At 37.3% G+C, this 288358-nt stretch overlaps 1 protein-coding gene and 1 pseudogene across 9 annotated transcripts; one reads left to right on the forward strand and one right to left on the reverse strand.

The window, feature by feature from the left end:
- Positions 1 to 18929: 18929 nt before the first annotated feature.
- Positions 18930 to 220222, reverse strand: KLHL13 (kelch like family member 13). 9 transcript variants are annotated; one of them, XM_050777500.1, is made up of 9 exons: positions 219869 to 219939; positions 141528 to 141601; positions 100766 to 100831; positions 66379 to 66520; positions 42891 to 43023; positions 42174 to 42370; positions 31511 to 32306; positions 22945 to 23058; positions 18930 to 20508 (listed from the first exon to the last, which is right to left on the reverse strand). In XM_050777500.1, the coding sequence occupies exons 2-9, from the start codon at positions 141575 to 141577 to the stop codon at positions 20021 to 20023; spliced, it is 1986 nt and encodes a 661-aa protein (XP_050633457.1). In that variant the 5' UTR covers positions 141578 to 141601; positions 219869 to 219939; the 3' UTR covers positions 18930 to 20020. The 9 variants fall into 9 exon arrangements, with proteins under 9 accessions (XP_050633457.1, XP_050633456.1, XP_050633454.1 ...); XM_050777499.1 differs by lacking the exon at positions 219869 to 219939 and adding an exon at positions 168564 to 168766; XM_050777497.1 differs by lacking the exon at positions 219869 to 219939 and adding an exon at positions 146540 to 146947.
- Positions 220223 to 249259: 29037 nt separating this feature from the next.
- LOC126946396 (60S ribosomal protein L12-like) lies at positions 249260 to 249772 on the forward strand (annotated as a pseudogene).
- The last annotated feature ends 38586 nt before the right edge of the window (positions 249773 to 288358 follow it).

A 288358-nucleotide genomic window follows, 5' to 3' on the forward strand; every position in this document is an offset into this window, starting at 1 on the left:
AAAGAAGAGACAGATAAATAATGGTAGAAAGTTTATTCAAAGGGATAATAACAAAGAACATCCCAAAACTAGAGAAAGATATCAATATCCAAGTACAAGAAGGCTATAGGACACTAAGTAGATTTAACCAAAAGAAGACTACCTCAAGGCATTTAATAATCACACTCTCAAAGGTCAAGGATAAAGAAAGGATGCTAAAAGCAACAAGAGAAAAGAAACAAAGGGAACATATAATGGAACTCCAATATGTCTGGCAGCAGACTTTTCAGTGGAAACCTTACAGGCCAGGAGAGTGGCATGACATATTTAAAGTGCTGAAGGAAAAAATCATTTACCCTAGAACAGTACAGCTGGTGAACGTGAAGGGGAAATAAAGACTTTCCCAGACAAACAAAAGCTGAGGATTTTCATTGTTTTAGTCCACTCTCATGCTGCTATTAAAGACATGCCTGAGGCTGGGTAACTTATAAAGGAAAGAGGTTTGATTGGCTTACAGTTCAGCATGGCTGGGGAGGCTTCAGGAAACTTACAATCACGGTGGAAGGGGAAGTAAACACATCCTTCTTCACATGGTGGCGGGAAGGAGAACAAACGAGAACCAAGTGAAGGAGGGAGCCCCTTAATCAGATCTTGTGAGAACTTACTTACTATCACGAGAATAGCATGGGGGGGGGAAACTGCCCCAATGATTCAATTAACTCCTACCCTTCCATCACACATAGGGATTATGGGAACTACAATTCAAGATGACATTTGGGTTGGGACACAAGAAAACCATAACTCATCAACACTAGATCCGTCCTACAATAGATGTTAACAGGGGCATTTCAGTTCAAGTGAAAAGGGTGTTAATGAGCGTAAGAAATCATCTGAAGGTACGAAATTCACTAATAAAATAAGTTTACAGAAAAGCAGATTATTATAACAGTGTAACTGTGGTGTATAAACTACTCTTATCTTAAGTAGAAAAACTAAATAATAAACAAATCAAAAATAATAACTACAAGTTGTCAAGACATAGATAGTCCAATACGATATAAATAGAAATAACTGAAAGTTTAAAAGCAGGGAAACAAAGTTAAGGCATATAATTTTTATTGGTTTTCTTTTTGCTTATTTATTTTCATTCAAACAGCATTAAGTTCTTATTGAGGTAAAATAATGGTTTACAAAATAGTATTTGCAAATCTCATGGTAACTTCAAACCAAAAATCATACAATGGAAACACAAAAAAGAAAAAGAAAGACACTAAATCATATCGCCAGAGAAAATCACCTTCACTGATGGAAGACAGGAAGGAAAGAAATACAAAAGAGAACAACACAAAACAGTCAAAACCCAGATAAGAAAATGGCAGGAGTAAGTCCTCACTTATCAATAATAACAATGAATGTAAATAGGTGAAACTCTCCAATCAAAAGACAGAGTGACTGAGTGGATGAAAAAAACAAGACCCATTGACCTGTTGCCTACAAGAAACGTACTTCACCTATAAAGACACACATAGACTGAAAATAAAGAAATGGAAAAAGATAATCCATGCAAATGGAAGTCAAAAAATAGCAAGAGTAGCTATTCTTTTATCAGACAGTGTAGAATGTAGATTTCAAGGCAAAAACAATAAGAAGAGATAGAAGTCACTATATAATGACAGAGGGGTCAATTCAGGAAAAGGATATAAGAATTGCAAAAATATATGCAACAAACATTGTAGCACTCAGATACATAAAGCAGATATTATTAGAGCTAAAGAGAGAGATAGACCAAAATACAGTAATAGCTGAAGATTTCAACAGCCCACTTTCAGCATTGAATGGATCTTCCAGACAGAAAATGAACAAAGAAACTTCAGACTTAATCTGCACTGTAGACCAAATGCATGTAATAGATATTCATGGAACATTTCATTCAACAGCTGCAGAATACACATTCTTTTCCTCAGCACAGGGAACATTCTCAAGGATAGACCATATGTTAGGTCACAAAAAAAGTCTTAAGGCATTCAAAAAAATTGAAATAATATCAAGCATCTTCTCTCACCATAATGGAATAAAACTAGAAAATAATAACAAGAGGAATTCTGGAAACTATACAAATACATCGAAGTTAAACAATATTCTCCTGAATGACCAGTGGGTCAATGAAGAAATTAAGAAGGGAATTTAAAAATTTCTTGAAACAAATGATAATGGAAACACAATATACCAAAACCTATGGGATACAGCAAAAGCAGGACTCAGAGAGAAGTTTATACCTATAAGTGCCTACATCAAAAGAGAGGAAAAACTTCAAATAAACAATCTAACAATGCATCTTAAAGAACTAAAAAAGCCAGGGACAGTGGCTCATGTCTGTAATCCCAGCACTTTGGGAGGCCAAGGTGAGTAGATCACCTGAGGTCAGGAGTTCAAGACCAGCCTGGTCAACAAGGCAAAACTCCCACTCTACTAAAAATAGAAAAAAATCTACCCAGGCATGGTAGTGTGTGCCTTAATCCCAGCTACTTGAGAGGCTGAGGCAGGAGAATTGCTTGAACCTGGGAGACGGAGGTTGCAGTGAGCCAAGATCACACCACTACACTCCAGCCTGAGTGACAAAGTGAGACTCAGTCTCAAAACAACAACAACAACAACAACAACAACTAAAAAAGCAAGAGCAAGCCAAACCCAAAATTAGTAAAATAAAAGAAATAATAAACATCAGAGCAGAAATAAATGAAATTGAAATGAAAAAATTACAAAAGATCAATGAAACAAAAAGTTGGTTTTTTGAAAAGTTAAGCAAAATTGACAAACCTTTAGCCAGGCATATCCAAAAAAATAAAATTTATTTATCCAAATAAATAAAATCAGAGGTGAAAAGGAGACGTTACAACTGACATTGCAGAAATTCAAAGGATCATTAGTGGCTACTCTCAGCATCTATGCCAATAAATTATAAAATCTTGAGGAAATTGCCAAATTTCTAGACTCAAATAACATGCCATGATTAAACCAGGAAGAAATCTAAACTCTGATCAGACCAACAACAAGTAATGAGATTGAAGCTGTAAAAAAAACTCTTCCAGTTAAAAAAAAAAAAAAAAAAAAAAAAAGCCCAGAACCTGATAGCTTCACTGCTGAGTTCTACCAAACATTTAAAGAAGAAATAATACCAATCTTACTCAAACTATTCTGAAAAAATAGAGGAGTTGGGAACACTTCCAAACTCATTATATGAGGCCAGTATTACCCTGATAGGAAAACCAGACAAAGACATATCAACAAAAGAAAATCACAGGCCAATATCTCTGATGGATATTGATGCAAAAATCCTCAACCAAATACTACCAAACTGAATTCATCAATATATTAGAAAGATCATTCATCATGACCAAGTGGGATGATTTATCCCTGGGATGCAAGGATGGTTCAACATATGCAAATCAATCCATTGTAATACATTGTAATCCAATGTAATACATTGTATTAACAAAATAAAGAATAAAAGCCATGTGATCATTTCAGTTCATACTGAAAAAGCATTTGATAAAGTTCGACATCCCTTTATGAAAAAGCCCTCAAAAACTGGGTATAGAAGGAATATACCTGAATATACTAAAAGCCATATACGACAGATTCACAGCTAGTATCATACTGAATGGGGGAAAACTGAAAGCCTTTACCCTAAGATCTGAAACACCACAAGGATGTCCATTGTCACCACTGTTATTCAACATCCTCCAGGAAGTCCTAGCTAGAGCAATCAGAAAAGAGAAAGAAATAAAGGGCATCCAAATTGGAATGTAATAAGTCAAATTGTCCTTGTTTGCAGATGACATGATCTTATATTTAGAAAAACCTAGACTCCATCAGAAAAGCTGTTAGAACTGATAAACAAATTCAGTAAAGTTGCAGGATACAAAATCAACATATAAAAATCGGTAGCATTTCTATATTCCAACAGCGAACAAACTGAAAGAGAAATTAAAATGTAGTTCCATTTTTAATAGCCATAAATAAAATTAAATACCTAGGAATTAGCTTAACCAAAGAAGTGAAGGATTTCTTACAGGAAAACTATAAAACACTGATCCTAGAAATTGAAGAATACATGATCATGGATTGGAGGAACCAATATTATTAGAATAGCCAACTACACAAAGCAATCTACAGATTCAATGCCATCCCTAACAATATACCAATGATGTTCTTCACAGAAATAGAGAAAAAAAAATCCTACAATTCATATGGAACCACAAAAGACCCAGAATAGTCAAAGCTATCCTGAGCAAAAGAAAAAAACTGGAGGAATCACATTACCTGACTTCAAATTATACTACAGAGCTATAGCAACCAAAACTGCATGGTACTATCATAAAAACAGACACATAGATAAATAGAACAGAATAGAAAACCCAGAAAAAAAAAATCCACATACCTACAGTAAACTCATTTTCAACAAAGGTGCCAAGAACATATGCTAGGGAAAAGACAGTCTCTCTTCAATAATTGATGCTTGGAAAACTGGATATCCATATGCAGAAGAATGAAACTAGACCCCTATTTCTCACCATATGCAAAAGTCAAATCAAAATGGATTAAAGACTTAAATCTAAGACTTCAAACTATGAAACTACCATAATTAATCATTGGGGAAAATCTCCAGGACGTTTCACTGCACAAAAATTCCTTGAGAAACACCCTGCAACTACAGACAACAAATGCAAAAATGGACAAATGGGAATCACATCAAGCTAAGAGGTTTCCGCACAGCAAAGGAAGCAATCAACAAAGTGATTGTTGATTATTTAACCCACAGAATGGAAGAAAATACTTGCAAACTACCCATCTGGCAAGGGATTAGTAACCAGAATATATAAGGAGCTCAAACAACTCAATAGGAAGAAGCCTAATAATCCCATCAAAATAAGGGACAAAATATTCGAATAGACACTTCTCAAAAGAAGACATACAAATGGCAAACAGGCACATGAAAAGGTGCTCAACATCACTGATCATCAGAGAAATGCAAGTCAAACTACAATAAGATATCTTCTCACCCCAGTTAAAAGAGCTTTTATCCAATAGACAAGCAATAACAAATGCTGACGAGGATGCAGAAGAAAGGGAACCCTCGTACACTGTTTGTGAGACTGTAAATTAGTACAATCACTATGGAGAACAATTTGGGGGTCCCTCAAAAATCTAAAAATTGAGCTATCATATCATCCAGCAATCCCACTACTTGGTATATACCCCAAAGAAAGGAAATCAGTATATTAAAGAAATATCTGCACTCCCATGTTTGTTGCAGCACTGCTCACACTAAGTTAAGATATGGAAGCAACCTAAGTGTCCATCAACAGATGAATGGATAAAGAAAATGTGCTACTTATACACAATGGAGTTCTATTCAGTCATAAAAAAGAATGAAGTCTTGTCACTTGCAACAACATAGATGGACCTGAAGTTCATTATGAAATAAGTCAGTCGTGGAAAGACAAATATCACATTTTCTTATTTTTTTGTGGAATTTAAAAATCAAAACAATTGAACCTGTGGAGGTAGAGAATACAAGGATGGTTACCAGAGGCTAGAAAGCGTAGTGGAGGAGCTGACGTGGGGAGGGGGGGCGGTTGGGAAGGCGAATGGGTACAAAAAGTAGTTAGAAAGAATGAATAATAACAAGTATTTGATAGCACAACAGGGGGATTATAGTCAATAATAATTTCATTGTACATTTTAAAGTAATCAAAAGAGTATAATTGAATTGTTTATAACACAAAAGATAAATGCTTGACCAAATGGTTACCCCATTTTCCATGATGTGATTATTACACATTGCCTGCCTGTACCAAAAGTTCTCATGTACCCCATAAATATATACATCTACTATGTACCCACAAAAATTAAAAATTAAAACATTTTTAAAGTGCTTTAAGGCATACCACATGCAGCCCCCCTAGTCATTTATAATAGTGGTAGGCTTTGTTTCTTGGGACTTGATTGTTGTCACTTAGTCCTAAGAGAAGCACTAGGAAGGAAAAGCAGATTGATAAAAGGAGATGAATGCAGGTCTTAGGGGGACCAGTAGGTGGAAAGACAATTAAGCACACATTTAACCAGAAAAACAGTGGGATGGCGGTTTAAGATAAAGAATCAGCCAAGACACTGGTTTGCATAAAGGAAAAGCTAACAGTCAGGGGGCCTCCTGGGAAGGCAGCTCCCTGTTTAGAGGGCACGTGGACTAGACCTAAGGTCAGGGGAGCAGCGGGCCCTTATCAAAAAAATTAAAGCTACTGAATGTGCAGCTCTCAGTGGGGAAATAGCTAAAACTGGAATGCATGCCAGGTGCTTATTCCAGCTAATTACAAAAGATTACTCACCATTATAAGATACAAGTTCTTTACTCTCACCATAAAAGGTATCTCTTACATTATCATTGCATTATTTGAGATCTAGTATGTATTATCTTGGAGGGGTGATGCCACATGAAGCCTACCACTCATTTTTGTGTTGCCAGGATCATGAACCATTTTTCTGGCTTAAGTGGTTGAGGAAACCTAGGAGGACAGTCAGAGCTGCTGATCCCAGTGGTGGTGGTGGTGCAAAGAAGAGGTCAGTGGAGATAGGTGGCTTCCAGTGAATCAAAGAGCCAAATCCTACATAGATCCCCAGTTTAGAAGGAAAGGCTTTGCATATACCTTTTCTGTATTTAATGAGACAGAAAACCTGGGCAAGAATCTTGAAGGGTGTAGGTATCCTGAGGCCTCCACAGCCACATGAGACTTGTCATTTCCTCATTCCTGAACACAGACATGTAAGTCACAGGTTCTGGTCCTCCTGAGGTCTATTTCTCAGGCCAAGGACTGTGAGGCAGAAGGGGCGGTGTCAGGTGGAGGAAGACTGGATATGAATCCTTACTGATTAGTATATGCTTTCTGTTTGACGAAAGACCAGTATCTTTCTCTTTACTTCCAGGTATCCCTGCTAAACCTTTTCTGGGAGTTCCTGGCCTCCTGTACTCCAGATGGTCCAGCTCTAGGCTGCCTATCTCCCTTTTGATACATGTTTCACTTCATTTCCACCATTGTCCAAATCAACTGTGTTCTTTTTTAAAAATATATATATTTACTGAGCACAAGTGCTGTTTTATTACATGGATATATTGTGGAGTGGTGAAATCTGGGCTTTTTGTGTACCCTCACCCAAATAGTGTTCATTGTACACAATAAGTAGTTTTTCATTCCTCAGCCCCTTCCCATCCTCCCACCTCTTGGAGTTTCTACTATTATTCCATTCTGTATGTCCATGTGAATGTATTATTTAGCTCCCACTTATAAGTGAGAACATGCAGTGTTTGATTTTCTGTTTCTGAGTTGTTTCACTTGAGATAATGGCCTCCAGCTCCACCCATGTTACTACAAAAGACTTGATTTCATCCTTGCATTTTTGACCTTCCTAAACACCGAGGGTCAAAGGTGCTGCCAGATCCTCTTGTTATGTGTTGCTGCAATGTCAGACTTCAGGCCAACTCTCTTGACTCTTTCTTTGATTAGAAATTCCACACATTCTACCTTGGACTCACCGGAAGGCAATGGTGGACACAGTTACAATTTCACTGTTTTGACTCTATACAGTCTCATGGACCACACACATTCTACCTTGGACACATGGAAAAACAACAGTGAAAACAGGTAATATTTCACTATTTCTTTGTCCCACTTAAGAATGGAGGGAACCCCAGTCTTTGCTTAGTCACCATTCCCAACAGAGCCTCTGTCCTTGATACTATGCTAGTAATTGAGAGGCCTCTGCCCATGACTATTAGTGTCACTGTTGCTCTTCTCTTTTCTCCAGTGATTAGCCTTTAATCACGCTCTTATTACCGTGTCAAACCCTTCCATGGCACTGCCACTTTCACATGGGCCTCTCTAGTTGTGATAATGCTCACTATTGGTGAAAAATTCCTCAAGAGGTGGTTGCCCACCTTGTATTGCTGCTATTTATAGTTCAAAGGAACTATAAATTGAGCTATTCTCAATTCTTGTGAATGACCATGAGTCTGTAGCTAAGCCAATCTAGGGCTGATTTTTCCTCCATTTTCCGCTGTCAAGGACTGACAAGAGGCCTGGATCCACCTCTCCCTCACTTAACAAAAGGACCATTTTCCAGAGACACTGATGTCGTGAAATGGGCTCATTGTTCTACAACCTATTGTGCTCTTATATCTAACTCTTTGTCAGTCCACCAGTATCCTCCAGCACATTGGGCCATACAACTGTTTGTTTCCTTTATATGCTTAAAATCTTAGCGAACTAGGTGGGTGGCTCACTGAGTTTTCAGATCTTTGTAAGCTGTCTGATCACTATATATAGAAAAGAACAGATTGGTGGCTCCCGCCATAATGAGTAAAACACTAATTTGGTAGCTTTACTAAAAGCCACCCATTGCTCACTCCTTCATGGTGTGTTGGAACATTTAAATTTTCCAGGATGCCTTGTTGGATTTTTGTCTACCACAAGACAGCCCCTCCCTGACTATGAAGCAGCATGAGTAATATGGCTGGGATTCCCCATATGAATGGGTGCCCAAGTCTCATTATGGCCACCCTCACAGATATACAAAAACATGAGTGGTATGTGTAAGACTCAGTCTATGCCTTTGAGGCTGCTATCTGCTTCACAGTGAAGAGGAAGGTAGCAAGATGTAGAGGCTCCTTGATCAATGTGTTTGTGAGGCAATTTTTCCTGCTTCCTCACTACCTTCAGACTTCTAAGGGATAGTTCACTCTTCATAACCCACCTTCTACAAAGGGATCAGTTCTTCGATTTATATGCCCTGCTAGCTCATTGAAATCTGTTTTTTTAACCTGTGACAACACATAATTTTTGCGTTGGAAGCAAAATTGGTAGTGGCTTCCTGATGGATGAGTGCATGTTCTTTCAAATTCCAGAGACTCTTGATATTTCTATATATCCCCCCTAAGGTTACTGCCAGATATGCTCATGAAAAAGAACCAGTCCTGATAACTCACATGAAGAGGTAAGTAACTGATGGAGATTAAAATGGGAAACCGTCAAAGAGTAGAAAACAAAAAGAACAGCCAACAGATGTAGGAAATGTACACAGTCATGTATTCTAGCCATGTCCCAAGGACTCCTGACAAAATATTTCTTCCCTGTTCTCTCTGGATGGAATTGTGCCCTGGAGCTGATTAACACTGCCTCAGGAGAAATTATTATTTACGTCTCTTCCTAACTCCACTTTCAGGAATGGTACATAGTAGCTTAAAATCAACCATGGTGGAAATATTTATACCACAAATGATATAAATGGGGGCACCTCCCTTTCTTTTCCCCAGATTGTTAAAATGTTTGCCTGCATACCACTGAGTATAAATAAATGATTGAGCTTAAATATGAAGAATCCCAAAAAGTAGGGGAACACAGAAAGCAGTCAGAAAACACAATTATGTCACAGAGCCCCAAGCATTTCACAGAAGCGATTCACCTGGCTCATCTCTTGACTATTTTCCTGTGTTTTTTTGGTCCAATCTTGGAGAATGGATATGAAAAGCCTCCTGCAATAGTGATCAAAATCCTCCTGTTTGAGACTATGGTACACAGGGTCTATGCCCTGCTTCAATAATTTATAACAAATTTCTCTTTACCATTCCTTGTGCATAGCTATGGGTTTTACGTTTTTTCTCTTACCAAAAAAAAAAAAAAATCAAACCATACCTCAGAGGTCATGACTCAGTTTCTTCCTGTATTTTGCTCTTGATTCTTCACTTGACACGAGGCTGAATTACATTCAGCCCATTCTGCTGAATAAGCATAGCTTACAGTTCCCTGACTTTCTGATACCCTAGCACTGTGCTTATATGCAGTCATGCGCCACATAATGTTTTGGTCAACAATGAACTGCATATATGATGGTGGTCCCACAGGATAATAATACCATATTTTTACCATACCTACTCTATGTATGTATACAGAAATACTTACCATTGTGTTACTATTGTCCATAGTATTCAGTACAGTAACATGCTGCACAGGTTTCTAACCTAGGTGCAACTAGGCAGATGCATATAACCTAGGTGTGTAGTAGGCTATACCATTTAGGTTTGTATAAGTATACTATGATATTTACACAACTATGAAATCACCTAATGACATATTTCTTAGAATGTATCCCCATCATTCAGCAATGCATGACCGTACTTCAGGAACTCACCTACGAATTAGTGGCAAAGGTAAAAGTTATGAAATTTTTTACACCTGCTACCCTGACCTCACAGTCTGAAGTCATAGCCAATGGGGGTTCCCTCACTGATATGTGCAAAAGCAGCCCATTCTTGTCCTCTCTCTAACTTTAAGATCTCATATACTCGATGAGATCTTTTACTCACAGACCCTATATGATATGCTGCCAGTTCCTTGGAAACAGCCTGTATCTGAAATCAAAGGTGGAACTCACTATGGCTGGATCTGCTAGCGCTTTACCACAATTTTTCCCTTTCTTCAGAGTTCAACCTTAGCCTATATTTCCTACTCTCCTTGAAAGTAGTGTGAGAATTAATGTGTACTACATCCAGATCTGGCCAACAAATCTTCCCACCTGCTCTTCAACTGATCCATCCTCCCCTGTTCTTACTCAGCGGCTTGGAGATGATAATGGCTGTTTGGGAAGCCATAGATAAAAGACAGTTCCTGAGTGACTGCACGGAACACAGCTACCCTTAGACCTGGAACACAGTGCTTAACTCTTCTATGAGTAAGAAGTAAACACGTTTTATTTGAGCCATTTTCATTTTGGGTGTGTTTGTTACATTAGTTTAGCTTACTATAATAAATATAAAAGCTCACTTGTGTTCAATGCCATAGATTTCCCAGGCATACTTCTCAGGTTTCTGGCTCTGCTTTTGACAGCTCTGAAAAAATCACCCTCCTGAATCCCTGATGAAAATTTCTATTGTTAGAAAATTTTTCACTGGTGGTGATCATTAGCCTTTTGAGCCCTTGGGCTACAACAACCCCACCTTCCACCACAGGACCAGCATGTTCAGAGACTTGGCTGAGACATCATACATAGATGGTGCCTACCTTTCTTACTTTTGTACTAGCGAATATTCTAAAATTGTCCTCTTGGGCCACAAAGCCCTCTTCTATTCTGGCTTGAACAAAGGCTTGTATGAGATAGTTGGGGAATAACTGGGAAATGTTAATATTTAGTGCATATTTAAATGTGTACTGTGATCAAAATTATGAATTTTATTAGGTAGGATAATGGTGTTTGTTTTAAGAAGGAGAATTCCTTCAGTTGTAAATATACATACCAAAGTATTTAGGGGAGAAAGGTCATAATGTTAATTATTTACTTTAAAATACTTTAACAAAAATTAGATTAAGCAAATATGAAAAAATGTTTACAATTGTTACATGTAAATGAGTATGCACCTGCTCATTACACCATTCTCTCTACTTATCAGTACATTTGAAATTTTTAATATTAAAAATGAAATGAAAAATAAAGTCTTTATTCCTTGTAAAAAGCTCTCAAGTTATGGGCTTCCTTGCACAATCAAGTTTGAAATATTATGGTGCCCATCTTCTGTCTCTGGTCATTTTGCTATTATGCCTCATCCTGGCATAAGAGGCACAATGGTTTTGTGAAATGGGTAGGAGGGCACAGTAATAAAATGTCTCCCTTCCCCCGGCTCCCCCATGACTCTGACTGTGTCCTTCCTAAACTCATCCAGGCCTACATGGAATATCTAAGACTCATATTGACCTGAACACTTAGCATGAGGGAGAAGGCAGAAGATGGGTGTGTATGCATAAGTCAACTCTTCTTGCCAACTCACTGACTTGAAAAACCTGAAGAACAGATCTCTATCTATGACCTCCTCTACCTTCTTCACAGGATGAGTTTTGCTGACGGCCCACCACTACCACACCTCTAGGAATTGCCATGTCCTTGGAAACCTTTTGTATCTCTATCAGTTGTCCCAAACATTTTATTCTGGGCCCCAAACTAGTGGAGACTTATGACCTATATGCAGGCATTCAGAAGCCTTCCAAATGTATCCACACCTTCCTTGCAACCTTCTTAATTCCTCCAGCAGGATAGTATCTTATCATCTCACTGACATGAGGGTGTCAAAAGTCAATTAGGTTTAATACGGGCAATCTTCTAATAAAGGACCAGAGAGGAGACACAAAATATGATAAGGAAGGTCACAGATATCCCAACTTTATGACTTCTTGCAGACTTCAGGCACCTGCTCCTGTGTCCGAGTGTCTTGACCTCCGCTCACTCTAATTTGTCCCACAGAAACAGCTCTAGAGCAGGGGATTTTCTCTCTGATGGAGGACACAAGCCTTTTTTTTTTTTTTTTTTTTTTTTTTTCAGCACTGTGCCTCTGCTTCTTCCTTCCTGCCATAGAGCATGAATATAAATGTTTAAGGCTAGAACATGCTAAATGTGTTTGGGTGCCCTGCTGCCACATTCCCAGCTATTCCAGACTGAGCCTTATTACTAAGATTTGCTACAGCAACTTCATCACATATTTGTTTTGTTTAACTAAGAGCTTGGTGGCTTCCTTTTTAAGTAGTCTAAAACAAATGCTTTGAAATGTTAGCTCAGATTATGCCGTATTTTGTCATTTTGCACTTGTTTTTTCTACCTAAATCAAGATAGCATACAGTGAAGGCAATCCATTATGAGATGCAACAGTGCAAATTCTCCCTCCCTGGTTGCCTCCCATTCTTGGCCATAATGATGGCTTTTTGAACACTGGAAAGCCTGAATGCATGCCCAAGCTTTGGTGAGGTGGAAAGTAGAAAATGGTATGGTACTCACTGACTCTTGAGTAGAGATCAGCTCTCTTCATGGACTCTGTCAACTTTTTAGAAATATCTGGCCTCTTGACTGGCAAACACACACATTTCCCTTTGGACATCAGGAGGGTAACTGTACCTTGACCTAGCTATTGTTGTAGACATCAATTTGGGGGACTGCTTGGCACAAATAACTTCCTCGTTCATGGAAAAGTATCTTTTGTAGGGATTGAGACACCAGCATTCATATCAGCACTCAGGCCCTTTGGCAGAGCCCTTGCTTATTGATCCAAAGGTATTTGAGCTAAACCTGGTCAATGACTGTGATTACCAAGGAGTCTTTAACTGATGATGTGGAGTGGGTGACATTTTCTTTATGGTGGGGAAAGCTGGAAGTTTTGGGAGCTCCCAATCACAGTCAGTACCATGTCAAGGAAGCTGGTCTGCAGGAGGAGGTAATGAATCTCAACCTCAGAGAAAAGCAGAGTCACAGAGTACTGTCAGCATTTGTTTCTTTCTCCAGTTTTTACTGTATCCTAGCTTCAGTCCTGGTCTTCCTAAGGGTTTGAGAGATGTCCCACTACTGGTCTACTATGTTTTTCCTTTTAGTGTAAGCTGGTTGGAGTTTAGTTTCTGTGGCTTACAATCAGGGCCTCTTTTCATTCCATATTCACTAATGTCTACTAGAACTACTGTTCCTTTTGGGAAATGCCTTCATTAAGAGATTTGTATGAGGAATTTAAAAGCCTGCTACTAAGATTGTGTACCATTTATGGTACATTTGGTGTTACGTGTTCTCCTCTAATGTAGCTATCATGCAAATTCCTCTAAGATCAGGAGGGAACCTATAGGTAGTTGTCTTCCTCTGGGTTTTGGTTTTCATTACCAAGGAAATGAGTAAGTTTTAAGACATGAGAACTGAGAAATCAGACCTTAGGTAATGTATCTCTCTGCATCTTGCTCTTTGGTATCAGGACTTTGAGCAATCAAGAAAGCTTCAGTGTGCTCCTTGGTGGTGGTGGAAGGAAGGCTTTTGTTATACAGAGTATGGTCAGCAGCTAGTGAACAGTGTTTTCAACCATTTTTGATCAGGTCCCACATTAAGAAATATTTACATTATTTACATTGCAACTGTGTGTGTGTCTGTATGTGCATTGTTTTGTGAACATTATTATATATACCTACATGGGTATGTATATGTGTATAAGTATATATGTATACATAAATATGTAATATGTATATATATACACATATATAACCAAAATAAAAATTCACAAAAAACTTAAAATTATGATGTATATAGTACACTCTATGTTTTATTCCATTTCTGTAAAAAATGTTGCTAAATCAATTTTAGAACTAACACCAGCTGTACCAGCTGTTCTCAATCTTTCTGGTCTCAGTACTCTTTTACACTCTTAAATTTTTTGAGGACACGGAAGAGGTTTTGTTCATGTGTATTATATCTACTGATGTTTACTGCATTTCAAAATGAAATATGAGAATATTTTTAAATAAAGCATGTATAAACTCATATTCTATTACCTGACTGATCAACTATATCATTATGCATTCTTTAGCCTCTGGAAAACTCCACTGTACATTTGTGAGGAAATGAGAGTGAAACAGGCAAATGTCTTACTATTGTGATGAAAATGATTTTGACTTTGTGAACCCTCTGAAATGGTCTCAGGGACACCAGTGTGCCTAGACCACATTTTGAGAAATTTTGTACTAATAAGTTATGACCAGACTTTGAAAAACACTAATCTAGAAAAAGCCCAAGCTGATTACAGACAAACTGAACAAAGTAAATCCAATTAGCTAAATTTCGTTTCCCTATGTGTTTTCCTTTTGTTCTTCCTGACTGAGAAGGGTATTATGGTTAATTCCATAATGATTTCATATAAGATAATTAGTCTAAGCCAATCCATGCATGAAATTCCCCTGGCAACTGGGCCAGGGGCAGTCATATCTCCTAAGTTGACTCCATCAGACTGAAAAGAAGGATTTAAATTTCATGGTTGGGGAGAGGTTTTCTCTCTCTGGGTCTTAACTAGACATGATACTGGCAACACAGTGTTTGCAAAGCTATTGTAAACGGAATGTGAAGAAAAAGAAAAACCCTAGGTGTTTGAGGACATTTAGCTAATTATACCATGCCTGAGTCTTCTTTTACCTCCAAAAAGGCATTGAAGATTTGTGAGAAAACACATTTCCTTATTGTTAAAAGTTGGGGTTTTCTGCTTCTTGTAGTAAAAGGCACCCAGTACACTAAGGATTTAGAGAAACCATATGAAATATTCCATCCTGATTTTTGCTGAGTTACAGAGTATTTTGAAGGACAAGTTGTATATGACTCTATCTAGCACAGAACCAGCAGGTTGGTAGTTGGTGTAATTAATGAGAGATTTGCAACAGGAAGTTGTACCTCAGAGGATAGGTGCTAGGATTTCAAAGAGAGGTTACCCTTTCCCTATGAGTACTCTCTCATTTCCACATTTGTGGCCACAGAAACTGTATTTTATTAGGGCAGGTCCTCATTTCTTTATAGCCTTCCACTCATTTTACAAAGACCTATTTCTATGACTCTGCTCAGATGTTGCTTCTTTACACCCATCATAGCCTCAAGCACAATACAGTGTAAGTACCTATCTCCCCAATTAGATTGAGCTCATGACAGCAGGAATTGTTTTATTCATCTGTGTAGCCTTAGGACTTTTCACTGACTGATATGAAATAGGATCACAATAAATTTGTGTTGAAAGAATAAAAGAATGGTAATGAAATATGCTTTTGTAATGCAGGGGTCAACAAACTACAGCCTGTGGACCAAATCTGGTATGGCTCATGAGCTAAGAATGGTCTTCACATTTTTAAATGGTTGAAATAAGTCAAAAGAAGAATATTTTGTAATACATGAAAATAATATGAAATTCAAATTTCAGTGTCTATAAATAAAGTTTTATTGAAACACATTCACACTCATTCATTTACATATTGTCTGCATCAGCCTTCACACTGCAACAGCAGAGTTGAGTAGTTGTGATGAAGACCATATGGCCCACAAAGATTAAAATATTTACTGGCTCTTTACAGAAAGTTTGTCAAGCCCTGTTGTAATATCCCCTCCTTTTTTCTTTCAATAAATGTATGGCCTTTAGTCTCACTTTTTTAATTCAATCTTTGTTAATCTTAATCTCATTGCCAAATAACACATACAAGGTAAAGATACATTTGATAAAGCTTTGATAATACTTGACAATACATGATTAAGGAACACTAAATGTAAATAGAGATGAAATATCCACTATGAGATATGAATTATGCAAATTAGGTTCACTGATGAAATAAGTGTTTTAATTGTCTGGCATCACTATTGCTTAATTACACAAACATCTGATTTGATCATGTCAATATTCAGTAATTTTTAAACTGACAAATGCCCAACACATTACCTAATTGTTAAACTTCACTTACTACACATTACAAAATTGCATCCTAAATATTGCATTGATGTATTTTGTATCAGACGTTAATGCATGGGTGTATTAGAATGTATTTTATACCAGAAAATGATGTATTGATGTATCAGAACATACTTTATATAGTATATACAAAAATCATGCTGATTTTTAAATAATTGTGTATAAACAATATACTCATAATTGGCAGTAGTGATCTTGATATGTGGAAGATGCTGGATGACTTTTTTCTTCTTATACTTTTCAATTTTTCTATATTTTGCATTTTTATAAATACCAGAGGTTTTAAACACCAAATTATTTGACCAATTTAAAATAAAATTCCCTTAGTCTCTAAGAACTTGCTTTGCATTTACTTTTCTTCCTGCCTACTCACAAAGCTATTTGATGTGCAAAGGACTAAACCTGTGGTTTAGGCATAGGAGCTAAGAATAAAATTAGAGGCACAGCCAACTTTGCACACAAGAATGTTTGCTTACTATTCTTGTGGGAGGAAAACATGCAAAGGCCCTTGAAATGAGAAAATAAAAGGTCACATGGTGGAACTAATTAAATAAGACAGGACTTAATTTCCCTGTGGTGCACCCTGTTGTAGGCTAATATAGAATCATTTTAGCAACTCCCAAAGAAATATTACATATGTATGTATTTTTGTATGTATGTATATTTTAGTCTCTAAAGTAATTTTAGAAAGGAAAGAGTTTCAGGTCATAATTTCACTTTTCAGGGCAAATACTGATTATCAGATGAATTTTCTAAAAATTATAGAAATAGGCAAATTCTTTCTTCATTTTTCATATTCCAGTAATCTTGACCAAGAAGGAAAATCACAAACCTTTTGAGATTTAGTGAATTCTATAACTCCTCTTTCAAGTAGGCTAAGAACTTAAGAAGAGCAAATGTGAGAAATGCTTATAAAGCCAACTAATAACTGGCAGGTATTTTTTCATAAAGACAAATAGTTAATTCACTGTAAAGCAAAATGTGTAATAATTTTCCAGGTGTTAGAATTGTTTAGTAATAGCAACTACAGTAAAGTGTGAAATAAATTATATTGTAAATAACATACATAGATGCAGAAAAGCTACGTTGTCAAACAGAAGTGGATATGTATGTTTTGTGTTATTCCCTGTGGCAGACTGCTAGAAGATCATCAGCCCCATTTCTTTGTCTTTCTGGGCACACAACTGTCTGATATTTTCTAGTTTCTTTTGTGTTTATATGTAGCCACAGAACTGACTTCTGGCCACTAGAATGTGGGGACAGGTGATGTGAGTAGAGGTAATGTATGCTTCTTTCAAGCCTGACCACTATAGCCCTCCCACCTGCAACCCTCGATTTTTCTTCTTCTGACTGGAGAGGACTCTGAGAACTTAAAAGGGGAGGCCACAAGATGGAAAGAACTTTTGCTGCTTGGAGAAGAGCCATTTGATCAGGCATGCCCCCATGCCTGATCATTGTTTCTGAATTATCAATCTGTCTTATATACTCCTTGTATTAGTCCATTTTCCCACAGCTATGAAGAAATATCTGAGACTGGGTAGTTTATAAAGAAAAAAGAGGTTCAATGGACTCACAGTTCCACATGGCTGGGGAGGCCTCACAATCATGGCAGAAGGTGAAGGAGGAGCAAAGCCACGTCTTACGTGGTGGCAGGCAAGAGAGCGTGTGCAGAGGAACTGCCCTTTATAAAACCATCAGATCTCATGAGACATTTTCACTATCATGAGAGCAGCATGGGAAAAACCCTTCCCCATGATTCAATTACCTCCCACTGGGTCCCTATGGGAGCTACAATTCAAGATGAGATTTGGATGGGGACACAGCCAAACCATATAATGCCTCCATTTTTAGACAGGTGTTAACTATGTGCAAATGGCTGAATCCACTCTGCCTATAAATAGATAACTGATACCATTGACCAGCTGCTCTGACTTAAGAACAATAATGCTCAAGAGGGATTTTCAAATTCATAACAAGCTTTCCTAATATTCAAATGTACTGCTACTGAGAAAATTGTTTACTTAATTATTTAACTCAAGATAGAGGCAGTGACATCTGCACTGTTAATTACCCAATGGTAAAGAAATTTGGAGACTCACTAGTTGTATTTTCATAGCCCTAAATTTTTGGCTCAGATTTAATCCGATCAGCTGCAGATAAAGTAGAGAAGATCACAATATGATGCTAATATAATTCTCAAATAATCTTTCACAAAAACATTTTTCCTTTGGGATCCTAGGTCAAGACAAATCTCTAAGATAATTTTACACAATCCCTTCTCATCAGGCAAGATGGATCCTCTTGAAGATCAGGGAGACTAAACTCAGAATTGTAATTGCTCTTTTGGTTTAGACATGGTTGGCAGTTCTGCGGTGATGAAAAGCCAGTTAGCATCTTCCATAATCTAATTCCCCAAACACCACCAGCAATGAGTTTTGATGAATAAAGTTAGACTTTGTCAAATTCTTTTTTTCCTTGAATAAAAAGGCATAAATATTCACTCATCCAAGCTGCTCAGAGCTGTAAATTCTGATCACATTTTGCCATGCCAAAAATATAGATATTTAATCAAAGGAAGTCAAATCAGACAATAATGGGATGTCTCAGACCAAAATGACATTAAATGTTTTTTATTGAACAAAAAAAGATAAAACATGGAAGTTGAATTTGTTGAGCAAAAGCAGCTCTCCAGGTGAAGCTGCTACAATTTGTGCTAAATAACCTTATGAACTGAGTATACAGAATACGTATAATATGCAAGTTACCTCAACAGCAAAGGAGAAGGAGTAGAATACAATTTTTGAAGATAAAATCTGGTCAAGTGACAAATTTTGTTGCTCAAAATTTCTAGCCCTTATCCACCTAAATTCTGTATGGTTCTACATATATGCATTCAGTATGTGCATACTGAATTCCCATTTTAATAGAAGCTGCTTTTTGGAAGAATTCTTTTTAATTTCACATTTATTTGATGTGCCACTCAATTAAAAAAATATATTTGACATATGTGTGTGTATGTATGTGTATGTATGTATACACACTTTAAAAACACCAAACCCTTGTTTATAAGTAGAGGGTTCATGCTGCTTTTTAAATTAATATTAGTGAATTTAAGCTATTTCTCCTGTGTGTCTAAGAAACTTTGTGTTCCCAATGCACCCACACAGTCAAGTGGGTTGACAGATATGTCAAAAATACTTTATGAAAAGAGGGAGGTAGCTCATGCGAGTTGGCAACCTTTTGTGTATTGTTTCCTGTTCAAGCAGGCTGCCTCCCTTTGACATCTTACAGTCAAAGATGAAAGGAAAACTTTTACTTTGAAGCCTAGTGAGCACAGTTGTACATTTACTATAATCCACCTTCAACTTGGCTTATTGGGTTTACTAATGCAAGATGACAAATACCTTACACCCAATACACAGCATTTAAAAAGTACTGAAGAAACATTTTATAGACGATACTTTTTTTTCATATGTTAAACATCAGCTTCTATGGGATACATTTCCAGAATGGTTGTGTTACCACTTTATAAACACTCTAGGCCAAACAAACAGCACAAATAACATCAATGTTGTCTTTTTTCCAATATCTGTATCAATTACTGGAGGCTAATCCTAACATATATACTACTTAAGGGGGAAAAAGAAGAGAATTTATGACACATTGCAAAGATAGAACTACAGCATCTTAGTTGTAGAGATGATCTTAAGGTGCAGAAAGAGGGGACTCTCTAGAAGGTGATGGTGTGGTTTCTTCTGGTGGAAAAACTGTGAGTGTGCAAGCACGAATGCCGCCAAGGGATTCTGGGAGATCAAAAACCTTATGCCATTCATCTTTATCTGGATCATATTTCTGCACTATCTCTACCATACAACGATTATTCCAAGAATACCCCCCAACCACATAGATTTTATTTTCAAAGACAGCGACCCCAACATCACTCTGCCCTCTTAACATGGCAGCAATTGGGGTCCACTGGTCAAGGATAGGTGAATAGTATTCACAGCTTAGGACATCATCATAATCACTTGTTCCTCTGAAGTGATTGCCACCAATGACATAGAGCCTTTCTCCCACTGTACACATGCAATGCAGACCTCTGACCGTGGTCATTGGCGCCTTCTGGATCCATTTGTCAGTATCAGGGTCAAAGCACATGAGCTCCTTTTGGAAAGTATCATGAGTAATTCCTCCTAAAGAATAAAACAATAGGTGTGAAGTAAATAGATTGTTATAGAAATGCAAAAATAATTAAAAGAGCTCTGTCAGAGATAATTAACTTTTAGCCACATATTATGACATATAGCTTATCAATACTGTTCTTAGGACTGTCTTCCCTCCATAAATACATTCTCTGGATCAAAAATAAAGAAAATAGCATTTTCATCTTCTTAAAGAACAAAACAATCACATTATTGCAATGACTTTCTCAAATGGAGATCCATGGTGTTTTTAAAAGACTTTGCTGAAGGAAAATATATTTTGGTCACTGATAGAGTTGGATCTGTAGTAAATTCCATCTACAAAGCATCATTCACTCCTTACTGCCTTTTAGTGGGTATCCTCCGGGTGCTGAGCACTGGGCTAGAGCACATTAAATTCCAGGCGCCCATTTCCTCACTTGCCACAAAACAATATCTACTCCAGTTATTGCATCATGATTGTGACTCTGAAGTGAGGTATTTCTCAAAAATGCCTTGGAAAAGTTGAAAGTCTTGCACAAGTGTACAAGCTTATAAGAATATTCAGAATTGTTTATGTTTATAGAGTTTTCTGTGGGCAGAGTGAGGATAGATAATGTCATCTGTTATCAGAATGCATGTTTAAAAATCTAAAGAATTAGAATGCTGAACATACGTGGAATTTTATACATGCAGCAATTTGTTGTTAATCTTATTGAGTCTGTATCATCTACAAAGTGTACTCTTAGATCACATATAAATCAGTCTCTACAACGAAAGTATCAAACTATACCTTCTGTAGACAAGGGAGAGAAGTAAGCTAATTTTCAGTCAAATTATTCAAAGTTTTACTGTCAAGTGGCCAGATGGCAGTCACTATCACTGTTTTCTTCTGCTTTTTAAAAATATTTTCTCTGTGCTTTACAGATTTCCCAGAAAGCAAAACAGTGTTCATTGTTTTGAAAATCAGCCATACTTTCTAACCACTCTCAATTGGGAAGGTCATTTCTGCAATACACGCCAGTTATGCCAAAGCACCACTAAAACAATTCAGGTGTCATTTTTCTCAGAAGAGTTGGAGCTCTCATTATAATGGTACAGCAGCTGCCCACATAAAATAGATAGATGGTATAAATCACGGATTAATGGGAGCATATTTATTACCTGTATGGTTCTTCCAATATAAGACATTCTGTAGTTGCTCATGAGTTTAACACCAGAAACCTGCCAATCATATGCTACAGGCCTTTCATTGATTCTTATTGATTACAGATTTCATAAGGCAGTGGTCAGACAATCAGGCCACAAATATCACCTTTACACCTTTGGTCTCTAGTAATGTAGCTGCTGGCCTGGCACTGGCAGGCCTTCATTCAATGGGGAAGAATTGTCCCATGTAGAGTGTGTCAGGGCCAGGTGATAATAACCTGACTAACAAAGTTAAATGTCAGTACCAGAGGTGGTCTTTACATTCAAGTGAGACTTCTTCCTAAATTTTACAGGAGAACAAAAGCAGAAAATGCATTAAAAAAAAGAAAGAAATTTGACAGTAGGTTGATTTAAACACCAACAATTTGAGAATGAAAGTTGCTGCTGGGACACTGTGAATAAACTATATCCATTTCAGAATTTTTTAACAGAAAAATATATCTTCATGTGCATAAAATACAGATAATCAGCACAGAAATATTTATGCAATGACACCATAGTAGAATCCTCTTATAATGCTAAGGAAGAAGGAAACCCATATTATGGGCTATACTGAAAGAGAGAATGAATATTATTATGTACTATTACGCACACTGGAAGCATGTTTTATGCATAGGAGACCTTATATGTTATATAATGATACACTCCTTCACACAGTTTAGCTAAACCTTAAATAAAATGAATTAACTGTTGCTACAGAAACTATGAATGGTGCTTATTTGAATACAGAGAATGGGAACTGGAAAGCAAAATTTGAATGCTTTTCAATTTCTTCTAAGTTATACCTTATAACAGGATTGGTTTACTAGTACTCTTATAAATCTACAGAATGCCCAAGGCATTCATATGCAAATACACACAAAAATAGTTTCTAAAATCAACATAAATTATATTTTGATTATCCATTTTTCTGGATTTTTTTTTTTTTTTTTGAGATGGAGTCTCGCTCTTTCACCCAGGCTGGAGTACAGTGGAGTGATCTCAGCTCACTGCAACCTCCGTCTTCCGGGTTCAAGAGATTCTCCTGCCTCAGCCTCCCAAGTAGCTGGGATTACAGACGTGCACCACCACACCCAGTTAATTTTTGTATTTTTAATAGAGACAGGGTTTCACCATGTTGGCCCGCCTGGTCTCAAACTCCTGACGCCTGAATTATTATTATTACTACCACTATACGGAAAGATAACCATATAGTTAAAAGCTTATATATTATATTGTGTTAACATAATACTTGTTTACCTGAAATATACATCACTCCTCCATACACAGTTCCAGCATGGCCATAGTGGGGCTCACTCATTTTGGCAACATAGGTCCATTCATTTGTTCTTGGATTGTAACATTCTACTGTAGCTGTTTAAAAAAACAAAAAAGAAATAAAATGATTTTTAGCTTCAAATTTAGCAATTAATTATTTTTCTCTTAAGTGGAACAGTAATAGTATTCAAACACTTTAAACATATCTATTATAGCTATGATAGATATGTGAAAGACTGTGGGGGGAGCTCTTATAGTAATTATTGAGACTATATTAATAATATAAACTATTAGTACATGTTACATTAGACTAGATAGTGTTAGAATCTAACAAATTTCTGTCATTGCAGAGATCACTAAGATTTATTCTGTAATCTGTTTACATATCAATAATTTGACATTTCTCCATTTTCTTTGCTCTAAAAACATAGAAAGAAAGGATGAAAAAAATCAAAAGGAATGAAAAACTCCTCAATTCTGGGTCCCCATGTTGATATAAACAAACGTTAATACATAAGAAGCAAACTTTTACATTGAGAATGAAAGTATACACACTTCTTGGTTCATGTTCTGAAGCCCACTGTTTTAGTTCATATACAGACTACAAAGTGGACGCTGATGACAATTTCTCTACATTTATACTTTAAAGCCGATAGTTTGTATATACCCACCATCATTGCATCCAGTACTACTCTGAACCTGAAGATGGTTGACGGCATAATACAAAGGTCTTTATTAAGAATACTTCCTCTCAGTAATATATGTATCATCTTTTAACATAATGTATTTGGAGAAGTGATCTCAACTCACTTAAGTATCTTTCAATCAATCTGTTATAGCCTCAAGAACAGAACAATGTCACCAAGAAAGATGGAAAATGTAATCACTTTTTAAAAGGCAGAAAAGCTATTAAGAGAACTCATCAAAAGCATGAGGTCTAGATTAACTTGAAAAGTTCGTATTATTTATTGCATACACTGCCAACTGCTAATCCAATTTCTTGCATCCCCCAACCCCACTTTTTTAAACTAACAGAACCACAACACTGCTTAGGGAAGAACTGCACCAAGCTAAAAACGAAATTTAATTTAGCAGGTTCCCTTGAAGCTTTGGTCAACCATATGATATAGTTCTGGGCAGTGATGGGTAAGCAGAAGTTTATTGAGTAGGACAATTTGATCAAGCCACTGGAATTAGGTTAGCTACTTGCAACCAAATGCAATCCTGATGAATCAACCTTTGAATGAGATTCTCTACTTAAAAAAAAATAACATGGTGACAGGCAAAACACACATACATACACACACACACACACACACACGGGGGGGGAGAGAGAGAGAGAGAGAAACTACTTTTCCACTCTATTCAATAATTTCATTTCATCATCAAACTCACTATGCAAAGTATGCTTTTCTCCTCCAACCACACCTATATTATGCCACTTCTTGTATCTCTCTACTGACTTCCTTTTCCACTTACTTTAGCTTTGAATTTTCAGTCTTATTTCAAAAGCTTTTACTATTCTCACTTTTACCTACTGCTTTGTTGGCTTTGTTCATTGCTTTAGGCCTGGATCCTTGCCAATTCTATTTCTTTTAAACCCTATTTCTAAAATTAATAACAAGTTAAACTGCCACATCTCTCTCTCTCTCTCTCTCTCTCTATATATATATGTATATATATATATATAATTTCTCTATATATAATTTCCCTCTTTATATATAATTTCTCTCTATATATATATAATTTCTCTCTCTCTCTCTCTCTCTCTCTCCCTCTATCACCACATAACAGAAAACCTAGTGCATTGATTGGTACTTGGCATTAGCAAAGTCATTAATGGGAAGGTTTTAGAAGTAATTAAACCATACATCCTATCAGAAACAGGGTCTAAAAAGACTTCCAGATATCATCTTCTTCATCTACTTGAAGCCAAAGGCAGGATTCAGTATAGCTTTACACTTTTCTTAATGCAGGACTCTGACTTAAACTTTGAAATTTTTGGATTGTAACTTTCCTTTCTTATGTTTAATTCAAACAGGATTCAGTATAGCTTTACACTTTTCTTAATGCAGGACTCTGACTTAAACTTTGAAATTTTTGGATTGTAACTTTCCTTTCTTATGTTTAATTCAAACTGTTCCAATGTGATTTCCTTTAGTTTCTTCTTATTCTTTCTATAGTGGAGTTAGAATTTGAATAGTTATTCACTTTTTATTATTATTAATATTTTCCAATGTAGAAGGATAATTCCTCTGTCAGTGACTTAATTGCATCTTCCCCTAATAGTGGTTATAAGAATCCATTTATACTTTCTCATACAGGAGCCCCTCAGTGCAAGATAGCTATTAACCACCAATAACAAAATTACTATATAATAGTCCATCATTCTTGAACTTTTTTCCAGCTAAAAATCTATCGCCTTTAACTGTTCCAGGCGTTTAATTTTTATTGTCAACTTTTATTGTCATGCAATTCTCCATGCAGAATTGCTATTGTTATCAGTAAAATCAATAGTATTTTATTTTAAAATAAAATACATCTAATTAAAAAGTAGATACACATGCTCTTATTTCCATTTTCCATATTTATAAGACACTCAGATATAGGTTAGTACCAACAACTCTGATGGGAAGAGGAAGCAAGGGATGATGCAAGGCAAAGAGTTGGAGCCACAAAGCAGTGCTTCAATCATAGTCTATAAGAGTTGGAAGTGGTAAAGAGGCAACTGGAAAAATCTAGAGCAGGTGGCAGCAAACCTCAGTCCATAGGCCAAATCCAGTCTACTTCCTGTTTTGCAGGGCCCACAAGATAAAAATATGAATGATTTTATATTTTTTACACATTGAAAAAGAATCAAGACTATTTTGTAACTAATGAAAATTCTATAAAATTCAAATTTCAGTGTTTACAAATAAAGCTTTATTGGAGCACAGCCTCACTCATTTGTTTATGGATTATGTAGGGTTGCTTTTACACTACAACAGCAGAGTTGATTACTTGTGACAGAGATTGAATGGCCCACAAAGCTGGAAATAGACCCTTTCTGGCCCTTTACAGAAGTTTGCTGGCCCCTAATCTAGAGAATTAACTTCAGTAGTCTGGTGGCCTAGTGTTTACATTAAAGAATCTCTCCAATTTAAGAATTACACTTAGGTTGGTTATCTCACATATATCAGGAGTTCTTATTTTCCGAGATAATTCCATAGAAATCCAGAATCGGTCCTAAAAGATGATGTGGAATTTATTTCTTCTTTAAGATTAGGAAAGAGATTAGCCTAAAGAAAATCATTTGAACAATGATGGCTCCCTTAGAGGGGAGATGGACTCTAGAAACAGAACGCTGGTGAGTGACCAAGAAACCCCCAAATCCTTTGGGGGGTATAGAGGCATTTAATAAAATTTAGTAGTTTTATTGTGCATTTATTTGAAAAACATCTAACATGCTTTCTGTAAGTTATTTCATTATTTGAAATCTTAACTTATTAATATTTAACTGAAGTGAAAGATATTGGAGCTGTCATATTCTTCTTCAATATAGAAAACTTCAATGGAAGATTGATTTTTTTATATGACACAATTTTGAAAGATACCAGAAATAACTGACTTCTTTTACACTTAAGTGACAGCTACTCTAAACTTCCCCTAGTTTCTCATTGTAACAAGTGTCAAAGGAAAGCAGCATTTTGAAGGAATTATATTTCAGCACGAAACCAGGTGAGCAGACGTGTGCTAGTGCATACGCACGCGCGCGCACACACACACACACAGTCTTTTTTTCATGAACAATGGGCTTAGGTTTCCTTTGGTCCAAGTACCCCATGAAAAGATTTTAAAAGACCAAATGCATTAAAGTGATCTAAACTGTCTTGCAAATGTTTCCACTGTTTTCTTTTTTTTTTTTTTTTAATTTATTTATTATTATTATACTTTAAGTTGTAGGGTACATGTGCATAACGTGCAGGTTTGTTACATATGTATACTTGTGCCATGTTGCTGTGCTGCACCCATCAACTCGTCATTTACATCAGGTATAACTCCCAATGCAATCCCTCCCCCCTCCCCTCTCCCCATGATAGGCCCCGGTGTGTGATGTTCCCCTTCCTGAGTCCGAGTGATCTCATTGTTCAGTTCCCACCTATGAGTGAGAACATGCGGTGTTTGGTTTTCTGTTCTTGTGATAGTTTGCTAAGAATGATGGATTCCAGCTGCATCCAAGTCCCTACAAAGGACTCAAACTCATCCTTTTTTATGGCTGCATAGTATTCCATGGGGTATATGTGCCACATTTTCTTAATCCAATCTGTCACTGATGGACATTTGGGTTGATTCCAAGTCTTTGCTATTGTGAATAGTGCTGCAATAAACATACGTGTGCATGTGTCTTTATAGCAGCATAATTTATAATCCTTTGGGTATATACCCAGTAATGGGATGGCTGGGTCATATGGTACATCTAGTTCTAGATCCTTGAGGAATCGCCATACTGTTTTCCATAATGGTTGAACTAGTTTACAATCCCACCAACAGTGTAAAAGTGTTCCTATTTCTCCACATCCTCTCCAGCACCTTTTGTTTCCTGACTTTTTAATGATTGCCATTCTAACTGGTGTGAGATGGTATCTCATTGTGGTTTTGATTTGCATTTCTCTGATGGCCAGTGATGATGAGCATTTTTTCATGTGTCTGTTGGCTGTATGAATGTCTTCTTTTGAGAAATGTCTGTTCATGTCCTTTGCCCACTTTTTGATGGGGTTGTTTGTTTTTTTCTTGTAAATTTGTTTGAGTCCACTGTTTTCTTTTTTTAATTTTTAATTTCTGTGGGTACATAGTAAGTGTATATTTTTATGGGGTACATGAGATGTTTTGATGCAGGCATGTAATGTATAATAATCACATCATAAAAGATGGAGTATCCATTCTCTTAAGCATTTATCCTCTGTGTTACAAATAATACAATTATATATACTCATACTTATTGTAAAACATACAATTAAATTATTATTGACTATAGTCACCCTGCTGTGCTATCAAATACTAGGCTTTATTAATTCATGCTAACTATTTTTGTACCCATTAAATTTTTCTTTTTATAATTATATACAGGCAATGGTTACTGTGTGTAAGAAGTGATATATTGGTACTAATCAACCTGTTAAATGACTTTCCCATCAGTCCCCTTTTCCTGCTACCCATTCCCATCACCTCCTTCTATTTACAAAGGCATATGAACGTGTCAACTTAATCAGTTACAATGGGAATGTTAATTTATTATAATAGATGTTAATGTATGCGTTGAAGGGGGAATTCTATTTTTAAAAAGCACTTGTAGGGTAAGGGAAATGTTAAAAACTCAGTTTCTGGAAGGAACATTCAGAAATATAGGCGAGTTTCTTTAGAATCAAAATCTGCTATTCTGCAAAAACAATGGGCCCAAGAAAACTGGAAAAGCCAACTAATACAAATTCACTTTTTATTTATATAAAGAGAAAGAAGATCAATAGATAAAATTCAGGAAATTTCATTAATATTATTCTTTGGGAGCAATAGTAATCAAGGCAGGTTTCATCAAGTTTGGTTACCTCAGTAATATAGAATGTGACATGACAAGACAAGCTACTTCTTGCTTCTATTTGAGTATAACACAGAAAGAACTCAAAGTGGGTGGAGTGGATCAGAAAGAAATGAAACCTCTTGCTTCTTGGCTTTCTCTGATGACTCTCTTTGACCTTTTTTTCTCCTGAAATCAAGACTCTAAATTTGAGTGCACTTACTAAGTCAATCACAAAATATTTTTTAAACTTCCAATGTATTGTATAATAAAATGTTAAGTACAGAATGCATTTGATGGGTATGCTGATTTTAAGGGACACAATCATTTTCTACAAAAGTTTAGCTACTTATAGATTACAAATCTATAAGATCATTATAGATTTGTAATCTATAGATCATTTCAAATGGAATAAAATATCAAATAATTGGATGATAACTAGAATTAGAATTCTTAGAATAGATGGTTTGTGCCTGTATTATAATGACATGTGTATTTTTTAAATGCAGTTTATGAAATAAGATTAAAATGAACCTATATATACCATTAGAGGGGAAATTTTTTAAGTCATCATCCTTAGGTTGAGCTTTAGAAATTTTATTGTTAAAGCCTAAATATGAATTTAGGAATATCCTAAGAAAAGCATGATTCCCTTGTTTCTTTTCCCTTTCAAAATGAAACACAAAAGACTGTTTTAAATCAGAGATGGAGGGGTGGTTTCTGAAGGTCAGGAGTAAGGATTCCTGTGTATGAGCCATTTGCCCAACAGGGTGGTCTATTTCTAGTTCCTAGATGGGTATACCATAGGAGCAACTGAAAGAGGGTTGGGATAAGTTAAAAAAAAAAGCCTCTAGCATCTTGGTTTTATGTAATGACTCTCCTCGGCCTGAAGATTATAAACTCCCAGAAGAATATGGCTTCTAATTAGTGTTAGGAACTATATATTGAAAACTAAGTAGCTGCATATTAACAGGGGTGATAATATGAACAAGCAAGGACCGACTTTGAAAAACGGAGCTATTTCCTCTGAGAAAAGAAGACTGCCCAGGTTAATGACCTATTATTTGTGAAGAAAATATTTAAGAAAAGATTATCTTATACAGGGATTTTCTAAGAAACAACCAAGTCACTACTTGCACTTTCTAGATATTTCCAGATACCACAAATTTAAAATAGTATAATAATGTGAAAATAATGGGTGTAGGTTGACTGAGGAGGCCTAAAGGACAGTTGTACACTAAGGACACTTATGGCTTAACTGCTTTTAAAAGTCCAATTATTAAAATATATTGGAACACCTATGCAGTTCATGATCATGCAACACAGTCCAACAACCTAGAAAGTCTGGTCTTAGAAAAAAATATCATTGTAACAACAAAGGAAAAAACTTTGGGTAGAAAAGATCAGGAAAAAGACCATGTCACTAATAAGAAAGGGTTTTATAAACAGGAAAGTATAAGAGCTGAGAACAGTTAATCTTTTCTCTGATAAATAGCTTAGTCTCAAATACATTAAACTATCTTTTATTTCTTAGAATATTGAAAAATAAAGATTCTGAGAACTACTCTGAACTTATCCAGAGCCAATCTCAATATTTTGAACTATTCCAGCTCTTTGGAGCCTGGAATTGATCAACTACAAGGACTTTATTTATTTATTTATTTATTATTGGGTTCAAGCAATCCTGCTTCAGCCTCCTTAACAGCTAGGACTACAGGCATGAGCCACACCTGGCTGGCTTGCTTGCTTTTCTTTCTTTCTTTCTTTCTTTCTTTCTTTCTTTCTTTCTTTCTTTCTTTCTTTCTTTCTTTCTTTCTTTCTTTCTTTTTTCTTTCTTTCTTTCTTTCTTTCTGTCTGTCTGTCTGTCTGTCTTTCTTTCTTTCTGTCTTTCTTTCTGTCTTTTTTTGTATTTTTGTATTTTATTTATTGACTTATTTATTTTATTATACTTTAAGTTCTGGGGTACACGTGCAGAACGTGCTGTTTTGTTACATAGGTATACACGTGCCATGGTGGTTTGCTGCACCCATCAACCCGTCAGTTACATTAGGTATTTCTCCTAATGCTATCCCTCCCCTAGCCCCCCCACTCCCCAACAGGCCCTGGTCTCTGATGTTCCCCTCCCTGTGACAGACTCTATTTATAATAGAGAATAAAAGAATTGAAAACAAGGCCAAACAATAATGGCAATGACAAATATATGTCATAACACAAAATGTGGACTTCCTGCCTTTATTTTTGGAAAAATTATACTATCCCAATTTTATCTGAAATAATAAAATTATACCTTTTTCGGTTAATTTATATAGCCAAAGTATTCTATATCAAAGTATGTTTATGGTCAATTTTATACTGGGAAGACAAAAAAGTGACCATCAAATAAAGCTTGCCAGATGGGCTTATGGTAAAGAAAACTATCTGATATTATGTCAAGAGAATTGTTTTTAAAACAAACAGTCATAGATCATAATATTCACAGTAAATAAACTTCGTATAATGTTGGACTTTGTACATTTAATCTATAAAAAAAATTATCTATCTGACCTCTAATAGGTAACAAATTTTGGAAAAGAAGAAACAATGAAAGTTTTCTGTAATGAAGGATTGTAACCTGTTGAGTAAAATATCATGTGGCCTTTTAAAAACAGAAAATGAGAAAACATGCCAAACTTCTATCCAAGACCTTATTATAATTTAAATGAGCTAAGTATACTTTTTAGATGAACCTTCAAGATGAAGACCACATACGCTGCACAAGTAAAATATTCTACAATATACTGATGTATTTGTAAGATACAATTTGTTCCCTCACCAACGATATATGCCCAGATAAGGCATAAAGATGGTCTCCAATATTTTCTCAGAAAAATAGTTTTTAAATGAAACCCTAGCTAGCTACATTTTTATCTGATTTTACAGGACTGCTTATTTTATGATTTGATAAGAATTTCTGAGTGAAGAAATTTGTCTCTATGCTTAATATAAATGCACACTTACGCAGTTCACCTGCTGCATTTCGCCCACCAACTGCATACAGATATCCTTTGAGGGCACTTAGGTGGAAGAAGGTACGCTTTTCATTTAAAGATGCAACTTGCATCCATTTATTGTATCGAGGATCAAATCTGAAGACTGTATCAACTGCCGTCTTTCCTTTTGTATCATAATTACTCTGTCCACCAACGACATAGAGAAAATTTCCAATGACGGCAATGCCATGCTGGTACCTTGGGGCATCCATGGGGGCTAATGATTTCCACTCATGGGCCTTTTCATCATACATGCGCAATTCCTTACTGACAACCAGCTGCTGCCTCAGCACTCCTCCTAGTGTAACCAAGTGAGTGGTGTCAGATCTAATGGCAGTTCTGTCTGACTGCATAACTGGCTGCATATATGGCATCATTTGGTAATTGCTGGCTTCCAAAAGCAAATTCACACAAGTATTGTCAGTTCTCATGAAATCCACCGTTTGCACGTAATTAATGAGCTCCTGTGGTGTCATCAGTGGAAATCGTATGTTCTTCATTAATTTTGCAGCAAAGTCCATCCGAGGCTCTTCCAGGCGAAGCCAACGACAGGTAGCCTTAAAGAGCTCAAGTTCAGTACAGTGCTTAAGGCTATTACTGGAAAGCACAAAGGCAAGACGCTCAAAAGGGAGTTTCAAGAACTCCCCCGTGCTCAGCAATGCAGGAAAATTCTTCAAGACGAAACTGTTAACGTATTTATCCACTTCGGTTAGATTGTAGGTGTTGGCAATCCGTCCAACTTCAACACAATTGTCTAAAGTGACCTATTAAGCCAATTTAAAAAAAATTAAAACATGACTACTTTCATGGCAATCACATCTTGATACCACAAATACCTGTTCTAGAATAAGAGTAAATTATGTTTTTAATGTTCATTTAGATGCAAATAAGGATTCTTATCTAAATGTATCAATGATCTACATACAGATAATCTGCAAACCACCTTTACTTAATCTGGTAGAAGGCTAACTAAAAGAAAATGATCAAAGTCAGTAAGTTAGAAGTTACTCTAAGAAACAATGTTATAAGTGGAATATGGCCAAATTAATTACTCTTGTCTCCTCAAAAATGTATTCCACCCCCACCCCAAAAATACTGATAGAATTCCTGCCAGATGGAAACATGGGAAAATAGAAAGTTATTCTATTATGATTCATGTCAATCCACTTCTTAGTCATTATTCTTAAAAATGCTACACAGCTAGCAGATCCATGAACAGAAAAGTTCTAATACCCAATCCCTAGATTTCCCGTTCATGTAAATAGGCATCACTCATTACTATCATTCATTTTGGTTCCTTCAAAGTTATTACTCATAAGGAAAATAATTTAATAAGATAATTATTCCTAGGGTAAATTAATTTTCAACATTATTTATCTGGAAATATAAGCAAGGAAATGTCTTTCTTAAGGGCAGAGGGGCATATCTACATCAAATCTCTCCTGTAAATGAGATTTTGGTATCTGTGATGACTGCTTCCATCTGGGCAACATAGCTTTCCTTAGCCACTCTTACTTTCACAGCACATTCTGTTTCTCTCTGGCGTCAACATGTGCCCAGAACCATTTCCCCACCATAGAGCGAAATATACCATAAAGCGAAAAGCTAACAAAGAAGAGAAGTGACGGAGAGGCCTTTCCTCAGTAGAACCTCTTTTCAATGCTCTAATAACTGACTGGTCAAAGGAAAAATAGGAAAAATAATATTAGCAAATATAATACAAAGAACAAACCACAAAAACAAGCCTACCATAAAAAATGCCAGTGTGTATATATATGTATATATACAAACAGACACGAATCACAGGCAAAAGACTTAAATGTTTGGTTGTTTATAAAATTTTGTCAGGTTATGTGTCCTCAATGTCACACAAACTTTATCAATGTATTGTTAACCTCATAACTGTATTGTTAACAGATTTGGCAGATGGTTAAGAGAAAACCAAATAATCCTTCTGTTGACATTTCTTTAAAAACTGAAATAAAGCTAAAAACATTACTCCTCCACATAAAATGACAGCCTAGTTAGGATATAATATCACTGAAATCTCTAAGGTTAACATACACACACATTGCTATTTTCATAGATTTTTAAAAATAGACTTTAACTTATGGGATATATGTGTAGAACGTTCAGGTTTGTTACATAGGTATTACACATACCATGATGGTCTGCTGCCCCCATAAACCCATCATCTACATTAGGCATTTCTCCTAATGCTATCCCTCCTCTAGCCTCCCAGCCCCCGACAGACTCTGGTGTGTGATGTTCCCCCCCCACCGCCCCCCCCCCCCGCCGTGCCCATGTGTTCTCATTGTTCAACTCCCACTTATGAGTGAGAACATGAGGTGTTTGGTTTTCTTTTCCCATGTTAGTTTGCTGAGAATGATGGCTTCCAGCTTCATCCATGTCCCTGCAAAGGATATGAACTCATCCTTTTTTTATGACTGCATAGTACTCCATGGTGTATATGTGCCACATTTTCTTCATCCAGTCTATCACTGATTTATTACTCAAAAAGAATTTGTGCTCTTTTAAGTAGCTGATTTGCTTTACAAAAATGTTTAATTGCTTATTTTACTTAGTAGCCATATATTTTAAGAATACCTAAAACATAACTGCAACATAAAAAAATAGAAAAATAAATTAACAAATTATGAGTCTCTAGAAATAGACAGCATAGCACTGTATAAATACCCTGGATTTCTAATGTGGTTAATAAAAAGTCCATTTTAATCCAATTTGAGGAGCTGCAGGTTGGTGGTTCAAAAATTTAAGTTATGTAAATGGAGTTACAGTCAATACCTGTTTTCCCAATTCACCCTGAGTGGAAGGAATTTGAGGTCATGAATTCACTTCCCAAGACAAGTAAGAATGATCTCTTCCCCAGAGTGAAGGTGATTTAAACTTTTGAAGACGTTTATTAGTACAGTTACGCAAAAGTTGATGACAACACAGATATAATTCCCAAGTATGCAAATTCTCATCATTATTGATATGATTACTAAAAAACAACAAAGAATGGGTACTTTAAGCCAGCAAAATGATACTACCAGTTGTTAGTCACCAATCTGAAATCTAAATTTATAGCATGTAAAATAGAGCAAAATTAAATATTAAAAGCCAAACTGTGTAATTTATAGCATGCAACATAGAGCAAGATTAAAGATTAAAAGCCAAACTGTATAATTTAGAAATGGGATCAAGGTATTTAATTCCTTCACGTTTTCCCTCTTCAAATTTATCCAGTGAGAAAATGATTGCTAGAATAACAGGAGAAAGAAACTTACATTTTATTTACCGGCATTTGGAAAATACCTTCTGTATATCAATACATTCATATATACAGACACACAAGACTAGAAAAGACTTTGACAGACCATCAAGCCAATACAAATAGCTGCCTACTTTTTTCTTTAAAATCACCAGAGAATGGTATTCCATAACCTTCCAAACTGTTATCTTCTTGATAGAACTAAGTATTTTCTTTTTTTATTTCTTTCCATTTTTAATTTTTGTAGGCACATAGTTGGTATATATTTATGGAGTACCCAAGACTAAGTATTTTCTATAGCTCATGTACAACAGCTACCACACTGTGAGTATGCAACAAAGGCTAAATACTACAAATATCAAAAATATAAAAGGTACGATGATAGATGCAATTAAAAATAGGATACCTGTTGAATTAATGTAGCAAATTACTAGAACCTTATTAATTTCAAAATGAGACACAGACAAGAAAAATATTTAATAGGAAATTAATTCTTAGCAAGTATATGTAATCAAAGCTTAAAAATTAATCGTAGAATATAGAAATTAAAGAAGCAAAGCCTACAGTAATAATTAACAATATAAATAGACCAAAACTGATGGAATTATAGTAAACAACTTTCAGAGAAATACATAATATTCTGTTATGGTTCATTTTAATCTACTTCTCCACCATGATTCTTAAAAATGACTCAGCTAGAAGATCTCCAAACATTAAGCCTAGATAGTATTTTTAAATGGATACATGTATTTGTGTATCCATTGGATACATAAAAGGATAAATGGATAACTGGATATCCATAAATGGATAATTGGATTTATAATGCAATTTATATATATAATAGAATGCACATTGAAAATACAAAATATGAAGTTTAAAGCTTATTTAAAAAATGTCTAAGTAGAAATTTCATCTGAGTTCATCTTTTATTTCATCTGAAAACCCGGCCACAATTCCAAAGAAGGTACACTTGAAAACAGAGTTATAACAGAAGTTAATCCAAATAACACATTGGCATTTAAAAAGAACAACAAGGCTGGGCACGGTGGCTCACGCCTGTAATCCCAGCACTTTGAGAGGCCTTGGCAGGTGGATCATGAGGTCAGGAGATTGAGACAATCCTGGCCAACATGGTGAAACCCATCTCTACTAAAAATACAAAAATTAGCCAGGTGTGGTGGCACATGCCTGTATTCCCAGCTACTTGGGAGGCTGAGGCAGGAGAATCGCTTGAACCCGGGAGGCGGAGGTTGCTGTGAGCTGAGAAAGCACCACTGCAATCCAGACTGGTGACAGAGCAAGACTCCCTCAAAAAACAACAACAACAACAACAACAACAACAACAAAGGATAAAATTTTTCGAGCACCTGTGGGAACCTATAAAATTGTTCGTAAAATAATCAACTGCTCGTTTACATTTCCTTGATATAAATTAGTATAAATTATTCTTTTATAACCAAACAACATTTATAGTCATCCTAAAGGCACTTCCAACATCATAACATTGCAAGTGGTATTCTCAGTAACATACTTGTCCTCACTGCTGCTGTACTATTCAAATTATATCTGATGTGCCCAAAACACTGTCATTAACATAATTTGCTATTTTAATGAAAGATTTCATCTGAAATCTAGGACTTTTTTTAAAGATTGGTGTTTTATACAAATAAATTCCCATTTAGAAAAAAATGGGTATCTGCTCTTTTTTTTTTTTTTTTTTTTTTGACTAGCCAAGTGAAGCAGTGTGAGTGAAGAAGGAACAAAGAAATCTGTAACTGGTTGTGATCAATTAGTTGTAAACACTACTGCACTCGGACCAGCCAGAATCTGATTTTGTACTCTCAAGGGAAATGCAAAGACTAAGAAATCTGGCAAAAATTTGGGGAACTCCTTAGCCATTCAATGTGCCAAATTCTACTTGGTGCTATCTAGTTTATTAAAATGACAGGCTGATATCTAGTACAATCAATGCAGTGAATGAAACCATGTCCACAGAATCAGGCTGGGAAGAAATCAAACAAGATACTTTAGCGGGCAGAGGATGTACAGGTATCTTTTCTCAAGCCTCCTTCCACAGATGAGACCGGCACAGGACACAAAGAGACACTTTGGTAAGAACAAAGGGATAACTGAATAATAAACACCTCTCTCTCTTTCAGTCTTTGTCTTTCTTCAGTTTCTAAATGCTGTTTGAGGTGAATGTCACTGGTGTCTCCAGCCCAAAATATTCAATTCTCTATTTCTTTGCACTTCGAATGCACTTCCTTTATTGAATACAACGTTAGTTATTACAATGGCTTTTGTGAGGCTGAAGTGGTTCGAGCCCAGGCTACGCCTCTTCTTCCCAGACAGAGTCCCAGATAGCAGATGGGCAAGAATGGGTGCTCAAGGTTATAGGCGTGATATTTAGAATATTTAACAAGCACACAACATGGGTATCAACCAATCAAAATGGATGGCCGACCATAAGCAACGGGGATGACCTTCTATGTACTATTTGCCCAATATCAGCCCTGGCAATAAGGAAGTCAAGACTGGTTTGGTTGGGAGGGAAATAATTTTGATTCATTTTTAATTTTAATTATCTATACAATTTGTCTCTAACTTGCATTAAATTGCCCTCAAAGGTGAAAAAAATATCTTAAAAACCATGTCTATTAATCTTTATGGGTAAATACAATTTAGATTAAATGAGGAATGTGAAATATATGTACTATACAGGAAATCCTCAGTAATTTAGTAATGGAGGCAAAGCAAAAGGAACTGTCTTCTCCAATGACATCTGATTCTTTTTGTTTTTCTTTTGAGAGAAACATATTCTCTCTACTCCTCTCTCGTCTCCTTCCCACTTATGTACCTCCTTTATTTTCTGTCTCCAACTCTTCATCTCCTCCAGTCACCTCAATAAACTTTCTCTCTACTTCACTGCAAGCTCTCCACCTCATCACTGGTAACAAATGTGCGGGTGGAACCAGTAATCTACTACCTGCATCAAGTGGGGAAAACACAATCAAAAAATTATTTTAAGAACGATTATCCCCAAGTCTAAATTCCAATGACATCTTCATTCTCTTGTTAAAAAATGCTTTTATACAAACATAAAGTGATTTATTTCTCATCTTTATTCTGTTTTGTTCATTCTACATACTTGTATATTTAAACTGTAACCTTTTGAGTTCAATTACAGATGCCCTGTTTCAGTAACCTAACATTAAATTAGGCTGTTTTGTGAACTAGCCTAATATCCTCCATAACAATAGTTCCATGGGACAAATGCTAGATGCCAAAAATTTCAAATTGCAAACAAAGGATAAACAAAAAACTTACACAACTTTCTTATAAACTAGTGAATGGGGCCGGGCGCGGTGGCTCACGCCTGTAATCCCAGCACTTTGGGAGGCTGAGGTGGGTGGATCACCTGAGGTCAGGTGTTCGAGAGCAGCCTGACCAACATGGAGAAATCCTGTCTCTACTAAAAATACAAAATTATCCAGGCACAGTGGTGCATGCCTGTAATCCTAGCTACTGGGGAGCCTGAGGCAGAAGAATCACTTGAACCTGGGAGGCAAAGGTTGCAGTGAGCCGAGATCCTGCCATTGCACTCCAGCCTGGGCAACAAGAGTGAAACTCTGCCTCGGAAAAAAAAAAAAAAAGCAAAGAAAAAGAAAAAGAAAAAACTAGTGAATAGGTGCACAGTATTTAACATGTTGTAGTTATACAATGTCCTAAGGACAAAACCAATGCAATTTTTAGGTATGACTAAACAAAGGTAATTTTCCATTATCTCCATAGTATATAAAAAAAGTGGTTTTAGCTTTACAGAAATTTTTACCTACTATGCTTCATATCTATCCTTCATTGTCATCCTTCTGTATTCATTTCATTGTCCTCTTTTCCATAACTCCCAAGAAAATAACATAACAAAAACAAAAATGCCACATCCTATAAACTATCATACTAATTACCACCCTAAGTAACACTGCAAAGGACGGCAAAGTTAGATGGGAGGTTGGTTCTTGTTCTATTAAGACTGATGCTCTGTTATAGAAAACGGTATCTCTATCCCACCAAAGGTGAGTATGGCTTTACTACTGTATCTAAAGTTATCATTCAAAACTAATACATACATGTTTTCTGGGTTATTCACTGATTCGCGTTTTACGTACCACTGCTACTGATCCACATTTTATGTACCACTGTTCCTCTTCCTCCACACAAATGATTGAGAATAGGATAGAACAGAATTGTATTAGAAGGGAATTTTTCTGTCTAAAAGTTCAAACCCAAATAGTGTTTTGGTTATGTGAACTATAATATCACTATATCGTTAAAAACATAAATCCCATTTCCTCTAAAGCATCTGATTTCAGCACACAGTTCTTAAACATGAGAACGTTGTATTAAAATTTATCAATAATAACTTAGCTCATGGAAGAACTTCAAGAAGTCCTCCTTTAAAAAATATAGTATCTTGGGACTTTCAGTTTTTATAAGTAGAAAATACACTGGGTTACTATTTTTCCTTTTTCACTTGATTGCCGAGAAGGAAAGGGGAAATAAATAGGGCAAGGCTGAACATAGGTTTAACTAAAAAACAGAATGCATGAAAGAAGGGTAAAGGAAAACTTGGATTTTGCATGTTCCTGGAACTAATAATCTGCCAGATTTTCTCAAAAATTACCATGGATTCTGAGAGATAAGAGATTTCTACTCTAAAACCATACAGACATGTCCTCCGCAAAAAAGGATGAAGGACAAGTAAGATAGAATAATACAAAGAAAAGAGGTAATTCCTAAAAGTTCATAGGCAAGAAAATTCTAAAACTGAGAGGAAGGAGAAAACTCTACCACAAGTAATCTTTGCTAGAGAGAAGCCTCTTCTCCATTAGAAATAGGTTTTAGGATGTCTGCAAAGGATGCAAAAAAATAATGAACATGAGATTTAAGGCAATATTAAGTGTTTATAAAAATGAAGACATTTCTAAATTGTTAAACAATTATAATAAATGTTTCAACACAGGTTAAGGAACCAACAGTCTAATTGCTGGAAATTAGCATTACAAAGTGACTATGGCCTCATCTTTAAATAAAATTGCTTTAAATACAGTTATCTAGAACAAAATTCTTTTCTATTATTGTGACAATAATATTACTATAACTTTCTTGTATTGTGTATTATCCAGTTTGGTCCTTCTCTTTCAGGTAAAGGAACTGATCACAATCAATATCTGAAGTTCTAAGTACTAAACTTTCGTATTAGAGGATAGGCCAACAATGTCTCTTGTTAATGAATAGTTCCAAAGAAATCATGGCACTTTCCTTAATTTGGCTCACCATGACCATGTGTTGCTAAGATCAGTATAAAGTAATGTTAAGAATCTATAAGTATAAGCTTTAAGTGATACTGCTAAATTAAATTCTGGACTTGAGGCATTTTGAAAATCACATTCAATACGATTCATTTTTCCTTGAAATGAAGTTGTTATATCATGCCAGTGACACAACCACAGGTGAGATCCTAATAGCTCTTGAGGGAATGGGCCTTGTATGATCAAATTAAAATAAAATTTAGCACCTAAATTCAGTAATGGAGGCAAGCAATAGCATGGGAATTAACCAGCCTCACTTGGGCTACTTGTGCAATAAAGAAGACAATACAAGTCAACAATATAGCACTATGCTGCCATAAAAACCCTTAAAAGTAGCAATTAGTTCAAATTTTATAAGTAATTGTGAGACAGTAGTCTGAGTTTTCTAAAATCAAACGTACAAAAAACACACTTTCTTTTTTTTTTTTTTTTTTTTTTTTTTTTTGAGACGGAGTCTCGCTCTGTCGCCGGGGCTGGAGCGCAGTGGCAGGATCTCAGCTCACTGCAAGCTCCGCCTCCCGGGTTTACGCCATTCTCCTGCCTCAGCCTCCTGTGTAGCTGGGACTACAGGCGCCCGCCACCTCGCCCGGCTAGTTTTTTGTATTTTTTTAGTAGAGACGGGGTTTCACCGTGTTCGCCAGGATGGTCTCGATCTCCTGACCTCGTGATCCGCCCGTCTCGGCCTCCCAAAGTGCTGGGATTACAGGCTTGAGCCACCGCGCCCGGCCAAAACACACTTTCAATAGGCCAGTTAAATTAGTCATTGGCTGACTTTGTAAGATAGTAAGTACCTTAATAATAAAATAATTAAGGACATGTTCTCTTGAAAGTTACTGTTTTAAAGAAGATTCCATGTTCAAAAAACGTACGTTGCAAAGATCTGACAGCAATTATTTACCGATGCTAAGATTGATATGAGTTAAAAAAAATTATAGAAAACATATCCGTCAACATAATGAGTTAGAAAATATACCAAAAATTACTATTGCCAGAATTCTTAATCAGAAAAACAAGCTCCAGACCTCTGGAAGTCTTGGCAATATTTCTGTAAAATGTCGCCATTTATCTTCCCAGAAGTAAAATTTAAGGGCCTCAGCTAAAATAAAACACTCTCTTCAGGAACTGGGCGACTACCACTAAGTACTTCACTGATTGGTGGTTGTATGTGCCCTATCTTATTTATTAAAAAACGGCTAAACACTATTCAGTAGGTGATATGTTTCTATGGAATCAAGACTGACATTCTTACAGGTTTGCCTATAGGTATTAGTTCTTCTTAAGATCTAGCTCCCATATTAAAACATGAAATTTTTAAAGAGTTCTAGAAGTTCAGATTACTTTTCCATTCAATTACATTTAAGAAGCCTGCTTGTATAGTCATTAAGGTGAATAAAACCAGATTATGGTACATACCATTATCAAACAGTTAAAGTATATATCTTTATCAAACATTATTAGTATCTAATGTCATTTGATTACACAGAAGTTTTTTTCTTTCTTCCTGAGATGGAGTCTCACTCTTGTTGCCCAGGCTGGAGTGCAATGGCTCGATCTCAGTTCACCACAACCTCCACCTCCCAGGTTCAAGTGATTCTCCTACCTCAGCCTCCCAAGTAGCTGGAATTACAGGCATGCACCACCATGCCCAGCTAATTTTTGTATTTTTAGTAGAGACAGGGTTTCTCCGTGTTGGTCAGGCTGGTCTTGAACTCCCGACCTCAGATGATCCGCCCACCTCGGCCTCCCAAAGTGCTGGGATTACAGGCGTGAGCCACCACTCCCAGCCAACACAGAGGCTTTTATTAAATGATTCTATTTCATACAAATGCACCTGTTTCAATCTCACCTTGCTTACAGATCACATACTATAAGACACACCTGTCTAATGGCAAGTTTCACATTCCTGCACAGCAGATTTCATGAGTCCTAATCTAAACAGGCTACATCAGACTCTACCACAGAAGAAAACAGATTTCAAAATATCTTACCCCAGATATGAGAAATACTTTACAGAAGTCCAAAACTGGCAGAATCTGTAGAAAACTGGCAGCTTCCAGCGTGTCTTGAAGGTTGTCCATATTAAGAGAAAGTTTTGCAGTATAAATGAAATCAATAATTTTCCTTAGACCAACTTTGCTCACACCATGAAGTTTAATGCACATTAAATCTTGTTCTTTCATTCCACCTTAAATAAAAAGACATTCAATTAAATGAAGGTGGATAATTATGGTCAAACTCACTTCTGCTGCTAATTAGATGCAATAAAATCAAGGGAAAGTCTTATTTTATATAAGCAGTTGTATTAGAGTCAGTCTGCTGCACATTTTACCGTTAAAATAAAGTACTTAAAAAGGATAATCCTATACTAATGGAGGTCATATATGATGCAAGTGCTTCCAAAATGTTCTCACTTCCTATCTTTTGATATAGAGTAGAGATTGTATTAGCAGGACACAGAGTCTCTAATGGCCCACTCAGATATGAGCTTGAAAAAGAAAAGCTGTGAGATAAAAATGGACAGTATGAAAAAAGTGCATCAACTTTCCATGTTAAAACAGCACCACCGAAAACCATACATACTGTTGTATACTTCTTTTGAAGTTATTTCCAAAAGAACTAAATTTCAGGTTAGAAATAAAAAAGATTTAAACACAGATTTTTCATATTGTTTTAATGTGGCTTCAGAGTTTTAAAAGGCAAACTACCTGTGAACATAGCCTTGAAGTAATCGCTAGCAGATGCCATCATGACTCTATGCACAGGGAAAGCATCATCTGTGTCACCTGGCATCAGGGTCACATCGCAAAGCAATCCTTCAAGTCGAAGCTGGTCAAAGCCCTACAACAAGAACATGAGTTGAGTCACTAATCAAGGTAAAATGAGGTTACAAATCTTTGTGTGCTAAAATTGTTTGAATATTAATGTGGTGCAACATATGTGGAACATAAAGGCAACAGAATAATTATTCAGGAGAAGAAAAAATAACTGCACAACTTTCCTGATATGTGACACTGCATATTTTCTTTCACTGCAGTAATAACACAAAATTAAGATTAATTTAGGTTAAAAACGATTAAGGAAAGAGTATATATGTTTGCTTACTTACACAATTTTGAGATTTTACCTTATTTTGAAAAATAATTACAATGTGCACTTCTATTTTCCCATCTGCAGAATGAGAGTATTAGACTGTCCAACATTCCTTTTCACGATAATTTAATAGTCCTTTTATAGTGCTTGACTGAAGCATCTTGGTTTTGTTTTGTTTGGGGGGAGGTTGAGAAAGAAAAGTAGAGAGCAACTGTACTGAGTACATGATAGGAGTTCTTTCTACTAATTATATTGTTTCACCTCTCTGAGAAGGCTGTACTCAGTACATTGCTGCTGCCTGACCAAATATCTTTCAAGTTTCAAGTTTGAGACTTAATTATCTTTGGGGAAAAAAAGCCCAGGAAACCCCAACGTGAGACTTAATTGTCTCCAAATGCATAAAGGTTTAGTGGAAAATTAACAGGCTAGCAGCCACAATTCAGAGGAATGACAGAGCTCTGGTGAGAAGAATCCTTGTTAATTAGCTTTTCCACTACACCCTGATGGTCTCAACTAATGACAGACAAACAGTAGTTCTATTGATATAAGTTAGAAGAATGACAATCACTTTAAGATTATAACAGGTTGAATCTACAACATACACATCTTTCAAAACATCATGTTTTTCGTTTTTTATCTTTTATTTTTAATTTTTATGGGTACACAGTAGATGTATGCTTTAGGGGATGGATACCCCATTCACCATGGTGTGATTAAAATATCATGTTTTACATGACAAATTATATATAATGTTTATTTGTCAATTAGGAATAATGAATTTAAAAGGATTATAACAGACTAGTAAAGTACACCAAAAGGGGACAATATACAATTTAATAATGATGCAAAACAAATGAACATTTTGGCAAGATTGAGTCTGTAGTTTCAAAGATAGAAATGTTTCATTATAAAAAATCAGGAAGACAGATACACAAATTGCTTTCTAATAATAAAATACAGTAAGAATCAATAGCATTGATTACTCTGTCCCCTTCATATTTTAACGACTTCAAATAAAACTAAGGTTACGTTTCACAGATTTAAAGAGCAAAAGGCGTAACATATTAAGAACGCAGTTTTAAAAATATTGATCCTACACATATGTGTAATATAAACCCCAGTTAAGTTTCTCATTTTAATTTTAAAACTGCTTTTTAAAGAAAATGCTTGAATTACAGAACTGGAACTTCAAAGAGATGATCTGATCCAGCCACTTTCCCTCTAGGGAAAGAGATGAACATTTTCATTCCAAAACTATTTACACATTATGCATACACTTTAAAACAAGTGTATATATCATATTTTTCTTTTTCCAACAATGATTTACATGTTTGTTAACAAATATCAAATCTTTCACAAATGTCCTTTTTTCTTTGTAAACATTATATACCCTATGCCACTATTTTTATTTTCCATTGCTAATTCGTCTGCTGTTTCTGTTATTTAGAAGAGTAGAAGTAAAATAATAATAGCTCATCTTGTAAAAAGAGATGCCAATTTTACGGGAATATTCTCATGCTGAAGGCATGCGAAGAGCCATTTCAGCTCTTTTAAAATTGATATATGGGGTCTAAATTGCAATAAATTTGTGGGAATCACCTTTCAAATGTAGAGTATTGGGAAGTACTCAGTGAGGACACTAGGGTGTGGGAGAGGATAGTCAAGTATCAGCTGAAACAGTTGAGACTAGCATCTTTGAATTCCCCAGTGTTTGGCATATTGTTGGTACTTTATATGTGTTCCATGAACAAACAAACAAAATTTCACTCAGAAGCTACCACTGGTAACTTTAAATCCATGTAGCCACATTGGGTAGGATGTAAACTTTGCAACAAGTTAACTGGAAACCAGGAACTTATTTGTGAAACCTCTTCCAATAATAAACTGAGTTGTGCTTAAAGTGTTCGTTTGTGGTAGTTTGTGGTAGTGGTAAAGGTTAAGGTAAGAGAAAAGGTAGTGAACCAGGAGCTGGGGAGAAAACATTGGCTCCCAAACTTGTGTTTGTTTTCTCCCTCATATAAATTTCAGGTTTAAAAATTTAATATGTGCTTGTATGTTTTTTGAAGTCAAAATACAGAAGGATATAAGTTTAAAACTTAAAGGCTACCTCTTTCACTTACTAGAAGTAACTACTGTTAACAGTTTAGTAAGCATACTTCAAGACCTCATTTTCTATGTATCATAATCTACATTATGCTTGTATTAAAATATATAAAGGCCTTTTTAAAGTGGGTTACTATACATACTGTTGTGCATTTTAAAATTCACTTGAGCAGATAACACAGATAGTCTTCTATCTCAGTGCACAGGACTTACTTCATTCTTTTAGTGCATGCACAGTAATCTATAGTGGGGGCATGTCGTAAGTTATTTATCCATTCCCATTTAGTTGAACACTCAGGTTTTCCCTCAATTTTCGCAGTTAAAAGCAATGCTGCAATTAACTTCCTTGTACATACACTTAGTTGTCTAAGTATATCTGTGGGAGATAGTCTCAGGATTGAAGTTGTTGGTTTGAAGGACATTTAGTTTTAAAGTTTTAAAGAGCTAATGGCAAGTTAAAGGATTTGATTTTTCTTGGGAGAAATAACATACCTTGGGCATTGGCATAAAAGAGAGATGACTAATGAGATGAGCCTAGGTACTGTATGCCCCCTTTATTTTTATTTATCAAATAGGTTTTTATTCTTCTTCTCTAAAGCATACGTAGACAATATCTTTATAAAGCAATTCTGGCTTATTTAATCAAAATCAATGATTGTATCTGATCCATTATTTTCTTCCACTAAAGAACAAAAAAAAACAAAAAAAAAAAAAAAGAAAGAAAGAAAACCTTCTTGGCTTATTTGCTAGCCTCCTGACTTTAAAATATTCCTGCAAATATTTTACAATTGTATTGAATAGTCAGTATGTTCCATTCCTACTATGTATTACTTCTTTTTCCCTCTGAAAAAAGAAGTAGCTAATGCATCTTGTATCGTTAGCTGTGTAATTTCTTGTTTTGTCCATATTCCATTCAAACTGCTTGTGGAGGTATGAAATCAATGCTCAAGATCTGGACAGCTTTGCTCAGCTAAGACACCGGGAGCTTTTATCCTCTTCACAGATTTTATCATTTTGCATCCCTTTACACTATCATTTTTTTAAAAATCCTTTAACCTTTCTCAGTATAATCTGGTGTCCCAAAAGAAAAGAAGTTGAGGCACCTACAGCATTTTTAACAAATTCGGAGTATCTTCTATTCCACGCTTAATTTATCTACCTTTGGCAAGTTATCTGCTTTTGTAAGGTTTTGCATGTATTTTCACAACATACAGCGTCCCTTTCTAAACATTTCATAACCTTTATTTTTATATGCATAAATGAACGACCCCGCTATCCAATTCCATATTAGTGAATTTTATTCTACATTATGTCTATCTTTATCCAAATGATATCTGTCAATTCAGATTGTTTTCAAACAAATTCTAAACATCTTGTTTGTATATCATTTTCCGGATATCCCAGTTCTGTCTAAAGAGAAGCTCCTTCTGACTATACACATTGTTGTGTACAAGAAGATAGTCATTTCTCTAAACAACTTTTATTCTCTAATCTTCTAGTGGAGTATGTATACATTAAAAGAAAAAGAGAGAGGTTCATTATCCTCCAAAATTCTCATCTGCCTTCTACATATCTACCTTTTGCTTTCACTCATAAATCTTTTCCCAATTTAAGAAGTCTTTCAAAGATTCCTGCCCACTCGAAATAAGTCCTTTTACTGTAAAATCATTTTCTTTCACCAAATTTGTACTCACTCTTCTTGAAAGATTTATATAAACATTTTTGTCTATTTCCATATGCTGGTATACCATATACCTATGCAGCTCTGCTTTAGGCAAATTGTTCAGTTTCCAATTAGTTTTTCAGAGTGTCCTTAAAACTGCTTCTGTTGATTTAAACTCATCATCTTTCCAGTCTTTCTATCTCAACACTTATCTCAGTTCTCTACTTTGCTGTCTCTGTGCCTTGGGTTTGATTTAAGAGGGGCTTGTCTGTCTTCAATTTCTTTAATATTTCCCTTTCTTCTTCTATAAATCTCCCCATATCTTCCTTTATTTTCTTCTCCATATCCTGGAAAAATAGCATCATTTAATGCTATACTGATGCTGGAAAACAGCATTAAAAACATGTTTTTTCTCTTCACTGTATTAAACTTACCTAATGTATCAAAACTTCAACCTCTATTTAATAGAGAGAGGTACATATCTAATACCAGGAAACAAAGACCGAAACATACTAATGAGTTTGATAAATTTTAAAATGATCATATTAAAACAGAATAGAATATGACTTGACATTACAGGATTATAACATGGAAACCAGACAAGCCATGAATAATTTGTATAAAAATTGCTTGGATGTCAATAGCTTTCAAGTGAAATATAATGCTATTTTGAAAAAAAGCTACATTGATACTGTCAGTATTTAAAAGGAATTTGATAAACAAATCATTCAACTAAATTCTACATTAGAACAAACTTACTACCATATTATATCTAGTTTTGATCATTGTCATTTTAAGTAGAGAAAAAACGAAACGCATCCTGAAAAGAGTAGTGAAAATTATAATGGAAAATATGTTCTATGAACAAAGATTAAGGAACTAAAGAAAAGCAAGTTAAGAAATGGCTTTACTCCAATGTTATGTAAATGTAATGTATTCGATAAAAACAATACCAGCCATGTTTTTATGAGGCTGCTTTTCATTTTATTCAAAGGACAGAAAAAGGAACAGATGCTCTTAAGTTAAAAGAAATACATAGGCTGGACATAAATGTTTGTATTAATTTTAAACTCTGTGCTCATTATTTAACACTGCTTAGACTTTAAAAACTTCTTAAAGGCTCTCACTGCATTACAGCACAACTTCTGGCTGCCAGAGACTTCTTTCATCTGACCCCAGCCTTATTTTGTATTAGTTCCCTATGTACTCTGACCCGTCTTATCAGGTTGTTCTCCAAACTATCTTATTGGTAATAAAAATTTTTTTTTTCACTTGGAATATCCTCCCTCCTTCAAAGACTAGTTTAAATTAGACCTCCTTTGTTGTCGCTGTTTTGTAGAAAAGGGGTCTCGTCATGTTACCCAGACTGGCCTCAAGGATGCCCCCCAACCGCCACCTGTCTCAGCCTCCCAAAATGCTGGGATTACAGGTGTGAGCCACCACACCTGCCCAAATTTCACCTCCTTTGTAAAGCTCTCTCTCACACAATCATCTCTAAAATAATTAGGCATTTTTAGTCTGGATTTCACCATTACTTATTCAATTGTATCCTATAAATTTGTTTCCAGTAAGAGAGATTAGACTTACATTACCTCCTGAAACTCTTTAAAATCAGACAAAAATATATGGGAAAAAAGTTAAAAACACTGAAGGAAAGGGATCTGTGAAAGATAAGAAACAAATTAGGTGAGCCCTGGGACTGTCTAAATTTACTGCCTACGGATTCCCGACAGAGGTACAGGGAGTGGGAACCCAGGCAAAACCTAGTATTCTCCTAGAGCTGAGATTCTGGGGACGTCAAGGCAGATAGGACAGAATATAAGAAGAGAGATCAGCACAGAGAGAGGATTCCAGAGCTCGGAAAACAGTCACCCTCAAGTATTTCAGCGAGTAATGATAAGCATATTTGTCTGCAGAAAGAACCGCCAAAAAGGAGCACAAGGAATACTCTCCAAGGATCACAAAGGGCTGGAAGTCGTTTCTATTCAAACCGTAAGAGTGAAAACCTTACAAGGCTGGGGCCTTAGGTAGAGTGCTCAAAAGGATTCTGTCTCAGTACTGGGGGAAAGTTTGCTCTAGAATAAATGCTGTCCTGGTGCAATTTCACGAAGCTTAAAAGTAAATGAAAACCACATGTTAATGAGAGATGAATTGAGAATGAAAATCAGAATGCAAACTCTCACCAAGCTGATGGTGAGTCCCCACCCCACCCCCTATCTTATATTTCCCAGTGTACCCCAACCTGGACTTATAGGGCATCATGTAACCCGGAAACAGTCACCTGTCAACAGACAGAAAAAGCTCCAGGAGAAGCCCCCTACTTCTTCATTTATTTATTTATTTATTTTTTTAAAATTTTTTGAAACAGAGTCTCACTCTGTCGCCCAGGCTGAAGTGCAGTGGCGCGATCTCAGCTCATTGCAACCTCCGCCTCCCCCAGGTTCACGCCCTTTTCCTGCCTCAGCCTTCCGAGTAGCGGGGACTTCAAGCGCACGCCGCCTGCCCGGCTAATTTTTTGTATTTTAGTAAAGACGGGGTTTCAACGTGTTAGCCAGGATGGTCTTGATCTCCTGACTTCGTGATCCGCCCGCCTCTGCCTCCCAAAGTGCTGGGATTACAGGCTTGAGCGACTGCGCCCGGCCGTCCACGTCCTTCTTAAAGAGAAGATTCTCAAAGCTTAGACAGCTTGGAGAGGACGCCTCGCCTTGCTTCGCCCCGCCCCGCCCCCTCCTCCTTGGTCAGAGAAGCAGTGATTGTCTTTCTGTGGTGAATATTCAATTCAATTCCTCTCTGTCTTTGGACCAAGATGTGGGTGCAGTCATGATAATTGTGTGGCAGAGCAGGGAAAATAAGGTCCCAGCTTTCAGGCCAAAGGGCCAAAATAGAGCCCTGGCAACTGGAAAGAATCCGGAAGATGGTCCAGGTGGAGGAGCATGGAGAAGAGACCTCACAAAGTTCCATACCATGGAATACTGCTCAACAGTAAAAAGGAACAAACTATTGACATACATAACAAAATGAATGAATCTCAAAAATATTATACCAAGTAAAATAAGCCAGCCCCAAAAGCTTACAGACCATATAATGTCATTTATGTAACATTTCCAAAAAGACAAAAATAAAGCGACAGAAAATAGACCAGTAGCTTCCAGGGTTTAGGGATGGTGGTGGGTATAATTACCAAGGGATAACATGAGGGAGTATGCTGAGGTCATGGAATGGTTCTGTGTCATAATTCTGGAGATTAAATGAAACAATATATATGTTGAAACTCATAAAAGTATGTACTAATAAAAAGTTGACTTTTACTGTATGTTAATTTACAAAAATAAAAGTAAAAGGATAAAAGACATACAAAGCAAACACTAATTCAAATAAACCTAGCATGACTACAGTATCAAACAAAATAGATCTCAGAGCATAGTACCAAAAATTAAGCAGGTAATTTCATAATAAAGGTCAGTTTACCAAGAGAACATAAATTCCTTAGATGTTTGTGTGTTTAATAGCAGAGTTTCAAAATGCATGAAGCAAACTCTGAGAGAACTACAAATGGAAATAAATTTACAATTATAATTGGAGATTTCAATACCATTATCTCAATAATTGATTTTAAAGGTGACAGAAACCAGTAAATATATAGAAATTAGCAAGGATATTGAAACAACACTATTAACCAATTGACCTAATTGGCATTTACAGAATACTTCACTGAAGAACAGTAGAAGGCAAATTATTTTCAGGTATATGTGAAACATTTACAAGATAGATCATATTCTGGGCCATAAAACTAGCCTTAAAAAAATTTTTAAGGATTTAAGTCATACAAATTATTAATATGTTCTCTGACCCCAGCTTAATTATATTAGAAATCAAAAATAGAAAAATCTCTGGAAAATCCCCAAATGTTTTGAAACTAAAACATACTTCTAAATAACCCATGAAGAAATCAAAAGACAAACTAGCAAGCATTTTGAACTAAATGAAAATATAACATCAAAAATTGTGGAGGGCAGATGAAGCTCCACTTAGGGGAAATTTATATCAGTCAATGACTATATTAAAGAAGAAGAAACATCTCCTATGAAAGATCTGTTTCTTTCTTTAAAAACTAGAAATAGAAGAGCCAATTTATCCCAAATTAGGCAGAAGAATTGCAATTATAAAGATCACAGTGGAAATCAATGAAATAGAAAACAGAAAGACAGAAAAAGCAATAAGACCAAAAGCTCTATAAATCTGATAAAACTCTAACAAGACTGATTAGGGGAAAAAAGAGAGAAAATACAAATTACCAATGCCAGGATGAATAGAAGTGGCACAAACTAGAGATTCTACAGGTATTAAAAGGATAACAAGGAAATACGAACAACTTCATGCCAATAAATTTGACAACTCAGTTTACACGGACAAATTCTGTGAAAGACACAAGCTACTAAAGTTTTAGAAGAAATAGATAAGCTAAATAGCTACATGTCTACTATAAAATTAAATTTTAATTTAAAATTGTTTCCCCAAGGAAAACTCTAAGATGAAATTGTTTCACTGGTGAAATCTATCAAACATTTAAGGAAGAAAGAACACCCATACCCCACAAACAAATCCAGACTATTAGGAGGAGAGCATATATCCCAAGTTATTCTACATGGCCAGCATTATTCTAATACCAAAACCAGACAAGACAATCACAGAAAGCCAAGATCAAAATCCGCTGGGCACAAAGATGTAAAACTTTTCAACAAAATTTTAGCAAGCTAAATTTACTGATATATAATAATAATAAATACATCATGACCAAGTGAAGAGTTTATACCTCCAATGCAAGGTTGTTTTCACAATCAAAAATTAATCAATATAAATCACCATACTAACAGACTGAAAAAGAAAAATGCTAAGATCATTTCTTAATTGCTACAGAAATAAAAGGCATTTGTCAAAATCCAACATTCATTCCTGATTTTTTTTTTTAAAGTAAACTCGCCAGATGTGGTGGCTCATGCCTGTAATCCCAGCACTTTGGGAGGTCAGGCAGGAGGATTGCTTAAGCCAGCTGTTTGAGACTAGCCTGAGCAATATAGTGAGACATCGTCTCTACAAAAAAAAAAAAAAAAAAATTAAATTAGTCGAGTGTTGTGGCACACACATATAGTCCCAGCTACTCTGGAGGCTGAGGAAGGATGATTGCTTGAGCCTGGGAGATGGAGGTTGCAGTAAGCCAAAATCATGCAACTACACTCCAGTCTGGGTGACAGAATAAGACTTTGTCTCAAAAAAAAATTAGAAAAATAAAATAAATTTTTAGCAAGCTAAGAATAGGAGAGAACTTCCTCAAACCTACAGGTAACATCATACTTAATGGTGAAAGACTGAATGCTTTCACCATTTTTCTGGAAGTTTTATCCAGTGCAATAAGGTAAGGAAAAAAAGGCATCAGACTGGAAAGAAAAAAGAAAAGAAATAAAACAAGAAAAGAAGAAAAGAAAAATAAAGGAATAAAGGGGAAAGAAAAGAAAGCAAGGGAGGGAGGGCAAAGAAAGGAAGAAAAGGAAGAACAAAGGAAGGAAGGAAGGAAGGAAGGAAGGAAGGAAGGAAGGAAGGAAGGAAGGAAGGAAGGCAGGCAGGCAGGCAGGCTGGCTGGCTTATTTATAGGCGAAATGATTGCCTATATAGGAAAACCTATAGAATCTACCCAAAAAAGCTGCTAGAACTGATAAGTCAGTTTACCAAGGTTGCACAATGCCAGATCAATAATTAATAACAAACTGTATTACTATATACTAGCAACAATCAGAAATTCAAATTATGTATTCCAGCATATTTGACTTTCAAGTTGGTATGTGAGAGCCCTCTCTATCACTTCGGCACTTGCAAATAACCAAAAATACTCAATTGAGAGAGCAGGACAAGAACACACAGAAGTGGCCTAAAAAGGGAAAGCGGCAGACAGTCTTCCAACTTTTATCCTAAAGATGCACAGTCAATTCAAAGAATAAGAATAATGTATTGTACCCCAACCTGAGTGCCCCATGAGCTATGCCCAAGAAAAGCTACAGACTCATTTCCCTATATTCTAGCTGCTATTCAGGAAATGAAAAGAAATTAAAAGTATCATTTTCATAAAAACCACAAGAATCTAGACTGTTTGAACTCTTATTTTATAAAACGTAAATTATCTTAATCATTATGCCTGTTTCTTTTGTTAACAACGTATTAACAATATATTTTTAAAGCTGTTTATTTTATTATCATAATGTTTAGAAAAAGGATATACTTCATCAACATGACATTATCAGCAACCCAAGCATTTACCTAAGGATAAACATTCAGAGAAGTTAACCCAGGGAAAGGCAACACATGTTAATCTGTATAGGCTCTTAGAATAACCCATTTCTTTAACATTCTATTAGCTAGATGATAACTTAAGACTATAAAATGATATCTTACATTGACTTTAGAACTAAAAATGAAGAGAGAAAGTAAATAGCTGTAAGGGAGGAAAACACAAAAAGAACAGTCCAATAGGCACCAATCTTAAAATGAGAAAATGTCAACTAGAAGCCTACATAGCCAGAGTAACAAGGCATTTTCAACCTTTATAGGTTTGAGTAAGTATCGCCAGTAATCAGGAAATGATTTGTTTCCATATACCTAAGTATTCTGTAATTAATATACAGTGCCACCAGCTGAAGCATGATACCCTAATTATGGCCTCCAGGTCTTAAGGATGAAAGGGATGTTTTCAACTGGCAGTTAACATTTTTCTCCCTGTTTTTTTCTTTCTTTGTTGTTGTTGTGGTTGTTGTTGTTGTTGTTTTCTTTTCAGCAGGGGAATGGAAGAAAGGCAGGCCAGCAAGAAGACATTCTGCATAATTCTGCTACTTCTATCAAGAATAAAATATTTATTATATCATTCATTCCAAACTTTTAGCCTTTGCTAATACATCTTTTTACATTTATAGTTAATGAACACAATATTTATAGACATTGTATTTTAAAAGGTAAGACAATTTAGAGCAAGACCAGTAGAAATAAAAATACAAAACTATACCATCATCAAATCTGGGTTCAAGTCTCAGTGTTTATCACTTACTGGCTATGTGAACTTGGGCAAGACTCCTAATCTCTCTGAGCTTCAGTGTCCTTATCTATAAAATGGAGATAACAATTCTTGCCTTTTATACCTCATAGCATTTTTTCAAGTATCAATGAGGAAAGTATATATGAAACTGATTTATAAGCTGCCATCCAAATTAATTTAATCCACAAACAACATCAATAACAGCATTAAAAAGGCACTGAGTACTTTCTCTATCCCAGGGCTAAGCTCTTTATATGTATCATTTCTTAATAAAATTTAATTTTTAATTATAATTGACACATAATAATTGTACACATTTATGGGGTACAATGTGATGTTTCAATGCATGTATACATAGTATGTATAATTAGTATGCTAGTAATACAAAAGGTGGACATTTATTAATCAGCATCATGTACTGATCACAGGCATACAGAAACAACAACTTAGATCCTAGACCTTGAGGAGCTCACTGATAGGTGATATTTATAACAGATAAAATGTATGAATAGAAGAAGCTACTAACTCTGCTTGGGTCAAGAAAAGTTTAACAGAAGAGGTACCATCCATTTAAGATGGATCATATACACCATGGAGTACTACACAGCCATAAAAAATAATGCAATCTTGCCCTCTGCAGTAACACGGATACTGCTGGGGGCCATTATGCCAAGCAAATTAAGGCAGAAACAGAAACTGAAATATCGTATGTTCTCACTTATAAGTAGGAGCTAAACATTGGGTACACATGGACAAAAAAATTGAAATAATAAACATCGGGGATTCAAAAAGGAGGAAGGGAGAAATGGGGGAAGGGTTGAAAAACTACCTATTGAGTACTATGTTCACTACTTGAGCAATGGAATCATTAGAAACCCAAACCTCAGCATCACGCAGTATACCCATGTAACAAACTTGCACACGTCCCCCTGAATCTAAAGTAAAAATAAATACTTTTTAAAAAGAAAAAAAGATAGGTCATTATAAATAAATTGAGGTTTACCAGACAGGAAAAGTAAAGTAAGGGCAGTCCAGGGAGAGGAAATGTGTACAAACACACTAACATATAAACACACAATATATGTTTAGGGAATAGTGAAAAATCCAAAGCCTTCCAGGTATTTTCCTTGACCTTCTCTCCTACTAACTTTGCCAAGATAATACAGAAGCAAAGATTATATGGCTGAACGGATAAAGAATTGGAGATTGGCAAAGCAATTAGCAGAACAAGAAGGGACCATAAAACTGAAGATGCTTGGAGAAAATGCTTGTAAATCATGTACCAGATAACGGATTTGTATCTAGAATACATATATATGTAAATATATATATATGTAATATAATATAACATATATGTGTGTATGAACTCTTACTACAGAGTAATAAAAAGATAAACAACCCAACTAAAACATGGGTGAAGGATTTCTTTTTCTATTTGTTTTGGTTTGTTTTCTTCTTTCCTGGTGACTTGGCACAGAACAAGAATAAGATTTGTTTTTTCTTCCAGGATCACATACAAATGGCCAAAAGCATTAAAAAAAGATATTCAACCTCATCAGCAATCAGGGAAATGCAAATCAAAACTGCTTCACACCTACAGGGATGGCTATAATACTTTTAAAAAGACAGTTAATAAATGCTGGTAAGAATGTGGAGAAATTAAAAACCTCATGCACTGCCAGTGTGAATATAAAATGGTGCAGATACTTTGGAAAACACTGGCAGTTCTTCAAAAAATTAAACAGAATTACCATAGGATCCAGTAATTCCACTCTAAGGTATATATGTCCTCACAGACACTTACACAAGAATATTCATAGCTTTTATTCATAAAAGCCAAAATGTATGAAAAAAGAAATACTTATCAATTAATGAATAGATAAACAAAATATCCACACAATGGAATATTGTTTGAACACAGAAAGGAAGGAAGCATGTCATATGCCACAATATAGACGAACCTTGAAAACATTATGGTAAGTAATAGAAACAAGTCACAAAAGACCACATATCGTATGATTCCATTTATATGAAATGCTCAGAATAGACAGATCTACAGAAACAGAGAAAAGATAAATGGTTGTTGTATTAATCCATTCTCACACTACTATAAAGAAATACCTGGAACTGGTCATTTATGAAGAAAAGAAGTTTAATCAGTTCATCATTCCACAGGCTTTACAGGAAGCATGGCTGCGGAAGCCTCAGAAAACGTACAACCATGGCGGAAGGTGAAACAGGCATATCTGACATGGTGAGAACAGGAGGACGAAAGTGAAGGGCGAGGTGCTACACACTTTCAAACAACTAGATCTCTTGAGAACTCACTCACTATCACGAGAAAAGCAAAAGGGAAAATCCACCCTCATGATCCAATTGCCTCCCACGAAGCCCCTCCTCCAACATTGGGGATTACAATTTGACATGAGATTTAGGCAGGGACACAGAGCCAAATCATATAAGTTGCTATATTGAGAAAAGAGTTGGGGGCAAGTGTGGAGTGACTGCTGACAAATATGGGCTTCTTTTTGAGGTGATTATAATGTTCTACAATTGATTGTGGTGACCGTTGCACAATCCTGTGAATATACTGCAAGCCATTGATTTGCACAATAAATGGGTGAATTATATGGTATGTGAATCATATCTCAATAAAGCTATTATTTTAAAAACTGAAGGTGCTAGGAAGGGTATCATTCAATGAATTACCATAGGATAGGACAATAAGAGAAAGATGCTGACAACTTGGTATAATAGGGAGAAGTCAAAGAATAGAAAGTTTCCATGAAAAATAACCACAGATGTAGTAGTAGCCAAGGAGTGAGTGAAATGAAACAATCCTTGATTTTACCAATTACTACTTAAGCTAACCCTAGTTAATCTTTCTTACTTGAGTAAAATTCATTTGCCCTGCTAACTCAGTCATGGATTATCCTGGAAGTTGTTCAAGATTCTAGGAATCCAAGCCTGTTAGGTATCAAATGACTTTCTAGGAACTTTCTTTGACAGCCTAGTTTGCTGAAGCCATTCAATGGAGATGAGTAACCTGCTAGACCTGCTCAAGCCAACTATTTGCTCAAGCCAACCAGATAGATACCTTATTTGGTATACCCATAACTTCTTTTTTTATTATATAATCACATATTAATACATAATCATTTAATTCATTAACTATTTTCTGTTTTCTTCAATAGTCATCGCAGAAAATAAGTGGCCTCATCCATCTGCCCAATCTTATCCAGTGGGAGACACCATGACTCCTACCCTCACTGCTCTGCTCTGCGTAGGTGGGACTTAAAGAGAAAAAGGAAAGACCCTAGTCTGAGAGGAACCACATCCCATAGCCAGAGCCTGGTCCATTAATGACCCAGGGGCTCAAGAGTTCCCTGTGGTATATCCATAACTTCTGATCAGCTCTATTTCCTGTGAGACCGTCTCCATTTAGCTCAAGTGGAAGGAAAATAAATGAATATTTATTATGCACCTTATTTCCATAAATTATGACATTTAATCCTCAAATCTCTTACCCAGATTACAAATAAAAAAAGCTGGGCCAGAGAGTATAAATGACATTCCCAAAGTCACATAACTAGCTAATAAGGGGCACAATTAGAATTCTAGTTTTGGCTGAAACCCATGTCCTTCTCACTACAATTAGACAGTGGGTAATCCTGCAGAGTGAGACTTATTACAACAGTTTCTCCCCATGGATCAGTTCCCCTGACAGCTACTTTCAATGCCTTTTGAAGCTGGAGTATGTGTTATTGCTAATTTTAAAACAATGATAACATTTACACATTAAACACTTCTCTAGCTTGTTCTCTTGACAACCACACACCTAAGATTAGATTTAAAAAAATGTTCCCTGTTAGTGCTTGGCCTTAAAAATCACAATTTGTGAGACCATAATTTTTAATAAACTTTTAAACAGAACATAGAAGGGTTTTAATAGCAATATAGAGTGGTATCTCTATGCTACCACAGGAGACATTGTAACAACATAAAAAATCAGTTGAAGAAAAATTATCTTCAAGTAACACAAAATTTCAGGTTACTTTCATATAACTGTTCTTTCTCAGCCTAGACCAATGAGCTAAGGCATGGCAGAGCTAAGGGCTCTGAGACCCAGCTACACTTGTTTTGTCGGCTGTTATATATTTTTTTTTATTACAAAGGTTATGCAGAAAAATATTTCCATTGTAAATAAAAATTAAACACTGTAGGATTTTACAGAGCAAAATATGACAGTATTCCTCAGCTTCCCTAGTGTTTCCCTACCATTTGCTATGCATTCACATTCATATGTATACATATTGTATAACTTTTCTACTGATAAAAAGGATTATATAATACATATTGCCTTATTACATTTCTAACAGCTTTATTGAGATATAATCTGAATACCATACAATTCACCCATTTAAAGTGCACAAATCAATGGTTTTAGTATATTCACAGATATATGCAACAATATCCAGAGTCAACTTTAGAATATTTTTATTACTGCAAAAAGAAACCCTGTACCCTTTAGCTTTCATTCTCATATCCCCCCAATTTCCCTAGCTGTAAGCAACCAATAGTCTACTTTACATCTCTATAGATTTCTTTATTCTGGACATTTCATACAAACGGAATCACGTAAAATATGGAATCACAGAAAATATGAACTTTGGTGACTAGCCTCTTTCAATTAGCATAATGTTTTCAAAGTTCATCCATATGATAGCATGTATTAGTACTTCATCTTTTAAAATAGCTGGATCATATTACATTGTATAGATATATCACATTTTCCCTGTTACTTTTTTTAAATATCTTATATTCTTTCCATTGAATGTGTACAGATATTACTCTTTTTAGTGACTGCACAGTATTGCATGGTTTTGGTGCAACATATTTCATGTAACCATTAACCTACTGATAGATATTTAAGTTATCTCTAATGTTTATCCATTGTAACAATAATTTATAACCTACATAAAATATATAGCGAGAAAAGAAAAGGCCATGACTCTTCGTGGAAGAAGGTCCCACCTCTAGAACAATGGTCTTAAAAGTATGTTCCCTGACCTGCAGCATCATCTAGGAACTTGTTAGAAATGCAAATTCCTGGGCCTTATCCCCAGAGTTTTTGATTCAGAAATTCTGGTTTGGGACCTAGTGTTCAGTGTTTTAACAAGCCCTCCTGATGATTCTGACATGCACTAAAATTTGAGAACCATTGCTCTAAATATCTCTCACTGCACTACAGTGGCAATCATTATTTGGTTTCCAGCAAATTTTAAAAATTAGCAGGACTACAATAATTGGCTTTAACTCATGACTACTATGGGCATTACATAAGGTAGGAATATAGTAGTGAGTGGGGTATTTCTTATTTTTCTTTAGTGAGAGCACTTTAGTATACCAAAAACACTTCTTCCTCACATACTTTTCCTGTTTGACCCCTTATTCTCTCTTTCCATAACTTGAAAAATCAACAAGTAAACCATTTATACAGCTTTTTTTTGAGCACCTTAAAAATCTATCCTCAGATATATAACAAACAAAAATAGTCAAAGACTCGTTTTCATATATTGGAGGATTAGAGGGATTTTTTTTTTTTATACTTTAAGTTCTGGGATACATGTGCAGAACATGCAGGTTTGTTACATAGTTATACACCTGCCATGGTGGTTTGTTGCACCCATCAACCCATCATCTACATTAGGTATTTCTCCTAATGCTATGCCTCCCCTAGCCCCCCACCCCCTGACAGGCCCTGGTGTGTGACGTTCCCCTCCCTGTGTCCATGTGTTCTCATTGTTCAACTTCCACTTATAAGTGAGAACATGTGGTGTTTGGTTTTCTCTTCTTGTGTTACTTTGCTGAGAATGATGGTTTCCAGCTTCATCCATGTCCTTGCAAAGGACATGAACTCATCCTTTTAATGGCTGCATATTATTCCATGGTGTCTATGTGCCACATTTTGTTTATCCAGTCTATCATTGATGGGCATGTGGGTTGGTTACAAGTCTTTGCTACTGCGAACAGTGCTGCAATAAACATACATGTGCATGTATCTTTATAGTAGAATGATTTATAAATTCTTTGGGTATATACCCAGTAATGGGATTGTGGGTCAAATGGTATTTCCGGTTCTAGATCCTTGACGAATCACCACACTGTCTTCCACAATGGTTGAACTAATTTATACACCCACCAACAGAGTAAAAGTGTTCCTATTTCTCCACATCCTCTCCAGCATCTGTTGTTTCCTGACTTTTTAATGATCAACATTCTAACTGGCATGAGATGGTACACAATCTCACAATATACAATCATGTCACCTGCAAACAGAGACAATTTAACTTCCTCTCTTCCTATTTGAGTAAACTTTATTTCTTTCTCTCACCTGATTGCCCTGGCCAGAACTTCCAATACTATGTTGAATAGGAGTGGTGATACCATCTCTGTGGTTTTGATTTGCATTTCTCTAATGACCAGTAATCCTGAGCTTTTTTTTTCATATATTTGTTGGCCACATAAATGTCTTTTTTTGAGAAGTGTCTGTTCATATCCTTCACACACTTTTTGATGGGGTGGTTTGTTTTTTTCTTGTAAATTTGTTTAAGTTCTTTGTAGATTCTGGATATTAGCCCTTTGTATGATGGATAGATTGCAAAAATTTTCTCCCATTCTGTAGGATTTCTGTGCACTCTAATGATAGTTTCTTTTGGTGTGCAGAAGCTCTTTAGTTTAATTAGATCCCATTTGTCAGTTTTGGCTTTTGTTGCCATTGCTTTTGGTGTGTTAGTCATCAAGTCTTTGCCGATGCCTATGTCCTGAATGGTATTGCCTAGGTTTTCTTCTAGGATTTTTATAGTTTTAGGTCTTACATTTAAGTCTTTAATCCATCTTGAGTTAATTTTTGTATAAGGTGTAAGGAAGGGGTCCAGTTTCAGTTTTCTGCATATGGCTAGCCAATTTTCCCAACACCATTTATTAAATAGGGAATCCTTTCCCCATTGCTTGTTTTTGTCAGGTTGAACAAAGATCAGACAGTTGTAGAAGCATGGCATTACATCTGAAGCCTCTGTTCTGTTCCATTGGTCTATATATCTGTTTTGGTACCAGTATCATGCTGTTTTGGTTACTGTAACATTGTAGTATAGTTTGAAGTCAGGTAATGGGATGCCTCCAGCTTTGTTCTTTTTGCTTAGGATTGTCTTGGCTGCATGGGCTCTTTTTTGGTTCCATACGAAATTTAAAGTAGGTTTTTTTTTTCTAATTCTGAGAAGAAAGTCAATGGTAGCTTGATGGGGATAGCATTGAATCTATAAATTATGTTGGGTAGTATGTCCATTTTCATGATACTGATTCTTCCTATCCATGAGCACAGAATGTTTTTCCATTTGTTTGTGTCCTCTCTTATTTCCTTGAGCAGCAGTTTGTAGTTCTCCTTGAAGAGGTCCTCCACACCCCTTGTAAGTTGGATTCCTAGGCATTTTATTCTCCTTGTAGCAATTGTGAATGTGAGTTCACTCATGATTTGGCTCTCTGTTTGTCTATTATTGGTGTATAGGGATGCTTGAAATTTTTGCACATTGATTTTGTATCCTGAGACTGCTGAAGTTGCTTATCAGCTTAAGGAGATTTTGGGCTGAGATGATGGGATTTTCTAAATATACAATCATGTCATCTGCAAACAGACAATTTAAATTCCTCTCTTCCTATTTGAATAAACTTTATATCTTTCTCTTGCCTGATTGCCCTCGCCAGAACTTCCAATACTACATTGAATAGGAGTGGCGAGAGATGGCATCCTCGTCTTGTGCCAGTTTTCAAAGGGAATGCTTCCAGCTTTTGCCCATTCAGTATGATATTGACTGTGGGTTTGTCATAAATAGCTCTTATTATTTTGAGATACGTTACATCAATACCTAGTTTATTGAGAGTTTGCAGGATGAAGGTGTGTTGAATTTTGTCGAAGGCCTTTTCTGCATCTATTGAGAAAATCATGTGGTTTTTGTCATTGGTTCTGTTTACGTGATGGATTACATTTTATTGAGGATTTTTGCATCTATGTTGATCAGGGATATCGGCCTGAAATTTTCTTTGTGTGTGTGTGTGTCTCTGCCAGGTTTTAGTATCAGGATGATGCTGGCCTCATAAAATGAGTTAGGGAATATTCCGCCTTTTTCTATTGTTTGGAATAGTTTCAGAAGGAATGGTATCAGCTCTTCTTCGTACCTCTGGTAGAATTTGGCTGTGAATCCATCTGGTCCTGGGCTTTTTTTGGTTGGTAGGCTATTAATTACTGCCTCAATTTCAGAACTTGTTATTGGTCTATTCAGGGATTCGACTTCTTCCTGGTTTAGTCTTGAGAGGGTGTATGTGTCTAGGAATTTACCCATTTCTTCTAGATTTTCTAGATTATTTGCATAGAGGTGTTTGTAGTATTCTCTGATGGTAGTCTATTTCTGTGGGATCAGTGGTGACATCCCCTTTATCATTTCTTATTGTGTCTATTTCATTCTTCTCTCTTTTTTCTTTGTTAGTCTGGCTAGAGGTCTATCTATTTTGTTGATCTTTTCAAAAAACCAGCTCCTGGATTCATTGAGATATTGAAGTGTTCTTCGTGCCTCCATCTCCTTCAGTTCTACTCCGATCTTAGTTATTTCTTGTCTTCTGCTAGGTTTTGAATTTATTTGCTCTTGCTTCTCTAGTTCTTTTAATTGTGATGTTAGGGTGTCAATTTTAGATCTTTCCTGCTTTCTCTTGTGGGCATTTAGTACTATAAATTTCCCTCCACGCATTGCTTTAAACGTGTCCCAGAGGTTCTGGTATGTTGTGTCTTTGCTCTCATTGGTTTCAAACAACTTATTTATTTCTGCCTTCATTTCGTTATATACCCAGTAGTCATTCAGGAGCAGGTTGTTCAGTTTCCCTATATTTGTACGGTTTTGAGTGAGTTTCTTAATCCTGAGTTCTACTTTAATTGCACTGTGGTCTCAGAGACTGTTTGTTATGATTTCTGTTCTTTTACATTTACTGAGGAGTGTTTCACTTCCAATTATGTGGTCTGTTTTACAATAAGTGTAATGTGGTGCTGAGAAGAATGTATATTCTGTTCATTTGGGATGGAGAGTTCTGTAGATGTCTATTAGGTCTGCTTGGTGCAGAGCTGAGTTCAAGTTCTGAATATCCTTGTTAATTTTCTGTCTCTTGAATCTGTCTAATATTGTCAGTGGGGTGCTAAAATGTCCCACTATTATTGTGTGGGAGTCTAAGTCTCTTTATACATCTCCAAGAACTTGCTTAATGAATCTGGGTGCTCCTGTATTAGGTGCATATATATTTAGGATAGTGAGCTCTTGTTGCATTGATCCCTTTACTATTATGAAATGCCCTTCTTTGTCTTTCTTGAACTTTGTTGATTTAAAGTCTGTTTTATCAGAGACTAGGATTGCAACCCCTGCTTGTTTTTTGTTTTCCATTCGCTTGGTAAATATTCTATCCCTTTATTTTGAGCCTATGTGTGTCTTTGCACGTGAGATGGGTCTCCTGAATACAGCACACTGATGGGTCTTGACTCTATCCAATTTGCCAGTCTGTGCCTTTTAATTGGGGCATTTAGCCTGTTTACATTTAAGGTTAATATTGTTATGTGTGAATTTGATCCTGTCATTATGATGCTAGCTAATTATTTTGCCCCTTTATTGATGCAGTTTCTTCATAGTGTCAATGACCTTTACAATTTGGTATGTTTTTGCAGTGGTTAGTACCGGTTATTTAGTGCTTCCTTCAGGAGCTCTTGTAAGGCAGGCCTGGTAGTGACAAAAACCTCTCAACATCTTCTTGTCTGTAAAGGATTTTGTTTATCCTTTGTTTATGAAGCTTAGTTTGGCTGGATATGAAATTCTGGGTTGAAAATTCTTTTGCTTAAGAATGTTGAATATTGATCCCCACTCTTCTGCCTTGTAGGGTTTCTGCAGAGAGATCTGATGTTAGTCTGAAGGGCTTCCCTTTGTGGGTAACCCGACCTTTCTCTCTGGCTGCCCTTAACATTTTTTCCTTCATTTCAACCTTGGTGAATCTGATGATTATGTGTCTTGGGGTTGCTCTTCTTGAGGAGTATCTTTGTGGCATTCTCTGTATTTCCTGAATTTGAATGTTGGCCTGTCTTGCTAGGTTGGGGAAGTTCTCCTGCAGAATACCTTGAAGAGTATTTTCCAACTTTGTTCCATTCTCCCCGTCAATTTCAGGTACACCAATCTAACTTAGTTTTTGTCTTTTCACATAGTCCCATATTTCTTGGAGGCTTTGTTTGTTTCTTTTCATTCTTTTTTCTCTGATCTTGTCTTCTCACTTTATTTCATTAAGTTGATCTTCAATCTCTGATATTCTTTCTTCTGCTTGATCAATTCGGCTATTGATACTTTTGTATGCTTCACAAAGTTCTCGTGCTGTGTTTTCAGCTCCATCAGGTCATTTATGTTCTTCTCTAAACTGGTTATTCTAGTTAGCAATTCCTATAAACTTTTTTCAAGGTTCTTAGCTTCCTTGCATTGGGTTAGAACACGCTCCTTTAGCTCGGAAGAGTTTGTTACTACCCACCTTCTGAAGTCTACTTCTGTCAGTTTGTCAAACTTATTCTCTGTCCAGTTTTGTTCCCTTGCTGGCGAGGCGTTGTGATTCTTTGGAGGGGAAAAGGCGTTCTGGTTTTTGGAATTTTCAGCCTTTTTGTGTTGGTTTTTCCTCACCTTTGTAGATTTATCTACCTTTGGTCTTTAATGTTGGTGACTTTCAGATAGCTTTCTGTGTGGATGTCATTTTTGTTGATGTTGATGCTACTCCTTTCTTCTGTTTGTTAGCTTTCCTTCTAACAGTCAGGCCCCTCTGCTGCAGATCTGCTGGAGGTGCTAGAGGTCCACACCAGACCCTGTTTGGCTGGGTATCACCAGCAGAGACTCAGTTGGAAATGTAGAAATCACCCACCTTCTGCATTGATCTTGCCAGAAACTGCAGACCGGAGCTGTTCTATTTGGCCATCTTCTCTTTTCCCTACACAGCTTCAAGATGCCAGGAGATGGAAAGATTTTCATTCCTGACTCTCAAATATCTATTGATGATACCCACAGGACAATGAAACTTAGATAGACCTCAGCTCCAATTAGAAACTGAAATACTGGGGAAATGGGATTTTACTGAATTCAAAGATTGAAACTAGAAGGAAATTTAGAGGTATGCTAGTCAGAAGTCACATTTTGGAGAAAAAGAAAATGAAATCTGGTGAAATTACATTTAAACATAGAGGATGCACAGCAAGTTTAAACCTTGTCCCTCATTATATTATATTCTATATACAGCTTTACTATAATGGTTCTTGATCAGGGATATGCATGAAATCCATCTGGGGAGATTTCTTTTAAATATGCATTTAGAAAGACATATTTTCATTATCTTACTAAGAGTAGTAAGAGGATAGTTATATCTTTATAACTATAAAAGATAGTTATAATTTAACTATCTTTAGAAGACATTAATGGACATCCAGTATCATATTGCCCTCTAATTCAGCAACGCCCACAGAAGTCGGAAAACGTCCACAAAGGTCAGAAGTACTTAGGCTTCTAATCCCTGTGCTAAGTAGTTCCAGATTGCTGTGTTTCATGTTCTTTTGGCTTTCTACTGTGTTTCTGTCCCCTGCTTTGATTTTAGTTATTACTTATTGTATGTATCAGAGGGTTTGTATCCAGCAGTCCTAACCTCTACTCCCACAGGTACTACTACCAATGTGAGTTGGGGCACCAAATAAATACAATCTTTAGAACCATTACAAAGATGATAGTAAAACAGGCTGTGAATGAGGAACTAGAAAATTCAGTGTAGGGACCCTGTAATACTTACTTTGACTGCTACGGAATGAAATCAGATATGGTATTCTGTAAGAAAGTGGCATACTGGCAAAACGTCCTTTACACAAACCAAACAAAAAAATTGACTCTGAGGATTTTTTAACCTCAGGAATGTGTGCATTCCTCCACCAAGATTTCTCTCCTGGTTAGTTTTTGTCTTTGTTTCTTTATTTAATAAACTTCATTTTTTAGAGCAGTTTTGGGTTCACAGCAAAACTGAGCAAAAAATAGTTACCATATATTTCCTATTCACACATACACACCCACAACCTCCCCCACTTCTGACATCCTGCACCACAAAATCCATGGTGGGTTTTTTAAAGCTATGTAAATACTACCAAAGAGACAGCTTAAATTACCTGTAACACCACAGAACTGTGGGTATTGCTGGTAAAGATGCGTGTAGGTCCTGCCTTGGAAGACTGCAAATGGGATGAGAGGCCCATTTCACTGCCTCCAAGGGACAATTTCATGTGTTGGTCTTCCTCTTCCACAAGAGATCTGAAAGTTTTTTTACATAAGAAAGAAGGGGAAATTAAAACTTGTAAAATTTACAATGAGATCATTTAGAAAAAAAATCAATCACTATTGCAATCATATGACCATGCAATATGGTGAATATTGTTTCACTATATTATATGCTTGTATCACTCTTTATCTTAGAAGAAATGTATATTTGTAAAATGCTTTCCAAGTACAGAAAATACAGATGATAACTGAGAAATCAACTTAAAAGGTGGTTCAAAATTATAGTCACAGAGTTTTTAGAGGCCACAGTAATTACTGTTGATATTTTACTATTTAGATAGCAATGCCATCAAATTGTGTTGCATATAGTTAAAATTAATTTGGAACACCTAATTTTGAAAAGATAAAAATAATAGCTACCATTTGTTGAATAGTCATTATATAGCAGGTACTTGCCAATAATTTTATACACAGACTAAAGAAGGGTCAGAAACCACTTACCTGGGGTCAAAATGTTATTAAAGTGGTTGGCCCATGGTTTGAATCTAGGTCTAGTCTGATTCCCACTCCAAACCCCCATTAATAAAAGTAAAAGATTAGTTGTGATATATTAATGCATTACTTTCTCTTCTGTTATTAGTAATAGTTCCAGTCAACCTCAACTGAACAAAATTTTTCACATGAAATAATTTCTTTTTCTAACAGTATCTCTCACTTACCAGTTTGGGATTTTTTGTTTTGTTTTGTTTTGTTTTTGTTTTTGTTTTGTTTTGTTTTGAGACGGAGTCTCACTCTGTCGCCCAGGCTGGAGTGCAGTGGCCGGATCTCAGCTCACTGCAAGCTCCGCCTCCCGGGTTTATGCCATTCTCCTGCCTCAGCCTCCCGAGTAGCTGGGACTACAGGCGCCCGCCACCTCGCCCGGCTAGTTTTTTGTATTTTTTAGTAGAGACGGGGTTTCACCGTGTTAGCCAGGATGGTCTCGATCTCCTGACCTCGTGATCCACCCGTCTCGGCCTCCCAAAGTGCTGGGATTACAGGCTTGAGCCACCGCGCCCGGCCGGGATTGTTAAATAGCTACAATCTAGTCACATTTCCACCTTTTCAAAGAAATGAATACTAAAAATATAAATACAGACAATTCTGTATTTGCATATATTGCAGTAATAATATTTTCAAGGGGCATAAGTAAGAGGGGGGAGAAACTTAGTCAATAGGTCACTTAGTTGCAAAAAGAATATGACAATACATTTGGCAGTTTAAAAATCTCAGTTAGGTTATACTAAAAATGGGCCATTATTAACAACCTTTCATCATTTCGTAGAAGAGATCTTGTGTTTCTCCATAGGTATACATTGCTAAAACAGTCTCTGGATCACCTGCCTAAGAGTGGGGAGCCCATGGCTCATGAATTTGGTTCTGCATTCATAATATAGACTGCTAAAAAGACTGCTAAAGTAGACATTAGGAAAAAAGGAGAGCAGATTTTCAAGCGCTGGAACGCTTCATCTTTTCTATAATTTCCTCAATTTTGGATTATTTGCTTTTCTAACTGTCTAATTGAGCTATCCAATATCAGAAAGGTTTCACCTTTTTTTCCTATGATACCTATAACCCCAAGTTGATCAGTTTTAACAAGAAAAAGACTATACTAAAGATTCTACTTTTTGAATTATGACAACAACCAAGTGGTTTTAAGTCTTGCAATAATTAGCAAAAATTCTGGCTTTAAGGGTGACATCAATTCTTCTTAATGATATTAGAGCCATAGTATAACCAAAAATGAATTAATAATACATAACCATGTTTAATTCAATTCTGATAGATATTTAATAAGGAAGAGAATTTAAGTAAGATTTTAAAAAGCATAAAAGAAAATGGATATAGCCTTCCACCAGAGCATCAGAAATAGCTTTAAAGAGAATTAAGTTATATTTATGATATATAGCACACACACACACACACACTTTTAAACAACTTTTGTGGACAGGCATTTAAAATTACAGAATCAATTGGAAAAGTCAGAAATTGATTGATGGTGACTGGTATCCCTAACCAGAAAATGTCTATTCATCCAGATTATATTAATAGGATATTCAAGCAGACTGTTTTATTAGTTTCTGTATTCCCTGCACAGAGCCTGGCATGAGAGACTTAATATATGTCCTCTGAATGAATACAGAATCTTCTTTCTGTAGATCATTCCAAAGACATTTCTTTATTATGCAGTGCTTAAATGACCATCAATTTTATAAAACCATCAATTCTTACAAAACCACAGATGTAAAAGAGATAGGAGTAAAGCTGAATTCACATCGCCAAATGACATATGCTGGAAATTGCTTTTTTGAGTAAACTACAGATAACAACTTGTTTACTTTGTCATTTGTCTCTTGCTCTTAAAAACAGAAAGCAAAAAGTGAAAATGCAGCCCTTTCTTGCCAATATAATATACTTGCCTTTTTAATTAATTACTTCAAAAGCTGAAGAAACCTGGACTAAAATTATCTTTTTCATGATGTTTTATCAGTATCTTCTGACTTTTTAACATTCAAAACACTCCCTACTAATTTCTGCATTGGTAACAGTACATGCCATGTTAACCTTCTTAGCAGATTCAATATTCCCATCTATCTCCCCTTTATTAAGTTTATTGATTGAAAGTGAAGCACACTGCTCTTCAACATTGCAAAGAGGTAACACTTCTCTGCAAACCTCAAGCCACAATTATATCAATCTATACTTAAAGGAATGATTATCTGAGTAATGCCAAGAAAAAAAATAACAGTTTTTAATCTGATGTTTTTTCAACTCATATGGTTAAATACAATTACATGCAAGTCATTCCCAATGTGGGCAGGGGGAGCAGAAGGCATTTTGCCCCTCCTCCCACCCCCATGATTCGTAATGTCTACAGACATTTTTCACTGTCACAACTGGGGATGCTGCTAAACATCTTACAAAACACAGGACAGTTCTCTAGGTCAAAGCTGTTCTCAGGCAAAAAAGTCAAGTGCCAAAGGTGAGAAATCCTAATATATAGGAATTTACTTTCTCAAGCAATTTCATGACTTAAATAATTTCCCCATCATAGGGTTGAATCCATGAGGTAATGCTAGCAATATGAAACACAGCAGGATTATTAATTACCACTAATTCTTCCAAGGCTACCTAACAGAGTACCTCTGCTCTCCACAGGCCTATCAGTTTGAAAATTCAAGTCTAAGAATAAAGAAGTAGATAATGGCTTTGAAGTTTATAAGAAAATTATGCAGCAAAGCTTTTGTTTTACATAAGCCCATGTAAGAATAATAATTTCCTAAATCTGCATAAAACAGTTGTTATTTGGATCCACTTTTACATGTTAAGTTAGAATCTGGCAAATTCTGTCTAAATAGTCCCATTTCACCAACCCTATAAAATTATTCATGGGAGAGACTATATTAACCAATTTTGTTTCTCAACATTAAATCTCTCTTTTCCCTACAATATTATAGTCTGTATATTGCTTGCATGCCACCCCCGGCCTACCCCATCACCACAGCACACATCTTATTCTTGAAACAATGGCCAACCATAAACCTCAAGAGCAATCTTTCACAAAGAATCGCTCAACCGTGCTTGCTCAAAGAAAACAACTACTTTTTTGATGAGTATTAGCTTAGAGATGGAGGCACTGTCTGATCATTTTACTGAAAGCCTTGTAAACGTGGTCAAACCAAACATACACAGACTGTGGCATTTCTCTGCACTGCATTTAAAGACAAAGGGAAAAAAAGTCTCAGCCATTGTCATATGTTAACAAAGGGCTGCCAACATTGTAATCTTGCCTCGAAATGTCCACATATTTAAAATTACCCGAAGGGAAACATGTAAGTGATATGAGCACACAATTCACAAAGATCAAGGTACAAATGGTTAGCAGATAGAAAAATGTTCAACCTCATCAGTATTCCAGAATATGCAAATTAACACAAAGATTCTATCTTTAAACCTGCAAAATTATCAGAGTACAAGATATACTCTCAAAATTGCTAGTGCAAACATGTAATAAACTCCTACTACTGTCTGCATAGAATTGTTCATCCAAATGGATTTTTTCAAAGGAAATTTAAAACTCACTAAATGGACAAATGTGGTTTTTTTAATAGCAAGCAACATGACAATGAAGAATTGTGTCCTGGTATCTATGTCCTGGTAGGTAGGCCACAGCAAGAGTGTTCTGCTGATCTGATTTAAATGTGTTTTCTTCAATGAATCCCTCTGTAGAGATTTAATTTGGAAGAAGTTCTATAGAAAACCATGTACTCTTATAATTCATTATAGTAAACATGTTTGTTGGAATGCTATATGGGGAAGGAGAAAGCACCTCTTAATTGCATCATTTGGCTCAAAATCTACAAATAATCTTCCAATGCTCCTCAATCTCCATACCTAAATAAATCCCATGATAATCCACTGAAACCAGTACCATTGTGTTTAAAAAATAAGATATCATCTTGATAAATTATAAAATATGTACCTCAATTTCTTGGTTTCTACCATTGCAAATAGCAGTTCATGTTATACAGAAACCCAGGTGTGGTCAAATTTCATTGTCAAGGAAAAGGGAACATTTTAGTGCTTCTTGAAATTATTATCATGAAAACACAATAAAAACACTTAATTTTTCTTGGTAGAGAGGTTATGTGTGCCAACTCATGCATTGGTACATTAATGTCTAGCTCACATCAAATAAAAAGCCACATCTTGATACTGCTATGAATAAAAGATTGTCCTCTACACTTTCCTGTACTATTTGTAATTTCTGAGGGGAAAAAAGAAGAATTAGAGAAAAGCTAGAAAGGTAAAAGTATATGAACAACACTTTTCTATTTAGTTCCCTCATTTGTTTCATAGTGCTTCACTTGCCATCATTTCATTACCAAAAAGGTTAAATCTAACAATATATTCTAAAAACTCAATTTCACTGCAACAAAAGAATGAAAGTCCCAGGCCGGGCATGGTGGCTCACGCCGGTAATCCCAGCACTTTGGGAGGCCAAGGCGGACAGATCACCTGAGGTCAGGAGTTCGAGACCAGCCCAGACAATATGGTAAAACCCCGTCTCCACTAAAAACACAAAAATTAGCCGTGCACGGTGGCAGGCGCCTGTAATCCTAGCTACTCAGGAGGCTGAGACAGGGGAATTGCTTGAACCTGGGCAGGAGAAGGTGCAGTGAGCCGAGACGGCGCCACTGCACTCCAGCCTGGGTGACAGAGTGAAACTCCGCCTAAAAAAAAAGTCTCTTGCATTAGTGTCAAAAGTATAACATAGATATTTGAAGTTCCCAGATTAATAATATTACCTTAACTAAAGTTAGTGTCAGTGGGTTGGTACACAGGAACAATAACAATAACAAAACAAAATGAAAACAAAAACAAGAAAGCTATGAATGGTTTAACAATACAACAAAACAGGTTGGTTAATCAAGGCACTGACTATCCACTACCCAATCCCCAGGAAAATAAAATACATATTGCTCACATTCACAATTTAAAAAGAAAATCAAGAAAACGGTTTTCTTCAAAGTACTTTCCATCCATTTGCTTTTCTGCTCTGAAACAGAGAAGTGTCTGCTAGCAGCAGCATTTGCTAAATGAAACATTTCTTGTGATAAAGTTGCATGGCAGGTGGAGAAGAAATTTCACCACCTGTTCTCATACTCATTTGAATTTCAGGGCTAAATCTGTCAAGGTATTTCCTTCCACCCTTGAGAAATAAATTAAAAACTTAAGATGGTAGAAGCCATTTCCCATTGGCTTTTCAAGATAGAGTCAAAGTATTCATACTGCATTGAATTTTAAAGATATTAATAGCTTTTCTACTCCTCTCTTTCTCCACATTTCCCAAACAAAAGCCGAATGATATCACACCAGTTTGAGTGTACACATACTCAACTTTCATTACGAAGAAAAGGAACATGTTTTGAAAAAAATCGGGAACAAAATTTCCAACTCATGAAGTAAACTAATGTATATAAACTAAGCCTGGCATTTTTGTTGAAAAAAATAAAAACTTAAAATTTCAAATATTGAAAGATTTGTCCCCCAAGTAAAATGTCATTTACAGTATCATTACACAAAGAAATTATAAATATCATAGCAACTTCACTCTCTTTTTTCCTTTTCAAATACCAACAAGAGTGAGCTTGAAAGTAATATCTATTAATAAGGCATAAATTAATTGTTGTTTAAAGAATATATCTTCTTAATGAGGTGTTTGCCTGAAAGGAATCAAGAAAGATAAAGCTTTTGTTAGTTATTTATAGTTTTTTTAATGACATAAATATATTATCATCTACTTGAAATCATTTCACTAATGGAACTCTTTAGTTACAGATGAGATTTTATAAAATAGCTGCTATCTTTCCAAGGCTATAAGAAGCTATTACACGGACTATAAGAAGCTATTGCACAGGCTTCTTATACGCATGTCTGTCACATTTAAAATAGAATCATATTAATAAATAGCTTATGTCTGTTTTTAACATAGGAATAAGATCGTTTACCCAGCACCTGCTGTGTACTAAGCACTGTACCAGGCACATTCTAGTATCCTACTTAATCCTTGTAATAATCTCATTTAAAGACAGGGAACTGAAGCTTGGAGAGTTTAAGGCCTCACCATGAGTCTGGTAACTATGATTTGAACCCACATCTGAATCGAGAGCCCACATTGTTCCCATTTATACCAAGCCTAAAAAATTAAAAATAGCAGACAGTAGAGGCGATAAGTCACTTAGCATTTCAATGCTTAATTTATAAGCACAAGGAGGATATCAGAGAGATACATTCTGTTATAGGCAAGTAATTTTCTGGTTTAATTAATTCAATCTGAAGATCACTTACTTTTACCATTCTATTTCCATAAAAACAATACCAACACTAAAAATCTTTCATGCTATTGTCCCAACACATATGGGGTAGGGAGGTAGTAAATCCTAGAAAATAACTCAGATGAAATTTGGGGAGAATTTCACACGCTGATATCAACATTTAAAACAACAGATTCTGAACTCTAATGCCAACCATCACAATAACAGATATAACACTATGACGTAGATAAGGGAATTGGGCTAGACAAATGATACTCCATTAGATAACTGTAACAGGATAAAAGTTAATTACCCAAATCAAAAGGCATTTCCACTGAATATCTCAATCTTGTCCTTAAAGAACTTCAAAAGTAATATTTGCTCCCTCTACTTACCATATTTCAAGATTCTAGTATCCCTTTGTCTTTTAAAATTTATGTACCAGTTAAACTGCATCATGCCTAATTCATCTTGACCAAAAATGTTTTCTATTTAGAAAGCTTAGTTTATATATTAGTTCTCATTCTCCACATTTCTTATATTTGTGTGAAAGCAAGATAAGTAGATGGGTAGATTGGTAGGTAGATGGATGGATGGATGGATGAATGGATGGATAAATGGATACATGGATGGATGAATGGTAGGTAGATAGGGTATGTAAGAATCCATTATATTTTCTGAATGAGATAATTATTTTATTTCTAATGAAGTAATTTAAAAATAATTAGAAGAATGAATTTCTAAATGTTGATTCCATACCTTCTATACAAACAAGTGAATTCAAATCTTCCTTGCTTGCATAAAACCACATAGGTGAAGGAATGCACATGTAGTAATGGTGGTAGGGAGATGGCAATATGTAGAAGTGGGATGGGAGAAACAGCATGTGCTCCCATCACTGTCAAGAGTCCCCTTCCCAGTGTACAGAGGAAATAGTTACAATCCTCTGGTGAAGCATAGGCCCTCTGGAAGGACGCTTCGCCCTACAGCTAGCACTGCCCTTTGAGAAGTCTCTATATCTGCAGCAGTGAGCTTGCCTTCTCTTTCTTTAATCCAAAAATGAAGAAACTGGAATGGGTATTCCAATCCCTTCAGTGCCCAGGCCAATTTTCTAGGAGCTTTGCTTCCAGAGGATTTGTTAACCAAGGTGTCATTTTACTCCCGTTATCTGTAGCTCATCAACTTTAAAATTTGACTATTTTGCTAAGGTGCATTAAAATCAAAAAGCATGTTAAGAAAGAATTGTGTTTCACCTCCCTAAGATTTTTATTAAATATTCAAACATCTGAGTTACCCAATTTTAGCGTTTATTATTAAAGCAGATTCTACAAACGCAAAACCAATTAAAAATAACTGAGACAAATCTATTTGGGAACAGGAGACTCATTAATCAACTGCTAAAAGGTGGTGAAAATCCTATCCTTTTCTGAATTTCCCAGTTCTATTCAACTTCACAAAGTCAATAATTCATGACCAGGTCTTAAGAGAATGTTTATTTATCTTTTAAAGGGAAACATGAAAAAAACTAAGAGTAAGACTCACAAAGTAATAACCGTTGCATTCCATGTTATAAGAAATATAGCTGGCAGCCCTAAGAGTCCCAATGATTCTATGTATTTAAAGCCCATAATAAATTTACCAAATCTCAGTCTTGACTTTTTTAATGGCCTGGAGTCATCTCTAATTATTTCAATGAATGTAGGAAAAAATCAGTATCAAATCAATCATACGTTTTCAATATGACAGCCAGTATTTTTAAGACAGGGGAGAATAATACAAAAAAAGAAGACAGGCTCTCAACCTAATGAGTCTGGGAATCACTCTTAGGATAGTTCTTTCAAGTGCATCACAGATATGGGGCTCAAGGGAAGCAAAGACTCTAATTTAAGTATCATTTTTCGACATTAAAGTTATTGTCCCTTTTCTGCATATCTGCCTCATCATTAAGGGTTTTTTCCCACAAAATTTTGTTACAAGACTTCAACTTACCCCTTTTGCACTATGCTTCCCATAAATAAACATATCCATTGCTGGCCATAAGCTCTCAGGTTGTTAGGAGATGCAAAAAGTCTTTACTGTTACTTACAGCCCCCTCACCTATCTACATATTTAGTTATCATACTCTAAGAGTACATATGTGGTCTTTAACTCTAGAACTGGTTCCTGGTTTTTATCCTAAAATGTTTTAGAATCCACCATTTTACTACACTCCTAGAAAGCTATTTTGATTAAGATCACTATAATATTCCAGTCCATATCACAGAGTAATTTCAGGATCTAGTCACAGACAACTCTGCTAATGTGAATAACAAAAATTGCTCTACCAAAACTACCGTAAGTGTTTATCCATGGTGCAGTAACTCTAAAGAAGGATTCATCTGGGCAAAGTATTTATGTGTCATGACTATACATCATTACCTAAAACATTAAAATTTATTTACAAAATGTATAATGTTTTTCTGGAAGGTAGACTGATTATTTGGGAAGGAGCTATTCCAAATTATAAATCATTGAGGAATTTGCCTCTTTGAGGGTAAGATGTTTATTTTTAGAAACACCATGTTCTCTGGCTAAAAGAAGGCTATGTGTTCTTGGGTAGAACATACCATTGTGATAAAAAAAAAAAAACATAGTAGGCATCAAGCATTCAAATCTCCTGGTCATTTAAATGGGAATTCTAAATTGAAGATAACTGGAGCATTTTCAGATTGTGTGTACATGTGTTTTGCAAAAGCAATCTATGAATTATGAAGTAGTAATGAAGTACTTATCTTAATCTGTGTGAGATAAATGAAAAAAGAGAAGTATTCCTTTCCTTCCTTTTATGCAGTCCTTTAAAGCAGTGTTTCACACTCCAAACTATATATATATATTTTTTAAATTTATTTATTATTATTATACTTTAAGTTGTAGGGTACATGTGCATAACGTGCAGGTTTGTTACATATGTATACTTGTGCCATGTTGGTGTGCTGCACCCATCAACTCGTCAGCACCCATCAACTAGTCATTTACATCAGGTATAACTCCCAATGCAATCCCTCCCCCCTCCCCCCTCCCCATGATAGGCCCCGGTGTGTGATGTTCCCCTTCCTGAGTCCAAGTGATCTCATTGTTCAGTTCCCACCTATGAGTGAGAACATGCGGTGTTTGGTTTTCTGTTCTTGTGATAGTTTGCTAAGAATGATGGTTTCCAGCTGCATCCATGTCCCTACAAAGGACACAAACTCATCCTTTTTGATGGCTGCATAGTATACTATAATTTCTGACTCTCAGTGCAGGTGAGAAGCAGACACAAGGGGAGAAGAGTCACCATGTAGATGAGAGTAGCAAGGAGTCAAGGTGTTAAAAGTTTCCCTAGCTAGTTGGAAAATGCTACTACCCTCACTCACTCCATCTCCATGAGCTACTTGTTGAAGCGATCATCATTTTTACATCTTCAAAATCCAATCTTTTCATATGTCAAAGATATGCTTAATGGTAATGAATTTGACTACATACATATTTCTTAATGACCATTCCTAAAATGTTGGTCAGTCAGAAGAAATTTCAGGAATCTCCAATGTATCCTGATATTATACATTCAAGAGAGCTACAGATAAAATATTTGGATTCTAAAAGACAATTGCTATCACCAAAATTATTTGACCACCTTTGACCCTTGCTTCTTCTCCATCTCCCATGTCCAATCAACTGTTAAGTTCGACTGAATCTCTCTCTAGAATGCTCCTATCCCTCAACCCCCATCCACTCTCACTGCCTCTACCATAGTTCTTGTCTCTGTTACCTCTTACCTGGATTTAATTATAATTTTCACATACATAATGGTCTTTATATATACTGTGATTGTATTTATAGCTCAGAAAAGCACTCCCTTGCTCAAAGGTATTCAGTGAGTCACTGCTTGCTGAACAAAAGCCAAATCCTACACTCTTGAAGTCAAGGCTTCCTGGCCTAGCCCTCCTTAACTAATTGCACATTCCAGCAAATTATTCACAATAAATGTTTAATGACCATAGAACAAACAAAAATCCAAATTTACTTACAAACTACCAATTGTTTTGCTTTGGAATATATTGCTTTTACAAATTTACAGCTATGCATTTTTTGTCTATTGCTAAACAAGCAATGTGTAAAAGCCATTGTATTTAATCATTTTTAATAGAAAGAAAATTCGTTTAATTTAAATCTAATATCAGCTAAACCTTTATGGTTAGGTTGAAGCCCTTTAAGTATAAAAAATTCAGAACATAAATGTAAATACTTTTTTGAGTGTTAATTTTTAATTTATTTCTCCTAAACCCTAGTCAGGTTTTCTTTTTCTCTGAGTCAGTGATTTCTTTTATCAAACTATACACACAAAACACATTATCATTTAAGTACAAGCATATTAGCTTCAAAATATAAATATCTCAAATAGTTTTCTGCATTATGATGAACGGCATGTAAAAATAAGTCAAATAACTCTTAACTTTGAGAGTAGTTTCCATCGTAGAACAGATTAAAAAAAGCTTATTTTCCTTATCAGTTACAATTTGATGAACCATCACTAAAGCATTTTGGTCACTGGTAAATTGCTTCTAGTAAAATTACTTTCAGTCTGTGCCAGCATCATGGTATTTCTAAGCAACAATGAACAGAATCTGGATTTTTGATTAGTTCTTTTCATAGGAAATACAGTCATAACTTACTCTCTAACAAGACCATGATACGCAATAGCCCCCATTATTCGGTGGATACATTCCAAGACCCCCAGTGGATGCTTGAAACTATGGATATACCAAATCCCATATACACTACATTTTATTCCTATACATACGTAACTACCTGATTTATAAATTAGGTACAGTAAGATATCAACAATAATAACTAATAATAAATAGAACAATTATAACAATATACTTTAATAAAAGTTATGTGAATGTGCTCTTTTTCTCTCTCTCTTTCTCAAAATATCTTATACTGCACTCACCTATTTTCATGCCATGGTTAACCACGGGTAACTCATTCCAAGGAGTTAGAAACCATGCATAAGGGACAACGACTATATTCAATTACTGCATATATCAGATGAATAAACTTAACACTCTCATGTGAAGTAATTTGCACAGAGGTACAGACCTAAAAACTATTCTCTAAATTCATTTATAAAATCGACATTTATTGAGCATCAGCTATGTGCCAGGCACTGCACTAGACGATAGGAAAACAAAGAGCAGTCAGGATACTTGCTTGCTAAGAGATGATAATAAAAAACAATTACTTTCCAAATAATTAAATGATATAAAATTATAATAAATGTTTGCCATTATTTACTAACAAATATCATGTTGTATAATTCATATAAACCACAGTAACAAAACAATTGCCAACTTTTTTCTCTAATCCAGAAGAGTATCAGTTCATATTTAGCATATAAGCACCAAATAAAAATAAATAAATAACATCAACTTTCCTTACTATTATTTTAAAGGAGTACTTGTTCCATATCAGGCTATCTGCAGGGCTGGATCAGCAATCACACAATATTCACTATTCAAAAAAATAACCTGCAATTTTAATTATATGGAAGAAAGTCAAAACTCTTGATGATGGGACAGTACCTCATATCATTTGAAAAAAGACACTCTAATTGCATCTATCTATATGCTTCAGCAACATTTCTATGAAAAGTATATTAATGAGCCAAGTCTCCAGTCTACTTAAAACCAAACCTTTGTTTCCAATTCCACGAACTTTGTTTAGCTGTGAATCATTCAGAAATGACTGCATGCACACACCCTCTGTAGGAAAGTGATCATAATGAATGAGAAAGTCACTTCAATTTGATGATTCTAAGGGGTTATCTATCGGACAATGATTCACAATCTAGTGTCATCTATATACTTTTCAAAATTGTATTTCAAATATTTGTAGGTCCACCCAAACTAAAGCTAGATCAGACTATTAATTAAGAACAAGTTTCACTGTCAGACAAGAGAAAAGCTCTGATATAATCACATCTAATAATCACATCTAATAAAGAGAAACCTAGTTAAGATTTTGTAGTAAGCTGATCTTTAACATTAATTTTAATGCAGTTGAAGAAATGGTATTTTAAAAAGGAAATATAAATTAAGACTGGATTAAATAATCAATACAAATGTACACAGATGGAGGAAAAGTGATCAGGCCTTAATATCACATTCTCTTTCATGGTAAATGGTATGACCAAAAGAGTGATTTCTAAGGTTCCTATCAGCTTGTGGATTGAAAGAACCCTGAGTGAGATAATTATGTGCATTATATGATGTCAAGGTCTTATCTCATTGATCAGTGAAAAGCTCTATATTTTTGAAACCAGAAAAGAAAAGTGAAAATAAAACATGTTACAAGGCAACTTGTAAATGATTAGCCAAGTTAACTTAGAATTTTTAGAAACAGCTGTGGAGAGAGACTTAAATGTGGGAAGCAAGAAGGGAGTGCAGTTAGGTACAGAGGGATCGCATAAGCACAAATTAAGCCCAATTGCCCATACACACTCAACTGAGCTTGCCACTCCAATTCACCATTCTCATAATATTTGGTTCTCTAAATTTTAGTGCTCTGAAACACAATATTTTCAATCTAAACCTTTTAAATTTAAAATACCATCAGAAGGCCAAGTGTGGTGTCTCATGTCTGTAAACCCAGCACTTTCGGGGACACATGTGGGGTGGCAGGGGGTAGCTTGAGGCTAGGAGTTCATGACCAGTCTTGGAAACATAGCAAGATCCTGTCTCTACAAAAAAAGTAATAATAATAAATTAAAATACCATCAAGCCCCTGCACCTGCCATAATAGGAAAACAGACAATATCTAGAAAGTTTGGTAACCAGATCTGAGACCAGAACTTTCCTGGATGCACCTCCAAGTTTAGAAATGTCACTTTTGAGGCCATAACTTGCTGAAGAATAAAATATAATGGTCAATGACTGAGTAGCATAGACAGTCCTCACCTGTTATTTAAGTGTTCCTATTTCACTCAGTAGATGTTAATTGACGTTCAAAATTTCAATATTTGCCCCCTGCGCCTGCCAAAAACCAAACACTAAAGTGCATTAGCAACAACCACATAATCATATGCCACTGCTAGCTAATTATGTACTATGTTTTGAAGATTTTTTAAGGTTCTCAACAACCCGTATTATTTGAATTTCCAGAGACATGCAAGGACCTTCTAGTTGCTAACTATTATTTTCTGGTAGCCTTTGTGTTCAATCTGATTTTGAACAGTCTTTTGAATAAACTGAAAATGTTTTCAGAAGGTAGAAATGTAGAGTCCTTTGAAATTTTTTTCAATGCAATAAAATGCAATCAACCTCAACCAACTTGTATTATGCACACACTTAGTACTTTTTTTTTTCGTTTATTTAGTGTTATTTATTTTAATATTTATTTGCTTTTCCCTTTTTTAAATGGCTCTGATAACAGCGGAGTTATTCTGAATGATTGTTTGTTGCGTCAAATTTTATTAAGAAAAACTAATTTCATGATTTTATTCAAAAGGTAGCACTATTACTTATTAACTTTTAATAAGAGACTTGGGCTATGTGAACCATCTCAAAATAGCCTGCATTTTAAAAAGAAAAAAATACAGTTTTTAAATTACTAGTATCTTCGATTTCACTCACATCTGTATTTTACATGATTGTACATGCTTGCAAAATTGATGTAATCAAAGCAATTGTGCCTATTTTATAAAATGTATAGCACAATAAAAGCTCTAATAGGAGAAACTTGTTTTCATGATACTTTCAACACAATCCCAGATTATAGTTCTGTCACTGGATAATTCCACTTTTTAATAAGATTTCCAGGAAATCATTGTTGCAAGGGCTTATAACTGCCTATGTAATGTTTAAACTATTATACTTTTCAAGAACAAAACTACTGATCCAGAGATTAATAAATATGGTTTAGTTACAGGAATGTAAAATTTGTAGAACCATGTGGGTTAATTGGAACACTTTCTACAATGCACGTGTAAGCCTAACATGATTGTGTTCAACTAGAGTGTTGCAGATAGAACAAATGACCTCCTAAAGATGTCCACATCTTAACCCCAGGAATCTGTGAATATGTTGTTACATGGCAAAGGAGACTTTGAAAATGTGATAAAGGTTACAAACTTTGAAATGGGGAGTGTCTTGTTTTATCCATGTAGCCTAATCTAATTACATGAGTCCTGAAAAAATGGAAGAGGAAGGCAGAAAAGTGAGCCGGAAAGCAACGTGAAAAGGATTCAACCTGCTTTGGTGGCCTTAACGAGAGAGGAATAGGGCCAGAACACAAGCAATCTCTAGAAACTGAAATTGTCCTTTAACTTACAGCCAACAAGATGATAGAAAACTTGGTCCTACAGCCACAAAGAATGGAATTTTGTCAATGACAGGAATAAGCAGGAAACAGATTCTCCCCTAGAGCCTCAGCCTTGCTGACACTTTGATTTTAGCCCCATGAGACCAGTACCAAATTTCTGACCTGAAAAACTGTAAGACAATATGCCAAGCATGGTGGCTCATGCCTGTAATCCTAGTAGTTTGGGAGGCTGAGACAGGAGGATAGCTTGAGCCCTGGAGTTTGAGACCAGCCTGGATAACACAGCGAGACCTCATTTCTACACATAAAACTAATAATAATAAGCTGGGTGTGGTGGTGCGTGCCTGTAGTCCCAGTTACTGAGGAGGCTGAGGCAGGAGGATTGCTTGAGCCCGGGTGGTCGAGGCTGCAGGGAGCCATGATCATGCCACTGTACTCCAGCCTAGACAACACAGTGAGATCCCCACCTCATAAAAAAGAAAACTGTAGGACAATAAATGTGTGACATTTTAGGCCATTCGTTTGCAGTAATTTGATATGGCAGTAATAGAAAAGTAATACATAGAGGTTTGAGGGTTTTTTTTTTTTCCCATTGAGTATTTACATGCAATTAAGTAGTGGGAGGATAATGTCCACAGGAAAGTACTAAACATATTGACTGGGGTAGAACCCTTGGAACGTGCTCAAAAGAGTACACCAGCTACAGCACTGTCTATGGTAGCTAATTACCATGAGTGGGAAATGTGTGTAATCAGTGAAGGTGGAATAATGCTTCAAGCAACTATGGAAACATCAAGAGACATGAAGTTAATCCCGATATCATATGAGCAAGTAAAGATAATTGCTTCAATATTTTCCTTCAACTTCACCACTTGACAGTATTCAAGTAAAGCTTTCTAACCTCTTCCTATACCACCACCCAATTCAAAAAGCTTTTCCCATCTACCATACTTCCCTTTTCTTCTAATCCTAGTAAGGTATTATATAATTAATAGATGAAATGAAAGTAGCAAAAGTCCATAAAAATGAAAAGGCACTGGAGAAATTACGAGCTTTGAAATCATGTGGCCCTAAATTTGAATTTTGGCTCAACTTGTGATTTGATGTGTAACATTAAGCAAGTTAATTAACCTCTCTGAACTTGTGTCCTTATTTGTAAAATAGTGAGAAGATGTACACTTATAGGGCTTTTTGGGAGGAACCAAATTAAGTGCTTAGCACTTCTATAATAGAAGAAAATAAATTGTATTATATTTAACTATGCTAAACTAGGACATTTTAAAACTTTGGAATATGTCTCATGAAATTTAGAATATCTGTTATACATGCTAGATTAAAATTTAATATAGAGTTCTGAAACTTGTTTTTATTTTTATTTTTATTTTTTGTTATTGAAGGTAAGTTACTTCATTACTCCATTGAACTATATTATAAGAACTGCTCTCCAATAAATTGGGCATGTTCTTGCCTTAGCATGACATAAATGTGGGGGGGAAATGGGTTAAAAACAACAGATACCCTTATCATAGTAAGTTATGCTGGGAAAAATACTTTAGTATAATTGGAAACACAATATAATTTTATTTTAAACTAAGATTCCATCTTAGAGTTTGAGATCAAATTATTACTGCTTGGAAGGTAATATATGTACCCTTGTGTGCTATAAAGCACATAAGTGCATTATTTCCTGAACAGTACATTATTCCCTGTCCAATGTAAAGAATAGTATTCCATTCTTGTTGTTTAAAAAGATACCATCAAATTTAAACATAAATTGCTTCATTTTCCATCCTGTGCAATATGCACTTTAAAATGTGTTATCTACCTCCAATCCAAGTCTCCTCATTTAGTCCAGATAAATTTTTCTTCTGTAGTGTTTTCATTGCCCTTAAATCCATTATCAATATTGAAAATACAGTAAGCAAGAATTTATTTAACCTGTTTGTCTTGGTCCCAAATTTTCACGGCAGTAGAATAAATTCAGCTATTTAATTGTTTATGAATGAAGATAGTATGGAAGATAAAAAATAATCACTTTGAATGATCGTAAGGACTATGCGCCCCTAATCATCAGCAGAGTTATGCCTGGCACATAATAGACAGTTGAGTAACTGCTGAATGTTATAAACTTAACATACAGGGTGATTGAAAAAGAACTGAGCACTTTCTAAAATGAATTACTTAGTAACTTATTTATGTACTGATTCCCCAAGAATCTCATGTTTATACCACCTCTATCTCAAAGTCTTGAGGATATAAAGCAACACACCATGACAGCCATGTCAATCTAAAATGTTATATGTATGTTGTTTGTAATTCATAACTCTTTAACTGCAAGTCATTAGTACAAATACTTGCCTATCCCATACTTCTTTCTCATCTCTCCCTCTCCCCAAGTTTGGCCGCATTTAAGTCTCTATTAAATATTCTAGGTTTCAAGCAGAATATGTGAAATTCTCAGTAACTCTGTATTTCCCATGATGGTATGGAGATTTGAAATTCTGCCTCTCTTCCCTCCGTAGAAAGTGGTTTCTTTGCAGTGGGGGGAGCGATTACTTGGAAGATACACTAAGTATAAAAAAATGAATCTAGATAAATTATTGACCAGTGAATGTCTTTGAAATATTTGAAAGTGACAGGAACACTAGCTCTCTGTCTTGCAAGTGTCTTGTGTGCAATATTTTTCTGTTACATTAAACGATTTCAAGAGGTCTTTTAAAAAACATACACAATAGGCTTTAAAACAAAATGTTAACTTCACTTGCACATGCCAGGCTTCCTCAAATTAAAAGATCTGAAGAAGCTAAAAGAATAAACACAGACAGTGAGGAGCAAGCAATCTGATCATAAAGCCTTCAAAAAGGCAATTTGCAAACTGTAAATTCACTAGGGGCCAGTGTGAATCCTGTAATTAAAAAAATATATAATCTCAGGCCCTTTAAGACAAGCAGAGCTTCTGCTTAAAGGAAGAGAACTGTCTTCTATTTGGACCCCATGTGGAGCGACACATTCAAATGTAGTATCTTAAAGATTAACATGAAAAAACCATCCAAGTGAGGACAACCAGGAGAGTGAAGGGTCTGAAAACCTTGTCACATGAGAAGACACCTAAGTGTGCATGTAATAGATTTTTTTTCTATATAGCTCTATAAGGCTACACTGGGAATGGGAGATAAAAGATACAAGGAACTGATTTTGTTCAATGCAAGGAAAAGCTGTCCATGAATGAAGGGTGCAGCCTTGGTGAGGTAGTGAGCCCTTTGTCACTGACAGCGTTCAAGAAGGACACGGAATGCCATCTTCAAGAGGTGTCATGGAATGAGTTCCTGTGTTAAAAGGGGTTCGGACTTTCTAAATGACTTCTAAGGTCACTTCCATCTCTATGATTTTCCATTAATAAATGACAACCTAGTCCTTCTGCAAGCTCAGACAATGCAAATTCCCAAAGAACATGCCACAAAAGTTGCAGACTAACACAAAATTTATCTTAGGTGTTAGCTGTGTTATTTTTCCACGTAATTTCGTTAAATTGTGCATATGTAATAAAAACAAATTAAGTAGACACAAGCAAGAGTTTATGTTTTGAAAGCAACTAAACATTCTTTTCTATTTTGAGATAATCAATTTAATAAGTATTTTGCTAGATAAGAAATATTTATCTAACCATGAATGATTATCAATTTAATAAGTATTTTGCTAGACAAGAAAGATTTCTGTAACGACAAAGTTTTGTTTTATTTACTAAATTAGAAAAAAAAGACAATCTTACAGGATAGAAACATGTCAAATTTAGAAAATTCATATTTTTATTATGTCTGTGCCGTGAATCACCTACAAACAAGGAGCATTTATACAATATTCACAATCTTTTCTCAGGAAATGCCAGGCACTGAATTTTATTGAAGAAATTATAGTAGCAATTACTATAAAACGTTGTGTTATTGGCATTTATCATAAAAATATTTTTTACATATCAAACAAAATAATTATAAATAGGAAGCTAACTGAATGTAAGTGCAGAGTCTAAAGGAGAACAAGTCTAGTTCACTAACATTCATTGTCTTTTAGACTGAGAAAGGTAACATTCTAAGGAAAACAACTCACAGGGTCTGTCTTGCTAGAATTCATTGTTATATTTCACTGGTTAATTCTTACCTAATTGCCTTCCTGCTTGCCACACTATTATTGTCAAAACTCGCTGCTGGAAAAGAAAAGATAAAAGGATCACTAGTGCTAATTTTGTTCTATTTCAGTGTGTCCTTAGCATCTAACAAGGCATTAACCCTATAATATTAGCCTGAAGGAACCATTTGCTGTTTTAAAACAATGAATACCTAAACACCATAAAAAACACTTAGATGTGATTGCCCTTTCAGCTTTATTAATTTAGGCAAAATGACAGAGTAATTTATATGGTTTGCACCTGACAGGGGCAGAGTCTTTACTAACGCAGTTTACACTGAGCAGGAGATCCTCCCTCAGGCTAAGGTTGAACTTCAACCTACTGTTGAGCAGAGTGCGAAGCAAACACATGTCACCAAGTACTCTATTTCTATCAAGACAATCCCTTCAGAAATCCACATAGATGGCACACCACCCTGCAAGTGCTCAAACCTAAAGCTGAAAGAATATATGTACCCAATAAAGACTATTTGATCATCAATCAATCTAGAGACTGAAGTATTATTTTCCTGAATCTTTTGTATTTAAGATATCCCACTTTTCTAGTATGACATTACAGCAAATTTTTAAGTGCTTTATACTATATAAGATGTTATTTCTCCTAATATTGCCACAAATACTACAGTCTTCGTCATAGAGAAATCTTAAAAATGTTGGGACATTCCAACTGTCATGCAAGTTCTAAACAAACAGAAAGAAAACAAACATGGACTTTAAACCCACAAGGAAAAAAGTAAAATAGTCTTGCTGTTCAATGTTTGTAGTAAGTAAAATGTTCTCTATTGTAGCCTTCACTAGCACAGCAGTACTGCCCTATCTGTAGCATCAATGAAAGAGTTACAGCGAAGAAGCACATACACTGGGTTTAGAAAGAGACCATAAAGAGCCTTTAGATTTTTCCCACACATGCTCAATCACTATAACACATTTTTACTACTACCTAAAATATTTCATATTGAAATTTCAGTCTTTGACAAAGTATGCAAGTCTTCAATGAAAATCACGTAATATATATTTGACAAAGCATGGTAAGTAATGATAAAACATTACAAACCAATACTGATGCTATGCAAGCATACATACAAAAAGATTTTATATCACCTATGAAGAATTCTATATTCAAAATAATACTTTAAATACTTACACATGATTTTACAGGTAAATTTCCTATATATCACAATTTATTGAGGAGTCAGAATTGAACAATTCCATTTCAATGCAAAGAGTTTAGACCCAAAAGACACAAGTAACCATTTAAACCTATGTCTGCCAGCCAAATTGTGAGAACAAATATAATGTTACTTGACACAGTAATCTAATTTAGTCTTTATCATTTTTGAAGTGAAATTATGCTATACTTAAGTATCATTTTGTGTGTAAATGTGTTGAGGAATATAGAGAAGTACTGATGAGAAAAACATGTTAAACATGATGCTTTTATTTTTGGCCAAGTGAGGTAAAACGGTCAAAAATTAAACAACATATTTAAAAACCTGATTTAACCTCCCCAAGCTAGTCTTGCTACATTTCACATAAATTTCTATCTGTGCATATTTACTTACTATTAAGTATTAATATACATATAAAGAAAAGTTAAGACCAATTCAATAATGTGGTGTTAAAATGTCAAAATAGTCTGTAACAATGTCAAAATACTCCAGCCTACCATAAGCTCTTCAAATATATTTTTCCATTCTACCTATGTGCACTACCAACAACCAATAGTCAACATGCAAGATCTATCATATTTTGTAGGTTCTATCTTCTAAATTGATTCACTCATATCATCAGGTCAAAGAGGTAAGTACTTAAAAGGAAGAAAGTGATTAATTTAAAATGTTGTGTTGAGTTGTATCTGAGCTTGTGGCTAGTATGAATTAATAAAATAGGGGCATTTATTTCACCATTTCTAAAAGTCGACAAATCAGCTACAATAAGGGCTGCAATTTGGATCTTTTGGACATTCAAATATAGCAGGAATATTAGAAACATTAATAACCATTATTAATTTTAACCTGATTTTAGTGAGGTTTTGTTTTGTTTTTATAATAAAGTTGCTTTGGGTAAATCTTTAGTCATTTCTTGCCAGTTAAGATGCATAAAGTCAGGAAGCATCCTATTTTCTCAGATTATTTGAAAGAGCTCCATTAACTTCTCACCTCCATTAACTTGTCACCTCTATTAATTTGTGCTTTTGACAAACACAGTTTTTGAAAAACAAATATAGCTGGTTTATTTTTACAAACTAGCCTATTTTTTTTACTTCATAGAAAACAAGTGTAACACCCAAAGAGATAAAAATATCCTGGAACATAAACAGAAAGGAGCATTAAAAAATCTGAAAATAAAATGATGACAGGATTTAATTCTGAAATGGCCTCATTTTTCAGCACTTTCCAGGGAGTTGCTTCTTTTGGACTGAGAGCATAACCACACTTTCTCAGCATCTGAAAGCCTTTCAAAGAATGAGATAGATGTAATTGTGCATCTCTACCTCACATAAAACAAAAACTAAGTTAAAAAATGGCAACTCACCACAGCTCTAAATACACAATTAAACTAAGGCAGGAGAAGTTTTCCACATCTTTCCTACTGATAAATATTTTTAAAGGAACACTCAAATTTAAAACATTCTTTTCAAAAGCTTTTCTCGTACTAATATTTTCTTTTAAAAAAGATTCGGTTTTACTCCACCAAAAAGGATCATGAACAAAAAGAACATTTTATTATATCTCCTGGATTTTGCCTTTAAAGCAACACTGCACATTTAAAAAGATTTTCAAAAATTTTGAAAATTTCTAGAAAGACTTCCCAGTGCACTTCAGTACATATTTACTTAAAATACATTTTTAAAACAGACATTTGTAGAATACTTTTTCAACCCCCATAATATAAATAACTGCTCATAGAGATATAATATGCACAAATTCAAACTTACACTTGAGAACTTGAATGATAAAGCTGAGAAATATGTAATATTAAACGTATTAATATTCATACACAACTAAAGTATAAAAGTCTCAATTAAAAGACTCATTTTCTGATCCATGTTAACTCTGCTTTTAATTCATGAAAAAATAGTATAGAGGCATTACCATATTTAACACACCACCATCAGTTTTTTAATGCCATTACACAGAATAAGTCATCCTAAGTGTTTTAGATATTCAAAAATTCAAACAAATCCAACATATGTTAAATATTAAAGTTAATTCTTTTGCAATTCCTTAGTTACGCCTTTGTACTTTCACACTGGTAATTAGATTACCATTAAACACTTTAAATAAACATAAACTTTAGAAAAACAAAACAATGATGAAGTGTGGGCATGCCAACATCTTTAAATGTAAGCAAGCTTGAGGTTTTTAATCCTGTAGGTTTTTGGATTTTGCTGTTTGGGGGCTCCCCCGCCCCCGTTTTGCCACAAGGTAGATTCATGAATGAAATACCACTTTAATATCCTATTTTCTCTCACTTACATGTATGCTGGAGAAAGTGGAGTTGACCTGGATGTTTTAAGCACAGGAACTGGGAATTTCCAGATAGCAGGAGAGCTCGTTTTCCATTTCAATGGCATGTTGTCACCACGGTACTACAATAACAGTAAAGAGCGTTTCCATAACAGACTACCAACTAGGACTTCCATTCCACACTGTACTGACACAGCAGTGGCTGCCGCGGAGAACAAGCAAAGGATTCTGCCAGTGCCCTTAAACCGATGCTTCCAATCTGTAAAATAGGGCTGTAAGGTACCTCCTTAAATTCTTCTGTTCCCTAAAGCAATATGATGATTCTATCATTTCAACTCAACAATAGTGCCAGAAAAGCGCTGACTGCAGTATATTTTTTTTTAAGACTGCACTATGCATACCATACAATGCAGCTTTATTTAATAAAAGCAACCAGGCTTTTTTTTTTTTTTTAAGCTTGCAATACCATTGTTCTACCTTAACAGGGATACTGCAGCACTGTACTATATTCTGCACCTATTAACCTGATTTCTGACCAATAGTAGCAAGAAAAAACATAGATGGGTTTCATATGAAAATGAAACAACATACCTACTCAGAATACACTTGTCATCCTCTGAACAATCTTCTTTTGAGCTGCAACAATACAAATGAGATATAAACCTCAGCATAGCCTTAGGCCACCGCTAACAGAGATCAGTGACTAAATTCAGCAGCCTGCTTTCCTCCTGTGCAAGCTCTGGCCACACAATACAAGAATGCCATTATGGGAAAAGCCCGTTTCAAAAATTCCAGTCCCTCTGTTTTCCAGCTAGGAGAAGGCAAAATGTAAGAAGAATATAAACTGCTGCAGAACTCTGCAAGCTCTTCTAGTAGCTTCTGATTCAAGTTGCTCTCATTTCCCTATTCTTATTTCCAAGCTGAGATGAGCAAAATCTCATACATTTACAACACGCTATAGTAACACAAATATCACTCTGTCTTCTGCAGCAGAGAAGTACAGAGTAGCATGATCTTAATAGCAGTACTCAGAGGGACGCTATCAACAATCTAATTCAATACTGCCCTCCCCTTCTCTCTCCTTTCCCCTCTTGTTCACCCCCCTTACTCCTCCCCTCCCTCCCCCGCAAACAGCTCACAAATTGCCTAGAGGAAAGACCAAAGCCGCTGGCCAAGCAGGTGTCCAGCAGGGACCACTCCAAAGCTCAACAGCGGGTCCGGTAACCTATAGGGATTAGCGATTGTCAAGGAGGTTCAAAAATTGAAGCTGCTGTCAAAGGCAGCTTGAGGTATTTCATGAAAGCAATGGCAAATAAAGGGTTCATCTATATTGTTTTAAAATACTGCCAGAAAACAGCATTGTAAATGCCCTGAAAGTGACTTTTAAGCTTCTGTTTAAAGCACCAAAACAAACTCACAAATTTTCTACACAATTCTAAAAAGTGAATACAGGTTAAATGAGTATTATGCTGAACTCTTTATTTATAGGCTGAAGAATTTTACTTCTGATATAGGCAATTCACGATCATAGTACCCTACCCTTCTGCTTCTACCTAAAAACAGAATTATCCATTTCCATCAATGCAAGCTTAGTAAAGGCAGACCATGATTGACATGAAAGCCACTACCTATTTTAAAAAATCACGCCGGGCGCGGTGGCTCACGCCTGTAATCCCAGCGCTTTGGGAGGCCGAGGCGGGCGGATCACAAGGTCAGGAGATCGAGACCACGGTGAAACCCCGTCTCTACTAAAAATACAAAAAATTAGCCGGGCGCGGTTGTGGGCGCCTGTAGTCCCAGCTACTCGGGAGGCTGAGGCAGGAGAATGGCGTGAACCCGGGAGGCGGAGCTTGCAGTGAGCCGAGATCGCGCCACTGCACTCCAGCCTGGGCGACAGAGCAAGACTCCGTCTCAAAAAAAAAAAAAAAAAAAAAAAATCACTGCAGGGACAAAGAGCTCATATTTACTTTCAAGCCTGTATCCAAACAATAAACTCATGCTTCCAACTTAAATAGTTGGCTTTTGGATACTCTTTCCAAATTATTCCTAGTTTTTAAAGATTGAGATTTAGTCCCCAAAGAGGCTTTTTCATCTGCATTTTAGAAACACACATGAATGTTTCTATAGTAAGGAACTATTTTCAAAAATTCCAAAATACCAAATTTAATATATGAGAAATACAGCATGAAGTCAGCTAATGTAATCACAAACACCTTCCTTTTAAGATACAGACCAATATCAAGGCAAAAAGACAAACTACTATTTTCCTGTGAAGCACAAAACATATATGTACATGCAGTATGTACATATACACACACATACATACATATATGGAAAGAGAAAGCGTACTTTGAAAGACTGACAAGTAATATATGAACTTTGTAAATATTAAAATTATGTCAACCATCATTACCTTACATACAATTTTTATTCAACCTATCATACAAAAGAAACAGCCCTCAAAAACCCAGTCAAGCAATTTAAAGGGTTGAATTATATGTCCAACTCCTTTTAGTACTCGCACACAAAACGGACTCATAGAAATTGTCAAAGGAATCAGAAAAAGGAATATTTATCAATGCGTTAGTGGCCAAAATATATTTAAAAGTTTTTTTAACCTGCCACTAATATGCATAAATTATAGTCAATATTTTACATTAGAAGGCTTTCTGCAATAATCCTTAATGATTATATAGCAGAAAGCCCTCAGGTATAATCAGCACGGGCAACTTGTTTGAAATCCAAAGAAGGAGAAATACATACACACACACACGCACGCACACACACAGCCACACACACGTGTGAACACATCAAGTTTGAAATGTCTTATTCCGCAGTGAGTTTCAAACAAATTTTCAAAACCCGAAGCATTTGCAAACATTTAAAAATATAAAACATAAAGCAGCTATATAGTATGTAGTAAGGAGGTGATGTTTTAGAAAAGAAATTCAATCATTTTCCAGCTTATGAATCTTTTTGTTTGCTTGCTTTTTTGAGATGGAGTCTCCCTCTGTCACCCAGGCTGGAGTGCAGTGGCACAATCCAGGCTCACTGCAACCTCTGCCTTTCAGGTTGCAGCAATTCTCCTGCCTCAGCCTCTTGAGTAGCTGGGATTAGATGCACCTGCCACCATGCCTGGCTAATTTTTGTATTTTCAGTAGAGACAAGGTTTCACCATATTGGTCAGGCTGGTCTCGAACTCTTGACCTCAGGTGATCCACCCGCCTTGGCCTCCCAAAGTGCCAGGATTAAAGGCGTGAGCCACCGTGGCCGCCCTACTTCACCTTCTGAGAATAAAGATCCAAAAACCTGTGTAAAAACATGGTAGTGAAGTGTTTCCAGCAGTTTATCTGTCTATGAAGGCTTCTCAAACATTGATGAGTGGAAAACAGGCAAGTTAAGGTCGAGTTTTCCAAATTCCCAAAAAGGGAACCACCACAAACAAGTGAAGATCACTTTATTGTAAAGATTATTCTTCTTCTACAAGAATATTCTTCTATAAGTTATTATTCTTCTATAAACAATCAACTGATTCAAAAAAACCAACATATTTTTGTCTAATTTCATTAGGCTCCAAAGAAACTAATACCACGAATCTTCTATGTCAATTTTCAGTCTAGATTCCTTGCAGACTTAATATTTAATATTTGTTTCTGTGGTACTCCAATAATTTTATTATTTGTTCAGAGTGAAAAGAAAGTATGGCTGCCTCCCTACACCCCATCCTCAGCACTCTAAAACACCTAAAACCCTAAAAGCATTATATCTGATGGTGGAGATGTATACATATTCAGTTCTTACTTTTCCTTTAATAAATTATTAAGTCACTTATAATTACCTCTCATGAGCAAACAACTATTATGCCAAAGTCCTTAAAAATAATCCCTTTAGGCCGGGCGTGGTGGCTCACACCTGTAATCCCAGCACTTTGGGAGGCCGAGGTGGGTAGATCACGAGGTCAGGAGATCAAGACTATCCTGGCTAACACAGTGAAACCCCATCTCCACTAAAAGTACAAAAAATTAGTCGTGTGTGGTGGCAGGTGCCTATAGTCCCAGCTACTTGGGAGGCTGAGGCAGGACAATTGTGTGAACCCGGGAGGCGGAGCTTGCAGTGAGCCGAGATCGTGCCTCTGCACTCCAGCCTGGACGACAGAGTGAGACTCTGTCTCAAAAAATAATAATAATAATAATCCCTTTAATCAGAAATACAGTTCATGAACAATACTTTACACTATTAATTCACTTAACAACACTATTCCTCACATATCATTTAGAAATAAACTTCAGCCAGGTAAAATCATCCCAATTACGAGTTGGCAGCATCCAAACAAATCAGATGTTACTACCCTGGTGAAGAATCCAGTCATAACTATGGAGTGTAATTATAATTCCCATTACATTCTAGAACTAAAAATATGTTCACCTATGGAATGAACAAAAATGATTAAACACATATTTTAAATATAATTTTATGCAGGCCCAGTGTCCCACTACTTTAATATTTAGAATAGCAAATGTCAAAAAACCCTTGGTCACATCATAGGAAACACTTATTTTGATTACAGAACACTTGGTTTCTATTATGTACAATTGCATAAAACAGGAGAGAAAGACATCATACATAAAAGCTCTTCAACACATTTTATGAACATTAATCAGTTAAAAAATACCTGTGACATGCATAGCTCAGAGATGTAACAAACAAAGGACAATGATGGGTCTTGGCCAAAGCTACAAAAAGAGCCAACTCTTAGAATGTAAAAGGAGAAGATTTTTTGAAATTTTAGGACTCTAAGAATTCATTTTTCTCAGTACCCTTATTGCATAAATGAAAACACTGAAACCCAGAGACGCTAACTTGCCCAATGTTGTATCACAAGCTAGCAGCAAAAGAGGAACTAGAAACCAAATTTCAATCTCCTAGTACAGGACTCTTGTAGAATCCCTACTGTTCTTCCCAATGAGACCATTCCACAAGATGCATGTTTCTATTTGAAGTGAACCACATTCTATAAATGTCTCAACGTATTCTAAAGAAACAGGACTACAAAGAGATATCAACTCTTCCAATTCTATGTTCAATGAAAAATAGAAGTGGGAGAAAAATACCATAAAAGAAAAGCTGTGCATGAAGAACCATTTCCAAAATCTTAATTCCAGAAGATGTTTAAGAATGTTCAGGAAAAAAACGTAAGTATAACTTAAGCAGTCACGGTATGAGAGAAAAGGTAAATATATTGCCAATACTCTGATATTTTTTCTCAGTGTAAATGTTCCTAAATAATTTTATAGCAAAACTTAATTTGCTAACTGACTGCTACAATTTGTACCACCTCACCAAATGAACTAACATATCGTGTTTCTAATCTCTTGCTCCATTTTTTTCCTGATGTCCCCTAAGAAATTACCTACTTTTTCGTGCAAGTTTTGGTTAATCCTGTGGTAGGTACAGCTAAAGACTAATAGCCCTAGTCAGAGTTTGTATGAACAGGCACTGTGTAATCTTTTCAGTTCTGAAATGTCTCTTCAGATTAATCTAAAATATCCATGTTATTCACAATGCTCAGACAAGACTGCAGATCATGCCAAACTGTGTGCTTTGTTTATGTTCCACCAATCAGTAAAAGTACTTGGATGGCAACCAAATAGGAATGTTAAACCCTTTAAAACACACAAAAAATTCTGGAGAGCAGAGCAAAATTCTTGATACATTAAGGGTTCCTTCTTACAGGAAATAAAATTGTTCACATTCATGGCTATGTACACTTATACAGTTACATGCATGTGTGTTTGTGTGTATCTTTTATACACATATACGACTATATATTCGTGCATGTGTGTGTCTCCTTTATTTGTTTCAGGAAATCATCAGATATATTAAAAATTTCTTACTAGATACTCAGATATGTAGCCTTGCCACAATAAAAAATGGAAAATCCCAGATATTTCTCAAAGACAACTACACTGGAAAGTTTTACATTGGAAATTTCCTTAACAGAACTATGTGAAACCTAGTAGGCCAACAAAGAATCTACAAAGACATCCCCTTTTGTAGCTATGACTATGCCTTGGATTTATATCAAAGGTATCAAACAATATAAATTAGTCAAAATCATCAAACAATACAAACAATGCTATGCAGGCACACACTCATGTATATGCACAGAGAATTCCTCACACCATGATGGCGTAAGCAATGTGAAGGGCAGTATTCTTCCTATCTGTAACATTTCCATAGGATAAGAAGATAAATATCCCTTATCTTATTAAGATAAATAAATAAATATTTATTTATTTATTTCCATGTTGAGCAGAGAGAAAAGAGCAATAAGAGATGCTGGTGTGTTGAAAAGGCAGGAACACTAGGTAATGGGTCCAAAGGAGAAGACAATGGGGTGAGGAAGGTAATGACTGGCTGTAAGGGGAAAGGAAAGCCAGAGTGGTAGTAATTGCTGAAATTTACATAATACTTTTTATAGTTGGGTGTCAGATGAAAGAGGTTATGGGGCTAAGACAGGAACTGGGGCAAGTGGGCAAAAATACAGAGACTGAGCAGAGAACAAAGATCCAGTTGTTGGGGGCCCAATGATCCACAGATTCTGACTACCTTTACTCTTTCACTAAGGCTGAAAAAAGGAGTAACACTGAATGGGAAATTCAGAAGTTCTTGCCCTTCCTTCTTCATTTTGTCTTCTGGCACTATCTATACTCTTTATGGCTTTTCTTTCTTTCTTTTTATTTTTCCTACCCGTGTATGCTTCAAAGTATTCCCATCTGTTTATTTAAAAAATGCTTTAAACTCCAAACCAGGATGTTTGTGTATGCTTGGGGTTGTGGTAGTGGAAATCAATGGTTTTTATTTTATTTTATTTTATTTATTTATTTATTTATTTTTGAGACAGAGTCTCATTCTGTAGCCCAGGCTGGAGTGCAGTGACACGATCTTGGCTCACTGCAACTTCCGCCTCCTAGGTTCAAGCAATTCTCCTGCCTCAAACTCCCGAATAGCTGGGATTACAGGCATGCGCCACCACGCCTGGCTAATTTTTTGTATTTTTAACAGAGATGGGTTTTTATCATGTTGGCCAGGCTGGTCTTGAACTCCTGGCCTCAAGTGATCCACCTACCTCGACCTCTCAAATTGGTGGGATTACAGCCTTGAGCCACTGCACCTGGCAAATCAATGGTTTTTAAATATATATACTATTTACTATTTACATATGTGATTTTAGATTGCCTTTTTTAAACTGTTTGATAAGAGCAATACAGAGAGACAATTTATCATCATCAGTAGGGGTAATATATCCAATTCTCCAAAAAGATGCCATGCTATTACCACACCCTGTGCTATAGACATTTTACTTCATCTGCCCAAGATGTCTTTCCCAAATTCCTATGTGTCCCTCAAGAAGGAATCCCTAAATCTTTGTATCTTCCTAATCAAGCACCATTCCTGGCCCATTGGAAAGCACTCAATAAGTATTTGTTGAGTAAACTGAAAGGGAAATTTATAAGCAGAAGAGTGAAAATCAGAATTATATATTGAAGCCAGAATATATCCTGAAGGATTTTTAAAACACTTGTTAAACCTGCTATTACCACAAGCAGAAGTTAAGAGGGATATTTATCTGTTAATTTGATAATTTTAGGCTATAATCTCCTTAAAATGAAAAAATATATAGAAATATACTATCTTATTAAAAATAAGCATTATTGAAGGAAATCGTCCAGAATATACATATACTTTCTTAAATAAATCATTCCAATAAGAAAAACTCTATCACCTGAAATAGTGATCACTCACCTGTTTAATCATCTCTCAGCAACTTCCTAAGCATCTCCTCAAACTACTTTGAGTAAATAAAATAGTCAAGCCATTGTTAGCTTTTCTGATTGAATCTGTAAACTTATCAAAATAAAAAGCCACTTAAAATGTACAGTGCAACTGAACAATTAAGAATATGGCACTAGTGAATGAAAATACATTCATATGAAGCTTTCCAAATAGTTTCACTTATTTGTTTTAATTTTGGTAGCATCAAATATGGAAGCAAGACTGCCAAAGTGGCATGAAGACGACATAAGGAATACTGAAAGCTTTATATTTGTAAATCCTGCACTATTTTGGTAAGAAAAAAACAATTTCTAACAATGTTTATTTATGATGGTTGAAAAATTTTTCAGTAATAAGCACATCACCTACCAAATCTCAAAAGACATGCCAGTTAAACAAATTCAACATTTGCCATGTTCTATATTATTTCAGAAATATCTATACTTTTATAAAAATCTGAATTTCTGAAAGATCTTTAGAAGAGTATATTTTCTTCAACATCCCAATTTTAAATTAATGAAATAATGCTATTACCTTGAAAAATGTATATTTACATCCAAAAAGTTATTATAACATTCACACGTGCATCATAAATGTTATAACCCAAAATGAGGTTAGAAGATTACCTGGTTATCCAATCTCTTCCTCTTCCTATTTATAAATATCGTTTAAAAATACTGATAGAGTAGTCAAAATAACATTTTGCTAACCAGCAGCACTTTCACAGAAAGCTAATCCTAATGACTAATTAAGACTATTTAACACTATTTAAATTTTCTATAAGAGCTGTTTATATTCAATTGCTTTAATTTTTTACCATTTCATAGACTTAATCATTAAAACTGAATTTCCTATACATATGTCCACAGAAACTATTGTTGTCTAAAAATAAAAGGTTTTGACCAAATAATGAATGAGAAAATCTTACACTTCATAAAAGGCTCAATTTCAAACTTGAACCTTGTGACCCATTGCCATAACATGAAACCCAACAGTTTTCTTAAAGATGTCCTATGGTCACGTTATTTGCCCACTATGGCACTATCCAAGAGACTTAGCAACCTGACCAATACCTCTGTTTTCATGACTATTTCCAGATCCTTTTCATTTTCCAATTTAGAATTCTTCTCTTTAGTGATTTTAAATTCTACAAACAAGTAAAGAGTACAGAGACAGTTATACTGAAAGATGCCAAGTGTATGGTCATAGGTCTAAATTGTAGACTCTAGATGAAAAGTGTGTAATATAAAATTGCTATGCCTGCAAACAGAAATTCAATTAAAATCCTATGATGTACAACATCATTAGCACATGCCACATCAAGTGTTTATGTGTTGTAAAATAATCACAGCTTGTTTTGGCATTAGGTTTAGCTTTATTATTTGGATGCAATGGCTATCCAATAAAAGGGAAATCGTTTCTTTTCCTTTATCTCATGGTCTGTTACTAACTAAAGTAAATTCCATTTTGAATAAAAACAGAATTCATCTTCTAGGTTGAATCTAGATTTAAGCTAGAGGTAATCGAAATCTGGGTTTCCTGACTTCCTTTCTATGTCTGTTTACTTCAACTAATAATCAGAACCACTTCATGTCTTCAAAATCAAATATATGTTTTAAATAATCAGTTACTTCTCATGGAATTCTGAAGCTACATAACACTGAGTAAAATACATTTTCCCTTTAGCTAGCATATATTTATTCATTAATTCCTTATTCAGCTTGATTTAAGTCAGAGACACTTGAGCATTTTTATGAGTCTCCCACTACAGGGTCTAACCATTTGTTTAAATTTCTATGATATTGTTCAGAAATTAAACAAAAATATTTATGTTTAGGGGTTTCTAGAAATACCAATTTTTCATATTCAGATTTGTAAAGCACAGAACAACATAACATGTATTCCAAAAAGGGTGAAGAGGCAAGATCAAGCTTGAATGGATACTCTAAACAGGGAAAAAGTACATTTATTAATTAGGACCACACTTTCACATCTGTCAACTAAAATGCATTTATTTCAACTGAAAACTTCTTAGTATATTAACCATTACTGACAGTGCAAGATAATCTCCATAACTTCACAAATGAAATCAATCAACTTACTCTGCCTAGCCCAAAACCCCTAGAAAGGAGATACATGCTGAATGAGTTATTTCAGTCATCAATAAGTATCAAGAACTTATGACTTTGCTAGATGTTACAAATATACAAAAGAACACATGTTCCCTGGCCACAAAGACCATTATAATTTAATCAGGCAGACTAGATATACACATAGGAAACACAAATTAGTGTAAATACATTGTTACAGTAAACCCATAACTACCAGAACCCTGAATAGCCTAGTTTTCTATACAGTTTTTTAAATTACTTTACAGTAAAAACAACTGGGAGAGGTTATTAAAATATCAAAACTCACTTATTTTTCACCTTTTGGCAGAAATCTTTCTGTCCCTCATGTCTAAAATATACACAAACCTTTATAAAATACGTCAAAGTACCACAATTAACAGTAGCTATTGTGACATGCTTCAGATGTACATACAGCAATGTGTGCAAATAATATCTGTCATTCATCACTCTGGCTTGCCCCTTGCTCCCCACTGCCATGGTTAATATGGTTTTACATGGAACACAGAAGTTGCTGAGAGAAAAATGGCTCTTTTCTTTATGCTGCAATACATATACCAAAAGAAAAGTTGTTTACCTTTAAGGCAGATGTGCTTAAACATTAGTGTGCATAAGAATCACATGAGGTGATTATTTAAAATGTAGATATCTGGAGGTGGGGCCCAGTACTCTGCATTCTCAACAAGTACTACAGCCGGTTATCACACCAGGTCTACTAAACTATTAGAGAAACACTGCTTTAAAGTCAAGGTTGCTAACCCCTGCTGAATATCCCTTAGCTATAGTAAGATTGTTTTCTTTCTCAGTCCCTGGCCTTCCTTAGCATATGAACACTGGCTGCTCAACACCAGTTGTCATAGCACACTGTACAGCCATTATCTTGCCCTCCCACATTCCAGATCTTTCTAGGTCTGGGAGAGTCTGAAAGTAAGATCTCCAGCTGGCAGACAGATAGGCGCAGAGGCAGACAGACAGATGCAAAGTGGGAAACTGAGAGGTACAACAATTAGAAAACAAATTATCTTGATTGTGTAATACAGATTAAAAAGTTAAAAACTTATTTCAAACTTTTTTCATGAGGAAGAACGCAGAAGAGGACAGAGCTAGTCATCTGTGGTCCAACTGCAGCTGTGTCCCTGATTAGCTTTCTGACCTCCAGTGTTATCTTCCCCCATCTGTAAAATAGGGAAAATGCTGCTTTCCTTGCCCATCTCACAGTGTTTTCATGAAAACCAAAGTAATTCATATTTGTGAAAGCATGTTGGAAAATATAAGGCACAATACAATGATGTGTGGCATTTTTAACAGCATGATTTACATATTTTTTTTCTAATAAACACAGTGCCCTAGACATTACTGTAACTATACTTGATAACTGTCTTCTAGTATTCTCAGGGTCTTTTGTGAAAACAAATTCGCATTGAAAAAAAAAAAAAAATGAGGAAAAATGCAGACCCCTGGACATACCCTGAAGTCGATTTTTTGAATATATCCTTGAAATCGGCTTGTTTTAATGACAATTGCCTCCGTCTCCTGAAAGTGGAGTGCAAAAAGAAACCTGGTTAATTGTGGTTTTATTATATTTAGTTCAAATTTTTCAAAGCATACCCCGACAGCATTTTACCTGTAAATTAATAAACCATATTTATAAATCCTGAACAGTTAAAACCACACAGAACGATTTTAAACTACGTAAATTAACTTTTAAAAACCCTTAACTAGAAAGCCATAACATTCTATTTATTTTTAGAAGCTTTCTTAATGTCTCAGAAAGTCTGGAATAAAGATTGGCATTAAGTATAACAATTATTGGCAGTTGATCTAAAATACTAAACTAGCCAAATTAGGACAAAAGGAGACAATTCTCCAGTAAATATATACTCGCCCCTTGGAATAATTTGTCATTTTGTAGCTTTTTAAGCCTAAAGGTCAATTATTTGCTGATATACTGCTTTGCCATAAAACCCTGAAAGCAAATGACACATATTACAAGCTTTCAGAGAACAGATGGCTAATGTTCTTCTAGGTTCATTTACTACCAATTTTTTTTTATTTTCATACTGCTTGTAATTAATAAAAAACATATAAATAGATATACTGTCTCCTAACCAGAAGATGTGGTTTTTGTTAAGTTCTATCATATATCTAGCTCTTTTGGGCTAATACAAAAATTAGCATTGGATAGACATACTTCTGGTGCTGCCTCAGGAATCCAGTTTTAAAAATAGAGACTACTACAGAAGCACTGCAGTATAGGCTGTTGACAGTCAACTCTCTTTAAAAATTAAAGTATGCTGGCAGATGTTTGATGAGCTCTAATAAAAATTTCACTTATTTCCATTTATTTCATTTATGTTGTTATCAGCATATAGAAAGTAAGCATTAGCCTTATCTCATGTTTTTTTCAAAATAAACTGTCTTGATTTTTTTCTGGGTCATCTCACAAGCACTATTGCATTATTAAATCCATAACTATATCAAAGTCATAGTTTAACAATATCTTTAGAAAGACCTTGACAAAGACCTTATCCAAAATGTGATACTAAATCTAATGACTTCCTATGAAGAAAGGTAGGTGGAAAATATTTTGTTTCTTTTTTGGAATGATAAATTCAAAACAGCATCTCCTTAATGACAGTACTATTTGAAAGTATACTTTTAAAATGCTATACACATAAACATTATTGTTGAATGACAAAAAGCTGTAATAGGTCAAATTCATATCTGTCATGTTTTACAATTACGCCTTACCAAAAAATAACAATTATATTATTTCTTTGCTTAAAAACGCATCAAATTGTCTTTAAATACAGCTTATTTTATATCCCTATTAATATTATTCCTTTTCCTTGTGCATTTAAAAAAATCTGGTATGCCACCTTCTGGCAACTGAGTGAAATTATGTATTTCTACATAAGTCACTATTCTTTATTTTAACTTTTTAAATATATGTATATAGAGATATTTCTTACCTGCATTACATTTAAGCTATATAAATAAATCTATAACACAGTCTGAAGTAAAATAAAATTCCCTTAGAAATCTTATTCAAAATCAAGCTTTGTACATGCTTCCTATGATTTTTGCATGGTTACCAATATGTCTCCTGAATTCTACAATACATCTAAAATTGATTTTTGTATATCGCTTCACAGCCACATATGGAAATAACAGGCTTGCTATTTTAATGAACAAGTAACAGCAGTAAATAAAGGAAAAGAAAGATCTCTTACCAATAAGCCCATTTTTCTCTTAAGGTTTGAACTCTCATCATTTGTCATGTTCTTGTGGATCCCTCTCTCATCAAATTCTCTGGAGTTTTAAAGTTAAGAGCTGTGATGCACAGCTAGGCTCTGCTACATAGTAGCGCACCCCAGTGCATCTGCCTGGTATAACACTTCAGTTGTAGCTCCCAAAAGCAGAAACAGGCTTTATGTATTTTTTTTTAAAAAAAATCCTATGTACTGTATACCTTCCCTTGATAGGAAATTGTAGTCAGTGTAGTTGAACTATTTATATTTCATATCTAAACTGCTGGCCAGATATGAAAATGAGAAGCACACATATCTTGAGCTTAGTTCCGGTAAGCTGAACAGGAACAAAGTGTTCATCTTTGGAGCAAAGGTGGAATGAGACAAATACTAACACCAGGAAGTCTGACTTAGAAAAAAAAATGTTTACCTGAAAGTAACCTTACTTTTTTAAGGGTCACTATCCTGCTACTTGTTATATTATCTTAATTTTTATTATCTTTAATTCTTACCTCTCTCTTGCCCATAGTTGCCAGTCATTAAGTCCTATCTTTTTTTCTTTATCAATCTCCCAGGAATCTAGCCCCTATCTTTTTTAAACAAAGGAGCTACTTCAAAAAATATATATAACTCATCTCCCTGCATTGCCCATCTTCAATCTGTCAATCCCATTCCATCTAGATCACTTTTTAAAAATAAAACTACACGTGATGTAAAGTAAATGATCACTGAATATTTTTCAGTATGTATTTATTGATTTGGCTACATGTTAGGTACTATATTGGTGGTATGGATGTAAAGGTGAACCAGACACAATCCCTGGCCCTCAGGAAGCTCATAAGCTGAGTGAGGGAAGCAGGCATGTATTCTGACGACACAAAATATAGTGTAGAAGCTTTAGTGATATAAGCCTAGCATTCTACAGCAGCAGAGGTATAACAAAAATTCCGTTGCAACTGAGGCTGAAGAATGAAGCATACATCAAGTAAACTCTAGAAGAAATAGCCTGTGCAAAGAAAGAAACATGTGAAGGAGGACAACATGTTGGAGGGATCAGCAAGTTCTTCGATATGACTGGAAAGAATTCAATATTACTGAAAAGTGGGTACATAGTGTTGAGTGGAGTATATTTTAAGGGATGCAGAAACCACATTACAGAAGACCATGCATGCCAGAAAACAGGTTTGGGTTTTATCCTGTGAGAAACAATCTGTTGAATGAGTAGATCAATCAAATAATTAATCAAGTAACTAAGCCTAGCACTAAGAACTCAGTACAAACCGGCCAACCTACTCTTCTAGTTTACTGTAGTAAATCATAACACCAACTTCCAGTTCTCTATCTCAAAAGCTTTCTTTGTTCTTTCTCATCTTTGCTCCAGAGGTCCCTCTTGCATGAAATCTCTTCCCCACTCCACTTTTCTGAACTCAACCCATTCTTCCAGATCCAGCTCAAATTCCATTTGTTTCTGTGATACCTTCCATGGCAATTTGAGTCTATGGTTTTAAAAATATTATTTCATCACAGGGACCAGAAACCATGCATTCTTGCTAAAGTTTAGCACTCAATGTTGAAGAAATCTTTTTGATCCTTTGCCCACAAAATAAAAGAGGATGGTGAGAAAATCACACTAAGGCAAAGGTCAGAGCCTCAGGTTAAGTAAGCAGGTCCCTGAAAGCCCACCTCCCAGACTTCATAGTGCACACTAATCTTAGTAACTTCCTTCACCACTCTGAGCCTGAAAAGGAATTGTGAAGAGAGATGGACCTGTATTGGGCAGCAGCTCTAAATTACTATGCAACATTGCTGGCTGTATACCTCACAGCCCTGGTTCAAAAATTCCAAGGAATCGATGAGAAAGGGATACCGACAGAAGAGCTGAATGATGGAGCTGTGACCTTTGGAAAAATAGAGCGGTAAGTGGACAGAAATTGTGATTGTGCTTTACTACTCATAGTAAACCAAGATAATTCACCTAAAGATCCATATAATAAACAAAGAATTCATGAAGATCTCGAAAAGAGATGAGTGGGTGAGTGTAGGTGCTTGGGTATAGAAGGTTTAGAATCTCCAAGGGTGAGCTTCAATAGGGGGAAATCCAAGTGTAAGAAAGGGGTGTTTCAAAAAGGGTTAACAATGTTAGCCAGGAGACTGGGATAAGAAACTATCAGAGAAACAGGTCCTTGGGGGTAAATATTTAGTATTCTCTCTCTGTGGAACCACATTCCATTATGCTCAGCGTCAAATACCCAGTAAGTACGCAAGCTTTCGTTGATTTTGGCACTTAACATTCAGCTTTGTCTCATCGTTTTTATTTATGCACAATCTCTTAGATTTATGCAATGATGCAAAAACCATGGTGCTTTCTTTTATGTAGACAAAATCTTTCCATCTTAGTCAACCATTTTATGTTAAAATGGATTAAAAGATTCTGCCAATAATTTCAAAAAGTAGTTAACATTTAAAAATATTCTCTCAATGACTTAAAGAATTCCCAGATAAAAGCTGTCTACGCCTTCCTCCGTTTTTCTTGAGTGAAAAAACTGACCAGTTGTCTTTCCACTAACTTATAAGGAAAAAAAGCAAGTACAGAATAAGAGGAGAATGTGAGTTGGTGAATGTGCCACATTTTCCAAATAATCTTCAAAAACGGGCAGTACTTGGGGGACATTAAAATGATTTAATCAATAGCATCTTCAGAAGAATGTTTTTAAACTGGGTATCAATGGCATCATAGATTTCAAAACAAAGAGAAAATAAGCCAGATCATTTCTTCATTTAGTTTTGTGAAAAACAGACAAATTGACAGATTATTTCCTTAGGACCTGCTAGAAAAATCTCAACAACCATTTTATATTATATTTTGACTAGAATAGGTGTTTTATCCAAATTCACATAACTAGTTCATCCCTAAGTTGCAAAGGCAGAAAGGCGGGGAGGGGTAACTACCTCTTGGAAGTCCACAAGTGTCATATAATATTAGTGATTATGATGACAGGGTCAATACTAGTCTAGTATAAATAATTCAGTTACATTCCATTTAAAATACCATTGTGTTATCTCATCCACAGCAGTACTCTTTCCCTTTCTTCTGATGTATGTAAGATGGTTCAGAGCAGGATGACTTAAGTGGTTTACAGAATCTTCTGTCCTGCTGAAATATCCATAGTGATAGATTTTGAGAACCACTGATCTAAAGAAGGGTTAGCCAGGCGTATTTATATTGGGAGCAATTGCTCATACTCCTATAGTCTAGAAGTTCATATTTCAAGTGATTTATCAGATTTCAGTAGATTACCACTCAATCTAATGTGGGAGATGGGGGTCAAAGGAAATAAAATGAATGGAAATGTCATTTTCTGCTACTAATAACTGCTGCCTGCATTGTCACTGAATTAGGAAAAATGGCAAAGAAGGCAGAAGGCCAAAGTCTCATAACCTCCCAATCCTAACTGAATGAATCAGAACCCTCTTATACATTTCTAAAATGGAATAAAACTCGTGTCCTACCACCAAATGGAACCATAAATGATAGACAGTAACTCATTAGTAATTCAAACTACTTAATGGGTATGAATTATTCAAGATTGACTATGAAATATACCAACTTATATTTTACTCACCTAAATCTTAAATCAATTGCTATTTAATAGTTATACTGAGAATTTAAAAGAGCCAAGATATATATGCCAGAACATTAGGAAGTTTAAAATTTTTATCATGTTAGTTTGGAAACATAGAAATAAGCTAAATGACATTTCAAAGACTAAAGGGCAGGCATAGAGGGTTAATGAGGAAGTAAGAATTATTTTCCAACCTAATTTTCCTATCCAGATACTCCACAAAGTATTTTACTTGCTTTAAATGTCAGTTTAACCTCAGCCAGCAGAATTTCAAGTAAAAGAGTTTATTATGCCTCTTTATTTTTAAGAGTTTCATTTTCATTTTCAACCTGATTGATCCTGAGGCAGGCAATGCAGGCGTTAATATTCCCATTTTACTCATGAAGAAACAGAGCTGTTAAATGACTTGGCTCAAGTGACATAGCTGCTGAGAGAAGTGGAAAACAATAAGCCAGGTCTCCTGATACCTAATTTGGTGTTTATTAGTCACCTCTGTATTGCATTAATATTTATATTAATATTTATTTTAGGGGGGAAACTACAAATATGACTCCTAAACACCTCCCCTCCAAAAAAAAAAAAAAAAAAAAAAAAGGTCTTCACATACTAAAGTAAATGTCTGGAGGAGGGGAGAAGTAAGTAATAGTTAATGGAAGCTACAGAACAGCTATATGACAAAAGTTACATAAATGATCAACCTATATCTGTGCCAGAAATACCTTCCCAGGCCGGGCGCGGTGGCTCACGCCTGTAATCCCAGCACTTTGGGAGGCCGAGACGGGCGGATCACGAGGTCAGGAGATCAAGACCATCCTGGCTAACACAGTGAAACCCCGTCTCTACTAAAAAAGTACAAAAAACTAGCCGGGCGAGGTGGCGGGCGCCTGTAGTCCCAGCTATTCGGGAGGCTGAGGCGGGAGAATGGCGTAAACCCGGGAGGCGGAGCTTGCAGTGAGCTGAGATCCGGCCACTGCACTCCAGCCTGGGCGACAGAGCGAGACTCCGTCTCAAAAAAAAAAAAAAAAAAAAAAAAAAAAAAGAAATACCTTCCCAATGCCAATTACACAGAGCTCCCTTTCATCTGTCAATTAGCAATTTCTTGGTATACATTTCAAACATGTCATACTCCTTCATGCCTCAGTGGCTTTACATCTGATTCCACTTGGAATTCCCTGCCCTTCTACTCTATCAAGCAAACTTCTAGTCATGCTTAAGTGTTCAAGCAAACCTCCCTCAGTGAAACTTTCCCTCACACACCTTAGAAGATGCAGGTAATGGGTTTGCTATCCTCCTGTGGTACTTTGAATGTTATAGCTCCTGTCTCTTTGGGTTAAAACTGCTTCTATGTGTCCCTAGATTATAAATTTCTGACAACTGAGGTTGGGCCTTCCTTATGTTTGTATTATACCTAACTCAGTGCCTGTCACATAGTAACCCAATTATAGGAGGTGATTTTGGTGAAATCAAGCCAGCAGAGGTAAGTTCTTCCCTCCTCCATGCCTAACCACACTTTTCTGATGATAATTAAATAAGAAATCATTAAAGGGCCTTTTCCTTCCAAAACTAAGATTTGAATCATAAGAAAAAATAAAATGTTACAATTGCACATACTATACCTAAATGGCTCCTTTTGATGTTTGCATGAAAGACCCTATGTGCGCCTGGCAGGGTGCCCAGCATAGTAGGTATATAATAACTTTATGATAGATGAATGAGGATGGGGGTGTGAATAGATCAATAGGTGACTGCTGAAGTGAACTGAGTAAGGAAAACACTTAGCTACCATAAGGAAGGGAAATGTCAGTAATCAGTTTTCTAAGTCAAGATAGGATTGGTAAGGCAAAGGAAGGAATGCATTTTATTAGTTTGTCACCACCTAGGCCAGGGAATATTGAAAAATGAAACAATATCTCCTAAAAGCAGTCATTTTGTGGACTGGTAAATGAAAAGGACAAAAAGTATATTCTTTGGACTGTTAAATCCTATTAAATTACTGTTGCAACAAGTGCTGATGAAAGAGTAAACCACAAAATTCAATTTTAACAATCACTGCTCCACTACATGGAGCAAAAAATGAAATAGCAAATTCAACCAAGCAAGCCACTGCACATCACCCATACCTGGTAATGTAAATGGTATGCTGAGCAGTCAAGAGCAAAATATACAAATGATACACACGAGGGCCCAATGCTAACAAGCCCTTTTAATGTTCAAAATAGAGAAAAACATACATATTTGATTAAAGATCTATGAATCCTGTTCCAATGAGAGAATTACAATTTAGGCTTAAGGAAGTGTCTCAAATCCCTTTCTCATCCCATTTTCTGGCTTCTCCTTTGTGCAGACTGGTGGAGGAGAAATATCAAGAACATTTACATAATGAACAATATAAAGAATAAAAGACAATGGGGTTCCCCAAAGGGAAGAGCTTATCTACAACATGGTTTAACATGCACAGGTTAGGGAGTGGGTGTGGAGGTTCCTGCAGCTCTGAAGGCTAACTGATGCAGATCATTAACCACTATCTCCAGTGTGTTTTGGGGGTATGTTTGGAAAGGCTGGAAATTTTCATTTAAAAGTTTTAAAAAAAAAAAAAAAGTCTTATAAATGAGAGTTGGGTTTTGCTAACATTAGACTTGAATTTTGGGACACAGAAACATAATGTATAAGCCCTTATGTGCTAGTTGGGAATACAAAAGTCATAAAAGCTTCTGGGAGCATTAATCCTGAAGGAAGATTGGGTCAGGAGCTACAGAGAACAGCCAGCCAGGGAGAGAGACACTAACAATTAAAGATGAACCATGAAAAATGGTAACCAGAAATACGATTCTGAATAAACCAATCCCAAGCCAAAAGTAAACATAATACTCCATCATTTCTAATTCAAAATTTAGAATTCATTATGCCTCCTTTATTGGTTTCATCATCATAAACTTTTATTCAAAAACTTTCCATGACTACTTATTTCTATGGATGTATTTGTAGACTCCACTTTCAAGGTCCCCTCAACCCCCAGCCCCATCTTATCTATTCAATCCTATTTCCCATTAAACGTAATCCCAGATTTGCATACAACTAAAAAACACAGTACCACCATACCCAGAACGCTACAGAAGTTATTCTTTAAAAATAATGGTAATAAACAACATGCAGCCTATAGTAAGTCTGTGAAGAGGAATACACGAGAACAATCTGGGGGAGGGAGGTGGAGAAGAAAGGAAAATTAGGCAAAGCTCTTGGCCAAAGCTTTCCCTGTCTCAAAATATCTTCTCCTACAGTGAAACTCTCTCTCTCTCTCTCTCTCTCTCTTTCTCTCTCTCCCTCTCTCTCTCTGTAACCCTCGCCCCCCTCCCACATTGTTTGCTCTGTACCAGTGCCAGAAATTCCAGCAATTACAGGTTCATTTGAGCTAACAAGAAGGCTGTTAAAATTGTAATAAGTACAGCTGCCAGGATGAGGTGGCTATCAGTTATTCACACACTAGCGTGAATGAGTTTAGTCAAGTTTCTTCAAATAGCAAAGAGCTGTTGCCCTGAGGGAATGAGGCAGGCTGGAGGTGAGAGAGAGCCTTTTAGAGCCCTAGCAACTTTGGGTGGGGTTCTGTTTCAAGGAAGTTAGCAGCATGGGGTGCCTTGAGAGATACAGAAACTTTCTCTTAGAGAAACTGAGATGTTAAAAAAAAAAAAAAAAAAAAAAGGTGCAGAAAGGGTCATAGGAGAACAACAAATCTCAATTTTCTCTATTACTCTGTCTTCTAGCCCAGAATCCATCACACCTTTCCTGATTCTCTGTTCCCAGGCTCTGGAGCACTATCCCTGGGATAGTTCACTATTAAGTAGGTTAAATACAATATTTTGAGCTGGCTAGAAATGATGTATATTATGTGTCATGTCCAAACAAATGATTTGTAAATAAATCTTTAGAACACACCCTGTTTATAGGTTATGATTTACTTGTATTTTTCAACATATACCTTTCCCCCATCAACACACACACACACACATCCTAATTAGACTGGTCTCTTCTCTGTTTTGCTAAGGCTGAGTTTTGTTGGTTTTTTTTTTTTTCTTTTTTTTCTGTCACCACCCATTCAACTCATAAAACATCCCTTTTGCGTAGTAGATTGTGGCTGCCCCTCTGTTCACAGAAGTTCTGCCTATTCTTAAGTTCTATATCAAGCTCCACCTTTTTGAAGTCAAATTTTATTACCCCAGCACTCACCAAATGCCCTTTTCTTTCTAAACTCTTGCAGCACTTACTACACAATGTTCATAGTTAGTCATCCGTACGTGTGTTCAACTTAGCTTCCCAAATGAAGACTGTAAACTAGCTTTGTACAGGCAGAGGCCATTCAATAATCCACCCAAGCACTTAATAAGCATCTACTTTATACCAGGGGCTGTGTTTAGGGTGGACGTTCAAACCTCAGCAAACCCAGTTTCCCACCTTCAAGGTGGACATAACCCAGGGAACATTAGGTACAGTCACAGTACTATATAAGCTGTGCTATAAATGAGATACGTTCCAAAGGATATAAGTGCACATGGAAAGCCCTAAGTGGACTAGCACAGAGGATCAGGGAAAGTTTCACAGAGGTGACATCTGAGCTGAGTATTTCAGAATAAGCAAGAGTATGTCAGGCAGTCAAGTGAGACAGAGGGGATGGTTAGGAGAGAGGGTGAGGGTGCAAGACTAGTTAAGGCACAACTGCAATTGTGACAACATTAGATCTTAAACTAAGGCAATGGTAGTGGGTGACATTCAAAAAGATTTTTAGGAGATAAAATTGACAGGATTTACTGACTGGAGATGATGATAATGGCTAACATTTGTTTGATCACATACCGTGTGCCAAGCAGTGTTATAAATGTTTACCCCATTTAATCATTTAACTTATTTAATCCTTACCAAAGCCTTAAATGCAGTTACTATTAACATCCACGTTTTACAGAAGAGAAAACAAACACATAGAAAAATCAAGTGACATGACTAAGGTTACACAGTGTGTAAATATTGGAACTGGAATTTGAACCCAGGCAGCAGTCTAGCTCCAGAGCATACATTCTCAAGCCCTCTACTATTCTACCTTTAAATGATGAGATTGTTAGGGAGAGAGGAAGCCCAGAGGACTGTCAAGTTACTGAGAGAGAAAAAGGTAGAGGCAAAAGGGACCACAGTATATGAAACTTGATTACATTATCTGTTTTTCGTTTGTTTGTTTTTGTTTTTTGTTGTTGTTGTTGTTTTGTTTTTTTGTTTTTTTTTTGAGATGGAGTTTTGCTCTTGTTGCCCAGGCTGGAGTGCGATGGCATGATCTCAGCTCACTGCAACCTCTGACTTCTGGGTTCAAAGAATTCTCCTGCCTCAGCCTCCTGAGTAGCTGGGATTACAAGCATATGCCACCATGCCCGGCTAATTTTTATTTGTAGTAGAGACAGGGTTTCTCTATGTTGGTCAGGCTGGTCTCGAACTCCCGACCTCAGGTGATCCACTCACCTCAGCCTCCCAAAGTGCTGGGATTACAGGCGTGAGCCACCACGCCCGGCCTGTTGCATTTATTGAGTAATTTTGCTCCCTGTTTCTAATTTTAAAAGCAACTTTTGCTCTAAAATGGTTTCCCACCAATTCCCATCTTTCCATCAACCACCAATGCCAATATTAAGTTGGGGTTTTGTTTGCACTTATACATAGAGTTTATTTAATTTCTTCCCATATATCCTAGCATCTTCCTTCCTCCCTCCCCTTCTTCCTTTCCTTCCTTCCCATTTTTAGTAACAGGGTCTTGTTCTGTCACCCAGGCTGGAGTGCAGTAGTATGAGTATAGCCGACTGCAGCCTCAAATTCCTGGGCTAAAGTGATCCTCCCACCTTAGTCTTCTGAGTAGCTGAGACTACAGGTGCTTGCCACAATGCCCACTAATTTTTTACTTTTTTAGAGATGAGGTCTCGCTATGTTGCCCAGGCTGGTCTTGAACTCCAGGTCTCAAGCAATTCTCCATCCTTGGTTTCCCAAAGTGCTGGGATGACAGGCAAGAGCCACTACACCCAGCAGCCTATTCTAGCATATTCTTAAATGGTACTGGTAATCAAACCAAACAGGTACCTGGTCTTGGCCTCAGTCTGTTTGTCCTCTGTTCCAGTCTCACTGGGCACATTCAGCTTCTTCCTTGAATTATTTATAGATTTGGCTTATCACCTTTAGGTTGAAAGTTTTTCCTAAGGCAAAAGTCACATCTCGTTCAACTTTGATAAACAGCAACTAGTGTCCAATATGTTGTCACTAAAACTTGGCCAGGCACAGAGGCTCACGCCTGTAATCCCAACACTTCGGGAAGCTGAAGTGGAAAGAGTTCAAGACTAGCCTGGACAACATAGTGAGACTTCGTCTGTATAAAAATTAAAAAAAAAAAAAAATAGCAAGGAGTAGTGGTACACGCCTGTGAGTGAGGCTGAGGTGGGAGGATCACTTGAGTCATAGAGTTCAAGGCTGCAATGAGCTATGATGGTGCCACTGCACTCCAGCCTGGGCAAGAGAGCAAGACTCTGTCTCTAAAACAATAATAATTATAATAATAAAATAATAAAAATTAAAATTAATTGGCTTGAATATAAAACAAAATGTCTCTTTGAAGCTGCCATTTTTCATTCATTTGTAAATTGCCTTCATTTGTCACATCAGTACCATCTTTCTTATTTTTTCTTTAAAACTTACATTTATCTTTAAAGGAAAACTTATTACAGAAAACAGAAAACTAATAATTTCTCATAAAGAGAAGGGAACTGTAAAAATAGATACTTAACTCCTGTAATAATAAGAAATGCTTATGAACAACTTAACATCATCCTATTCCCCATAAAATGTCCCACATACCACACTACTGGGTAAGTTTTTTTTTTTTTTTTTTTTTTCCATACTGAGGTGAAATCTACATAAGATAAAAGTAGTGATTTTTTAAAATTTTTTATTGTACTTTAAGTTCCAGGATACATGTGCAGAATGTGCAGGTTTGTTACATAGGTATACATGTGCCATGGTGGTTTGCTGCACCTATCAAGTAAACAATTCAGTGGCATTCAGTGCATTTAGAATGTTGCACAACCACCCCCTTCTATCTTGTTGCAAAACATTTTCATCAACCCCAAAATAAAACCCATACCCATTAAGCAGTTGCTCCCCATTCTCTCCTCCCTGCCCCTAGCCCCTGGCATCTACATTCTGTCACTATGGATTTATCTATTTCAGTATTTCACAAAAATTGAATCATATAGTATCTAATCATTTGTGCTTAGCCTCCTTTCACTAACATAATATTTTGGAGGCTCACCCACTATGTATATCAGTACTTCTAATATACTATATGGCTGAGTATTCCATTATATGTACATACCACAATTTATTTACCCATCCATCAGTTAATGGGCATTTGAGCTCTTTCCACCTTTGGGTATTGTGAATAGTCCCTCCCTGAACATGGGTATACATTTGTTTGAGTATTAGTTTTTAATTTGGGGGGATATACACCTAGGTGTTTCTGAATTTCTGGGTCATATAACTCTATGTTCAACTTTTTAAGGAATCTCTCAGATTTTTGTATAGCATACTTTGTGTTTCAAAAAAGCACAGGATTAACAGGTGTCACACCAGATTGTGTGTCTCTACACATTGACATACAAGGAAAGAGGTTCGTTCTCATCATACTTATGAAAATATAAATTTCAAATACTTTCATCAAATTTGTGTGATAGTTGTTTTCTTTGCAGTTGGTTCTTCTGTAACAGTAGCAGACGTTTCAGACAATTTGCTAAATTTGGTCTTCAAGTTTGTCTAAAGATACTTGACTAACTTCATCAAAATCTTCCCCTAATAAGATTTCCCTCACAGTCTGCACCTTTACATTTTAAAAATTCAATTTTTATCCACTGATCCATGCTGACCTCAACAAGAAAACAAAAAAAGAGCACAGAACTGATTCCAATTCACAATTATGTATATTATAAATACTTTGTATATTTAAATATTACTATTTTCTGGGAATAGAGTGTTGCTGCATCTATGAAAAGAATGCAGCAATACATTCTCGGGCATGCCTGAACACTGCACCAGTAATTCACTTGGTCTGGGTGAGGTGTTGTTACCTGCATAGTCTTAACTTCAGTAATATCTAAGAGATGACAAGTGTGATATACCAGCCTTTTTTTCCTGATCAGCATTAAAATAAGTAACAAATATATTCAAATTGTGTTAGTCTGTCTATTTCCAGGGGGTACATATACCACCAGTAGCATGCACATAATACTTCAGAAAACACTGATCAAATCATAGCCTATTTTAAAAAAAAAGAACTACATGTGCTAAGTTCACATATTATTTGCCAAGGAAACAGGACATTTCCATCTCATCTGCAAAAAGATAAAGTATGGGTTCATCACAAAATATTCAAAACTAAAGAAGGGTTCCTAATAAATCTGAAGACTCATCCATCTTGACTTTCTAAGATAAAGGATTAAGTGTCTTTGGTGGGCATCTCACAGAATCCAAGCTATAAAGACAAATGCTTTCGGGAAGACTCACAGTCACTTGCACTTTGCAACATCTTCCACTGGGAGATGCACTCATCCTGTGATTTGACAGGATACTTTGCATTCAAAGAGTAACCACCCCTAATTTAAATAGTATGCTACATTTTTTCATAAAGTATGCCATCTCCTAGAAGCCTACTGACACACTCTCTTATGGAAAAAAAAAGAGAGAGAGACTGAGTCATCAATTTGAAACAATACGTTTCCCTTTTTCAATATAGAGATTATCATATAATCTATTTACTCTAGTTCTCAGGTGAAAAGTGTTTAACTATCTTTTAAAATGTAAGTATCCATGAATAAATATAAAAATAGAAAATAACTGAAAAACAACATAAAATATAATGTTCTATCTGTGGATTTTACTGCCACTGAGTTTTCACACATAATTGGAGGTAGGTTTCAATTAAAAAAATAAAACAAATGAACAAAAATCTGTCTTCAAGCAAAATATTTTGAAATCAGTATAAGACATAATAAAATAATTTAAGAATATAAGGATGAATGTAAAGATTCAATACGAGAATATATGTAAAGTACGTATCACAAGGCTCATTTGTGCCACAAACATTTAATAAATTGCAGCTAAGGTCCTTCAAGGTCAGATGATTCTCCTTGGAAATAATCCATGAATCCTCAGGCCACAATTAAATTCTAATCGTCAGGGCTCCTATTTCCTCATTTGTTCGCCTATTTTAGCACCCAGCACATTCAGCCTTGTCTAATAATTCTATGTACCAATGTATCTATTTTATTAGTTTGTAAGTACCCCTGAAGGTACCCACAAAGCTCTTAAAATAAAACATAATTGAAATTTTGAAAACATAGAAAACTATTTAATAAACACAAGTAATATCACCACTTTGTATGGTACTCTACTAATTACATAGCACTTTCATGTCCTTGATTTCATTAATTTATGATCTTTTATATCTCTGCCTCACCAAAACAGAAATTGAGATGCAGGGAAGTCAAAAGCAATGCTGGGGTCGGAAACTAAGTGTATGAAGGCAAATAGATGGAGAAGGAGAGAAGAGTGAGAACTCACAGTGAAGGTGGTAGGACATGAATACAGAGAAAGAGAGACAAATACATAGGTACACAGAGACCCCATGGGAAGAACAGCTAAACTTCATTGGATTTTGAGACATTTCCCTAAAAGATATTTGAGTTTTTTCAGCTACAGATACAACGGTATCATCTCTTAAGAATTGCCTTGCCAGTGATACATGGTGGCTCAAAGAGATCTTTAATTGGTTGCAACTGTCTGGGTCTACTCAGGAGAGAGAAACCACATAGTAATTTGAACAGGGAGAATTGTACATAAGGAATTATTAACTATGACAGAGGGTTGGAATAAAAGGAAATTGGAGTAACGAGAAATTGGCTAGTAATAAGTAAAGAGATTCTTTAAAAATCATAAGAATCAAAGAATCACAGATATCAGGAGCAACTACCCCTAGGGCTGAGAAAGAGGACCAAAGAAAGTGACTTCTGCTCAAGGCTGAGATCTAGACATTATTGGAGAGGGCACAGTCACAGCTCGATGAAGCATAGAGAAGCTGCTGTGGTGTTCATTAGCTGGAATCTGTCAGAAACCTACCCTTTGGAACATGCTCAAAATACACCTTCTGGAAAGTGTCCTACCAGAAATACTCTGCTATAAAACTGTCTCTGGGGGCACCAGGAGAAGCTACTGACTACTGGGTAAAGAAGCTGAGCACTGGTGAAGATGCCCAAAAAACAGCCTGCTGAGCAAGCACACAGGGAACCATGAAGTAAAACCATATAAATGCTATGTAAATTATACATATCATATATAACAATTATATAAACATATAAATATTATATAAGCAACTATATAAACATATAAATACTATACAAATTTGTACCATATAATTATTCCTCAAAATTATGATTTGATACGTTAAAGTGGTCACCATTGTCAAAGTACTTCCTTCCTGACATGCCTTTCCAGCACCCTCTACTGACAAAACTTCAGTGTCAGGTGGTAAAGGAAGCAACCATTCAAAAGGTTCAAAACAAAACAAAGATAAAAACAAAAGGTTCAGGTCCATTTTCGCAGAGCAGGCAACAAAGGGTGAATCTGAAGCTAAGGGCCAATAAATAAATAACTGGCACACAGAACAGAGAAATACTGTTTTTAAGCAAGAGCCAAATTATAACACAGTTAGGTCAAAAATTGTTTTACCAAGTCTACTTTCTAGACAAATTTACTAGGACAAGAATTGTGTAACTGTGTTGTTTTGATTCTATTCGTTCATACTATATAACTTCTTCTTTAAGATTATTATTTTATATGCTAATGTGATATTCATTGTCAAAGTACTTTCATAGCTCCTAACTCATTTTATACTTGTGAGATGGGAACTGTTAACGCCATCTGATGGATAGAAACATAAGCTACAAACGCCAAAGATTAATCAGTTAACCTAAGTTCATGTAGGTATTTAACATTGCCCTTACCCAAAACAGACCAATCTCCTCACTAATCTATTTGGCCAAACAAATACAGCCAGGAGGACTTGTCAAGCTAGAACCCATGCCTATCAGAGAATCCTAATCCATCACTGGGAATTGTGGATGGATTCAGGCTGCAACCTTCTCTCCTGCCCCAGCGTCCTCAAATTGCTACAAGATAAACTTATTTTCAATCTACTTTGATTAAAAGCATTTTTGGAGATTTTTTACAATATCCAAAGATTATAACCAACAACAATTTATTTCCTTGCAAACAAAATAGAGAGGAAAAGTATTATTGGCTAGGGATGAGTGTAACAGTAATGTTATACTCACTTCAATAGCTTTCAAGGGCTGTTTCCCATGCTTTTGGATTTTGTGGACCAATGTAATTTCAAAAACATTTTGGGGTCCTACATAGGATACTCAACTTTATTTTACAAAGTCAGGACATTTTAAAAGGCAACCCCTTATCCACAATTTCAAAATCCAAACACTTGGAAATCAATTTTTTCTTGCCTGTAACTCATTTGGCAGCAAAATCTGAACTGATATGAACTCATCTGGCAGTCAAGCTTGACCTGAACTGACGCGAGGCTACTCACAGGCTTTTTCTCTCACTTAGTATAAATATTCTTTTATTTCACTGCAGAAACATTACTGTAACTGATTATGGGGTGTCACCTCAAACCCTACTGGGGCTGTTATGTAATATAGGACACACAGACTGTTACCTTTCTAAAATCCAAAAAGAATGTAAGTTCTGAAACATATTTTGTCTCAAGGGTTTCATATAAGGATACAGATACAGTCCTTGATTACCATCGTAAATTTAATTTCATTAAATTAAGGACAAAAGAGCATTTGAACAAGCAAAAAGTGTAAAGAATAATCTCAGAAGAAAGGATGGTCCTTTGCAATCAATAAAGTTAGCTCTCTGGTAGATAATCACTACACTGTTGTTTCTCATACATCACTGCAGACCTGTGGCAATATCCGTAACAAACCAGCTTCCATGACTTAACTGGCATATGAGAACCACTGCCATTAGAAACCTGTCTACTCAGATGGCTTCAAACTCAAAAGATGACCTTTGGAACCTTTTCATAGTCTGGGGTAGGACTATCGTAATAGGATCTGAAGATATTCTATGATATCCGTTAAGATATGATATCCGTTAAGATATTCTATGGCTCCTGCAGGCCATGGATAGATGATATTTAAGCAGCAAAAGAGCCAGTGGTAATGTGATATCCATCCAACAACAGAATTTTTCATTGTTTTCTCCTTGAACTGTTTTAAGTGAAGAAATCAGAAAGTACCTACAACTCTGATCCAAATCTAACTGAAAAGATTCTTTGATTTTTAAAGAACTAATGCAATTGAATGAACATAAGTATACAAGGCTAAATCCTGATTGTCAGAACACTGGACAAGATGGAAGAAAAAGCCACCAGCTAGGTCGGGTATGGTGGCTCACGCCTGTAATCCCAGCATTTTGGGAGGCTGAGGCAGGTGGATTGCTGGAGCTCTGGAGTTCGAGACCAGCCTCAGCAACATGATGAAACCCTGTCTCTACCAAAAATACAAAAAATTAGCTGGGCATGGTGGCACATGCCTGTGGTCTCAGCTATTCAGGAGGCTGAGGTGGGAGGATTGCTTGAGCCTGGGAGGTAGAGGTTGCAGTGATTGTGCAAGCCTAGATCGTGCCACTGCACTCCAACCTGGGTGAGAGCGAGGCCATATCAAAAAAAAAAAAAAAAAAAAAAAAAAAAAAAAAAAAAAAAAAAGGGGCCTCCAGTAAATCATCGTGTTGCATAAGAATCTTACATATTTTTCAGATTTCTTATTTCTGAACACTGCCAATTCTCTGAACAGTTTGATATATTAACAAACTGGACTGCCTGGACGTGTCAAATTCTATCCGAACAGATACTAATGAATCAAGTGTGATGACAGTTTAAGAGACATAATTTAATCTCTCCTATAAAAGCTACCACCTGCATTTATAAACAAGACAATAATTATTCAGTTTAACAACACTTAATGAGTCTCTACTTTGCCTAAATCACCAGGTTAGATGCAGGAAACAGGTGGCTAGATGGGAAGATGTCATTTTCCTCATGGACTTCATGGTTTGGTCAGGAGAGATGATTAAAAAAATTATTATACAAAGTGTTAAGTGTTATGATAGATGTGCAATAAAATGCTATGGGATGGAATGTCATGCAATTCTCTCAGAGGCAGGGTTCGTAGTGCTAAGATCCATCAAGAGCAAAGGCACAGAGAAGGGCCTAAAATAACATACAGGGGCCTGAATTACAGAAAAGGTTATGGTGCTCCCTCACATGTATTTCAAAATATAAATAATTCTAAACTATGAATTAAGTGTAAGGAAGTTCAACAAAGATCTAATTTCCTTGATGATGACATGAAACATCAAATACTCTTTTTCTTCCTCATTGTTTAGTAGCTATGTCTGCTTGGTGTTCCAAGCATGTGCTTGATCTACCTTCTGGGTAATCGCACACTAACACAGAAATACAAAAAAAATGTGGCACACTTGGGGAAGGGTAAATAATGTGGTACAGTAATAGCACAGAGTACCAAAATGAGAAGCAGCAGAAACTGAGGCTAGAAAGGAAATTTGAGAACACAATGTGAACAGCTTTCTATGTCATGCTAAGGAAATCAGACTTTTTGAACTCATATTCCTAACCCTAAATAACCAGGAATAGGTTACTGTGCAATAGGTTTTTAAAATACCTCTATTCAAAAATGAAAGGCTTCACTCTGGCCAGGCATGGTGGCTCACACCTGTAATCCCAACACTTTGGAGAGCCGAGGTGGGAGGATCACTTGAAGCCAGGAGTTCAAAACCAGCCTGGACAACATAGAGATCCCATCTCATTTTTTTTAAAACTCTTTCTTCTAAGCCAGCTTTGCTGAGAGTTTATATTTATCAGTGCTGTTTGTTTGGTTAGTGAAAAGAAAAAAATTAAATAAAAAACATAAAAATAACAAAAAGAAGTATTATGAGAAAGAAGTAGTGATTATACCATAATTATGTGAAAATCATCTTATTTCCAGTTGCCTCATTTTTAACACCTTATTAGTTAAAAATCAAGCCAGTGATAATAATAAACCAGTAAACAAATTAATATTAATCTGAAGAAAAGGACTCAAATTGACAAGCAAAAATCTCATAAATTATAAATAATAAACCAGTAAACAAATTAATATTAATCTGAAGAAAAGGACTCAAACTGACAAGCAAAAATCTCATAAATTATAATTTTAAAATGTGGATGTTGACTACAGGAAAGCAGAATTTATAGGAACTACAATAGAAAATAAATATCCAGTACAAGGGTAGTAATCCTTACAAATCATAGTTGTAAGGAAAAAGGTGGCAACAACTCATCAAAGTACAGAAAATGTTCCTTCCCTTCCCCTTCCTGAACAGTTCAATCCATTAGTAGGGCCAAGCAAAGTAGGCATGCCCTGTGAAGAGGGCACCATAGAGACTCTTTGTGGGGCTTGAGAAGATGAGGAAGGTGTCATTGCAGGAAGACTACATCAATGGTAGACTGATGTGGTAAGGTGAAGTGCAAACAAAATGAGGGTATTCATGCAGGGAGGTGGCAGCTACAGCCAGGATTTCTGGAAGTCAGAGTTGGGGAGGCAAGGGTATGTCAACAGGGCATGGGCTACATGTGAAGGAACTGGTCAAATAATAAGAGAGATGTTTCTTAATGTTAGCAATTGAGAAGTTGGCAATTGAGAAGTGAAATCATGAAAAGGGAGAAAACTAGAATGAACCCTATGGTATTGGGTTAAAATTGAAGGTATTGGTCAGAACTCATGGTTTCAATGGATAAATATATAGGCATATATGTATAAATGTATATACATATTTATGCGTGTATATACATGTATACAAATATTTCCTAGCTCTCGCCATCAAAAGGGCCTTGGAACAGCAATACTGGAATAGCAATGAGCACTCCTAGCAAACAGATTTTGGTTCAAGACATGATTCTCCACTAAAAGGAACCATGATGTCTGATTCCAGAGCTAAGGCAGAGAAAGTACAAGATGAAATGGAATGTAATGAAGCACTCAGAAAGTACAAGATATACTCCGAACATAAGGAAGGATGATTGAGACTTGTCAAAAAGATACATAAACCAGCTAGAAGGGGATCATACAAATATGGGACCACTTGGCATCAAAATAAATCAAGGATTGTAACTGAATAAAATAGGAAAGTATGACTCCATATTGATGCAATAAATGAAATATTGAAAGTCTGATAAGGAATAATACATTCGTATAGTCTCAAAGTATTCTCAACCTCATGAGAAATGCTATGAATTAGAAATAAAAGAAAAAGTAACCTTGCAGTGGAGAAGACTGACAGATACCACCCTAATCACGTTATCAAGTTGTATGGGACAAATCAATATCAGGTGCCACCTGATAGGATGCAATGAGAAGATTATGTCTGTGCAATTCCTGCTGAAGAAGCAAAACCTCAATAATATCATGAGGAACAATTAAGACTAATGCAAACTGAGGGGCATTCTACAAATTAATTGGCCTGTAATCTTCAAAAGTGTCAAGGTCATAAAAGTCAAGAGAAGACCGAGAAAGTGTTCTACATGGAAAAACATTAAAGAGACATTACAATTAATTGCAATGCCTAATTCTGAAGCTGAGCTTTATCCTATCAATAACACTTTTGGGATAATTGAAAAAATCTGAATGGCCTTTGATTAGAATGTATTAATGTTATCAGGGACTTGAGCATATGTGGATTTTTGTAGCCTCAGGGGGTCCTGGAACCAATGCCCCACAGATAACAACAGATGACTGTATATATAAAATATTAAACAATTATTCATAATGGCTGGAAACTATCTTGCATGGAGGGCATTGGGACAAAGATTTGTGATAAATATTTTTGAAAATAATTTTTTAAGTTGAAAACAGCCATTATCTTAATACCCTCCGAAAGAAAACTCACAGTATGGTATAGTTGACATAGACATAGGGTGTGGTAGACAGGATGATGGGCCCCCAAAGATGTCCACATCTTAATTCCTGAGACCTGTGCATATGTTGTCTAACATAGTAAGAGACGATGCAGGTGTGATTAAGTTAAAGACTGTGAGATGGGGAGATTATCCTGGATTACTCAGTTGTGCTCCTTAACATTGGAAGAGGAAAGCAGCAGAGGTTCAAGTGAGGAGATGTGAGAAAGATTTGACTTGGCACGGCTGGATTTGAAGATGGAGGAAGAGAGACACGACCAAAGGCACATAGGTGGCCTCTGGATGCTGGGAAAGGCAAGGAAACGGATTTTCACCTACAGGCTCCAGAAAGGAACACAGTCCTTTAATTTTAGGCCAATGACCTGCAGAACTGTAAGGTAACAAATCAGTGTTGTTTTAAGGCACTGGATTTATGGTAATTTGTTACAGCAGCAATAGAAAACTAAGACATGGGCCTATAAATAGCTGGAAAGAAACTGTGTAATGATTTTAGCAGTCTTTTTTAGGGAAAACAAAACAACTGAGGCAGGAAAGTGAAGCGTAACTGAATTAACAATGTTGTTAACAGCAAGGGCTGTGCCTGGATATAGGTGTGTCATTAGATATATGTTTAAGGCCATATAATACATCAGAATTGCACACATTGCAAAGTTTAGAACAGACTGGGTTGAGTTTCCATTCCATTTTTATCCATCTCCCTACCACCCAGTGATTATTAGATCAATACTTACTTTCTATCCAACCCACAGAAAAGAAACTACTGGAACTATTTAGATAAGAGGGAAAGTATTTTACATATAAAAAGAGTGGTTAAGGCTATACTAATTTAACTATAAATACTAAGTTCATCGCATGGACTGTACAATAGTGACAGTCTAACAGAATACATTTTACCAAAGAAGGGCTTTATTTTGCATTAAATATGTGAAATGCAGATTTCTGAGGCAAAAATAACTCTTAAATGTGCCAAAAAACAAACAAACAAACAAACACCAAACCTCTGGGTACTCATGTCTTGGCCCTTTCCCTTGCTATGTGAACTTGGACAAATGATCTCACCTTTGAATATTAGATTCCCTGTCATTTTACATTTGAGAGGGTTAACACTATCTCTACAATCTTTTCCTATCTAAAAAAGTGTAGTATGTTATTTGTGGAGCCACAGCTATTCTTAGAAAAACAAATAGTCTTAACTCTGCTTTCAGCTCCTTTCAAAAAAATCAGCTTGAAGTTATTCAGGGTCCACCTTTCAGGGAGAACATAGTGATTCAAGCATATCATCTCATTAATTTTCAAGACAGGAGAAAGTATTTTTGTTCTGACAACAGGAATAAGAAAGAAACTGGTACCACTGTTAAGTTGGCAGAGTCAAGACCAGAAAACAGTGGTTTTCAAACTCCACACTCAGTATCACATTCTGCCTTTACAACAGAAAGGTCAATCAGGTAAATAAACTACCCTTAAAGGGAAATGGGAAGGAGTATAGGGTCGAAAGATAATATTAATATACTTTCCCCTTTGTATCACATAGGTAGAGGATAAATGTAACATTGAGGGGCAGGCACTTGGGGCCGGAGACCAAATAATTATCGCTCCCTAGAGGCCTTATTAGACTTAGCACTGCTTCAGGGAATCTAGGGAGAAAAGAGTGTTCTAGGTGACCTCCCACTGATTTGAGTAGCCTCCCAAGTTTGAGAAGTCAGAAGTAGGAGTCAGTCAGGTGAAGTGGCTCATGCCTATAAGCCCAGCACTTTGGGAGGCCCAGGTGGGAGGATCGCTTGTGGGCTAGGAGTTCTAAGCCAGCCTGGTGAACACAGTGAGATCCCATCTCTACAACATAGAAAAAATTAGTCAGGCATGGTGGTGTGCACCCGTAGTCCTAACTATTCAGGTGGCTGAGGTGGGAGAATCACTTGAGCCACTGTACTCCAGCCTGGGCAACAGAAGGAGACTCTGTCAAAAAAAAAAAAAAAAAAAAAAAGAGAGAGAGAGAGAGAGAGAGACCTGCCAGCCCTGGAAACTGGCTGATCTCAGCCAAATTTGGGCAAAATTATATATTAGTATTTTCAATAATGTGCCAGGGAAAAAGAAATGACACTGTCTACATCTAGGCACAGCTCTTCCTGTCAAAAACAACATTAAATTTAATTTGGATTCACTCTGCTGCTTCTGTTATTTGTTTCCCCTAAAACAGATTGCAAAGATCACCAGAGGATTGTATTGTAGCTACCTATAGCTCATATCTATGTCAGCTGTGCCATGCTGTGCTGATATAGGACAACATCTTTACCTTCAGGATCATGCATTTCATAACACACCATGGATACAGAGGGCCTCAGGAAGGGAGGAGGACACATTGCCCTTCTCTCAATGGTGGATTAAGGACTCTCAGAAGAGAATCATAGTAGGCCTATCTGTGGATCACAAAGCCTTTAAATTGCCATAGCTATTAATAAGTGCCAAAGACAGGCACAGAAACTATAACCCAATGAAAAGGTAGATCTTCCAGGGGAAAAAAGGTATTAATCTTTTTCTTTTCATTTTAATCTGAAACAAAGCAATGGTACAAAGAAAACCAAGTGCCGAATGGAGGGAAGGGGTCAAAATATCACACAGCACTGATAACCAGAAAGACAAAGGAAAACTTTGTCCTCTGGCTATATATTTTTAAAAGCATCCACATTGAGGCTCTGAATTATTTCATGGGTCCATATTCCTGGTCACATGTAACCCAAAATAGAACATTCCACAACTGTTGTTCAGGAGCCTTTGAAAATTTTACATAATCTTTCTAACGATCACCTTGTAACTACATTTGCTGGGAAGATGAAAAGGGGAAAAAATAAAAGACTGAAAAGGGAGGGAAGTGAAATTTGTTAAAAGAAAAAATTTCTTTTGTCAACTTCCAGGCTTCCAACTCATTAATAGTACTTAACCTATCAGTGTAAATGTATGCACACCCAAAATAAGCAGAACTAGCTTGGCCTTAGGGTAAACGCCATGGGTGTCTATTACAATGACTCTTGCCAATACAACCAATGTACTACTAGTATTGGAACTTTAATATCTACTACAGACACCACAGAAATAAGATCTAATACTATGGGAGCTGTAAGAAAGGGATACCTAATTCTGCCTGGAAGAGACAGGAGGACACATTCCGCTACATTCACTTCCTGGCCTCTCTAAAAAGATCATCATGAGAAGTGTTTATTACTACCATGAATTAGTTGTAGGTAATGAGACACAGGAGAGGTGATACAGGACAGGCAAAACCCTTGTCCTCAGGGAGTTTGCATTCCAGGGAAGGAAAAAGACTGGCATATGGCTAAATGCAAAGACTCTGGAGCTAGACTCCCTGCATTTGAACCCTGGATCCATGTTTATTTACTGTGCGACCTTAGACAATTTACTTAATCTCTCTCTGCCCCAAAGTCCTTGTTTGTGAAATGGGAATAATATGAAGTGTCTACTTCATAAGGTTATTATGAGAATAACATAAATTAATATGCATAAAGGTTTTGTACCTAGTACAAAGTAACGCTATTTAAGTGTTAGCTATTATAATGACTCTTGCCAATACAACTACTATGAGTACTGGGACTTCAATCCCCCCTGCCAACACCAAAATGTAAGAGTCAATGCTATGGGAGCCATTAGAAAGGGATACTTGGCCACATGTGGTGGCTCACGCCTGTAATCCCAGTACTTTGGGAGGCTGAGGTGGGTGAATCACTTGAGCCCAGGAGTTGAAGACCAGCCTGGGCAACATGGCAAAACCCCATTTCCAAAAAAAAAAATAATAATACAAAAATTAGCCAGGCATGGTGGCACACGCCTGTTGTCCGAGCTACTCAGGAGGCTGAGGTGGGATAATCACCTGAGCCTGGGAAGTCAAGGCTGCAGTGAGCCATGATTGCACCACTATACTCCAACCTGGGTGACAAAGTGAGACGCTGTCTCAAAATAAATAAATAAATAAGAAAAGGACACCTAATTCTGCTTGGAAGTGGCATGGGATACATTTCAGTGAAAGTTTCACAGAGAGGTCCTAAAGGATAAACAGGAGTGGGTTAGGCCCAACATATGAGAGAAAGCATTCCAGAAAGAAGGGTGGCAATATGAGGGAACGTGTCACCTTCCAATGTTGGGGAAGGCTGCAGTGCATGCTCTGCACAGGAGAAAAGCCTGGTGAGGTAGAGAGGAGCCACATAAGAGACCTTGCCACACTGGGAGCCACTGAAGAAATCTAAACAAGAAAACAATATGACCATATTTACATTTCAGAAAGATCATTATGGCTGCAAAGAGAGAGATAAACTGTCAGGGGAGAAGGGGAGGGCTAAGACTAGAAGAAAAAAAAAACAGATTAGAAGGATATTTTAATGATCTACCTGACAAATTATGTGGGCCAAAACTAAGGAAGTGATAATAAGGATAAAGCAGCAGGGGGAGTGAATTGGAGAAATAATTGGGAAGGAGAAGTGGACTTAGTGACTAACTGAATGTGAAGGATGAGAAAGAGTCCAGGATGATGCCCCAGTTTCTGAGTCAGGCACCTGAGTGAATGGTGGTGTCATCAAACAAGACCAAGACTATAGATGAGAAGGCAGGTACTCAGGGCTAAGATTACATGGGATTGGACATTAGATATGCCATGCTTACAATACTGGGGAATCTTTGTGTTGAATAAACATTTGGATTTATGAGATCTAAAATATTAACAGCACTTTCAGTGCAGTGGGATTACACTTTCCTATAATTTTTCCAAATACTTCTCAATTAGCATAAATTATACAATTGGATAAGAAAGATATAAATACTTGAATATTCAATTTTAAATAACAAATAGCTAGTTACTTCTGATCCTGCCTTGCCCAACTTACTGTTGAGTTAATGGGTGCAGCACACCAACATGGCACATGTATACATATGTAACAAACCTGCACATTGTGCACATGTACCCTAGAACATAATGTATAATAAAAAGTATATATCTTGAAGACAGAGTCAGGAAAACCAGTGCCAGCACTGAAACTGAGACCTGGCAATGTTGTTGCTTTTTAAAGCAGCCAGAGTTCTAGTACCTTTTACTGTGTGGCCCTTTCTGACCACCACCACCATCAATTCCTCTTTGTGCTTATATCAAGTCAGAAATTACAGCTCCTGGTATATATTAGGAAGCCATTGTGCCAGACTCTGAAAATGGGGCATATTAACTTATTTCCACTGTGACAAATGATCACAAACAGTGGCTTTAAACAACCCCAATTGATTACCTTACAGCTCTGGAGGTTAGAAGTCAAAACTTAAGTATTAGCAAAGCCTCAGGGGAGAGATGGTTTTCTTACTGTTTTTGTTTTCCAGATTCTAGAGGCTACCTTCATTCTTGGCTTGTGGCACCTTCCTATATCTTCAAAGAGCATCACTCCAACCTCTGGATCCATCATCACATCTCCCTTTTCTGACTTGCACCTGTGTCCCTTTTATAAGGATCCTTGTGATTGCAATGGGCCTGCCTGAATGATCCAGGATAATCTCCTCATCTCAAAGACCTTAACTTAATCACATCTGCAAGTCCATTTTGCCATGAACAGTGTCATAGTCACAGGTTCTGGGGATTAAAATGTGGACATCCTGGGGGGCCTGTTCTGTCTACTGCTGGTAGTATTTGTCAGATTTCTTCACTATAAAGTTATAATATTTTTCCATTCCACATTCTTGTCTTTGTAAGCGAATCATTAAATTAACACCCAGTGGAAGGAGAACAAAGTTCTAGCATATAAAGAAGATATATATACAAACAAACATTCACAAATAAAATATGGAATTCTTCTGTAAGGAAGACTTATCTCGTCTACCCTACTTATTTATTCAATCGTTTATTTCTATTAATATTGACTCATGGATAAAAGAGAAAAGGGTGGGATTAATACACAAGAGCATAGACAGAGGGGAAATGGTTAATTCCTTTATTCATTCATTCAGCAAATATTTATTGAGCAACTCACGTGTGTAAGAAATGGTTGCAGGTGCTGAGATTAAAACAGTAAACAAGTCGAACAAGATGCCTGGCCTCTTGGAGCTTCTATTCCAGTGAAAGGGGATAGAAAATAAATAAAGAAGGAAAATATCTAATAGTTGGAGGGATGAGTCTTATGCAGAGAATTAAACTGGGATGGTGTGACAGTAGACAGTACACAGGTGGCCACTTTAGATTGGATGGTCAAAGGAAACCTCTCAGAGGAGAGGATATTTAAGTAAAGATCTAGACAACAAGAGTCAGCCACATAAAGACCATGAACAAAAAACATTTTAAACAACAGTACAAAGGCCTTTCAGGGAATCCTTCTTCCTTTAAGAATGAACAGACAAAAACAAAAACAACTAGCATGGAAAGCAGTAATGGAAATATATTGAAAAACACTATTTCTTATTGAATACAGAAACATGACTTCAATGAGCCAGGAAGAGAAAGCCAAGTAAGACAAGATGAGGAAAGATATAAATTATGTTGGTCGAGGAAACTAAAGGAAACTAAACCAATGTGATAAACAAAATGTACATTAAAGGGAGCAAAGAGAGGATTTGACACAGTATAGAGCAAAAAACAATACATAGAAGGAAAATAGATAAATTATAACAGATATGGAAGGCACTACTACAACTAATACCCCCAACATGGAATCAGCCTAAATATCTAATATCAAGACATGGTTTGTACCACAGAATGGCTTATACTATCCAGCTATTATAACTACAAGTCTTTACTGACATCAAAATATTCAAAATCTAGTAAGAAAAACAGGGAGGTACAGACATGATATATAGTATACCAAAACAGTAAGCACTTCCATTTACTGAGTATTTACCATATGCCAGGAACTTAACTATCTTACAAACATTTTATTTAATCCACAGAACAATCCTATACAGTGACATTACTTTATTTTATAGATGAGGAAATAGACTCATAGGAGTTAAGGCACTTTCCAAATTTCACACAGCTAGTAAGTAGCAGAGTTCGAATGAAATCTATATTTGGCAGACTTCAGAGCCTCACCCTTAACCACACTACTATAACCAGATCATATTCAATAAGTAAAACCTTAGTTACATTTAAAAATGTACCAGAAGACTAGAGTGAGAATACATCAAGGTGTTAATAGAGGTTATCTTATGTGATTATTTACCCTGCATATATATAATTTTCCATTTTTCTAAGTGTTCTATAATAAATATGTATTATAATATAATATATAATATAATGTACTATAATACATATTTATTATAGATAATTATAATAAATATATATTTATTTAATATATAAATAAATAACTTTATATATTTATAAAGTTATAAATATATAAATACATATTTATTATAATTATTTACCTATAATAAATATGTATTACTTGTAGAGTCCAAACAAACAAAAAATGGTGGAGGGAGAAAACAAACAACTTTTGTCTGGGACTCAGAAAAAATTTAGACTCGAGCTATAAATGAAAGGTCTTCAGTATGTAGGCAAGGACTGAAATAATTGCGGTAGATGAGATTGCACAGCAAGAATGTAAATATGAACAGCAACACTCAAGAAGAGAAACTGGAGTAGCAATTATTCTCCCCAAGAACAGATACACTTTCTATGACCTGGAAAATTCCTCCAAATATAGAAAACATGCAACGTTACTAACAAGTTCATATCCTTTGTATGAAAGCACCCAACTCTTCAGTTATAGGAACAAATATGGTGATAAATTTCATGTGCGTCTACCATAAGATCTTATGACAATAATAATGGATAACCAAAACCTACAGAATTTCTAAACCAAAATAATTCCAATGTATAAAAAGTAACTGGTCTCAGAATTTCATGTGTTACCCTCTTATTATTTTTATTGGCTAGATCTTCTAGCCAAAGATTTGGCTTACAATTATTGCCACGCTTATTTCACAGACGATAAAACCCTCGTAAGTTTTTAATCTTCAAAAAACACAGAACAAATATCTTCATTGAAAGTGAGAAAACCAAATTATGATAAATTAATAAAAGGACATCTCCAATGGCTGATCACCTTGTTAAATTTGTTTTATATGAAGTTAATCACATATGTGTTTATTTACATACATTATGGTAATGTACTATGTGCTTAGGCTTAAAAATATAATTTTAGACTTTTAAAACAAAAGGAAGACTTCCATCTTCCAATTCTTACATTTTACAGATGAGGATGCCGTTTGACAAATAGTAAAGGCTAAATATTTTTAAACATGGAATGACCTGATTCCCAGTCCTGTATTCCCTTGACATTCTACACCATGAAGACATGATTATACATTATGTCAGTACAAAGTCTGGGCTTATTCCTAGAATCTATACTAAATTCAATTAGCCTATTTTACAGTTTTAAAGATTGTCACTTAATATTAAATTACTTAACTATAAGTAAGAGTTAACTGTGAGAAACAAAAGAAAACTAACCATTTTACTGAATAAAATCACCAGCCAGTAATTGTTGAAAAATGCTATAACTTCTACAGGTATTTACTGAAAGCTTATTGGTGCAAAATCCTGCATTATGCACAATACAGGATATAAAAATACATTAGATGCAGCCAGTCACTCTCTGAAAGGGCTCCCTTAGGCATAACCAAATAAAGGCTCAAATTACTTCAATGCAGAACCAAACATGATAAAATTCATTGCAGTGGTAAAGCAGTTCAGAGGCAAGAAGCTCTCCTGATCATGTGATTGGATTGATCAGATGAGACTTTATGCAGGGTATGGAATTCAATATGGGTCTTGCGGAACAAGTAGGATTTTAATAGTCATAAACAGGAAAGGACAGTCTAGGTGACATTATCGGATTAACAATTTTAAAGGATCATTCTGACTAGAGTGTGAAGAATCCAGTTGGTTGCCAAACATTGTAAAATTTATCCCTAAGTATTTCACGAATGCATTCCCTTTCATTCATTCCCACTGCTATCACCTTTGTTCAGACTCTTCATTTCTTTCTTTGACTACTACCACTGGTCTCCTAATTTTCCCATCCTCCTTCCCCAAATAATCCACACAGCCACCAAAGTGATCTTTCTAGCAGTATAAGGCAGATCACATCACTCTTCCGTTTGTAAGTTTCAGTAGATCTCTGCAGTCTGTGAAGTATGTATACTCCTCAGCATAAACATAAACATAAAATGCTTCTTAACTTGGTCCATACCTCCCTCTCCTAACTCATCTCCAGCCTTTTCTTACTTTGCTCCTTATCATTACAATTAATAATCATCTGATTTTGATTATAGCTCTGTGAATACATCATGCTTTTTCATGTCTTCATGCATAGTAGTGCAATGTGAGGTTAACACTGGATGTTATCCTAAAATTAAGATACAGCTATAGAATAATTTGAAAGTGAAAAGGCAACATGGCTAGATTTGAATTCTGAAACGAGAACTCTAATTAGAACCCAGAGAAAAATGAAGTAACCCATTGGTTATTGCAGGATGTCAGGCAAAAGACGAGAGTAGCTTGAACTAAGATGGTGGTAGTGGAGTGGAGATGGAGAGAAGTAAAGGAAACATGACTTCACTCATAAAGCCTGCCCTGACCACCCCCCCTCCACAAGACCAGGTGTATATATGTGTTATACACATTCAGTAGCACCCCATACGTCCTTTCAACAGCACTTAAGAAACACAATTATTTGTGTGTATTCCCCACTACACAGAAAACCATGTATTATCATTCACTGCTATATCCCTAGCACCCTACCCAGTAAATGGTGAATAATATTTGTTAAAATGATAAAAATATGATTGTGCAGTGTTTGGTATTCTTTCTCCTGTGTTGGAAATACCGGGCAATATTTTATACTGTGTTTCATCTACAAAAGACTACTTTTAGAAGACTGAAACTCTGTCAGAGCATTACAGAAATGCTTATTAGATCCAGGAATGCAATCAGAAAATACTGCCACAACAAACTGGTGATTCTCACCACAACGTGTCCTCCTAGACATTACCATAATGTATGCATGAGGATGTTCAGATAAGTATACTGTTTGCATCAAAGCAAGCCACATGTGGCTGACTTCTCCCTATACCTCATAAAGCACTAGAATAAAACTTCATATAAGGTAAAATATATGATGGATGGTAGGTTACAAGACTAAACACATGCAAGACTGATAAGAGGTTAATGCCCTTCTACATTGACCTCTGCTCACTCTTAACTCTTTATCTTGCCACCTGTCTTATTAATTTTTCATAATAATTTTCTCCATGACATATATTTATCATCTGACCACACCACACCCCCAGAAGGAGGTCAGTGAGTAGAAGAACTCATCACTTTTCATCATACTTTTGCATGTGAAAATGTTTAGTTCTTATCAATTACACAATAAATATTTGTTGAGTCAGAAACAGAACAAATACAGATTTTTTACTAGTCCTTCATTTATTTAGTAAATTAATGAGCAACTACATAGCAGACATTGTACTAATCATGGAGATACATTTCTTTCAGATATTCATTATCTTATTGAAGATTTGCTTCGCCAAATTTTTAAATATCCTACTAAATTTATGTAGAATGTACATGATAATTTGGAAAGAATGTATCTCTTCTTAGCATTTAGTCTTTTATCAAGAACCATGGTATGTTTAATTCTGCATTCTTAAAATGTCTTCTTCCCTGTCTCTGAGTAGAATTTTTAAATATTCATCATATAAATCCTAGACATTTTTGTTGGGGTTATTACTAAATATTTATATTTTGTGGCTATTATAAATTGTTTTCCATTATATCTTCTAAATGGTGATTTCTGATACAAATAAAAGGTACTGTTTTTAAAAAACTTTTATTTATATCCAACTATTTTTTATAACTCATTAGTTCCAGCACTAAGGGGTTGTTTTTAAGACTTACTTTGCATAGATATAGAAGCCTAAACTTTTTTATTTATTTCTATTTTTATTGCATATATTTAAAGTGTACAATATGATGTTTTGGTATACATAGACAGAGTGAAATGATTACTATAGTTAAACAAATTAATATATCCATCACCTTCCACAGTTGCCTTTTTGTGTGGTGAGTACACCTAAAATCTACTTCCTTAGCGAATTTTCAGAATACAACCTATTATTATTAACTATTGTCCTCATGCCATAGATTACATCTAGACTTATTCACCCTACCTAACTGCACATTTGCATGCTTTGACCTTCTTCTTCCCATTTCTTCCCACTCCTGCCCCTGTGTTTCTATCTATTTGACATTTACAAATACAGTATTTTTTGTTCGAAGTCTGCCTTATTTCATTTAGCATAATATCCTCCACATTCATCCATGTTGTTGTAAATGGCATTATCTCCTTTTTTTATTATTATTATACTTTAAGTTCTAGGGTACATGTGCACAACACGCCAGTTTGTTACATATGTATATATGTGCCACGCTGGTATGCTGCACCCATCAACTCGTCATTTACATTAGGTATATCTCCTAATGCTATCCCTCCCCCTTCCCCCCATCCCATGACAGGCCCCAATATGTGATGTTCCCCACCCTGTGTCCAAGTGATCTCATTGTTCAGTTCCCACCTGTGAGTGAGAACATGCGGTGTCTGGTTTTCTGTCCTTGCGATAGTTTGCTCAGAATGATGGTTTCCAGCTGCATCCATGTCCTTACAAAGGACATGAACTCACCCTTTTTTATGGCTGCATAGTATTCCATGGTGTATATGTGCCACATTTTCTTAATCCAGTCTATCATTGATGGACATCTGGGTTGGTTCCAAGTCTTTGCTAGTGTGAATAGTGTCACAATAAACATGTGTGTGCATATGTCTTTATAGCAGCATGATTTATAATCCTTTGGGTATATGCCCAGTAATGGGATGGCTAGGTCAAATGGTATTCTAGTTCTAGATCCTTGAGGAATCGCCACATTGTCTTCTACAATGGTTGAACTAGCTTACAGTCCCACAAACAGTGTAAAAGTGTTTCTATTTCTCCACATCCTCTCCAGCACCTGTTGTTTCCTGACTTTTTAATGATCACCATTCTAACTGGTGTGAGATGGTATCTCATTGTGGTTTTGATTTGCATTTCTCTGATGGCCAGTGATAATGAGCATTTTTTCACGTGTCTGTTGGCTGCATAAATGTCTTCTTTTGAGAAGTGTCTGTTCATATCCGTCGCCCACTTTTTGATGGGGTTGGTTGATTTTTTCTTGTAAATTTGTCTGAGTTCTTTGTAGATTCTGGATATTAGCCCTTTCTCAGATGGGTAGATTGTAAAAATTTTCTCTAGGCATTATCTACTTTTTAAAAGACTGAATAATATCCCATTGTGTGTGTGTGTGTGTGTGTGTGTGTGTGTGTGTGTGTATCACAATTTCTTTATCCAGTCATCCATTGAAAGTTGTTTCCATATCTTAGCTATTGTGTATAATGTTGCAATGAACATGAAAGTACAGATATCTCAAGGAAGTGCTAATTCCATCACTCTTGCATATATACCCAGAAATGGGATTACTGGGTCATATGGTAGTTCTGTATTTAGGTTTCTGAGGAACTTCTGTACTGTTTATCCTAATGGCTGCATCATTTTATATTCCCACCAACAGTGTGCAAGGGTTCTCTTCTCTACATCCTCTCCAACACTTGCTATTGTTTGTATTTCTGATAATGGCCATCCTAATAGGTGCAAGGTGATATTTCACTGTGGTTTTCATTTACATTTCCCTGATGATGTGATGTTGAGCACCTTTTTATATGCCTGTTGGCCATTTCTATGTATTATTTTTTAAAATATATCTATTCAGGTCCTTTGCTCATTTTTAAGTTGTGTTATTTGGTGGGTTTCTTTTCTACTGAGTTATGTAAGTTATGTTAAGATATTAACCCTCATCACATACATGGTTTGCAAATATTTTCTCCCAATATGTAGGCTGCCTTTTCATTTTGTTTATTGTTTTTTTTCCCATGAAGAAGATTTTTATGTTGTCCCAACTTGTTTATTCTTGTTTCTGTTGCCTAAGCTTTTGGGGTGATATCCAAAAAAATCTTTGCAAAGGCCAATATCAAGGAGTGTTTCCCTTGTGTTTTCTTCTCTTTTTTGTGACGCTCTTCCTGATAGCTCTGATCCCTTGTGTTTACTTTTAGAAGCTTTATGATTTCAGGTCTTACACTTTGGTATTTAATCCATTTTGTGTTTATTTTTGTGTACAATGTAATATAAGGATCCAGTTTCATTCTTTTGCAAGTGGATATCCAGTTTTCCAAGCACTATTTATCTTCTAAGAATTGGTAATTTTGTCTTCTTCCTTCCATTAGTTATGCCTCTTTACTGACATTGGACAGAATTTATAGATATATATTAAATACTATGTTGATTGTGGGCATCCTCATTTTATTGCTGCTTAAGGAACAACTCTTACATATGACCATTAAGTGTGATGCTGAATTGTTGTCTCAGAGAGATATTTTTTTCTTATTATAAGAGCAAGTTTCCGTCACTAATCTTTTAAGGGCTCTTTTCTATTCTTAAAATGAGCATTTAATTGTTTTCAAACACCTTTGGATTTTCACTTTTGGTTCTCATTATATCTATGCATTCTTTTTTTTTTTTTAATTATACTTTAAGTTCTAGGGTACATGTGCATAACGTGCAGGTTTGTTACATATGTATACTTGTGCCATGTTGCTGTGCTGCACCCATCAACTCGTCAGCACCCATCAACTCGTCATTTACATCAGGTATAACTCCCAATGCAATCCCTCCCCCTCCCCCCTCCCCATGATAGGCCCCGGTGTGTGATGTCCCCCTTCCCGAGTCCAAGTGATCTCATTGTTCAGTTCCCACCTATGAGTGAGAACATGCGGTGTTTGGTTTTCTGTTCTTGTGATAGTTTGCTGAGAATGATGGTTTCCAGCTGCATCCATGTCCCTACAAAGGACACAAACTCATCCTTTTTGATGGCTGCATAGTATTCCATGGTGTATATGTGCCACATTTTCTTAATCCAGTCTGTCACTGATGGACATTTGGGTTGATTCCAAGTCTTTGCTATTGTGAATAGTGCCGCAATAAACATACGTGTGCATGTGTCTTTATAGCAGCATGATTTATAATCCTTTGGGTATATACCCAGTAATGGGATGGCTGGGTCATATGGTACATCTAGTTCTAGATCCTTGAGGAATCGCCATACTGTTTTCCATAATGGTTGAACTAGTTTACAATCCCACTATGAATAACTTTCATGATCTTAAACCATTCTCATGCTGGGATAAAACTTTCTTAGTCAAAAAGAGTTTATTCCCTTTATATATTCTTTTTTATTTTCAGAGTCTTGCTCTGTCGCCCAGGCTGGAAGGCAGTGGCACGATCTCAGTTCACTGCAACCTCCGCCTCCCAGGTTCAGGCGATTCTCATGCCTCAGCCTCCCAAATAGCTGGAATTAGAGGTGTGCACCACCACACCCGGCCAATTTTCTTTGTATTTTTAGTACAGACAGGGTTTCACCATTGACCAGGCTGGTCTTGGACTCTTTACCTCAGATAATCCACCCTCCTCAACCTCCCAAAGTGTTGTGATTCCAGATGTGAGCCCTTTCAGATATTTCTGAATGTTTTTGGTTTTATTGTATTTAGAATTTGAAATTGACCCATAATTTGTATATGGATGCAAGCAACGTTTTTCTCAAGTTTTGGCATTTGAATTATGCAGCTTCCCATTATTTTCTATGTTCTGGATCACTTTACTTAGAATCAGAATTATATTTCTTTCAAAGGGGCTTTATTTATAAGAAACGTTACAAGAGAAGAAAATCAAAAGTCATTGTGTTATAAACTAGGGGCCATAAGACTAGGTCTCTCTGTAATGCCAGATTTAGCTCAAGATATCATTCAGTTACCTTGCCATTTACAAAGGTATTAGCTTAGAATTAAAAGTACAAAGAACTTTTCTTCTGTAAAGTGGTCTTATTAATTACTTAGATCCTATGTGGAATCTAGTATGTACATTCACTTCTCTGGTTTGTGGCCAATAATGCATTTATAATGTGTAAAACTGTAAAGAAAAAAAAACTGTAAAACTAAAACTGTAAAACTTTTGGAAGAAAGCCTCAAATTTGGAAAGGCAAAGATTTCTTGGGCAAGATACAAAAAGCACCAAGCATAACGGAAGAAAAATGATAAACTGAACTTCATTTAAAAAAGAACTACTGCTCATCAAAAGACACAAATACCAGAATGTGAGGGTAAGTCATGGACTGGAAGGAAATATTCACAGTACAAACACCTATATATCCAGAGTGAATTAAAAACTCCTAATAATCAAAATAAAATAACAACCCATTTTAAATGGCCAAAACACTTGAACATATGCTTCTAAAATATATCCAAATAGCTAATAAACATATGAAACCTATTCATATCATTAAACATGAGGAAAATGAAGAGTGAAAACCATAATGAGGAAGTACTACGCACCCACAGAATGGCTAAAATTAAAGAAGCTAACAATATCAAGTGTTAGTAAAGATTCTCACTTATTATTGGTGGGAGTATAAAATGATACAACTATTTTCAAAAAACATTTGGCAGTTTCTACAAACGTTAAACAACAGTAGCTTACTCTATGTCCCAGCAATTCCACTTCAGTATACTGTAAATCTAAACAAAATGAGTGCATGTGGCCAAAATAAGTTTTACACAAGAATCCTAATAACAGTTTTATGCATTACAGCCAAATGTTGGATACACCTTAAATGACTATCAACAGGAAAACAGATAGAATAAATTGTTGTATATTTAAACAATGAAATATTACATAGCAACAATAAAGAAGGAGCTGCTGATACATGCAGCTATAAATTCAACATCCTCTGATCTACTCCTGTTTTCACCCAACATGGCCACATATTATCCCTGCTATGATTTCCCTATTTTCTATATCTGTGAGCAAGTCTATTTTATAGCTCCTAAGGTGAATATTCCACCCTAGCCCACGTGATAGTACAGTAGTCCCTGCTTATGCATGGTTTCACTTTCCCCTGGTTTCAGTTACCCACGGTCAACCACATTCTAAAGAAAATATCAAGTAGAAAACTCCAGGAATAAACAATTTATAAGTTTTCAATTATGTATAATTCTGAGTAAGGTGATGAAATCTTGCACTATCCTACTTCACTCCACCCCACCCACAACATGAATTATCTCTTTGACCAGCATCCATGCTATAAATGCTACCCACCCATGAGTCACTTAGTAGCCAGTTCAGTTATCAGATCAACTGCTGAGGTATTTCAGTGCTTGTGTTCACGAAACCCTTATTTGACTTAATAATGGCCCACAGTGCAAGAATAGTGATACTGGTGACTTGGATATGTCAAAGAGAAGTTATAAAGGGCTTCCTTTAAGTGAAAGGGTCAAAGTTCTTGACTTATAAAAGTATGCTCTCCCTCCACCAGGACACATGTTTACCTACGTAAGAAACATGCACATCCTGCACATGTGTCCCAGAACTTAAAATTAATTTTAAAAAATCATATGCTGAGGTTGCTAAGATCAACAGTAGCAAAGAAATCTTCTGTTGGTGAAACTGTGGAGAAGGAAGAAGAAGCTCGTGCTAGTTCTGCTGTCACAGTAAAACTGCAAGTTATGACCGCAATGCATGATAAGTGCTTAGTTAAGATGGAAAATGTTTATATTTGTGAGTAGAAGACATGAGCAGAAATATGCTGATTGATGGCAGTTGGATTTGGTACTATCCTCAGTTTCAGGCATCCTGGGAGCCTTGAAATGTATCCTGCATGGATAAAGGGGAACTACTTATACATTCCAACAAACAGGCACCCTCATATTATATTTCCCTAATGGGATTATTATGAAAAATTCCCTCTATGGTATCTGTCAAATAACAGTGACTTTATATATGTTCCCTTCTTACCTCAACCTTTCCTACATTTTCTTTACATCTTACAACATGCCTGTATTTTAAAATACGTCAGAATTGAAAAACACTAATACTACATTTTCAAAATAATTAAAATCTCACTTTTACATTTGAATAACATGAGGGATCTTCAAAAAGTTCATGCAAAGTGTGTATTTTGAAAAAAACTGTGCACGGATTTCAATTTTTTTGCACGAAAATAAACTCATAGTAATGTGTTATAACATGCCTGAACAGGACCTGGTTTGAAGCACTAAGAAGTATAAGACATCAGTTTGAAAAGAGACCCTATCAAAGAAACATGAATTCTGCTAAAATTGAAACAAGAACAAACATCAAATTTTTCACAAAGTTTGGGTGGGAGAATGGTGAAATCGTTGATGCTTTATGAAAAGTTTATGGGGACAATGCCCCCAAAGAAATCAGCAGTTTACAAATGGATAACTCATTTTAGAAAGGAATGAGATGATGTTAAAGATGAAGCCCGCAGCAGCAGATGATCCAAATCAATTTGCAAGGAAAAAATTAATCTTGCTCATGCTCTAATTAAAGAGGACCAATGAATAACAGCAGACATGATACCCAACACCACAGATACCTCAGTTGGTTCAGCTTACACAACTCTGACTGAAAAATTCAAGTTGAGCAAACTTTCCACTTGATAGGTACCAAAACAATTACACCCAGATCAGCTGCAGAGAAGAAAAGAGCTTTCAATGGAAAATTTTAAACAAGTAGGATCAAGATTCTGAAGTATTTCTTCAAAGAATTGTAACATGAAATGAAACATGGCCTTACCAGTATGATTCTGAAGACAAGCACAATCAGAGCAATGGCTAGGAAAAGGTAGAAGTAACCCAGTCAAAACAAAAGCAGAGTGGTCACGAGCAAAAGTCACAGCAACAGTTATTTTGGGATGATCAAGACGTTTTGCTTGAGGATTTTCAGAAGGGCCAAAGGACTATATCATCTGTTTATTATGAGAGTGTTTTGAGAAAGTTAGCCAAAACATTACCAGCAAAATGCCTAAGACAGCTTCACCAGAAAGTTCTTCTTCACCATGACAATGCTTCTGCTCATTTCTCAAACAAGGGCAATTTTGTGAGAGTTTTGATGGGAAATCATTAAGCACCCTTCTTACAGTACTAATTTGGCTCCTTCTGACTTCTTTTTGTTTCCTAGTCTTAAAAACCCTTTAAAGAGCACCCATTTTTCTTCACTTAATAATGTAAAAGAGACATCACTGATATGGTTAAATTCCCAGGGCCCTCAGTTCTTTACAGATAGACTAAATGGCTGGTATCAACACTTACAAAAGCATCTTGATTTGGGTGGAGCTTATATTAAGAAACACTTGTTTTTTATTTTTATCTTTTATTTCCATTTTTCCATGAACTTTTTAAAGTTCCCTCATACTAGCTTATATATACTGCTTACTATCTGCCCAGCTCACTCACTCATGCCTGCTCTCCATTTTTTTCTCTCTCTCCACACATGCACACACACTTTCACACATCCCCCACCTTTCACACTTATTTAATCTTCACAACAACCCTGCAATGTAGGTACTATTATTAACACCATTTCATAGGTGAGGAAGTTGAGGCATAGAATGACTACGAAACTTGCCCAAGGCTACACCACTAGTAAGCATCAGAGCCAGGATACAGAAAACTCTAACATACTATTCCAAATGTTTCACCTAAACTGTACAATTAAGCTACTGGGAATAAGAGAGACTCTGTCATAGCTGCAAAACAAGGCTATTTTTCTTTAAATAATAAATTTAAAATCCTAGTGTGTCAGAAGAAGCTTTAAATATCTCATAGTAACTCCCTGAAAAGGTTTTAACTGGATTTTTAAATAACATAAATATATACAATCACAGGACAATCCTATTTTTAAAAATGTGTTGTTGGCACATCTATTCTTAAGCTATGGATACCTCTATTTATTGAAAGATATGCCTTTAAAACTGAAAATTCAAATAAATATCTCCAATGACTGTATTCCAGCTGTTCATAATTTATATCAGTTATATTTTCTAAATATATTCTCTATTTTTTCATTATCTCAAGACACATTGTCACTAACATCCTCTTTATTCGATTTCTTTGTCACTTAGTCATTCTCTAATTCATTCATACAGTAAACACTTATTTTATACCAAGTATTCAACAAATATTTATTGAGTGCCTGCTATGTTAGGTATAAAAATAGATAGGAAAGACATTATATAAGTTAAACTGTTTCCATAAATATACCGGTTACGAAGTATTGCAGCAACCAATTCCCCTCTATGCAGATGATCCATCACCTCTAAAAGTTGGATAATGACCTGTTCAGGAGGAAAAGAAGCCAATATTTACTATGAAGATTAATACTAGAGTTTTCAAACTGTTCTGTTTTTATAATATTTTTATATATTTCATGGTTGAATTAAAGGCAAAATGTATGCCCCTGTACTTAATGTCCATATTACATCTTAAGAAAATTAAGAAATTGAATCTTAGTTAAAAAACTTAAAGTAAAAATTCTACAAAATTTAATAGTGAATCACTAAATACTATTGACTAAATTTCATGTGAAATCAGTAACTAATGATTATCCATGGAAAAGCAACCAAGTGGAATAGTCCTCCCTTATCCATGGTTTGGCCTTCTGCAGTTCAAAAAATATTAAATGGAACATTCTGAAAATAAACAATTCACATGTTTTTAAATTGCACACCATTCTGAATAGCAGGATAAAATTTCACACTATCCTGCTGCACCTCACCTGAGATGTTAATCATCCTTTTGTGCAGCGTATCCATGCTATATATGCCACTTGCTTGCTGACCACTTAGTAGCAGTCTCAGTTATCAAAAAAAAAAAAAAAAAAAAAAAAAAAAAAAGTATATATAGGGTTTGGTACTATCCCCGGTTTCAGGCATCCACTGGGGGTCTTGGAACATACCACCTGCAGACAAGAGGGACTATTTATACAGGACATTGGAATAAACTGAGAATCAGAAGACCTAAGGAGTCTGTGTGAAGTTGGGTTAGACAAGAGAAGTTAGAAGGTGGGAGGTGAGGCAAATACATGCCACATAGATACAGACACACTGATTCCCATGTTACCTGGGGGACTTGGGTCTGAGAAGTCTATAAACAGGGAACACAATTTTAGAATTGGTTGCAAAAAAATATAAGCTAGAAAGGTATAGTACTTTGAAATTCGAAAGACATAAAATAGGGCATAGAAATATTTTCTTGGCCTGGGTTGAATTTTTGTTTCGGTGATTATTTTTGTAGGAGAAGAGTAGATGAGTTTTGGTAAACTGAACTATATCTAAAATACTTACATTTTAGTAATGCCAGTGTATAGCACTGGGAAGGTAGAGATATTTTATGTATTTATTCCATTCATTTCAGATATATTGGGAAGCAAAATGTATATTCTACTTAAATATCTCTTGTTAATAAAATCAATTTATTACATTGGGAAGATAAAAATGCATAATACACAATTTGGTTTGTTCATAAAGTTATGATGGCTGGGTGCAGTGGCTCACGCCTATAATCCCAGCACTTGGGGAGGCCGAGGCGAGCAGACTGCTTCAGGCCAGGAGTTTGAGACCAGTCTGGACAACATGACAAAACCCCACCTCTACAAAAATACAAAAATTAGCTGGGCATGGTGGTACGCGCCTGTAGTCCCAGCTACTCAGGGGGCTGAGGTGGAAAGATCTCTTGAGCCCAGGAGGCAGAGGTTGCAGTGAGCCAAGATCACAGAACTGCACTCCAACCTGGGTGGAAGAGTGAGACCCTGTCTCAAAAAATAATGATAAAAGAAAAAGAAAAAAAAGTTATGTGAAGATCTAAAATAATTAAGCAAGCAGGAGGAGGGATTCTTCATTGTCACCAGCCCTCTTCGCCCCTGAATTTAAGGAAAAGAAATAGAAGAGGAAAAAATACTCTGTTTATTGGGTTTTCATAATTCTAAAAGGAAATAAATCAAATGACATCATTTATGTTTATTTGTACAATCATTTTTCTGCTTATAATTCTGTTATTACAAGTAAAGAAACTGAGTAGGCTAAATGAAATTAATATTTTACAGAATCTCACATGAACTGATCTTTGATTTACCTTCTCTAAAACATGTTAAAGTGATGAGAGAATTTGAGATGTTAAAATGTTTTAATTATGTTTAGACTATACAATTATTTAGAAGATTTGAAAACGGAAAAATCTATATCTAGATGACTGCTAGAAATCTGATAATGTAAAACTAAATAACTCATGCCCTGTTTCACTAATTGCATCTAGGATGAAACATATAGGTCCTGAAATTGGGCATGCAAATTTTCTCTTAATCTCCGCTACGGTTTGAATGTGCCCCCAAAAAAGCAAGTGTTGGAAACTTGACCTCAACACAGCAGTGTTGGGAGGTGGGGCCTAACAGGAGGTGTTTGGTCATGGGGGCACCACCCTCATGAAGGATTAATGTCATTATCATGGGAGTGCGTTCCTTATAAAAGGACAAGTTCAAGTTTATCCTCCTCTTGTGTGTCCTCTCTCTCTCTCTCTCTGCCTCTTTTTGCCCTTCCAACTTCTGCCATGGGATGACACAGCAAGAAGGCCCTTGTCAGATGCCAGCCTCTTTATCTTGAATGTCCTAGCTTCCAGAAATAAATTTCTGCTCATTGTAAATTAATATGTTATATTTAAATTATAATGTACTCTGTTATACACAAAGCACAAAACAGAACAACACAGTATTCTTGTTTCAACCAATCCTCATACTGTGCCTGGATTTTGAGTCTGGGACATTCTCATTCAGATTCTCTAGAAAATAAACTTTTTGGTCTCCTAAGGAGCACGGAGTAGGTGACAGAACATGGAACTGCAGCCACTTATCAAAAAGATTTTCAACAAATAACTCATGTATCCAATCTCATGACACATTCCTGCCTTCCACAGACCAGGTGCCTCCAAATCTTAAAATATTAGGAGTTCTATGGGAAGAATTAGCTGGTTTCTCTCAGAAGTTCATGTAGAAGGAGATATTTTGAAGTTGAAACTTCCATTGCAATAAGTAAAAGTTAGTTAGAACCTTACATCTATCAATGCTTCTACTCCTGTTCTCTTTGTGTTATTGAGTTTTTCCACGATCTTACGCTCGTTTTCATGGAGTTAGGAAGGGAGAAGTAAACATATGTGATCAAATTTATCTGGGAATTAACTTTAACCAAAATTTTTAGCCAGGGAACATACATATGCATGTGTGTGTATATATATACACACACACACACACACACACACACACACACACACATATATATAGACAAATATATATTTGAAAATCAGCACAGCTCCAATATGGGGATAGAAGAGAGATAGACTAGATATCTAGAGATCAGTTAAGAAAGTTCTTCTAGAGTCAAGAACTGAGATAAGAGCCCAGACAAGGTCTATGGGAATAGCCAGAGTGAACTAGGACTGATTGACTAAAAGATCATGAATAGATATTACAGGGATAGGGATATCATAAACAAAATCACAAAATCTGTTTAAATAACTGGGATGAGGATGAAGATATCAAGTGAGGTAGCACATAGACAATCAGGAAAAATATTGCAAAAAGGAGAACAATCGTCTGATATACACACATTTATGTACCATAGGACACACCAAACAGTGTCTAACAGAAAATTGAAAAGATTACATCTAGATTTAGATTGGAACTAGAAGTGTCAATGTAGGAATATTTAGCCAATTAAGTAACAAGGGAAGTGATGAGATTGGGAAATGTTACTCAAGTGAAGGCAGTCAGAGCAAGATGGCTGAATAGAAGCCTCAAGTGATCATCCCTCCTGTAGGAAGATGAAATTGAACTATTTACACCTAAAAGAACTTTCATAACAACCAAAAATCAGGTGAATGATCACAATACCTTGTTTTAACATCATATTAAGGAAAGAGGCCCTGAAGATGGTAGGATATGCAGCCTTTAATCACCTACACCACTCCGCCCTCCATCCCCTGGCAGTGGCGTGGCCACATTGTGCAGAGGGAAAATCTGTGCACTAGAGGAGAGAGACTGCAGTAATGGTGGGACTTTCCTTGGGAACTCAGTGCTACCCTGTCAGAGTAGTAAGCAACAAGGGGAAAAACTCAGCCAACAACCATGGAGGGAGCATTTAGACCAGGCATAGGAAGAGATAAATTGCTTATCCCAGTGATTAGAACCTGAGTTCCATCAAGCCCTGCTACCATGGGCTAAAGCACTCTGGCATTCTAAATAAACTGAGAAGGCAGTCCAGGTCACTAGGACTGCAATTCCTAGGCAAGTCCTGGTGTTGTGCTGGGCTCAAAGCCAATGGATGTGGGGTGTACATGACCCAGTGAGATACAAGCTGGTGCACCCAAGGGAGTGCTTGCATCAGTCCTCCCATAACCCCAGGCAGCACAGTTCACAGCTACGGGAGAGACTCCTTCCTTCCACTTGAGGACAGACGGGAAAGAGATGATTTTGTCTTGCAACTTGGATACTAGCTTACCTACAGTAGGCTAGGGCAGTAGGCACAGTTCTGAAGCCCCCATTCCAGGCCCTAGTTCCCAGATGACATTTCTACAGACACCCTGAGCAAAAAGGAAACCTGCTGACTTGAAGGGAAGGATCCAGTCCCAAGCAGGATTCATCATCTGCTGATTAAAGGGCCCTTGGGCCCTGAAAAGTCAGCAGTGGTGGCGAGGCAATACTCACTGTGGGTTTTGGGTGAGACTCAGAGCCATGCTGGCTTCACGTGTGACCCAGAACATTCCTAGATGTGGTAGCTATATGGAGAGACCACAGTGGGGTAAAGGACCAAGCAGGCTCCTACAGTCCCCAATTCCAGGCCTTGACTCCTGGACGGTATTTCTGGACCTGCCCTGGCCAGAGGGGAGCCCACTGCCCTGAAGAGAAAGACTCAGGACAGGCAGCATTTACCACAAGCTGACTGAGGAGCACTTGGGTCTTGAGTGAACATCACTGGTAGCTAGATAGTACTAATTGCAGCCGTGGGGTAAGAAAAGGCTCCTATAACACAGTGAAATATAATTACAAGGAGTGGCTCCTCTGCTTCAGGAAAGGAGTGGGAAAAGTGGGAAGGACTTTGTCTTTCAACTTGAGTGCCAGCTCAGTAACAGTAGAACAGAGCACCAGTTAAGATTCCTAAGGTTTCCGATTCTAGGCCTTAACTCCTAGACAGGATCTCTGGACACACCCAGGGCCAGGGAGAACTCACCATGCTGAAGGGAAAGACACAAGCCTGGCTGCTGGATTCACCACATGCTGATTGTAGAGCACTTGGGCCTTGAATGAACATAAGCAGTAGCCAGGAAGTGGTTACCATGAGCCTTGGGCAAGACCTAGGGCTGTGCTAGCATCAGGTGGGACCCAGTGCAGTCCCAGTGGTGGTTGCCATAGAGGTTCTGGTGTCACTTCTCCCTCTGCTCTAAACAATTCAGAAAAGAGAGAGAGAGAGAGATTGAGAGAGAGACTCCATTTGTTTGGGAGAAATTAGAGGAAGAGAACAAGAGTCTCTGCCTGGTAATCCATAGAATTCTTCTGGATCGTAGCAAAAACAACCAAGGCAGTATCTCCAAGAGTTTGCAAGAGCCACAGCATTGCTAGGCTTGGGATGCCCACTAATGAAAATACAGCCACAGTGACCAAAGGCTTAGATCACAACACCCATTTCCCTTTAAATACCTGGAAAGCCTTCCCAAGAAGGACGAGTAAAAACAAGTCCACACTGCAAAGATTACAATAAATACGTAACTCTTCAACGCCCAAACACCAACGAAAATCTACAAACATTGAGACCACCCAGGAAATATGACCTCACCAAACAAACTAAATGAGGCACCAGAGACCAGTCTTAGAGAGACAGGGATATGTCACATTTCAGATGGAGAATTCAAAATAGCTGTTTTGATGAACCTCAATGAAATTAAAGATAACACAGAGAAAGAATTCGGAATCTTATCAGACAAGAGCTGAAAAATACAAATGCCATACTGAAGAATGAGTCAGAGTCTCTCAACAGTAGAACTGATAAAAGAGAAGAAAGAATTAGTGAGCTTGAATATAGGTTATTCGAAAATAGAGAAACCAAAGAAAAAATAAAAAAGAATAAAGTATACCTACAATAGCTAGAAAAATAGTCTCAAAAGGGCAAATCAGGGAGTTATTGGCCTTAAAGAAGTGGTAGAAAGAGAAATGAGGATAGAAAGTTTATTCAAAAGGATAATAACAGGGAACTTCCCAAACCTAGAGAAAGATATAAATATTCAAGTATAAGAAGGTTACAGAACATCAAGCAGATTTAGCTCAAAGAAGACTACTTCAAGGCATTTAATAATCAAACTCCCAAAGGTAAAGGACAAAGAAAGGATCCTAAAGCAGCAAGAGAAAAGAAACAAATAACATACAATGGAGCTCCCATACATCTGTCAGCAGTCTTTTCAGTGGAAACCTTAGAGGCCAGGAGAGAGTGACATGACATATTTAAAGTGTTGCAGGAAAAAAAAAAATCTTTTACCCTAGAATAGTATATCTGCCAAAAATATCTTTCAAACATGAAGGAGAAACAAAGACCTTCCTTGACAAACAAATGCTGTGGAATTTCATCAACACCAGATCTGTCCTAGAAGAAATGCTAAAGGGAGTTCCTCAATCTGAAAGAAAAGGATATTATTGAGCAAGACAAAATCTTCAGAAGGTACAAAACTTACTGGTAATGATAAGCACACTGAAAAACACAGAATATTATAACACAGTGAAATATAATTACAACTTTTCACAGCATAAACAGTATAACAAGATATAAATAGAAACATCAGGCCAGGCACAATGGCTCATGCCTGTAGTCCCAGTACTTTGGGGGGCCAAGGTGGGTGGATCACTTGCACCCAGGAGTTCAAGACCAGTCTGGGCAACATGGCAAAACCCTGTCTCTACAAAAAATACAAAAACTAGCCAGGCATGGTGGCGCATGCCTATAGTTCCAGCTACTAGGGAGGTTGAGGTGGGTGGATCACTTGAGGCCAGGAGGTCTCGAGGCTACAGTGAGCCGAGATCACACCACTGCACTCCAGCCTGGATGACAGAGTGAGACGCTGTCTCAAAAGGAAAAGAAAGAGACAACAAAAAGTTTTAAAAGCTAGGGGAAGAAGTTAAAGTGTAGAGTTTTATTGGTTTTCTCTGGTTTTCTCTTTGCTTATTTGTTTGAGTATTTACACAATCAGTATTAAGCTGTCAACAGTTTAATGAGTTATAAGATATTATTTGAAAGTCTCATGGTAACCTCATATCAAAAAACATACATCAGATATATAAAAAATTAACATATACAACCAGAGAAAATTATTTTCACTAAAGGAAGACAGGAGGGAAGGAAAGGAGGAAGAGAAGACCATAAAACAACCAGAAAACAAATAACAAAATGGCTGGAGTAAGTCTTTACAACATTGAATCTACACAACTAAATCCTACAGTCAAAAGACATAGATTGGCTGAATAGTTTTCAAAAACAAGACCCAAAGATCTGTTGCCTACAAAGAGTACACATAACCTGTAGAGACATACTTAGTTTGAAAATAAGGGAATGGAAAAAGATATTCCATGCAAATGGAAACCAAAAAAGAGCAAGGATAGTTATATTTATATCACGAAACATATTTCAAGACAAAAACTATAAAGAGACAAAATGGCATTTTATATTGATAAAGGGGTCAAGTCAGCAAGAGGATATAAAATTATAAATATATATGCACCCAACACTGGAGCACCTAGGCATATAAAGTAAATATTAGACCTAAAGAGAGCGATAGACGCCAATACAATCAGAGCTGGAGACTTCAATAACCCATTTTCAGCATTGAACATATCACCCAGACTGAAAAATCAACTAAGAAACATTGGACTTAATCTGCACTATAGAACAAATGGAACTAATAGAAATTTACAGAACATTTCATCCACCAGCACAGAATACACATTCTTCTCCTCAGCATATGGATCACTCTCAAGGACAGGCCATGTGTTGGGTCACAAAACAAGTTTTAAAACATTCAAAAAAACTGAAGTTACATCAAGCATCTTCTCTGACCACAATAGAATATAACTAGAAATCAATAACAAGAGAAGTTTTGGAAACTCTAAAAACACATGAAAATTAAAATATATGCTCCTGAATGATCAGTGGGTCAATGAAGAAATTAAGAAGGTGTTCTCTCATGGCAGATTTTATAAAAAGAAATTAAGAAGCAAATTCAAAAAATTCTTGAAACAAATGATAATGTAAAAACATACAAAACCTGTAAGATACAGTGAAAGCAGTACTAAAAGGAGAGTTTATAGTTATAAGTGCCTACATCAAAAAGATATAAAACTCCTAATAAACAACCTAACAGTGCATCTTAGAGAACTAGAAAAAAGCAAACCAAACCCAAACTTAGTAGAAGAAAAGAAATCATAAAGATCAGAGCAGAAATAAATGACATTGAAATGAAAAAAATACAAAAGATCAACGAAATGAAAAGTTGGTTTTTTGAAAAGAGAAACAAAACTGACAAACCCCGAACCAGAAAGAAAAATGAAGACCCAAATAAAGAAAATCAAAGAAGAAAAAGGAGACATTACAAGTGATTCTGCAGAAATTCAAAGGATCATTACTGGCTACTATGAGCAAATACATGACAATAAATTGGAAAACTGAGAATAAATTAATAAATTTCTAGACATATACAACCTAGTGACTGACCCATGAAAAAATCCAAAACCTGAACAGACCAATAACAAGTAATGAGATTGAAAGTGTAATAAAGTGTCTCCAAGCACAGGAAAGTACAAGATCAGATGGCTTCTCTGATGAATTTTACCAAACACATTTCCAGAAGAAATAATGCCAATCCTACTCAAACTATTCCAAATAATGGAGGAGGAATGAATACTTCAAAACTCATTCTACAAGGCCAGTATTGTCCTGATACCAAAACCAAACAAGGACACATCACAGAAAGAAGACTATATGGCCCAATATATCTGATGAACATTGATGCAAAAGTCCTCCATAAAATATTAGCAAACTGAATTCAACAACACATTAAAAAGACCAGTCATCAAGATCAAATGAGTTTTACCCCAGGGATGCAAGGATGGTTCAACATACATAAATCAATCAATGTGGTATATAATATCAATAGAAGGAAGGACAAAAACCTTATGATCATTTCAATTGATAATCAAATGTATTTGATAAAATCCAACATCGGGGGGCCAGAGCAAGATGGCCGAATAGGAGCAGCTCCAGTCTCCAACTCCCAGCGCGAGCGACACAGAAGACCGGTGATTTCTGCATTTTCAACTGAGGTACTGGGTTCATCTCACTGGGGAGTGCCGGACGATCAGTGCTGGTCAGCTGCTGCAGCCCGACCAGCGAGAGCTGAAGCAGGGCGAGGCATTGCCTCACCTGGGAAGCGCAAGGGGGAAGGGAGTCCCTTTTCCTAGCCAGGGGAACTGAGACACACAACACCTGGAAAATCGGGTAACTCCCACCCCAATACTGCGCTTTAAGCAAACAGGCACACCAGGAGATCATATCCCACACCTGGCCGGGAGGGTCCCACACCCACGGAGCCTCCCTCATTTCTAGCGCAGCAGTCTGTGATCTACCGGCAAGGCAGCAGCGAGGCTGGGGGAGGGGCGCCCGCCATTGCTGAGGCTTAAGTAGGTAAACAAAGCTGCTGGGAAGCTCGAACTGGGTGGAGCTCACAGCAGCTCAAGGAAACCTGCCTGTCTCTGTAGACTCCACCTCTGGGGACAGGGCACAGTAAACTAAACAAATGCAGCAGACACCTCTGCAGACGCAAACGACTCTGTCTGACAGCTTTGAAGAGAGCAGTGGATCTCCCAACACGGAGGTTGAGATCTGAAAAGGGACAGACTCCCTGCTCAACTGGGTCCCTGACCCCTGAGAAGCCTAACTGGGAGACATCCCCCACTAGGGGCAGTCTGACACCCCACACCTCACAGGGAGGAGTACACCCCTGAGAGGAAGCTTCCAAAGCAAGAATCAGACAGGTACACTCGCTGTTCAGAAATATTCTATCTTCTGCAGCCTCTGCTGCTGATACCCAGGCAAACAGGGTCTGGAGTGGACCTCAAGCAATCTCCAACAGACCTACAGCTGAGGGTCCTGACTGTTAGAAGGAAAACTATCAAACAGTAAGGACACCTACACCAAAACCCCATCAGTACATCACCATCATCAAAGACCAGAGGCAGATAAAACCACAAAGATGGGGAAAAAGCAGGGCAGAAAAGCTGGAAATTCAAAAAATAAGAGCGCATCTCCCCCGGCAAAGGAGCGCAGCTCATCGCCAGCAACGGATCAAAGCTGGACGGAGAATGACTTTGACGAGATGAGAGAAGAAGGCTTCATTCCATCAAATTTCTCAGAGCTAAAGGAGGAATTACGTACCCAGCGCAAAGAAACTAAAAATCTTGAAAAAAAAGTGGAAGAATTGATGGCTAGAGTAATTAATGCAGAGAAGGTCCTAAATGAAATGAAAGAGATGAAAACCATGACACGAGAAATACGTGACAAATGCACAAGCTTCAGTAACCGACTCCATCAACTGGAAGAAAGAGTATCAGCGATTGAGGATCAAATGAATGAAATGAAGTGAGAAGAGAAACCAAAAGAAAAAAGAAGAAAAAGAAATGAACAAAGCCTGCAAGAAGTATGGGATTATGTAAAAAGACCAAATCTACGTCTGATTGGGGTGCCTGAAAGTGAGGGGGAAAATGGAACCAAGTTGGAAAACACTCTTCAGGATATCATCCAGGAGAACTTCCCCAACCTAGTAGGGCAGGCCAACATTCAAATCCAGGAAATACAGAGAACGCCACAAAGATACTCCTCGAGAAGAGCAACTCCAAGACACATAATTGCCAGATTCACCAAAGTTGAAATGAAGGAAAAAATCTTAAGGGCAGCCAGAGAGAAAGGTCGGGTTACCCACAAAGGGAAGCCCATCAGACTAACAGCAAATCTCTCGGCAGAAACTCTACAAGCCAGAAGAGAGTGGGGGCCAATATTCAACATTCTTAAAGAAAAGAATTTTAAACCCAGAATTTCATATCCAGCCAAACTAAGTTTCATAAGTGAAGGAGAAATAAAATCCTTTACAGATAAGAAAATGCTTAGAGATTTTGTCACCACTAGGCCTGCCTTACAAGAGACCCTGAAGGAAGCACTAAACATGGAAAGGAACAACCGGTACCAGCCATTGCAAAAACATGCCAAAATGTAAAGACCATTGAGGCTAGGAAGAAACTGCATCAACTAACGAGCAAAATAACCAGTTAATATCATAATGGCAGGATCAAGTTCACACATAACAATATTAACCTTAAATGTAAATGGACTAAATGCTCCAATTAAAAGACACAGACTGGCAAACTGGATCAAGAGTCAAGACCCAACAGTCTGCTGTATTCAGGAGACCCATCTCACACGCAGAGACATACATAGGCTCAAAATAAAGGGATGGAGGAAGATTTACCAAGCAAATGGAGAACAAAAAAAAGCAGGGGTTGCAATACTAGTCTCTGATAAAACAGACTTTAAACCATCAAAGATCAAAAGAGACAAAGAGGGCCATTACATAATGGTAAAGGGATCAATTCAACAGGAAGAGCTAACTATCCTAAATATATATGCACCCAATACAGGAGCACCCAGATTCATCAAGCAAGTCCTTAGAGACTTACAGAGACTTAGACTCCCATACAATAATAATGGGAGACTTCAACACTCCACTGTCAACATTAGACAGATCAACGAGACAGAAAGTTAACAAGGATATCCAGGAATTGAACTCATCTCTGCAGCAAGCAGACCTAATAGACATCTATAGAATTCTCCACCCCAAATCAACAGAATATACATTCTTCTCAGCACCACATCGTACTTACTCCAAAATTGACCACGTAATTGGAAGTAAAGCACTCCTCAGCAAATGTACAAGAACAGAAATTATAACAAACTGTCTCTCAGACCACAGTGCAATCAAACTAGAACTCAGGACTAAGAAACTCACTCAAAACCGCTCAACTACATGGAAACTGAACAACCTGCTCCTGAATGACTACTGGGTACATAACAAAATGAAGGCAGAAATAAAGATGTTCTTTGAAACCAATGAGAACAAAGATACAACATACCAGAATCTCTGGGACACATTTAAAGCAGTGTGTAGAGGGAAATTTATAGCACTAAATGCCCACAAGAGAAAGCAGGAAAGATCTAAAATTGACACTCTAACATCGCAATTAAAAGAACTAGAGAAGCAAGAGCAAACACATTCAAAAGCTAGCAGAAGGCAAGAAATAACTAAGATCAGAGCAGAACTGAAGGAGATAGTGACACAAAAAACCCTCCAAAAAATCAATGAATCCAGGAGTTGGTTTTTTGAAAAGATCAACAAAATTGACAGACCACTAGCAAGACTAATAAAGAAGAAAAGAGAGAAGAATCAAATCGACGCAATGAAAAATGATAAAGGGGATATCACCACCGACCCCACAGAAATACAAACTACCATCAGAGAATACTATAAACACCTCTACGCAAATAAACTGGAAAATCTAGAAGAAATGGATAATTTCCTGGACACTTACACTCTTCCAAGACTAAACCAGGAAGAAGTTGAATCCCTGAATAGACCAATAGCAGGCTCTGAAATTGAGGCAACAATTAATAGCCTACCAACCAAAAAAAGTCCAGGACCAGATGGATTCACAGCTGAATTCTACCAGAGGTACAAGGAGGAGTTGGTACCATTCCTTCTGAAACTATTCCAATCAATAGAAAAAGAGGGAATCCTCCATAACTCATTTTATGAGGCCAATATCATCCTGATACCAAAGCCTGGCAAGGACACAACAAAAAAAGAGAATTTTAGACCAATATCCCTAATGAACATCGACGCAAAAATCCTCAATAAAATACTGGCAAACCGGATTCAGCAACACATCAAAAAGCTTATCCACCATGATCAAGTGGGCTTCATCCCTGGGATGCAAGGCTGGTTCAACATTCGCAAATCAATAAACATAATCCAGCATATAAACAGAACCAAAGACAAGAACCACATGATTATCTCAATTGATGCAGAAAAGGCTTTTGACAAAATTCAACAGCCCTTCATGCTAAAAACGCTCAATAAATTCGGTATTGATGGAACGTACCTCAAAATAATAAGAGCTATTTATGACAAACCCACAGCCAATATCATACTGAATGGGCAAAAACTGGAAAAATTCCCTTTGAAAACTGGCACAAGACAGGGATGCCCTCTCTCACCACTCCTATTCAACATAGTGTTGGAAGTTCTGGCTAGGGCAATCAGGCAAGAGAAAGAAATCAAGGGTATTCAGTTAGGAAAAGAAGAAGTCAAATTGTCCCTGTTTGCAGATGACATGATTGTATATTTAGAAAACCCCATTGTCTCAGTCCAAAATCTCCTTAAGCTGATAAGCAACTTCAGCAAAGTCTCAGGATACAAAATTAATGTGCAAAAATCACAAGCATTCTTATACACCAGTAACAGACAAACAGAGAGCCAAATCAGGAATGAACTTCCATTCACAATTGCTTCAAAGAGAATCAAATACCTAGGAATCCAACTTACAAGGGATGTAAAGGACCTCTTCAAGGAGAACTACAAACCACTGCTCAGTGAAATCAAAGAGGACACAAACAAATGGAAGAACATACCATGCTCATGGATAGGAAGAATCAATATCGTGAAAATGGCCATACTGCCCAAGGTAATTTATAGATTCAATGCCATCCCCATCAAGCTACCAATGAGTTTCTTCACAGAATTGGAAAAAACTGCTTTAAAGTTCATATGGAACCAAAAAAGAGCCCGCATCTCCAAGACAATCCTAAGTCAAAAGAACAAAGCTGGAGGCATCACGCTACCTGACTTCAAACTATACTACAAGGCTACAGTAACCAAAACAGCATGGTACTGGTACCAAAACAGAGATATAGACCAATGGAACAGAACAGAGTCCTCAGAAATAATACCACGCATCTACAGCCATTTGATCTTTGACAAACCTGAGAGAAACAAGAAATGGGGAAAGGATTCCCTATTTAATAAATGGTGCTGGGAAAATTGGCTAGCCATAAGTAGAAAGCTGAAACTGGATCCTTTCCTTACTCCTTATACGAAAATTAATTCAAGATGGATTAGAGACTTAAATGTTAGACCTAATACCATAAAAATCCTAGAGGAAAACCTAGGTAGTACCATGCAGGACATAGGCATGGGCAAAGATTTCATGTCTAAAACACCAAAAGCAACGGCAGCAAAAGCCAAAATTGACAAATGGGATCTCATTAAACTAAAGAGCTTCTGCACAGCAAAAGACACTACCATCAGAGTGAACAGGCAACCTACAGAATGGGAGAAAATTTTTGCAATCTACTCATCTGACAAAGGGCTAATATCCAGAACCTACAAAGAACTCAAACAAATTTACAAAAAAAACAAACAACCCCATCAAAAAGTGGGCAAAGGATATGAACAGACATTTCTCAAAAGAAGACATTCATACAGCCAACAGACACATGAAAAAATGCTCATCATCACTGGCCATCAGAGAAATGCAAATCAAAACCACAATGAGATACCATCTCACACCAGTTAGAATGACAATCATTAAAAAGTCAGGAAACAACAGGTGCTGGAGAGGATGTGGAGAAATAGGAACACTTTTACACTGTTGGTGGGATTGTAAACTAGTTCAACCATTATGGAAAACAGTATGGCGATTCCTCAAGGATCTAGAACTAGATGTACCATATGACCCAGCCATCCCATTACTGGGTATATACCCAAAGGATTAGAAATCATGCTGCTATAAAGACACATGCACACGTATGTTTATTGCAGCACTATTCACAATAGCAAAGACTTGGAATCAACCCAAATGTCCATCAGTGACAGATTGGATTAAGAAAATGTGGCACATATACACCATGGAATACTATGCAGCCATAAAAAAGGATGAGTTTGAGTCCTTTGTAGGGACTTGGATGCAGCTGGAATCCATCATTCTTAGCAAACTATCACAAGAACAGAAAACCAAACACCGCATGTTCTCACTCATAGGTGGGAACTGAACAATGAGATCACTCGGACTCAGGAAGGGGAACATCACACACCGGGGCCTATCATGGGGAGGGGGGAAGGGGGAGGGATTGCATTGGGAGTTATACCTGATGTAAATGACGAGTTGATGGGTGCAGCACAGCAACATGGCACAAGTATACATATGTAACAAACCTGCACGTTATGCACATGTACCCTACAACTTAAAGTATAATAATAATAAATAAATAAATAAATAAATAAATAAATAAATAAAATCCAACATCGCTTCATGATAAAAAAGAAAACCCTCAAAAACCTGGGTATACAAGGAATACGCCTCACCACAATAAAGGCTGTTTATGTCAGACCCACAGCTAGTATCATATTGAATGGGGAAAACTAAAAGACTTTCTTCTAAGATCTGGAACAAAATATGGATGCCCACTTTCACCATTGTTATTCAACATAGTACAGGAAGTCCTAGATAGAGCAACCAGACAAGAGAAAGAAATAAAGGCTTACAAAATGGAAAGGAAGAAATCAAATTATCCTCGATTGCAGATAACATGATCTTAATATTTGAAGAAACCTAAAGGCTCCACCCAAAAACTATTAGAACTGATAAATTCAGTAAAGCTGCAGGATACAAAATTAACATAAAAATCAGTAGCATTTCTATATGTCAAAGTGAACAATCTGAAAAAGAAACCAAGAAAGTAATCCCATTTACAATAGCCACATATAAAGGAAAATGCCTAAGAATTAACCAAAGACATTAAAGATCTCTACAATGAAAACTATAAAACACTGATGAAAAATTGAAGAGGACACAACAAAATGGAAAGATATTTCATCTTCATGGATTGGAGGAATCAATATTGCTAAAATGTCCATACTACCCAATGTCATTTACAGATTCAATGTAATCCCTATCAAAATACCAATGATATTCTTCACAGAAATAGAAATAATAATCCTAAAATTAATAAGAACCACAAAAGACCAGAATTGCCAAAGTTACCCTGAAGCAAAAAAAAAGGAAAACGAGAAGAATCACATTACCTCACCTCAAATTATACTCTAGAGCTACAGTAACCAAAACAGCATGGTGCTGGAATAAGAAAAGACACATAGACCAATGGAACAGAATAGAGAACCCAGAAATAAATCCATACATCTACAATGAACTCATTTTTTACAAAGGTGCCAAGAATATCCATTAGGGAAAGGACAGTCTTTTCAATAAATCATGCTGAGAAAACTGGGTATCCATATGCAGAAAAATGAAACTAGACCCCTATCTCTCACCATATACAAAAATCAAAAACTATGAAACTTCTAAAAGAAAACATTGGAGAAAGACTCCAGAACATTGGTCTAGGCAAAGATTTCTTGATCAATACCCAACAAGCACAGACAACCAAAGCAAAAATGGACAAATGGGATCACATCGAGTCAAAAAGCTTCTGCATAGCAAAGAAAACAATCAACAAAATGAAGAGACAACGATAGATGGATAATTTGCATCTATTTTTCCCACATGCAAACCATCCATCTGACAAGTGATTAATAACCAGAATATGTAAGGAGCTCAGCAACTCTATAGAAAAAAAATCTAATAATCCAATTAAGAAATGGGCAAAATAGGCTGGGTGTGGTTGCTCACGCCTGTAATCCCAGCACTTTGAGAGGCCAAGGCAGGCAGATCACGAGGTCAGGAGATTGAGACCATCCTGGCTAACATGGTGAAACCCCATCTCTACTAAAAATACAAAAAAATTAGCCGGGTGTGGTGGCGGGTGCCTGTAGTCCCAGCTACTGGGGAGGCTGAAGCAGGAGAATGGTGTGAACCCAGGAGGCGGAACGAGACTCCATCAAAAGAAAAGAAAAGAAAAGAAAAGAAAAGAAAAGAAAAGAAAAGAAAAGAAAAGAAAAGAAAAGAAAAGAGAGAGAGAGAGAGAGAGAGAGAAAGAAAGAAAGAAAGAAAGAAAGAAAGAAAAGAAAGAAAGAAAGAAAGAAAGAAAGAAAGAAAGAAAGAAAGAAAGAAAGAAAGAAAGAAAGAAAAGGAAATGGGCAAAATATCTAAATAGACATTTCTCAAAAGAAGACATACATATGGCAAACAGGCCAATAAAAAGGTGACTGATATGATTGATCATCAGAGAAATGCAAATCAAAACTACACTGAGGGCCAAGCATGATGGTTCACGCCTGTAATCCCAGCACTTTGGGAGGCTGAGACTGGTGGATCACTTGAGGTGAGGAGTTTGAGGCCAGCTGGCCAACATGATGAAAACCCATGTCTACTAAAAATACAAAAAAACTTAGCTGGGCGTGGTGGCGCATGCCTGTAATCCCAGCTACTCAGGAAGCTGACAAGAGAATTCCCTGAACCCGGGAGGCAGAGATTGCAGTGAGCTGAGATTGAGCCACTGCACTCCAGCTTGGGCAGCAGAGTGAGACTCTGTCTCCAAAAAGTAAAAATAAAAATAAAAACTACACTGAGATATCATCTCATTTCAGTTAAAATGGCTTTTATCCAAAAGACGCAATAACTAATGCTGGCGAGGATGTGGATAAAAGGAAACCCTTGTCCACTGTTGGTACATTAGTACCACTACTACAGAGAACAGTTTGGCAATTCCTCAAAAAACTAAAAATAGAGCTACCATATCATCCAGCAATCCCACTGCTAATTACAAACCCCAAAGAAAGAAACTCTATGTATCAAAGAGGTATCTGTAATCCTATGTTTATTGAAACACTATTCAATAGCCAAGATTTGGAAGCAACCTAAGTATCCATCAACAGATGAATGGATAAAGAAAATGTAGTACATATACACAGTGGAGTACTATTTAACTACAAAAAGAATGTGATCTTGTCAATTGCAACAACATGGATGGAACTGGAGGACATTGTGTTAAGTGAAATAAGCCAGACACAAAAAGACAAACTTCACATGTTCTCACTTATTTGTGGGAGCTAAAAATTAAAATGATTGAACTCATGGAGACAGATGGTAGAATGATGGCTACCAGAGGCTGGGAATGGTAGTTGGGTAGGGAGGAGTGGGGATGGTTAATGGGTACAAAACTACAGTTAGATAGAATGAATAAGATCCACTATTTAGTAGCACAACAGGAGCAACTATAGTTAATAACAACTTAATTGTACATTTTAAAATAACGTAAAGAGTATAATTAGATTGTTTGTAACTCAAAGGATAAATGCTTGAGGGGATGGACACCCCATTCTCCATGATGTGCTTATTTCCCATTGCATGTCTGTATCTAAACAGCTCATGTATCCCATAAATATATATACCTACTATGTGCCCACAAAAATTATAAATAAATAAAAAGCCAAAAATGAGTATATTCACCATGAGAAAGTGGAATCCCAAAGAAATGGAAGAAGACAAACTAGTAAGGAAAACAGAGAGAATGGTAGGAGGAAAACTATGAGAATTGTGAGATAAAAGCTAAAAAAGAAGAGTAGTTCAAGAGCATTCAACAAATTCAAGACCAAGTAAGATACATCTACTTGATTTAACAATTATGAGTGGTGACCTTTACCAAGAGCAGTTTCAATATCAGTGGGGAGAACCTTACTGCAGTGACTTGAAAAATAAAACAGAAATAAATAAATAATTTCAAAATCTTGTGAGAAACACAAATATAGCAGGTAATTACTCTGGGGTAAAGATGGCCTTTCAAACAAGTAAGAGAACAGGGGGGATGATTGAATAAGTGATTTCAGGACAACTGGGTAGCCATTTGGTTGTGTTTATTTTTTAAAAAAGCAGAGGTTATCCACTATTTCACTTGTTGCCCTGAAATACATTCCAGAAGGATCAAAATTTAGAGGTAACAAAATGAAGCTGAAAGAGTACCAAGAGAAAACCTAAGTGAAATTATTTCTAATCATGCAGTGAAGAAGGCAAGCAGCACCTGAATATCAGAAATCATAACATACTATTCAATCTGACCACAGAAAAAAATTAAAACTCTGTACTTCAAATATGCCAAGGCCCTCAGGCAACTGATAAACTAGGAAAAATAATTCATAACACACATGACAGGCAACAAAGGGCTAATAATTTTAACTTACACAAAATTGGTGAAAACAATAAAATATAGTCATAAGGTAAGGAAATAATATAAGCAAGAAGCACATATAAAGACAATATTAGGTTAGTGCGAAAGTTATTGCGGTTTTTGCCATTAAAACTGCAATTACTGTTTATAACATAAACCGCAATTACTTTTGCACCAACCATAATAGAAATAAGAAACAAATAAATGCTATTTTAATTAAGGCACTGTTTTCACCTATGAATTCACTCACACGTGCATGCACAAGCACAACACATAAAGCCTGTTTATAGCCTTTATTTGTGAGAAGGAATATGAGATGGGAGGGATGTTTACTTTTCATCCTGTACTTTTTTGCTCAATCTATTTTGAAATAAAAATATAAAAAGGATCTGGTAAAAAGAGTAAGGAGAGGCCATGGGCTAGAAGGGAAACCAAGAAGGTGTGGTAACCCAGAAGACAAAATAAGGTGTTATATGAAGAAAAGAGTAAGCAAGTGTGTCAGATGCTGCTGAGAGATTAAGTAAGGAAGTGAGAAGTGACAACTTAGTGTAGTAACATAGAGACAACTGGAGACCTTGTTAAGACTGGGTTGTGTGGAGTGATGGAGATGAGTTGATTAGTGTGAGTTTAAGAATTAGGAAGGGAGAGAGAAAACAAGTACATGCAACTCTTACAAGGAGTGTTCCTTTAATAGAGAGTAGAGAAATGGGTGGCAGTTGGATGAGACATAATGCACAAGTAGTTAATGTTTTGTTTTGTTTTATTTTGTTTTCATAATGGGAGATACTAGAGCAGGTAAATCTGAATAGCATTACATTAGACAAAAATGTAAACTGAAGAAGTTCAAGTACACACATGTACACACATATACATATACATACACACACACACACACATACATACACACAGATATAGAAAAAGGACAAAAATAATAACGGAAATGATAAATACCAAATTTTGGACAGTAGTTCCCCCAGGAGAGGAAAGTAGGAAAATGTAAATGTGGAAGGATACTCTAGGAGCTTCACCTGTATCTTTTTTGTTGAGGATCTAAAACAAAAATGGCGAAATTTTGAGATTTTACACAGCTACATGGTGGCTACATGGGCAACTGTTATATTGTACTTTTCTGCATGTTTGGATTTTTCTAATAAAGAAGAAACAAAAAGTAGAAAATATTATTTCTGCCCTAAAGTCGGGACTATGTAGGTGAGCAGACAGGATATGACATAGAAAGGCCAACATTTTTTTTAAGAGCTTTCAAAGAAATAAAACCAGACAGAACAAAAATATAACCAGACAAGTGTTGTAATTAAAAATGCACACTTTCCCCTGGCCATGACACCCTCATGAATAAAAGGGAAACTAATCATTACTCAGAGCACATACCTGCCAAAGACCTAATTGTAGTTTTGCCCTTAAAATATTCAGTATAGCTCACCAGAAATAAAACTGACAAAACTGCTTATGGTAGTTGAGATATCTTGCATAAGTTCAAGCAATTTTATTCATAAGTATTTAAGTAACTCACAAATCTAATATTTCTCAAGCACCTATCTTAGATAATATTTCAAATAAAGATTCCAGTTTATGACCTAGCATTTAATTAAAACCCACTGTATCATTCTTTCCTACTCTGTCCAAAATCCAATAGCTTTAAAATAATCAGATTTGAGATATCCTTAGCCAATTTCACACTACATAAGGTAAGTCTCACTTATGAATTAAACTGATGCTATATTTAAAAATTTTTAGGAGTTCCTCTAGCACTCTGTCTTCAAATAAAATTTTGATAAGTACTGTGGTAAGAAAAGAAAGCTGACAGAAAGGATTAGTGAAAAATGCTAAACATGACAAAATCAAAAAACTGCAAAATCTACAAAAACTGTACATAATTGCACTCCTCTAAATTAAGTTATATATAGCAGCATCACAAAAATTCAAAATCATCTTGAAAATGCAAAATCTGAAGTTTAACTAACAGAATTGTGTTCTTTAAAAAATAGTTTGTTAGACAAAAGTTGATTTTTTTAAATGTCCCAGAGTGTTAGATCATAGAATCATTTAGCTTATACTCCCCTCCCACCTGTGGCACTAAAGAGGTCTTATCCTAAAATACCTGAGCACTAACTGTTGCATTGGGTGGTGATTTTTCACTACAGTAAATCTAAAAATTGATAGGTCTATCTGGTATGCTCCCACATATGCACCCCTAACAAAATAACAGTTGCACTATACTAAAGGTTGCAGCTAAAGCCTACTTCAGAACACTCATTTTAAGTACATGATCAGCCTGCCTGGTTTCCCCTTGACCAGCATCTTATGCTACAACTAGGGGGTCCAGAGAGGTATGTCCACAGCTACTTTTAGGTCTAAACTCCTACCAAAAAGACCGGATTCCCATGTTTCTTAAGTTTCTCCCTTTTCCTGGCCAAGTGCCAGAGTGGCTGACACACTCTTTTCAACAATTTCAGCTTCCCTGCTATAGTCACTAAAGCAATCTGCCCATGTCACCACCATGCGGTCACTATCATTTTACTTTCTGTCAGCTATAGGTATACACCATACACCATGCAGTTCCACTGCTTAATATCATTCCTCCTGTCTTTTCTTTATTTTTCCTTTTTTTTCTTTTTAGATAGTAGAGTTTCACTATATTGCTCAGGCTTGTCTCAAACTCTTGGCCTCAAGCAATCCTCCTGTCTCGGCCTCCCAAAGTGTTGGGATTATGGGCATGAGCCACCACACCTGGCCTCCTTTCCTGACAAGATCCCCTGGTAGTCCCTTCTCATGTTGTCATTCATAATAGGCTTTAGGAATGCCTTTGAGGTATATTGTTGGCTCATGGTATCATTTGACTCATCATTGCAATTGGCTTTTTTGCCAATATTGAAAGTATTATCCTTCTATTAATGCAATTCTATATGATTTTCTAATGGTTGTGACCCTCATATTGCAAAGACTGAACTTCATCTTACAAACATTCATTAAATATTAAATGCCAGTCTTAGGATTAGCTGTCTTTATTTCTTGCAATTTCATCATGTTACAATTCTTACTTATCTATAGGAGTGATCTTACTTTGAATCAGATTTCCCTCTGTCAACCACTAAAATCCTCACCCTAAATTGTATACTTAATTTCTTTCTCTCTCTCTCTCTCTCTCTGATTTACTTTTTCCTTATTCACTTAATTAAGGAATTAAGAAATTAAGGAATAATTCATGTCTCATCATTCCCCTCCCATCTTACCCATGGATGATAGCGATGTGTCTCAGCCTATTCAGTCAGTGCTCATTCTATGTAATCCATTGAGCCCTGATACACACACATCTTGCAATTTTTTTAAAAAAGTGAGAAATGAAAATATAAGCAAGACAGCATAAAATTATTGTTTACATCAGTGGTCTCCAAACTTGAGCATACATCAGAGTTTGGAGACATGTGAAGCACAAATTGCTATAAAGAGTTTCTCCTTCAGTTCCTGTGGGATCGGTCTAGAGAATTTGCATTGCTAACAAGTTCCTGAGGAATGTTGCTGCTGCAGGATCATAAATGATTGTCTAAAAATTAATGATTTATAGATAACATAAGGTTTATGGAAAATGCAAAAGAATCAACTGAAAAACTAGCACAATGAGAGGCCCATTACAAGAATGTCAGGTCCATGAAAACAAGGATTTCTTATATTCCACCAATATCTTATTCTAAAAGTACTGGAAAAAAAATATCATCTACCTGAGAGCAGCAAAGTTTGTAAAAAAAAAAAAAAATTACAAATATGCTTTAAAAGATGCATGAAAGACATATGAAAAATAAAATTTTTGGCTGGGTGCGGTAGCTCACACCTGTAATCCCAGCACTTTGGGAGGCTGAGGCGGGCAGATCACGAGGTCAGGAGATCGAGACCATCCTGGCTAACACGGTGAAACCCCGTATTGACTAAAAATACAAAAAAAGTTAGCCAGGTGTGGTGACAGGCGCCTGTAGTCCCAGCTACTTGGGAGGCTGAGGCAGGAAAATGGTGTGAACCCGGAGGCAGAGCTTGCAGTGAGCCGAGATCGCGCCACTGCACTCCATCCTGGGTGACAGAGTGAGACTCTGTCTCATAAATAAATAAATAGAAAAATAAAATTTTACTGAAGCACATAAAATAATAAATGACCCTGAATAAATGGAAACACATGCGCTCACGTGCACATACACACACACACCCACCATATCCAGGAACAGACAAACTCAAAATCATAAAGATGCAAACTTCCCTCAAATTTAATATATAAATTCAATATAATTTCAATCAAATTTCCAAAAGAGTCAGATTTTTTGTGGAGAAGGTGGATATTTTGTACATTGAATCTATAGTTGATTGGGAGAACTGAACACATAAAAATTGTCTAATAAGCTTAAAAAAGAAAAATAAGCCATAAACATACTTACAACAGGGTGGTTGGGGAGGCAGAGGCAAGAAAACTTTTTCCAGTGGATATTAAAATGTAGTAAAAGAAATATAGTAACTATTACAGTGTGGTACTAGTGTGGGAACAGACAGAGGAATGAACAGAACAGAATCTAAAAATAGATCAAAATACATATGGTTATTAACTATATCATGAATGTGGCAGTTGAAATCAGTAGGAAGATAAAACTTCTCAAAAAACACTTTAGGGAAAATTGGCTATGCTAGGGAGAGGAGATTAAAATCCTATCTATACCATATGTTCCAGATAGATTAAATATTGAAATATGAAAAAGTAAAATTGTAAAAGTAATAGAGGCCGGGCACAGTGGCTCACGCCTGTAATCCCAGCACTTTGGGAGACCAAGGTGGGCAGATCACGAGGTCAGGAGTTTGAGACCAGCCTGGCCAACATGGTAAAACCCCGTCTCTACTAAAAAAAAAAAAATACAAAAAATTAGCTGGGCCTGTTGGCGCACACCTGTAATCCCAGCTACTCAAGAGGCTGAGGCAGAATTGCTTGAACCCAGGAGGTGGATGTTGCAGTGACCCAAGATCGCACCACTGCACTCCAGTCAGGGCAACAGAGCAAGACGCCATCTCAAGAAAAGAAAAGAAAAGAAAAAAAAAAAAGAAAAAAGAAAAAAAAAACTAGTGGAAGATAGAGGAGAATTTTTTTTTTTTTTTTTTTTTTTTTTTAGTTTTTTAATGAGTCACAAAATCTTTCTAAGGGCTGACACAAAACTTAGAGACCATAAAGAAAATAATTTTTAAGTTTGTTGGTTAAAAAACGTTGCAATTCTATATGGTACAAAACGCCATAAACATAATTAACAAAAGGCAGGAGGGTGTGAGGTTGGAAGCAAGGAGATCTGCAACATAGGCAAAGGTTTAATATTCATCATACATAAAACAGTCTAAAAACATAATGAAACAAAGGTGAGCAACTCTGTGAGCAAATATTTCAACAAGCCTTTCACAGAAGAATGGCAACAAAAAGAATAAGCATAAGAAAAGATGTCCAATCTCAATTTTGTGTGTGTGTGTGTGTGAGAGAGAGAGAGAGAGAGAGAGAGAGAAACCAAGAGAAAATCTGAAACCATAGAACATAAAACACCTCTCAGGGTCCTAGTTACCATGCAAAATCCTATTTCTCCCACAATAAATTACAAACAAGAAAAAGACAATGAAGGAGAAAGAAGAAAAACACTTACAAAAGATTTTAAGTGGAAGTCTATAGATAAATTGAGGGAAGATAAAAAACTGTTGAGCATTTTATAGGGAAAATTAAATGGCTTCATGTGTTAAGTGGCTTTCAATTTGGGATGCGTTTAAGCAAGCAGGTGCAAGTTGTTTCTTTTTTTCCTCATCTCCATGCTAACAGGCTATAATTCAATTTGTCCTCCATGTTCCAAAGGGTAAAATGCTTAAGTGCTTTTATATTACAGTAACCACCTTATCAGAAAGCTGTTTATCCAAGCAAAATGAGATTCACAAACTATCTTAAAACAAAAATGCCTATTATCTCTAATATAATAAAATATGATTAAGTTCTAAGTAACTCTTCAAATCTAGATGCGAGCAGCATTTTTATAACATGACATTCTTCAAGTATAGTAAAAGAAAAACACATCATTTTGCTTTCTTTGTACAAGAGATCTTTAAGCTGAAGGATTCTGGTTTTTGAGTGAATCTATAGCTGAAATCTAAAGTCCGTGCTCTAAACACTAAGCAACATCTAAATAACAACAAGAAGACATAAAAGTATTTCTTCAGCAATGACAGGTTTATTATTGCATTTCTTAAAAAATAAGTATTAATCATTTGCTGAAATGACATAGACTAATATGAATTAAGAACCCTCTTTAAGGTCCACTCCAATTTACATATCACAGTCAGTCTTAGAAATATTGTGAGTACTGTATTAAATTATAAACTGTCTCCTTAAGAGTTTATCATATTCCTCAATATTACATTAAAAAGACAAAGCATTTCCTTCTAAATAGGTACAACACTGTTTAACATCCTATTCAATCAAAAGCCACAAGTCAATTAAATGTAAAACAATTAAAACCTGTTCTGATAAAATTCATATAGTCAATTTACTAAAGTTTTAACTCTTTTTAATAAGTGATTTTCAAATATGGTTAAAAAAAAAAAACTGGCAAATCACCAGTCAGAACTCCTTAGAAAGCAGCATTTCAGATACAAATATTTCCAGCAGAAATCACCATGTTACCAAATTAGGTCACTCTACGTTTACTGTGCAAGGGATTCAAGGGAGTACAGCATGCAGGTCTGGATAAAGGTAACAGTTTTTCTGGATCCATAACAAATATTTTTAGCAAATTTAAGAAAATAACAGAAGGCATAAAGGGAAGTGTAGGTAGCTCTATCTTTTCTACAATCTTCATAGCCACAGTAGAAGCCATCTTATGGAACACATTCAGATCCACAGTTCAACAATAGATAAAAAAATGTTAAAGTAGGATATGGTTTACTTTATCATTTGATATAGAACTAAGGCTTTTGATTTGCACAAATGCCTGTTAATTAAATCTTGGCATGGCATCTTATTTCATAAATTAACCTCACTACCATGATGAATGCATGAACTGTCACTTACAGATTTGGTTTCTTTAAAACAGATATAGAATGTAAAGACACTTGCAAAACAACCTGAATTCAGAATCTTTAGAACTTTTTACAATTTCCTCCAAATCTTCTATAACCACAGGGCCAAAACTGATGTAAAATAAGTGAGGGTCTCACCTCAACCACAGAAATTTAAGGGGTTGCAAAAGAAATTCAGTAATAAAGATGAATATGCTAGGCATAGTGGCTCATATCTGAAATCCCAGCAACTCAGGAGGCTGAGGCAGGAGGATTACTTGAGCCCAGGAGTCTGAGACCAGCCTGGCCAACACAGCAAGACCCTCAGCTCTAAGAAGAAAGATGAATAATAATTTAATGTAATATTTTTAAAAATCTACAACCAACACTATACTTGATGATAAAACATTAGATGCTTGCCCCCTAAAATCAGGAACAAAACAAGGATGTCTGCTCTCACTGCCTCTATTCAACATTGTGCTAGAAGCTCTAGCCAGGGCAATTAGCCAAGAAAAGGAAATGAAATTCATCTTGGAAAACTCAGGGAAATAATTTTTTCAAAGAAAAAAAGGCACCCATATTGGAAAGGAGGAAATAAAACAATTTTTACTTTATTTTTTTAGAGCAGATGACATGAGCTTGTATGTAGAAAATCCTAAAGAATTGATGGAAGACTATTAGAACTAAAAAAATGAGTCCAGCAAAGTTGTGGGATACAAGATCAATATACAGAAAAATAAATTTTATTTCTATACATGTGCAATAAATAATCTGAAAATGAAATTTAAAACAATTCCATCAATATAAATATAAAATACTCAGAAACAATTTTAGCAGAGAAAGTACAAAATTTATATTCTGGGAACTATAAAACATTGCTGAAAAACAAAATAAGATCTAAATAAATGGGAAAACATACCATGTTCATGGATTGGAAGCCTTGATATTGTTAAGATGGTAATACTCCCCAGAGTGACCTGCAGATTTAACACAATCCTCATCAGACTCTCAACTGACTTCTTCGTAGAAACTGACTAGCTAATTATAAAAGTCATATTTAAGTACTCAAAAGCCACATGTAGCTAGTGGCTATTGTATTGGACAGCAAAGCCTTAGCTGTCCTGGGTAAAAAAAAATTACCTTTTTACCCTTTGAATTAATTTACAGTAGATAATATACTTATAAAATAATTATTTATATTAAATTCTCTTTGTTCAAATAACTCATGTGATTTCTTTCTCTTGATTAGACCCTGGGTGATACATTTATTCAGGTAGTTTAATTATCAAGGCAGCATGGTAATAGGCCTGTAGAAGCTTAATGACATAAGTTCAGTTGTCACCTTCTAGCTGCACAAGCAAATTACTTCATTTCATTTTCAGAATATTGCTAGGTAAAAACGGGGAGCCAATACCCACTTCCTCAAGTTTGTTGTGAGAATATATGAACAGCTGACATATAATAGGTGTTCAATATATTTTACTTTTTTATTCATTTCTTTATTATCAGCCTCCAAGCACTTAAATGTATCTATCTCAGCTACAGCCTCCCAGAATATTTCTTCCCCTGTCAAAACCACACTGTACTTTGTCCCTTTCCTTGGGACTTTTTTTTTCAGCAAAGGTTTATCTTTAAGTGTAATCACAGCAGAACAAGCCTGGAGGACTCACACTTCCCAATTTCAAAACTTACTATAAAGCAGTGGTAATCAAAACAGTGTGGTGTTGGCACAAGGATAGATCAATGGAACAGAATCGAGAGTCCAGAAATAAAGCCATGTGTCTACAGTTAACTATTTTCCATAAGTGTTTCAAGATCATTCAATGAGGAGAGGAAAGTCTCTTCAACATATGGTGCTGGCACAACTGGATAGTCACATGCAAAAGAATGAGGTATACACCATATACATATACATTTGTATATACTATATACAAATCTTAACTAAAATGGATCAAAAACCTGTTAGAGCTAAAACTCTCAGATAAAAACAAATTTTTATGACCTCGCATTTGGCAAAGGATTTTTAGACAAGACACCAAAAGCATGAGCAACAATAGATAATTTGGACTTAATCAAAATGTAAAACTTGTGCATCACTGGATATTATCAAAAATGTGAAAAATCAGCTGGACGTGGTGGCTCACACCTGTAATCCCAGCACTTTGGGAGGCCGAGGCAGGTGGATCACGACGTCAGGAGAGCAAGACCATCCTGGCTAACACAGTGAAACCCCACCTCTACTAAAAATACAAAAAAAAAATAATAATAATTAGCCAGGTGTGGTGGGGGGTACCTGTAGTCCCAGCCACTCAGGAGGCTGAGGCAGGAGAATGGCATGAACCCGGGAGGCAGAGTTTGCAACGAGCCAAGACTGTGCCACTGCACTCCAGCCTGAACAACAGAGCGAGACTCTATCTCAAAAAAAAAAAAAAAAAAAAAAAAGTAAAAACTCCTACCGAATAGGAGAAAATATTTGCAAATCATATACCTGACAATAAATTATATGTAAGGATATACAGCAACAACAGCAATTTAAAACTGGACAGCTTCCTTTAGGCCCAAACAGTCATCTTCCAGTAACCTGCCAAAATGATGAATATAAAGAGAGAGAGGCACTGGTACACGTTTTCTACACTTTTTAGAAAACATGAAGTTGTCCAATATCAAAATAGCCAGAAGTGATGACGCCAGGAATCTAACCCAGAACTGTCTGATTTTAAAGCCTCTCCATTACATAGTTACCAACTTAGCCCTTTAAATTCTGATGTCAGCCCACTGTTTCTCATACTGATGTCAATAATTGCAGCTCAAAGTCAACAGTCTATTAACAGTTTTGATTTGCCTTCTAAACATGAAACTACAGAGTAATACCTCCAGAAATCCCTTCCCCTACTCTCCCCATCATTTTTATTTCTCTTACACAAAAAGTATACCACACTAATTTAGTGCTCTGTCTTTATCAGCTTCCACCTTCCTATTACGCTCTCTTTTATTTCATTCTACAGCTCCTCTCAGAGTTCCTAAACACCAAGTACTTTAATAGTTCTCTACTCTTAAATCCATGGCTAGTGTCTTGATCTTTAAAAAAAATTATAATCCTTTGCTATCTTGATGAGGTATTACTTCTTCTGGGTCAATAACTACAGTTCAGTTATGCAAGGTGTCCAAATGAATGCTGGTCATGAATTTATCACCCAAAATATTTGTTGACTTTTCCTTTTAAACAGGATAAATTAAAGCACAATTTCTTTCATTAAGGCAGAAAGAATTTTACTTTCCAATAATAATCAATTACAAAATGTCACTAAAACAATCTACTGGAAAAGTACCTGAGCTTCTGACTATTAAGCCACACTATCCCTTTTAATAGACAGAATGAAAATTGACAGTATTTTATAATATAATGTCTAGAATGAACCAATTTTGCAGTAACTTCATCTCTTCAAAAGACAGTAAAGAAACAAGTAAAAAAGAGGCCTCAGAGACAGAATAGATATCACAAAGCTCAAGCACAAATGCACATTCATGTTAGTAACTGACACACCCCTTAGTCCTTCACGTACAATTCTAAACCTCTTTGGCCAACTGGTTTTGATCATGCAAAAAATCAGAAGAAGGAGAGAAAGAGCTGAAGGAAGACACACTGAGGCATGACAGAAGAAAATGCAAAAGCTGTTCAAGGAACATCAGAAGAGTACAACAATCTGGGATCATATGTTGTAGAAGCAAATAGTTCTACAAGTCTCAACAGATCCTACAGCATCTCTAAAACACTTTACTGTAAGAGCTGTAATGACAGCCATGAGTCAGCAGGAAAAAATTTAACCAAAGTATTGGAAATGAAAAATACATTGATGTTAAGGAGATAAAATCAGTTGTAAATAAAAATACAATAAAACAAAATTCTGGAACAGTTCATCTCCTAAGCATTTAAGAAATCTGAAGTTTTAACTGTTACGAGTAGCATCTTCACTTTTCTTCTCATGCTGTTTTCACTACAAATACAGCAAATTCCCTAAAGTTACATCAATCACCTTAACCCTGCTATCAATGTATAAGGGAGCACAGTCCATGATGACATCCATTTTAAGCGATTTGGGGGCTTACAAGGAAATTTCACTCTATATCACTACAGAAATATATTTTTAATGAAGAAAATGCATTTTGGAGACACAAACTTTATCTAAACCTTCAATACCAGTAGTACAAATAATATAGCAGAGTATAACATCTTTTCCAAGCATCAGGACATGCACACACACACCCCCAACTTGCCTCCAGGTAAACTGTGCTTCGGGTTCTCGGTCCTACCAATTAAATGCTCCAAACTCTCTCTCGGGGCTACACTGACCTAAAATATACTAGATGATGAAACTTCTATTCTCAGGGAAGAGACATTATACTATAATGGTTAAAAGCATGGACCCTGCAATTAAGCTATCATGGTGTTCAATTCTAGCTCTACCACTGAACTGTGTTACCGTGAGCACTTAACTACTGTCTGTAAAACAGAGACAGAGACAGCATCTAGCACTTAGCATTACTCATAAATGCTGGTAATATGTAATATAGCACATCTACAAAGAATCAGGCACCGTGCAGAACGTTAGGAATATAAAGATGAACGAGGAACAGTCACCACATTCAAAGAGCTCAGTCTCATGGAGAAAACAGACATAACGGAGCATATAAATGCTACGACTGAAGGTATGTGTGCTATGACACTATGGAATACAGAGGAAGAATGCTTATCTCAGCATATTCACAGAGGACAGGTATACTGTGTCTTAAAGGAAGTTATGTAAGCAAAACAAAGGTTACAATAATATCTCTTGAGGCACAATGAGGGTAATCCTTGTGCATCACGTACACCTGGATGTGAGGTACTATGACTTTGTAAAGTGTTATATGTACATTATTGAGTATAAAGGTATTGAAAAAGCCCTATGACCCGCAAATCTCTCCCTCATCCACCAATCAGGCAGCCTGAAATCCCCACAATAAATGTCCATCTAACAAGTATGCCATTACATCATTTTTGGAAATGCAAAGTACACCTAAAAATGGAAGCAGATGAAAAAAGAAGTATTATTTATAGAATTCTTCTATGTACCAGACACTTTACATTATTTACCAAATCTTCACAACAACCCAGAGAAGAAAGTATTATTATCCTCATTTTAGATTAAAAAAAAAAAACGGAGGCTTCTCAGAGTTCATTAATATGCTCAAGGTCACCATTGCTAAGTGGCTGATTCAGAATTCTAACCTTGAAAATCCGAACTGCAACCACTAAATTATACTGCTATCTTGGCATACTAACATGGAGATAACACATATTAAGAAGTATCAATCAGTCACTGTATTAGTTTGCTGGGGTTGCCATAATAAAGTACAAACTGGGCAGCTTAAACAACAGATTCAACATGTCATCACAGTTGGTTTCTTTTGACGTCTCTCTCCTTGACTTCCAGATGGCCATCTTCACATGGTCTTCCCTCTGAACCTGCCTATGTCCTAATCTCTTCTTAAAAGGACACCAGTTACATTGAATTAGAGTCTACCATGAAATACCCTATCTCCACACATCACCACATTCTGAGGTACTGGTGGGGTTGGGACTTCAACATCTGGATTTCAGGAGGGCACAATTCAATCCACAACAGTCACACTGAAAAAAGACTCCTCTTCCAAGAGAAAATGGGGATTAACCTTAAGTGTTTTTAAATCATAAATAAAATTTGTGGAGGTTGTTTTTTAAGAAACGTAAGCATATACATTTAGCTAGGAATAGCCAATGAGTCCAATACCCCTGAGGAGCATTTTGGAAATGTGTGGGGTACTTTTACCACTCAAAATTATTGAGAGAAACCACTAGCATTTGGTGGGCAGAGGCAAGAGCTATGGAATACATGGAGCAGTCCCAAACAATAAAGAACGGTCTCATATCCCAGAAGAGAGAAATACCCTGCCAGGTGAAACTTAACACAATAAACACAAGGAACACTGCTCTGTATACTAATACAGGTAGATTTGACAAGAAATTAAGAGAAAAGCCCAATAATTTAGGGCAAAGTCTTTATGGAGGCAGAAGCTTGAATCAAATAAAGACATTGTCTCAAAACTAAATTATATATCCACTCTATGCACTACATAGTAGAGCATTTCTAATTATGTATTTGTTGAAAAGAGTTTAGTACAATAGTGCAGTTACTGCAAAGGCAATGAAACCTCTGCAAAAATGGCAGAGGATATTTGAGTCCATTCTTAAAGATTACAAACAAACCGTTATTAAATTCGTAGAGACACATGAACCACAGGGATCTCAATAAAAATTACTGAAGTTGAATTCTGAAGAGCAAATTTTTAAAAAGAATACAAATTACTTAAATGTTTCAAATTACGAAATTTTATGTGTTAAAAAAAAAGTTTTGTAACACTAAGAAACATATCCTGTAAAAACCCATATTGAAAGTATTCATTTGGTGATTGCCTGTTATTTTTCTATCTTTTTTGTATAGAGACATCTACTGCCCCATCTTCTCCATAGCTTACTGTTTTATTGTTTATCTTTCTAATCCATCCTTTCTATTTCTCATCACCTAGAGAAGAATTTGGTCATCAAGGTCTTTTGCATTACCAGGAACCTAAACCATGTCTTAAAGTGCTAGTATTTCAAAATAGGAAATATGCTTTCTGTGATACCTCATCCGTGTCTTGTTCTCCATCACAATATAGGAAATTACTTTGTCACTACCCTTATAAATGTGGCCCAAGTCCTTTGTGAGAATATCATACTTCCTCATTTTCGATTTTGAGAGTCTAATTTGTCATGACATGTTTTCTCAGCTTCAAGTATTTCCTTCTTTCTCTTATTATATACAAACAAGTCTGGTCTGTGGTTATTTATTCTAACATTTTTATGTTATGGTCCACATGTACCACTAATTTTTCATTTTCTGTAGCTTTTTATACAGAATTACCTTGTTACTTCTCATAAACCTGAACTTATTCTTTAGAAGTAGGTACAAGCATTATTTCCAAGATTAGGCTACAGACATAAAAAAAGAATTTTTTTTTTAAAAAGAAGTAGGTACAAGCATTCACTACTTCACTACATCTTCTAGTACAGTTGGGCCCTCACAGTCATATCCTGAAATATGTATAGTTTCATTATAAATTATATTTATTTATTCTTTATATTATAATCATGGTATTATGATTTTGTTATATGTATATAAGTAGGTCATATTACCTATAAATTCTATTTCCCATTAATTAAACAAACTGTTACAAAATGTTTAAAAGGGTAAGGTCTGATAGGGTTGAAAGCCACATATGGTGACTTACAGAGACCAGAACCAGGAGAACACAGAAACTGTCCCCGAATCTGGTGACAAGGAAAAGGAAAATGTTATTTTCTACTGGTCCTCTGACTAAAGAGCAAACACAGCTAAGAAACTGTAGCCAAGAAATTGGAAGCAAAGAATAAGTAAAAGAAAAAAATAGAGAAGTGGTTTATAAGAAACCAAACAATTAACTGTGAATATGCAAAACTGGTAGTGTTTTTAGATCTAACCTAGCAGCAGCCTAGCATTGGGGTTGATTAAGGGTTGATCTAAATAGATATGAAGAGAGACTAGTTAGAATTTCAATCCTGAAAGACTGCCAATAAACTGGATTTGACTAATAGGTCAATTAATTAAATCCATAAACCATGCTCACCACTACAGTAAAATTTGGTTGTACATCAACGAACCTGTATATGTGCTGTACTTTAGAGGAGTGGAAAAAGGGAATCAAGAAGTCAGAGAGAATAAAAGGTCAAACGATCACAATACCAAGAGTTTAGCTTCAGAAGAAGAAAATTGTGTCACTAATAAGCTCCCATCCTGTCTCCAAGCTTACCAATGAGAAAAACATTAGAGGTACTGAGATGAACTACAGAATACAATTGGTTCAACCCATTAACTCTAAGTGGGCTTCATTTTCCCTACACTGGGCCAATATCTGGGCCAGTAACTCAGCGTTACTTTTAATTAGGTACTTTCAGAACAGAAATGCTGAGAGCAGTTTGGTCAAAACTCTTTATGTTTGATGCTTAAAGTATGTCATGCTATATTACTTTGTCCCTAGAAAAGGTAGCTTGTAAAGGAATAGCCACACTATTAAAGAACTAAAATAGCATGATTTTGGTTGCTCCTTTTATGCCCTAAAGGGTAGCAGCAATGTGAACTCTGGAGCATCTAGCTCATCCTCATCTCAAATTCCTCTATTTCACAAAGGTCGTTGTGAATTCTTAATAAAGCATTAAGCTAGATTTACTTTATATCAAATTAATTTGAAGTCATGAGCCACATCTGATCAGACTACTTACAAAGAGAGCACAGTCTTACCTTTTGCTAAAGTCTTAATGCATATTCTTCACCATGCAGAGACAAAAATTATTATAGTTATTTTAGCAATTACGCCCTATCAGCTGTTATACATTTTTTCTGACTAAGTCTGAAGTTACAAAAAACCAAATAATTGCTCATTTTAATTGTATTGGACAAGGCCATTTAGGTTGATAAATTAGAAGGTAAACCATCATTAACTCACAGGTAAAACTCACAAATATTTGAAGGACAGTTTTACCTCTATATCATCAATACCAGACAACTTAAACTGTTTTATGTAACTATTACATAAAGCATTTGTGTTATAAAATTTGTCTTTAATAATAATTTCCAAAGCATACATATTTTCTGATTTTTTACTTAAAAATGTGTTTTTGAAAAATAACAGGTTTCAAGTGGATAAACATGGAAAGCTTAATATACTGCCTTATACTATTTAGCCAGTCTTTGCTTTCCTCTTCTTGTTTGTTCAGACTAAAAAAGAAAGGTCAGCTTTCCCTTTTTCCCTCCAATTCCCAATTTAGCATGCATTAAGGTTTAGAATATAAGGTTAAAAAACATTTCTCTCCAAACTGAAGAAGCCACTGCTATTTTTAAATATTGATTTATCACTGTAATGACCTCTAAAACAAATCCATGTGCTTAAGTGACTAACATTAAGTAACTGATATGACTCTCTTTTTGCTCCAGATATGGAGAAATGATTATCATATGTTTGCCACTGAGACTGTCTTAAGTATACAGACAAGAAAATGAACTGAATAGCTTCTGCGTAGTCCTATTTATAGCCTCTTTTAGAAAAGTTTAATAAATGTACTTTCATACCCCCAAACAGTAGAGTGAAGAGAGAAGAAACTGTGGAGTCACACAGACTTGAGCTTAAATGCCAGCCTCACTACATATTTGCTAGCTGTTTTCTGTGAGTTTTAGTTTCTTCACTGCTTCTAGGATAATAATGCCTACTTCTCAAAGGGTGGCTATAAGGGCTGAATAGAATAAAATATGTTAAGTGACTGACTAGGCAGAGACACAATAAATGTTGAGTCTCATATCTTCCCTTCCTTGCAAATTGGAATTTTAATATATCTAAATGAAAACTCTGCAGAGGTAAAATTGTAATGCATGTCTAATATTTTAAATATTAATTTTCTTTAGCCTGTAACACTTTCAACTGCTGGATCGACAAGACGTTCAGTATGTGGATGACTGCCACCTTTGAAAATAAAGAGTACTCTGTGGTCAATATATTTGACTAAATTTCTATGTGTTATATAAGTTTAATTATTTTTAACATGAAAGTAATAAAAGAATAGTCATCCTTTGATGTCAGTGTGACTTTCCTAGTTTTGTAATCCTTAACTTAGTTTTTATTTTTTTAATACAATGAACTTTTTATAAACTATATTCTGAAAACCAAATTAATTAAAATTCATTTTAAAAGGTAAATGTATACCAACCAGCATTTTGTGAACTTGCAGTAGACCCAACACCCTTCTCAGTCTATGAGAACTGCATACCGTCTACCCACAAGGCAAACATGGGTTGTTCTTTCTGATCTAACTACCTTTGGGCCATGCTGATTCGAGCAGAAGTGGAACTTGTCCTAAACTAATTATATATACTATCTCTCCTGGGAATTGGAGCAGAGCAATTCTAGTCTGGCCAGAAGTAATCTCAAGGTCTCAGGGCAGTCATATGCACAGAGAATCAGAGAAAGCCAGTCTTCAGAAAGAGAGAGGTGTAAAGGACTCACATAAAAAGAAACAGAGCCAATGTAGCCTGGAACACAAATGATACAAGAAGCAGGAATAGCTCCCAAGGTTACTGAGCCCTTCTAGCTTCCTGCCCTTGGCCTCCCTAGGCCCCATTAGGGTAGAGCAAGCTCCAGTGTGTTTCTGCTACGTAGAAGTAAAAGAAACTTAACTAAGACAGGAATAGGTAATGAAACACAAATACCGAAGAGTTATAGCCCCTCCAGGACTGGACATCGCTATTTTAATAGATACTAAAATTCTACAGTATCACAATAAGTTCCTTCTATTACTCCATTTACTGTTTTTTTCTGACAACATAGCTGACTGTATATTATCTAAAAATTTGTAAAGTCATAACAAAAATTAAACTGTGTTTAGAGAAAAACCAAGTAGAATTGTTACAAAGCAGACAGAAAAGGGTAATGACAGGTAATATTTATTTAGTAGTGGAGGTGCTGAAGATTGTGAGTTCCAATTCAGAAAGATAGTTAAGCCAGTATGCTTTTTAAATTATCTGGATCCAGTCATGAGACATGAAATCTGTTTAGTGGGTCAGGACAAGTGTTTATTTTTAATGAAACAGAACTACAGGGGTAAAATAGTAAAAATAAATATTGGTAAGTATTCTTTCATGACACAATTTGCTCCAGATACTACACACTTTTAAGTCACTGAACTACGAAATCAACTATAGTTCTAACTTCTGGCCAGGGTCAAAAGAGCTTAAATGTCACTAACAATCCCATGCTTCCAAAATACCAACTGGAGGCAATAACTCCTAGTAACACATTTCCATAACATATTTATTTTGTGAGTTAGACAAATAAAAGTATTCCTAGCAAATAAATCTTATTTGCTTTAAGTTAACTCAAAGTGGATCACAGATCTAAACATAAAACACAAAAATATACAACTTCTGGAAGAAAAGATGGAAGAAAATCTTCAGGATTTTAGGTTAGACAAAGATCTTGTAGCTATGAAAAACATGATCCATGAAAGAGAAACCTGACAAAATGATCTTTATCAAAATTAAAATATTTTGTTATGAGAAAATCTACCTAGAAAATGAAAAGACAAACCACAAACCAGGAAGAAAAATTGCAACCCACACATCTGATGAAAGATTTACATCCAGAATCAATAAAAAAAAATACAACTCTACAATGAAAGACAATCCAGTTTTTTCCCTTAATGGGCAAAAAATCTGAACACATACTCAAAGATATATGGAATAACAAATAAATATATGGAAAGATGCTCAAAATCATTGGTCATTAAGGTACATGCCCATGAACACAATGAGACAATTCTTTATTCTTCCCATTAGTATATACATAGAGTTTCCAATAGTTTCTCATTATAAGTACAGTCATGCATCACTTAACAATGGGGATAGGTTCTCAGAAATGTATCATTAGGTGATTTCATCATTATGCAAACATCATAGAACACACTTACACAAACCTAGATGATATAGCCTATTATATACCCAGATTATATGGTATAGCCTATTGCTCACAGGCTACAAACCTGTAATGCATGTGACTGTACTGAATACTGTAGGCAACTGTAACATAATGGTCAGTATTTGTATATCTAAGCATATCTAAACTTAGAAAAGGTGCAGTAAAAATATGGTTTAAAAGATAAAAAATGGTACACCTGTATAAGGCACTTAGCATGAATGGAGCCTGCAGGCCTGGAAGTCAGTTGCTCTGGGTGACTCAGTAAGTGAGTGGTAAGTGAATGTGAAGGCCTAGGACATTACTATACACTATTGTAGACTTCATCAACACTGTACACTTAGGTACACTAAATTTATAAAAATATTTCTCTTTCTTCAATAATAACCTTAGCTTACCGTAACTTTTTTACTTTATATACTTTTTAATTTTTTTACTTTTTGCCTGTTTTGTAATAACTTAGCTTAAAACACATATACAGTTGTAAAAAATATTTTATTTCTTTATATCCTTATTCTATAATCTGTATTCTATTTTTACATTTTTTTTTCACTTTGTAAACTTTTTTAAAACTAAGACACAAGCACATAGGCCCACACAGGGTCAGGATCATCAATACCACTGTCTTCCACCTCCACATCATATCGCGCTGGAAGGTCTTCAGGGGCAATAACATGCATGGAGCTGTCATCTCCTATGATGATAATGTCTTCTTCTGGAATACCTTCCAAAGGCCCTGCCTGAAGCTGTTTACAGTTAGGTTTTTGTATACATAGAAGGAATACACTCTAAAATAACAATAGAAAGTATAGTAAATATATAAACCAGTAACACAGTCATTTATTATCAAGTATTATACACTATATATACACATGTATATATATACACACACACACATATATATATATATATATAAAAAACAGTGTTGCTATACCTTTATACCACTAGAAGCAGCACAGTGGGGTCGTTTACACCAGCATCACCACAAACACGTGAAGAATGCTTTGCACTACAACATCAGGAGGGATCTGACTTCACTAGGCAATGGGAATTTTTCAGCTCCATTATAATCATATGGGACCACCATTTCGTAGGCAGTTCATCACTGGTCGAAAGGTTATGTGACACATGACTATAATATCGCATTCTTATTTACACATCTTTGCACACACACAATTTCTGTTGGATCCAGTCTTCAGAACAGTGTCACTAGAAAAGCGCAAAGGGTAGAGAGTAAGATGGCCGACTAGAAGCCCCTAGCCCTCCTCCCTTCCATAAAGACAAGCAAAACAACAAATGAACAGTTATATTTTAATGAAAATAACTAATGAAGAACACCAGGGTACGTCAAAGGAGTAACACAAACCTTGGTGAGCACAGAAACTCAGGAGAGTCACATAAAGAACAGAAGGAAATACTAGGACTCCATCACTCCATCCCCCATGTGAGATCACCTGGGAACCAGAAGGAACTTTTCTCTGTGGTGCAAAGGTAGGCAAGAGGATCCCAGCAGCCCCCATCAACCCTTTGGATACCTACAGTCCTCACTACTGGGGTCCCCTGCAGTCCTCACTAGCATTAAGCTCAACTGAGGGAGCTGCCTAGAGACCACAAAGCTGTGATCCCCCCACAGGTAAGAAGCCAACACTGTGCCCCACCCCAAGTGGCCCACAGGTCTACTGCACTGAGAACTAATACTACAGTATGTCTTGCCCCAGGATGAGTACGAGTAGTCACAGCACATCTTCTTCCCTGAGACGAAACTGCCTTCAAACCACCCCTGCTTAGTGGCCCTATATCCCCAAGTCCAGCTGTGAACAATTGTCCCTTCCCTGTGGGGCCAAGCAATGGTGGAACTGCTCCACCCACTCCTTCCCCCACCCCCTCAGGCAGAGTTGAGGCTGCACAGTCCCTCCTGGGGAACCCACACTTTGGCAGAACAGCTCCATCTTCTCTCATCCATGCCTGCACCCTGCCCCTAGGGACCTGAGCTGAATCTGCACACTGCTGCTGAGCAAACAGCGCTTTGGTGGAGTCCCTGCATCCTGGTGAAAACAGGGCCACCCAGAAGAGTCACACACACACACACACACACACACGCGCACACACACACAGGCGCGCGCGCGCACACGCACACGCGCTAGCGCGCACACACACACACACACAGGCGCGCGCACACACACACACAGGCGCGCGCACACACATACACACACCCTCACCTGAACTGAAACTGACAATTGCCCCTTGGGAGTTGGTGCCTTCACTGAGCTGAGCAGCTGCACATCCCTTCAGGAGGTATTCCAGAAAAAAAAAAACATTGTTACCATAGGAAATGACAGCTCCATGCACGTTATTGCCCTGAAGACCTTCCAGTGAGATAAGATGTGTTAAGTGGAAGGCAGTGAAATTGATTATCCTAACCCTGTGTAGGCCCAGGCTGATGTGTATGTTTGTGTCTTCGTTTTTAACAAAAAAAAGTGTAAAATGTAAAAAAAAAAAAAAAAATAACGATTTTAAAAATAGAAAAAGGCATATATGTGGTAAAAGCCAAGACTTCACCATTATACAATATACCCATGTAACGAAAGTGCACTTGTACCCCTTACATTTATACAAATAAAAAACAATATTAATTCTTCCAGTTCATGAAAAAGGAAAAATGCTTACATAAAGAAATTATATGTATATATATATATGGATATAAAAAATGAATTTTTGTATAGCTGTGCAATATGTTTTTGTTTCAAGCTAAGTGTTATTACAAAAGAGGCAAAAAGTTTTAAAAAATTAAAAAGTGTATAAAGTAAAAAGTTACAGTAAGTTAAGGTTAATTTATTATTAAAGAAAAAATATTTTTTATAAATTCAGTAGAGCCTAAATGTATAGTGTTTATAAAGTCTATAGTAGTGTACAAGAATGTCCTAGGCATTCACATTCTCTTCTCACTGACTGACACCCATACAACTTTCAGTCCTGCAAGCTCCATTCATGGTAAGTGCCCTATGCAAATGTACCATTTTTTATCTTTTATACCATATTTTTATCATACCTTTTATATGCTTAGATATATTTAGATACACAAATACTGATCATTATGTTTCAACTGCCTATAGTATTCAGTACAGTCACATGCATTACAGGTTTGTAGCCTGTGAGCAGTAGGCTATACCATATAGCCTAGGTGTGTAGTAGGCTCTACCACATACGTTTGTGTAAGTACACTCTATGATATTCACACAATTACAAAATTGCCTAAGGATGCACTTCTCAGAATGTATACCTGTCCTTAAGTGATGAATGCTCTGTAAGCATTTAAGGCTACAAATTTTCCTTAAGTTTTGCTTACGCTGCACCTCACATGTTTTGCTATGCAGTGTTTGTTATTGCTCAGTTTTAAGTAGTTTACATTTCTATTAGGATTTCTTTGACCCTATGTGTTGTTTAAAAATGTTTTTCAATATCCAAACATGGCTATTTTTAGTTATTTGTTTCTTATTTTTAGCATAATTGCACAGTAACCAGAGAATATACTCTAATTTTCAGTCCTTTTACTAGTTGTTGAGACTTGTTTGATGGCCTAGTATATTAAAATATGGTCAATTTTAACAAATGTTCTGTCTGTACTTGTGAAAAGACATTTTCTCCACTTGCTGAAATATTCTATGTATACTCAATAAATTAAGCTTGATAATTATATTCAAATTATGTATAACCATACTAGATGTTTTTTGTCTGCTTGTTCTATCAGTTACTGAGAGAGGTGGTTTAAATTTTTCCATTCTAATTGGTAGATTTGTCATTTTTTTATTGCTCAGTTTTGCTTTATGTATTCTGAAGTTATGCAACAGATCCACAAAATTTTAGAACTGTTTTCTCTGCGTGATGAATTGAAGACTATATCATGATGTGGTCAAATGGAGAAAGAGGTTGGGCATAGTGACACATACCTGTAATCCCAGCACTTTGGGAGGCCGAGGTGGGAAGACACCTGAGACCAGGAGTTTGAGACCAGCCTGGGAAACATAGTGAGACCCCCATGTCTCCAAACATTTAAAAATTAGCCAGGTGTGGTGGTGCATGCCTCTATTCCCAGCTACTCAGGAGGCTGAGGTGGGAGAATTGCTTGAGCCCCGGAGGTCAAGGCTTCAGTGAACCAAGACTACACCACTGCACTATCACCTGGGTTACAGAGTGAGACACTCTCAAAAAAAAAAAAAAAAAAAAAAAACCCCACAAGTGAAGAAAGAAGTCCTCATTCCCTCTATTTCTCCCTTCTCCCCTATATTAGTCTGTTTTCACGCTGCTGATAAAGACATACCCGAGACTGGGCAATTTACAAAATAAGGAGGTTTAATGGACTTACAGTTCCATGTGACTGGGGATGCCTCACAATCATGGTGGAGGGCAAGGAAGAGCAAGTCACATCTTACATGGATGGTGGCAGGCCAAAAGAGAGCTTGTGCAGGGAAACTCCCCTTTATATAACATCAGATCTCGTGAGACTTATTCACTATCACAGGAACAGCATAGGAAAGACCCGCCCCCATGATTCAATTACTTCCCACTGGGTCCCTCCCACAATACGTGGGATTCAAGATGAGATTTGGGTGGGGACACAGCCAAACCATATTATCCCCCAATATCATCCTCTCTACATACACTTGGCTGTGGATATGATAGTAGATTGACTGAAATTTTAGACCTATCTATACTGGGGGTTGCTGTTAACATTATTGTGATACAAATGTAGAATGTAACAATAGAAAGTCATAGAAGAATTAAGGAATAATTCTGAAAGTTGAGGGAAGGGATGTTTGGAAAATAATGGTTAAACTTCCTAACAATATAAAGTTGGCTATCCAGACTGTATGTGCAGCTTAGTTTTATAACTTTTACTCACTTCCACCAGTCATGACTTCCCATTTCTCTTCCTTGCCAGTAATTGTCATGTGAGCCTGCCTCTATTTCACCCTCGTATCTGTCAGGGAGGTCACTCTAGATCAAATCATATTGTTTCAGTGCTGGGACAGACCTTAAAAGATTCTATTATCTTCCTACCCTTAACATACTTTATAAATGAGGAACCTGGGTCCTCATAGCTAACTAATTTTTAGCAGAGTAGAGATTAGAAACAATGTCTCTCCTTTCTGACTCCCTTGTCCTATTTTTTCTGCTTTTTTCCATTTTAGTTCCCCATTATAGTCACAGATTTTGCTATCTGCTAATTACTGGAATGTTCTACCTATATAAACTGTTAAAAGAAAAAACTGTTTGTTTCTCCTTAGGAGTCTCCTTGGTGTGAAAGAACACTATGACCTTAGCAGAAATGTGGGTTCTACCTAAGGGTTTGTTTGTGAAGTAAAATCCTCAACCATAAATCTGTCAGCCCTTGTAGGTTGAGAAAAAACTGGTTCTCATAAGGGTCCAGAATCTCTTTTAATGCATATTTATGAGTCTGACCTGGCAGCAGACATTCATGTGCATTTCATCTAGTGTAATAAATTTGTTGGCCTCATCCTGCTGTGGGGGTTGCACCTGCATTTTTCTTAGTAAATCGTGCTTTCTTCACTTATCATGCAAACTGCCAGGCCAGGAAATTTTCCATGGATGTTCCCACTCCTTTGGATTATGCCACTGCTTTCTGTATGAGCTGGCTGGAGCAAGATAGGGTAAATATCACATGTCTTTCAAGCCGGTCACTGAATTTATGACCATGGCAAACATTTTCCACTGGTGATTTTGTAGGAGCTTACTGCCAAGTTGTAAACTCTACATAAAATATCTGTGCCCATAATTATTATCTACATTTGAAAACTGGACCTCCAATAAAGTCATTTTTGATTCAATGCCACCCACCCCCAAATTGTTTCACTATAAAAATTTGATAAGATTTTCTTGGGGTTGTGAGGTTGCTTCTATTTTATTTCTTTCTTTTCCCCTGTCCCAACGTGTGCACATTTAATTATCCCTCCCCAAGTGTTCCCTTCCCTTCTAGAGATTCACTATTTATATTGGGAGTTACTGATAGAATGCACTACACATATGAATAGTATGGGGGAAATAATACATTGAGAACTACTGGTTCAGCCCCTTTGGATTGGAAATTGTTTAGACGGTCTGTGAGGCTTTTTGACTCAGTATCTCAGATCACTGCTCTTTTCCCAAGCTCAATATACTACAGTTAATATTCTTGTGTCTGTGACGCTTCTGAGAGGTGACAAAGGTTTATTTCAGTCTTTATTAGACAACATGTATGGGTTAACTAGGCAAAGTGGGGAAGGGAGTGGGCATTCCAGGCTGAGGGAGTCACATAAGGGAAATAAAACATAAACTAGAGCAGAGAAGTCAGTTTGTTTGCTGTGTGTAGAAGATTACGAGAATTAGCAAGTGACCAAGTCCATACTGAAGGGTTTATGTGTAACTCAAAAAAAGTTTTTTTTATATTGATGATACTGGGGAGCCACTGAAATACTTTCAAGTAAGAGTGACTTCAGAATAGCATTAGCAGTATTTATGAAAATGCAGTTGAACAAACTGAAGGAGGGCAAGTCCTGAAGTCAGTGGATCAATTAGAAAACTGATAGAGTAATTCAAACAAGAGTCTGAACTAAGAAAAAAGAGAGAGGAGGGATGAATTGAAAGCTATTGGACGGTTTCACTACTAGAATGGATGCAGGAGTGAAAAGTGGGGAGGAATAAAGAATAAAGCTCGGGTTTCTGGCTTGCACTACTTGGTGCAAGACCTGCCATTCCCAGTGGCATGGAATAAAAGAGGAAGGGGGAGAGGAAAAAGAAAATCATGTAGGATAGGATGAAGAGTTAAATTCTGGGCAGGTTAAAATCAAGGCACTGTGTGCCATCCAAGTTATCTAGTAGACACAAAAGAATTAATAAATTTCAATGAGATCTTTCTTATTATCAGGAGATATTCTAACTGAAGGTTTGGTATGCTTTACCAAAAGTTCATTATTTGCTCACTAGTGTAATAGTATGCTAGATTATATTTCTGTGTCATAAGATATTTGTGGGGAAAAACTGTTTTTAAATGCTTCATTAAAATAGTTAAGACAGTTTTTTTTTTAAGTAAAAGCAAGTTTATTAAGAAAGTAAAGGAATAAAGAATTGCTACTCCATAGGCAGAGCAGCCCAGTTTCTAATTTTATGTTTATTTGAGCACTAGGAATTTCAGCATTAGTGATTATTAATATTTATACTTTATTTTACAATAGTTTTTGTCTCTTCTATTTCTTCTTTCTTAATAAGGTTAAACTGCAGTTTCAGTTGAGGTCACTGGCACCTTATTTAGAAAGAGTAGCATAAGAAGGGAATGTTGTAATATGTTCCAGGATTGAGGTTTATTTTGAAATTAATTCTTCTGAGAGGTTTTTTTTAAATGTGACTGCAATGTAACAAAACTAACCAATCACAAGATAAATTATTATACACAATTGGGATTTATCTGCAACTTTAAAATAACTTGGAAGTTTTTTGGTTATGTGATCACTATAGTTTCTGAAGCATTATCATTTAGTTAGACCTTTCCAGGAATTTGTTTAGCATGCCTTAGATAAAACTGCTTCCTTTTTAAGGAGGTGGCTCCAACAGCAGTCATTGCATTGGGAGAAGGACTGGGAAGAAGAGACTCGTGGAGCATTTTGTAGAGAAAAAAGGGTCTAATGGTTAATTTGTGTGTCAACATGGTTATTTGGTCAACCATCATTCTAGATGTTTCTGAGTAAAGTAGGTTACTTTGCGTAAAGTAGGTTATCCTTCCTAATGTTGGTGAGTCTCATCCAATCATTTGAAGCCCTTAATAGAAAAAAAACTGCTCCTTTTTCTGTCCCCCATCCCCAAACAAGAAGACTGCCTTTGGCTGGAGCTTCAATATTAACTCTTCCCTGGGTCTCCAGCCTGTAGGCTTCCACAGTTCCTTAAAATCTTTTTTCTCTTTCTTTTCTTTCCTCCTCTCCTCTCCTCTCCCCTCCCCTCCCCTCTTCTCTCTCTCTCTCTCTCTCTCTCTCTCTCTCTCTCTCCTCCTCCTCCTCCTCCTCCTCTCAAACCCTATCCCTTGACAGATAATCTCCTAATGGTTCTAATTCTCTCTGAACAACCCCAATTATTAACACAGGGAGAAACATACTTTTGCTTTATTACTATATTTTGCTTTCCACATCCACCTCTGTGTTTCCTCTTGGCTTGGTGCTTTCTGGAATCATGTGGCACACTTGATTATGGCTGAACTTCAGTGAAAGTTTTAAGACCTTACAGTATAGCAAGGCACACTGCTTGCTAGCTGGTGTGATGGGTCTCCAATGAACTAGGCTAAGTACTTAATGAGTTTACAACTGGAAGCAATCAAACATCTATATGAGACAATGCCAAATGTGATCAATTCTATAAGAGAAAGTTAAGTAGCATGCAGTGGGAATCTACAAAAAGTAATTACTTCTGCTTGGGCGAATGAGGACGTTTGGGGCTGGTCCTTAAGGATGGATGAGGTTTAAATTACTACCTTGTTGTGGAGGGTGTGGGAGTATAAAAGTATATTCAAAAACGAGGGAACATGGTGAGAAAAGGCCTGGGACCAGGGAAGTAGGGGGTGCATTATGAATAAGGAAAGATGTTACTTATTATGCACCAGTATTTTGTGGGGAGCACTCACCAAGGAGATATGCTCAGAAATAAACAGGCCCTAGAAAGGAGACAGCCTGCTGTTTTCTCTCAGCAGCCATGGAATATAAATGTGTACAAATACAAGTTTACATGTATTCTCTGTTTTCTTCCATCAAAGTTGCTTCTGTTTGGGGACACCACAGCCTTACCATATAATTTGGTCTGTTCTGTCTGGGACTAATTTTTACCTCTGGGTTAAGTGTCACTCAGGGAAAAAATGAACCTTGGGGTCTGACAATCCCTACTTCACAATTGCATTCATAGTCATAGGGGCTTGCAGCTTCATGGGAACATTTACTCTTTGCTAGTGAGGCATTCTTTTGCAATAATTCAAAATGAGATGGCATATATAAAAGTACCTTACAAACTCTAAAGTAATGTACAGATGCAGACATTATTATAAGTTTTTTTTCTAGAAACAGTGGATATTATGTGAATGCCATATTCAAGTTTTTGAGCAAGGTTCTTACTCTAACTTTCTGCAATCGAATATCTGTGTAACAACTTTTGTTTTAAAAGTTACTTTTATTTTCAAATTGGCCATTTTTGAACCTCATTCAAAGGATTTACTTAGTAGAGGTAGCAGAAGGGGTTCCTTATAGTTTAGTGTCACCTATAGCAGTTTGTTGGCAAGTTCGTATTTCATAATCACAAATGATGGTCCAATTTATAATACAAATCACATGGGTTTAATTTTAAACATTTTAATTAAGTGTATTGAGGTGTAATTTACATATGGAAAAATTCACACTTTTTAGGTGTACAGCTGAGTTTTGACAAACATATAATAGTCATAATTACAACCATAATCAAGATACAGTATAGAACAATTCCATCACTGTACAAATTTCCTTTATGTTGAATCACTCACTTTTCACCCCCATTCTCCAGCAAGTACTGACTTGTTTTCTGTCCCTATAATTTTGCCTTTTCCAAAATGTCATATAAATGGAATCATAATATATTTAGCCTTAATGAGTCTGACCTCTTTTAGTTGATTAGCATTAACACCTTTGAGATTCATCCAAGTTTTTGTATGCATCAGTACTTTGTCCCTTTTTATTGTTAAGTAGTATTTTTTTGGTGTACATATACCACTGTTTGTTTATTCAATCACCAGTTGAAAACCACTCAGACTGTTTTCGGTTTAAGGCAATTATAAATAAAGCTGTCATAAACATTTATATACATATTTTTCTGTGAACATAAGCTTTTACTTGTCTAGGGTAAATACCTTGAAATGAGATTGCTGGATCATATATTAAGTGTATGTTTAACTTTGTAAGAAATTGCCAAATTATTTTCCAGGGTACTCATACCATTTTGTACTTCCATCAGCAATGTATGAGAGTTTTACTTGCTCACAATCCTTGCCAGCACCTTCGCATTGTCAGTTAGGTATTCTTTTTTTAATTTTAGACATTCTAGTAGGTTTCTAGGGGTATCTCATATTTTATTGCAGGTAAATTATACTACAGTAAAATTGATCATCTAAAAATAAAAGACAATCAACAAAAAAGGATAAAATAATAGTAATATGCAAAAGTGACTAAGAATAAAAATTCAAAGGAGAAAAAGAATTCACAAAATTCAAAAGAAAAGCACAAATAGGGCAAATGATTTGAAATTGTAAATTCGCCGAAAAAGAAATGTGAATATCAAAGAAGCACAAGAAAAGATTCAGCCATCTCTAGCTAAATATCAGGACATAAAATAAGGCTTAAAAGATGTATAGGAAGTCTAGCCAGAGCAATCATGAAACAGAATGAAATAAAAGGTATCCAAACAGGAAAAAAAGAAGTTAAACTCTCCCTCTTTGCTGATGATATAATTCTATCATTAAAATACCCTAAAAACTTCACCAAAATGCTACTAGAACTGATAAACCATTTTAGCAAGATTTCAGGACACAAAACCAATGTACCAAAATTATTAACCTTTGTATACACCAAAAACACCCAGGCTGAGAGTCGAATCAAGAACACAATCCTATTTACAATAGTCACAAAGAAAATGAAATACCTAGGAACACCGAGAACCAAGGAGGTAAAAGATCTCTACAAGAACTATAAAACACTGCTGAAAGAAATGAAAGACAACACAAATAAATGGAAAAACATTCCATTCTTGTGGATTGGAAAAATCAATATCATTTAAATGGCCATATTACCCAAAGCAATTTACAGATTCAACGCTATTCCTATGAAACTACCAACATTATTCCTCACAGAATTAGAAAAAAACTATTCTATAATTCATATGGAACCAAAAAAGAGCACAAATAGCCAAGGCAAAAGGAAAAAAGAAAAAAGCCAGAGGCATCACACTACCTGATTTCAAATTATACTATAAGGCTACATAACCAAAATAGCATAGTACTGGTACAAAAACAGACACATAGACCAATGGAACAGAATAGAAAACTCAGAAATAAAGCCACATACCTACAATCATCAGATCTTTGACAAGGCCAACAAATACTGGCAATGGGAAAAGGACTCCCTATTCAATAAATGGTGCTGGGATAATTGGCTAGCCATATGCAAAAGAATGAAACTGGATACTTGCCTTTCACCATATACAAAAATAATTCAAAATGGATTAAAAAGAACTCAAAGTATAAAAAGTGTAGAAGAAAACCTATGAATACCCTTTTTTTTTTTTTTTTTTTTTTTTTTTTTGAGACGGAGTTTCGCTCTGTCACCCAGGCTAGAGTGCAGTGGCGTCATCTTCATCTCGGCTCACTGCCAGCTCCACCTCCCGAGTTCATGCCATTCTCCTGCCTCAGCCTCCCGAGTAGTTGGGACTACAGGCGCCTGCCACCACGCCCAGCTAATTTTTTTTTTTTTTTTTTTTGTATTTTTAGTTAGAGATGGGGTTTCACTGTGCTAGCAGGATGGTCTCGATCTCCTGACCTCGTAATCCACCCGCCTTGGCCTCCCAAAGTGCTGGGATTACAGGCGTGAGCCACCGTGCCCAGCCATGAATACCCTTTTCAACATCAGCCTGGGCAAAGAATTTTTGGATAAGTCCCCAAAAGCAATTGCAACAAAAACAAAATTTGACAAATAAGACCTAATTAAACTAAAGAGCTTCTGCACAGCAAAAGAAACTATCAACAAAGAGACAACGTACAGAATGGGAGAAAATATTTACAAACTATGCATTTGACAAACGTCTATTATCCAGAATCTATAAGTAACTTAAACAAATCAATCTGCAAGAAAAAACCCCATTTTAAAAATGGGCAAAGGACATGAACAGACACTTCTTAAAAGACATACAAGCAGCCAAAAAGCATATGAAAAAATGCTCATCACTAATCATCAGAGAAATGCAAATCAAGACCACAATGAGATACCCTCTTACACTAGTTATTAAAAAATAAAAGAACAACAGATGTCAGTGAGTCTACAGAGAAAATGGAACACTTACACACTGTTGGTGGGAATGTAAATTAGTTCAGCCGCTGTGGAAAGCAGTTTGGAGATTTCTCAAAGAACTTAAAACAGAGTTACCATTTGATCCAGCAATCCCATTACTGGATACATACCCAAAGGAAATTAGATCATTATACCAAAAATACACATGCATTTGTATGTTCATCATCATGCTATTCATAATAGCGAAGACATGGAATCCACCTAGGTGCCCATCAATGGTGGACTGGATAAAGAAAATGTGGTACATAGACAGCAAGGAATACTATGCAGCCATAAAAAAAGAAAAAAAATCATGTCCTTTGCAGCAACATAGATGCAGCTAGAGGCCATAATCACAAGCGAATTAACACAAGAACAGAAAACCAAATGCTGCATATTGTTACTTAGAAGTGGGAGCTAAACATTGAGCACATTTGGACATAAATATCGAAACAATAGACACTGCAGACTACTAGAGAGGTGAGGGACAGAGCGCAGCATGGGTTAAAAAGCTACCTATTGGGTATTTTGCTCACTACCTGAGTGCGACATACTCATGTAACAAACCTGCATATGTATACCCTGTATCTAAAATAAAAGTTGAAAATATTTTTAAATACTCCCTAATAAGAATAAATTATTTTTCTATCAAATTGTGTGTACACCTGTGCCAAAGAAAAAAGTACATCAGATATGTCAAGGGGGTGGGCAGATAGTTAAACTCACTCATCATGGGAGCATGACCTTTGGAACAACTTGTCAATATCTATAAAAAATAAGAATACAAATACCACTTGTTACAGTGGATTTTTTGTTTTTTTTAAAATTGATACATAATAATTGGACATATTTTGGGGGTACACATAACATTTTTGATACAAGCATACAATGTGCAGTGATCAAATCTGGGTAATTGAGTTATCTATCACCTCAAACATTTATCATTTCGTTGTGCTGGGAACATTTCAAGTCTTCTAGCTATTTTGAAATATTCAATAAATTATTGTTAACTACAGTCACCCTACTGTGCTATTAAACACTAGAACTTATTCTTCCCATTTAACTGTATGTTGGTACACATTAACCAACCTCTCTTCATTCCTCCTGCTACCCTTCCCAACCTCTAGTAACCATCATTCTTCTCTCTACCTCCATGAAGTCAACTTTTGTATATGAGTGAGAACATGTAATATTTGTCTTTCCATGCCTGGCTTATTTCACTTAACATAATGACTCCCAGTTCCATCCATGATGCTACAAATGACAGGATTTAATTCTTTTTAAGGCTGAATAGTACTCCATTGTGTGTGCGTGTGTACATATACATATATACGTGTGTGTGTGTGTGTATATATAAGCTTTTCTTTAGTCATCCTTTGACATACAGTTAGGTTGATTTCATATCCTGGCTATCGTGAATAGTGTTGCAATAAACATGGGAGTGCAGATATTTCTTCAATATGCTGATTTCCCTCCTTTTGAATATATAGTCAGCAGTGAGATTGCTGTATCACATGGGAGATCTATTTAGATTTTTTTAGGAACCTTCACACTATTTCCCATAGTGGCTGTACTAATTCACAACTCCACCAACAATATGTAAGTTCCCTTTTCTCCACATCGTCCCCAGCATTTATTTTATGTCTTTTTGATAATAGCCATTGTAACAGGGTGAGATGATATTGCACTGTGGTTCTGATTTGCATTTCTCTGATGACTAGTGATGTTGAGCATTTTTTTTAATATATCTGTCGGCCATTTTTATATCTTATTTTGAGAAACATCTGTTCAGCTCTTCTGCCAATTTTTAATCATATTTTCTTTTTTGCTAGTGAGTTGAGTTCCTTATATATTCTGGATATTATCTCCTTGTCAGATGCATAGTTTGCAAATATTCTCTCACATTCTGTAGGTTGTCTCTTCACTCTTGTTTCCTAGCTATGTAGAACCTTTCCAGTGTGATGTAATCCCATCTGTCTATTTTTGCTTATGTTGCCTATGCTTTTGAAGCTTAGCCAAAAATTTCTTTCCCCAAAGAATTTCAGACAGCACTTCCCCTATGTTTTATTGTAGTAGTTTCAGGCCTTAGATTTAATTTTTTAATCCATTTTGATTTGATTTTTTTGTATATGGTGAGAGATAAGGGACTACTTTTCATTTTTCTGCATATGGACATCCTATTTCCCCAGCACCACTTATTGAAGAGACTGTCCTTTCCTCCACTGCATGTTCTTAACACCTCTGTTAAAATCAGTTGGCTGTAAATATGTGTATTTCTTTCTGGGTTCTATATTCTTTTCTAGTGGCCTATGTGTTTGTTTTTATGCTAGTACCATGCTGTTTTCCTTACTCAGGCAATGTGATTCCTCCAGTTTTGCTCTTTTTGCTAAGGATAGCTTTGGCTATTCTAGGTCATTTGCTGTTCCATATAAATTGTAAGATTGTTTTTCTCTATTTTTGCAAAAAAACATCATTGGTATTTTGGTAGGATTACATTGACTCTATGGATCACCTGGGGTAGCCAATATAGACAGCAGTATGGAGGTTCCTCAAAAACCTAAAAATAAAACTACCATATGATCTAGCAATCACAATTCCTGAGTATACACATGTATATATCATCATATCAAAAAGATACCTGCGCCCTCATGTTTACTGCAGTGCTATTAACAATAACCAAAATATGGAATCAATCTAAGTGTCCATCAATGGATAAATTAGTTTTTTAATGTTATATACATACACAATGGAATACTATTCAGCCATAACAAAGAATGCAACCTGTCATTTGTGACAAAATGGATGAACTTAGAAGACCTTATGGTAAGTGAAACAAGACAAGAACAGAAGGACAAATACCACAGGATTCCACTCATAGTGGGGAATTTTTAAAAAGTTTATCTCATAGAAGTAGAGAACAGAATAGTGGTTACCAGAAGCTGGGCGAGAGTAGGGGGTGGGTAATGAGGAGAGGCTGCTCAACAAAACGTTACAGTTAGATAGAAGGAATAAGTTCTGGTATTCTATTGCATAGCGGGGTGACTACAGTTAACAATAACGTATTTTAAAATAGAAGAGAGGATTTCAAATGTTCTCACCATGAAGAAATGGCATATATTTGAGATGACTGATATCCTAATTACCCTGATTTGATCATTATATAATATATATGTATCAAAACATCACACTGTATCCCATAAATATGAACAATTATCATGTATCCGTTAAAAACAAAATAAAACGTTTTTAAAAGGCTAAAAATAGATGCACTATGCATCTAGTTTAATAAGCTACAAAAACAATGTTATAAATATCAAAGAAAGTACAAATGTAGAAATAATAAAAAACAAAAATAAATGAAATAGAAAACTAAAACAATAAATGATCAAGAAAATCAAAATGTGAGTTGTTGTAGTGGCTCACGCCTATAATCCCAACACTTTGGGAGGCCAAGGTAGGCGGATTGTTTGAGGCCAGGAGTTTGAGATCAGCCTAGGCAACATAGTGAAACTCTGTCTCTACAAAAAAATGTTTACAAACTTAGCTGGAAGTGGTCACATGCACTTGTAGTCCTACCTGTTCTTGGGAAGCTGAGGCAGGAGGATCCCTTGAGCCCAGAAGTGCTATAATTGCACCTTTGCACTCCGGCCTGGATGACAGAGTGAGACCCTGTCTCAAAAAAAAAGGTTGGGTTGCTGAGGATTTTATTAGCTGAATAATAGTGACAAACTTCTTAAAAGATTGATCCAGAAAAAGAGAAATAGTGTGAATATATTAGGAATAAAAATGAACATCACAATGCTACAGAGATTCAAAAGACTTTAAGAAAGATTGTGAGGAAAAAGGTACTTAGAGGAATAAACTAATGAAACTTCTCTGAGGGGCAATGAGGATATATTTATAAATGCACATGCCTTTTGCTGCAGAAATTCCAACTCTCAACGTATATCTCACAACTGTACACAGAAATGTGCAAGGCTGTTTTCAATATCAATCACAAAATCCATACCTAACTATAATGTCTCTATGTAGGAGACTATTTAGATAAATTATAAAACATTCAAATGACACAGCACTATGGAGTGATTAAAAATAAGGTAATAGGCTAGGTATGGTGGCTCACACCTATAATCCCAGCACTTTGGGAGGCCGAGGCGGATGGATCACTTGAGGCCAGGAGTTTGAGACCAGCCTGGCCAATATGGAGAAAACTCGTCTCTACAAAAAATAGAAAAATTAGCTAGGCATGGTGGCACGTGGCGTAGTCCCAGCTACTCAGGAGGCTGAGGCAGAGAATCACCTGAACCCAGGAAGCAGAGGTTGCAGTGAGCTGAGATCATGACACTGCACTCCAGCCTGGGCGACAGAGCAAGACTCTGTCTAAAAAATAATAGTAATAATAATGAGGTAACATACCACATAAAAAAAATTGTACACAAATGCTAACAGCAGCTTTATTAATAATAAGTAAAAAGTGAAAATAACCCAAATGTCCATCAACCGATAAATGAATAAACATAAGTAGTAGTATATTCATACCTTGTAGAATTATTCATCCAGAGAAAGAAGAAAATACTAATACATGCTATAACTAAGACGAACATTTTAAACGTTATGCTAAGGGAAAGAAGCCAGACACAATAGGCCATTTATTGTATTATTCCATTTATATAACATGTCCAGAATAAGCAAATCCATAGAGACAGAAAGCAGAATCATAATTGCCAGGAACTGGGGAGAGGGGAGATAGGAGTGTCTGCTAATTGGGTACAGGGTTTCTTTTTTTCCTTTTTTGAGAGTTTAGTACAGATTCAAACTTTATTATAGAACAAATGGGATGAGTAAAAGGATACATATATATATATATATTTTTTAATTTCAATAGTTTTGGGGGTACAAGTGGCTTTTGGTTACATGGATGAACTGTATAGTGGTAAAGTCTAGGCTTTTAGTGTACCTGTCACCCAAATAGTGTACATGGTACCCCATAGACAGTTTTTCATCCCTCATCCTCCTCCCAGTCTCCATCCTTCTGAGATTCCAGTGTCCACTATATCACTCTGTATGCTTTTGAATACCCACAGCTTAGCTCCCACTTAAAAGTGAGAACATATTATATTTGCTTTTCCATTCCTGAGTTACTTCTTTCAGGATAATGGCCTCCTGTTTCATCCACATTGCTACAAAAGACATTATTTCAGTCTTTTTTATGGCAAAGTAATATTCCATGGTGTGTGTGTTTAGATATATATATATATTTTTTATATATATATATATATATATAATATATATATCATATATTCTTCATCTACTCATCAGCTTATGGTCACTTAGTTTGATTCCCTATCTTTGCAGCTGTGAATTGTGCTGCAATAAATATATGCATGAAGATGGAATTTTTTTTTTTTGAGATGGAGTTTTACTTTGCTGCTCAGGCTGGAGTACAATGGCACAATCTCGGCTCACTGCAACCTCTGCTTCCCGGGTTCAAGCGATTCTCCTGCTTCAGCCTCCCAAGTAGCTGAGACTACAGGAGTGCACCACCACAGCTGGCTAATTTTGTATTTTCAGTAGAGATGGGATTTCACCATGTTGGTCAGGCTGGCCTTGAACTCCTGCCATCAATTATCTGCTCACCTCGGCCTCCCCAAAGTGCTAGGATTACAGGTGTGAGCCACCGTGCCCGGATGTCTTTTTTATATACGGCTTTTTTTCCCCCCTTTGGGTAGATACCCAATAGTGGGATTGACAGATTGAATGGTAGATCTACTTTTAGTTCTTTGAGAAATCTCTAGACTGTTTTTCTTAGAGGTTGTACTAATTTACATTCCCACCAACAGTATATAAGCATTCACTGATGAAAATGTTCTAGAATCAGATCACTGTAATGGCAGCACAACTTTGTGAACATACTAAAAGAAACACTGAATTGAATACTTTAAAAAGTTGAATTTTATGGTATGTGAATTATATCTCAATTTTTTAATTATATAAGAAATAAAAGAATAAGGATATGTATTTATGTCCTGATATAGAAATATCTATAATATAAAGTTTTGTTAAGTAGCTATAAATCAATGTGTATCACGTACTTCCATTTGTGTTTAAGAGGATATACACACATGCTTGTATTTGCATAGAAAACATCTGTAAGCAAAGCAAATGAACAAAACAATACAATGGCTGACTCCAGAGACAGAAGACTTATTTTTCATGGATATTTTGGGTTTCTGTAAATGTTCTCCCATGTGTTAGATGGCTTTATAATTAAAAAAAAAATAGAAAGCATATGAAATATGTACATTGAAATTCTTCCAGTCTATGAGGCATGTATTAAAATGTGTTAGCCCTATATGTACCTATGATGAAATACAAATTTGGTGAAATTATAAAACATAACATTAACAAATAAGGATGTTACTCTACAAAAAAAAACTTTTATTTTTTACTGTTAGACATGACACTTAAATACTCTAAAAATTGGAAAATAGAGGATTTCTCTTATCGAAAATGAGAAAAATACAATATTTAAACTATGCCCAAGTCTCCAAAGTTTAGGTAAAATTTGAAATAATTCAAATCATAAAATCTCAAAGTTGAAATGGAACCTTCCAGATCAAATTGGTCCTGCCGCTTACACAATGCTTAATTTCCCTCTAAACTCTCATCCCTGTTAAGAAGTTAACTAGCCTTCCCTTAAACCACCTCTAGTAATGGGAACTCCCTATAATTTGAGATGGCCCATTCCATATTTCAATAGCTTTATCAGAAAAATCTCCTTATACTGAGGTGACATCTAACTCTTTGAAACTTCTACCCACTGAATCTGTTCTTTAAAATATATATATTATATATACACACACACACACATATATATATATCTTCTGTGAGTACATTTATTCATTTATCTATTTACTTATATAAATTTATCTTAGGTTAATTAAATTATGAAACACTCTAAACCAGACATAATCATCCACATTTTTATCCCAAGAGTATACTTTTTCAAAATAAAAATTAATAAATTTGGGGACCTCTTTATCTAAAAGAGTCTGGAAATAAGATTTCTGACTTCTTTCCTTTTATTTATGTATGCATAATACAAAATTAAAGCACATTTTAAATGCTTAAAGAATTACATTTCAAAAAACTTTATCTGAATCTCTGTTATGGGAAAGGTCACTTTCTACCAAGTATTACAATTACTTTCGCCCTTCCCATCTGCTCCAGTAGACTCTTTGAGGGCAGCTTCCAGGTCTGATTCTTCCCTCACTGTACCAGCTAATGGAAAATATAGTGGCCCCAGGATCAGGGCATCTGAATTTGAGTCCCAGTTCCTTCTAAGTAGCTTGTTGCTTTTCCCAGGTCTCTTAACATTGCTGGGCTTCAGTTTCCTCATCTATAAACTCAGAGGGCTGATATATAGAGAGTTGTATTCAGCTCTGAATATTTTACACTTTTAGGATAAATTTTACTTATGACCGTCAATGGATCTTCTTCCCCTTTATCAGTGGATTTCAACTGCAAGAGCAGGGGAAAGCAATGCCACTGATACTATTTTGAAGCCATACTATCTAACTCCTTTAAGAGTAATACAACAGACAGGGCAAAGTAAATTCACTGTAAGCTACTGAAGTACCTAGGAAATTTATTGTTAAAGCAGATAGTCTTTCCCTCAATCCAATCTACATTTACTGTTTCAAAGAATGGAAAGCAATACCCTGTGCCAGTATTTTACGTCTCTAAAAAGTTTTGATGAGAATTATGTGATTACTAGTTAACCAGTACTGCAATAATGTATATGTTAATCATTACTTAAGCATTATACATAATACATTACTGAATTCAGTATGATACTCATCCCTATTCTGACTTCAAAATTTTTCTCTCATGAAATCTGTCATCTATATATCACTTCACTTTTATTGCCCTTAACGCAAACAGGATTTTAAATAAGTAAATTCTTAAAGATATAACAGACACATATGTGGTACATGTTTCTTAGATTTAGCATTTTGTCTTACAAACTAAGGAACTGTTGCCTACATAATGATCACTTTAAATAACTCTATTGACAAAGCAGCAAAAGAGAATATAAAGCCACTCCAAAATGTCTCCTGAGTTAGGACAAGGAATAGTTTCTGGTTTCAAGATACAATTAAACTATAATAACTTACAAAAAATTCAGCAAGGCCAAAATAAGTCAAAATTCCTCTGGAAAGATGAGAGAGATGCATTTTTTCCTTCTTTCTCCTACAAAATATGGCTAACAACCATGGATATTGTATATAAAAACAGAAAATGGTTCTGAAAGGTGGCAGGAAGAAGCAGATGAGCTAGGGACCTCAGGACCCAAGGAATAGCACAGTGGAGATTTTCCTGGGCATTCCATTTGCCTAATATATTCAAGGCATAAAGCTGAAGAAGTTGGCAACCTAGAAATGACAGTAAGTACAAACCAAGAAAAAGAGCAGAATGTCAGGACAGGAAACTTTTAGACAATAATTACTCTACTCCAGCTAAACACTACAGAAAAAAATATGGCTGCACCCTCATCCACGTCACCAAAGGCTTAGTGGGAATCCTAGACTTCCACCTTCACAATGCTGTAATGAAACACACTCGTTTCTGCCCTGGGATGGGGTCAGAAGAGGCCCAGTGGAGAGCCAGGACTTTCACCACTATCCAGTGGCTGAGAGACCATTCCCCTAATGATGTCAGTAAAGGCTATGTGTAAAGCAGTAACAAGGCAATCTTAGCCCTCTCAGGCAGGGAGATATCACTGGAAGTCTAGTGAGGAGCCAGAACTTCCACCCTCACCCACCAGTAAGGAAAAACCACCCTCTTAGGTATCAAGAGAGGTCAATTAGGAAACCTGGATGTCTAGACCCACCTGGCAGTAATGAGGCAGTGCCCTCCCTCCCCTGACACAGCAGTATCAGATGAAGCCAGCTAAGACAGAAAGTTTCATTCATACGGCAAGATTTTAAATAAAATTAAGTAAATAAATAAAACAAAAAGTTTCAATGAGATCCAGAATCTTATGACATAATGCCCAAAATGTCCAGGTTGCCATCAAAAAATCATTTGCCATACCAAGAACCAGGAAGACTCAGCTGCATTTAAAAAGTATCAATAGGGCTGGGTGTGGTGGCTCACACCTGTAATCCCAGCACTTTGGGAGGCCAAGGCGGGTGGATCATTTGAGGTCAGGAGTTTGAGGCCAGCCTTGCCAACATGGTGCAACCCCGTCTCTACTAAAAATATACAAATATTAGCCAGGTATGGTGGCGTGCATGTATAGTACCAGCTACTCGGGAGGCTGAGGCAGAAGAATCTCTTGAACCAGGGAGGCAGAGGTTGCAGTGAGCCAAGATCACACCACTTCACTCCAGCCTGGGCAACAGAGCAAGACTCTGTCTCAAAAAAAAGAAAAAAGAAAGTACCAATAGATGCTGACAGCAAGATGACAGAGATATCAGATTTATCTGACAAAGATTTTAAAGTAGCCAACATAAAAACACTTCAATGAGCAATTATGAAAACATTTAAAACCAAGTCTCAGGAAAAAACTAAAGTCTCAGTAAAGACATAGAAGATATAAAGAAGAAACAAATGGAACCTTTAAAAGAAAAAAAATACAATAATTGTAATAAAATACTCAACAGATAGGCTCAACAGCAGAATGGAAAAGACAGAGGAAAAATCAGTGAACTGTAAAATAGAACAACACTAATTACCCAACCTGAAAAACAGAGATAAAATAAACTAAAAAAAATATATGAATACAGAATTAGGGACCTTAGAGCTATAACAAATGATCTAACATTTGCATTATGAGAGAAGAAGGAGAGAGAAAGAGGGTGGGGCTGTAAAAGTACTCAAAGAGATAAGAAACCTACAGAATCAAGAAGCCATGCAAATCCCAAATAGAATATACCCAAGAAAATCCATTCTAGGATAAAGAAAATGTGATAAATATATATATATATATATACACACACACACACCATGGAATACTACTCAGACATAAAATGGAATGAAATAATGGCATTCACAGCAACCTGGATGAAGGTAGCATCATTATATACATATCAGAATATTCTAAGTGAAGTAACTCGGGAATGGAAAACCACCAAACATCATGTATTCTCACTCATATGTGGGAGCTAAGCTATGAGGATGCAAAGGCATAAGGATGATGCATAAGACTTTGGGGACTCAGGAGAAAGGGTTGGGGGTGGCGAGGGATAAAAGACTTCACACTGGGTACAGTGTACACTGCTTGTTCGATGGGTGCAACACAATCTCAGAAATCATCACTAAAGAACTTATTTATGTAACCAAACACCACCTGTTCCTCAAAAAACCTATTGGAATTTAAAAATACATAAATAAAATAAGAAAATCGGCTCTAAACCATATCATAATCAAACTTTTGAAAGTTATTAAAAAATAAAAAATTTTAAAAGCAGTGAGAGAAACACCTTACCTACCAGGGAAACAATTCACATGACAGCAGATTTTTCATCAGAAACCATGGAGGCCATAAGGGACACACAGGATTTTTCAAGTGCTGAAAGGTAAGAACTGTCAACTCAGAATCCTACATCAAGCAAAAAAAAAAAAAAAAAAAAAAAAAAAAAAAAAAAAAAAAAAAAAAAACTTCAGGAATAAAGGGGAAATTAAAGCATTCTCAAAGGAAAACTAAGATTTTGTCGCCAGCATACCTACCCTATTAGCTAAAAGAAGATATCTAAACCAAAAGAAAATGATAAAAGAGGGTATGTTGGAACATCAGGAAGGAAGAAAGAACATGGTAAGCAAAATATGTATCAATACAACAAATTTTCTTTCCTTCCTCCTCCTGTTGAGTTCTCTAAATTATGTCTGTTGTGGTGAAACATTTCTGTATCTTCATTGTGGAGGCAGTTACATGAATCCATACTGTGATAAAATGTCACAGAACTATACACATACATTGTACCAATATCAATTTCTGGGCTTTGAAAATATACTATAGTTACATAAGATGTAGTCATTTGGTGAAACTGGGTGACAGGTACCCAGGACATCTCTATACTGTCTTTGCAAGTTCATGTGAATCTGTAATTATTTCAAACAAACTTTTTAAAAAGTTTAGTCAAAACCAGGCTACTTCCTAATAGTGAAACAATTTTAAAACAAATTCTATCGGCATGAGTTAAAGGCAAAGTCATTCATAGTCTGGTGGTCTTTTTTTTTTTTTTTTCATTTTCTTTAATTATTTGCCAAAATAATTGACCATAATAATGAGTAATTTGCCTGCTAAAAGTGACCCTTACTAATTGATAACAATTAAATTGCTAATTTGTCATTTACCTCATTCTTTATATATTTCTTCTTGTACAAATGTCTTAAATAAAATGGCTAGAAAGATAAATTTGAAACTAAAAGCCAAAGTTCCTTTCATAACCAGGTAATACTAGTTATATAAAATAATAACTAACATTTATTAAATCTTATCATATTCTAGGTACTACGCTTAACACTCACATACACTACTTTATGTATGCTTTTGAAGGTTTCCCCCCAAAAATAAGTTGTACAAATTTTCTAGATTCAAATTAATACAACTTAAAACTTCATTAAACTGAAAATTTCCTTCCAATTCCTAGGAGAAAGACAAATGATAATATAAACTGTTTTAATTAGGTCCTAAAAAGTAAGTATTAATATGTGTCTGAAGCTATAAACTTAGAGACTTTCAAAAGCCTAAGTTAAAGCCAGCCATGGGTTAAAGCCATGATTTTAAGTCCAAGGGTACACAGCTATTAAATAAATACACTCCGCTGGGCAAAGTGGCTCACACCTATAATCCCAGCACTTTGGAGGCCGAGGCAAGTGGATCACTTGAGGCCAGGAGTTCGAGACCAGCCAACCTGGGCAACACAGCAACACCTCGTCTCTAATAAACATTTAAAAAAAAAAAAATTAGCTGGGCATGGGTGCACACACCTGTAGTCCCAGCGACTTGGGAAGCTGAGGTGGGGGATTCCTTGAGCCCTGGAGGCAGAGGTTGCAGTGAGCTGAGATGGTGCCACTGCACTCCAGCCTGGGTGACAGAGCCAGACCTTGTGAAGAAGGAGGGGAGGAGAGAGGAGGGGAGGGGAGGGGAGGGGAGGAGAGGAAGGAAGGAAGGAAGAAAGAAAGAAAAGACACTCACCCTTGACTATACAAATGAGCTATACTATTTATATAGTAAATCTTTCTCTATGTACATACTTTTTGTCTATACAAAGTCAAAATTCCCTCACAGGCACACGAAGTAAAGGTTCTCTCTTCACGCTTTTCATTTTTAGATGATGCCTAATATACTATAGAGAGCTCTGCTTATTGTTCTTTGTAATTTCTGGCAAAATACAGTATACCATTTTCACTTTCTACAAAACAATTTTTGAACAATGGCTCCAAAATGCACCGGGAGAGTTCATGCCACTAGTTAATGTACCTAGTCTCCGAATGGCTGGCAAAATAGCACAGGCTGATGCTGCAGCTGCTACCACGTTCTCAGTTGCTTCTGGAATTTTTATAGTTTATTGGCATAATATGAGAATATATACAATTATCTATAGTATGTCATGACTAATACATATGCAATACTAATACTATAAGCTTGCTACTTACACTTACTTTCTCCATTAAGAAAAACACTGACATCGTTATGTTAATTATCATGGGAATTGATAGTATATCACATTTTTGCTTTTGAGCAAAAACGAGAACCCATTAAGTTCATATTTTTTAAATGGCATATTAGACAATATGTCAGTTTCATGACCCATTCAGCCTTCAACCCAGCCCACCTATCAGATACAATATAAAAAAATTGTATTACTCGCCTACTTAAAACTGCCAATGATTTCCCTCAGCAGCCTGTTATTCAAATCCCTCCATTTTCTAGCCCAATTTTTCTGTATTCTCTCTTACTACTAAATATCACTCAACTAAAGAGATCTCAAAATTCTCCCGTATATCCTTGTCTTTCCATTTTTATTTATACATTGCCTATATCTTGAATGTCTTCTCATATCAAAATCCTACTCAGCCACCAAGGCTCACTGTAAAACCAAGATCCTTGGTCAAACCTAACTTGACTATTCCAATCATTTCTACTCCTTCGGCAACTTTTTCTCAATCACCTCTTTCATGTCTATATATATCATCTGTCTAACAATATTGCAAGATCCTTGAAAGTGGAGGCCCTTGAGCAACTAATTTAACTTCCTTCTATGTATTAGTCATGTGTCCTTTTAAAATCTTTTAGAAGGGCTGGATTAAACGATCCCTAGGGCTCTTCCTAACTCTTACACATCAATTGTTTGTGCCTTCTATAATTTATATATTAATCAACTGATGTTTATTTCAAATTATTTTATCAACACCTTTTACAAAATTACCCAGTCCTAGCTACCAGAAAATACTCTAAGTATTGCAATTTCCAGATGGTAGATAGGAAGAGTTGACATCTTAATCAAAGAGTCATAATTAGTAAACTAAATATTCATTCATTTTCTTACCAACAAACATTAACTAAAGCTCAACTCTGGAGCAGGTATCATGCCAGACAATACAGATAACTGAGTTGGCCCCTTCACTCAAGGAATTCACAATCCAGGGAGAGAGATACAGAAGGAAAAACACTACTTATAATAAAGGTTGCTAAAGAAAGTCATGAGCAATACAATGGAAATACATGAAAGAAACACATAACAGGGGTTTGGAGTAGAGGAGGCTCAAGAAAACCTTCCCAGAAGAGGTGCTATCTAAACTGAACCCTGAAGGACAAAAAGTAGTCAGCAGTTTAGGCTAAGTAATGATATGGTTTGGCTCTGTGTCCCCACCCAAATCTCATCTCAATTTATAATCCCCAAATGTCAAGGGAGGGACCCGTAATCCCCATGTGTCAAGGGAGAGAGGTGATTGGATCATGGGTGCAGTTTTCCCCATGCTGTTCTCACGATAGTTCTAACGAGATCCGATGGTTCTATAAGTGTTTAGAAGTCCCTCTGTCACTCTTCTCTCTCCTGCCACCTTGTGAAGAAGGTGCTTGCTTCCCCTTCACCTTCCACCATGATTGTAAGTTTTCTGAGGCTCCCCCTCCATCAAAACTGTGATTCAATTAAAACTCTTTCCTTTATAAATTATCCAGTCTTGGATACTTCTTTATAGTAGTGTGAAAACAAACTAATACAAGTAGCAAGTACAAATGTGTGATAAGAGAGCATGGCCACTTTGGGGAAGTCCAAGTAGTCCCCATAAGGCTGTAACTTTGAATGGGGTGAGACAGGAGCTAGACGTACAGGCAGGAGTCAAGTCATGATGGGCTTGTATACTCTGCTGAGAAGTTTTAATTTTTACCCTGAAGCAAATGTGTAGCTGATGTCATAGAGATAATATCTCCAGATAAGAAATTGATGAATGATTAAAGGTTTACATTATGGACAATGTATAGCAGAGAGTGTTAGTTATTCCCCAATATCTGTTCTTCCCAGCTCATATAGTAATAAATTTTTTGATTGGTACATATCCATGTAGTGAAGGGCCACATTTTCCAGCTTCTCTTGTAGCTAGGTATCACCAAGGATTAAGTTCTGGCCAGTGGGGTATGTGTGAAAGTGATGTGTGCAAATGCTAAATTACATCCTTAAAGGAAAGGAGTGTGTTTTCTTCTGCCGCTTTTCCTATTCCTTTGAATGTAACGTTCTTAGAGAAGATCAAAGAGAGTGCATATAAAACTGAGAGTGCCTCACAGAATGAAGATAGAACTTTGTTCACCACTGCATCCCCATCACCTGGGTTAAAGAAAGTACTTGCTAATTTCTGTTGAATTAATTTGTGTAAAATACCTCATTTTCTCTCATTAGAGAAACAAAGTGCTGCCCTACATAGTAAGGCTAATTAAAGCTAGCGAATCTTCTTTATGTGCAGATAAAGCAGATCCCCCTATAAAACAGGTAGATGGACTTAACCTACATGCAGAGTCATTCTAAATCACTTAAGACTTTACCATTTTAGGCACTGATTTAAGCAGAAAATCAAACTATTGTGAAGTAATAGTTTATGAGTATAATGTAATAGGTTCATTTGTTAAAATCAATAAATGATACATTAAGTCACAGAAAACTCAATATTCACATTACTCAAAATCCTCTCTCCTAAATGATGTGATACTTTCTCATTCAGCATGCCCCTCTTATACCAGACCAATTTCGCTTGCCTTAAATGAACAGGCTTCTAACCTCTTTTAACATAGCCCAATATCACAATTGCTAATAACCAAAAGCTAGCCGTGAGGAAAGGTAGCATCATACACACAAGCCAGAATTTCTAAATCAAGTAAGCTTTTTGTTTTTAACTCTGCGGCACCTGACTCCCTGATCCCAGGTGATGTCAACTATTGAGCTTAGCATAAAGAGGCGCCTCCACCTAATTAATATAAAGGTGTGCTTAGTTTTTTTATTCTAGTGACAGCAGTGCCATCTTAATTGATTCTATCCTACCTACTAGCTGTGAAATCACTACACCTTTGCCATACATGGCAAAGCAGAAATTCCATCTATGCAAATAAAAAATATACTTAAGATTCACAGGAAATCATTTTATCAACTCACTTTAATTTCAACTAAAACTACTTTGACCCCTGAGTAGAAACAACCCAAGTATATAATAGGTATTTAAAAATATCCAAAAAGTGTAAAATGACGTTTCAAGATCATTCTGAAAGAAAAATTCGGTAAAATTAAAAGTAGGAAAAATCATAAAAAGAAAAAGAGAACAACCTAAGATTAACTCATTTTAAAAGACACTTATGTTCTTTAGGACATTTAATTATGTCTGAAGGTCATTTTTTAATAATAGAAGGAGATAGTAATTATTTAGTCTGAAAGATACACTGACTGTAGCCTATTACTTTATTGAAGACCTGGGAACAGCCTGCCTCCCCCAACACACACACAGATGTTTGGTTTGGTAACTCCCACTGGACAGAAACACAGTCCTTGACTATAAACACTAACTGTATGTTTTTTGAAGTCTAAATAGCTGAAAAGTCAGTGGCCAAACTTTTTTTAATTCCAGTTATTTCATACTATCTGTACACAGTATCATGGAATACATTTTATAAGATATTTTTCAGCCACATGCAGTTGCTCACACCTGTAATCCCAGTACTTTGGGAGGCCAAGGTGGGAGGACCACTTGAGCCCAGAAGTTCAAGAACAGCCTGGGCAACATACCGAGGCCTCATTTCCACTAAAAAAAAAAAAAAAAAAAAAAAATTGCTAGGCATGTTGATGTGCGCCTGTGGTCCCAGCTACTCAGGAGGCTGAGGTGGGAGAAACATTTGAGCCCCAGAGGTCAAGTCTGCAGTAAGCTGTGATCATGCCACTGCATCCTAGCCTGGAAAACAGAATGAAGCCCTGTCTCAAAAAAAAAAAAAAAAAAAAAAAGACATTTTCCACAACACACCACCCCAATACTATGCCCCAGCCAAACAAAAGGTGTGGGGGAGTTGCTTTTACCTCTATCATCTGTCCACTAGTAACCTATGCCAGGTATAACCTTTAGAAGTATTTAAAAATATCAGTGTATACACATAAAATTTCTCAGAAATCTTTGGCTCTGGCCCATTATAGAGCATACACAGACAAGGAGGCAGCCACTCATACTAGTGGGTTTAGCAGTTTTGTTTTAAATACAAGTCTGGCTTTGCTATTTAGAACTAAGATCAATACCTTTATGACAAATACAAATATACAATCAACTTGAATTGAGAATTCAAAATTAGATCAATCCATAATCCCTTGAAAGACTGTCACCGATCAAAATTAAATTAAAAGGAGGAAGAGCTCTACAGCAATTTGGAGCTAGACTGCAGAAAAACGGCATGAGGTCTGTTAGACTGAGCATAAATCATGAATATTTTGATAGAGAAGCAGTAGTACCAACAGACACACTAGTTCCATCCTCTTTGTGGCCACATTTGTTTCAAAGCAAGTTTCTCTTTTTGAGGTGATAAAAATGTTCTAAAATTGTGGTGACAGTTGCTCAGCTCTGTGAGTATACTAAACACTACTGAATTATATTAAACAGGTAAATTGTATGATGAGTGAATTATATCTTAGTAAAGCCGTTAAATATTTTTTTCAACACAGGATTGTGAAGTCAAATATTGTACACAAAAACAGAGCTCTGATTAGCTGCCAGTAAAAAGATTCCCAATTTGTTTTAACCTCTAAAGTTTTTTTCCAGTTTAAAATAAACACGCCCACACACACATATACAGACATGCACCTGTGCACACACACATGCACATATGTACACATAGCTTTGGGCATTAAAATATTCAGAAATATGTTCCTTGCTTTTCAATAAGACCTCCTTGAAAAGTGCCTTCTTCAAAATATCTTTCCAACTTTAACACCCTCATCTGATCATTTCTCTGTATTTCTCTAGAATCTGTTTTCTAACATGCCTTTTTTAAATATCATGCTCTCTTATATAATGGCTTCTGTCAGAGACAGAATGAAAGGAAGTGTTGTGGTTAAAAGCATAGACTCAAGAATCAGACTACATGGATTTTATTCCTAGCTCTTATATTTATTAGGTGTGTAACCACAGGCAAGTTATCCAGCATCTATGTGCCTCAGATTCCTCATCTGTAAAGTGGAGCTAGTAATAGTTCCTACCTCATCATATTGTTATATGGTTTAAAATGTATCAATGCATCAGATGCACTTGGAAGGGTCCCAGGCTCATAATGAGTGCAATAATGATTTATTAGTCACTGGCTGGTTGGTAATAATATTAGTATTGGCCGATATCAAATTGACTCATGTTCTCTGTTGCCCCTGGCAAGATTATAACCTATTTCAGGGCAGTGAACACATTTTCTACCTCCTAGTAGAGTGCTTAACGTATAATTGCTTGTTCATAAATGTTTACATGGATACTGTACCTATATGATACCAAAAGTACTTATAAAATTCTTACTAAATCCAAAACTCATTTTGATAAATACCAAATTGTGCAAGAAAGTGTATAGGTATAGAATGTAGGTATCACAACTACTGACATTTTGCTTTAACCCCATCAATTGAAAGGCTACAGATATTAAAGGATCCTTTGGGCTAAAGAGCTTTTAATATCATTAGTACAAAAGCATTGGATTAGAAACTAAAGGCCTACTCTTAGCTCCACCTCACAGGATGCAACCCTTCTGCAATTTACTTAAACTCACTGTGCATATTCCACAGGAATAAACAGAATAAGGACAGTTAATCATGCTTCAAAAGAAAGATGCTCTAAAAATAAAGGGTATTATCTTTATTTAAGGTTTCAGCTAATGACCTAATGGTAGAGTAAGTCTAATTTTTCTAAAATATATATATATTTGACTATTGTCTTTTTATCATCAAATGATACTGAGAATGATAGCTATCTATAAATGTAGGTATCACTGCTAATAAATATTTCATCAATATAGTGAGCTAAGTTTTTCAAGCACTTGGATATACATTATCTTAATAACAGTCACAAAAACCTGTGAATATACAGTATATGACCAATGTGTTACCTGGTCTTTTCCCTTCTGTGCACCTGTGGCATTTCATAACCAAGGATTATCTGTCTCATCATTTGTCTGACATTGGAACCAAAGGGCATCATGTAAGAAAGTAGGAAAGATACATTCATGTACTTTCAACTTAAAAGATTAGTCTATCCCTCTAACATCTAAAGCTGTTCTCAATACTCCATTTAGATTTATCCATTCATCAAAGCTACTATCAAACTTTTATCTTCTCTTAAAGTATTATTTGATTTGCTATTAGAGTAATCATGATAAAAACTTGAAATAACCATAACAACTCAAAATGCATAAAAAGACATTATTCACAACAGAATTATACCTCTTCTCAATGACTTAACTATTACAAATGCTTCAGTATTTTCTTCTTTGGCGACTTAAAATCTGGAACAATTAGCGATAAATCAGAAAAATGTGTGACCTCTGTGATTATCAGAAGACCAAATGTTTTCATGTTTAAAAGACAACATTGTTCATAGTATACATTATCCTGCATATCCCTTTTCCTTCAAAATGGATATTAAAATTTAAAATCCTATTAAACCAAACAGTATCACATTTAAATAAATATTGGGTTAATTGTATTAAAAACTGACATTTTTCTTGGATTCAATGTGATGCCATATTTGAGTAAGTAATAAGCCAAGCATTCACCGTAAACTTTCTCGTCTGCCAGAAAACTAGTGTTACTTCTAAACAGTCTACTCACCACTTACGAGATGCACATTCGAAAAACAGCATTCCAGCTAGGATTAAGACAATATAAACAAAGAAGACACACAATATCACATTTCTGCTTCATATATGATTGGCAAAGCTCCTATAGTATGCTCCAAGTTATCAACTAATTCAGCCACAAATCGATGAAAATAGTCAATAATAAGTAAAGTTATATTTCATATGTGGCTTAAGTGTGCTTAGCACTCTATATGCGTTATTAATTTAATCCTTAAACTAGATGAGATAGTTTACAAGGGAGATAAACAAGGTTCAGAGAGGTGAAGCAAGTTGCCCAACAAGAGGCAGTCAGGATTTGAACCCAAGCCTATGATTCCAAGGTTCAAGATCATAGCCATTAAGCTCTACTGCCTTTCCACTAAGAAATATCCAAGAGTGAGGCCAGGTGCAGTGGCTCATGTCTGTAATCGCAGCAAATTGGGACGATGAGGATTGCTTGAGCCCAGGACCAGCCTGAGCAACATGGTGAAACCCTGTCTCTACAAAAAATACATAAAATTAGCCAGGCGTGGTGGCATGCACCTGTAGTCCCAGCTACTTGGGAGGCTGAGGTGGGAGGATCAGTTGAACTTGGGAGGTTGAAGCTGTAGTGATCCTTGACTTTGCACCACTGCACTCCAGCCTGAGTGACAGAGTGAGACCCTGTCATCTTAAGAGAAAAAAGAAACATCCAAGAGTGGAACAGAAAACTTTGTTGAAATGATCTTTAGAAATGTATCGCCATTTTTTAAAAGTGGAACCAAGAAACAAAACTCTACAAGCTACAAGCAAAACTCTTATCTCCTTTTACTGAACAGACTGTAAAAGCACTTCACACGTAGACTATAAAGACCATCCATTAATCACAATCCTCTAGACCCATGTCCTTACAAGCTTTGAGCAGTAACACAACAATATAACAATGTCAGGCCCTGTGAACTATGTCTGGCATGGAACAACAACAATGAAAGTGGGACTGCAATAATGAAAATCAGTTGAAAGATTTAGTGTTTGACTTACTCCATTTACTTTCATCCCCTTTCTTCACTGCCTTTTTCTTCTTCATCTTTCTCATCTGGAGCAAATTAAACCATCACGTTGTAACAGGCATTCCTCCAATGCTCTGCTGGCCTATTTTCAAAACCATCTCAAACTGTAGAAACCTTTTATCAACCTCAAAGCACATAATCCTTGACAACTTTCTTCTAGTATTAACTATTTCAGTGGCCAGCAATTAACAAAGCAATTTGTATCCTATGTTGTAAATGAAAGCAACTTTAAAGTTAGCAAAAGTGAACTTCAAATCAGTGAGACAGGCAAGTGTGCACAGAATAAGGCAAAGGTTTGACACCAAGAACTGTGCTGCTTTAAGTTCGTGGTCCTTGTGTCCTAATAACCTCTAACTTTTTTTTTTTTTTTTTTTTTTTTTTTTTTGAAACAGGTTCTCACTCCATCACCCAGACTGAAGAGCAGTGGTGTGATTATAGCCCACTGCAACCTTGAACTCCTGGGCTCAAGGGATCCTCCTGCCTAAACGTCCCAAGTAGTTGAGACTATAGGTGTGTGCCTCCATGCCCAGCTAATTTTTTAATTTGTTGTTGTTGTTGTTGTTCTTATAGAGACAGGGTCTCGCTTTGTTGACCAGGATGGTCTTGAACTTCTGGGCTCAAGCAATGCTCCCGCCTAGGCATCCCAAAGTGTTGGGATAACAGGAGTGAGCCACTGCGTCTGGCCTAATAACCTCTAATCTTAAGATATCATTCCCTAGGCAGGTCCTTCTCAGTCACCCTTAGCCATTACCCACCAACATTAAAAACTCTGTAAGAACTCAACACATGTTTAGATTTAGACCATTAGACCAAGGGTAGCCAATATGTACCCTTGAAATTGCGCAACAGAGAAAAACATTAATATCCATTAACTTTTCCACAGGTCATCATGGGAATTTATGGCTATGAAAATGTTTGGGTGTTTGACTAAAAGAACAGATTCGGGCAGTACAGCACCACCTCAGTGTTTTCCAAAGGGTCATCTCAGGGTTACCACAGCTGTCCTTGTAAGCAGAGACTTTCTCTGAAATATTGGGGTTTACCTCAAATTTTCTATGAATATTGTGTTCTAAGGCAAATTCATGTATCTGAATTTGCTTAAAGATTTTTAAATAGCTACCAGTTAACGTTCTCCTAAATCTCTGTGTAAAACAGATGCTTCAAGAAAATACAAGCTGCTTTATTTTGCGGCTCCTGGGCGCACTACCTTGTCACCACCCTGCTCAATCAGTACATGTGCTCCACTTTGAAGGACCCAAAGTAATGGAAAGAGCACTAGATAGAGATTCTGTTTGTTTAGACTAGCACAATGCTTGGAATATAATAGGCACTTAATAAGTATTTGTTGAATGAATTGGCAGGATGGTTTCAAGGACTAGTTTTCAACTGCAAGAAAATTGCAGAAAAAATCCTTTGAGACATATAATTACTAGCAACCCCACAAAAGTGAAGAAAAAAAAAACAGGCCAGGTACGGTGGCTCATGCCTGTAATCCCAATACTTTGGGAGGCCACGGCATGAGGATCACTTGAGGCCAGGGGTTCAAGACCAGCCTGGGCAGCATAGTGAAATCTCATCTCTACCAAAAACAAAAACTTAAGAAAATATACCAATTGTATATTGGTAAAGAACAAGAAAATCCATTTTGTTTTAGTTTAGTCAGAAAAGAAAATGCTGTCAAGATGTTATATAAAGATAATACCATGGGGGGTTGTGTTAAGATAATTAAAACCCAGTTCATATCATGGACACCAAGAAGAGTTTTCAATTAACTCTTGGGTTTTCCTTTGCATGTTTTTAATCTTAATGATGTCAAGTTTACAGAGGAAAATAAAGAATTGTAACGCACACTCATGTTCCCATGTAACCATGCAGGGCGCTGGGGCTGAGGAAGGTCAGGAATCATGTCTCATTTGTTTTCTACCTTTCTCTTGCTTTTTGTTGTTGTTGTTGTTGTTGTTGTTGTTGAAATTGAGTCTCACCCTGTCACCAGGCTGGAGTGCAGTGGCACGATCTTGGCTCACTGCAACCTCTGACTCCCTGGCTCAAGCGATTCTCCTGCCTCAGCCTCCCGAGTGGCTGGGATTACAGGCACATGCCACCACACCCAGCTCATTTTTGTATTTTTAGTAGAGACAAGGTTTCAGCATGTTGGCCAGGATGGTCTCGATCTCCTGATCTCATGATCCACCCGCCTTGGCCTCCCAAAGTGCTGGGATTACAGGCGTGAGCCACCATGCCCGGCTTTCTCTTGCTTTTAATACAGATTTCTATACACATTAGCAGTTCAACAAATGTTCAACAACTACAAAAAAAAATAAGTGTCTAATCACATTAAATAAATTCTTAACTGAATTTCTTACCCTCGCCCCCACAAAAGACTCTCTTGTGCTAAAGAAGCATAGTTTGGTTTAAATAACAACAGAAAAACAAAAAGTAAAGTGCTCTGAATGGTATCAGATGAGAGTACCAACAGACGAGTCTTGGCTCATTTCAATTACATGACCCTGCCATATCTATTTCCCTATGACATGAGGACCATTCAGCGAGTCCTCTATTCACAGAGTTACTGCATGAGTCAATCAGTACATATTTACATGGTAACTATTATGAGCAAGCTATTGTGGAAAGATAAAGTAGTTTATTTACCTCCCTAATCACCACCCACAGCAACAACATACTATGTGCAAGGCCCTGATTTAAGCAGTTTACTGCAAGGTGTACAATCTCATTTTAAAATCTTGGTGCCAGATGTGTTTCTGAATTTAGGAATGTCCAAACCTTTAGACAGGAAATAAACTTCATATACCATATGTTATGTAATACACCATTAGGGTCTATGGTGCAACCCCATAAACATATTAGCAATTCTATAGCAAAACAAAATAAAGATCAACATTAAGTAGAATAAAGACTATAAATACCCTATGCCAGTTTAAGTCAGGTTTTGCCACCACATGAGTTTTGGCATCTAAGTTACCAAATAACATTTTTATCAGTTTTCAGAGCTTTTGAAATTTAAAAATTGCAAACAAATTGTGGGCCTAGGCCAGGGGAGGTGGCTCACGCCTGCAATCCCAGCACTTTGGGAGCCCAAGATGGGTGGACCACCTGAGGTCAAGAGTTTGAGACCAGCCTCGCCAACACGGTGAAACCCGTCTCTACTAAAAATAAAAAGTTAGGCCAGGAGCAGTGGCTCACGCCTGTAATCTCAACACTTTGGGAGGCCGAGGCGGGTGGATCACGAGGTCAGGAGATCGAGATCATCATCACTAACATGGTGAAACCCCGTCTCTACTAAAAATACAAAAAATTAGCCTGGTGTGGTGGCACGCACCTGCAGTCCCAGCTACTCGGGAGGCTGAGGTAGGAGAATCGCTTGAACCCGGGAGGCAGAGGTTGCAGTGAGCCGGGATCATGCCACTGCACTCCAGCCTGGGCAACAGAGCCAGACTCCGTCTCAACAAAAAAAAAAAAAAAAGAAAGAAAGAAAAAGAAAAAGTGGGCCTAGCTAATTCATGTAATCTTAGCAAGTACCATAAGAGGCAAGTTCTATTATCCCTTTTTTACATATAAGATAACTGAGGTACAGAGAGGTTTACTAACTCACCCAGTGTCCCACAACTATTAAGTCTCCTAGCTGGAATTGAAACCTAGGTGGCCTAGTTCCAGAGCTTGAACTCTGAACAAGTATGCTCTACAACCTCTCTCAGAAACCACTTCAGAACACCAGACAAACACATGAAAAGTATATCAAAAAATTAATAGGAGAAACATCACAAGACAGCATTTATTCATTATTCAATAACTATTTATAAAGTGCATACCATGTGCTGGGTGCTCAGAATACAACAGTGAGCGAACCAGATAAGGTCTAGGTGGCCTTCATGAAGCCAGAGGCAAGTGGGGAGATGGCCAGGCACCAAAATAAGCATAATTATGACACAACAGGGCAAGTGCTGTTCACCTTCAGATGGGGAGATCTAGTTCAATGAGGAATAGTGTAATAGGACCTGGGATTCCAAATGACAAAAAAGAAAGACAAGGCATCCATTTGACAAGCACCTACTGTGCACCTACTCTATGCCAGGAATAATGCTAAGCACAAAAGTTCCAAACTGGGGAAAATCAGTTTAAACCAACAGAGATTTGTGAAAGAGAATAATAAGGACATATGGGAAAGTAGGCTGGGATCAAATCATGGAGGATCCTTGCTTGAGTGGCTCAGTTAAGGAGGAAGTTGACCCTGCAGGCACTGATCAAGGTTATTTTGCATGTTATTCCCCCACAATATTAGGATTTACTCCTGTGGAATGTCAATAATCATCTGCATTCCTATTTGGGACCAACTAGACCTCAAAGCTGGATTGCTTTCAAGGAAGGGCTTAGGGCAATAAATTCATTGAAGCTTCAGGAAACACAGTAGCCCTAATCTCTCAAGGAATAAAAGTATGGCCATTTGAAAATGTTGGAGAGGCAACAGGTAAAAGAAAATGATAAGCCCTTCTTAAAATTCCAAAGGCCCTTTCTAAAACCTAGGTTATTCCTTTACACACAAATAAAATGTCCAACCTTCCAAAGGAAACATATTTCCATGAGAAAATAAGACATCATTCTTTGAAAAATAAATTCTTAAGTTGAACAATGATCTGATTTTTAATAAAGTTGGTGACAACTTACCTTGTAGCACAAGTCACAATGTGACAGTGGAAAGTAAACTGCCTTTTAACATACTCACCTCAGTGTTCCCATTCCCCCATCCCCTTACCAAAACAGAGTAGAGGAACTGGATTACATGATTATTTAGCATATTGATCATACAGTTTTTTTTTATTCTCAGGTATTAATATAAATGACTGAGTGAGTAGACATTCTATTTATCCTCTGCAAAACTTTTTTTTAATTTCCTTGGATAATTTTTTTAAGCCAATGACCTTCCCCAGGAAAGACTCTTCAGTGGCTTCCTATTGTTCTAAGAATCAAACCCAAATTCTTTCTCAGGACCTCCAAGTCCTATTTATCTGTTATTGAGCTGCTTCTAGGCTCTGTAACATCTTCTTTAATCACTATCAGCTCACGAGGATCCAGTCATGCTGACTTGCTTTCTGCTCTTCAAAAACGCCAAGTCTCTTTTTCCCCCCTCAAGGCCTTGGCTCTTACTCTTCTCTCTGCAAGAATGTTATCTGGGGAATGTTCTCCCAGATTCTGACAAGGTAGGCCTATTCTCTCTTCTCTTTCAGGTCTCTGCTCAATCATCTTCTCTGAGAGGCCTTTCCTGACTTCCGACACTAAAATAGGCCCTTCCTAGTTATCTGTATCATATTCCCCTACTTATTGTCATTGCTGTTACTACAGTCTATAAGGATCTTCTTCATTTGTTTGCTTGTTTATTGTCTATATTCTCTGGTAGAATATAAGCACTGTGATACTCCACAAGAGCAAAGATCATGCTTTATGAGGTTTATCATTGTGCCTAATACAGGGCCTTGGCACACAAGTACCAAATAGATTTTGTAAAATGAATTAGTAAATGAATGAATGATACAAAAAAAACTGATTGTTATGAATATCAGTAACTTGAGAAAGCCGTTCTTATAATTTTGAGATATTTTCTCTAGGGCTATTCATTTCTCTACAGTCTTTCCACATTTTCTGAAATAATTCCTGGAAATTTGTTGTATTATTTCATAGCAATAAAAATACATCGGTTTCAATCAGTGGATTTAAGAAAAAAATATTTTCAAGAGGTTTTAGTGGCTTACCAAACATCAATAAAAATCAAAAAATTTGAAAATTGGTCAGTCTCATTTCACTACCGCAAGTCAAATTACATGAAGAGAATGTGAAATGTAAATAAAATGAGAAAGAAGATAATCCAATAAATAAGTGCAGTTACATTTAGTAATAACAGAAATATCCAGTCTGATAATCTCTAGGTGTACCAGATGGACTATCAAACACCTATTGAGTCATATTGAAGATTCAGAGCAAAATGTTTATGGCTAATTCACATCCACCTTTATTCTTTTCCTGGCAAATACAGTCTTACTATGCAATCACATTACTAGCAATCTTAGCTTAGATTTTGTATCAATAACAATCATGAAAAGAAAAAAGTAAGAAAATAGTATAAACTCTTTTCCTTGAAAAAGTTGTAAGTTTTTATGTCTTTTGAGAATGGTTTGCTAAGAAAATTACAGATTTAGAAAGGTGGGCCTATTAGAATAAGTACCCTTTCCCTACTACATTCCATTTTTTAATAAACCTCAAGTAAACCCAGGAATTTACCAAATCAATTGGGAAACTACAAATCATCTGCAAGTTATCTAACTAAATGGATAAGCAATAGGCTTTACTTTTCTTGTGAAAACTACTTTCTTCAGAACATCAACTAAGCCTTATATAATCACACGACACTTTTTGAAGTGTGTTTATAAAAATGGCAAATTAAAAACCTTGGGCTTTTTAATAATTGAAGCTCTTATTTATCTGTTTTTTAAATACATCATTTGATGTTGCAGCAGAAACTACTCTCATCTCACTGCCATAAGAAGTGCCACCGGGACAGTGAAATTTAGCCATTATCTTCATTCACAACCTGGTTTCTTCTGAGATTGCTGCCAATTAGTGCACACTGTGTCAATGGCAACACTAGGTCACACATCAGGCAAACAACTCTTTTACCGTTAAGTATGAGGCTATTAATAAGAACTTGCAGTTAAGGGAGCTAATATTTTTAGATGTAAAATGATGTCATAAATGCTGAATTATTTCATTTTTCTCAGTTTTTAAATTTGAACACTAGATACAGCCTATTTCCAAAAACACAGCTGCATATGTCAGCATGTGCTTGTTCACTGGTATTTGCCTCCACTGTGTGCTTCTCCATTCAGTTTTCTTCACACACTAATTGCAGTATGGAAGTGAGCAAATGAACCTCAGTATGGGAGCTAACACCACAACTACATGGGGAGAAAGTGATATCCCTAAGAGTGAGTAGTCTTTTTTGTAACTACGTGGTTTTAAAATACGCTGCTTTTAGACGGTTTATACAAATATGAAATCTACTGTTAAGAAACTGTGGCTTCAAAAAAATAATAAATTTTTTAAAAAGCAGGTGCTCTCCAGAGACAGTTTTAAATTCCAGCGTTTCTTAGTCTCCATTCAATGTGCTTAGTTGCCAGCCTATGCTAACTTGAACGACTTTATCCCAAACTACTAAAGTCCTCTGACTACATTAAAACTATGAACATCCCAGTTTACAATTAGAGAAATGGAGCCAGGCATCACAAGCCCCACCAATCCTCTCTCTCAGGCCTGTTCAGCAGCCAGGGAATAATCAGATTTAGGACCACGTACGAAAATTGCGTACAAACATATATACATACATTTTAAGTGACTATTGTTCTTGGGCTAAGTTAATGAAACCTAGAAAGAAACTTTAAAGTTCCCTAGTTGATATTTACTAAGGCTATTTAGTGAAGGGATGATCTCATCACTTTCAGTAAACTGTAGCCTAGACTATAAGCCTCCACGAAAATCATTAGTCAACTGTGATTAAACAAGCAAACAAAAAAAAAAGTCAAAATATTCAGAGCTGAAGACATTCAGAGCGAAGTTAAAAGCTTCGAGGAAGAAGAGGAGTGTGCTCCTGACTTGGGAGCCAGGAGAGGAGCCTCCTAAGTAAGAAGCTTCTGAAGGAAGAGATGGATTAGGAGGCACAAAGCAGAAACTGTTAGAGGGCAAGAGACAGTGGGGCCGGGGCGGGCAGAGGGACCCCAGACCGTCAGGGCAGCAACAGCGAGGCCCAGAGAAGAAAATCTTGGAGAGATGACAAAGCAGCACAGGAAAGCCGGCTTCTGGGGTCCTAGAAAAACCCAGGCGTCCGACGGAGCCAGAAGGACCGGGAGAACGGGATGCGAAGGTGTAAGGATGAGGGCGCGCACCAGCACGCGGGAGAAAAAGAGGGGGCGGCGGGCAAAACGAAGCTGGTTCCCTGCTCCTCTACTCCTCTGCCCCTGGTACAGATCGCAACTCCTCGCCGCGCACCGCGCAGCGCCAGGTCCGGAGGCAGGGAAGCGGCTGATGGAGCCCCTGTGACTTCGGGACCCTGCCTCACCTTGCTCGCCGCGTCCTGGCGTCGCGCCGCTTGTCCGCCGGGTGCTGCGCTCCGAGGGCCAAAGAGGGAGTCTCGCGGCGCAGCCGGGGCTCCCTCCTGCTGCGAGGCACCAGCACCCGCACCTTCGCACCCTCTGCTAGTCCCGGCCACTTCACCCTGTCCTGGCGCAAGCGGAGAGCACGGACCCTAACCCGAATGCCGCTCCAGTTATTTTCAAAACTCCCCGTTCCAGGCTTCCCGGGAATAGGAGCTGAGCTACTGCGGCCGCAGCGGCAGAGCCTCCGCCTGACCTCACCAGGGTGTGGGGGGGACTGCTGAGGGAGGGGGGGCGGGAACCCAGTTGGGGAGGGAGGGGGCAGTGGGGGGAGGGAGCGCGCGGGCGGGGGAAACATGGCGGCAGGGGTGGCCCCGGCGGCGCCTGCGCGGGAGGCAGGGTGGCGGGGAGCTGTGGCTAGGACAGTGTGTGGGGTCCCAACGGAACTCCCGGGCTGTAGCCAAAGCTTGACAGGGCTGGACCCTGAAGCTGAATGACCGCTAAGTGGCCCTCACGCCTCCGAACCCGGGAGGGTCGGGTGTGAGCCCACATGGCTTCTAGTGCCGGGAGGCAGAGAAAGTGAAAAGTGTCAAGTATCCAAGGACAACAGTGCAGCCGCCCTGGGTTAGCCACTCCAAGGAGGTCCACCCGTGCATTCTGCCAGCCGTGGCCTCGGCCTCCTCATAGTCACGGCAGGGCCCCGGCAAAGGGTGTGCTCTGGAAGCGGTGCCACCTCACCTCAGTGGGGCCCACGTCTCAAAATAAGCCTGACCCAGGCTCTCACACAAATACCACTCTTCTAGTGGGATAAGCGCTTCATCCCTCCCCCTCCCTGCTGCAGTACACAACATTAAGAAAGAGGAAGGATAAAAACTACAAATAATCGTTTAACATTTTACTGAGCGTCTGCTATGAACCAAGCACTGAAGCTTCAACTTACCTAATTCACAGCTACTCTGTAAGTTACACACTATTGTCTCCATTTTACAAGTGACAAAACTGAGGTGTATAGGTTAAGCAAGTTGCCAGAGGTTACGTAAATAGTGACAGAGCGGGACTCAGGATCCCAAGCGGTGTGATTCTGGCACCCAGGCTCTTAACTATGCGACCTGCTTCCCAACTCTGGTGGGACTGCTCTTCTAAGTCAGAATCTTGATTCTGTTCTATCAGCCTAGCCCCCAACAAAAACCCCCGTCAAGCCTGTTTTTCCCCTTGCTTGTCTTCTATTCATTCTTTGCCTTCTTGACGGTTACAGCCTGGGGCCACCTTCTTACACCTCTTCCTTTGCCCTTCCTTGCCTTTCTACTTATAATTCCAGACTCCTCCTTGGGAAAATAAAGGGAGTTTGCTCTTAGCAACCAGTTTAATCACTGTTGTGATTTTTTTCTTTGGCTGTTTTTTGGTTTTTTTTTTAAGGAAGTGATGCGGTGAGTGTGGAATCTTTATGTTTTCTAGGATTTCTCCCTCTGGGATCTGAGATCTTCAACATTGCTGACTTTGTATTTCAACTTACATACACTGAAATTCTAGTAGAAGGTTTTAGGTAAATTTGAGAATAATCAGCTACTCAAAAACTTGCTAGAACTAAAGATAATACCACATTGTTGGACTTTACCAAATATTCAAAGAACTCCAAATATACATAGAATTTGCATTATTACCTTTTACCTGCAAGTGTATTGAACCCAATTCCCCTTTGTTAACAGGAATGCATCCATTGGCTTCTCCACTATGCTTATTCAATAATTATTGTACAGCTACCTTACACACTAAATGCTTATTAGGTAGAAAGCACCTTTTACAGAAGTTTACAATCTGACTGAGGTGATATATTTCAAGCAATCACTTTTAGCATGTATCAAAAACCTGGCACATAAGTTTAAAAAAAAAAAAAGTACAAACTGAGCTGGTGTACACTCGAGTCACTGCTTTATCCTGCCATTAAAAGGTTCAAGTGGGGTTAGTTTATAATAAGTTTCTCCCACAGAAAGGCCAGTAAAAATGGGACAATCCGGTGTGGCCAAGCAGGCCTTATCTACACAAAGAGAAAACCCTCATAGCAAGGTTGTTGAGATGGGGGCAACTACAGGATCTGCATTTGAACTACCAGTAGCTTGCACAGATTCTCAGTTAAAAAAGAAGAAGAAGAAGAAGGAGAAGGAGAAGGAGAAAGAGAAGGAGAAGGAGAAGGAGAAAGAGAAAAAAAAGAACTGGCAGTAAGATATTACAAATATACTTATCCAATAGAAGTCCATTGCTGTTTGTTTGGGTTCAGGTGCTTTATCTGAATACTTAATCTACTGGATAGAGCACTAGACTTGGAGTCAGAAGACAATTTATGTGCTATGTGACATTAAGTTAGTGCTCTGAGAGTGTTTTCCCAAATTTCCAGTGGGGAGTAAAATAATACTGGTCTGATATGCCCCACAGCATTGTTTAGGGTTTCAAATAAGATAACCTATGGGAGAGTAAGTTGTATTTGGAGAAAAGGTCTTTAAAGAGGTAATTCAGTTAAAGTGATGTCTCTAAGATGGGCCCGAATCCAATATGACTGCTGTCCTTTTAAGAAGAGTTTAGGACTTAGACATATATGCACACAGAGGAAAGACCATGTGAGGATGCAGTGAGAAGGCAGCCATTTGCAAGACAAGGAGGGGCTTCAGAAGAAACCAAACCTACCAACACCTTGATCTTCTAGAATTACAAGGAAATAAATTTATGTTGTTTAAGTTACCCAGTCCATGGGGTTACACTTTGTTATGGCAGGTCTAGCAAATGAATACAATGGGGAGCATTTCAAATGCCAGCTAGAGTATCCGCTGACTTCGTTATTGTTCGTTGCTAAAAACACACACATTAATTATCTGTTTCCATGTGTCAGGAGTCCAGGTATGGTTTAGCTGGGTGCACTGCTCAGGGTCTCACAAGGCTGCAATCAAGCTTTTGGCTGGGCTGTGTCCTCATGTGGAGCTCAGAATCTTCTTCCAAACTCATTCAGATTGTTGGCCAAATTCAGTTCCTTGCAGTTACAGAATTAAGACCCGTAGCATTTACTGGCTTTAGAGGCAGCCCCTCTCCATTAGCAGTTGACAACATGGTTGTTCTGCTTAGCCAAGGCCAACAGAAAAACTTCTTTCTCCTCAGGAGGGGTCTAGTGCCTCTTTTAAGGTCTTTTACCAGATTAAGTCAGGCCCTCCCAAGATTATCACCCTTTTGATTAATTCAAAAATTAACTGTGTGCCTTGATTACATCTGCAAAATCTCTTCATCTTTGCCACATAATATAACCTAATCACAAGAGTGATAGCCCAGCATATTCACAGGTCTCAACCACACCGAAGTGGAGAATGCATAACAGGAGACAAGAATCTTGGGACCATCTTAGAATTCTGCCTACCGTGCCCCAAATATTTGACAGCACCAATTAATTATACAATTATAAAAATTAACAGACCATACAGGCAGATGTGGGCACACACATAACATACATACAAACACACACACACACACACACACGCACACCCCCAAAGTGCACAGAGCTGGTAGCTGATCTCTAATCAGTCTAAAAGCATTTGCAAGCTTGCTGTGTGCCTAATGTGAAACTAAAAGATTTCAACTGCATTAACTCTGATTAAATAACAAATTGAAAACTATTTAGGATACATTTTGTCTCTCTGGTAAATTTGCGTTTCTTCAAAACACTCATCTCATCAATTATTGAATGGAACCTATTATTGAATGGAATCTATTTTTAAAAAAACCCTCACAGGGCTTTGGGTAGCATACACAGAAGGGTCTTGCTTTAGAAGTTAGAGATAAATCTGACTAAAGAGGTGCAAGACCTGTCCTGAAAACTTTAGGCTTGAATAAATGTAGAGATATACTGTATTCATAGGGCAGAAGAATTGATATCATTAAGATGTCAATTCACTCCTAATTGATCTATAGTTACAGCACAACCCCGATCAAAGTCCTAGCTGGCTTTTTCTGTAGAAATCAACAAGCTGATTCTAAAGTTCATATGGAAATGGACTAAAATAGCCAAAACAACTTTTAAAAAGAGCATTAGGGGGATAATACTACCTGATTTCAATTTTTACTGTAAAGCTACAATATTCAAGACAGTGTAGTATTGATCAATGAAACAGAATAGAGTCCATAAGCAGACCCACAACATATATGGGCAAGTGATTTTCAACAAATATTCAAAAACAATACTTCTTTCCATAGTGAGTACACCAATTTACATTGCCACCAACATTCTCCACATCCACATCAATACCTGTTATTCATCCTTTCTATAATAGCCATTCTGACAGCTGTGAGGTAATATTTCACCGTGGTTTTAATTCGCATTTCCCTTGATGATTAGAGATTTTCAACATTTTTAAATATATTTATTGGCGATTTGTATCTCTTCTTTTGAGAAATGTCTGTTCAGATCCTTTTCCCCCCTCTGGGTATATATTCAAAGGAATTGAAATCAGTATGTTAAAGAGATATCTGCACTCCAGTGTTTATTTCAGCATTATTCATAGTAGTTTAGTAGTCAAAACATGGAAGCAATCTAATAATCCATCGATGAATGAATGGATAAAGAAAATGTAGTATATATACACAATTAAATACTATACAACCTTAAAAAAAGAAATTCTGTCATTTGCATCCATGACAACGTGGAAAGAATTGGAGGAAATTATGCTAAGTGAAATAAGCCAGACATAGACAATACTGTATGATCTCACTCATATGTGGAATCTAAAAAAGTCAATCTCATAGAAACAGAAAGTAGAAAAGTGGTTATCAGAGGCAGGGGAAGGAGTAGGAAGCATGGGGAAAGTGAAGATGTTGATCAAAGGGTCCAAAGTTTCAGTTAGACTGGAGAATAAGTTTTAGTGACCTATTGCATGGCATAGTGACCGCAGCTAATAGTGTATATTTCAAAACTGCCAGAATAGATTTTTAAAATTCTCTCCTCCCACAAAAAAAAAAAAGATGAGTTGGTGAGGTGATGGATATGTTACTTATCTTGATTAAATCTTTCTATAATGTATACATAGACCAAAACCTCACATTGTATCCCACAAATATACACAAGTATTTTTTGTCCATTTAAAAAATTTAAAGGCAATTCAGTGGAGAAAGGATAGCTTTTTTCAACAATGGTGCTGGAACAACTGGACATCCATGTGAACTAAGATCCACACCTAATACCATCTACAAAAATTAACTCAAAATGCATCAAAGACCTAAATGTAAAATCTGGAGCTATAAAATTTCCAGAACTTTGGCAAAAACCTTTGTGACCTTGGGTTAAGCCAAGATTTTTTAGCTGTGACACCAAAAGCATGATCCACAAAAAGACAATAAGTTGAACTTTATCAAAATTGAAAAGAAACAACTCTTCTATAAAAGACACTGTTGACAGAAAGAAAAAAGAAACTACAGACTGGTAGAAAATATGCAAAAATCATATCTAATATTAAAAGACTTGCATACAGAATAAAGAACCTTCAAATCTCAATAACAAGAAGATGAACAACAAATTAAAAATAAAAACAGGTAAACTATTTGAACAGACACCACCAAAGAAGATATATCAAAAAAGCATGACAAACAAGCACATGAAAAGATTCTCAACATCATTAGTCATTAGGGAAATGCAAATCAAAGCCACAAGGAGATAACACTACAATGTACTAGAATACCTAGCACTAAAAAGAATAATTGTAATAAGTTTCTGCAAGGAACTACAACTCTCATATGCTGCTACTGTGAATGAAAAATGGTACACTCACTTTGGAAAATAGTTTGGCAGTCTTTTAAAAAGTTAAACATACACCTCCCATATCATCCAGACATTCCACTCCTAGGTACTTACCCAAGAAAAATGAAAGCATATGTCCATACAAAGACTTGTACATTAATATTCATAGCAGATGTATTAGTTATTAGCTAAAAATAGAAACAACCCAAAAGTCCATCAACAAGTGAAGTGATAAACTAGTACATCCATAAACTGGAATACTACCCAGCCATAAAAAGGAATGAATGTACTACAATATGATATGCATAACAATATGGATGAATCTCAAAATAACTATATCCAAGCGAACGATGCCACACAAAAAAGTATTCGGTGTATTATTTCATTTATATAAAAGTCTATAAAATGAAAATGAATCTGTAGTGATAGAATGCAGATCAGTGTTTGCCTTGGGGTGAGATTGGAGGGAGGGCAGAAAGGACAATTGGGTACAAGGGAATTTTTGGGATGATAAGTATATTCCTTATTGCTTTTATGGTAATGTTTTCACAAAACATGTCAATATTTATCAAATTGTACACTTTAAATATGCACAGTTTATTGTATGTCAGTGATACCTCAATAAAGCTGTTAAAATTAGTCATGTGCCTTGACAAACTGCAGTATCTCTAGTTTACTCCCTTTTTGTGAACAAGAATACAAAGACAGGAATACAGTCAAGGCTCAGGAATGGTTTGGAATCAGGGACTAGAGTGCTGGAAGGACTATCTCTGTCTCTTTTCTGCACAGTACCAGGAAATCTATTTCATTATTCTCTTTTATCACAGATGGGGATTTTATGCTTTCCCGGCTGCATGATAGGACTCAGTTGGTCACACATCCCTGGGTTTTATCTCCTCTATTCAACAGACCAGACAGACTGAGGCTGAAATCTCTGAAACCTAACTCTATATTCCATTGGAGTTATCTCTGACTGGCCATTTTGGTATCAGGTACCCAGTTCTGGATCAATGAACTAATCTCTGGCCTAGATTGAATCTAAACTAGATGGAGAAAATCTTAGCATAGCTGTTAAGAATTTGGGAAAACAAGCCGGGCATGGTAGCTCACACCTATAATCCCAGCTAGCAGGGAGGCTGAGGTAGGAGGATCACTTGAGGCTAGGAATTGGAAACCACCCTGAGCAACACAGCAAGACTCTGTCACAATAATAATAATAATAATAATAATAATAATAATAATAACTTGAGGACATAGTGGTCATGACTTCAAGTCAGTATTGAGGTTTCAGTTAGCTCCAAGAAGGCTTTTGTTATTTGCAACCAAAAGAGTTCTAACAAAATCACCTAGCATTTGTAATGGAGATATACGGTAAAAGCTAGAGACATCAAGTAGGCAACCACAATTTCTAAGGTCTCACCAAAAGAACTCCTGAGGCCTCCTCTTGCTATAAAAAATGTATTTCATGATTCTCATTGTAAACTCAAATTCTACCATAATTAGTAGAATGCATAACGGGGCATCCAGAAATTTAAGAGAAGGGAAGCCTCCTATCTTCTGTTTTCACCCTACCACATAGTTTTCCACCCATGCTCTGAAGTTAGGACCATTAAACAGAGAACAATGGGAAAGACTAGCTTTTAATCAAATTGAAGAAAGGACATATCATTCTCACTATAAGTAACTACACTGTTGTAAGTAGCAAGAAATTTAGGATGCCACCTAATACAAAAGGGATCATTGCTCCCCTCACACAACACCCTATGAACACAGAAAATGACATGGATGATGTTGAAGTTCAGGGGGCTATTTTATTATTTTTAGAGAAAAGGTCTCCCTCTGTCACCCAGGCTGGAGTGCTGTGGCATAATAAGAACTCACTGTAGGCTGGGCACACTCATCCCAGCACTTTGGGAGGCCGAGGCGGGTGGATCACTTGAGGTCAGGAGTTTGAGACCAGTCTGGCCAACATGGTGAAACCCCTTCTCTACTAACAATACAAGAATTAGCCAGGTGTGGTGGTGCGTGCCTATAATCCCAGCTACTCAAGAGGCTGAGGCAGGAGAATTGCTTGAACCTGGGAGGTGGAGGTTGCAGTGAGCCAAGATCGCGCCACTGCACTCCAGCCTGGGCAACAGAGTGAAACTCTGTCTCAAAAATAAATAAATAAATAAATAAATAAATAAATAAATAAATCATTGTAACCTCGAACTTCTGGACTCAAGCGAGCCTCCCTCCCCCGCCTCCCGACTAGAGAAAATGCCATTTTATTGTTCATACATTAGAGAATTTGTTAAATACCACTCACAAACTACAGTGGCATCATATTATACCAAACGTTCTATAGAAAAAAAAATGAAAATTATAAAGGGTTTGCATTGCACATGAAACCCCAGCAGTTATACTACTGACCACTCGGAAGAGAGATAGGCAGCAAGAGCTGCTTACTGAGTATATCAAGTTTAGAACTGAACACTTTTTTTTTTTTTTTTGAGATGGAGTCTCGCTCTGTCGCCCAGGCTAGAGTGCAGTGGCGCAATCTCGGCTCACTGCAAGCTCCGCCTACCAGTTCACGCCATTCTCCTGCCTCAGCCTCCCGAGTGGCTGGGACTACAGGCGCCCACCACCACGCCCGGCTAATTTTTTGTATTTTTAGTAGAGACGGGGTTTCACTGCCTTAGCCAGGATGGTCTCGATCTCCTGACCTCGTGATCCACCTGCCTCAGCCTCCCAAAGTGCTGGGATTACAAGCGTGAGCCACCACACCCAGCCCAGAACTGAACACATTTTTAAAAGAAAACAATATTTTGTCTACATTTGTGAAGACTTGGAACCACAGACAGTTTTTAAGGAAAAAAAAAAATTACTTTCAAGTATTTAGAGAAATGCAAATTAGATTGGCTAAGAGTTCATAGAAACCCTTAATAGACCGACTATATTAATCAGAAAGATAATCAGCCAAGTAAGGTATCCAAGTCTTCTCATATATTGTTTCCTGTAAGGACACTATTCCCCAGCCCTATTCGCCTAGACAACTTCCACAAGTCTTTAAGTCTCAGCTTGGTGCTTTTCTCCAGAAGACCTTTCCTGATACCTTAGACTAGAATGAGTATTTCTGTAATATTCCCAAAGCACCCTGTACTCTTCAAATCATAATGTCATCCTGTTAATGTAAACCATTATTTATCTTCTTGCTAGAATGTAAGCCCCATGAAGACTAGGTCTGTCTTGTTCTGTTACTGAATCCCAGTGTCTGAAGTAAAGCCTGTCACATTGGGACTGCACAAATAAATACTGTCGATTTAATTTGTTAACTCAACTCACTAAAGAATTATGTTGTGTGATGGACTAACTATATTAGCTTACCAACTGTACCTAAAAGAGGACATCAACGGTATTTATTCTTCTAAGTTCTTTATACTCTCCTGATACAATCTTGTCTATAATACTGATGTTCTTGGCAATGCTTTTATTTTTCCACAGATAGGGCAAACTCTCAGTTTCTGTCTAAATATTCTCGGATTCTCAACTAGTGAAGTACACATTAATGAAGCTATACTGCATTCTGATTAGATTATTCTTGAAACTTCCTAATAACCACTTCATTTCAGGGATTAAAAAGTTTCAGAATGTGATGTGTCTACTCAACATGAATGATTTTAACTATACAACTCTTTTTTATTCAGGCCCTGTGTACCTTAGCTGCCTAAATACGGAATTTTGTTATAAATCCCACATTCATACATCCAAGATACAGGAAATTACATTTCAATGGCATTTGTAATTTATTGGCACTTTTAGTAAAATTGGTTTTTTTACAACTGTTTCCTTACATTATAAATTATATCCAGCCAGAGGCTGCTCTTTAAGTATCCACACTCATCTTGCTCAACGTCAACACTATGCTAATTAGAAGTGTAGCCTCATTTGAGTGTCAGAAAAGCCCTGAACTCTTCTAGGCCTCCCATCTCACTCCTCACCCCAACCTGCTTACCAATCAGTACTTGTCGTTCTTGGGTTTGACATCCACTGATATTTCCTTGATTATTCTTAATAATGAGAATGAGTTGAGTTTATTATTTATTGAGTGCTATGATATGGCAGATACTGTACTCAACCCTTTAAAAACATTATCTCATTCAGTCCTTGAAACAATCCAGTGAGGTAGATGCCGTTAATGTTCCCACTTCACAGAGATGAGATCTGAAGCACAGGAAGTTACATAACTTCCTTAAGGTTTCACGAGTATTAAGAGACAGGGATGGGCTTCAATCCTGGGCAGGGCATCTCCAGAGCCTATGCTACAACATTTTTATGAAAATGTTAGTATATTGTTGTCACTCAGGGGAGGGCTTTCCCTCACCTTCCACCTTGCTCTGGCCTTCTCAGTGAAACAGGAAAAATAAATAAATTATATTACTTTTACTTGAGATACTTGGGTACAAACATGGCCAAAAAGAACATCTATTTTTTTTCATTTTAAGTTTCATCATCATTCTTCTTCCTAATCTCTACCTACACTCTATGTATTTGAAAATTACTATGGAAGATTCTCTTTACAACAGGAAAGTTATACACAGAATATCAATTTATCCCCACATTCCTTGTTATTGACAGTTCTTTCTTCCATGTTCAAACTTAACATTTAAAAACTGAGTCCGGGAACAGTGGCTCGCTCCTCTAATCCCAGCATTTTGGGAGGCTTAGGTGGGTGGATCACTGGAGGCCAGGAGTTTGAGACCAGCTTGGCTGACATGGTGAAACCCCATCTCTACTAAAATTACAAAATTTAGCCAGGCATGGTGCCAGGCGCCTGTAGTCCCAGGCGCTCAGGAGGCTAAGGCAGGGAATAATTTGAACCTTGGAGGCAGTGAGCCGAGATAGCACCACTACACTCCAGCCTGGGCAATAGCGCAAGACCCTGTCTCAAAAATAAAAACAAAAACCGAGTTATGCCAGGAGTGGTGGCACCTGCCTGCAATCCTAGCTACTCAGGAGGCGGAGGTGGGAGGATTGCTTGAGCCCAGGTGTTCAAATCCAGCCCGGGCAACAGAGCAAGACCTAGTCTATACTAAAAATAAAAAACAAAAATAGCCTGGCATGGTGGTGTGCACCTGTATTCCCAGCTACCTGGGAGGCTGAGGTAGGAGGATCATTTGATCATTTTCACTCCAGTCTGGGCAAATGAGTGAGACCCTATCTCCAGATTGATGGATGGATAGATAGGTAGATAGATAGATATTTAATAGATAGATTTTAATTTTAAAAAATAAATTAATTTTTAAAAATTATATGAATAAAAAGTATTAAATTTTTGAGTTGGAAAGAACCTTAAAGACGATCCAACCTCTTCATCTTACAAGTGAAGGTCTCTGGATCAAGACTCAATATGCCAGGCATTTAGTTAGTTAATTCTGCAAATATTTATTGAGTACCAACTATGTATTTGAGATGGTGCAGAAGAGACAAAATTATGAGTTTGAAAAGCTTATATTCTAGTAAGGTAAGATAATAATCAAGAAATACCATAACATGATAATTCCAGGTAATGATATGTGTCATACAAAATAAAACAAGGAAATGTTTTATAGTAAGTGAGCAGTATACGTAGTGAGTGATCTGGGATGGGAGAAACTAATTCTGAAGGGGTAGTCAGGAAAAACTGCTTTTAAGAAGTAAAATTTATACCGAGCTCTGAATGTTGAAAGGAAGTCATGCCAGCAAAGATCCGAGGGAAAATCATTCCAGAGAAGGAATGGTAAGTGAAAAGCCCTGAGGTGGGAATTAATTCAGTGCATTGAAAAAATAAAAAACAGCCATTATAGCTGAAGAATGGTAAATCATGGCAGAGTGGTAGAACATGATGTCATAAAGGTCAATCAAAACAAAATCATTTAGGGTCTGTGGACCATATCAGAAGATTTTGATATTATTCTAATTGCAATAAGAAACCATAAAAACGTCGGGTGTGGTGTTTCACACCTGTAGTCCCAGTACTTTGAGAGGCCGAGGCAGGCAGATCACCTGAGGCCAGGAGTTCGAGACCAGCCTGGCCAACATGGTGAAACCCAGTCTCTACTAAAAACACAAAAATTAGCCAGGCGTGGTGGCGCTCACCTGTAATCCCAGCTACTCAGGAGGCTGAGACAGCAGAATCGCTTGAACCCAGGAGGTGGAGGCTGCAGCGAGTGAAGTTTGCACAACTGTATTCCAGCCTGGACAAAAGAGCAAAGACTCCATCTCAAAAAAAAAAAAAAAGAAAAGAAAAGAAAAAAATAAAAAGAAACTTTGGAGCAAGGCAATGATATGATCTTAGTATTTTAAATGACTAAGTGATGCTAAAATCTTAAGTCTGAGTACAACAATAGTTATACTTATCACTATTTTTCATTTGTGTACAGAATTGACCAGTTATGAGTTGAGTTTATTATCAATGTTTTAAGAAAACAATGCTGCCTGTGACATCCCGCCCCGGGGGCTAAAAGTGTCTGCCACCTTTATCTGCAACAGCATGGCCATCCAGGAGCTGTTCGAGTGCATCTCGGAGCAGTTCGCCGCCATGTTCTGGCGCAAGGCCTTCCTGCACTGATACACGGGCGAGGGCATGGACGAGATGGAGTTCACCGAGGCCGAGAGCAACGTGAACGACCTGATGTCCAAATACCAGCAGTACCAGGTGCTGGTACTGTTGAGGAGGAGGACGAGTTCGAGGAGGAGGACGAGTTCGAGGAGGAGGCCGAGGAGGAGGTGGCCTAGAGCCTCCAGTCACCAGGGAAAGCACCAATTCTAGAATTGGTGCTGTTAAGTAACTAGTTAACTAACTAACTAGAATTGGTGCTGTTTCAACTTACCAACAGCAACTGTTTACCCAACTCCAAACAACACTACATGGATGTTCCTAAAGGCTAGAATTTACAACAGTTTAGCTGTTTAGAAAGCTTTTTCACCAAACACCACTCCCTTTGTTTCCTTGTCCTTGGGAGCCAGTATATAGACCATTAGTTCTTTTAATTTTTTTTTCCTTTTTCATGGAAAGGTGTGCACTCTTTATTCACTCCCAGCCTGCCCCGCTGTGTGCGCACTTGCTGTTTTCCCTGTCCACATCCCATGCTGTACAGACACCACCATTAAAGCATTTTCATAGTGAAAAAAAAAATCAGTTAATCAGTTTCATAGTGGAAAAAAAAATCAGCGAAATAAAAATCAGTTATCTAGTTAACTAACTAGCTATCTAGTTAAACTTTTCTGACCTACCCGCCTAGGATGACCCTCCTACATAACTATCATTATTTATTTCTCATGTATTCTTTCAGAATTTATATTTTTTATTTGAGAGCTAAATCAGCAAAACTATATTTTTATGGTTTTTAAAGTAGTGAATGGAGCAAAATAGGGAAGATATGATGGCATTTGTTAAAAGAGAACAATTTCTGCATAGTATGTTTGCTATTGGGTTTTATTAAGTAACTAAGGAAGTATTTGTTAAGTCTCTTCTCAAGCATGATTCTAGGTGATGGCTATAAATGTATTCCATATAAGAACATTATCAATATACTATGGTGAAACCAAAATTAGGTTTTAATGGACAACTTTAATTTCATATGTAATAAAACAATTTTTATAAATGCAATATTCTCTAATCAAGAAATCCAAATTTTCTACTGAACATGTTAAAGGAAAGTGAACATTTAGAAAACAACTGATCAAATACAAACAACTGGAAAGAGTAAATGAGAAGTTAAAGAAAAGAAAAATACAGGAAACTTGGGGAAATAGCTTTAGGAATGTCCATAGTCATTAGCTTTCAGCCACCAGGAAGACGTCCAACCAAAACTAAGATTTAAATGCCTTCAGGGAAGAAGAAGTTTCAATATTTAGCAGTTTAGTTACTAAGAGAGTATCTGACCTAAATTCACAGTAGAGTAGCTCATATTTTAGGTTACCTCATACTAATTCATTTCTCAAGCTTTTAACTACATTTGTGATATGATGGACACAAAAACATTTTAAAACAGAGACCACACAGGAATTTTAATATTAATCTGTATTGGGCTAGCAAACTAAATAATGTACGTCCTGATAGAAATCATAACGCAAAGCAACTACATCACATCATGCTGCACACAATGCCAGAAGAAAGGTTTGGTTAATCACGAGATATCACCACTCACATTAATTGTATCCTTGTATTCCCCTCTGGGTCGTGCGAAAGAACTTTCACAACTGAATCAGTTCAAATATGTCCACAATGTCTTTAAATATCCTTGAGGGTTCAGCATCTCATTCTCAAGTGAATACTTTTCCACCCATTTGTGTGAGTATGCTCAAGGTATTTTTTTTTTCCTTTTTTGATAGAATTGCAAGGAGAAATATGGTCAAATTTTGATATCAAAAGCAAGCAGATTTTTAAAGTAGATTTTTTTAAATGTACTTCATATGAAGTTTCCCAGCTCTGTTACTTTCTTCTATTATCCTTATAGAACCAGATTGTGGGGAGGTAGAGATACTATTAATGGAATAGTTTGGATGGAACACAACATAAGCAAGTGATGCCTTTCAGTGGAGTGGAATTCAGGTAAACTTGGTATTACACAACTGTATTAGTCAGGGTTCTCCAGAGAAATACAACCAATAGGAGAAATATATATACATACACACACACAGAGAGAGAGAGAGAGAGAAACTTATTTTAAGGAATCGGCTCACCTGATTGTGAAGGACGGAAGGCTGGAGACCCAAGAAAGGGTTGCTGTTGAAGCTCCAGTGGAAGGCAGTCTGTTGACAGAGTCCCTCCGTCTTGGGGGGCTGGTAGTGAGTCTTTGCTTTATTAAGGTCTGCAGGTCAGGTCATGTAAGCTGGAGTTCAAGGCAAGAATTGAACCTCAAATTGAGGAACTGGAGTGAAAATCAAGAACCCACAGCAAGAGGCTACTTCTTTAGACTGAGCAAACCAAGTCGGGGTTAGAAGGAAAACTTGGAGTGAGTATATTCAGGTTTCACTTCAGGTCTACGGATTGGATGAGGTCCACTCACATTGTGGAAGATAATCTACTTTACTCAAAATCTACTGATTTAAATGTTAATCTCATTTTTAAAAATACCTACACAGCAACATCTAGAATAATGTTTAACTAAATATCTGGGTGCCAAGGCCTAGCAAAGCTGACACATAAAATTAACTATCAGTACAACCAATCACCAACAAATATTTCTTGAGCAATAGAGATGTTCCTGGAAAGTGGTACATACATATAATTTTTATAGATAGAGGCCCCATGGGGCTTCATGCACTAATGTCTTTCCACCTGTAGCCCAGTCCTGCTAGTTTTTGAGGAATCCAAACAAAGGCAAACAACCCAATAAATGGTAGATTCAGCCACCCTATGCTTCAGACCTGGGAGATTAGTGGTCAAGCTTGAGAAGAGCAACAAGCTGGAAGACCTGAAGTGAAGCCTGAGCATACTGCTTTGAACTTTGGACTCTTTATTATTTTCTTTTTAAAGTCAAGGACTTGCTCTATCTCGACTTGCTCTATCTCCAGGCTGGAGTGCAGTGGCATGACCATGGCTCACTGCAGCCTCGCCTTGAACTCCTGGGCTCAAGCGATCCCCCCACCTCAGCTTCTAAAGTAACTGGGACTAAAAGCATGCACCAACACATCTGGCCTTTTTTTTGTTTTTGTGTTTGTTTGTTTGTTTGTTTTTGTTTTTGTTTTTTTTGAGAGAGGGGGGGTCTTGCTACGTTGCCTACACTGGTCTTGAACTCCCAGCCTCAAGCATTCCTCCTGCCTTGGCCTCCCAAAGCACTGGGATTACAGGTATGAGCCACCGTACCTGGACTGGATTCTTGATTTTTTCACTCCAGTTCCTCAATTTGAGGTTCAATCCCTGCCCTGAAGTCCAACTTTTACTTGACTGGAGCCCAAATGCTCCCCTTCCCCCATGAATTGGTGCTGTTTCAACTTACCAACAGCAGCTATTTACCCAACTCCGAACAACACTACATGGATGTTCCTAAAGGCTAGAATTTACAACAGTTTAGCTGTTTAGAAAGCTTTTTCACCAAACACCACTCCCTTTGTTTCCTTGTCCCTGGGAGCCAGTATATAGACCATTAGTTCTTTTAATTTTTTTTTTCCTTTTTCATGTTCTACCCCTTCTCCACTAGCCTGTGCCAGCTTGCATAGATTATGGAAGTAGATGAAAAGGGGAAAAGGTAAAAATGAATGATCCAATTGTGAAATGAACAATCTCACTTATCCATTCTGCAGGATCAGATTCCTGACTATCATATTTTCACAGAACCAAGTACATTCATATTTGAGTGTGGATTCAGGTACACCTTCTAGAACAAAACTGAGAAGTATACACTATAAACAATACAAACGTGATATATTTCATAAGTCTTACTTTAATTCTATCACAAAGGGACTTTCTTTGTATGGGAATCACATATTCTAAAATTATGATCTTAACAGAAAAATGAACTACAAAAAAAGATTTTCAAAGGTGATTCATAAAATCATTTTAAATACATTTATATGCAATATTAAACCAGATTTGTCCAACAGTGCCTAGTTTGTAAATCAGATACCTATGAAAGATACATTTTTAGCTGATGTATATTTTTTATATACTGGATGATAATTTTTTTTTTAATTGGAGTTTCGCTCTTGTTGCCCAGGCTGGAATGCAATGGTACGATCTCAGCTCACTGCAACTTCCGCCTCCCGGGTTCAAGTGATTCTCCTGCCTCAGCCTCCCGAATAGCTGGGATTACAGGCATGCACCACCACACCTGGCTAATTTTGTATTTTTAGTAGAGACAGGGTTTCTCCATGTTGGTCAGGCTGGTCTTGAACTCCTGACCTCAGATGATCGGCCCACCTCAGCCTCCCAAAGTGCTGGGATTAGAGGCGTGGGCCACCATGCCTGGCCCTCAAAGCATTTTCATAGCCATTATTTCACCTGGCAGAGATGAGGACTCAGACACATGAAAGAAGGCGAGAAGCCCAGCTGTCAGAAATGGTGAAACAATGTCAAGGCAACAATGATAACCCGATACTGAAACTCAGATGGCTAGGCTAGAACTGCCCGACTTGCCCCTGTCTAAAATCAGGATTGGTCCAGAGACACAGGTGGGATTGAATCCGTGAGTAGGTGGCAAGCAAGTTAGTTCCTGTCTGTGGAGGCAAGCAATGGGGCTATGAAATAGGCAGCACCTGATGGCAATTTCATCCAAAAAGGCAAACAGCTCTAGACATCCAAATGAAGGGACATCTTGACTTTGGCACCCTGGAGAATGTGACAAATTGGACTGAACCTTTGAGAATTATTACCTGCAGCAAATGCAACAGAACTTGGAGTAATCAAGTTGAACAGAAAATCCTTAGCAGCAGCTGATGTTGTTGTTCACCATCACTTCTTGTTGAATCATCCCCCCGTTGCTCCCCAAGATTTCCATGATAGATTCTCCTGCTTTGCCTATTGCCTCTCTGGCTACTCCTTCTCTGTCTCTTGCAAGTTCCTTTTATTGTCTTTCAATGTTCCCTAGCTCAAAGAATAGTACCACCAGCCACCTAATTATGCAAACCAGAAATTTAGACACTTTCCTTAGAATTTTTCTCTACCCCCGCCCCATGTCCAAATTACCGTGAATTACTATAAAGTTTACCTGGTAAATATCTCTTTAATCTATTCACTTCTCTCCATCACCACTACCCTGGTCCCAGACACCACCACCTCCGACCTTGAATACTGGAACAGCCTCCTGGGATAGAATCTTGGCTCTCCCACATTCCAGCTATGTGTTCTTCAGCAAGTCTATTCACTTCTCTGAACTTCAATTTCCTCATAGGTTAAGTGGGGACAATAACAGTAGCTACCTTGCGGGGTTGTTGCGAAGATTCAGTGACAAGATATATAAAATACCTTTCAACAGTGCTTAATACAGTAAGTGCTACATCAATGATAGCTTTTAAAATATTATCTGCATTCTCACTCAACCCCCTTCATTATTCGCACTGTAGCCAAAGTGGCATTTTCCAAAATAAATATGATCATACTCTCCCCACCACCACTACACACAAGCACCCACAGAACACTCTGACAGATTCCCATTGCACTTAATATAAAGTCAAAACTGCTTAACATAGACTAGAACAAGGCAGTGCATGAATTTCTGCAGCATGAAGCCACAAATGAATTTTCCATTGTACTCTTTCACCTTCCTACTAGCCTACTAGCCTACTAAGCCTTCTCTTACTTCCTCACACCCAACCTGCTTCCTGTCATCCCATAGCCTCCCATAGCCTTGTTCTGCCTATCTGAAATGCTTTTTCTTTCTTTCTTTCTTCTTTGAGATGGAGTTTCACTCATGTCACCCAGGCTGGAGTGCAATGGCCCGATCTCGGCTCACTGCAACCTCCACCTCCTGGGTTCAAGGGATTCTCCTGTCTCAGCCTCCCGAGTAGCTGGGATTACAGGCACCTGCCACCACACCCAGCTAAGTTTTGTATTTTTAGTAGAGATGGGGTTTCACCATGTTGGCCAGTCTGGTCTCAAATCCCTGACCTCAGGCAATCCACCCGCCTTGGCCTCCCAAAGTGCTGGGATTACACGCATGAGTCACTGCGCCCAGCCAATGCTTCCATTTTTTAACTGCACCTTATCCTTTGGTTTTCAGCTCAAGCCTCACTTCCCAAGGAATGCTTTCCTGACCAAAGATGTATAAAATGCTCTGAAGCAGCCACATACCTCTCCCATTGTGTATATCACAGTGGTCACTTTTTATTTCTTTGTATGATTAGAGGATTAGTTTTTGCTTTTCTGACCTGACGGTAAGTTTTGTGACAGTAAGGAACTTGTTTTTGTTCACTGCTACCTCACCAGCATGTAGCACATATCTAGCACATAATAAGTGCTCAACAAATTGACAGACTCAATGAAAGAACGAGTGAACCACACTTGTGCATAAGGATCAAATGGAAGCAAAAAAGGAAATTGAAAGTTGTAATCATATCTGTAGATAAGATTGTAAAATGGTCTGAGCCTTGAAACAGACTGTGAAAGCTAAACTTCTTTTTTCTTTTCTTTTTTTTTTTTTTTTCACTTTGAGATGCAGTCTTACTTTGTCACCCAGGCTGGAGTGCAGTGACAGGATCTCGGCTCACTGCAACCTCTGCCTCCTGGGTTCAAGCAATTCTCTGCCTCAGCCTGCCAAGTAGCTGGGATTACAGGCGCGTGCCACCCTGCCCGGCTAATTTTTGTATTTTTAGTAGAGACAGGGTTTCACCATCTTGGCCAGGCTGGTCTTGATCTCCTGACCTCGTGGTCCACCCACCTAGGCCTCCCAAAGTGTTGGGATTACAGGCATGAGCCACCACACCTGGCCGAAGCTAAACTTCTTAAACCGAAATCGTGTTTAAAGAAAAACAGGACAGAGAAAAATGGAGCTTAGACTAATAAGAGAATCAGGGTGGAAGAGAGAGGATTGTTGAATCCACTAAATCACGACAAAACAACAAAGCACGATTTTGAAGTTGTGTGCACACGCGCGTGTGTGTGTGTGTGCGCAGACATGCATATTTGCATTTAACAGTCTTTCACTTTCCAGGTTTTTAATCACTCCTAAGCTATTTTTGACAGGAAAAGAAAATTCTAGGAAAAAAGGGAGAAAAGAATTAATAAGGATTCTTTTTAAAAGTTGAGCAGCTAATGTATTTTTCTGACTCTGAGGCTCACACCATAGCAGTTTATAATAAAGCAAACATTCAAGCTAAGAGCCTAGGATTTGAATCCAAAGTTGCTGATGTCAGACAGTTTTTATCCTGAGTCCAAGCCTACAAAATTCATTTGAAAAAGAAAAAACTGTTTGCACAGAGACCATAATAAAGCCTAACTATGTTTGAAAGATGTTTTTTGTTTTTTGTTTTCATCTTGCAGGAAATGTAAGACCAAATTAAAGTTGCATACAGCACATGGATTGGGGTTTTTGGCTTTTAATTTTTTGCTTCCTATATGACATTTGTAGTTTCAAGATTTGTTATAAAATATTTTTTAGAAGAGCAAAACAACACTGAGACTTAACACCATAAATGTTTTCCTAGGGCACAAACACACACATTTTTCATTATTATGTTGTTCAGAAATCCTAAATCTTTGACAAAGTAGCTATAGGTCATTAAGCAATTTGCCTCCCTATTCTGAGACTCAGTTTAGCATTTACAAAATGAGTGAGTTAAAATAGATAATGTCTAAGTTTCCTTTAATGTTTTTAAATGTTAATTGTGGTAAAGAACACAAAACATAAAATTTACCATCTTAATCATTTTTAAATGCATTGTTCAGTGGTGTCAAGTATATTCACATTGTTGTCCAACCAATTTCCATAAATTTTTCATCTTGAAAGACTGAAACTTTATACCTATTAAACAATAACTCCCCATTTCCCCCCTTTGCCCAGCTCCTGACAACCATCATTCTGCATTCTGCGTCTAAGAATTTGACTTTAGATACCTTATATGGGTGTAATCATACAGTATTTGTCTTCCTATGACTGGCTTATTTCCTGCATGCTGATAATCAACCATATGAAAAAATAAAATGTGACTGACTGCTTATTTCACTTAGCATAAAGCCCTCAAGTTTCACCCTTGTTGTCACAAATAATAGGTTTCCTTCTTTATTAAGGCTGAATAGTATTCTAATATGTACACACACCACTTTTTTTTTTTTTTTTGAGATGCAGTCTCTCTCTGTGGCCCACACTGGAGTGCAGTGGTGCAATCTTGGCTCACTGCAACCAGGGCCTCCCAGGTTCAAGTGATTCTCTTGCCTCCAACTCCTGAGTAGCTGGAATTACAGGCATGTGCCACCAAGCCCAGTTAATTTTTATATTTTTAGTAGAGATAGGATTTCACCATGTTGGCCAGGCTGGTCTTGAACTCCTGACTTCAAGTGAACCGCCCACCTCAGCCTCCCAAAGTGCTGGGATTACAGGTGTAAGCCACCACGTCTGGCCCACATTTTCTTTTTTTAATAATTTTTAAGAGATAGGCTCTCACTCTGTTGCCTAGGCTGGAGTGTTGTAGCATAATCATAGGTCACTGCAACCTCGAACTCCTGGGCTCAAGCTATCCTGTTTCAGCCTCCCAAGTAGCTGGGACTACAGGAGCACACCACCACACGTGGCTTCCCCCCCCACCCCCACCCCACAGACTGGGTCTCTATGTTGCACAGGCTGGTCTCAAACTCCTGGGCTCAAGCAATCCTCCTGCCTCAGCCTCCCAAAGTACTGAGATTACAGGGGTGAGCCACCGTGCCCAGTCTACACTACATTTTCTTTATCAATTCATTCATTGATGGATATTTACTTTGCTTCCACCTCTTGGCTATCACGAATAGCTTCTATAAACATGGGTGTGCAAATATCTCTTTTGAGACCCTGCTTTTAATTCTTGTAGATATATGGTCTGAAGTGGGATTGCTGGATCATACAGTAGTTCTATTTTCAATTTTTTGAGGAAACTTCATACTGTTTTCCACAGCAACCACACCATTTTACATTCTCACCAACGGTGTATAAGGGATCCAATTTCCCCGTATCTTCACCAATACTTTTTATTTTCTATTTTTTTAAGAGTAATCATCCTAAAAGACGTGAGGAGGCATCTCATTATCATTTTGATTTGCATTTCTCTAGTGATTAGTGATGCTGAACATCTTTTCATGTGCCTGTTGGCCATTTGTCCGTCATCTTTGGAGAAATGCCTATGTAAGTCATTTGCCCATTTTATAACTGTGTTGTTGTTGTTGTTGAGTTGTAATTCTTCATATATTCTGGATATTAACCACTTATTGAATATATGACTTGCAAATATTTTCTCCCATTCCATAGGTTGCCTTTTTACTCTGATAATTGTGACCTATAATGCACAAAAGTTTTAAAGTTTGATTTAGTCTATTTTTGCTTTTGCTGGCTGTACTTACATGCTATATCCAATAAACCACTGCCAAATGCAATGTCATGAAGTTTTCCTCTATGTTTTTCTTCTAGCAGTTTTATGGTTCTAGGTGTTACATTTAGATCTTTATCTATTTTGAGTTAATTTTTGTATATAATGTAAGGTCGGGGTCCAACTTTATTCTTTTGCATGCAGATATTATTTTCCCAAAACTTTTTTTTTGTACAGACTGTGCTTTCTCCATTGAGTGATCTAGTACCCTTGTCAAAAATCATTTGACCATATTCACTAGGGCTTCTTTCTGGGCTGTTTATTCTATTCCATTGTTCTACGGGTTTGCCTTTTTGTCAGAACCACACCATTTTGATTACTACAGCTTTGTAGTATGTTTTGGCATCAGGAAATGTGAGATGTCCAGCTTTTTTCTTTTTCAAGATTATTTTAGCTATTCAGGGTCCCTTGAAATTCCATATGAATTCCAATCCATGAACACAAGGTGTCTTTCCATTTATTGGTGTCTTCTTTAATTTCTTCTGGCAATGTTTGTAGTTTTAGCATACAAGTCTTTCACCTCCTTGGTTAAATTTATTCCTAAGTATTTTCTCTATGTATAGTATCTTTTTGATGCTATTGTAAATTAAAGTGTTTTCACATTGTTCATTACTAGTGTATAGAAACGCCACTGATTTGGGGGTATTGATTTTCTATTCTGCAACGTTGCTAAATTCATCTAACAGGTTTTTTTTGTGGAGTCTTCAACATATATGACTATGTCATGTATGAGCAGCGACCATTTTACTTCTTTCTCTCCAATTTGGATGCCTTTTCTTTTTCCTGCTTACATACTCTTGTTAGACCTTCCAGTACTATATTGAATCCCTCTAAACCTTATCAATTTCTAAGTAAACATTTGTATATTTTACAAATTGTTAAGCTGACAGAGTTGACAGCCTCTTCCTCCTCTATCCATGTTCTTATCATTCACTGATGGCTGTCAACTCTTTTCTCCTTTTGTTCCTCCTCTAGCATTTCTCCCCCAACAACTCAGCTCAGACTCCTTTTTTTTCTTTTTTCTTTTCTTTTTTTTTTTTTTTTTTTTGTTGTTATTGTTGTTGTTTTTGTTGTTGCCCAGGCTGGAGTGCAATGGCGCAATTTCGGCTCACTGCAACCTCCGCTGGGATTACAGGTTCCCGCCACCACGCCCGGCTAATTTTTGTATTTTTAGTAGAGACAGGGTTTCACCATGTTGGCCAGGCTGGTCTCGAACTCCTGACCTCGTGATCCACCCACCTCAGCCTCTCAAAGTGCTGGGATTACAGGCAAAAAAAAAATTTCAATTAGCCAGTTGTGGTTGTGTGAGCCTGTAGTCCTAGCTCTCAGAAGGCTGAGGTGGGAGAATCATTTGAGCCCAGGAGATTGAGGCTACAGTGAGTTATGATGGCACCACTGCACTAACTCCAGCCTGGGTGACAGACACTGTGTCTCTCAAACCAACCAACCTACCAACCAAATAAATAAATAAATAAATAAATAAAACATGGTTTTGGCTTTTTGTATTCCACTGCTACATGTGATTATAACTGATCTTTGTTATCCAGAAGCACCTCACATAAAGAACATGTACTGGGCCAGGCCCAGTGGCTCACTCCTGTAATCCCAGCATTTTGGGAGGCCAAGGCAGGAAGATCACTTGAGGCCAGGAATTTGAGACCTGCCCAAGCAACACAGTGAGACCCCTGTCTCTACAAACAATAAAAGAAAAAATTAGCCAGTCATGGTGGTATGCTCCTATAGTCCCAGATACTCAGGAAACTGAGGTGGGAGGATTCCTTGAGCCCAGGAGTTCAAGATCAGCCTGGACAACATAGGGAGATCCCCGTCTCACAAAAAAAATTTAAAAAGTAGCCAGGAGTGGTGGCGTGTGCATGCAGTTCCAGCTATTTGGGAGACTGAGGTGGGAGGATCACTTGAGCCTGGGAGGACAAGGCTGCAGTGAGCTATGATGACATCACTGCACTCTAGCCTGGGTGACAGAGCAAGATCCTGTCTCTAGAAAAAACAAAAACAACAGTTTATTCTTCTACTTCTAATAATCCCTACTCCTAATAACACCAATAAAATATTCACAATAGACTCTTCCTGTTACCAATGCATACATTTAAGTTCACAGGCCATAGAAAATTCTCAAAAAAAGTCCCCTCACCACTTGTTAGTTGCTAACTCAGTTCATCTTCCATGAAAAGAAAACTTATCTTGTCATCAGTCCCCAAGATAAAAAAAAAAAAAAAGGAGGGAGAGGATTATGCGTTATGTCCTTGGCTGCCTCACAGAGTTGACCAGCTTGTTCTTTATGTCTTTGGGCCCATAAACACAAGCAAATAGATATTAATACTTTTCTCGAAGGTATTCAGCCAATTCCTATATAAATGTTCTTTTACCTCCAGGGAGATGACTATAAATATGAATGGTGCTTTAAGCTATTAAATGTTAATATGCTTAGCTCATTAAATCTTCTTAGGAATAATCTGCAGTAAAGGAGGGTCTATTAACATTCATATGCCTATCTGTATATCTGCCAGAGGCATATGTGGTATCCAAAGAAGTATGGAGTAAGTCTCAACCAGAGCACAGCCTGAGTATGAATGCTGCTAAGTGGTACACCTGCTGCCAAGGGGAGCCAGCCAGTCCCAGATGTGAGTAACATGGAGGAGCACTAGAGTGTTGAATATGAGAGTCATGGTGGATCGGGCCTCTTGAAAGAAACTGTCTGCAACATGTGAAAAAGAAACTGGGAAAAGGAGGAATGGGCTACAACTTGGATTATCCTTACAGGATATTCTTATTTTTCAAAATACCTCTAGATCCTCACAATTTTTAATTATTAAATATTAGATACCTACAATAGAATGTCTGTAATGTGTATGCAAATTATAAAGTATAGCCATAATACCTGTAAACCCAATGTCCGTCAAGGAGATAACAGAGTTCTGCTTTTGGCCTCTGTATTCCGGCCAAGTCTGTTATTTGGTTTTGATTTGGGGCTAGGTCTTTGGAAAGCTGAATAGCCAAGCCCACATCAACATCCTTTCGGTTTCCCTGAACTTGTGCATGATCAGAGAACAACATTTGGAATTATTATATCAAAATATCAAAATATTCAGCTTCAAATGTAAGCATTCCAGATGATAATTGGACTGAAAATTGCCTCTGTTCTCTAGATGTCAAAATTCTCAATCACTTGGAGCATAAATACACATCTATGCAGGAGTAAAATGCTGCACTAATAAATAATGATTGAGGAAGCTGTTAAATTTATGTACAAGCACAATGACTATGCACATCAAGTAGGTAAATTAACAGGGGATCCTAGCTACTCAGAGGCTGAGACAGGAAAATCACTTGAAGCCAGGAGTTCAAATCTAACCTGGGCAACATAGCGAGACCCTATCTCTTAAAAATGAACAGTAGGCAAATAGATTGAGAGTTAGTATAAATAATTTAAAAGAGTGTGTTTACTTGATAACTATATGAAAAAATTATATACTTTTCAAGCTAATAAATGTTCATAAAAATTACATAATAATTCCAGAGCAAATAGTATAGATTAGGTTGGATAGTAATTCAAATATTTTTTATTTGTTTGATGTACTTGTGTTTCCCACATGACACAACATCATCTTTAAGGAGTGAATTTAATTTCAAGTATCTAATTCCATATAGGCCATAAATAAGACTTTTAAGGAAAAGTCCCATTTGAGGCCTTAGTATTTTGTGAAGATGAATTAAAAATCAGCATTGTTGCCTCTAAGTTTCACAAGGAGGAAAATTCCAAAATCATTTACGACTACATCCATGACAAATCGTCTTCAACTATATACGTAATAGAGAATATACAGAGTATAACAAAGATGAAAATATTAAAGAAAATTGAAACACCCTAAAAATAGCTTGGTTCTGTAGTGACCTCAGTTGACAGTGAGCATCTATTTAGTTTCATAAGTGTGTAGGTCAGTGTCCACAGGAGCAATCTAACAGTTAACAGTGTTAAAAAAAAAAATTGTTCCTATACTGAAGGTAAAACTAAAACAACTGGGATATTAAATGGCTTAATAATGGAAGTATAGCAATAATACATTTTTTAAATGAAATTTCAGACTTGTTCTATCTCAGAAGTTCATTCTACAATGATGATATTTGGTTTGGGCTGAATATTACACTAGACCTTTTAGTATTTTGTATTTGTCATTTCTTCATTGTTTTTTATTGCTTTACCACGTGTATTGCTTAGCTTTGCTCATAATTGAATGTTCCATTTTTAATTTTTAAATATATATTTGTGTGTGTGTGTATATATGTGTGTGTATATATATACACACACACATATACATACATACATATAATTTTTTTGAGACAGGGACTTGCTCTGTTGCCCAGGCTGGAATGCAGAAGTGCAACCATGGCTTCGACCTCCCAGCCTCAAGTGATCCTCCACCTGAGATCCTCCCACCTCAGCCTTCTGAGTAGCTGGGACTACAGATGTGTGCCACCATGCCTGGCTAAATTTTTTTTTTTTAAATAGAGACAAGGTCTCCCAGTCTGAACTTTCTATAGATGATATTATACTACATGAAACATTCTGGATGTTGACACTGGAGGTGAAATTGCTTTTTTCACTCAATATTATGTTTATGAGATTTGTTTTCTTTCCTACATCATGTTTCATCTTATGTTTATGCGTAAATTTATTTATCTATTTTCTGTCAATGGACATCAGTGTTGAACATCGAGGCTGTTTATTTCTCTATTTTTACTATTATTATCAAAGCTGCTCTAAATATTTATGCCCATGCCTCTTTATTTACATGTACAAGAATTTCTCAGGAGTATTCCCTGGAGTCGAACCATTGGGTTGTAGAGGACGTACATCTTCACTAGACAATACCAAAGTGTTTTTGAAAGTGGTAACACTAATTTATACTCTAACCACGGTATCCATACCTATTCTTTCCATGTAACTTCACAGCAATCTTGTGACAATACTAAGGTTTACAGGGAGAAAGGACCTGGGATTGTGAAATAAGAATTATTATAGGTGCCAGAAGGCCTGCTTTGGGTTCTGCTACTAACTTGCTGTGGAACTTTAGATAAGCGGCTTCACTTTTCTGGGCCTCAATTTATTTACCTCTCAAATGAAATGTTTGGGTAAGGAAATCATTGTGAACTTTCTTTCAGTTCCAAAATTATCTTATCTCTAGTTTACAGTTGAGAACACTAAAACACAAAATGATTTGCTCTGGCCAAAATATAGCATATCGGCAAAACTCAAGTTCCTCATATGTGAAGGGAGGCTAGACAATATGATCTTGGATAGCACTTCCTATTTTATAGTTCTTCTGCAATAGTCCATAATTTCAGAGCCAAGGTTAATCACCACGCATCGCATTAACTGATCTATTACTACAAACATTAATTAAGTACATTCTATGTGCAAGTAAAACATTATAGATACCAAGGAGAGAATGGGACATGTCCCTTGCCTTTCAGGAGCTAACAATATAACACAGGAGACAGGTGGGTAAACCAAGACCTATCCCACTATAGTGAGACAAGTGCTATGATGCAAATGTGCACACACCATGGTAGAAAAGAATACTAGTTGAAGGAAGTAATGCTTGAATGGCATTTTGAAAGGCGAGTTATCTAGATGATGGAGCAAAGTCTCCAGAACTTATCCCATATTATAGGTTACTGACTGTCAGCCCTCTGAAATGTAATTTCTGTGAGGTCTCAAATTGGACTTTGCCTGCCTTGTTCTTTGCATTTTTCCAAGCATCTAGTGCAGCGCTTGGTGCAGCGTAGTCTCTCAATAAATAGTTGTAAAATGAATGAAGAGTAATAGTACCTTATCATCCTAAAACATGTAATAGTTTACAAAAATGCTACTCTATACATTATTGTAATTGATCTTATCAGGTCCTTTTGGTACAAGCAAAACACATGGGATTGAAAAATGGTCCCTCAAATGGTAAGCATGAAAAGAGATTTTTAAAACACCTGATAAAGTTGTTGTTGTTATTTTAACTATACAAATCTGTTCTTAGCAGAAGATGTTTCTTATATATGAGGAAAAATTAAATCTGAAATGAAGAAAAAAACTCTCTGAAACATAGTATCCTCCATCACTCCTGATTGCCAAAACAACTATCTCCTATTAAATGCATGAGGCACTCTCTTCCATATTACTTCCCTCCCTCTTTTGCCTGTATATGCTCAAGAAATCAGAAAACAGATGTAGGACTAATTGCTATGAAAAATCAATTCCTGTCGTTTTCTATTTTTATCATGACAATGAATGTTGGATTGTTGTATCTGAATACAAGAATGGGTATTGTTCATGCAGAAGAAATCAGACATGAAACAAAGAGCAGCTCTGTATAGAGTGGAGTTGAACATTTCTGAACTACTTCAGAAGTACTGCCTGAGATACCTCTTCAGTGTCTCATTCCTATTAATACCTTATTTTCCTACAAACTGAACTGCTGCTTCAGAGCTATATTTTGAGACAATTATTCCAGATCTTGGCAAAGACCCAATCTGGGTCTCTGAGAATCTACAAAGGGGTTGGCAAAGAGTAGAGGCGGTGAGACTGCTGTTTCCCCAATCTAAATAGAGTCATTTGGTTACTTTGTCTCTTAGCACCTGTGTTCCCTCAGGTGCTAAGACCTTTATCACAATAAAGCTCCAGTTCACCCAAAGGTTAAGTTCTAAAATCAGCATATGGAGTAAGAGTCAAGATTACTATTAATAACCACTTAAATCTCCCATAAAATAGCATATAGTTGGTTTGTGAGTACTACCTTGTATGTAAATGTATTCTGTGAACAGGAATATTCTGTATATAATAAGTTACATAGGGAAAATATAACTTTCCATATTTTAACTACATAAAAAGGAGGGTGTTCAGAACAGAAATCACAGAAGTGCACCTATTCTGTTACTCTGTTTATTGGTGTAATTATTTAATGCTTATCACTCCCACTAGTCTTCTATCTCCACAAAGCCAGGAGACATATCTGATTTTGATGGTTTCTGTATCCTAAATGCCTACCTCAGCTGTGCTCAATAAATAGATGTCAACTGACTGACTTAAAGTTGAAATGGGAGGACACAGTCAGGATAAAAGATTCATTTCAGAACCAGGCTGTTCTGCCACCATAGTGACCTCAATGATGACAATGTGTCCTATGAGCTGTTGGGCCCTAAAGATCACCCTGCTGGTTAGCAACACTCCAGCTAGCTTCTATAGCACTCTGCTTCCTTCCTGCCAGCCTGAGAGGTGGACCAGAAGGAGATCTGCAATGGGTGGCATGTGTACACTAAAGGCCAAAGGCCAAATGATAATCATTTAACTACAGTTATTTCTAACTTGGGTCAATAAAAGTGTGGACTTTTATTATTTTATAAATTTAGCCTGCAATTTTACTTTGAGAATTTCTATGTTTACTGTTTTTAATCACTGCTACATGTGAATTTTATCATTTCAGAAAGGTACCCCTTCAGTTTCCAGCTCAGAGAAGGCCAAGGTACAACCTTCTTCAGTCATCCTGAATCTGGGCTCATCTAACACCAGCTACCTCATCATGCCACCTAAGTTCAACCCCAATGAGATCAAAGTCATATACATGAGGTGCACTAGTAATGAAGTCGGTGACACATCTGCCCTGACTCCCAAGATCAGCCCCCTGGATCTGTCTCCAGAACAAGGTTGGGTATGACATCACCAAGGGAACTGGTGACTGGAAGGGTCTGGGGATTACAGTGAAACTGACCATCAGAAGAGACAGGCCCAGACTGAGGCAGTACCTTCTGTCTCTGCCCTGGTCATCAAAGCCCTCAAGGGACCAGCAAAAGACAGAAAGAAACAAAAAGCGTTAGACACAATGGAAATATCACTTTTGATGAGATTATCAACCTTGCTGGACAGATGTGGCACTGATCTTTAGCCAGAGAACTCTCTGGTACCATTAAAGAGATCCTGGGGACTTCCCAATCTGCGGGCTGCAATGTTGATGGCTGCCACCACCATCATGACATCATAGAGGACGTTAACAGTGGTACAGTGGAATGCCCAGCTAGTTAAGAAGTACAAAGGAAAATATTTCAATAAAGAATCATTTGACAACCAAAAAAAAAGGTGGGGGGAGGGCAGATAGTACTCTTGCTCAGGCCTTAACAAGATCTAGAAAAATGACAGATAATCTGCTCCCATCTGTCAGTTAGGTTTCATTGCACTGACAACCTCAGCTAGCATCATGGACCATGAAGAAACAAGCTGAAAACACACAGGAGGGAAAACCTGAGACTTTTTTTTCTAGGCATGTAATAAACACATACAAATAAAATGCCTTGATAGACCAAAAAACAAGGGAAATGGGATTATGAATGAGCTTTATTTTCCTTCTTATATTTTCCTGTGTTTTTTATAAGTGTTCTATAATGATTATATGTTTTTTTAAATCAGAAGAAGGCCAGATGCAGTGGCTTATGCCTCTAATCCTGGTACTTTGAAAGGCTGAGGGAGGAGGATCAATCGAACTCAGGAGTTCAAGACCAGCCAGGGGAACATAGCAAAACTCTGTTTCTACAAAAAATAAAAATAAAAATAATTAGCTGGGCATGGTGGCATGTTCCTGTAGTCTCAGCTACTTGGGAGGCTGAGGTGGGAGACTTGCTTGAGCCCAGGAGTTTTAGGCTGCGGTGAGCTGTGATGGTGCCACTGCATTCCAGGCTGGGTGACAGTGAGACCATCTCTAAACATGAAAAAAGAAAAGAAAAAAAAGATTGTGAAAAAGAAAAGTTAAGAGACACTGAAAATCTAACTGTGATTATACTATTTTAATTGTGTAAAGATGCTACTTGATTATTTCTAACTTGGGTCAATAAAAGTCAGTCTCTCCCAATTAGTACTTTTTTTGAGACAAAGTTGCAAATTGCACTCTGATCACGCAACCATCTCTTGACTTAAGTTTGTCTTGCATTTCATTCACCACCTTGAAATAAGTACGGTTTCTAGGATGTTATAAATGAGAGGCTTAGTGAGCGTCCGTGAAGAAAGAGACCATGGCCAGGCGCAGTGGCTCACTCCTGTAATCCCAGCACTTTGGGAAGCTGAGGCAGGCAGATCACCTGAGGTCAGGAGTTCAAGACCAGCCTGACCAACATGGAAAACCCTGTCTCTACTAAAAATACAAAATTAGCTGGGTGTGGTGGCGCACACCTGTAATCCCAGCTACTCAGGAGGCTGAGGCAGGAGAATCACTTGAACCCGGGAGGCGGAGGTTGCAGTGAGCCGAGATCACACCATTGCACTCCAGTCTGGGCAACAAGAGCGAAACTCCAAAAAAAAAAAAAAAAAGAAAAGAAAGAAAGAAAGATAGGAAGGAAGGAAGGAAGGAAGAGGCAGAACAGCCACGCTGCTTATTTCCATACATTTCAAGTGTGACTACCACCTTCTCACCAACCACCCCTTAACTTTTAGCATATTGACATTCTTTTTTTTTTTTTAAACAGGGTCTTGCTCTGTGGTCCAGGCTGGAGTGCAGTGGTGCAATCTCGGCTCACTGCAACCTCCGCCTCCCAGGTTCAAGTGATCCTCCCACCTCAGCCTCCCACGTAGCTGGGACTACAGGCATGTGCCGCCACACCCACCTAATTTTCATATTTTTAGTAGAGACGGGGTTTCACCATGTTGGCCAGGCTTGTCTCAAACTCTTGACCTCAAGTGATGTGCCCACCTTGGCCTCCCAAAGTGCTGGGATTACAGGCATGAGCCACCACACCCAGCCTAGTTACATAGATCATTTCCTTGCAAATTTAGCTACCATTTGTATAATCCACATTCTTCAACTGCATTCTATAAATGCAAATACATATGAGGAGAAATAAGGAAGTAACTGAATCACACAGGTAAAAAGTCATGGAACAGTTGTAGCTTCCTCACCTTACCTCAGGTCAAGCACTGGCATGATACATATACATCCTTTTAGAGATAAGGTTAATTTCCTTTATATGCCTCGAACCCCATTGAATTAGAGAACTACTGTATTGCAGTTTAAAATTAAAGGAATGGGTTTAGATGGAATGCAATATCATGGGAAGCACACTGGGCTGACCTCAGTTCTGAGCTCCGCTACCAAGTAAGATTTTGGGTTAAATGTTAAATTAGAAAGTTGAAATAAAAGAACTCCATAGGCCATTTGAGTTCTAAAATTTCATTATTTTTCAGATCCTAAACTGTGAGCATACCACAATATGTTAAGTGACAGCTCTTTGTTAGCAAATATTTTTTTTTTCTCTAGCAGCACTGGGAGTTTTGCATGATGTCTACAACTCACATCATTCTGGCATCTATCTAAATATTCCTACTAGTGAAACATAAACCTCTTGTAGTCTGTGGCAGATTGGGCATGTAGCTGTATTATCTTCATCTGTGATCCACTTATGGCTACTTAATTCTACCAGGTGAAGCTGAGTCAACGCTCTGACACGGGTCTTCCAAGGTACACCTAGGTCCTGCGTCTAAAATTAAGCTGGAAAAACACTACTCAGTGCAATTCCAACTCACTATCTAGCACAGACTGAGAGCAAAGATGTCACTTCATTTAAGACGAAACAAAACTTTGTAAATCGGCATCATGATGCAATTTTACATGAAGAGTATTGGCCAAGGCCAGGCAAGGTGGTTCATGTCTGTAATCCCACACTTCAGCAGGCCAAGGCAGGAGAACTGCTGGAGCCTAAGGATTCATGGTTATGGTGACCTGTGGTCCTGCCCCTGCACTCCAGCCTGGGCAACAGAGTGAGACTTTGTCTCTAAAAAAAAAATGTTTTTAAAAAACAATAATCTCACTATACTTCTATTCATAGTTTGCATAAGCAATTTTGGGGCCTTATCTGTTCTAAGTGGATCACTCCCAAATCTTCATCTCCGTCTCCATCTCAGAATAATCTTCTGAGTTCTAGACTCATATCTCCAACTGCTGAATGGCATCTCTCCTACTTTTTTGTCCACAGACACCTGAGACTCGACATACTCCAAAATGAACTCATCATCTTCTGCTTCTGTTCCTTAAATCTACTCCTCTTCCTGTGTCTATGATCTCTGAGAACAGCAATGCTTTCATCTTAGGGACTTGGGTTTTAAACTTCAGCACATCATCTTTGACTCCTGTTTCTCATAAGTAATTAGTTGCCATGTTCTGTCAAGTCATGTCAATCAGCCCTTCAGCATCTCTGTTATCCATCTGCTCCGCGTATCCAATGCCCTATCCTCTAGTTAGGCACTATTCTCCCTAATTCTAGTCTCCAATTTCTCCCCATCAATCCATCTCTCACATTGCTGCCAAATAAACTTTCCAGAAGCACAGATATAAGATTTCTATTCCCCAACCCCAAAACTTTCAGAGGTCCCCAATTCCTATAGAATATTGGTTTTCAGACATTTTTATTTTTCAAAAGCAAATGAATGCTATCTTAGACAAAAACTTGTCACAGAACTCCGGTGTATAAAACACACAAAAGTGATATCTTATTGAAACCACCATTGCAGGTTTGTGGCTGAGACAGTGAAAGAGATCTGATCTAACCAACTCCATCTTGCTTCTGGCCTCCAAGCTCTCCTTGTTCATTCCTGGGTGTAGGCTGAAATAACTTTGGGAGGAACTTAGTTTATAGTATATAGTTTAAAACAAAGATGATAATAGCCCTTTCCCAAAACAAACCTTCTTGCCTGTGGACTAGACTGCCTTTGTAGGACTAACAAATTAGCCACAGAATTAGAAGTTACGGTTTAGGAGTCACGCAGCTGGAGGCTACAAGATTCTGACCCTCCCTAAACTGCTCCTAAGATCAGTGCTTGAGATATTTTGCAGACCCTGCACTCGATGGATCAGCTGGTACCACCCAGATCAATAAACTGGCTCCTCTGATCTTGTGTCCCCCACCCAGCAACTGACTCAGCACAAGAGGACAGCTTCAACTTCCCACGATTTCATCTCGGACCCAACCAATAACCACTCTTGACTCACTGGCCTTCCCTCACCCGCCAAAGTATCCTCTGATCCCTGAATGCTCAGGGAGACTGAACTGAGTAATAATAAAACTCCAGTCTCATGCACAGCCAGCTCTGCATGAATTACTCTTTCTCTCTTGCAATTCCCCTGTCTTGAGAAATCAGCTCTGTCTAGGCAGCAGGCAAGGTGAGCCCATTGGGTGGTTACATTATTAACATGAATTTATTTTGTAAGTTAAAAATCATTACATCTATGTATTTTGAAATCCATCAGTGAGAAAAATGGGGCTCTTTTGATAAACACAAAAACCTGAAATCAAGAACTACGTTCTTATATTAACATCCAATTTGATTCTGTTTTTGTTTTTGTTTTATAATAGAGCTGGGTCTTAGGCTGGAGTACAATGGCTATTCACAGGCACTACCATAGACCACTGCAGCCTGGAGCTCCTGGGCTTAAGCAATCCTCAATCTCCCAAGTGGCTGCAACTACAGGTGTGCCCCACCATGCCCCACTTACTTCTGTTTTGTTTTGTTTGTTTGTTTGTCTGTTTTTTTGGTGGTACAGTATTGAGAAAATTCTTACTCATAGATAAGTAGCTGCAAACGCTCACAATTTTAGCAGTTCATCTTGTAAGATACTTTATTTGTATAAGACGCTTTACTATAAAGTCTACACAAAATAGGTCAAGAGGTAGCATAATTTTAATTGTCTCTAATATGTTAATTTTTATGTATTTTACATGGTTTTAATTTTATTACAGTTTGTGTGTGTGTGTGTGTGTGTATATATATATATATATATGAGACAGGGTCTGGCTCTATTGCCCAGGTTGGAGTGTAGTGGCACAATCTGGGCTCACTGCAGCCTCCACCTCCTGGGCTCAAACAATGCTGCTGCCTCAGCCTCCTGACTAGCTGGGACTACAGGCACATGCCACCACGCCTGGCTAATTTTTGTATTTTTTGTAGAGACAGAGTTTTGACACATTGCTCAGGCTGGCCTCGAACTCCTGAGCTCAAACCATCCACCTGCCTCAGCCTTCCAAAGCACTAAGATTATAGGCATGAGCCACCATGCCGACCTCAACATATATTTTTAAAGGAGAAATTTAAACCAAGCATCTGTGGACCCCAGAAGCACTTATATAGAATCTTAAAGCTCATGAAATGTAATTTGAAACCCTTGCCATAAAAGAATGTGCTTGATGGTCTAGCCTCAATCTATTTTTCTTATCTTATTGTTTTCTATTGCCTTTTACACATTTTTTTTTTTTTTTTTTTTTTTTTTTGAGACAGGGTCTCACTCTGTCACCCAGGCTGGAGTGCAGTGGCTCAATCTCAGCTCACTACAACCTCCACCTCCCAGGTTCAAGCAACTCTGATGCCTCAGTCTCCAGTGTAGCTGGGACTACAGACATGTCTCACCATGCCTGGCTAATTTTTGTATTTTTTGGTAGAGAAATCGTTTCGCCATATTGGCCAGGCCAGTCTCGAACTCCTAATCTCAAGTGATTCACCCGCATCGACCTCCCAAAGTACTGGGATTACAGGCATGAGCCACTGCGCCCGGCCCTTTCACACATGCTTAAAAAGAAAGAAAAGTTGTTTTGCTTTTTCTAATTATTGCTGTGAGAATGTATATGTAAGAAAAGAAAATAATAAAACAGAGAAAAATTCCCCTTAATCCCTAAACCCAAGTATAACTACTATAAATGTTTTAGTGTAATTTCCTTCATAGTATGATTGATAGTTAGGTTATAGAGAACTATGCCAAGCACTTAAATAGAACTGTGCCAAGCACTTAGATATTATCCCATTAAATACTCACAAACACCCTATTATGCAATTAATTTTATTATTTTCATTTTACATTAAGGAAACAGAGGATAAAATAGGTTGAGTAACTTGCCCAAGGTCACATAGTAAATTGCAGAGCCTGGCTTCACACCAGTATGTCTGACTCCAGAGACTATGTACTTAACCACAACATTGTATGGCTTTCCTTTTCATGCCCTCTTTCACTTACTTTAACTCTGCCCACGTTAATTTACTATTCCCTGAAGACATCTCCCTCTGCTCATGCCATTTCCTTTGCTAGGATTTCCCTTTTCTCCATTTCTGCCTAGTCAAATCCTGCTTATCATTTACACGCCACCTACTCCTGAAAGTCTTCTCTAACCCACTTCCAGCTCTCCCTTCTAGAATGCCCTTCTAGAATTCCTGGACTTTTTCATCTACTCCCTTATCCTGTATCAACCTCCTCCCCTTCCCCAGCCTCCCACACTCTAACAAAGACAGCAGGAGTTTACTATATTTGTCAGTGCTGAGTGACTAGTGGCCTTTCTCCAGTTCCCACGCTTTGGACCTAGGGCTGAGCAGTTACTCTAGGATGCGGCTACTGGGATAGAGGGAGGTGGCTTGGCGCTCTAATACTAAGTAAAAACTGGAGCTCCTCTGCACAGAAGTCAAGAAAACTATTCCTTCTGTGATCTTGGCAAAGCCAATCTGCCACTCCTCCCCCTACTCCCCAACACTGCACCCCCGCTCCCAGGGCTCCCTTTTGCTTTTTTAACTTCTTTTCCCCCTCAAGCCTGCCCTTGACATTCCTTTGAAGAGGATTTCCTCTTGATAAGTCATTCACAATGTGCGATAATGCCAGCTTTGTGATCTGCTCTGGCTTCTGCAAGGGCAGCCTTGGTGGCTAAACAAATTTTCTTTGCCTTATTTCAAAGTTTTTGTGGCCCTCTAAGGAGACCATTACAATTGAAAAGCAACGTTCTGGATCTGAGATTATGAAATGTAGTTCCATTGGAACTGTGTTTCTGAGCTTCACAAGTCATCCCTAGGGATCCTTGAAAGTGAGGACATGTTTATCCAACTCTCTTGTTAAGGGTGAAAGCAATGGATCGTCTGTACATATGCCAACTGGAATGCAGCAGCCTCAAGTGACTGGGACTAGAAGCCATGAACCTTCTGGGTGCATGCCATTTGTGGAAAGACAGTTTGCTGATGTATTTCTGATATACCACATTCTTATTACAGGGATGTGGGAAAATGTCAATCTCCAGCCTGAACTTTGCCTTGAATTCAAGATTTATACATCCAACTGCTTACCAGACATCTTTAACTGGATATAGGACAGACATCTCAAATTTAACATGTCTAAATGAGTTCCTGATATTCCCTCCTCCCTCACCTACCCCACCTCCTAGACACAAACCCTTCTCTCCCCTCAGTCTTCTTATCTCAGCTAAGGGCAACCTCATTCTCTGATTGCTCAGATCAAAAACTTTAGTGTCTAATGTGGTAATGTATTTGGGAAAAAAACAAACCTTAGTGCCATTTTTGTCTCCTCTTTTCTCTTTTCCCTTCCACCTGAAGGTTTTGTACTTGCTCTTCCCTCCACCTGGAAGGCTCTTTCACCAGATGTCCACAAAGCTAGCTCCCTCACTCCCTCCAAGTCCTTATTGAAAACTCATCTTCTCATTGAGGCCTTCCCTCACCTCTCTCTAAAATGGAAAACAAATACCATGACACTTCCAATCCTCCTTCTTGTTTTACTATTCCCCTCAGGACTAGGGAGAGTTAACAAACCATGCGTTTTACTTATTTAGCATGGTAGTAGGCTGACCACTCCGCTAAAAGTTTAGTCCCATCAGGGCAGGGAATTTTTATCTTTTTATTCACTGCTTTATCAGCAGTGTCAGAACACTACCTGGCACATAGTAATCACTCAACAAACATCAAGTGAATAAATGTTGAATGAATGAAAGATGCCAAACCTGAATGAAGAACGGTTTCACCCTAGTTTAAAACTTTTCAAACTGCTTTCAGAGATTACAAGGGGAAGGGACCCAAAGGAGTAAGTTTCTGGACCTCCAATCCCCTGCCTTTACCAGAAAAGACCCAAATCTTACATAGTGGTCTTCCATGCCAGCCTTATTTTAAAGGAAACATTACTTGGATAACATTTTTTGTTTTGTTTTGTTTTGTGATGGAGCCTCGCTCTGTCACCCAGGCTGGAGTGCAGTGGGGGAATCTTGGCTCACTGCAACCTCTGCCTCCCGGGTTCAAGTGATTCTCCTGCCTCAGCCTCCCGAGTAGCTGGGACTACAGGTGCGTGCCACCACACCTGGCTAATTTTTTGTATTTTTAGTAGAGACGGGGTTTCACCATGTTAGCCAGGATGGTCTTGATCTCCTGACCCCGTGATCTGCCTGCCTCAACCTCCCAAAGTGCTGGGATTACAGGCATGAGCCAGCATGCCTGGCCAGTTTTTTTTTTTTTTTTTAACTACTGTTCTAATTCTAAACAAATTAGATATTATAACCTCCCCAGGCTAAGAACAATGACCTTGCTTCAAGGGGCTGGATCCACAAGATACTTCCTTTTTTAAAAAATTATTTTCCTCAGGAGACAGGCTCTCACTGTGTTGCTCAAGTTGGACTTGGAACTCCTGGCCTCAAATGATCCTCCCACCTTAGCATGTGCCACTGCATCCAACTATACTAGATACTTTCTAGTTCCATGTTCCTCAAATTGGGATCCTATGATGTGACTTGGGTGTCCCAGGGAATGCCATGGAATATAAAAATGACACATTTTCCTGAGCAGCAATTTTACCCCAAAATTTGAGAGCAAATAATAATTTTCTGTTCAAACAAAGGATGAAGCAGAATAAAAAGTTCTCATATATTTAGACAGTAAAAGACAAGCTTTAACAGAAATTATGTACTTGCAAGAAGCCACTTTAAACTACTCCTTGACTTGACAGAGGGTATATACTTTCCCTTACTATCAGAAAAAGTAGAATTATTTGAGAAGCACTATGTCCAGGTAATCCTCTGTACTGTGAGGGGAACAGAGGAGATTAGAAATAAAGAGGTGTCAGGCTGAGTGCAGTGGCTCACACCTATAATCCAAGCACTTTGGGAGGCCAAGGCAGGAGGATCACTTGAGCCCAGGAGTTCGAGATCAGTGTGGGCAACATAGCAAGACCCTGTCTCTACAAAAATAAAACATTAATCGGCTGTAGTGGCATGTTCCTGTGGTCCTAGCTACTCGGGAGACTGAGGTGTGAGGATGGCTTGAGCCCAGGAGTTCAAGGGTGCAGTGAGCTATGATGATACCACTGCACTCCAGCCTGGGCGACAGAGACCTCACTGCTAAAATTAAATACATAAATAAAATAACATAAAATGAAAAATAAATTTTAAAAAGTTTAAAGAAAATATGCTATAGTTGGAGCCCTTAAGAGCATGTAGACAGAACTACTTCCCCAAAGAAGCCTGGGCCAGTAGAAAGAACAGCAAAACCTGAAATTGCAGTGAAGTATTTATTTCATTCAATAGATACTTACTGAATACCTACTCCATATTCAGTACTAAAATTTAAAAAGTATAACATGAGGGGGTTTTTTTTTCTTTTTTTTGGTCAACCTACTCACCAAACATGGTTTTTTAAACATTAAAATGTTTTTAACAGTTACCACAATTATAGTTATCTAACCAACTAAAAACAGTGCTGGTAGCAATTAGGGACAGTGGAGCTGGCAAATATATAAACATCTTAAGTGCCCCTACTGATTGATAAATCTGAGAACTCATTGGCTATAATGAGTCTGCATCTAGGAAGCATAATTTTTACTGGCAGCATTTTCCATCATGGCTATCATTTATAGTGGGTTCATAATATTTATTGACTTCTTAGGAAGGAAAGTACCAGAGTCATGGATGAGGGGATGGTTGATCTCCACAACTGATCTATGTAGCTATTCCACAGTCACAAATAATAAAGATGAAGAGCTCTGGATTGAAAAGAAGAAAGAAACCCCAGCTCTTGTACTAACTCTGCCACTAAATCACTGTGTCACTTTCCCTCCCTAGGCCTCAGTTTCCTCATCAGTAAAATGAGGACTTTGGTGGATGAGATCCTCTCAAATGTTCTTTCTAGCTCTGATATTCTATGAGTCTATAAAACCCACATTCATAGCCAAGCCACTTAGTGCATGTACATATCTGAAACAGTCAACAACCACCACCACTGTGTAAGCGAATAAGCAGTCAGGGAAAACCCCGTTAAACAAATGGACTTTACTCCCTATTCTCATTTTCAACAGAGAGGAGAAAGAGTTCAAATTCCAAGAAACACCCGAAACACCACCACTTCACCCTCCTCCCACCACGTTCCAACACAAGGTTATTCTTTAGCACTTCAAAAGTCATATCAGAGATTGTCACAAGTCCAGATCCAATCTACCAAACCCCACTTGGCATGTTGGCAGATGTGGAAAGCATTGAACAGAATGTGGTCAGTTACTATTAAAGATTTAGATATGATCTGGATTTAAATCTACCATGGTCTAAACAAAAAGTTAAGAAGACCACAGGCCCACATAGGAAGGTGAGAAAGTCCACATGGGAAAAGAAGTGGACGCCTGCTCAGTCCTTGGCTCCACTTCAGTATTCTCTGAGAGCAACAGCATTTCTTTCTAGATGCTGTCTGGCCACACACCCACCTGACCTCATTTCAGGGGTTTAAAGCATTTAGTTTTCAGGTTGGGTTTTTAAAATACTACCAAATAATGAAGGGTTATAGCTAGAGGGCCCTCAGAGAGGAACTAGGCCAGGGCTCCAACTGGCAGCAAGTGGATTGTATTCAGCACATTTTGTGAGATCAGCATAGATTTAAAGAAATGGTGGATTTTAAAAATATATTTGATAAGAGCACAAGCTCTCCTGTTCCTCCAGGTAGTCACCACTCCTGGACTTCCACTGAATAGCGTGGGATCAAAACACTCTTGAGTTAGAGCTAAGACTCAGAGACCAAACTTTCCCATGACACCATTGCTGCCCTCTAGTCTCCCTCCCTTTGCAGCCACAAGCCTTTTCACCAGCCGCTATCCAAAATCAGCTCAAGCCTTCTCTGAGAAGACTCTTAATTTGCACCTGACAGTGCTTCCCCCTTCACTTCCTTCTATACTTTAGCATTTCAGCAAATGTGGGAAAGCACTTTTCAAGTGGGCCTATGTACCAACCCATGGGTCTTTCTCCCATTGCAGACAGGCGACCAGTGTAAGCCACCGTGGGGTCAGCAAGGTGTTTCGGAGCTGCCAACAGCCAGAGCTGAAGGTTCAGACACTCATGCAAACACAGGAGCCTCTGTGTATTTGCAATTCACTAGAAGGCAGGTCCATCCAAGGGGTTTTAGTTACCAAGATATTGAAAAAGCCAAAAATACAAAAAGACCTGGTGACAGAGGGCTGCCGCCTGGAAAGTAAGGAACATAGTGAGTCCCTAAGGTACTTTATTTGGGTTTCTGTAAGAATGTCTGCCATGTGTCCCACATTGTCCTGGACATTCCCACATTTCAATACTATGTCCCACTGTCAGATCATGTGTTCCAATTTGTTGTTTCAAAAATGTAAGTACTAGGCCGAGACATGTATTAGTTCTCCACGAGGAGAACAAGACAGTCCTGGCAATATTTATTTGGTGAGGAGATGAACAAAAGTATCTCAGGTTTTTTTCCTTTTTCTTCCCTTCAAACTTATTTTTTTTTTAATAGAGACAGGGTCTCACTCTGTTGCCCAGACTTGAATGTAGTAGCATGAACACAGCTCACTTTAGCCTCAACCTCCTGGGCTCAAGCTCACCTCAGCCTCCCGAGTAGTTGGAACTGTAGGCACACAGCACCACGCCTAGCTAATTTTTTTTTTTTTTTTTGGCGGAGTGGGGAGGAGACAGAGGTGTCATCATCTTGTCCAGGCTGTTTTCAAACTCCTGAACTCAAGTGATCCTCCTGCCTTGGCCTTTCAAAGTGCTGGGAAGCCACTTCAATGGGCCTCAAATTCATTTCTTACCTCTAACACAGGCTGGCTTTTACTCTCACTCTCATTTCAAACTAAGACATTAGAATTTGTACTTGGCAGTGATAGAAGCTGGCATAGAAAAGATAAAAATTATAAAATATTATTTAAATCAAATGACGCAAATTGGAGGCCTAGAGGCATTGTCTATGTGGTGCACATGGTTTATTGCTTCTTTTTTGTAAAAGGTACTAACATTTAAAAAGCGGGAGATTTCACATAAAAATCTATATTTCCATCTTTTCTTGAAAAATCAGAAAGTCAGGCAACACTGAGCCCATATGCTCCTGTGGCAATGATTGGCCAGAGCTGAAAAGAAACTGCCCCATTAGACCAGACGTGTATTCTCTGTGCATGTCGTGAGGTAGCCACATTCCTCGCCATTCCCTATTGCCTCCTTGACACTGCAGTTGGGTATCAGGAGCCCTTTATCATTGCATCTGAACTGTTCTTTTCCTTCCAGTAAAGAAGGTGAAATATTTCTCCTATCCATGCCTAACAAAAATAAGAAAACAAAAGATAAATATGGACTCTATATTTCAAGAAAAAAATGGGGAGAAGAGCATTTTTTACAGAAGTGAAGAATATTACTACATATTCAATATGCAAAACAAATGTGTCTTTCATGAAAATACAATCTGGCTTGCATCACTCATTTAAATCACCTGTCTGCCCTGACAGGCATCTGAGTTGCCACTTCTACTTTACATGAACAAATATTAGTCCTAGTGCCCTTTGCAGCTAAGAGGACAGTGCCTACTTAGGTTCCAGAATTTTATTCTGTTCTATTATTTAAACAGATGCTGACTCAGGAAATTAGGCAATAAAACTCTTTCCTTAGCTGGGCAGGGTAGTGCCCACCTATAGTCTTAGCTACTCAGGAAGCTGAGAGAGGAGGAACCCTTGAGCCCAAGTGTTTGAGGCTTCAGTGAGCTGTGATCATTCCACTGCACTCCAGCCTGAGCAATCGAGTGAGACCCTGTCTCTTAAAAGAAAAGGGAGGAAGGAGGGAAAGAGATAGGAAAGGAAAGGAAAGGGAATGGAAGGGAAGGGAAGGGAAGGGGAGGGGAGGGGAGGGGAAGGGAGGCGAGGGAAGGGGAGGCGAGGGGACGGGAGGGGAGGGGAGAGAGAAAGAGAAAGGAGGGAGGGAATGAAGGAAGAAAAAAGAAAGAAAAGACCTCTTTCCTTTTAATTTTTTTGTTTGTTTACCTTTCCTATGGTGCTGATCCTTTTTATTTACAATGCTCCAGTTGTGTAAGCGTATCTAATCCATTTTAGAATTATCTAATGTATCTAATGCCACAAGGAATACACACACACACACACACACACACACACACACCCCTTCTAGTTGATTTTATCTGTATAATAAACTCTCACTCTGAGGGTGGAATTTAAATGATGCTATGCTGCTCTTCGGTATCCTCCACAATAAGAGAGCACGAAATACTGGACAAGCACTGATACACTCCTATACACTTAACATTTTGCCCAGAGCTCTCTTATGGTATATACCACTTTTCTATTATGTATTAGACAGTTTGTAACTCTCCCATTCAATCTCAAGTTGGCTGAAAATATAATTTGTGTCTAGTTCATCTTGATGTTCTTATGGCACATAGTACAGAGACTTTCCCTGAACAGGTACTCAAACTATATTGGATGGATGGATGGATGGATGGAGAATGGATCAATGGATGGATGGATGACAGAATGAATGGCTCTCTCTCATCATCCATCACTGCTTAACCATTTTGTTCTCTTGCTTCATCATTTTTCCTTTGAGGACCTGTGGGTGGAGTCAAAAATCTGGCTACAAAAGCAAGTGAAGGTAGTAAAGAAAAAATGAGTTTTTCACACTTAGATGAGGCATAAATACAGTTCCTTAGTTCAACACAGATACAGATATATAAGACCATTCAGTCAGTCATGATCAAAACCATCTGCTACTCTGAGGCCTACCTCACCCCAGCTGGCTGTTTCACCAGTAATTTGTCTCTTAGTTCAGCCTCATAATGATCTCCTGTGAACACTAGTTCTGAAAGGCACTGCCTAAAATACTGGGCTCTGTTTCCACGCAACCCTGGCCCAACAACTTACAATATAATTGAGGATATAAATTTTGGAGAGAACATAGTTTGATGGTATCCATATTCTGTCCTTTGATTACTTTTAGAGTAGACCATGTTTCAATGTAGTATAAAGGTAGCTAACACTAATTATGCTTTTCAATTTTTTATTTATTTTTATTTTTTGAGACAGGGTCTCACTCTGTTGCCCCAACTGGAGTGCAGTGGCACGATCACAGCTCACTGCAGCCTCAACCTCCTGAGCTGAAGCCATCCTCCGCCTCAGCCTCCCAAGTAGCTGGGACCACAGATGCATTCCACCACTCCTGGTTATTCTTTTATTTTTTTGTAGAGACAGGGTCTCACTATTTTGCTCAGGCTGGTCATAAACTCCTGGGTTCAAGAAATACTCCTGCCTCGGCCTCCCAAAGTGTTGGGATTACAGGTATGAGCCACCCTGCCCAGTCATGCTTATTTTTTAAAGATTACCTCTTTGACAGTCTTTTTTATTATTAGTTAGTTCTGCCATGTATGGATAAAACCATAAGTGGTTACTAAGACTATACCTGGTTTTTAAATCATATTCCTTTCCATCCATTCAAATGGTCCTTGTTCCTAACCACCGAAACATTTATCCTAGATTTTTCCTAGACCATAGACCATTATAGCCAGAAACAATTTTAGAGATTGCCTAGTCCAACTCCCTCATTTTACAATGTGTTAGTTCCTTATTGATGCTCTAACAAATTACCACACACTTAGTGACTTAAAACAATACAAATTTATTTTCTTATAGTTCATAAGGCTAGAAGTCCAAAATCAGTCACACTGGGCTAAAGTCCAAGTGTTGGCAGTGCTGGTTCCTTCTGGAGGCTCTAGGAGAAAGCCCTTCTCCTTGACTTTTTCAATTTCTAGTGATTGCCTGTATTCCTTGACTGATGGCTCCTTTCTCTATTTTCAAAGCATATCACTCCACCCTCTACTTCTATCATCACACTGCTTCCTCCTCCTCCTCTGAATCCTCTTGCCTCTTTTTATAGTGACCATTGTGAATATACTGGTCTCACCCGGATAATCTAGGCTGATCCCACCATATCGAGATGCTTAATTTAATCACATCTACAATGTCCCTTTTACCGTATAAGGTAACAGACACATCTTCCAATGATTAGGACATGATCATATTGGAAAGGGGCATTTTTCAGCCTACCACAATAAATGAAAAGTTTGGGGTCCAGAAAGGGGTAGTGACCTGGCCCAGGTCAAGTACTTAGTTAGTGGCAGGCAGAGCCTGCACTCTAGGTCTCCTGATTTTCCAACCACCATTCATGATACAGCAAATCTTTACAGGATTAAGTACTTTGTGTCTTCCAAGGTAACAATCAGCTAATCTGATAAACCATCTTGAAATGGCTAGAAAACAATAATCAGGATCCACCTCCCTTTTCCAGCGAATATCTTTTTATTCTAGCATGGCCTTCCAGAGTTACCTTATAGTGAGAATGTCAGAGTAGATCAAGAAGTGGAGGTCAATGGGAGTGACACAGAGGAGAGATGGGCCAGACGAGACTTCTTAGGATGATCAAAAGTGAGGAGGCTGAGCTGATTAGCAGTAATGTATAACCTTGTTGAGAACTCTGAAAATTACTTTATACAAGTAGAATATAGAATCCATTACAATCAATACATGAACAAATTCATGAATAGTATATACCTTCTCCTATTGGCATCCATTAAAGATCAGAGAAAATAGACATTTTTCAACAGGTAACAAAAATAAACACATAAGGGAAATTATAAAGTATATTCATGAACAATGAATCAAATTAGTATAATTAAGCTCTTATCAAAGCAGATGCATTTTTTCCTAATGGTATTAATGATATAATTTTTTTTTTTTTTTTTAGACGGAGTCTCGCTCTGTTGCCCAGGCTGGAGTGCAATGGCCAGATCTCAGCTCACTGCAAGCTCCACCTCCCGGGTTTATGCCATTCTCCTGCCTCAGCCTCCCGAGTAGCTGGGACTATAGGTGCCTGCCACCTCACCCGGCTAGTTTTTTTTTTTTTTTTGGATTTTTTAGTAGAGATGGGGTTTCATCGTGTTAGCCAGGATGGTCTCGATCTCCTGACCTCGTGATCCGCCCGTCTCGGCCTCCCAAAGTGCTGGGATTACAGGCTTGAGCCACCGCGCCCGGCCAATGATAGATTTTTAAAGGATCTTTTGAAATACAGTAGTATGGTGAGCACCATATTCCTAAATAATTTCCTTCACACGTAAGCCGAATCTATAAATTTCATATTCATGACAAGTTGAATTCACCACCTCCTAGCCTGACTGTGAATGAGTGGTTGTGACATTTCAGAGAACATAGTGGGAATACTGAAAACTTTCACTTTTCATTTATTCTGACACTACGTAGAAAGCACATATTCTATTTACAATAAAGAACCATGACAAAGTAGCACTCCATCTTTTGGTTACAGTTAAATTCACACTAAATATAAAATTATTGATTGCTGCCCAGACATAAGCTACAAAACATAACTCTAAAGATCAATGAATTTAAATGGCACCAAAACTGTAATGAACATCCAGTCAGACAATAAATTTAGTGTAGTATATCCCTAAAGGGAAATTATCATTAGATTCAATACTTTATCTACATGGGCAAACGTGTCTGTACAGAAACGGTACATTCCTCTCTACAGGCAAGCCATAGAAATCCAGTTTATGTATTCCATTACTAACAAAGAATTCACAATGAAAACAAAAAATAGCCTTTTGAAGAAAATGGTGGGACCTCCAAGCAAAACAAAGTCAAACAAATTCGATATCTTAACACATAAGTCTGACTCACAACCATCAGATTCTTGTTTCTTCTCCAAGTTAATCAGCTAACCTTTAACCCAGTCATTGGAGACACAAGCCCTCCCTCGAGGATGCCAGGTCCTACCCTTGTTCAAACACAAGGCATCTTCTCTTCAGTCACCCAAGCCTGATCTACCAAGGTCCCTGGGGCTGTCAGCCCTTCTTTAAGAAGCCTCCTTTCTCTTGCTGTGTGGGGACTTTCCATCCTCTCTAAGCCTCAATTTCCTCATCTGAAAAATGGGGATAAGAAAACAATAAATATCTCATAGATTTACCATGAGAATGAAAGATGTAATTTTAATATAGAGAACCTGGCTGGGTGCTTGCCACACAGTAGGTGATTATTAAAACATAACTAAAAATGATAACAGCAATGACAATTATGAGTTTTCTCCACTTAATTTATCTCCACCTGGACAGATGAGATCCTCACACTTGCTGTGTTTCCATCAACTTAGATACAATAATTCCAATTTTTTCTGCAAGGTCTTTTACTTGGCCAGCTCTACCCCCCACCCCATATCTGGCCTGAACATAACTTCTGGTCAACTGCCAATCTTTACAAATGATGAAATTAATGTATCTAAAGCCCACAGTTAGACTGACACAAAATCATGGAATGTTAGAGCTGGAAAGTACCTGAAATATCAATATCACCTAGTCCAAGGTTTCCCAACTTAGATTGTATTGTGGTCCAGGTTAGTATTGAAATTCTTTACCCTGGACAGCAGGAATAAGATAGGGAAGGTGAGGAAGGGCAAGGCAGGAGTCAGGATTTGATTTAAAATGTTGACTTGCTCTATTATGGATTGGCTGTTTGGAAAGATCAATCAAACCCAAACCTCTTCTTATTACAGAGGGAAAATCTAGGAGTCATGCAGGTTAAGCGATTTGCTCCAAATTATACAAAACATTAGTGGCAAAGGTTGAATTAGCATCCAAATTTCCTGGCTCCCAATCCAGTGCTCCTTCTTCTATACCATGCTGCTTCTGGGCATATCTTTATATTTGAATAGACTCTATCGAGGGTGAAGCTGTAAAAAATTATTAACATGCCTGGTCTAATAATTTGAGCTGTGTATTCACACCATTAAAGGTCTTTTAAGCAGCCAGGCTCTCCCCAAAAGGATAAACTCTCAACTGTTTGCCTTATCTGCACCAGGGCTCCAGCTCTATTCAACTCTAAACTATACTGGCTGCTGGCTCTGCTACTCATCATATTCTCTACCCACCTAGCCCTTTATAGCTACATGTTATTTTCCTCCTGGTAATAATCTGTGGTATCTGGCCCTTAGTAACTATTCAGTGTGGAACTGCAGACTAACAGACCAAATGAGTAACTACAAATTTGCCTCTCTGTATTGACAATGGAGCCTCATGCATCCTTGGATAACAACCAATTTAGATTGACCCAATTCTCAGGACCTTCCTACACAGCAGCAACTATAGGGGCTGGGAAGATGAGACTCAGGGAGCTCATTACTTAGTAAAGGCAAGACTAGTTCGCAAGCTGATGACTGATGGTGGGTAATACAGCTCTTAAAAAGGATGAGTTCATGTCCTTTGCAGGGACATGGATGAAGCTGGAAACCAACATTCTCAGCAGACCATCACAAGAACAGAAAACCAAACACCGCATGTTCTCACTCATAGGTGAGAGTTGAACAAGAAGAACACGTGGACACATGGAGGGGAACATCACACAATGGGGCCTGTTGGGGGTGGGGGGCTAGGGGAGGGATAGCATTAGGAGAAATACCTAATGTAGGTGACGGGTTGATGGGTGCAGCAAACCACCATGGCACGTGTATACCTATGTAACAAACCTGCACGTTCTGCACATGTACCCCGAACTTAAAGTATAATAATAATAATTTTTAAAAGACTGGTTTTAAATCCTAGCACTTTGGGAGGCCAAGGTGGGATGATCACTTGAGACCTAGGCAATATAGTGAGACCCTGTCTCTACCAAAGAGAGAGAGAGAGAGAGAGAGAGAGAGAGAGAGAGAGAGAGAGACTAGTTTTGATCCTAACAAGTTGACACATTTTTGACCTGGTCACTTTTTACTAGAGTTTTTTATAGGTTTAACTTCTGCCTGATTTCTTCTTCAGTTTATCTTTCTTCACTGGACAACCTTAGCAGAGTACCTGGCAAATAGAAGGCAAGCACTCCACAAAGGTGTAATGAACTCAACTTCTTCTTGCTACTTGAAATCTGCTTCCCAATCTTCTCCACGACATGTGACTGGGAGTCGTACGGAGTTCAGTTATCCTTAAAGTCAAAAGAAAAAGAGACCAGGCGTGGTGGCTCATGTCTGTAATCCTAGCACTTTGGGAGGCCGAGGCAGGTGGATTGCCTGAGCTCAGGAGTTTGAGACCAGCCTGGGCAACATGGTGAAACCCTGTCTACTAAAATACAAAAAAAAAAAAAAAAAAGTTGTGGCAGCACGCGCCTGTAGTCCCAGCTCCTCAGGATGCTGAGGCAGGAGAATTGCTTGAACCCAGGAGGCAGAGGTTGCAGTGAGCCAAGATCATGCCACTGCACTCCAGCTTGGTGACAGAGCAAGACTCCGTCTCAATAAATAAATAAATAAATAAATAAATAAATAAATAAAAAGAAAGATGGTCTTCAGCATTATGACCTTTGGTATGCTGGATTTTTAGCAGTGCTGACCTTGGTTTTTGCTTTGTTGGCTTGGAGGGTTTTTTTTCCTCCATTTTCTGATACATATGGCCTTGCCTGCCTTAAGCAATATAAGTGTAGGAAGCTGCCTGAGTTTAGGCAATCTTCCCTCCAACCTCAGCCATGACATATACAACATAGTAGAGGCAAGATGCTAGCTATGTGGAGGGCTTTGACAGCTACCAGACTTAGGTTCAATTCTTGGCTCTACCACTTACTTCCCAGCTGTGTGACCTTAAGTTGTTTCACTTTTTTGTGCCTAAGATTCCTTATCTATAAAATAAGAATAACAACAATACCTACCAGTGGTATAAGAAAAAAAATATACTTGACTCTGTCCCCGGTTCCTGGCACAAAGCTCCTAAAACCCCTGGAATTTCCTGAGTGATAGGAGTGTCTTGTTATTCATAACGAATCTTTCTCAAACAGACCTGGGTTTATTCTATTCAGCTGATGCAGGGTAGGGCCCCTAGATAGCTTCTGGATGGGAGCTGTTCACAAGAAAGACTAAATGTGACTAGAGTGTTGGAACTTTCAGTCGCACTCCCAAACCTCCAGGGAAGGGAAGAGGGCTGGAAATTATGTCCTATAAAAACTCTTGAAAAAGGAGAACTAGAGAGCTTCTGGTTGGTTAACATGTTAATGTGCTGGGCAGGAGGGCATGGAAGCTCCATGTAGCCCCCACCCCAGGCCCTCATGTCATTTCTTTCATTTGGCTGTTCCCAAGTTGCATAACAAACCAGTAATTATAAGTAAAATATTTTCCTGAGTTATTTGAGTTTTTGTTTGTTTGGTTGGTTGACTGGTTTTTTGTTTCTGTTTTTGTTTTTGTTTTTGTTTTTTTGAGATGGAGTCTCACTCTGTTGCCCAGAGTGCGGGGGCACTACATCAGCTCACTGCAACCTCCACCTCCCGGGTTCAAGCGATTCTCATGTCTCAGCCTCCTGAGTAGCTGGGATTATAGGTACCCACCACCACGCCTGGCTAATTTTTGTATTTTTAGTAGAGACAGGGTTTTGCCATGTTGGCCAGGCTGGTCTCGAACTCCTGACCTCAAGTGATCTGCCTGCCTTGGCCTCCCAAAGTGCTGGGATTACAGGAGTGAGCCACCGCGGCTGGCCTGAGTTCTGTGAATTATGGAATTATTGAACCAGAGAGGGGTTGTGGGAATCCCTGAATTGGTAGTCAGCTGGGCAGAAGTGTAGGTCATCTGAGAACCCCATTTGTGCCTGGTGTCTGAAGTGGGGGCAGTCTTGTGTGATGAAGCCCTTAAACCGTGAGGTTTGGACTAACTTCAGGTAGCTAGTCTCAGAATTTAACTGAACTGTTGGACGCCCAGTTGATGCCCACAGTGAACTGGAGAATGTTTTTGTGTGTTTGAAAAAAAAACACCCTGTATTTGGTGTATTTGACACCAGATACAGCTCAATCTTGGCCTCCTCTCCATCTCCACGGAATCTCAGCATGCCTCACAGCTGAGTATATATGGGTTTGACTTAAAAGGCAGAACAAGACACTAAAAAAAGCAACAGACCGCCTCACAGAGTTGTTGTGAGGATTAAATATAACTTGTGATATACAGATTAGTGATTAATAAAGAACAGCTATTACTATTAGTTGCATGACCGCTTCTTCCATAGTTTCTGAATCATAACCAATGTCTTCTGTCAGAACCCCAGCCAGGTTGGCTATGACCCTCAATCCCCATCTAACCCTAACAACTGCTTTTCTTCTTAGACCAGACCTGTATCTCTCCTCTCTCCTCTCTCCTCTCCTTCCTCTCTCTCTCTCTCTCTCTCTCTCTCTCTCTCTCCCCCCCCCCCCAGCTACTAGCTGAATTCCTGCTGCTGAAATTAGATGGTCATCCATACCCAGCCATCTACCCCAAAGCATGATATTGCCATGTGCCTCACTCATAGCTCCACCTGTGCCACTAGGCCCAAACCCTCAGATGAGACCCTCTGGACATAAATACTTGCCAATTCCAGGTGAAATTTGCTCCATCTCCTCAGATGCTGGGACGTGGATAGCAGGCAACTATCCTTGGATGAGAGCCTTAACTGCTGATTCAGCTCCGTCTTGACCTCCTCCCCATCTCCACTGAAACTCAGCATGCCTCACAGCTGAGTACATATGGGTTTGACTTAAAAGGCAGAACAAGACATTAAGGTAATGGTGGTCTCATGACTTTCAGAGTGGCTGACACTAACAAAGATCTTAACCCTAACTTCAAAAAGAATTTAAGACTAAGTACCAATCTTCCTGGAATGTTCAAGATGGTTACCTTTTGTCTAAAAAAACAATCATTTTTTTCCATGTGATTCACACATTATCAGAGGTCTCTGACTTCCTTTTGAGTGTCTAGATATTCCAGCAAAAAATTTTAAATATTACACTTTCTACTAACACCCCCCAGAGAAGAAGTACATAGAAAGGACTATTGAGACCATTATGGCTCTCCTGCAACAAGAATCTGCTTGTCTGAGACCACCACAGGAGGCAGAATGAATGGTACTTCTCTGTTGATTTTTCTTAAGGATCCTAATCCAATTACCTTCAGTTCTCAAATCAAAATAAGACTTTCCTGGACAAAGATAGAAGTGAATTCATTCGGACAAGTGAAGTCTGTTGGTTCAAAACCAAACCCCCAACCATCATACATATGTATCTTTCTTTATATAAGTCTTGTTTCTAAATGTGCTGCACGTGAAAAGGCTTTTTAAAAATAAATTGGCCCACATTTCAAGCACACCAGAGGAGCTTGCTATTTAAAGGAATCTCTGTGAGACATTTTGTACAGCAAATAACCACCCATTAATTTATTTGCAAAATTTGGATTTCCACACATTGCCTTTACTTTAAGGGAAAAATGGTAACATATTTTCTACTGATTCCCAGAAGTACAAAATTATGACCCGATCATGCCAGAATCTTATCATCTCTGCATTATAGCAACAATCAGCTAGAATTGTCTCAGTTCCTGGTTACTGACACATAGTGCCATAGAATCTCAAACGGCCTTGACAACCAGGATCCCACTCTACAACAGATCTAAAATAAGCTGCCTCCCCAGAACCGAGATTACCAAAAAAAATGACCAATCTGGCCACAAAGATATTTTCATGCCTATTCCAAGCACAGATCACAGATCATATACCAGGTAAAGGTACACATTCTAATCAGAGGGATAAATGCTAGAATCATGTGCCAAAAGTGGCACCAAATGTGGCACCCAAGATGGCTGCAGGACACTTACATTCTAGTGCAATCAACAACGTGTGAATACACCGGAGTCACTGGTAAACGGCAGCCAAATTTTCTATAGGGGATGTCTGGAAGCCACGAGGAAGAGAGCAGCAGTCCAATTTAGAATTGCTGAGCTGGGGGATATTTAGAAGGAATGAGATGAAGAGAGAGAAGTTTTCTCACCCTTTCCCAGGCAGCCAGCACCCTGTCCCATTTACTGCCCTAAGCTTTTCTACTTTTTACAACTTCTTTATACTTTTTGACATTTCAGAAGCCACAGGCATCCAAAAGCCCCACATTTCCTGACAGCGCTCTCTCTCTCTCTCTCTCTCTCTCTCTCTCTCTGCCTGCCTCCAGCTTACCTATCAAACAAACCCTCAGAGTTTCTCATCTTTGTTAACACGTACAGGACTCAAATGGTAGGATTAATTTTGTCTAATTTAAACAGTAATTCACTTTGAATATTTATGTATATGCTCCTTTCTCCTATCAAGGACTTGAGATAGCTTTCATTTGAAAACAGAAAACAACAGAAGAGAAAGATAAACACAACTTTGGGGGTTTTTTGAGACAAGATCTTGCTATGTTGCCCAGGCTGGTCTTGAACTCCTGGGCACAAGAGATCCTTCTGCCTCAGCCTCCTGAGTAGCTAGGACTGTAGGCATGTGCCACTGAGCCCAGCTGAAACACAATTCTACAATGGCAATTTTAAGGGGATGGGGTGTAATGAGGGTGGAGAACAAAGCAACATAGTTCAGTTAGGTAGCTTTTCTGGACTAAATACAGGGATATAACTAAATACAGGGATATAACTTAGAGAATCCTGGGGAATAAGTGGTAAATTTATGCCTTTGACTCTCCCTCTCAAATATCAACTGTCTCAGTCAGTCTTTCACTGAGAGAACAGGGGTATACTTGAACTGGGCTATAACTGGGGAGATTTCCCCAAATAATTAGGTGGCAAACTGAGTGGCAGTCGGTGCTCTCAGAGATCAGAGGCAGAGAGATCACTGGGCACTATAGCAAGTGGGCAAGTTTTCCTGGAGCAAGCCAGAGAAGAGGCTGGAATTCTGCATGCCTGAATGATTTATTTTCCACTACTCTTTCTCAATGATCATGCCTATCCTCCCGGAAGCTTGGTAAAAAGGGGTCCTGTTGCCCATACAGCTACTCAGCAAATGAATGAACATCCCATCTCATAAACATTTCAGGAAATTAAATCTAAATCTTTATACCTGATAAGTGAAAACATTTGGCCATTTGGGGTCCAGAGGAGTCAAATAATTGGCCACTATAATTGCATGGCCTTCACTAGAATGGAAGCAACTGCCCCTGAAATGACCTGTTATCTGTAGCCTGGGGAAACCGTGTCTATAACTTGCTCAGGTGCCTTAACTCTTGGCAGAACTGATATTCAACAGTCCTGAGGTATGTATGGGGTCATAGGCTGGGTTCCCTGCCCAATGTGCATATCTGTCTAAAGACTCTACTTCTCACCCTACCTGATTTGGCCTGCCAGAGACCACACATATTTATACATGTATTCAACACAGCTCTCACCAGAAGGACATCTATTATGTACTAAAAATAATTAAGAATAGGTAACACTTCTATAGCACTTATTGTGTGCCAATAGCTATTCTAAGCTCATTACACATATTAAATCATTTAATAATCATAAATTACCTCATGAGGTAAATATCATTATTATTGCCATTTCACAGATGAGAAAACTGAGGCACAGAGAAGTAAAGGGACTCACCATGAGTTTCACAGTCAATACATGGCAAAGTGGCAATTTCAGCCCAAGCTGTCTGGCTCCAGAGTCTTTGCTTTTAACAATTACATTATGCTTTCTGATCTGTAGAGCAAGAGGCAAAGGACTAACTATCCTGTATTACCCACGTTGGTTAAGATGGCATATAACATATAGCCCAGATAGCACGGTGATTATCAAAAGAACACAGACTAGGCTACAACCACATGTTATAATTTGAGAAGAGCTGGACAGGATCTCCCACCCAAAAATCTCTCTCACCTCCTGCAAAAATACCCCAAATTTCCACCATTAGAAAGTCACTTCTCAGTCGGGCGCAGTGGCTCACACCTGTAATCCCAGCACTTTGGGAGGCCGAGGTGGGCGGATCACCTGAGGTCAAGAGTTCGAGACCAGCCTGACCAACATGGTGAAACCCTGTCTCTATTAAAAATACAAAAATTAACTGGGCATGGTGTTGGGCGCCTGTAATCCCAGCTACTTGGGAGGCTGAGACAGGAGAATTGCTTGAACCCGGGAGGAGGAGGTTGCAGTGAACCAAGATTGTGCCACTACACTCCAGTCTGGGTGACAGAGCAAGACTCCATCTCAAAGAAAAAAAAAACAGGGGGGAGTCACTTTTCTATATCTTAGAGTCTTTTCCATTTTCAAAAATCCCCTATGAAAAGGTATCACTGAGAAAAGTAATCTCTTAAATAATTATCAGGCATCTACAGTGTGATTTTTAAAACAGTAAATTGGGCTTCCAGTTAGAAGAGGGGTTCTAATTCTGGCTCTGTCAATTATTACCTATGTGACCTTGGGCAAAACGAGTGGATCTTGGTTTCTTTATCTGTTAAATGGCAATGCTACCACCTTCTGCAACTCCCTCATGGGATTGTCATTGGAATTTAATGGTTCCAAAAGCATTTTGCAGACTTTAAAAGATTATACAACTATAAGGTATTATTGTGATCAGCTAAACCTCTGGTAAGATTAGATAAGTTAGTTGACAACCAGAGAAATGTATGCAGCCAGTTTAAGGTGGACAGACTGACAAGGCATGGTCCAAAAAGAATTATGTCACAAGCTAAGCCTGGTGGTACATGCCTGTGGTACCAGCTACTCAGGAGGCTGAAGTGGAAGAATCATCTGAGCCCAGGAGTTCAAGGTTCAAGACCAGCCTCACAACATAGTAAAACTCCATCACACATACATACACACACACACACACACACACACACACACAGACGAATTATGTCACAGGCAATTCAAACTTGTCAGCCCAGGCAGAGATGGCCACCACCTGACTGAGTCTCTTTCAGGCAGACTAACACTTTAGCATGAATCTCCTCTGGTTGTCCCTGGCTCTTCTTGGCTGTGGCCTCTATGACTGGATACTCTGGATTGGTATTTCAGGTTCCAGAGCCCCAGGTTTGGTCCTAGGTTCTAGGCCTTGGTGCTCTTTCTCGAACTTTCTCCTCTAGTGTGCTGGTTCTGGCAGCAGCTCCACCTATGGTCCAATACACCTTTCCACTGACTTCCTCAACTCACTCAGCCTTCCAGTTACAGCAACGCCCCAGATCCTTGCTTCTCTGCCTCAGTCAACAAGTATCTATTAAGTGCCTGCTATGTGATGGGAACAGTGCTCCTCTACCAGGTAAGTGGTTTCTATGTCTGTAACAGCAGGGAACTGGAGGTGACAGGCAGGGCACAGGGGCACCAAGATGCAGGAGAGGCACATGGAAAAGTAAAAGGCAAAAAGGTAGATGGGAGCGGTGGCTCATGCTTGTAATCCCAGCACTTTGAGAGGACCGCTTCAGGCCAGGAGGTCAAGACTAGCCTGAGCAACAGAGAGAGACCTAGTGTCTATAAAAAATGGTTTAAAATTAGCCAGTGGTAGTGACATGTGCCTGTGGTCCCAGCTACTTGGGAGGCTGAGGTGGGAGGATCGCTTGAGCCCAGGAGTTTGAGGCTGCAGTGAGTTGTGATTGCACCACTGCACTCCAGCCTGGGCGACAAAGTGAGACCCTGTCTCAAATAAATTATACAAAAAAAAAAGTAACAGGTAAATAAAAATAGTCTTGTCTGCTTCACTCTTTTGCAGAACAGAATGTAATTGTTACAGAGGGAACTTGATGAAGCATTTACTGTGTGTTGCACACTTGGGACAGGTAGAAAGACATGCTCCCTGAACTAGAAAGACAATATAATGGGGGTAAATAGACAATTACAACTTTCTGCAAGGGCCTAAGCACCTCTAAGGAAATATCATTTTGTAAAGAATCTCTCTTTCATTGGTCACCAGTTTCTCCCCCTAAAGTTGCTAAAGCCTAAAAGGACTTAGGTAAAACATAATACAGCAGTTTGAATTGAGGGGCCAATGCTGTGTTTGAAATATAAATTGTGATAGGCTACTTTTTTTCTGCCATATATATTTTCCCCTGGTTTCTTTTTAAGTTTTATTGGGATATAACCTACATACAGTAAAGTGCACAAATCTCAAGTGAATCACTCAATAAAATTTTACTTATGTATATACACATGTAACCACTGCCCACATCAAGCTAGAAAATATTATAGCACACCAGCAACTTCTCTTGTACCACAAGATCAATCCCATCTGCACCACAATGAGGTAACCACTATTTTGATCTCGTGTAATAGTCTTTTTTATATATTTTTAGCACTGGGAAGTTAGATTTGTCTGGGGAGCTCTAGCTCCTGAATACTGGACCTTCTTCAATGTACTTGGGCAGCCCAACCTCTAAATATTTTGCCATCTTCAGTGTGCTCAAGCTGCTCAGACTCTATTTTTCTGACTACTCTCCCTCCTCCATAACAACATCCAGCTGTCACTAAAAGAAGGAAGGACAGCCAGAGGAAACAGACACAAGTAAGGTTTATTCCACTGTTAGAACTTACTGACAAAGTGTTACCACTTTGCTAGAGGGCCAAGAAAGGACTCAGCTTTGTTCGAGAGCCCATGGGGTATTTAGGACAACTCCACCTAATCTGTTACCCTATTAACAGCATGCCTTACTTGAAGCAGAATGAAAATGTCACCGTTATTTCCCCTTTGGGTTAGAGAATGTCCCTTTATCTTCTCCACTGGAACTCAGGAGAATGGAGGGTATCATCAAATTTGCTTGTGATCTGTCCATACGCTGTGAACCCGTGTCGTGCTCTAAAGGTTCGCCCAACTAACAAGACTGCTCTTTGCTTCACCTGTGCAATGAAGGAATGAGTATGCAATCAAACCAACACATAATAGAAGCAATCGTTACACAATATCAACTATAATGAAGGTTGATACATGGTACAATGGTATACAAGAGGAAGGAGAATCTGAGTGCAAAAATCCTTCCCAGAGGAAGCTGTGCTTGAGTTCATTTGAAAGAGGGAACAGCGGCTGGGTGCGGTGACTCATGCCTGTAATCCTAGCACTTTGGGAGGCCGAGGCGGGTGATCACGAGGTCAGGAGTTCAAGACCAGCCTGGCCAAAATGGTGAAACCCCGTCTCCACTAAAACTATAAAACTTAGCCGTGCATGGTGGCAGGCGCCTGTAATCCCAGCTACTCGGAAGGCTGAGGCAGAGAATTGCTTGAACCTGGGAGGCAGGGGTTTCAATGAGCCGAGATCGTGCCACTGCACTCCAGCCTGGGCAACAGAGTGAGCTCCGTCTCAAAAAAAAAAGAAAGAAGGAAGGAAGGAAGGAAGGAAGGAAGGAAGGAAGGAAGGAAGGAAGGAAGGAAGGGAGGGAGGGAGGGAGGGAGGGAGGGAGGGAGAAAGGAAAGGAAAGGAAAGGAAAGGAAAGGAAAGGAGAAAGGAAGGAAGGAAGTGCATGGGCACAGGTTTGGATATATGAAAGGACATGGAATTATCTGGGGACTCAGTTCAATGTTGCTATAGCATGAAAAGATAGACGTATGAGGAGATAACTCTAGAGAAAAAGATAAAACCCAGATCATGAAGGACTTTATATGACCTACAAAGAAGTTCAGATTTACACCCTAGGCAATGGAGAACCACAAAAGTAAAGAATTTTTAGTTCGAAAATGACCCAATCAGATTTGTATTTTTAAAAAGTTACTCTTCCAGCAGTGTGGAGAACTTAATAAAATAGGGGTGAAACTGAAGACTGCCGCAACGATCCAGCGGGGGCCTGATGAGATGCCTATAGAACATCCAGGCGATGAGATGCCTATAGAACATCCAGGCGGAGATATTCTATAGACAGTTAGACATGCAGGTTTGGAGCTTAGAAAACTGGGCTGAAGGTAAGCTTCAGAGTCATATGTATATAAATGATCGTGTTTAGACTGTTCAGGGAGAAATACAGGACAGAGTACAAGGTCAAGGTTAGAGCTTTGTGAAACAATACTGAAGGTGTCAGCCAAGGAAGAGGAGCCAGAGAATGAGGTAAGGGGTAAGATATATAAACAAAAGTTGAAGATTATCACAGAAGCCAAAGGAGGGAAGATTTTTAAAGAGGGAGTGGTTAATATTTCATATGCCGTAATACATTGCAAGATAAGAAAAGTATCCAGTGGTTTGGCAACATGGAGGTCACTGGTGACCTTAGTGAGAACAATATCAGTACTAGATCACAACACATTAAAGAGTGAACGGGAGTGAGGAAGCAGAGGGAAGCAGTTAGCTTAGCTAGAGCAGGAAGAAAGGAAATAGAATATCTAGAAGGGAAAACCATAGCTAAAAGGGGCTGTGCATATGATGGCATATAACATTGCCAGAAAATATTATTCCACTGGAGGTGTTGTAAAAGGGAGCCAAGTATCAGGTTAAATATTGGCCAAAATAACTTTTAAGACAGAGATTTTATGATTCCTACAGATAAAGGGTGATATGGCTGGAGCTTCCAACATAAAGGTTTTCTCAGGTTCAGAGGAGCTTCCTGAACTGTCAAGGTGGAACAAAATAAATTAAATACATTTATCTTTTGTTGTAAATATAAAAAATGATTGGAAAGTGAGAATGCAACAGAAACCATTTTTAGGCCTTTGGTTTTTAAAGGCCTAAAAGGCTAAACAAAAACACAACCTATGCAAAGGTGGGATACAAATCATTTGTCTTTCTAGGATTTTACCAAATTGGTGTATAGATAGAATTTTTTAAATCCTGTGTGGCTGTAATTTACTGACAGAAAAAGCAAGTCAAAATACAATGGCCCAGTTGGGTATGGTGATGCTTGGCTGTAGGCCCAGCTACTCAGGAGGATCACTTGAGCCCAGGAGTTCAGGACCAGCCTAGGCAACATGGCAAGTGACTCTGTCTCTTTAAAAAGGCCTATAATTTATAATTTAACATATTTCTTTTTTTGTTTGTTTTAGAGACAGGGTCTCGCCATCTTGTCCAGGCTGATCTCAAACTCAAGCGATCCTCCTGCTTCAGTCTCCCAAAGTGCTGGGATTACAGGCAGGAGCTGCCACACCTGGCCTATTTTTCTTACTAAGTACAGGAAAACATCTTTGACATCTTCACAACATGGGCTAGGAAGATATGTAATTAAAACTGAGAGCTAAAATACTCATGGATGATTCCTATATTCAGTCAACAAACATTTATGGAGCACCTATGTGAGCCAGGCATTGCTCTAGTCACTGGATGTTAACGACAACAACAACAAAAAAAAGATGTATTTTTGGCTCTTGGTACAATGAGCAAGAAAAAAAAAAGATGTTTATGTAATTCTTTCTAAAACTTGATCAACACAGTTAGAAGAACTGCCATCTTTTCCAAAATATTTGGGTTTGTGGTAATTTATATTTAAGGCCGTATTTATCTTACTATATTTAAAGCATGGTATATTAGAACAGGGGGACCATAAAGGATCACTGGCCTATCCTATCCCATTTCACAGATGGCAAAAGTGAAGTGACAAGAAGTTTAAAACACAACTTTCAACTATTAGAGCCAGGGTTAGAACCCAGAATTCAGCACTCTCTGTACCAATGAAAATCACACAACTAAAACCACATCTCTCCCCAACACCTGCACTCACCTCTACTACCTCTTTTCATCAGTTTTTCAATAATCAGTTCTACATTTTTCTCAAAAATAAATAGCAAAGTGTCTATGGCTCTATGACCCTTGGGCACTTGGCCCAGTTTTATAACATACAGCTTAGTAACTGCAAACATCTCTCATCAATGCCTTCGTTATTGGGAGGTGGGAGCGGGGGCAGCTGGCAAAGATTGCCTAGCTTTGGGCATTTAGCTAAAACGTCCAAAATTCCAGGAAGATATCGGGGATGTTTTATCTTCATTGTCTGGCTTCTAGGGAGGAGAATGTGTTGTCTTAAAATTTCTATTCAGAATTTTAATTAAATTGTGGCCCGTGGCAAAATAGAAAGACATTAAAATCAAATGCTAGTGTCTTTTTGTTTATTTTATGAGCTCTCGTCTCTGACTAGTTCTTGCTGAAATAATTAAATGTCTTTTTCAGCAAATGGACTGTTCAGGCTATTTAGTTTAATGTTTCTTATAACCTGGCAAGTATGCGCTTTATAATTCAGTAATTTCTGTTCTTCCCCCACCCTCATTCCCACATATACATACTTTTCTCCTCTCTCCCCACACAGCCTGGCTAGAAGGTTTCTGTCCATCAGAATGGCATGAATGCACCTGAAGACCAAAGCTTCCTCACACAAACTGGTGGAGATTGTTGGAGGCTGAGCACATTGCATTTGACATTAATGGGTCAGAGGTGCTTCTAGATTGAAATTGGTGAAGGTGGGAAGAACTCACAGTGTAGTTAATGAGGCCTCTTGGTCTGAGACTGACGCCTGAAATCTCATCTTTACTGATCCATTGTATTGCATGAAGGGAAAACAGATCCTAAAAATATATAAAATCTAGGTTGGGCGTGTGGCTCACGCCTGTAATTCCCAGCACTTTGGGAGGCCGAGGTGGGTGGATCACTTGAGGTCAGGAGTTCAAGACCAGTCTGGCCAACGTGGTGAAACCCCATCTCTACTAAAAATACAAAAATTAGCCAGGTGTGGTGGTGTGTGCCTGTAATCCCAGCTACTTGGGAGGCTGAGGCAGGAGAATCGCTTGAACCCAGGAGGCAGAGGTTGCAGTGAACTGAGATCACGCCACTGTACTCCAGCCAGGGTGACAGAGCAAGACTCCATCTCAAAAATAAAAAAAAATTAAAAATTATATATATATATATATATATATTCCACATGGGAAAGGGGACAGCAGAATTTACCTGGAGGGAGTAGGGGAGATGCTGTTCTTCTGTCTAGTACAACACCATTATACACCCTTTGGTGATAAAGCCAAAGCCTGAGGCACAGTCTGAAATGGGGAGATTTAGTCAAAGGGGTCTGACTGCCTGCATAATAAAGTAGAAAGGAGAACTTTCTCGGGATAAAGAGATTGTTCTTGTGCAAAATTATTTTTGCTTCCCCTGAATAGAGCTCCAGAAATAGGAGCTGGAAAGAGAGTGCAAGAAGAGAGGATGAAGATGGTAAAAAATTAACTCTGTAATTCTAATAGCTAACTTCCAGTGCATGTTTACTATGTTCTTCCAGGCATGGGGCTAAGTGCCTTTCTCCATTACTTCATTCAATTTTCCCAACAGTCTTATGAAATAGTAACCATTAGTCTCTTCATTTTGCAGATCTGTAAGTTGTAGTTCAGTGATATTATATGACTTACTGAAGAGCTCACAGATACTAAGTAACAGAGTGGGCAGTCATACTTGTCTCCTCCTCTAACTTCTCCAAATGAAAGGGGGAAATAGTGTGTACATTTAAAATCTGGGCCTACAATCTCTTAGGCTCACTTCACCTGAATGATAACGTTGATAACAATGTTGGCAACAGGCTGACAGGAATTGGATGCTCATTATGTGCTAAACTCTGTGCTAAGCATTTTACACAAGTCAGTTCATTTACTCTTCATAACAATACTGTGGGGGAAATATTTTAATTCACTCTATTTTACAAATGAAAAAAAAAATGAAGTCTTCAAGGTTAAGCAACTTGCCCTAGCTAGGAAACAGAAAAGCTATGGAATAAGAGCAGCCCCCCACAACATGGTGGAATACTAGGGCTTAACAAGAGAACCAGCTACCAGTAGGACGTTCTTATAGAGACAAGAGACAGCCAAGGCTCCCCCAGAGAAACTGCGCCTTCAAGCCTAAAACATCCTGAAGGCTGAAAAAATGGACTGCTGGACCCGGAAGAAGCCCACCCTTTCCTAACTGATTCTTTCTGAAGAAGCCCACCTGCGCACTGGGAACATAGGGTGGAACCTCGGAAGTTCTCACCCTTTGCAAGTGGGAGGAGCCTGGCCTTTCCTGTTCCTGTGTAGGGACCTGGGATTCAATCCATGAGGCGTGAAACCTGCTAGCAGGACTCTCTCGCTTTGCTAAGAGTTATTTTTCATTTTTCCTTTTTGCCTAATAAATTCCATTTTCTTCACCCTTGTATGTGTCGGTGAGCCTAATCTTTCTTGATCATGTGACAAGAGCCCAGTTTTAGCTGAACTAAGGAGAAAGTACTGCAACAATTCTTTATAATAGGATGTGGCCAGGAATCTTCTGGAACCCTGATATTTGATATCAAATTTTACATTGCTCCTACTCTATACTGTGATCTATCCTGAAAAAGTAAAGCTTGTAACATTTATACCCTATGCAGTGGAGACATAATAGAGAATTAAATATTTCAGTGTTGGGGTAAGGACTGCTAAAAATAGAGAAAAGAAAAAAAGAAATTTTTGGTGAATGAATGAATGAATGAGTTCTATCTATAATCAGAAGTTTTCCATTTTTAAATTCTGCTGCCCTGTAAGCTCCGTCTCTATGATTAGTTGAATCCTTTTACATGAGTTTTGAATGCACCAAAGTTTTGAATAATGAAAGATAATGAATAAGGGAAAGGACGTATTTGTGCTTAGATAAATAGGACGTGGAAAAATCTAAAAGGAAATAGCTCTCCCAAGACTCTCATTGTCTTGGTAAGGGGAAATCTGCTGTGAGAGCCAGGCATCCAAGGAGAGAAGAAAAGTAAAGAATGCCAAGAGGAAGGGTAGAAGTGAGCTAAAAGGGAACCAACACTTACTGAGTGCCAGTACCAGGCCCTTTTATATACTATAACTCGTGTAATTCTCACAGCAATCCCAATATCTCTATTTTATAAGTAACAAAATTTAGATTCAAAAATTAAATAACGTGCCCAAAGATTCACATATAGAAAGAGATGGAGCTGGAGTTTCATCTCTGGCCTGACTTTGAGTTTGAACTCTGTCTAGAACACTCACTGCCTCTTCAAGTAGAGAGTTGAAAACAGAAGGGCATTTTAATTAAGTGAAGAAAAGAAAACATTTCAGGCTTAGAAAGACAAAACATATGGCAAAGAACTTGTGGAAAAGTTCAAACCAAAAGACAAAAAAAGACCTTAGGAAGCTGAAAGGCAGGCTTTGACTAAGATAACCTTTAGGAAAGCAGTAAAGCCTGGAATTCTAAATTCTCTGTTATCAGTATTTCCTCACTTGGTAATTGTAGCAACTCAGCTGGAGCAAAAGACTAACAACTGTGGCCAAAAAGGCAGACCACAGCAAGCAATGCAAGATGGTGGCAGGTAAAGACAGCAGTGTCCCCAAGGCTACTGCTCAGAGACCTTTCCCTAGCCTTTGAATAGCAGAAGGGATGGCAGGGCTTACAGTCAGCCCACAGCATCTACCCCTCACCTCTCTTGACTTTATTCCTGATAATCCGGCCCTGCCCATACAGCTATCAACAATTAGTTTTTTTGGAGCCTCATAGTTTTCGGTCTTCTTTTCAGGATTACACTAGGTCATGCAAGTCGTATCTAGCCCTTAGAAGTAAACACTGTTCCCTACATCTAAAATACCCACTTCACTTGTGTTTTTCCAGTTCCTCCAAGGAGTATATGTCAAGACCATATTAAACATGGAAAGATGTTATTATGGGAAATGCAGGTATGAAAGAAAATCAGGAGGGAGCTATGATGAAAGTCTGACCCTGAATGAGGGAGAGGAAGAGGAGGTTGGGTGGAAGCATCCTAGAGTATTGTGTAGACTAAAGAAGCTTCTTGAGCCAAATTTGCAAATTCTTGAGCCAAATTTGCAAATTCTTGAGCCAAATTTGCCCAACAAAGGTGTCCACATGTCTCCCAGGAATGAGTCTGTCTTACTATTTCCACAGTACTCAGTTATGGGAGGCGAAAGCCCATGGGAAGCGCCAGAACACATCAGCTGAGGCCCTCTGTCAATTACACTCTCTATTTTAGGAGGTCTTCCAGGCACATTCTAATGGCCCCCACACGATCTCTGTCTTCTCTATCACTTCTTCTTCCACATATCTAAGCTCAAGGATCACTTTATAAGAGATACCTTTCCTGACTCCAACCCTCCATCCCAATCAAAGTAAACTTTCCTTCAGAGAAGTCGTCTCAGTTTATATTTATATATTCATTAGTGTGATTATTAGATTAATGACTATTTCCCTTGCTAAGTTTTAAACTCCGCGAGTGCAGGGACCATGACTGTCTTTTTCACTGCTTTGTCCTCAATGCCAACCACAGTGACTAATAGGTACTCAATGAATATCTGTTGAATGAATGGATGTGGATAAATAAATGTCAATGAACAGATATGGGTTAAATAACCAATTATGTTCCTCAACCTAATGGAAACTATATAAAACCCAGGGCTGAGATGAGGCAGACATAGCTTTAAGAGGTGGGAGCAAATATGTAGGTAGCTTCAGGATAAAATGGCGACCAAGGATTCTCAAGCTGACATGAGCAACTACAAGCTGAGGCTGGCACCTGCTAGGCCAAACTGACTGGGATTCATGCCAGGGGAATTACGGTTAAAAAAAAAGAAATAAAGAAAGAATGACTGAGAAGTAAGGCCATGCCAACAAAGTCTGTGGATCTTGGCCTTATTTTTAGCTCAGGTCTTCCCTGGTAGCCCCTCCTAGTCTTAAAGGGACCACATCCTCTGATGAGGAGAGACTGGGTGATGCGGTGGTAGTCATTGCTTAACACCCATCTATTGACAGCCCTACGATCCTCCAAGAGCTTCTTGAAATTTCACTTTTCTGAGACTCAGCTTTCTCTTCTCAAAAAGGGACAAAATTTGACCTCATAGAATTCTTAGATTAGGATTAGAGAGAATAATATGATATTATTTCAAATAATATGTCATGGGATCTAACATACTTCCCTGAAAACTCTTAGTATCTTTGTGCCAAAAATAAAAGGAATAATAAAAATTAAAACAAAACAAAATCTTCCAGTGATTCTCCTGATGAAAACATGGCTTTGGACACGAATATACACAAAATCTTCACACATTTCAAGACATTTTGGAAATACCTTGTTAAAATGGACAATCCCTAATTTAGTGGACTCTGAGTATTGGCCTGTAGGTCAGAAGATACAGAAAATCATAGAATTCTAGGATCTCTGAGCTGAGAGAGTCTTTTAAGATTAGTCCAGTTTGCAGTAGTGAGCTTCAAGGATGCTAGAGAAAATCACTCATTGTCAAGATCCCATGTATCTGTACATCTTCACAGATTGGGACTTTGAAAGACCATTGCTAAAATTCATCGTCTTCTCCATAGCTGGAGCAAAGTGTGAATTTAGTCTGCAGCCAAGTGTAACGAGGATAAAGCTAACTTCAGCCTGGGACTAGGGTATAAACTCATGCATATTTCTTAGAAAACTCATGCTGCGTCATTAGGGTAATTAGCCAACACTGTTGAAAATCACATAAACAGTTAATCTGTTCCAATTTCTGATTGTAATTAAGTGATTATGTGGTCCTTAAAGTCCAGAGTCTTGTTCTATTCTTGTCTGTTTTACTGACTCACCGAGTGAGGGGACTAACTCATTTAACCTTTCTGTGTCTCAGCATCTGTAAAATATGGACTACAAATACTTAAACTGTGTACAAAGCCACTTATACTTCATCAGTTCATTCAGAGCATAACACATCACCTTCTAAGTTAAAACAATAATGCTTTTGTTAAAACACATTAACTCCAAGATGGACTTCTATTGATTTTGTCGATTATTTCCTGGAGCCTACCACAGTGAGAACACAAGTCAGAATAAAATGCAGTTCCCGTCCTAAAATGGTGAGTCCCGAACACCAGTCCACAGACTTCAACTGGTCTGTGACAATGTTTTCACAAGTCCATGGCAAAATTCAAAGAAAAACAAAGAAGATAATGAGGGGAATGTTTCATGACTTTAAATTTATATTCAGTTTTAAAGACTTTCCTTTATTACAAGTCTATTATGAGTATTTCCTTTCCATTTTTTTCTTGGCAATGAAATGTTCTTTATTTTATTGTGGCAGTTGTCTCTTTTTAACATCCTCACTTAGCATAACAAAAAAAATTGGCAACTCTTGGTCAGTCTATTTTTTTTCTTTGAATTTTGTTGGTCTGTTAACTCAAGATGTATGTGAACCACTAAATCACTTACCACCTACTTAAGGAATGTGATTAATCCAGTTTATAGTTTAATCTAGAAAATTGCTTACATTTGTTACTTAGAAGTTCTGTTCTGGGAATTGTTTGTGTTTATAATTAGAAGCTCCAGAAAAAGAGAACAGATTTTAAGCTCAAGATATTGCTAAAAAAAACAAAACAACAGCAAAAGGAACAAAGCCAATAACAACCAAATGGTGTCAGTCATGTAAAAGACCCTCAATAAATATTTGTCGAATATGTAAATAAATTATCAAATGAAACAAATATAGATTCAAATAATACCTAGCCAGCAGCTACTAAAAAAATAAGCCTGGGCCGGGTGCAGTGGCTCACGCCTGTAATCCCAGCACTTTGGGAGACCAAGGCAGGCAGATCACTTGAGGTCAGGAATTCGAGACCAGCCTGGCCAACATGGTGAAATCCCCTCTCTACAGGAATACAAACATTAGCAAGGCGTGGTGGCAGGCACCTGTAATCCCAGCTACTCAGAGACTGAGGCAGGAAAATCGCATGAACCTGGGAGTTGAAGGTTGCAGTGAGCTGAGATTGGGCCACTGCACTCAAAAAAAAAAAAAAAAAGAAAAGAAAAGAAAAGAAGAGAAAAGGAAAAGAAAAGAAAAGAGAAAAACCCTGACGGGCAAAAGCAGAATTTTCACTCTTTGATCAGAATAACGTGAAAAATGGCTTCTTTTCAGCTAGAAATAACTACTGAGTATTACACCCTCAGCCTAGGAAAGGCCTGTAGCTCATTTTTCTCTCTTGATAACAAGAAATTAAAGCGGTCAGAGAAAACTGAAAACATTTAGAAAATTATTTAGACTCATAGAAATTAGGGACAGAGACCAGAAATCACCCAACTCATTGCCTTCAATTTAGATAAGGAAATAGGCTCAGAGAAACTTCTCCAGGTTACCTATGCTTTGGGGTTTGGACCATAAGAACAAAACCAAGATACTGCTGTCATCTAGTGGCAGGATACCCTAATTGCAGGGAAAATTATCTAGGCATTGTTTTAAAGATTTATTGAGTATTCAAACTACAAACTTAAAAGTTTTTAAATACTTCCAAAGGTCAGAGGAAGCAGAGACATAAAGATAGGAAACATTCAAATTAGAATTCATGGAGGAGGGAATGTACTCTGAGGATAGTGAGCTGCAGAAGAGCAACGGGTCTAGAGACAAAGATGAGTATAAAGTATTTGAGGAATATTGAGGGGTAGTAAACAATAATTGACTTGTGAAAATATCTACTATCTTCAGATTTCTCCTTTGATAGAATTCATCAACACCAGATTACCTAAGAGCTTTTACTAGTAACCAGCCACTAGAACATGGAAATAGTCTTGCTCAACTGAAGCTCACATTAAAATTAATACTCATGTTACACAAAGATACACTGAGTAAATACAAAATAGCATATGTGCAAGGTCATTGGAGGGAGTGTTGTTTGCAGTAGCAAGGGACTAGAAACAAATGTCCACCAATAAAGAACTAGTTGACAAAAAATAGCAGATGTTGGCAAGGATGTGGAGAAAAGGGAAAGTTTATACACTGTAGTGGGATGTAAATTAATACAACCTCTATGGAAAATAGTATGGAGATTTCTCAAAGAGCTAAAAATGGGACTACCATTTGATCCAGCAGTTCCACTACTGGGTAT

Source organism: Macaca thibetana, chromosome X (assembly GCF_024542745.1).
Source record: "Macaca thibetana thibetana isolate TM-01 chromosome X, ASM2454274v1, whole genome shotgun sequence".
In the NCBI taxonomy this organism is placed as follows: domain Eukaryota; kingdom Metazoa; phylum Chordata; class Mammalia; order Primates; family Cercopithecidae; genus Macaca; species Macaca thibetana.

Bases quoted from the DNA above. Each gene is read 5' to 3' on its own strand.
- KLHL13 (XM_050777497.1), bottom strand. From the start codon at position 146,647: ATGGTAACCACTTCCTGGCTACTGCTTATGTTCATTCAAGGCCCAAGT. The intron at 66,521-100,765 runs GTATGTCCAGGG...AAAAACTTTCAG, and splicing joins TTCAAAAAATCGACTTCAGG to ATCTCTTGTGGAAGAGGAAG. The intron at 32,307-42,173 runs GTAAGATATTTT...TTGGCTTAATAG, and splicing joins AAGTATTTCTCATATCTGGG to GTCACTTTAGACAATTGTGT.